The sequence below is a fragment of the Macrotis lagotis genome, chromosome 1, assembly GCF_037893015.1.
Source record: "Macrotis lagotis isolate mMagLag1 chromosome 1, bilby.v1.9.chrom.fasta, whole genome shotgun sequence".
Classification (NCBI taxonomy): domain Eukaryota; kingdom Metazoa; phylum Chordata; class Mammalia; order Peramelemorphia; family Peramelidae; genus Macrotis; species Macrotis lagotis.
In genome coordinates this window covers 53,331,041-53,567,569 of record NC_133658.1, presented here as the reverse complement: position 1 = coordinate 53,567,569, position 236,529 = coordinate 53,331,041, and the positions used below count along the sequence as shown (strand labels likewise).

General features: G+C 42.0%; 2 protein-coding genes across 2 annotated transcripts; one reads left to right on the top strand and one right to left on the bottom strand.

Annotated features, from left to right (window-relative positions):
* Nucleotides 1-91,675: 91,675 nt before the first annotated feature.
* ZNF469 (zinc finger protein 469) lies at nt 91,676-234,186 on the top strand. The gene is made up of 3 exons (XM_074201388.1): nt 91,676-91,787; nt 203,299-203,365; nt 218,492-234,186. The coding sequence occupies exon 3, from the start codon at nt 218,707-218,709 to the stop codon at nt 231,607-231,609; it is 12,903 nt and encodes a 4,300-aa protein (XP_074057489.1). The 5' UTR covers nt 91,676-91,787; nt 203,299-203,365; nt 218,492-218,706; the 3' UTR covers nt 231,610-234,186.
* On the bottom strand, nt 110,512-111,819 carry LOC141498308 (methylosome subunit pICln-like). The gene is made up of 2 exons (XM_074201379.1): nt 111,333-111,819; nt 110,512-111,168 (listed from the first exon to the last, which is right to left on the bottom strand). Exons 1-2 carry the CDS (start codon nt 111,817-111,819, stop codon nt 111,101-111,103), a joined length of 555 nt encoding a protein of 184 aa, XP_074057480.1. The 3' UTR covers nt 110,512-111,100.
* Nucleotides 234,187-236,529: the final 2,343 nt, after the last annotated feature.

Below are 236,529 nucleotides of genomic sequence, written 5' to 3'. Positions count from 1 at the left end.
TTCAGAACTTGGGGAATCTTTAAACAAAGGTAATTCCACACCCAGCTGGTCCCCTGTGCAATTTTTTGGCAGCTTCTTCATCCTCCAAGTTTAAAAAGCTCACAGAGCAAATGGGAAAATGACTTCACCAAAGCCAAAGCTTTCCCACAGAATCCCAGGTCTCCCTCCACCATGGATCTGCTCTTCCTCTCTATCCAAAGAAGCCACATGTACATGGCCCAAGCCATTCCCAAGTCTGTTCCCACTTTGTCTCAGCCTTCATCACTCTGACAGACTCGAAGAAGCCCTCTCTGCTCCTGCCGGATCACACCGACCTATTGTTGGCGGAGCCCTTGGCGGCTCACCAAACTCATCAAGGGCCTCAGCCGGTCTCTCTGTTTCAGTTTCAGCTGCCCAAGGGCCAAGCTTGAGGACTGCCAAAGAACATTTCATCGTGTCATGGCCCAGCCCAATGGCGGTCACATGTTGGCTCTCACGCATCAGGCATCCCATGGCTAGCATGTGGCTGGAACCTGGTGGACACTGCACCCTAGAGCGGCAAAAAGAAAGCCTTGGCTCGCCTGTTCTCCTCTGGGAATTGGTGGATGGGGCTGGCATGAGAGCCAGGGGGCCTCTTGCCAGGAGGCCTGACACACTGCAGAACTGTAGTGAATTCTGCTGACCACGTTGAATTTCTGGGTGAGCATTCAACACAAGAAGAGTATAATAACACTGGATATGTCCTCCTGGGTCAGGGCCCTGCTCACTCTAGGCCAGGATTCTGTCTCCTGACAGTGGGAGGCCAAGACTGACCTCCTTTATGTCAGCCTCGAAAGACTGGCAATCATCCTGTAGTAAAAAGAGCACTAGATTAATGTCAGAAGACTTGATTCATTTATTCAAAAGCTAGTAGTGTGTATGGAGACCTGTAAGAAACTCTCTGGAAGATCAATATTATAGCTGACCTATGGTGACTGACATACAATTTTTCTGATCCCCACCACACCCTCTATGAACTAAGTTCTACAGAGATGTTTATCCCTGTTTTATAGATGAGGAAACTGAGGTTCATCAAGGACAAGTGACTTACCCAGGGCCAACAGCTAAGAATAATCTGAAGTAGTTAACTGAGTCAAACATGTTCTTTCCAAGTTCAGAGCTCTTTCTACTATATCACACTAAACAAGACTTTAATAAGAAAAAGAGAAAGCCTAAAGTAATCTAATTAGGAGATAAAACCCTATATGTATGGCATACAATTTTTTTTGTTTTCAATCAATAATCACTAATAAACTCTTATTAAGCACCTACTATGTGCTAAGAACTAGACCTATTAATTTAGAATTATTTGAATCTGGATCTGTTATTTTATTGCTATTGGAAATTCCCTGTGAAAAAATTCCCTCCACCAATGCAAATATTCAATTTCCTTAAAACATACCATTAGAGAGTTCACTGAATTATTGAGGCGTGAAGGGACTTAGCCAGGATCATACTTTCTAGAGGTGTCAGAAGTAAGATATAAATCAAGACCATACTGACTTCAAGGCTCATTTTCTTGGTCTCAAACTTTCAGTATGCACACTAGAGAGTTTAAACAAGAGCTATGTGAGGTAAGAGGGGGAAGGTTGTTACTTTCCTGAGGGATTGAGGAAAGCTTCATGGAGCCAAGTCCAAAAGGAAGAGTTGGATGTCAACAGGATAAGAAGTTGGAGAGAGTATTTCCAGGCCCTGGGAATATTATGGTGCAGAGGTAGAGAAAGATTGGGACTGAAAATAGTCATTTCCCACCTATCTAATAGGGCTGTTATGATGACTAAATGATATAATGCATAGAAATGCTTTGTAAATGGAAGGATATTTCCGTGAGTAATTATTATGGTTTTTATTGTAATAACATTCAAGACCCTTCTTATCTTCATTTTAGATCTACACTCCCCTTCATTTTAAGCTCTTTGGTTGGAAAATAGTTCTTCCCTTTGTCCTACAGCTACCTCTTTCACCATTAAAGGTTGTGAATGTTCCCCAGTTTGATAAGTAGCAGATTCCAAAAAAGCATAATAAGGGGGAAAAAAAACCTTGGAGAAGAATCAAATAATGAAATGAACCTAGGACACCCAGAACAGAAAGGCCCCCAGGGAGTGGAATTTGGCTTTTAATCATCTCATTCCAATGCTGCTTATCTCCACATGCTCTATGGTCTTCAGTTACACTGAGATTATAGGCAAGGACCACGAGCAAAAATGCTTATGTGATTTGTGATAGATGGGAGTTGATTCAATGAATTTGTCCCCAAAGTTGTAGGATCAGAGGACTGTCAGGGACCTTGAAAAATCATCCATCCCTGCCTTTGTACAGAGCTCATTTAGGCCACACCAAGCCAGTGAGTCTGTTCTGTTTTTATAGGCCTCTCTGAATCCAGATGACCTGGATTAAAATCCTGCCTTTCTGGGTCTAAATTTCTACCTATTCAAAAAGAGGGAAATCACTTAGGTGGCATCTAATGTCCCCAATCACCCTTTGAATCCAATGGTTTTATAGGGAGATTCTATAGAATTCTTTGTTAATCCATTTTCAAAGGAAGGAGGAAACTGAAGTAGACTGAGGTGGAGTGATTTGCCCAAGTTCATACAGCGAGTAGCTGAAATTGAATTTGAACTCAGGTCTTCCTAATTCTAGACTCCAAATTCTACTATGCCAACTAGAATTTGCTAAGGCAAAAGTAGTATGGGGATGTGACCCCAGTCAGGTCAAAGGATCTGACAAAGTGGAGTCACCTGATTGGATAATTAGGGCTGGCCAGACCTACAGTTCTGAAGAAAAGTTCCCTCAAATGCTAAGTGGAGACTGAGTTTGAACTCAGATAGTGAGTTCAATTCAAAGGTTGATGAGACCATGCAGGCGTGAGATGAGAAGAGGCTATGCCAGAATGATACTGTATACTCAGAGAAGGAGACACATAGGAAAGATGTTTCATGGCTAGAAATGATATAGGGGATGAGTTCAAATGAAGTGCTGAGGATGGCACTTAGATTTGGAGCCTGGGGAACCAGGAGGATGGTAGTACCCTCAGTATAATAGGAAAGTTGAGAAGAGAGGAAAATTTGAGGGGAGGAGGGAATAATGAGTTGTTCTATGAACAAACCAAAATTGAAATTGGTTTCGGATGTCCAAAACACAGTTTGTGATGGAGGTCAGGAGACAGATTCGGGCTCCATCTGTTATTTGAGAATCACCTGCATGGAGATGATCACTGAGGCTCTAGGAGCTAATGAGATCCCCAAACTAAATAGTCTTATAGTGTGAGAACAGAAAGGGGCTCAGGACAGGGCAATGGAGGACACACATAGTTAATGTGAATGATCTGGAAGAAAATCCCACAAAGGAGACTGGAGGAAATATCAGACATAAGAGCAGAAACAGGGGAAGGCAGTATCACAAAAACCAGAAAGGAAGAGTATGTGAGAATGTCAAAGGCTTCAGGGAAGTCAAGAAGGTTGAAAATTGAAGAAAAAGTCACAATCTAAGACAATGAATGGGATAGGACTTCAAAGGTACCCAGAACCAGAGCCGGGGATCACAACGACTCCAGAAAAGAAAAGAATAATGCTGCAGACTGAGAGATAACCAGAAGTCTTAGCCAAAATAATAAACATCACTATATCCCCCTACTGAATAAGGACCTTCCCCCTCACACTACACTCATATCTAATTTCACTTTGTCATTCTTGAAAGAAGTCACCTTAAGATATCATAAAATAGAGTCACTATGTATTTTCTCTTCCTCTGTCCAAAATATGTCATTTGAAGACAAGGATTGTGCTTTAATCAAACTTCTCTTACTCAGTACATAGTGCTCTGCAAACAGCAGGGGCTTAATATATATTTTTTATTAGCCTAGTATTTGAGGTCCTAAATAAATAGCTATTTTTGTTGAATCTACTATTAGGGCTTCTAGGTATTATGACAGATGGTGTGTTGGACTCGAAGTCAGGAAGGTTCAAATTCTGGCTCAGAAAATTATTATCTGGTTGCTGTTGTTGCTGCTGCTGCTACTGCTGTTGAGGCATTTCAGTGTGACCTCCATTTCTTGACAAAGATACTTGTATGGTTTAGCTATTTTCTTCTCCAGTTCATTTTGCAGATGAGGAAACTGAGGCAGGCAGGGTAACATGACTTGCCTAGGGTCACATGGCTACTAATTGTCTGAGATTGGATTTTAACTCAGATGTTCCTGACTCCAGGCCTAGTGCTCTATCACTCACCACCTAGCTACCCCTATTGTGACCCTGGACAAGTCATTTATTTCTCTAAGTCTCATTTATAAATGCGGGTAATGATCAAATGGAGATAACCTATGTAAAGCACTTAACAAACTTTTTAAGTACTTTATAAATGTGAGTTATTATTATTATTATTACTTGGAGTCAGCCGAGTCTTGTTTTTGACCTTGCCAAACTACACTAGCTTATCCATTGATTCTCTGAATAATCCCCATCTTAGAGCCTCAGGTGTCTTATCTGTGAGATGATATTTCAGAATCGTTCTGGCCCCACTGACCCCTGACCCCTTCCCAGTCCTGATTCCTCTGTATATCTCCTAGGGTGAATATCAAGGTCAAAAGCAACCTGGAACAGAAATAGCATCAGTATCTTGGAAATCACAGCTACAGTCAGGGTTCTTAGATCAGAATCAACCTTGAGATATTTAAGGAACAAAACTGATAAGTTAATACTTGTTAAGAGGGTAACCATGATTAGTGAAGAGACTGAAGACCAGGCTGGGTGACAATCAACCTAGATCCAGAAGGAGCCTCAAAGGCCATGTAGTCTAAATTATTTTGTAGATGAGGGAACTGAGTCCCAGAGTGAGTAAAATGAATTGCTAAAATTCACACATGTAGGTCATCAGCATCAGAGTTGAGATTTGGACCCAGATCTCTGGTTTCCATTGTGCCATTATCAGCGTGAAAAAGCCAAGAATTTTGAGCCTGGAGGACCAAAGACTTAAGGGGACGTGGTATCAGTCTAGTATTCAAAGGGTTGTTGCATAAAAAGTGGATCAGACTTACTTTAGGAACAACAGGTAGAGGATACAAAGGGGGTGCTCCATCTCAGCCAGTTAATAAACATTTATTAGGTATCTATTAGATACTAAGCAATAGGCTAAGAGCTAGGGATACAGAGAAAGACTCTCAAGGAGCTCACAGTCTAATTGTAGGGGGGAAGACAACATGAAAATGACAGGATTCATTGGAAAGAATCCTGATGTTGGGAAAGATTGAATACAAAAGGAAAAGGGATGGCAGAGGATGAGATGGATGGATAGTATCATGGAAACAAGGAACATGAGTTTGGACAGACTCCAAGAAACAGAAGGATAGAAGGTTCTGGCGTGCTATGGTACATGGGGTCACAACAAGTCAAACACGTCTGAACAACTGAACAAAAAAAAAAAACAACAATGGGAAAATGACTATACAAACATTGTGTCTTATAGGACAGTTGGGGATAAACAAGCATGGAGGGGGATTAGGAAAGGCTTCTTGTAGAAGATGAGGCTTTATCTGAGACTTGAAGAAAATCCAAGAAGTCAGGAGAATTCCAAACATGGGGAACAGCCAATGAGAATACACAGAATGAGGCCAGTGTCACTGGATCATGGGCTGTCTAAATGAATAGCCATGACTTGGAAATCTCATGGATAGCTTATGTTCCAAGGCCTGGCCCAAATCTGAGATATTAAAGCCAAAGAATGGTGCCTGGATCAACACACTAATAACAGGCCCCAAAAGTATCTTCAGGGTGGGCACTCTTTTCTCTGGGTTCTAAGAGGATTATCAGTTACCATTGTATATCTATAGCCAAGGGATATATTTTAAGGTTCAGAAAAGGGAAAAAAAAAGTTGTTTCCTTGGTGGCTCTTTTTACTTAATATTTTGCTTTTTCCTCTAGTACTTGTAAAACCATTTTTAGCATTTCTTTAAAAACTTTGAGTTCCAAATTTCCCCCTCCTCCCCTCCCCTGGACACTCTATAGGGGAATCCTTAAGTAAGGGCTTAGTTTATACTCATCAATTTAACTCCTTTCCACCAAAAATAGATCATACAAAAGACTAACACAGATAGTGGATAAAGAATAAACTCATTTATCCAAAGAAAACAGAAAACAGAAATTGGACACGTTCCACAGATTAGAATATACCAGAAGATAGACACTAGGGAATGAGCTCATCAGCTAAGAGTGAGATAGTAGTGTCTCAGCTCAAACCAAAAGAGAGGGCTGCATCTCTCTCTGAAGGAGATCCATTCTAACAGTCTCTAGGGGGGCAAGTTAGAAATCAGGGATGTATTAAGGCGTCGGATTCCACTGCAAGTCTGCTGCTTCCCTCCCACAAATCTCTCCCAAAGAATCTCTGAAACATATGTGTCTGTCTCCCCAGAAACCCTGGCACCAACCAGCAAGACCCTCGAGGCAGATATGCAGCATTGTACTTAGCATGTTCTCTACTAATTAAAAGTCACGTCTACTTTCTGATTCTCCACAGCACCAAAAAAAAAATGCCCTGGTTTTGATTGGAAGCCTGGTATATATGGGGGAAACAATCTTCTGAAAATTAGAACTGTCCAACATTAGAACGAGTTGCCTGGAAACAGAGTCCCCCTTGCTGGAGGTCTCCTAATGACAGGAGGAAAAGGGAATTGGATAGGAGATTCCTGTTCAGGCATAGGGCCAATAGACTGTCCTTTGAGATCTTTTCCATCACTGAGATTCTGCAATTCTCTAAATTCCCCTACACAGACTGTAATACTAGTGATGACAAACTTAAATTGAAACTACATAAGGATAACTATGGCCTCATATTAACTTAGAACAACTGATTTTTTAAGGCAATCAAAGTTAAGTGACTTGGCCAGGGCCTCACACAGCTAGTAAATGTTTGAACTCACATTTGAACTCAAGTCCTCCTAACTCAAAGGTCAGTGCATAAGTATTAGACATTGCTTCTTGTTCAGTCACGTTCAACTCTTTGTGACCCCATTTTGGGTTTTCCTGTCAAAGATCCTAGAGCGATTTGCCATTTCCTTCTCCAATTTATTTTACAGATGAGAAAAACAAGCAAGCATGGTAAAGTGACTTTCCCAGGGTCAAACAGCTAGTGTCTGATGCTGGGTTTTAAACTCAAAAAAATCAGCCTTCCCCACTCTAAACCCAGTGTTCTGCACCCCCTAACTGTCTACCAACATGTTAGTAGTAGACCCCAAGAGTACCTTGGGGAAGTATCAGGCTAGAATTTTATCTATCTCCTTAAATATTTGTGGTCTATATCAGTTACAATATTATTCATTACTTTAGTAAAACAATTATTTATGTTTGGTATGTCTTTATTTATTTCATTAAATATTTCCTGATTACATTTTAATCTGATTGTGGGGCCCCAAATTTGACATCTCTATCCAATACCATGATATAACAGTCAAAGTTCACATCAAGGTTTGCACAGCAATTTTCATTTGATCCTCACAGCAAAATTCTGAGATGCCCTTTTGACAGTTGAGGAAACTAAATGACTTGCCCTGGGTCACATGGTTGGCAAATGTCTGAGATGAGATTTGAACTCAGGTCTTCCTGACTCCAAAGATGAGATGCTGCCCCAATACAAATAGGCTGAGCTTTAATCCATGTGTTTTGGTCCTGCTGACTCTCAGCATGATTCTAGGCGTGGCAGGCAAGTTGCCTCTGTTCTCAGAGGGGAGGGTGCTATCAAAGGGGGGGGGGGGAACAATTGTTATTTATCATATTTTTCAAATGTCAGCAAAATATGTTGCCAAATCCTCTCCCTCTCTGTTTTTCTATCTTTATCTCTAAGGTCAATCTGATCCATATGTTTGATTCATTCACACAAAGTCCATTGCTAGCCTATTATGCAAGAGTTTCTTGGACCACTCTAGAGACATTAAACTCCTTACTCTGGTAGAGAGATCTCCTTCCTCCCAAGTCCTACTCCTGGAGAATCGGGCTCCAACCAAAATTCAGACTCCACAAGCTTCTCTAAGGTTAAACCCAGAGTGAGACTTGGAAAGAGCCAGTTAGACTGGTTCAAAAAGCAGTTCTACTAACTAATATGGGAGAGTCATTTCCCTCTCTGACCTCAATTTATACTGCTAGATTTGGGTTCAAATTCTATGCCTGTCACTTCTTAGCTATTTAACCCTGTATAAATGATTTAATTTCTCTCAATCTTGTATATTTTTCTTATTTAATATGGGGTGAATGATGCCTGTAGCATCCAGCTTAAAGAGTTGTTGTAAAGATCAAATGAAATACCATATATAAAAAGGGCTTTGCAATTCTTTTAAAATCATATGTGTGTGTATGTAATTTTTTATTTTCTGAAGAATGAAAGAATCTGACAGAGGTAAATCTCTAAAGTTCCAGTTTTAGATACCAGAATGCTCCTGGAATTCAAGGATCTTTGTCATCACTAATCTCAAAGCATTTACTCCTTAAACCATAGCTCAATGATATTACTTATAGTTTTGAAAAGTAGGGAAACAATTTGTTTTGGAATTCCTTTTTTTTCTTTTTTTTTAGTGGGTAGGAGACCTAAGCATATTATCATGGAATACTATGGTTACTCAGTGATACTGTGACAAAGTTTATGACTGGGAGTTGGCAGCCAATGATATAGCATGACATGTGCCCCAGGGGCATACCGGAGGAAAAGGAGTCTTCCTGCATAGGGACTCCGCAGAGTGAAAAACTGTCAACTTTGTGGTTTTGTTCAGTTGTTTTTCTGTTGCATCTGATTGTGATACCATCTGGGGTTTTCATGACAAAGATACCAAAGTGGTTCCTTCTTCAGTTCATTTTACAGATGAGGAACCTGAGACAAATAGAGGTTAAGAGACTTGGCCAGGGTCACACAGCCAGTAAATATCTGAAGCCAGATCTGAACTTACAAAGATGAGTCTTCCTGACTGCAGGAGCTCTATCCATGAACTGCCTAACTTCCCCTGTCAACTTGGAAGACTTTAAAGAATACATCCCTTAGGGACAATCAGGTAGTACAGTGGATAGAGCACCAGCCCTAGAGTCAGGAGGATTTGAGTTCAAATGCAGCCTCACACACTTGATACTTACTGTGTGATGTTAGGCAAGTCACTTAACTCCATTGCCTTGCTGGGGGGGGGGGGGGGAGGAAGGAAGGAAAAAAAATACATCCTAATTTGAAAATACATCCTTATTTTGATAAAGGAGGCAAAGGAGAGCTCAGTGCCATTAGATTTCAAGTTCCTAAAAGGCAAGGATCCATTCCCCCTCCTACTGCCCACCCTTTCCCTCTTTCCACGATAACATCAGAAGTCAGTGACACATCCATCCTGAAATAATCATGGCATCATGGAAGTCTGTGTGGTGTGCAGGGAAGAGCATGGCACAGGAATCTTGGTTTGGCAGTTGAGTAACTGTGCGACTTTGAGGAAACAATCTCAATTCCCTGGAGCTCAGTTTCCTCCTTTGTAAAAAGAGAAAGACCAGATGCTCTCTGAGACCCTTTCCCACACTAAGATTCTGCAAAGTTAATGTTTTACTGGAACTATATTCATTTAATTCTTTGCTTTCCTGCCCATCTTTTATTCGTTTACCTCCTGGCTACCATATTTGGAGCCCAAAGGACACATGAACTAAAAAATTTTGTATAACAGCCATGATAATAAATGTGTTATCCTAGGGCCTTAAAGAGGTCAGCCAATAGACCAGAAGGAAATTAGATATCCTTTACCCATCCAAATTAAAGTATTCCTTTTTAAATAAGTTTTCATGGGAGTCTGAAGTCAAAAAGATTTTTCAATGTGTTTGTAATAATAATAATAATAATAATATCTAAGCATTTATATGATGTCCTAAGGCTTGCCACACTCTTTATGTGTTATCTCATTTGAACCTCACTACATCCTTGTGAAGTAGCTGCTAAATTAGTCCCATTTAACAGATGAGGAAATTGAGGAGAACAGTTAAGTAATATGTCTAAAGTCACATAGCTAATTTTCTTAGGTGGCATTTGATGTGGGGTTCAATATTCCTCTCCTCCCATCAGGAAGAAGAAGCTTCTAAAAGACTTTTTCTTAATTTCGTCATCTTACAATAAAGGGATTGGACTAGAATAGGAGTTACTAACCTCAGATCTATGAACTTTTTTTTAAAAAAAAAACTATTTTGATAACTATATTTCCATATAATTGATTTCCTTTGTCACCCTATATGCTTTGTGCATTTAAAAAACATTATTCTGAGAAATGGGTCCATGGGATTCCCCACAAAGCTAAAAAGGTCTATGATAGAAATAAGGTTAAGAACCCCTGGACTCTATGATCTCCAGGGGTCCTAAGACTCACTTATGATTTTTCTGTTCTAAAACTAAATAAAATAAGTCTTCAGATGAGTTATAACTTCCAGAACCAGGAAAGCAATAGTCTCTCTGTACTCTACCCTCATCAGACCCCATCTGGAGTGATGGTTTCAGTTCTGGGCACAAGAATTTAAGATTAAAAAACTGGTCAGTGGCCAGAGAAGGGCAACCAATGCAGACAGATGTGGATTGAGATAATGTATATAAAAGTCAATTGCCAACCCTAAAGCAACATATAAATGCTAATTCTTATTAGTCCAAACAACTGGGCTTGTTTAGCCTGGAGAAAAAAATTCAGAAGCAATATGAGAGCTAGTGTTTAAGAATTTGAAGGACCATCCCATGACAAAGAAATGAGATTTTTTTCTTTGACTCCAGAGGTTAGAACCAAGATCGATGGCAGAGGGGAGAATAGAGGCAAATTGAGACTTGAGCCTACCAAACAGCCCAAAAAGAAGAAGGGGTTTCGTGGAAAGGGGGTGGGTCCTTGTATCTCTTCAAGCAGGAGACGAACAGTCCCTTGTCAAATGTGTCATAGGGGGATTGCTTGGGTATTGGGTTGGAATAGAGGGTTGTCAACTCTCAGATTCTAGGCTCATGTAATTCTACAACCTAGACCCAAAGGAATAAATGGCAGAACACAAGTGGCAAGACTTAGGGAGGATCACAGAGTAAGAAGGACCTTCTATTTCCATCTCACAGCTTGATAGGAAAGAAATTTGGGAGCAGGAATGGTTTTCTTACAGATCATCCCACATGGCCCTCCATTTGTTGAGGCCAGCAAGTCTTAGACAAGCAGAGAATCTCAGAGCTTGAGACCTCTCAGACATCCAGTAGGCTAACCCATTCTTGAAGCATTATTTTCTCTTCAATGTCTCTGGTAAATGGCGATTTAGTCTCAGCCTGAAGACGTTCAGTGATGGGGGAGCTCACTACCTTAGGAAGGTATGATTAGGAAACTTCATTAGATTAAACTCAAATCTGCCTTAACCCTAGTTTTATTGCCTGGGGCCAACCAATATTAATCTCATCCTTCTTTCATGTGATAATCCTTTATATATCTTTAAACAGGGATCACTTTCTCATTCCATCCTCAAGCCTTCTCTTCTCTAAACCAAACAACCCCAGGTTCTTAGATCAATGCTCATAAAACATAGCTCCAAGTGCCCACATTCTATGACCATTACTTCCTCCTCTTTATTTAGTACATATAGATCAAGAAAATTCCCAGATGGTCTCCTACCCATATCAGCCTGAAGAGGTGTCGGAGCTGAGGAAGGGTGGACAAAGGTGGTGAGCTGGAGGGAGGGAGAATCAGAAGGCGGGGAACCCCATTTGGCACAAGCCAGCTACCAGGAAACTTAAAAGCACACCGAGGCTCTTCTAGGCCTGCACAAAGTTATTTGATTTCCCCATCCATATTTATGGAATATCATGATCTAATTAATCCTTTGTTGCTTGTGTATTGGAGAAAATATGCAGCGTGTTTTAAATGCTGCTCAAACTGTGTTAGTTATTAAGTTGTTGATTCCAATTGGATGGTATAGTCTAACAGCAGGCTTTTGGCAAGAAGAATAGTAAAGACTTAGATAGCTGTCAAAACAGATGGACACGTTTTGTCAAAAAAAAAATCATAGTTCTGGTGAACACATCCGCATCTCCGTCCTCTTCTCTGCTTTTATTTTAAGGCTGTTTCACTTCTATGTTTAGTCTGTAAAAAAGGTACTGCCTCCTCCTCTTTATTTAGAGCTTTCCCCTCCTCTCCTCTCTATTTGGGGGCTACTTTCTTCTCATTTAAATTTGGCAGCTGTGCACCTTCCTTTCTTTTCATTTAAATTTGGCAGCTGCACCTTCCTTTCCTCTCTCTTTGGAAGCTATTTCCTTCTCTTCCATATTTGGGGGCTACCCCTTCCTATTTATTTAGATCCTGCTCCTCTCTATTTGGGAGCTACATTCCTTCTCTATTTGGGAGTTGCCCCTTCCTCTCTCTTTACTGTGGGGCTGCCTCCTTCTCATCTGTATTTGGAGCCTGCATTTTCCTTTCCTCTCTATTTGGAAACTATTTCCTTCTCTTTTCCATTCAGGGCTATCCCCTCTTATTTATTTAGAGGCTATGCCCTTCTCTCTCTCTACTACTTGGGGGCTTGCTTCTTTCTGCTATCTTTATTTAGGGGCTAGTCCCACTTTTAGTTATATTGGGACTACTTCCTTCCCATCTATATCTATAAATATGGGCTGTCCACTTCTCCCTTTTTTCCTCATTTAGGGATTCCTCCCTCCTTCCCCAGTACTGAGGGACTTCCTTCTTCCTTCCTCTATATTTGAGGATGGCTCATTCCCTCCTTTGTTTTTGAGAACTCTTACTTTTCTCTTAATTGTGGGATCTACTTTGTAACTCTTTTATAGCTATTCTGGGAGATCCCCTCTCTCCTCTGTATTCTGGGGCTGCCTCTTTTTCCCATGTTTTTTATTTAAGGGTCCCTTCTCCTTCCATAAGTTGTCATGTGTCCTCTGTCATGGCTGAACAGAATATCTACCCCTTTCTCTCATGGCCCAATCCCCAGAGGCCACTATCTCCACGTGTCATACAACTATAATGTATAGCAAATGGGGGAACAACATGGCACATTGTAAAAAGCCCAGCTAGGTAAATAAGGCTTCTGTTTTGAATTTTGAGACCACAAGGAGTTCTAAGTTTTATACACCCAAGGGAATTGAAATGCCAAACTTAAAGGCTCATCAATGAGAGGCAAAGTATTCCTCTGACCCTTATAGGGTTTTATCTTGTATCATTAACCTGCAAGACTCCAAAAGCTCATCAGGGATTGGGACAATGAACTCCCTTTCCTTTCCAAGTCTCATCTCCGAGGTTAAAGGGTTAGTTCTTCTCTTTCTAAGTCTTAAGGGACATTCTCCACAATCAGAGACCAAAACCTCTTAGAGACTCATGGGTGCCCTAGAACGAATAAACCATTGATCCCTCATTGTAATCTATACAATGTCCATGTGGCTCCCTCTGGATATACTTAAAAGTCCCATTGCTACAGTTGGGAAGGCACCATGTTGGAAAGTTTGCAAACGCATCTTATCTAATATAGCCCTTTTGGAGTCATTCACAGGTCAAAGGTGGTTCTTGGTGCCATTCTGAAAGGTTGTTTAACTTCATTGTGAGGGAAGTTTTCATTGTGAAATGGAAGCTAAACTACTTCAATATCCCTGAAACCTGGCCTTCTCCATCCATGGACTTAGCTCATCTCCCAAACCTTCAGTTGACTCATCATTATTCACAACTGAAATCCCAGGGGCTACTGTCCTGGCCTCATCTACCCCCACATTTAGCTAATAGACACAAAGATATCTTCTAGCACTGCCCCTACAACAAAATTTCATCCAGTGTGTGTAGAGTGAAATGAGGATAAGAGTTTGGCCTGGCTTCTACAATTTTTGACATATTAGCCTCACTATTTTACCTTTAAGTTTGATACAAAACTGATCTAGTCCATAGCCAGTTGGTCTGGGGAAAATTGAGTGGTTGCTGCTTCTCACACTGTTTACATTAGAAAATGTTGACATTCAAATGGTTTAGGTTTGAGAGTTGGAATAAACTTCAAACATCTTCGAGTCCTATTCCTTTCAGATCCAGTCCATTTTCTGGAAGAGTTCCTCCCACCCTCAAATCCAGAGATAAAAGTAGCTGCCCAAGGTCCTATAGACAAGAAATAGGAAAGTCAAGTGATATCCCAACCCAATTCTTTGTAATGCCCAGGTAGTATGCCTTCTATAAGATGACAGACTGGTTAAAGGACAAGACTGACACTAGATTCCCCATCACTCTGGTCTGTTAGGGACACTATAAGGATTCCTGGGTTCTAATCATCCAAGAAGCAAAGGCTCAACTCTCCAGGCACCCTCCCTGGCAGGGAAGGCAATCAATCACTAAAGTCATGTTTATTAACCACTGTGATGTTCCAGATGTAGAACTAAGTGCTTTGGTGTTCAGTCATGTCCCCTTTTGTGAGCCCATTGGGGATTTTCTTGGCAAAAATCCTGGAGTGATTTCCCATCTCCTACTCCATCTCATTTTACAGATGAAGAAACTGAGGTAAACCGGGTGAAGTGACTTGCTGGGATCCCACAGCTAGTAGGTATCTGAGGCTGGATTTGACCTTAGACCTTCTTGATCCCAGACCCAGTCCTCTATTCACTATGGCTCCACCCAGCTGCACACATAGACACCTTTATAAGTTGATTCCTGGGGCAGCTAGGTGGCATAATAGATAAAGCACCGGCCTTGGAGTCAGGAGTACCTGGGTTCAAATCCGGTCTCAGACACTTAATAATTACCTAGCTGTGTGGCCTTGGGCAAGCCACTTAGCCCCATTTGCCTTGCAAAAACATTAAAAAAAAATAAGTTGACTCTCTCAGTAGATTGTGAGCTCCTTGAGGATAGACACTGTCTTTCCTATACATACATACATACATACATATATATATATATATATATTATATATATACATATATAGGCAAATAATGTGCATTTATCCATGCATACACAAATATGTGTATATGTGTGATCTGCATCATCATCATGTGTGTCCATATATCTCTATACACAAAGACAATTCTCACTTACTTAAATTTACATTATGCAAATTCAAATCTATGTAAAAGAATTCTAAAAGAAATCCCCCATTCAAAAAAAACAACCAAAAACCAAACTCATGTTAACTTTATTGAATAGGAGTGTGCTCTGTCTTTCTCCACTCTTCCCCTCCACTGGACCCTTCATAGCCTCCCACTTCTAGCACCCAAAATAATCCCAACAAAACAAAAACCTGCAAGTGAAAGCAGAACACATAGAAGAACTGCTACAACCCCCAGATTGGGGACTTATCTTGAACCCTCAGATGCCCACTCTACCCATTCCACCAGGATGCCTGACCCTGCCTATCTATCTTTCATCTGTCTGTCCCCAGCTCCACCTTCCCCATGTCTCCTCTCTCTATGTCCATGTAGCACCTCCCTCTACTTTTTTTTTCAGTCGGTCCAAAGTGTTCCTCTTTCTGCCCTTGCTTTTTTTGTCCTCAGTATCTATTAGTCCTTAAAACATGGAATGGCCCCATCTTTCCTGTCTTATTCTCCTTTACCAGTCCAGACAAATTTGCATCTTGTAGAAATCACTTTACGTAGAAGTCTGCAGAAGATTGTATGTGTATGTATGTTCATATGTATAAATGTACATATCTGTATAAATATGCACACACAAAGTGAACCATAGATAGTGCTGGATGACTAAAAAATAATTGAGATAGGGAAGATACTAGAATTAAGAGGAGCTGGGGGCGGCCAGGTGGCCCAGTAGATATATCACCAACTCTGGAGTCAGGAGTACCTGAGTTCAAATCCGGCCTCAGACACTTAATAATTACCTAGCTGTGTGGTCTTGGGCAAGCTACCTAACCCCATTGCCTTGCAAAAAACCTAAAAAAAAGGAGCTGGGAATGGCAGAGCAACTTTGGCCCTTGCTCTCTGTTGTCTGACTCCAAAAAAGCCCCAAGCTCCCTTCAAGTCCCAGAGAAACCACCTCTACAGGAAGACCCTCTTAATGCTACTGTCTCTAATCTATCTGGTCTATCTTTTGTTTGCACATAGTTCTTTACATGTTTCCCCCGCCCCCATTCGATTTCAAGCTTTTGGAAAGTAGGGACTACCCTTAGCAATGTCTAACACATAATGGGCATTTAATGTTTAGGGACCGATTATGTGGTTAAAGCTGGGCAGAAGCAAACCATTTAAAGCTGAGATTCTTTATACCACTACCCTATTTAGCAGTATATGCTCCATCAGACCTCTCTGAGAGGAAGTCAGTATATGGTATTTCATCATCAGTTCTTTTGTGACAAGACTTGGTAAAGACCAGTCTTTTAATGTAATTATAATTTACATAATTTTCATCACTTATATTGTTCTGATTCTGCTTACTTGACCCAGCATTCTTTTGTATTGTAAAAGTCTTCCTCTGGTTCTCTAAAGTCCTCCTAGTCATCATTTTTATATAGCAAAATAAGATTCCTCTACAGTCATCTGCCACAATTTATGCAGCAATTTGCAATTGCAGTTGTTTACATTTTGCTACCACAAAACAGGTTGCTATGAATATTTTGGCATTTAAAGAATGCTTCTTTTTTTATATAGAAGTCTTTTGTTTTATTCATTCCCAGATATATACTTCTCCTCCTCAAATAAGTGAGTCATTCCTTTGTGGGGGTGGGGTAGGCTTGAAAAGAAAGGCAAAAAAGTATCTCAGCAAAAGCACAATATAGGTAATATTCCATAGTCATTAGATTCTGCAATAAAGCAAATGAGTTGAGGAAATGCTCAACTTTCCTTTAGAACCATCTTTAGTCATTATAATTACACTGTGTTTAATTTGTTTTATTGTTCCTTCTATTAACATTGCTGTTCAATGTATTGTTTCTTTCACTGTATATACACTTGCTGGTTCTACTTACTTTAAACTGCATCAGCTTTTATGAATCTTCTCATATTTCTCTAAATTCTCATCATTTTTTCTTACAGCACAGTAAAATACCATTACACTCATGTCACAATTTATTCATTCTTCAGATAGTTGAACCTCCACTATCTACTTTATTGCCAGGACTTGGCTACTAGAATAAGCATCACTGTGAATATTTTGGTAGATAGGAGCTCTGTCTTTGACATCTTGAAGAAGGTGTATCTTCCTAGGTTTGAAGGTTTTAGCATACTTTGGAAAATAACCTAAGGAATCCTAGATTTGTAGAATGTTTGCTCTCAGAGGAACCTTAGGAATCATCTACTCCAATGTCTATATTTTATGAACAAGAAAAAACAAGAGACCCAGGGACATAAAGTAAGAGTAGAACCCATGTTGCCTGACTCCTAAGACCAGTGCTATCTCCCTTTTTCTCCAGTCCTCAGAGCACCCAATCATTATCCTGGACTCAGGTTCCATTGTCCAAATTGGGCCAGATCCAAGAAACCAGAGAATAGGATGATAAAGCCCCATCCCACCTCTAAATTAAATTGAGTATTTCTATGAAGGGCTGGGGTGAGAGTAAGTCAAGGCCTGTCTGCATCCTGCTTCCAGAAATGGTTGGGTTCTATAGCCCCAGACCTGCAATCCAATTCTCCTTGCAGCTGAGTGGGTGAATCAGCCATGAAAAATGCAGGTCACCTCTGGTAGAGCCCTGCTGCTGCTGCTGCTGCTGCTGCTGCTGCTGCTGCTGCTGCTGCTGCTGCTGCTGCTGCTGCTGCTGCTGCTGCTGCTGCTGCTGAGCTCTGAGCTGGAGGCTCAGTCACCATCTGTGGCCATGACAACGGGGAGCAAGGGAGGAAGGAGGGGTGAGGGGGTGGGGGGGGATCCTCTTCTCTGAGAAGCTTGAAGCCAGTCTCTTTGAGGCTGAGATACTGAGGGCCAAGGGACAAATCACTCTGAAAGAGAAAGATTAATGATTTCCCTGATTTTCCCACACCCAGCTCTCCCTGGCTACACATTGCCTCTCAAATGCTGCCTCCCACATCAACCAGTTGTCATATGTTAAATAGGCATCTCTTAAAATCCAGAAAAAGTCACCTGGCTGCTGTGGTACCTGGACTCTAGGGAAGGATCAAAGAATGTCAGCACTGGAAAGGACCTTGAAGGTGTCTAGACTTTCTCTCTCTCTCTCTCTCTCTCTCTCTCTCTCTCTCTCTCCCTCTCCCTCTCCCTCTCCCTCCCTCCCTCTCGTCACTTTTACAGAGGAAGAAACCCAAGCCTAGAGAGGTAACGTGAGTTGGCAAAATTCACATAGTTCATTAGAGAAGAAATATGAGGTAGTAGATGGAATTCTGGACTGGAAGTCAAATCCAGTCCTTGATCCTTGTTAGCTGTTATAGCTAAGCACACATCCCTTAACTTCTTTGTGCCTCAGTTTCCTCATCTGTAAAATGTGGATGGCAGAGACTATGGTACCTATATCATAGGGTTGTGAAAAATCAGATGAGAAAAGAGATTCCATGAAACATTATTATGTACATATCCCTTATCAGAGATAGATGTGTGTATGTATATATGTGGAATATCACTTTGCACATTGTAAAGGATTATATAAATGTCAGGTCTTATTATTGTTAGGGCTAGGAACTAGACCTGGGATTTTATTGATGATGAGAACTGGGGAAGCTTCCTCTATCAATGTAGGTGGTTCCTTTCTCTGGAATGGACAGTCTTAAATTTGTCTGGAAAAGCGAGAGACTAACCATAGTCAAAAAGAGAATCTGAACCCAGCTCTTCTTGTTAATATTTTATACACTCTACCACGCTGTCACTCTCCCAGGTATTATCATCATTCTGTTATCATCATCACCATCATCATCATTATTAAAAGCAAGTAGCTGCTATAAATAGCACCTAGTTCTGAAATCAGGAAGATGAGCTCCAATCGGGCCTTATTTACAAGTTCTTTGACCCTGAACAAGTCACTTAACCTCTGTCTGCCTCAGTTTTCTCAACCGTAAAATGGGATCAATTTTTGTAAAGCACCATAGCACAAGGGCCAGCACATGATGTTCTCTCCCTTTCCCTTTATTATTAATAATAAGAATATTGTTATTATTACAGTTAAGCTGGCCTTCCCTAAAGACTACCAATCCTGTGTTCTATGCAGGAGAGCACAATGCCTCTTTATTGAACACAGAGGCTGAGAGCCCCAAACTCATTCCACCAGAGAGGGCGATGAAGAAACCTCTCTCCCACAATATCCTTAATTAGGAACAGTGGGAACATCTGTCTCAGTCCCTGACTAGCTCCTTTCCCTGATCCTGTATTTGTATTTTGGTCAGAAAGAAAACAAACATTAATTCCATAGGAAGCAGAGAACTAAACAAAAAACCATTTTCATTGGCCAGGCCATCCAAAATAGTGTGAGGGCTCTTCTCTTCTGCAGGATCGGCCTTCCAAGAACCAATGGCAGCCAGAAGCTCCTGTTTCTCTGTCATCCTGGCCAGCCCTTTCTCCCACATTAATAAAATCTGCTCCCACACACCCAGGTGCCACCTCAGGACAGATTTGTTGAGAGCACGAGATAGCTCAAACCTGACTCAGACCAGTATTTGGATTGCATCTTGCTGCCTCTGGCCTGTCTGCTTCTTTTCACCCTTAGCCACCCTATTCCTGGTGGTGGAGATGATTAGAATTCAGAGTTTTATGACATTTAAAAGATTACAAAGTACTTTCCCCAGAATAGCTCTGTGTAGATATTATCCCCATTTTACAGAAGAGGAACCAGATGGGTTGAGTGACTTGTCTTGCCGAGGGTCACATGTAAATACTATGTTTGAGCCAAAATCAACTATGATTTCCCCAACTCTCTGGAATCTCTCCTCTCTCTGGTCTCTGTCTTCACTCAGTCCACCCCCCCCCCCTTTCCCTGCTATAATCTTTCTTCATCTCTGCCTATTAAAATCAGCTTCTTTCAATTCCTTCAAGGCTCAGTTTCCTGCATGAACCTCCCTGGCTATCTGTTCTCCCTCTGCCTCTACCTCCTCTAACCTCTCTCTCAAAGGGTTTCCTCCTTCTTAGATCTGGACCTCTCTTTTGTCTCATTGTCTTGTTTTAGAGACTCATAGAAGCCATCTGGGGCTCCCTTTCATTTCACAGATAAGGAAACTGAGGCCAAGAGAGATTTAGTGAATTATGTAATAAGCATGAGAGATGAAATTTGAACCCATGTCTTCTGGAACTAATGTTTTATTTTGTTTTTCTGTATCAAGCTGCCTCCTACTTAACTATCTCATTTGATGATCTCATCAGCTCCTGTGGATTCAGTTATGTTTTTTATTCTGATGAGTCATGTGTATGTGTGTGTATGTACATAATTTATTTATATATATGTGTTCCTATTTATACCTAGTTATATAAGAATATTTAGAGGCACATAACCTCCCAGTCACCCAGGCAGCAAACAACAGTGTCATTCTCCATTTTTTTCTCTCTAATTCTCTCTCCATCTGACCAAATCTTGTTATCCTCAACCTTGCAACATCTCTTGAATGTTGCTCCCACAGCCTCCACCCTTGCATAGGTCCTTATCCTCTCTCACATCTTCTGCTTGGTCTGTCTATTGATTCTCTCCCTTCTAATCCATAAACTCCTCCATTTAACTACCATTCTCCATTTAACTACCATCTAACCATCTCCTATTTAACTATCAAAGTGATTTACCTCAAGCACATTTCTAACCACATCCCCCCACACACATACATACTTTCCATAAATTCTATCTGCTCTCTTAATACCATCAGGATCAAACACAAAATATACTGTTGGGTTGATCCCTTTCTATATTTCCAGTCTTTTAAATTTTTGCTCTCCTATCCTCACTTCAAGATACACTGGCCACTTTGCTTGAACAACTTCCATCTTCTCCCTGCATATATTTGCACTGTCTTTCCCCCTGTATCTGGAAAGGTGTCCCTCCTTATCTCTGCCTCCTGGCTTCCTTGACTGACTTCAAGACTCAGCTCATATCCTCCCTTTTGCAGCAGGCCTTTCTCCAGTCTTCTCAGCTGCTAATATTAGGACTTTCCTCATTACCTCCCCTGTATGTATTATGCCTAGTTGTTAACAGGTCCTGTCTTCTAATAGACTGTAATCTCCTTGAGATCAAGGACTACATTTTTATTTGTTTGTTTTGTTTTTCAGCATTCATCTATTTGCAAATTCATAAATTATAGATTATTCTACCACCCTCCCTTCCCTGCCCTCTCCCCTTGGCAGCCAACAATCTGTACATTTGTGTGTAACATATTTATATGTTAGTCATTTTATGTAAGAGGAATTAGGATTAAGGGGAAAGAAAAAAAACCATGAGCTAGGAAGGGAAAACATAAAAGTTTTTTATAATTGAACATAGTATAAATTCAGATTCCATAGGGTTTTTTCCCCTTTAGATGTGAATGGCAAGGTTGTCTTAGAACTCTAACTGCTGAGAGGAACTGCAGCCATCACAGCTGATATTCTGCTCCCTTTGCTCCGCATCAGTTCATGTAATTCTTCCATGCTTTTCCAAAGTCCAACTGCTCACGCTTTCTTATAGAATAATAATACTCCATAACATTCATATACCATAACTTGTTCAGTCACTCTCCAATTGATGGCATGCCCTCAATTTCCATTTCTTTGTCACTACAAAAAGAGCTGCAATGAATATCCTTTAACATGTAAGACTTTTCCCATTTTGTATGATTTCTTCTGGATACAGGTCTAGTAGTGGTAATGCTGGATCAAAGGGTATGAATAGTTTTATTGCTCTTTGGGCTTCCAGAAGGGACTATATTTTTGTCTTACTTGATATCCTCAGCAGTTCATATTATCATACTTATCACATAATGGTGTTGCTTGCCAGAATGAATGAATGACAGTGTATGAAGAAGTCTGTAACCCTGCTAATAGACTGTAAGCTCCTTAAGGGCAGGGACTATATTTTTTACTTACTTTGCATCCACAGCAGTTAGTATTATCAGAGGGGTGACTAGGTGAAGCAGTAAATAGAGTACTGACCTTGGAATCATGAGGATGGAGTTTGAATCCAGTCTCAGATACTTGACTCTTACTAGGTGTATGACCTTGGGCAAGTCACTTAGACAGATTGCCTTGCATCCAGGGTCATCTCCAATCATCTTGATTCACATCTGGCCACTGATTCCAGATGGCTTTAGAGGAGGAAGTGAAACTGATGACTTAGCACAGTAGTCCCTTACTCAAATCCATTTCATGCACTTGTCATGGCATCACCTCCCTGATCTTGGTCTTCTTTGAGAACAAAGGACAAACATCAGCAGCAGCAATACTTATCCATAATGGTGTTTAGTAACTTTAGCATATTACACATAAATATATTAATATAACACATTAATGTTGATAAAATAACTATTTTATTTATGTATATAAACATAATAAATTAACATTGTAGATAACATCTATATGGACATATATTAACAATATTGATAATATCTTTATATTACATATAGTATCAATGCATTAACATTGTTGATAACATAACTTAATTATATTACATATATTAACATGACATTAACATTATATAACTATTGTATTTATATATTAATAACATCAACATTGTTGATAATAATTTTATTACATTATAAACACCGATATTGTTGATAACACAGCTTTATTATATAATATATTAAAAGAACATATTAACCTTGTAGATAATGTATTTTATATATTAATGTATGACATTAACATTATTGAAAACATTACTTATTACATTATATATTATATAATGCATTGACATTGTTCATAATATAACTATTATATTATATATTCACATATCACTTTAACATTGCTGATAACATAACTATGACAATATATCATAACATTAATATTGTTATAACTCTTCTCTTATATATTAACATAACATTAGCATTGTTATAACTATTCTATTATGTATAAACAACATAGTAACATTGTTAACAACTTTATTATATTATATATATTAACAACACATTGACATTGTGGATATATAACTTCATTATATTCTATTAATATATAACATTAGCATTGTGGATAGTAAACCTTATTATATATGTTAACATAACTCATTAACATTGTAGATAAAATAAATTTATGATGTTTATATTGTTAACATAACTATTACATTAACATTGTTGCTAACATAAGTTTATTATATTACATATTAGCATAACTCATTAACACTGTTGCTAACAGAACTTCATTATAGAATATATATCCATATATTTCATTGACATTGTTGCTAACAGAACTTTAGTATAGTATATTTGCATCCATATATATGTATTCATATATTTCATTAACATTGTTGCTAACAGAGCTTTATTACAGCAGCTCTAACGAGAACACGTTAGCATTGTTGCCAACATACTTTACTATATGTTAGCCTTTCACATTCACATTGTTGCTAACATAACTTTATTATGATATATGTATCCATATATTTCATTAACATTGTTGCTAACAGAGCTTTATTACAGCAACTCTAACGAGAACACCTTAGCATTGTTGCCAACATACTTTACTATATGTTAACATTCACATTGTTGCTAACATAACTGTTATGATATATGTGTCCATATATTTCATTAACATTGTTGCTAACAGAGCTTTATTACAGCATCTCTAACGAGAACACCTTAGCATTGTTGCCAGCATACTTTACTATATGTTAACATTCACATTGTTGCTAACATAACTGTTATGATATATGTGTCCATATATTTCATTAACATTGTTGCTAACAGAGCTTTATTACAGCATCTCTAATGAGAACACGTTAACGTTGTTGCCAACGTACTTTATTATATGTTAACCTTTCACATTCACATTGTTGCTAACAGAGCTTTATTATTTACGTTTGTATGTAAATGAAGCTAACACATGGCCATAGCTCCTGTCTACTGAGCTGACCTGAGACGCTCTGAGAGCCATTGAACCCTAAGGCCGGCAGGTCTCTTACTGTAGGGGGCCGGGGCGGGGGTGACCCCAGAGTTCCTCCCTGGTTCGGCTCTGGAGAACTTTGCTCAGGAAGCCCCTTGAAGCGGGCCCGAGGCCGGCCGAGGGAGCTCTCCGGAACATGCAAATGAAGTGATGTCATCCTCTCCAGCCGCGGGAGGCTCCTCCAGCGGCGTGCTCAGGCCGGCCGGAGCGGAGCGGCCGCTCGGGGAGTGCAGGTGTGCGCGGAGCGGAGCCGGGGCCGGGGCCGGCCGGAGCGGAGCCGGGGCCGGGCGGAGCGGGGCCGGGGTCGGGCGGAGCGGAGCCGGGGCCGGCGGGGGCTGCGCTGCCCCGCGCCGCTGTGCGCCCGCCCGTCGGCTGGCTGGCCGGCTCGGGGGCCGCGCCGCGCTCGGGGGCTGCGCTGGCCGGCCGGGCGGCCGGGCTCGGCGGGGCCGGGCTGGCCTGGGCTGAGCGCCGCCGGGCTGCTCCGGGCGGCGTCGGGCTGCGCGCAGCGGCCGGGACCCCCTCGCCCCCCACCCCCACCCCGGGCAGGCGGCCCGCGGGGATGCGCCCCCGGGCTCCGCTCCGAGAGCCCCCCACCGCCAGCCGGGCCGGCCGGGCAGCCGCTCGGGGCTCGCGGGGCTGGGGCCGCGCCCCCGCCAGCTGATCGGAGCCCCTGGATGTGTCTGTGCGGGGAGGAGGCCGCTGCTCCTGGCGCTGCGCTGGAGGTCCGAGAGGCAGCCGGCGGGCTTGGAAGGCGGCGGGCCGCTGCGCGCTTGGGAATCCGCCCGGGGCCCAGGTGAGGAGCCGGGGCCGGGTGGGTGCCCTCCGCTCCGGGCTTCGGCAGGAAAGGGGCAAGTTGGCGGGGCTCCGCGGCGCGGCTGCCCCTCTCCTTGGTCCTCCGGAGAGCGGGCGGCCGCCGGGAGGCAGGTAGCCTCCTGGCGGGGAGGGGCTGCGGGGGGCCGACGGGACGAGGCAGGGCATCCCCGCCCCGGCCCTGGTCTTGTGCTCCCGTGCGGACGGTGGACAGCACCCCGCGGCGCTCTCTCTAGCGGCGGCCGGGGTGGCCTTACCTTTTTCCTTTCCGTCAGCCTTTTCAGCCTCAGCTTAGTCAGCCTCCGAGGCCGAGTGCTCTGCTCCTAGAAGCCACTTCTACGGGCAGCTAGGTGGCGCAGTGGATAGAGCCCGGGCCTGAAGTCAGGAGGCGCCGAGTTCAAATCAGCCGCAGACGCCTCCCGGCTTCCTTGGGCGAGTCACTTCACCCCGATTGCAGCGCCCCCAGGGCCATCTCCGGTCGTCAGGACTCATAGCTGGCCACTGGAGCCAGATGGCTCTGGAGGAGAAAGTGAGGCTGGGGCCTCAGCCCAGCACCCCCCCCCCCCCAAGCTCAATTCACCTGCATCATCTCCCTGATGTCCCGATCTGCTTCTAACCGCCAAGGACAAACAGCAGAAGGCGCTTAGTTAATGTTTATTGGAATGCTCTGTGGCAGAATTTCCAAAATGACAGCTTGATTGTCTTTGAAGAAAGTCCTTCTGCTTAAAAGTGTGTTGGCCCACCAAGAAGCTCACAGCGGGCTTGGGGGGCACCGAGAAAATTCACCACTCCTGTAAGACAAGCACATTCTAGAAGTGGAAAGGTGTTAGGAGCTCATCAGGGCCCAGAGCCCTGAGTTGGGGTACAAGCTTAGCTCAGCTTTCTGGGCCTCAGTTTCCTCCTATTTAAAATAAGGGAGCTGATGCTCTGAAGGGTCATGTTCTCTGCTTCCAACCAGATTCTTGAACCTCATCCAGCCTCTTTTTACAGATAGGAAACCCGGAGCCCAAATTGGGGAAATGATTTTTCCTCCCAGGGGTCACAGAGGGAATTGATATCAAGACTCCCAGGTCCAATGCTCTCTCCACTAGACAACAGATTGCTCTCTAGATACCCTGGGCCTAGCAGTGGTCTCTTAAGAGAAAACATTGTAGTCTAGTGGAAAGACCATTGGACTGGCAGAATGTGACTCTAGTCTCAATTTTGTCAACTGTTGTGTGACCTTAGGAAAGTCATTTCCTAAGTCATTTCATTTTTCTGAGCTTCTGTTTCCTTTTCTGTAAAGTGGATGGCTGGGAATTATTCTAAATGCCTCAAAAGTACTCTCCTTCTCTAACTGAACTGCCTGTCCTGTTGATAACCAGGCCAGAAAATGCTTGCCCCAGATTGCTAAATCTAGAGCCAATCAAATGTGTAATTTTTTTTATTAGTCATGCTTTCTAACAATCTTCAGAGGACATGGCATGGCTGATATGGTCAGCTAATATGGCAAGGGTAATGGTCAACTAAGACCTAGCTCCCTGTCCCTCTGATTCCTTACTCATTTCAAACTTCATCCTCTTCAAAGAACGCATCATTGGATGTCTTGCAACTAGTCAGACAACGAACCCAAGTCAAATTCGCTTGTTTGGGGAGGGAATTCAGTGAATTATTCATATCCACCAAAGAATTATCTTTTAAGCAAGGGAAGAAAAGATGGCCAGGATAGTGTGGTGTCATCAGAAGAACACTGGCCTCTGGTCTAGCCCTGACTCTTGACACATCCACTGTATGACCTTGGACCAATCACTTTCCATCTCCAAGGCTTAGGTTCCTTGTCTATAAAATAAGATTAGACTGGCTGACCTCTCAATACACTTCCAGGTCTAAATGTTGTGACTCCTCTCTCATTATGCTCCAGCAGTGGCCAGAAGTAGCTCTTCACAAAACCAAAGAGGACAAAATGTATCTGGTGCTTTCAAGCCCTGAAGTGTCTCCTCTGTGGGACCCATTGTAGTGGACAGAATCCTGGACTGAGAGTGAAAAAGTTCAAATCCTGTCTGTCAGAAATCCCCAGGATCAAAGGTTTTAGAGCCAGAGGATGCTTTCAATGTCTGCCTCAGACACTAACTTCAGGTCTCTGAGCCTTAGTTTCCCTCATCTGTAAAATATGAATACTAGCCTCATCCTCACAGGATTGTTTTGAGGATCAGATGAAATAATGCATATAAAATGCTAGCTATGCTAGTTCTCTTCACCACCTATAGAGTGAGCTCTAAGGAAGACTGATAAATTCATCCCAACTAGGGTATCCTCGACTGATAACAGTTTCAAATGTTACTTATACTAGGTAGGACTGCATTTCAGTAGGTAACAAAACCTCCATTTGACTTATGCTCTAATGGTGGAATATCTGGCATTGATGAGTTCAGTGAGAGAAAAATACCAGTGGGGAGGCATCCTTCTCGGTGACTCTGAAAGTCCACGGAGCTCTGAATAGAGTGTACTGTCCAATAAATGGACCTTAAGGCAAAAGATATCCTTTGAGGCTCAGAGTACTGCCCTTCTTGGTGAAAGGTCATCTTCAAAGCCCACTCCCCATAGTTCTAATGACCAGTCATTCTGACCTGGTATCTCCCTGGAAGCCTGTGTTTATTCTTCCTGCATAGAGCAGAAGCTGACACAGCTGTGATTGTCAACTGAGGATGGGGAAAAGGTGGGAGGGGAAGAGGGTCCAAGAGAGAGCAGCTGGTCTGTCAGAAGTCCCCAGGATCAAAACTTTTAGAGCTGGAGGATGCTTTCGATGTCTGCTAGCCCAACGAATTCATTTTTCAGAGGGGGAAATCTAAAAGCCTCAAATCCAGGACTCCCTGGATCTGGAAAATGTCATTGGCTATGTAGAAAACTATTTCTAAGATACTTACAATAAGTAGCTATGATGTACTGGGAAGAAATCTCACCCCAGAGCCAGCAAAATCTAAGCTCACATTCCTTTTTTTCTCACATTCTGAGTGTGACCCTCAGCAAGTCATTTAATTTTTCTGTTTTCTAGTCGATTTGTTGGAAAGATGCTAACCTGAACTGATTTTCTGCATCAATAAAATTACAGGTGACCAATCCGTGTCTTTGCTAGATTGTTTCAGATGTGTTTGTATCCTAGCCATTTCCGAATTCTTTCCACTCCCCCAAACTAAACTCCAACAAGAGTGCATCTCTAGTTGGTCTCAGTAAAATTCACAGAGCTCATTGATTCTATTTAACCAGACAGAGATTAGCTCCCAGGAGTCCCTGGAGTATCTGAACCTTCTTTGTATCAGGAAGCCATTAGGAGGCAGCTAGGTGGCTCAGTGGATAGAGCACCAGCCCTGGAGTCAGGAGGACCTGAGTTCAAATTCAGCCTCAGACACTTCATAATTACCCAGCTATGTGGCCTTGGGAGAGCCACTGAACCCCATTGCCTTGCAAAAACCACCCCCAAAAAAGAGCCTGTTGGGCTATCTAGTAAAGCTATGGGGTGGTTCATCTCAGAAAATACCTTGAAGGACAGAAAGTAAAATATATGGAATTATAGAAAAAAACCAATTATATTGAAATGCAGTCATGAAAATATTCTTTTAAAAAAACCCAAGTTCAGGTTCAGAGCCCCAGTGCTAGAGGGTTGGGTGGGGTATAATTCCATCTGGCCAAAGAGAGACTTTTGGTCCACCTAGGATTCGCCTCTTTATGAGGAGGAATGATAGACTTCTCCAAGTAGGAATGGATTTTGTCCACTAAGGGATTGATTTTTATTAGTCATGAGAGCCTCATTTCAGCTGGAATCACATCATAATTGGCTGGTTGGATTATTCTCGCCCGCAGCCAGATTTGCCAATAATAGGTTTCATTGTAGCAAACTGCAGCCTTTGGGATGTGCCATCTTGATTATAGTGCTGGCTGAGGACAACAGATCATTCAGCAGGTCAGATTTGGGAAAGGGAGAAAGAGTCCTGGGTCCTTCCCTGCAGCCTTAAATATCCTCAGCCTTGCTTTCTGAGAAGGGGGGAGACTCAATGGGGGAAGTCTGGGAGAAAGCATGCACAAGTTCAAGGGCCTTGCCCCTCTGCTAAGCAACAGTTACCAACAACCTTAAGCAAATAGAATAGTGGAATTGTGAAAACAGGGGCCTTTCAGCTGATTCCCAGCATCACTCACTGGTGAGTCAGCAGGGAGACTTCAGTCACTGGCCTCCAGTCTGTGTGCCTTGCTGTTGCTATTGTTTTCTGCCTGAGAGAAGATTACCCCTGCAAGCATATCCCCCAGAGTCCCAATGGAAGAGACTCTTGCTTTGGAGGTGTTACTTGATTCTCTGGTCCAGGGCAAAGCCAGAATCTAGAATGAGGTTTGCCATAAAGCTGGAGGAAATTTAAAGGTGGGCTCCCAATATTGGCTCCCTCTGTCTCCGTCAGGGACGCTGATAGCTGCCATCAGAATCCAAGAGGTGTTGAAATGTTTTCATGATAGGTAGGGCCCTTAAGAATGTGCTAGATGGCACAGTGGAGAGAGCAGTGGCCCTGGAAACAGGAGGACCTGAGTTCAAATTTGACCTCAGACATTTAATAATTACCTAGCTGTATGACCCTGGGCAAGTCACTTAACCCCACTGCTTTGCAAAAGCCAAAAATAAAATGAAGGAAAGTGTTATCTGGGTGGGCAAGGGATACAAAGGGCTGCAGATTCCTCAGGCTGGGGTTACTGGCCATGTGCTCTTTATGATTCCCTGAAATACATATCAGAATATTGGAGGAGGCAAGGGTGGGGGAGGGTGTCATGGAGTAACATAAAAGCAAACACTTCCCAGCTGTCTTTGAAGCCTTTTCCCCAGCACATGGTTCACCCCGCTATGCAACGTCACTCAGAGGACTGGGGCCGAGGCAGAGCCAGTTGCCTGCCTGGAGCAGGAGCCGCCACTCAGATGCATCCCTTGGCAGCAGCTGGGCTGCCCATAATTCATCAAGTCTTGGCCCCCCTCATCTCCTCCTCCAACAATTGCAGCCTTGAGTGGTTGAGAAAGGAAGCATTAAAGGCTTGAGAAGTGCGTGCAGAGAGTGGCCTGGCAGCTTGTAGGGGCCCTCTCTCCAAAGCTGTTCTAAATCTCTGCATCTCTTGTTTGGTTTGCATTCAGAGACTTTAATTGTCTTCATAGGACACGAGAGGACTCGAGGCAGGCCGGCTTTATTTAGAACAGCTGAAATACTTGCACATTTCCACTCCTGGGTCAGCGAAGAGAGGAATGTATTTCCTGAAGGCTAGGAAGAGGTCGTACTTTCAGGAAGGTCTTGAAACCCCACGGACCTGACTCACTGGTCTTCCTTGTCCATTGTCATCCTGTTTGAGACCGAGGGGATATTAGAGGTTGCATCTGTCCCCCACCTGGAAAGGAAAAAGTAAACAGGCATAGGACATACCAGAGGATGGACTGCTAAAAACTTGCACATAGAAGAACAATAACTCTACGGTTAGAGGAACAGGGTTCGGATTCTGCCATTTAGGTTAACCAGCTATATAGCTCTGAGCAATTTATTTAATCTCCCTGGTCTCAGTTTCCTAACCTATAAAATAAGGAAGTCGAAATGGATGTTTCCTGAGCTTTCAAATTCCTAAGATCCTAATAGAGATGAAGAGAAACTATTAGCAGAAAAACAAGACCTGGGGCAGCTAGGTGGCTGGAGTCAGGAGGACCTGAGTTCAAACTCGGTCTTAGACACATAATCCTTATCCAGCTGTGTGACCCTGGGCAAATTCCCATTGCCTTAAAGAAATAATTCTTTTTTAAAAAAGAAATGGGAGTAAAGTGACTTAGTACAGCCTCTAAGTGTGAAGTTCTATCAATATGGTCTGAGGCCACCAAGAAACTACATTAACAATTAGTCTAGAACCTTGATTTTCCAGGCCAATCCAGTCTTAGGATCAGCACTTTTGCCTTTGAAGAAAACAGCTAACCAATCTATATGTGGGTATGGGAGGAAGTGGAGAGATACCTTTTGGCCTCCAAAACCACCATATTCCAGACCCAAATGTTTTCTGACGTAGAAAGATATCTAAACACAGTCACCCTCTCTCAAGAGCCTTAAGTGTCTATAGCTTTTAGCAAACATCTTCAAAACCTTCCCACTCAGTGTCCAAGAGGGTCAAAATTTGGTGATTGAGAGGAATTTTGGAACTGAAAGTAACTTCCAAGGCTGCTGGTTTTCAGATCTGTCACTAGCATCGCCCTCAGTCCTGACCTCAATTTTCCATGGCTATTAAGTCATTTTCAGGTGTGTCCATCTCTTTGTAGCCCCATTTGAGGTTTTCTTGGCAAAGATACTAGAATGGTTTGCCATTTCCTGCTCCAGCTCATTTTACAAATGAAGACACTGAGACAAATAGAATTAAATGACTTGCCCAAAGTCATGCAACTACTAAATGTCTGGGGCCACATTTGAAAGGAGAAAAATGAGTCTTCCCAAGTTCAAGTCTGGTTCTCTCTCCACTGCGCCACCTAGCTGCCGTTGGCTAGGTTGTGAAAAACTCTAGTTGGACCTGGAGGTGTATTCATCATTAAAGATAACTACCATGTGGCCCTTAAGGCTTACAAATGCTTTATGTATATTATTTCAATAGCAGGTCAACACCAGAAAGAAAATATCATTCCTCCCTCTGAACCTCATGCTTTTGAGATGGGCCTCTGCTTATCCCAGGAAAAACCCATCCCAGATTCTGACTTGTAATCAAAATACTTCCACTTTTCCCTTGTGGAAACCTGAAACAAAAAGATAGCCTAGTGGCATATGGGTTTGTACCAAAATCTTCTGAGAGTGGGGTCACCTAGGTGGCATAGTGGACTGGCCCTGGAGTCAGGAGGACCTGAGTTCAAATGTGACCTCAGACATTTAGTAATTACCTAGCTATGTGACCTTGGGCAATTCACTTAACCCCACTGCCTTGCAAAAGGAAAAAAATCTCTTGAGAGCATTAAGGTTTTCCCTCACATGATTGCCTCTCCTTGTCCTTTGAAATATGACCTTTCATTTTCATGGAATGTTTAAAGTTATTTGTAAAAGGATGGACAAACAACAATTTGTTCTGGGAATAGTTGGGAATCACACTTACTAGCTGTGTGAGCTGGGCAACTCATTTGATCCCCAATGACTTCCTCTAAATCTAAGAATTTATGAATACTAGTCAGAACAGAATACTATTAAATGAAGCATGTTGTGATTTCTCTAATAATCCCTGTACAGAAGCCAAAGGAAAGTGGACCACAGCCCATTCCAACAACAATTTATATATGGAAAGTGATATAAAATATGTCATCCAGAAATGTGTGATCAGAACAGGAATTAGGCATGTGTACCAGTCATCCATCTAAAGCAGGGATAGGGAACCTTTTTTTTTTCCTGCCAAGGGCCATTTGGATATTTATAACATCACTTGCAGGCCATACAAGATTATAAAGTTAAAAATTAGCCTTCTCTATTTGGTCAAATCTTTAATTCACTCTTTAAAAACTCCTAGACTTATTGAATTTCAAGTCCTGTCTGAGGTTGACACGGCAGGGTCAGACCAAATGATAAGGCCTGTGGGCCAGATGTTCCCCGGACCTTGCTCTAGAGTGAGGGATAACAGATGGGCAAGCTTGAGTATGATATGGGAGTTACCTCAAGAGAAGGTTAACAACTGAAAGTCCTCCAATTCATTGGGTGGACCTATCAAAGAAGGTTTACAGGAGGACACAGACAAAAATCACAGGATGAGAGAGGTATAGCTGTCCTGCGATCTGCTTTGTGAGAGTGAGAGTGCTCCCAACCCTGAGATCACAAATCTCCAAAATACGATTTTTAAAATAAAATTTTAAAAATGCAGAGACTCCAGTTCCAGTGGCTGAGAAAAGGAGAGAACCAAAACAGTTTCACTCATACTGGCTTCAGGATCCAGACTGCAGAGGATCAAGCCATCAACAAATATGTATTAAGTGCCAACTGTATGCTGGGGGTACAAAGGCAAAGAATCCAACAATTCCTATACACAAAGAGTTTACTTTCTAACAGAAGAAACCTTAAGTAAAAGTACAATAAGCAAGTCTTAGTGTCGTTTTTAAACTAATAGGTAAAATAAAGTTGACAGTTTTAAGCTAAGGGCTTAAAAACAGCAAAGAGCTTTAAGCCAACAGCTTAACTCCAACTAAGAGCTTTAGTTTAAATCCAGTTAACAGCTTAAATAAAGCCAATAGTTTAAATAAAGCTAATAGCTTTAAGCTAACAGCTTAAATAAAATGAATAGCTTTAAGATAATAGTCTTACAATAATAGCTTAAATAAAACTGAACTTTAAACAAATACCTTAAAACTGAACTAAGATTTTGGGAGTACCTATATACAGAATAAGTAAAAAGGGAATGCATGCAAAATGATGGAATACAGGGGAGGAGGGAGATGTGTCATATTCACTGTCACCCTATGAAAGTCATTTAACTTCTCTATAGTTCAGGGCAGGGTTCAACAAACTACAGCACATGGCTCAGTAAGGCCAGGCACATGCTTTGATGTGTCCTATAAGCTAAATCCAATAAAATTGTATTTTAAAATGTAAAAACATTCCTATGGGGTATATCCAAAAACAGATAATGGCCACATTGGACTTACATGCCAGATGCTGCTGCTGATTTCTGCTCTAGATAATAATAATAACAAAAACAACTTTAATATTTCCAAATTTAAACTCTCGGCAGCCCTGTGAGGTAAATGCTGTTATTCCCTATTTTGTGGATAAGGGAGAATTAAATTGTCTCTCCCAGAAGGATACAGTTAGTAAGTTTCCTTGGACCAGGCAGCTAGGTGGTACTCTGTGGCAAGAGCACAGGCCTGGGAATCAGGAGAACCTGAGTTCAAATTTGACCTCAGATGCTTAATAGCTTTGTGATCCTGGGTAAGTCATGTAACCTCCATTGCCTTGCCAAAAAAAAAAAAAAGTCTTTGAGGAAGAATTTGAACTGCTGTCTTCCTGACTTCAATTGCATTGTACCACCCAACTATCTATAGCAGAGCCCCTGTGATGATTGTCCTTCATTCCCAGAGAAGATATAACATCAGGGAGATGATGCCATCTCAAGTACATGAATTGGGTTTGAGTGCGGGTATGCTGTGCAGATTCCCTGTGCTATGGACAAAGGAAAGATCCAAGCAAATCACTTTAGGGACATTAGAAATGTGGAAGGAAGAGAAAACTTTCAGCTCAAAGAAAAGATCTAGGTATAAGAGGCAATTCTTGAGTTGTACACTGAAAGAAGAAATGAAAACAGATAGACATGAGGAGGGGCTAGTAATAGGTGGGGAGAGTCTTTGTGAATGTACAGAGGAGGCAACAGATTTAAGTTCATCAGATTTATCTAAACAAATTAGTAAAATCGAACCTGGTAAATATTTATGTGTGTGTGGCATTGTGCTAGAGTTACAACAAAAACAGCCCTTGCCTCCATATTCAATTTGGGAGTCATGGACAAGCAGAGGGAAAGAGTGTGCAATATAGACAATATATAATCAGGGAAATATAGACGTGATAACTTGAGGAAGGAAATGGCACTACCACTAGGGACAATCAGGGAAGGTTTCCCCTAGAAAGTGGGATTTGAACTGATTCTTGAAGGATGCAAGAAATCCTAAGAGGCAGAGTTGAGGAAGAAAGTCATTCCAGCCTTGGAGGATCACATAAGCAAATGCAGATGCATAGGGGATAGAATGCTGATTTGGTGAATAGCAGGCAAGTTGATTTCTCTGGAATATATATAGAAGGAATGATGTGAAGTCAGCCCAGAAATGGAGCCCAGGCTGGGGTGAAACTGTCAAGAATTTAAAATGTTTTAAATTTATTTAATTTAAAATAGGAATTTGTAGTCTATTCTGAAGTAAATAGGGAGGCAGGGAAGTTCTCAAGCAGGGGAGTAGTCAGAAGATTCTTGGCAACTATTGGAAGATGGATTGGAGGAAGGAGAGACTTGAATGAGGAAGTCATTGCAATAATTTAAGTCAGAGGGGATGCTAGCCTGATCTGGGGTGCTGATCTTGTGCATGGGGAGAAAGGGAATGATGTCACGGAGGGAGCATCAATGAGCCTTGGCAAGAAATGGAATAAGGAAGAAAGAGAAGAAAGTTCAAAAGGGCTCTGAGATTGTAAGCCTGGGTTAGTGGGAGGATAACAGAGCCTTCAAGAGAGAGCAAAGTCTGGAGGAGGTGTGAGTTTCAGTGGGAAGATACTAAATCCTTGCTTTGGATAGGTTCATTATGAAAGTCCTAGGAGACACTTGGGTGTAGACGTCCAACAGGCAGTAATATGAAACCAGAACCCAGAAGAGAGACTAGGACTATATATAGACATCTTTGAGTCATCTGTGCAAGGCTGGTATTTGTACTCATGGTAGCTGATCTCAATGAGCATCAGGAGTCAATAAATTCTTGAAGGATGCTAAGAATTCTGAGAGGCAGAGGTGAGGAAGAAATGCATTCCAGACATGGAGACAACATAAGCAAAAACAGATAGATGGGGAATAGAATGTTAGATTGGTGAATAGCAGGCCAGTGGAAATCAGAGCCAGCATCTATTAAGTGCCTATCATGGAAAGGCATTGTACTAAGCTCTGGGGGAGGGGAAGATACAAAAAGAGGCAAAAGACAGTCACTGCCCTCAAGGAGCTCACAATCTATTGGGGGAAGACAATAAGCAAGCAAATATGTACAAAGAAATTATACTCAAGATAAATAAGAAAGGGAAGGTACTAGAATTAAGAGAGACATTGGGAAAAACTTCCTGTTGAAGATGAAATGTTAGTTGGGACTTAAAGGAAGCCAAGGAAATCTGTATGCAGAGCTAAGGAAGAAGACAGTTTTGAGTGACCTAGGAATGGATGATAAGGGAACTCAGGAGCTGGTCTCAGTGACCATCAGTCACTGAGAGGGCTCCAGTTCTAGTGCAAAGGAAATATATTATTCCTAGGCTCATTTTCAGTTCATGGCCTGTAAGCTGGTATATATTCATTTGTCTGGCTAATACCAACGTAACCATCGATTGCTGGCAATTAAATCCCTTTTGTGTCTCAAATTCTATCCATGAAGTTTATCATAACTCTGGTAGGAAGTACCTTCCAACTCTGATACCATTTCTTAAGATCCAACATGTTATGAACCAAGATCTCTTCCAGTTCAGACTTCCAGTGTTCCAAAGTCATTCTTGGCTTCAATATTATATGATTTAAGATTCCATCCAGTGCTGGCATTCTGTGCTCTAAGAACTCCTCCTACTCCAACATTGAATGGATAACTGGAATGAATGAAGCATTTTTAAAGCACTAACTATATGACGTTCTAGATTATGCTCTGTTGAGAGAAACAGAAAAATGAGGCAGTCTCAGTCACAAAGGAACTCTCAGTCTAAGGTAGGAGATGGGAGAGTTTAATGTTGATCTTTCATTTTCGAAGAAGATCACAACAGCAAGGAGGTGATGTCACGATAAGCACATGAATTGGATTGGAGTGAGGCAGGGCTGTGCTAAGTCACCAGTCTCACTTTCTCCTCCAGAACCATCTGGGTCCATTGGCCAGATGTCAATGGATTCAAGGTAATCAGGGTTAAATGACTTGCCTAAAATCACACAACTAGTAAGAGTCAAGTGTCTGAGCCTAGATTTGAACTCCTGGCCTCCTGACTCCAAGGCCAGTGCTCTATCCAGCACACCACCTGTGGAAGAGTTTAGCAACAAATCAAGTGGAAAAGTCCTGTGGTCCTCAGTCTAGAGTGGCAAAGCAAATTTTAATGCTTCTTCCTTAAAGTTGTTTTAGCTGATTAAAAAAGATTCTTATTAGTTTATGATGTTAAACTATTTTGTCTGTAAATACCTACAGATGCAGCTGCCAGGTTATATCTCTCCAGATGTTTCCAGGATAATGTCTGAGGGAGCAGGACTAGAAGACTTTATTTCCAAGTCTTGGGGTTTGGGGTCCTGGCTTCTCTGCTCCCAGTTCTGAGGAGATATAGTGGCCAAGATGACAAGAGTAGTTTGCCTTGCTGGCTCATATTACTTCCTGTCTCTCCCCAAAGGGTCTTGCCACCTCAGCTAGGCTTGATCTGCTTGGCCTGTGGCAGTTAGTGAGCAGTTGATAAGAAGGTAGGCCCCTTCTCCACAGGAACTTGTTCCCTAGATGATGGCAATGAGGGTTAGAATCTTTCCATTCTGTTTTCTAAGGTCCCTTCCCAGTTTGATAGTCTATGAAAGATTTCTTTCAGCTAAATGATTTGACGGTTCTATAAACTCTGAGTCTCCTTAGCTGGGGCCTCATTGCGCCAAATGCGTGACAGTGACCGTGGACTCCTGAAGGCTATAATAATAAAGCAAAATCAATCAACAAATACTTATAAGCATCTACTATGTGCCAGAAAGTAAGTGAGGTGCTAGGTCTGCAAGCACAAAGAATGAAGCAATCCTTGTGATGCACTTACATTCGACTTGGAGGGCCAATAAGTATATGCTTGTCTGCATATGCATATATGCCTAGATATGCATATATATGTAAATATGTGGGTATTTATATGGCTATGCAAGCATAAACACATGTTTTGTGTGTTTACGTGTATGCATATGTGTGCATATATCTATGCATGCTCCCTTTCAACCACTGCAAAAATGCATTTGTGCAGAGATATGCAAATAAAGCATGTTTATTCAGTTAATAAGTGAAAATATATACAAGGTAGTTAACTGAGCTACAAGGCTTTGAGGATAGGTCTAGCAATGATCTTTATATCTGTCATCTAACAAAAATAATGATAACAACAAAAGCTAGTATTGATATAGTACCAGGACTTGCACTGTTTTGCAAATGTTATCTTAAGATGGCACCAGAAAGTAGCAGGTTGGATTTTTTTTTTAATTTAGTAGATTCTATTGATCTTTTGTTTTCCACTACCTAGATTTCTTCCTCTATTCCTTCACCTCTACCCTTCTTAGAGAACTATCCCCTTCTTTCTTTTTTTTTTTTTGCTGGGCTAATAATTTATTCAGCACCTACAAATATTAGGCAATGTGCTGGGGATATATAGAAAGGAAAAAAATATAATCTGTGACCTCAAAGATCTTACATTCTGAAAAGTGAGACAAACTGCAAAGCAACTAAGTAGAACAAATAAGATATAGTGTAAATGGGAGGTAATCTCAGAGAGAAAGCACTAGCAGGTAGGGTTTCTTGTAGCAGGTAAGGTTTGAATTGAGTGTTGAAGAAGGACAAGATGAGGTGGGAAAACATTAGAAGAAAAGAGAGGAAGATGAGGAAAAAGTGACATTATATACAGTGTTCCACACTTTAGACCTTGATCTTTCCAAAGAAGCAAAGAGGGATGTCTTTTTCTGTCTCTTCCCTGGGGTTAAGCTTGTTCCCCTTAATTCTGAAACTGTCAGTTTTCATTGTTTTGTGGCTATTTTTTCCGTTTACATTGTTCTTTGTATATATTGCCTTCCAGGATGCAATGACTTCATTTTGCCTCAGTTCACGTAAATCTTTCCAGATTTCTCTGGATTCTTACATTCACCATTTATGGCAATAAAGTAACATCCCATGACATTTGTGAACCACAGTGTGTTTAACCAGGCCCCAATGATGTCAGCTATTTTGTTTCTGGTTCTTCACAGCCACAAAGGTGTTACTGCAAATATTTTAATATATGTGAGCCTTCCCTTTTATCAGTAACCTCCTTGAGGGAATATATGCCTAACTGTCGAATCTTTGGACATTTTAATCACCTTGTTTGCATAATTCCAAATTGCTTTCCAGAATGACTGTAACCAATTCACCCACAATACATTAGTAGGCCCATCTTTACACTCTTCCTCCAAAAGTGACTGCTCCCATGTTTTGCCATCTGTGCCAATCTGCAGAGAAATTGCAAGGTCTTTTTGGCTTGCATCTGTTATAATTAGCAGTGGAACTCTCTTTCATATGGTTGTTAATAGTTCACAATTCTTCTTTTGAGAACTATCTGTTGAGGAAATGAAGGATTTTTAATTATTGACAAGAAGGGATATTGTGTCACTAGAGATTGCAAGTATTGGACATGCTTATCCAAGGAAACACAAAGGGTGATGAAGGTACCAACCAATGGGAAGTCTAAGAATTTCCCATCCCAGGCTGGGTACAAATATGTCTCCCACAGTTGTGTGTTTTTGCCAAAAAATTAATTAGCATTTTTGAATGATGTGTGGAATTGAAGAGGTGATACCTCCTCACACCCCAAACCCACATCTCCCTCCACCACCCTCATCTAGAAATACAAATGAGGAACTCTACTTGAGATGTGTCCAAAACAGATGAGTGTAGGCTGTTCTCTTTGGATGTCTTATAGGACAGGAAAAGGGAGGTTTCCCCTAATGAGAATCTGACCTCTTTGGCTTCAACTAGCCAATTATTAGAAGACAGCTTCCAATCAATGGGCCTCCCCATCAGGAGTATGTCCCCCAGCAAGGAGCCAAGTAAACACATTCAGCTCTGTGGGAGGTGTTCCAGTCCAAACAAGGTCTATGCCTTATAGTCCCATCAGGTGGGCAGGGCCCCACCAGATCACCCAGGGCTTCCCCTGATCCTTTCTAGAACAGATACAAACATTCCCCACTGATCTTCCCTCAGAGCCCTTTCTGCTGGCTCTGTCCTTCTCTTATCAGATTTCTATTCCTTCTTCTTCATTCCTTTCCCATTGCAAATAAAATATGAGGTTTCTTTTTCCTTTCCTTCCCCAGAACACTCAGGGGGAAGTACAGGCCCCAGACTCCTGCTGGGAAACTGGACCTGGAGCTGATGTCCTGGCTCCCTTTGGCTACTGTTTATAGTCTATACAGCAGGAGTCCCTTCTTGAAGCCTGGCCAATGGATCTTCAAGGCTGACCAGGTCAGCTAAGGACCAGCAGCTGCTTAAATCCTTCCTTCCCTGACAAAGATTTTCAGATTGCAGAGCTGTCCCATCAGTGACAGATCTGGCTTTGACTCTCACTCTCCAAGGAATTAAGATTCTCTCTTCTGTCTCCGCCCAGACACTGCTCCCTTCCCTGGCTACTTTTGACTTCTGTGCCTCTTCAACTGCCCAACCTAGGGCTGGGTGTAGATGCTTTCCTCTTACTTTGGGAACAGAAGATCTCCCCAGGAGTCTAGCTTCTTTTTAATGATTTCCTCTCTCTTTCTCTAATTACCTTCTGCCTTCCCAGATGCCTGGGTTTCCCTTTTGCACTATTGTTTATTCCCTGAGATCCCAAACCATTTTCCCATGAGGAACCAGCAATGCCACCCAAATATACCCATTAGCAATTAACAACACTGTAATTGTTGACAATAGTAGAAGCCAGAGAAATAGGATGGGATAACCAGTCAGAATTAGGAAGATGTAGATTCAGATGCCACTCTCAGCAAGTCACTTTAACCTCATTCTACCTCAGTTTCCTTATCTGTAAAATGGGAGTAGTAATAGCACTTGGGGTCAACCAGGCGCCACAGTGGAGTTAAGAGCCTGAAGTCAGGAAGACCTAAGTTCAAGATAGACCTCAGATACTTGCTAACCAAGTAATCCTGAGTTAAGTGGCTTAACCCTAATTGCCTCAGTTTCCTCATATATAAAATGAGACAGAGAAGGAAATGGGAAACCACTCTAGCATCTTTGCCAAGAAAACCCCAAATGGGGTCACACAGAGTCAGACATGACTGAAATAACAAAACAACAATGATACTTACTTCCCAAGACGGTTGTGAACATAAAATTAGCTGTGTGTAGTTGTTCTGCTAACCTTAGCACTTTATAAATGCCAGATATTATTATTAACAAAGAAAGTTCTCAAAACTTTAAAATGGGAATCTCAGTATCTCACAATACTGCTGTAAGAAAACCTTTTGGGGGCAGGTAGGTGTTATAGAGCACTGATCTTGGAGTCAGGAGGATGGGAATTTGAATCCAGCCTCTGACCTTTGTCACTTAGCTGTGTGACCTTGGACAAGTCATTTAACCCTCATTGCCCTACATCCAGGGCCATCTCCAGTCTTCTTGATTCTTACCTGGTCACTGGACCCAGATGGCTCTGGAGGAGAAAGTGAGGTTGGTGATTTAGCACAGCACCTTCCTCACTCAAATCCAATTATTGTGCTTATCATGACATCACCTCCCTGATATCATGGTCCTCTTTGAGAATAAAGGACAAATATTAATACTGGCCCTAGAGTCAGGAGGACCTGAGTTCAAATCTGACTTCAGACTTAATACTTACCTAGCTGTATGACCTTGGGCAAGCCACTTAACCCCTTTGCCTTTCAAAATTTTTTTAAAAAGCCCTTTTGTAAAGCTTAAAACATTATGATATAATTTATATATATACATATTATACTTATGTAACCTATAAAGTTTCATGTTATAATCACATAATTTATATGATTTTATTAATTTATTATTATTTTGATTGTTCTATCTTGATAAAAGGAAGGGAAGATAGTTGTTATATTTTCCTTTAACATAATCTCTTCATAGATTTTAGAACTAAAGGGACTGAAGAGGTCATTACATCTTCTCCTGGTTCGGTAATGCATTCTCTTTTAGCCATTTTTCAGAAAGAACCATCTCTCCCAGACTGCCCCCAGGCCAGATGGAACTCGAGTCTGGTTCCATGAATGCCCTTTGCCAAGTTCAAACACAAATTGGTTGTAAAGATTTTTTTCCCTATTAATGACTCTGGTCATGAGCGCTGAGGTGACCTTCCTTCTCTGTATGCCTAGCTATTTACATGCTACATCCCCCATCAGTAAGTAAGGGTTTTGAGAATATATGCTGTTTTTGTGGTTTTGCCTTTCTCCATGTCACATGGCACACATCCAGCAGCCACATTATAAATGCTAATTGATATATTGACTGATATCCTTAGGAGAACTGAGTCTCAGTGGCTTATAGATGCTAAGGAAGGGAGTGGTACAAGTTGACTTACTCTCAAGAGAATGCACGAAGGGTTCAATGAGGAAGGGATCAAAGAGTCAGAAATTGAAAGATGTCAATCTAGTCCCCTTTGCCCCCATTTTACAGTTGAGGAAACTGAGGCATGGGGAGGAGAGGTTGTCTAGAATAATAAAAATAGAAAATAGCAGAACTGGAAATTTAATGCACTCCAGATTCCAAATCTAATATTCTTTACAGGACATCATGATACAGACCACATTTTCTGCCTTCAGATCTCAAGCAAGATGTTTTAGGATAGTCTCTTTTGTGTGATTTATAATAATCCGTATGAATAAATATAAGTTCTTTGGGACCGACTCCATGCAGAACTCCATAATAGGCATAGTATATAATTTAGATAATAACTTGCATTTGCATAAGATTCTAAGGTTTGCAAAGCCCCTTCCTTATAAAAAATCTTCTGAAGGGATAGTGCAAATATTGTCTATCAGTTTGTAAACGAGGAAATTGAAGGGTTAAATGGTTAAAGAGTCTGAAATCACAAATTAAGATGCTCTAATTCCAAGTCTCCTGATTCCAAGTTCAGCTTGATGCACTATGTTCTCCTTTCCTTCAAGTCATGGCCTCTATTAGGCCCCAATAGCCTAATAGTACTTTTTCGAATGAAATGATTATGAGTACTTAAAGATCCTGTGCCTCAGTTTCCTCATGTGTACCAGAGAACATGGCAAGTTCTAGGAATACAAAGAGGAATTAAAAATAAGGGGAAGGGGCAGCTAGGTGGCGTAATGGATAAAGCATCAGCCTTAGAGTCAGTAGTACCTGGGTTCAAATCTGGTCTCAGACACTTAATAATTACCTAGCTGTGTGGCCTTGAGCAAGCCACTTAACCCCGTTTGCCTTGAAAAAACCTAAAAAAAAAAATAAGGGGAAACATACATATAAAATGAATAGCAAATCTCCGCTATTTTGGGAAGAGATCAACCATGTCAAAGATTTGAGAATGGAATCAAAGTTCAAGGAATCAAATATATAGATTTAAAAATAATTTGGTTTGAAGTCTGATTTAAAATGTCTTGCCTGCAAACAAAATCAAAGTGATAAAAATTGCATAGTGGATAAACATGAAGAAAACTGGAGCAAATGACACAATAGGCATCCCATCCTATCCACAATGCAGAATGATAGTAGGGCATTAGAGGGCTCCCCATTCTGCCTCAGGAGTTGACCAATAAATCACATAATCTCTTACAGTCTCAGTGTCATCATCTGTAAATTGGAGATAAAAATAATGAGGATCAAATGAGATAATGAAGAGAAAGTGCTTTACAATCCTTCTTCTGGGAAGAGTGATGGTATTAGAGATTTGGAGAATGAGTCCACAAGGGTTAGCAAAGAGCAGCAGATCAATGATGCCCAACCCTCTGAGAAACTCTTTTCTACCTCTAAGTTACACTTGATTTATTTTGTTACCTCCTTAATGAGCCCCTCCACCTCAAGCTGCCCTACCTGGGTGACTCTTAAGAATCATTGGTGTCTATTGGGTAGGATATAGAAAGGATATAGAAAAGAAAGCCCTGAAGAGCTCCTCACCCAGAGAAGAAGAAGGCAGGAGTTCTGACCATGCAGCACTTTCTGATCAGAGAGGATGCTTCATATGAATTGAATTGGAATAAATTGAGAGAAGTCAATCAGTCAGGAGGGGAGAAAGGATGCTGGTGAGAGATATATCTCCTCATAAAATTCAGTTGTGGAAAATCAGTACCCTGCTAAAGCTTTTCAGACAAGGAGATTATGGGTACCTCAATTTCCTGTGCCTCAATTTCCTCATGTGTAAAGTAATGACAATCTCCCAAGGTTATTATGAAGATCAAATAAGATATGATAATCAAAGTGCTATTAAAATGTCAATTATTATTATCCTGAGTTATGAAGGCCAAGATTGATTTTAGGTCTATATCATTTACTGAATTTCCTACATAGTTACTGAATTTGCTTTTTAATCAATGACAGTTTTCTTCCTTCTTTCCCTACCCCATCCTCAACCACAGCAGTTACTTACATCTTATTCCTTCATCTCTAAAATGTCTGTCTGTCTCTCTTTATCCCTCTTCCCCCTCTCTGTCCTTCCCTACTCTCCCTCACTTGCTTTCCTCCTCTCTCTGTCTCTGGTCTTTATCTCTCTTTTTCTATCTGTTTGTCTATCTCTGTGTCTCTCTGTCTCTGACTCTGTCTTTCTCTTACACACACACACACACACACACACACACACACACACACACACACACCATCACCACCACCAAAGTCACAAACACCTACATTTTCTTCTCACAATCACAGGTACCAGCAAGATTTTCCTCAAAGAAAGTCATTTCCAGGGGTAGCTAGATGGTGCAGGGGATAGAGCACTGGCCCTGGAGTCAGGAGGACCTGAGTTCAAATCCCTCAGACACATAATAATTACCTAGCTGTGTGACCTTGGGCAAGTCACTTAAACCCATTGCCTTTCAAAAGAAACTTAAAAAAGTCATTTCCAGTTTATAAAGTTCTGCCCCTGGCCAAGAACAAGTTAGAAATGGGAATTCTGTGGCCATATCTGGTGAACTCCTTACCCTCTCAGCAGGCATAGGGCATGCATCAGAAGTGCAGTTTCTTTATGAAATAATAGAGGAATTTCAAGAACTTCCTCTCCTACTCTATTGGACCAGGGTTGGGAATAGCTGTGTGGAGATGTTGGTTCCATTGTCAAGTGGATCGTGGGTATTTTCTGTTGTTCCATTTCTCATGAGGCAAATCACTAACTGGTCCCTTTCTTCCAACATCCCAGAAATGTGCTTGAGTTGATTTTTCATTTTTCTGACCTTGGTCTTGCTCAGAGAGACACTTTCAAAAGGGGTCAGGTATAATCTCAGCTCAGGAGGATACCAGCTGAGCTTGGCGGGTAACGTGAGGTAGCCATCTCCCTCTTTTGTCATCTGCCTCAGAATCATCTGCTGCCCTCCATATAGAACACAAGCTGGAAATGCAGAGTGACTTAATTGCTATAATTGAGTGATTGTAAGTGGCATTACTCAAGATAATAAGAAAGGACAGCTTGCCTTCCCCTGTTGCTGGAGACACGCCATGTCTTCCCCTCTGTCTTCCATTCCAGATGGTGACATTCGCTGTCACTGGTACCTCAGGTTACTGGACTGAAGGAGGGCTGTTTCCAATTTTCCTTACAACCAGATGTTGTACTTGGTTCACCTTAGGCAATGTGTCAGCTACACTTATAATCTGCTCCCCAATCCTCATTTGTCATCTTCAATATGGCTAGGCTTGGATTCTGAGGCTGATGGTGACAGGTATACATCCCTTATTTTCTTTTTAGTCTGAGGTCATTTGCTTTGCACTCAGGAGGAAATTATTGAATACTTCTGTTCATAATACTTTTCCCTTATAAAAGGTATGAGGTAGTACTTTTTCCCCCTTCCTATTTTGCAAGGATATTAGGATAATGGGTATAAAAAGTATTAAGAATAGACTGGAAGAATTTAATTCACCAAAGGTGCTAAGTTTCTTCTCAAAGAAGATCATGACATCAGAGAGGTGATGCCATGACAAGCACATGAATTGAATTTGAGTTAGGGGGATGCTGTGCTAAATCACCAACCTTACTTTCCTCTCCAGAGCCATCAGGGTCCAATGGTCAGATAGAAATTGGCATGACTGCAGATGGTCCTGGATGCAAGGCAATCAGGTTTTAGTGACTTGCCCAAGGTCAAACAGCTAAGCGACAAAGGTCAGAGGCTGGAATTCAAACTTCCATCCTCTGGACTCCAAGGTCAGTGCTCTATCTACTGTACCACCTAACTACCCCTAAGTGCTTTGGACACTGACATAATCAAGTACAGTTATAGTTTCCTCAATGCAGATATTCTTCCCAAGAATGAGGTTGGAAAACTCATCTATGTCTTATCCTCAGTGACTCTTGCCCATGTCCACCCATAAATGCACCCAACATTCTGGGGACTTTACTCATTTTTTTCCTAGAGCACACAAACTGTATATTTGTTATCCTTCATAGCATGCCAGTCTGGAAACATGAAGAAGATAGCTCTTGGACAATTTGCTCAGGCTCTGTCTTGGTTTCTTCGATTATAAAATGGGGATAATAACTTCCAGAGATATGAGGATTAAATGAGATAATCTTTGTAGAGTGCGTATCTTATTTCCTTTTCTCCTTTCTTCCTTTCTTCCTGCCTTCTATTCATCATCTTTTTCAATCATACTTTCTTTTGAAAGCAATCTTTGCTCCACTTTTACATCCTGGGTTCTCATTTGCCAAGTGTTACATCAACCTCAAAGCCATGATACACCTCTCCAAAGCCCTTTGAGTAATAATGGTTTTCTTCATTCATTCCCATCCTGCCAACTTCATGAACCTGTTTGGGGTTTTCTTGGCAAAGATACTGGAGTGGTTTTCCATTTCCTTCTCTTGCTCATTTTACAGATGAGGAAACTGAGGCAAACAGACTTGTCCATGATCATACAACTCGTGGTAGAGGAAGAATTTGAACTCAGGAAAATGAATCTTCCTCACTCCAGGCTCAGCACTCTTATCCACTGTGCCACCTAGCTGCCCACTCTTGAGTGATACCTATTTCTAATTCTTCAGCTACTGCAGTGTTCCATAACTCATAGCTAGATGATAGCTAGGTGATCGACCACAGTCAATGGAGCAGCAGACCTTGAGTCAAGAAGACTTGAGTTTGAAAGCAGACTCAGTAGCTTACTTTGTGAATCTGGGCAAGTCCCTTGACCTCTGTGTACTTCAAGTTTCCTCATCTGTAAAGTGGGAATACTAGTAACCCTTACCTACCAGGGTTTGCTACACAAAAACTAGCTATTAGTATTAACAACGGTAAACAGATATTAAAAAGATAAAGCTTTATTTCAGAAAAAAATTGGATCTTTTGATTATAAGAAAATAAATTAAAAAGTCCCTACACTTAAGGAATTCATATTCTATTGGGTCAATGTGGAAGGGAAAGACAAGTACATAGATAAGAATAATATATGCTAAGAATTATGAGAACATAGGAATGATCCTAAACCCTCTAGGAATACTGGAGAATGGAGAGGATTCCTTGGAGGAGTGGGGTGGGATGGTGGTGATCAGAGAAACTACTCAGTAGAATTAGGGAAGTTTGGAGGAGGGATGGTTTATGTGGTAAGGGAATGAATTTAATCTTGGCCTTGCTAAGTTTGAGATACCTAAAAGACATCTAGATAGATGGATGTGTCCAACAGACAATTGGGGATGTGGGACTGTAGTTCAATAGAGAGATTGATCTGTAAATAGAGATTTGAGAGACATCTGAATAAAGAAGACAATTGATTTTAACCAGATTTTAACTCAGATCTTCCTCACTTCATACCCAGTGATCTATTCATTGAGCCAACCAACTGCCCCAACTTAAAATATACAGTGTTAGAAACCCAAGAAATCAAAGAAAGAGGAACAGAACACGTAGATACTAAAATAGTTATAACGGTTCCTTTTGTAGTATGGCAAAGAACGGGAAAATGGGTACTAGAACACCCATCAATTGAAGAATGGTTGGGCAAATTGCAGTACATGGATATTGTACAATATTATTGTGCTATAAGAAATTAAGGAAAGATGATTTCAGAGAATCCTCAGAAATCCTTTTTAAACTGATATTGAGTTCAGAGCAGAATGGGACAATTTCTATAGTAACAGTTCTGAGTATTGCAATGACCAGTCAAGATCCCAAAGTACTCTTTTTTTGAAGTATGCTAGCCTCCTCCTGGCAAAGGAGTGATGAATTTAGGATACAGGATGAGATACACATTCCTAAGTGGAATCTGCTTTCTTTGACTACCCATATTTGTTATAAGGGTTTTGTTTTTCTTTTTTTTTTAAACAATAGAGAGGTTGTGTGGTTGTCTGTGTGTGTGTGTGTGTGTGTGTGTGTGTGTGTGTGTGTGTGTGTGAGGGGGGGGGGGAGAGGGGGGGGGGAGAAAGAGAGAGAGAATATATTAAAGGTTATTATACTTTTCCAAGAGAAAGGTGATGAGAGGTTGACTGAGAATTGTGACAGTATAAATTGAGAAAAGGAGTCACATAAAAGATATGATGTAAATTTAACAAGGTAATAACAATAAAAAAGAATGTTAGAGCTAAGAGGGCCCTTCAAAGACAAATCGCTAGTGAAAAGGAACCAAGAAATAGAATGTCTGAGCCAGAAAGGGCCTGTGAGACTCCTTTTCAACATATTCACTAGACCAAGTTCCTTCATCTATCAAAGCCTCAGTTTCCCTTTCTTTACAATTCAGGTAACAATCACAGGTAAATTTCTGCAGCCTTTTCAAGAGTAACAAAACACTTTTCCCATAACAACTTAATAAGATATGGTTAAGGTGACGAATACCTTTCCACAGGTGAGAAAATTGACTGAGAGGTCAGGCATCCATCTCAGGGAAATGAAGACTGGATGCAAAGGCAGGTACTCTCACTCCAAGCCATGGACTCTTTCCTCTTCCTTCATCCTAGGGCTGGTATTTTAGCTACCTACTTCTCAAAATTGTGAGGATCAGAAGAGCCCATAGAAGAATATTTCCATATGAGATGAGCTTCTGATGCTTTTGTTTTTAAACAATATTCATGGTGTCCTGAAACCCTTCACCCAGTCAAACAGAAATCTGCCCATAAGCCATTTGATAGGTGTCACTGCTGTGGGCCCTCGTCTCAGCCTCACTCCACATTTGAAGGCCTCCTGTCAAGGGCACCATTTTTCAAAGGGTTTATTTAAAACAATAACACTTTGCAGAGCTGACCTTTCATGCTGGTTAGCTACCAAAGACAGGGCCACCAGCAGTGCAGACTGAACCACAAACACAGAGACCCACATTCTTATCCTCTACTCCAGGAGGTCGGCCTGGGCCTCCCCAATGCCCAGAGATGAAAGCCTCCAACCCATCCCCCCATCCCTGCTTAATTCTGGATAAGTGTTTTCCCTTCAAATTATGAGAGGAAATTCAATATTATTTTAGGATTTGCCTCTGCATAATCACCGATAGTGCTGAGAGAACAATTCTGCATTCATATCAAACACAAACAAGTCCATTCCAATAGCATCTTGCTTCTCTTTGCAACCCAACAAAGAGCATGAATTTAACATCAAAGGGGATGCGCCATTCCTGATAGATCGCCATAAGTGTACTGTACTCATTGTCAGTCGCAAACTGTATGACTGCAAAAAACCTGGCAAAGGAAACTAAGAAACCACGTCAATCCTTTGTGTTTCTTGAATCTGAGAAGGTCAGTCCATCCTCTTCCTCTGCTTAGGCTGCAGTGGCAGGGGTTGGAGACTTTGATTGAAGTCTTTAATTGAAGAATTAGCTCTGAGCTTCCACTCAAAAGTCTAGTGACCCCTATACAATTCACTTGTTGGGTCTAAGAGGTCTTCTCTGTGGGACTCAACCTCTGCAAAATGAAAGATATGAACCAGATGGTGACTAGGGTCCCTTCTAGTTCTAACTCTCTTTGAGACTTCCAGGCAAGGGGTAGACTGAGGACCTGTTATTGTTTTCTCCTCAAGAGTCAAAGGATAAAATAGGTTGTCTTAATTTATTAACTGTGAATTTGAGCCTCAATTTCCTCATCTATCATGCAATGAGGTTGGATTAGATGATTTCTTGAAGCTTCTTCTAGCTCTAGGATCTGGATCCATGAATCTAGGATCTTGGTATCTCAGGGGGTTGGTTGAGGCCTTTCCCAGTCTTCCTCCACTCCCAACAGCTCCTTGAGATCATCCTTTTTCATGTTGTTGTTCATCCTCTATTTTCAGAGATGATCAATGGCATTATGTGCTCAGTTTCTTTGTGAATTAAAATCGAAATCCAGAGGCAAGAGAAAGTCAATACCACTGTGGATGGCCTGGGATCCAATGGACTATCATCGCTCTTCTTGTTGTAGTTTGTTCTCCATTTTCAAAGAGGACCAATGACATTATGGGCACATGAATTCCTTGTGAATTGGCTTTAAATGAGGTAGAACTCCATAAAGTCATCAGACTCACTCCCTTCCAGAGTCATAGAAGCCTAGTGGCAGGGCAAAAGTCAAGACCACTGTGGATGGCCTGGGATCCAATAGATATTGTTAGTATCTGCTATGTTCTAAGCACTCCACATAGAAACAAAACAGCATCTTTGAACCAAGACCCTATTGTTTTGATCTGAATTCTGGGGTCTGCTTCAGCCACCTTCCTGACTATTGGAACAAATGGTTCTCATCCAATCATCCTTCCAGGGTAAGGTTTTCTTAGCATTTTGTCCAGTGACTGGCACATATTAAGGACTTAATAAATATTAATTTGGGTTGACTGATTGATGGAGGAGCAGTCCTGCCTTGAGGCAGAGGGATAGATGGAATGATCCCCTCCCTTTCTCTATGATCTGGAATTCTGAGAATCTGACCTAACTTCAGCAAAGTTTTTTTTTTAGGGTTTTTTTTTTGTAAGGCAAATGGGGTTAAGTGGCTTGCCCAAGGCCGCACAGCTAGGTCATTATTAAGTGTCTGAGACTGGATTTGAACCCAGGTACTCCTGACTCCAAGGCCGGTGCTTTATCCACTATGCCACCTAGCCACCCCTCAGCAAAGTTTTTGATAAAATAATAATGATAACAGTAACAATAATGACTAGCATTTATAGCTAGTTATATGGCTATAGCTATAGACAGTGCCAAACACTGTAATAAAGATGATGAAGGTGATGCTTGTCCTTCATTCTCAAAGACAATGACATTCAAGAGGAGATGCCATAATAAGCAAGTAAATTGGATTTGAGTGAGGAAATTCTGTGCTAAGTCACCAGTCTCATTTTCTCCCCAGATCCATCTGGGTCTAGTGACTAGATACAAATCTTGGACACCTGGAGATGGCCTTGGATGTGAGGTAATCAGGATTAAGTGATTTGCTCAAGGTCACAAAGCTAGTAATGTCAAATGTCTGAGGTCGGATTTGAACTCTCCTCCTTACTACTTTATCTACTTAGCTGCCCCAAACTCTGTGCTAAAAGCTTTATAAATAAAATTTCATCCTGATACTAATAACAACCCTGGAAAGTAGATGCTTTTATTATCCCCATTTATAGAGAAACAAAATGAGAGCCTCTGGGGTTAAGTGACTTGCCCAGAGTCAAAGAGTTGGTAAATGTCTGATTCTAGGTTGGAACTCTGATATTCCTGGCTCCAGGTCCAGCTTTCTATCCACTGCACCACTTAGCTGCCCCCTGCTTCCCATTCTCTCCTCAGGAAAAACAAACTTAACAAACAAACAAAAAAGTCATTTTAAATTTCAGCTTGAGAACCTAATAGATTCATGAATTTGTAGAATCTGGGAATGGAAGGGACACCAGAACCTATCTAATCCCTTCATTTTTGCAGATAATTGTGACAGTGCCTACCTTATTGGGTTATTTTTTCAAGTGTTTTGTAAACTTGAAAGTCCTGCATAGATGGGAGCTTTTATTGTTTTTATTACTGCAGATAAGGAAGAAGTTCAAGGACTTCAATTCAAAGTCACAGCTCAAGTTCATGGCAGGGGTCAGCATGGATGGCCTAGTGGAAAGGTTGGTTGGTTCTCATCCTTCATTATTGAAGAAGACCAACAACGACATCATTATGTTTGAGACAAATGACAGTGTGTCCAACTGTGGCTGATCATCCCAATACGAGCTCGGAATACTCTACACAAATAATCCATGTGAACACCTGGGGTGGTTGTTCTAGACCTATATATGCCAGGTTTCCTTTCTGCTGCTTCAATTCTGCCTTCCTCAGAGTTTAGCACTACCACAGATGAGGGCACTCTACGCTGGGCAATCCTGTGCTAATGTCTCCCATGTTGTACAATACATTCTAAATTCTTCAGAGGGGCAGCTAAGTGGCACAGTGGAGCACCAGTCCTGGAGTCAGGAGGACTTGAGTTCAAATTTGACCTCAGACACTTCATAATTAGCTGGCTGTGTGATGGTGGGCAAGTTACTGAATCCCATTGCCTTGCAAAAAATAAAAAATAAAATAAAATAAAATTCTTCAGAGAGACCTTCAGGATCAGTGGAAAGGTACATCCCAACTGGATTCAAATCCTGACTCAGATACTCAAAACACTCAGTAGTTGTGTGAACCAGGGCAGGTCACCTAACCTCTGTACCTCAGTTTCCCCATTTGTAAATAGAAAAGGAGTAAACTAGGCTTTCAATTGACAATCTTGCATCCCATGAGTCAGCATTTCCTGAAGCCCTGGTGAGCTTTTTGTTATTGAGATTTGATGCTTCTGGTTTCCTTTAGCCAATTGTAAATGTATTTAAATATATGCACATGAATGCAAATCAACAGCTTTGAACCAAGACCCCATTGTTTTGATCTGGACTCCAGTGCTGATGAACTCCCTAGGCAAAAGACTGTGCCTTTTTCTGTGTTCTGAGTAGTACCTAGCACATTGTTGGCACCCCATGAATGATAACCCTGGGCCTCCTGCCAGGGTCCAGGGGAAGCCTATGGGGAGAGGGAGGCTGTGTGTGTGTCCTGTTTTCTCTGGGCCTGAAGCATTTGGAAAGTATGGTTTTAAATGCCCCCTTTTTGCCTCACACTGCACATTCCAGACCTGGCTAGGTCTCCTCTCTGGAGTTATTTCTAGAGCCTCACTCAGCCCTTTACACTTCTTAATTACAGAGCTGAAATTCAGGGAGAGGAGAGGAAGTCAATGAAGCTTCATAACTACGAAGATTGGTTGGGTCAGAACTATAACTAAAGAAAAAGATCATAGGAAATTTAATCCCCTTTCTCAAACCAGATTAGCAGAGGAAGTCAAGGTCTAAAGAGGACCTGAGTTAAATGTCAACCCTATTACAATGATAATGGAGTCAGTTTTGCCACTGTCCAACAAGCCTGGAAAACAGAAGTAAGGCAGGTGCTTAAGCTGCCCAGGGAATGGCCAACAATCTGCAGATCCTAAAGGGTTTTATAAGTGCCCCAGACCAGTATTTCCAACCAAGAGGTCAAGGAGATTGCAAATACAGGTACTATTTTCTCCAACCCTTGCTTTGACTCCCTGCTCTCTGGAAGAGGGTCTTCATTTTTTTTCTGTGACCTAGATACCTCTGGAAGCCTGAGGAAGCCTGTGGAATTCCTTCTCAGAATAATGTGTCTAAATGCAGAAAAAATAAAATACATAGGATTGCAAAGAAAATCGATTATATTAAAATACAGCTGTTAAAATATTTTTTAAAATTAGATCACAGCCCCCAAGTTAAAAAACTCCAGTTCTAAGAGGAGGATGGATGGACCAAATAGTCTGGTTATGTAAAATAAGCTAGAGAATTCCAGTGCCAGAGCCAGGCCTGCCCCTGACTTAATAGTGGAAATGATACATTCTTCTTCCCTTTGTTGGTAGCAAACACTGCCAACCTTGTGGGTACTTGATCACTGTGAAGCAGAATTCACTAAGAGTTGGATTGTTTGGTGCTTCATGCACCAGGTGCTACTATTTGGGGCCAGATATACTGGTGTTTAATAGAGGACTTATGGGAAAAGTAATGCTACACAGAGGCCAAGGACTCCTACAGCATCCAGACTATCCCCCAGAAGTCCTATTTCCTATCAAATCATTCCATGAGGCGAAATGGTTCTAGAAAGGACAAATGAGGATATCTTTGCACAACCTATCCATTGAGATCATCACCAGAAATCCTATTACCTATCCACTTGATGATGATATTTGTCCTTTGCAATCAAAGAAGACCATGATATCAGGGAGATGATGCCATGATAAGCACAAGTGGATTTGAATGAGCAGGTACTGTGCTGCCTAATTTGATAGGAAAGGCACCTAAGTGACACAGGGATAGGGCACTGGCCTTGGAGTCAGGAGGACCTGAAGTCAAATGCGGCCTCAGACACTTGCCACTTACTAGCTGTATGACCTTGAGCAAGTCACTTAACCTTGATTGCCTCGCACCCAGGACCATCTCTAATCCTCCTGATCCATACCTGGTCACTGGACCCAGATGGCTCTGGAAGAGAAAGTGAGGCTGGAGACTTAGCACCGCACCCCTTGACTCAGATCCACTTTGTTTGCTTGTCATGGCATCACTTCTCATGGTCTTCTTCAAGAATGAAGGACAAATATCATCATCCATTCACCAGGTCACTGAGCTGCCTCTGTGTTTGAGGAAGTTCTGAGTAGGCCTGCAATTTCCAGGGGAAATGTCTAAAATAATGATCACCAAAAGATCCACTAGAAGCTCAGAGAGCCCTTGGACAATGCTTTTTCAGCATGAACAACCTCCTTCCCACCTCCACCCCCTACATATTGAGACCCTTGGACCAGGAGATGGAGATGGGGAGATGAGCCTGGACGTAAAGAGCGCTTGGGCAAAGTGTTCTGGGGAACTTTGAGTAAGAAGAGAAGACCAATGTGGAATGATTCACAGAAATAGACTTTCCTGATCTCCCGGCTTATTGACGTTTTCTTCAACCCTGCCCCAAATTCCTGTATATCTATTTCGTATTAACTTCTCTTTAGTCATTAGCTTCCCTCCCAAAGAATTTAAGTTCCTTGAGGAATATTGATGTGTGGAGAGACTGGAGGCAGTAAAACTGATTAACTGAGGGAATAGCAGCTCAGTTTCCCCATTTGTAAAATGTAAGATTGTTATCCTTTCCATTCCCCCCACCCCATCAGAGAGAGAAGTCTAACCATGATGTGGTTTAGAAATTTTCTTGGCACCAAGGGAAACAATATGGAAGCCAGGTGCCTCCTGTGCACTCTCCTTTCTTTTAACTGGGTTTTTTAAAGTACTTTCCATTGGACGTGATGACATTGGTATGAGAGGGTCTTGTTTCAGGAGGTTAGATTGGTTTTCCCTAATTCAGCTGTTCTCCAAACCTGGACCTCTAAATGAATATATGCCCCCAACAAATGTTTATTCAATCTCTGCTTAAAGACCTCCAGGGATGGGAAACTCACTCCCTCCAAAAAACATTTCCATTCCATGTTAGGAAGCTAATTGGCCCTCACAACACATGACCCCACCAGCAATACCATGTGCCAAGAAGCTGAGCTATAGCCAGAGATGTGGAAATTCCAGAATACCAAATACTGGTACAAGTGATTCATTCATAGCTTTCTGAGACCAAGAACTCATGACAAGTATAGTCTTGGGATGTTAGAGCTGCAAGAGACCTTAGAAATTGAATATGAGAGACCAAGGGGGCCTAAAACTTAGACCATTAGCGCTAAAACATAGAATATCAGAGCTGATGAGGTCCTTAGAGCAAAGAATGTTGAAGCCAGTAGGGACACTAGAATAGAAAATGTCAGCACTGAGAAGGCCCTTAGAGCCTAAAATGGCAGCACCAAAAGGGCCTTTAAAACATAGTATGGCATAGCTGGCCAGGGCTTTATGATCAAAATACTATAACATGGTATATCTAACAGATGTGGAAGTTGAGGCTCAAGGAAAGTAAATGTTTGCACAGCATTTACATTTACATAGCATGAGCAAATTAGGGATTGGACTATTTTGTTAGGAAGGATTTGTTTAAACAATTACATACCCCCCCTTCCATATCTCAGGGGGTTAGGGCCCTGCAATCTGGAAAATCTATGCAAAAAGTTTTGGCTTTCCCTTTGTGCCAGAGGAGAAGTCTGAATATTTTTCTTTTTTTTAATGGGGTGTTTACATTACTCTATTGTTAAAATTTAAGCTGAGTTTTTGGCCATAGACTCAGTGTCATCTGTTGGTCTTTGTATGTTTCTGTAACTTCTGTAAAACTCTCCCAACATTCCCATTTAATTTCTTTTTTTTCTTTTTTTCTTTTTTTAGTTTTTGCAGGTCAATGGGGGTTAAGGGACTTGCCCAAGGTCTGAGGCCACATTTGAACTCAGGTCTTCCTGACTCCAGGGCCAGTGCTCTATCTTCTGTGCCACCTTGCTGCCCCCATTTAATTTCTTATGCCAGCCTATGATACAGGAACACTGTGATGGGGAAAGTCACTACAAGGAAGGGATGACTGATAATCATCCCATCACCTAAAGGTTATCTGGCTACTGTTCAATCATTTCAGTTTCAGATAAGGAAACTGAGGTAAACAAAGTTAAGTGACTTGGCCAGAGTCACATAGTAAGTGTCTTGCACTTAGAAAGTTGACAATTCCTGCCTCTAGGCCTGGTGCTCTATCCACTGGACCACTTACTTGCCCCAAGGTTGTCTACTAGGCATAAATGCTTTTGACCAGAGCAGTTCCTGATATTGAAATTGCCTGGAAAGGGATAGTGAAGCTGTTATCTGGGTAAGTAGAACGAATGTTCAACCCACTAAAATCACAGAGCATTGCAGCATAGAATAGTCTCCCTTTCTCTGACCCCCAGTCCCAATCACTCTGCCCCATTTCCCTCCCAGGCCTGTTTTCATTTCAACAAGAATCCATTCTTTCCCAGGAAAAGGGTGCTCAGAGAAATCACCACTGAATACAGGCACCCAGCACCCTTCAAATCCTGGCCCACAGGACACTGCCTCCAACTCAAATGTCTAATTATATTATCTTGAGGTTTAAAGGGATCTCTAAAGGCATCCAATCCAATCTCAACTCAGTTATTCCCATCGTCTCCCATTTTCCCCAACAATTCTCTCCTTTGAAGATTCCAGGACCGAGAAACTCCCAACTTCTAAAATACAGCTCATTCCACTTTAGAATTACTCAAATTGTTAGGAAGTTTTGGACTTTTTCCCCTTGCTTTAGGCCAAAGTCTGCCTCTTTTTGTAACTTCTGAGAAGACTGTAGGATCATAAATCTGAGGCCACTGAGTTCAAACATTTAATTTTCCAGAAGGAAAGTGTGTCTAAGGAAGGCTAAGGGACTTGTCTCTACTGTCAAATGACAGGAATCATCAGAACAGGCAGATTTGAACCCAAACTATCTGACACCATGCAGCTTTGGTCCTAGGTCTCCCCCTGCATCTTGTTCCATCTCTGGTTCTCCTGATCTTTATCTGACCACTGCACCCCAGATGGCTCTGCAGGAGAAAGTGAGGCTAGGGACTCTGCATAGCCCTGACTCACTTAAATCCAATTCACTTGCATAGAGTGGCATCACCTCCCTAATGTCATGATCCTCTTTGAGAACAAAGGACAAACAACAACAGCAACAACAGAAAATAGCCTTGTTCCCATTCACCTCTGAGGCCCAACCATCTTCTGGCTAGATAAAGCTATATCTGCTTCACTGAATAAGCCCCACCTTGGTTTTGGGGATGCGTAGCCACTCTGCTGACATGACCAGCTCCTCTCTGCCCCCTGCAACTCTGCACTCTCCAACTCAACTCTGTTTCCAGATTTTTTTTAGTGACTGCAGCCTGCTTATTGTCCAAGCCTCAAAATCAGAGAAGACTCCTCACCACCACCCAACACATGCAACACTCCCCACCCACTATCTCCCTAAAAGTAGAGCAATGTAAACAGGAAAGGACAGGTATTTGCTCAACAGAACCACAAGTATCCCCTTTATCTGGCTGAAATAGCTCCGGGGGCTGCCCACTGCATCCTCCCTCCAGCCCCAGCTGGTACTTTGTAGGTAATCTGATCCCCACCCGCTTGCCAACCTGCCTCTCCCTACCCAGCACATGCTGCCTCCCAAAGGGAGGCTACCAAACTGCTGAACCAGCTTTGGGCTGTCCTAGAAGTCTTTACAGTAATCAGAAAAATGACAACAATTTTTTCCATAATGAGTCAGTGTTTACAAAATCATTTTCCTCATGGTGATTCTGCAGAAGTCTTGTTTGTTGTACAGTCATTTCCAACTCTTTGTAATCTCATTTTTCTTGGTAGAGATACTGGAGTGATTTGTTATTTCTGTCTTCAGCTCATTTTTCAGTTAAGGAAACTGAGGCAAACAGGATTAAGTGATTTGCCGAGAGTCACAGGACTAGTAGTTTGCCATTTCCTTCTCCAACTCATTTTACAGATGAGGAAACTGAGGCACATGAGGGTTAAGTGACTTGTCCAGAATCACACAACTAATAAGTGTGTGAGGCCAGATTTGAACTCACAAAGATGAGTCTTCCTGACTCCACAGCATTCTATCCACTGTGCCATCTAACCACCCCATATACCATACTGTGGGCTAGTTGACAAACTGAGATTCAGAGTTGGAAAGTGACTTGTCCAAATTCACACAGCTAGTAATTGAGATTAAATGAGTTAGTGTCGAGAAATTACTTAGCACGGTTTCTGGGACAGAGTAATCACTCAGTAAATACTCATTATCACCTAATCCCTATAAAAACCAGAAGCCAGACTTGAACCCTTGGCTTCTGGCTCATAGTCCCTTGTTTTTTCTATGGGATGCTCCAGTTGAGTTTTTTGGAGGGGGAGGGGATCTGAAGACTAGAACTCTTTCTAGCACCCCACACAAATGAATAATGTAGTGCCTCTTGACCTGGGCAGTAAAGTGAGGGATCTAGGGAAGTCAGGACAGTTCAGATACTATCTCTGCTGTCCTTCTAGTCCCCATCTGTCTCCCCAGTTGGTGTGTTCCCTGCCTTAAATCACTTAACCAATTCAAGACCATTCACATGAGCACTGCCTTAGTGGACCACTATATCTGCATCTTCCTCCCTACATACTCACCCTTCCAGATGGCAGATGTTTTGTCCTTCATGCTCAAAGAAGACCATGACATCAGAGGAGGTGCACCTTGAGGTTTGCTTGAGGTTTGATGGTCTTCTTTGACCATATGAATAAGGATGATTGGAGATGTCCTGAATGCAAGGCAGTGGGGGTTAAGTGACTTGCCCAAGGTCATACAGCTAGTAAGAGTTAAATGCCTGAAGCTGGATTCAAACTCTGGTCCTCCTGACTGCAAGACCAGTGCTCTATCCCCTGCAACCTAGTTGCCTCCTTTCCAATTAAAAAAATCAATAAAACATTTTAAGGCTGGGAAATCCTTTCATCACAAATCTAGGCTCTTCAGGATTATTTCTGATGGCCTTCTGGAGACCAGTGGAATTCTTAGTTTCCATCTGACCCATTTGGCAGGGTATACAGAATGTGTTTTTCCCCTCCAGGAGAACTACCTGGTTTTGCCCTGGGATCCTTTCTCAAGGACTACTTTTTCCTTCAAAAGATGAAAGAAGGAAAATGTGGGAAGGGACTCTTGGGAAAGGCAGACTTAGAGCCTGCAGGTTCAGAAAAACACTGCCAAGACAAGGACAGCCAAGAGACCACCTCCTTGGCTGCTAGTTTTCACTTTGATATCCAGGAAGAGAAGTGGAAAAGCAGTAAAGAAAAATCTCAAGGAAAGAGTTTGGATTACTGAGTGACAGAGAGCATCTAGTCTCACCCTTTCATCTTACAAGATGAGAAAATTATGTCCTAGAGAACTTGTGATTCAGCTAAGATCATAAAGGTCAAAAGTCTCAGAAACAGGATTTGAACCCAAGATCTCTGACTTCAGAATCAGTAATTTTTTCCATTGGGGACACTATGGACTGACCCATGCTATAGGAGAAAGCTTTGATATGAATCCAAGGCTCTCCCTTTGAATTTTGACTCTACCATGAAATATCTTGGGCAAACCACTGCTGTTTAGATCTAGTTTTCTGAACTAGAAAATGAGAAAGTAGGACTCGATGTGCTAAAAATCCCTTCCAGTCTCGTTATTTTATAATTCTCTCAGACAGTTGCCCTAAGAGATGCTCTCTCAGGTCCCAGTGCATGAGTTGATTGCTTTCATTAAACTGATCAGAACTCCAGAAAATTTGTACCCATTGAAGGAATTGTGTTGAGTATTAGTTAAGAGAAAAGTAATCATGGCCAGATCACAAATCCTTACATAGCATCCCAGAACATCAAAGTAAGAAGGGCCCTCAGAACATAAAATGTTGGGCCTCAGAGAGAAATTAGAGCATAGAATGTTGGGACTGTCCTAGCTCTGCTCCATTCAAATTCTACTCTTTTTCCTCCAGACTTTGCTATCCTGCCTCAACTACCTTCCCATCCTGGAAGACCCTTCTGACCCTACAGCCCAGTCCTCCTAACAGTGAGCTAACTCTTCCCCAAAGCTCCTCCCGAAAGTTTCATTCTGAGAATCTGAGAATTAGTATCAGTCCCCAAATCAACCATCATTCATCACCCCTCTTCCAACTCCGCTCCATATTCTCTATACAGACTTCATTCCCACTTCCCTGACAATCTTATCACCCTGGAAGATGTCTCCTTCAAACCCCTCTTTCCCACTGGGGAAAGTTACATTTATTGCTATGGCTCCAAAAGCTTCATTTTGAGGAAGTACCCAAGCCATTCATGCTCTTTTCTTCTCCATACCTGATTCTTGAAACCTTACCACCATAGGTCCATGTGGATACCTTCTCCTCTTTTTCAGTATTGTCTTCATTAGAACCTAAGCTCCTTTGTGGACTAGCTTTCTGCTTATAATTGTATTCCCAGTAATTAACCCAGTACATAGTAAGTGTTGAATAAATATTTGTTTACTTGTCATTGGGAGGAACCTTAGAACATAGCACATCAAAGATAGGAAAGACCTTAGTGATCACAGTCGGGTTCCACATTTGATAAATGGGGAAGCACAAGAAGCCTTTCTTGAAGGATTAAAGCAAACAACTAAAGAAACAGCTAAATACAAACGAGGACCCTGGGTTTGTGAGGGGCTGGTAGTAACCAAGTAATCCGAGGGAATAGTTACCTCACCCCCCACTCCCCTACTTCCCTTCAGACACACTCACAGACATTTCAATGTTCCTTCCTTTTGGTTTTCAGATGAATCTTTCAAGAGTTCAGAGAATGACTGCTTATATGTTCTTAAACCTGATAATATCAGATGCTAGAAGACGTGAATATGGGAAACAGAACAAGTGAAGTACAATTGAGTAGGGAGGGTGGGAGTGGGGGGAGGGAGGGAAAAACAATAGCATTTTCAAAATTTACTTCCATAGGTAGTCATAGATTCCAAGCCTAGAAGGACTTTGGAGGCCATTAAGTCTATCCCTTATTTTAAGAAAACTGAGGCCAAATGAGGTTAAATGACTAGCCTAGAGTCACAGAGCTGCTAAGTACTGATAGGATTTGAATCCAGAGCCCTATCCACTACCCCCAGGCTGCTTCTCCCCCTCATTCTTCTACAAAAGGAGTCAGAGCCAAGCCCTGGCATAACAGCCATAGTGGTTGATGTGCTGACCAGGAGGACAGATTGTCTATTGTTAGATGGTCCCTGGTAGGTCCATCCCTGTCCTCCTCCCACTCCCTCAGAGCAGGCAGCTTGGCTTCTTGCCTCTGCCCGCCTGGCATTCTCTCTGTCCCAGCTTCCTGGGATTGTCAACATAGTCATAACAACCTGTTTACTCTTCCCCTGTAACCACAGCCACTGTCTAGTCTTTGCAACAGGGGAGACTCTTTCCCCTTTGGGGGTAAGGGATGAGGGACTAATAGCCCCATCTCTATCCCTTTCTTTCAGACTTGGGTGTAAAGAGCCCCTTTGTGCAGTATGAGGTCATTTCTTCCCTTTGAGGGTTGTGATAGTGGTGGCAGAGCCATCTCACTGTTTGGCACACTTTCTCCTTTCAGACTTCAGTCTGGGGGTCAGAAAAAGTACTTGTCTTATCTAGAGCAACTCTCAAGGAAATGGCAGCCAGTGATTCATTCTCTCTCTCTCTCTCTCTCTCTCTCTCTCTCTCTCTCTCTCTCTCTCTCTCTCTCTCCAATTTTCCTGCCATGTGTCTGGTTCTTTGCCTTCTTCCTCAATGACGTTTCTCCCCCACCCATCCCTGGATCCCTGGATCATGATGCAGTGGAAACAGGCTAACTCTGAACCTGCTTCTGACACCTATTTGACCTCTCTTGGTCTCAGTTCCCTCTTCTGTAAAAGGAAAGGGTTTATTTAAAACATGATGGGGAATCTTTTTTCTGCCAAGGATCATTTAGATATTTATGCCATTATCTGTGGACTGTATTTGGTCAAACATTTAATTAATTTATCCCTAAAAAGCTGCTAGATTTATTGAATTCAAATCCCTCCTGCAGTTGCCTTGAAAATGCCACATCTGGGGCAGCTAGTTGGCTTAGAGGATATAGCACTGGCCTTGGAGTCAGGAGTACCTGGGTTCAAATCCTGTCTCAGACATTTAATTATTACCTAGCTGTGAGGCCTTGGGCAAGCCACTTAACCCCATTTGCCTTGCAAAAACCTAAAAAACACAAACAAAAAAAAAATGCCACATCCATAAGATCCTGCAGGCTGAAGTTTCCCTATCTCTGTTCTAGAAGATAGACCTTGATGTCCTTTCCAGATGTCAATCCAGGATCCCATGCTAGAAGGGATCTCAGAGGTCATCTGGGGCTTCCCCTAATTGTCACAACCTCTTTTCAGAAAATCTCTTCCTGGGGTGGCTAGGTGGCACAGTGGATAAAGCACTGGCCTTGGAGTCAGGAGTACCTGGGTTCAAATCTGACCTCAGACACTTAATAATGACCTAGCTGTGTGGCCTTGTGCAAGCCACTTAACCCCATTGCCTTGCAGAAATCTAAAAAAAAAAACAAAAAACAGAAAATCTCTTCCTCCTCTAACTTGTTCATGGTGGAGCGATATCCCCTTCCAAAGGAAATCAATATTTCAATTGGACCCACAATGCAGAGCCATAGGAATGGTGCTGGAAGAGTAAGAGCAATAAGAATAACTCTCATTTCTAAAGTACCTTGAGATTTTTGTTATGTAACCCTTTATCAGCAAGGGCAACCTTGGGCGGTGTGATTCTCTTTTCCCCAGCTAGATGAAAGGAGTAAAGGATCATAGGAAGTAGAAGCCTTTCTGGACAGGGAAAGCCTAAGGAACAGAAGAGGGCAGGACAGAGCAAATGAGACCAGCAGTGACTGATAGCCAAAAAGGGCAGTCCTACCCTGAACACTATATAACCATGAGCTGTTAGAGTCTGTTCTGACTCACTGACCCACTTAAGGTGGGATCTGACTGCACAGATTGGCTATTTGCCTTTCTGTGCCTATTTGTAGCACTGTGGGGCATGGAGAAGTTATCCCCTTTCCCCTTCCTCTCCTCCAGTTCACTGATGCCTGGCCAGCTGGCAGCCCTCCCCACAGGAGTTTCTTCACTCTAGTAAAACCATGTTTATTTGCTAGTTGTACTGATAGAAGAGGTTTTTGTCTCCAGATAAACTTTAAGAGCTGATTTTTGTTGCATTTGTTCAAAAAGGAATGTATTACTCAAGGAAGTGGAGATCAATAGGAATCTGAGACTAACTAGTTTATTCTTGATCCCAACCTGAATTAAGTTCACTCGCTGACTGCCAAAGAAAAGTGTTATTAACAAAGAGCTTTAGCTTGAGAGATAGGCAGTATAAGGGTTAAATTTCTATTTTACAGATGGGGACTTGAAATTCAGGGAGATTTACTCTTTCCCCTTACTCATACTTGCCTTCACTCTACTTCTAACTATTGCAGTCACACAAGCCTAGGTTCATCAAAGTGACTGACTCTTCATGACCCCATTTGGGGTTTTCTTGACAAAAATATTGAAGGGGTTTGCCAATTCCTTCCCCAGTTCATCTTATAGGAAACTGAGGCAAACATGGTTAAGTGTCTTGTCCAAGGTTACACACACACACACACACACACACACACACATATCTGAAGCCAGATTTGAAGTTATGAAAATGAATCCCCCTAATTCCAAGTCTGGAGATCTATCCATCAAACAATCTAGTTGCCCATGGCCTTTATCTCCATCCCAGAACTCACCAGATGTTTTTGATTATGAGTTCTTACCCGTGAAAGGTACCATCTCCAATATCTGTGCGTTCATTTATAAATTATAGATACACTTAAGTTAATAAAAGAATAAGTGAATGAATGAGTTCTGGATTCTCGTGATGGTTAAGAGGGTCAAATGCATAAAGATCAATAATGATGGAGGTTGAAAAGGAAACATGGGGGGCGGCTAGGTAGCACAGTGGATAGAGCACCAGCCCTAAAGTCAGGAGGGCCTGGGTTCAAATCTGGTCTCAGACACTTAATAATTACCTCGCTGTGTGACCTTGGGCAAGCCACTTAACCCCATTTGCCTTGCAAAAAGCTTAAAAAAAGAAGAAACATAAAACATATTTTAAAAAAGAAACATATTTGCTGATTAGAGGAGGATACTTTGTGGTTGAGTAAAGAATAAGGAATAAGAAGGCTCTACACTTGGGAGACTAGAATAATGGGGTGTCCTCTATAGAAAAAAGGAGCACCCCACCCAGCCATCACTGTTTATCCGATACCCTTTCCCACCAAAATATAAAATGGTGGGGAGCACTGTTCCATACCTTACCTCCCACTCCTAGCCCACCCCCAACCAGGGTAGCAATTAAGCCATCAGTTCAAGACTGAGGGAGGATTTAGGGTCCAGAGGATAGAGGAGACATTAGGGGGTTAGGATGGGTCTTCCTAATACTGTTGCAATCACACCTAGAGTTAGTTACCTAATATACATACATAGCTATGTATCTGCGTCTCACCACCAACAACAACCTGTCTGTTTCTCCGCAGAGGTAGGTTGTGAGTAAAGGGTAAGAAGGAAAAAGGGAGAGGAACCAAATTCCAAAAAGTCTTAGAAGAATCACCCCAGAAAAACAAACTGAAATAGAAGCAAGTTCTACCCTAGGGTCAAAGTATTACCCAGTTATGATTCAGGGAAATAATGAGGCCACTTGACGTCTGTTTTCAGCAGCAAAATCATAGTATTCAACCATCACTTAATAGATACCGACTGTATGTAAAGAAGAATGGAATAGTAGAATAGGGCTTGCTTCGGAGTTAGGAAACCCCAGGTTCACACTTGCCTCTGATGTATCCTAGCTATATGGCCAGGGATAAATCATTTAGCTGGGCATCTAGGTGGCTCAGTGAATAGGGCCTGGAATCAGGAACCTCAGACACTTATAAGCTGGCCGGCCCATTTAATCTCTATGAATAGAGCATTGGACCTGGAATCAGGAAGACCTAAGTTCAGATTTGATCTCGAACATTTAGTAACTGTGTGATTCTGGACAAGTCACTGAAGTTCTAACTGCCTTAAATCACTGGAGAAGGAAATAGCAAAGCATTCCAGTCTTTGCCAAGAAAATCCTATGGGCAACACTGGTGTGCAATGGTCCACAGGGTCAACAACAAAACCACAAGTGGCAATCTCTGCCTCTGAAATTCTAACAATGGAGATGACACATACATAGGGCAGAACCCTTCATAACGTGCCCCCTTCTAGGCTTTGTGGCCTTATATCTCACTCCCACATGCTCCAGTGATCTGGCCTCCTGGCTGTTCCACAAACAATGCACTCCATCTCTTGGCTCTAGACGTTTTCTTTGGCTAGTCCCCAAGCCTGGAAAGTCTCCCTGCCTCACCTCTGCCTCCTGAGTCTTCCTTTAAATCTTACCTTCTGCAGAAATGTTTTCTCAATAATTCTTAATTCTAGGGCCTTCCTTCCGTGACTTTCTCCAATTTATCTTTTTTAAGTATATCACTTATTGTATGTTGTCTACTCTATTAGATTGTAAACTCCTTGAGGTCAGGGATTTCTCTGTATCCCCATCACTTAGCCTTGTGTCTAACACAGTAGGCACCTAATAAATTCTCTCTCTCCCTTCCCTCTCTCCCTTCTTTCCTTTCTCTTCCCTTGCCTCCTTCCATCCCTTTCCTCCTTTCTTTCTTCTTTCCTCTTTCCCTCCCTCCCATCCTTTCCTTGACCAGTAATAACCTAACTCCCTCCTTCACAAAGGCAGATTCTAGACAGGTGTACAGAACCAATTCTCTGTGTGCCCCTGAGTCTGCCCATACTGACTTCTCAACTCCTTCCTGACACCCTAAGACACCCCACCTGGCCTGGAAATTGGCCTCCTTTCTAATCTTGACTGTACCATTGATCACCAGTGCAGAGACAGGCTTTGGGGGAGCAGAATGCTAATATTGTTTGGAAATGAACACCCTTCAGCATCACTACTCCCAAATTCTGGAGCTGCTTTGGTCATGCATGTTTGCAAATGTTAAAAATATTTAGTCCGCTGCTAAAAAAAATATTATGGCCCAGAGTTGGGGCCAGCTAAGTATAATGCCACCTATGTGTCTGTTGGAGGAGAAGGCCCCAAGCACACTGTAGCTTTCTCCGGCTGCACATTCTAGCCTAGCCCAGTGTTGGCCCTCTTCCACAGCTGGTCTTCAGGAAAAAGCCTTCCCTCCGGGAGAAACGTGGGCTTATTCAGGAAGCCTTGAGGCTGAAGGCAATGGCCCTGCCCTGTTCTCAGCTGCAAGTTTCAGGATAGCTTACTGTCATTTAAGTAGATTTTTGTCTTTATTTCCTGAGGCTTAGTTTCCTGCTCTGGGAAAATTCATTAGAGTTTGACATTGATAGGCACCTTTGGGTTTTCAACAGCCTAGGGAGACAGGTAGAAGTATGGCCGTCCCCATTTTACAGATGAGAAATTTCCACTCATATTTATATAGTAGATTTAGTAGTACATTTGAAAAACACTTTCTTTGCATTTTGTATGGCTTTTTATATAGATTATCTTATTCTTCACAAGTGAAATGCCTAGGATTTTGCAGATGAGGAATTTGAGGGCTTAATTGAGCAATATCCTCAAAGTCATATAACAATTCTTTTTTTTTAGATTTTTTTTTTCAAGGCAATGGGGTTAAGTGGCTTGCCCAAGGCCACACGGCTAGGTAGTTATTAAGTGTCTGAGGTCGGATTTGAACCCAGGTACTCCTGACTCCAAGGCCAGTGCTCTATCTACTGTGCCACCTAGCCACCCCTATATAACAATTCTTGAAGGCAAAATTTGAACCCAGGTCTTGTAGACTCTGAGTCTAGGACTTTTTTCACTTCACCACACTCTCCCTAAGACTTAGGTAGACAAAGAATAATTATTTGCCCAGGATCATACAATTAAGATTTCTTCCTGATTTCTAGTCCAGTACTCTACCCCTTGATTCACCTAGCTGCCTAGGATATGAACTGATTACTTCCCCTAATGCACCTGGAAAGGCCTAATGGAAAAGTTCATCCTTAAGTGCGTTGCACATTCAGCCCACACTAAGCCCACCCATGGTCTCCACTACATCTGGAGTTAATTAGCACTACATCAGTCAACATTTATTAAGTGCTGACTAGTCCCAGGCAGGTTCTAATTATTTGGGATACCAAAAAAAAAAAAAAATACAACAAAATCCCTGCCCTCAAGGAGCTTACAGTCTCATGGGGGGACACAGTATATAAACAAAATTATACTTAGCAAGCTAGAAACAGGATAAGTCGAAAATAGGGAGAGGACACAGGAATTAAGAGAGGTTAGGGAAAGCTTTCCATACAAAGTAGGGTATTAGTTGGGACTTAAAGGAAGCCATGGATGTCAGCAGTCAGAATTGAGGGGGAAGAATGTTCCAGGGGTACAGTCACTGAAAATGTTCAGACCTGAGAGACAGAAGGTCTTATTTATGCAACAGCCAGGAGGCCAATGTCACTGGAGTATGGGTTGGGGAATAAGACTGAAAAGGTTAAGAGAGGACTGGGTTATAAAGGGCTTTGAATTCCAAACAGAGTATTTTTTATTTCAACCTGGAAGCAATAGGGATCCACTGGCATTTATTGAGTGGGGAGTTAAAGGGAGGGGGTGTGGCATGATGGAATCTGCAGTTTAGGAAAATCACCTTTGTGACTGAATAGAGACTTGGAGTGGGGAGAGACTTAAGTCAGACTGACTCACCAGCAGGTTATTAGAACAATCAAAGAGTGAACCGATAAGCTCCTGTATCAATGGGATGACAGTGTCAGAGGAGGGAAGAGGGAATATTTGAAAGATATTTAAAAGGTCATATTGACAGGCCTTGGCAACAGATTGGATGTGGGGGGTAGAGTTAGTGAGGAATCCAGGTTGACTGCTACTAGATTGGGGGTCTGGAGAATTGGAAAAATGTATTGTCCTCTACCTTAATAAGGAAAGCAGGAGCGGGGAAGGGTTTGGAGGAAAGATAATATGTTAAGTCTTTTGTATATTGATTTTAAGATGTCTGCTAGATATCTAATTAGAGAGCTCTGTAGAGTAGTTAGAGATAGGAGATTGGTGGTCAGCAAAGAGATAGATTTGAGAATCATCAGTGTAGAGATGGTAACTAAATCCAGAAGAGCTGATAAGATCCCCAGGTGAAATAGTATAGAGGAAAAAGAGAAGAGGATTCAGGATAGAACCCTGAGGGTCAAGGGTGTGATTTGGAGAATTCAGCAAAAGAGAGGGGACAGCTAGGTGGCACAGTGCACTGGCCCTGGAGTCAGCAGTACCCGAGTTCAAATCTGGCCTCAGACACTTTAATAATGACCTAGCTTTGTGGCCTTGGGCAAGCCACTTAACCCCATTACCTGGCAAAAACCTAAAAGAAAAAAAGTTTGTTAGAATTCAGCAAAAGAGAGAAGTTACTACTTCCTCTATCTCCCTTCCTAACCCACCAGGTTCTGATCCTAATGTCACCTGGGTTGGGAGTGGGAAGGCTGGACAAACAAAGTGAAACAACTCAGGTTATGTCTTAGGAGATGGAATCTGTTAGTCAAACTTTTTCATGAGTTTTGGCAGCCACAGATTTGTTCCCTTGAACCTCAAAGAGTTGTGAGGCAGTGTCTTTGGAAAGGAACAGAAAAGGGTGGAGAGAAAAAGAGGACACATGACTAATAGAACAAAAAAGAACAGGAGGATGTTGAATTTGTCAGCCAGGTGAGACTTAAAACTTAAATTCCTTTGCCAGCCCTGGCAGGTGGGCTTTGTCACTAGGGTGGGAGACCTTTCACAAGTCTCTCTTCTACTTGTAATGGGTTTTGTTGGTGATCCAGAAAGTTCCACAACAGCTTTCTAGTCCCACCAAGAATATCTCCCTCTCCTGTTCTCAAAAATCCTTTTTCTCATCCCTTATTTGATTTCATAAGCAGATCATTAGGTACAAGAGTAAAACAGAAAGGGACCCAGGTCTCCTCATTTAACAAATGGGCCCAGAGAAATGAAGGGTCTTTTGCAAGGTCATACACCTGATAAACAGAAAGGGCAGGATTGAACCACACCCCTGACTTAAGAAGAAATGTTCTGGATATTGCCCAAAAGCTTTTATCAAATGGTAGACTTCCTCCAATTTGATCTTTCCAACAACACTGTGAGGTAAATGAAAATCATTATCTCCATTTTACAGATGAGGAAATTGAGGCCCAATGAGACTAAAGTGCTTTACTTGGGACCACACAGTGTAGTCACTGCCAGACTGGGCATAGGAACACAGGTCTCTTGACTCCCAGATTCATGTTCTTGACATGATCCCATCCCATGACCAGTTTGATTTCACTTTCCCAGGGCTGACACTGAATTGGGTCAAACAATGTGGCCTAACAGAACCATAAATAAGTCTGTTAATAAACATCTCTATATTATCTACTGTGTGTGAAGCATAAACACTACACACAAAACATAAAACTTAGAGTAAATCTAAAACTGGTTTCCTGACCAGAGGTCTGGGAGTTTGGGGTTTTATAAATATTTGGATAACCTTGTTCTCCTTTGTAATCCTATGTATTTTATTTTATGATTTAAAAGCCTAATTCTAAGAAGGGCTTCACCAGATTGGTTTCCAGAGGGGTTGGAGACACAAGAAGCTTTAAAGATTCCCAAAGCAATCAAAGAATTCTGCATGTCTTCTGCTGCAGACTACCTACCCCTAGGAGTTGTAAGGAAGGGCAACACTAATCCTGGCAGGCATGATAATACCTAACTGGTACATAAGATTTCAGGTTCTTCACATCCATCAAACACTTTACATCCATCACATTATGTAAAACTCACAAAACTTGAGTTGGCATCAAAACCATTATTTTCTTCCTTTTACAGACTAAGGGAAAGAGGTTCAGAAAAGTTAAGTGACCAGACCAGGTTCATATGGGTAATGTATTAAAGATTAAATTAGAATCCAAGTTTTCCTGACTTCCAAATCCAGGACTCTCTCCTTTCTGCCATGCAACTAAAAGGAAATTAAATCTGCCCATTCCAATCAAAAAGGATTTATTAAGCATGTGTTAAACACTGGAAATGCGAAAATGAAACAATTCCTTTTCTCAGTGGCTTTCATGATGATGATATTTGTCCCTCGTTCTTGAAGAAGATCATGATGATACCATGATGAGCACATGAATAGGATTTGGATGAGGGGGAATTGTGCTAAGTCGCCAGCCTCATTTTCTCTTCCAGGGCCAAATGGGTCCAATGGCCAGATATGAATCAGGACAACTGGAGATGGTCCTGGATGTGGGACAATCAGGGTTAAGTAACTTGCCCAAGGTCACACAGCTAGTGAGTGACCTGAGGCTAGATTGGGACTCCTGACCTCTTGACTCTAAGGCCCACTGTCCACTGGGCTACCTAGCTGCCTTTCGATGATCTTACAGTTTATTGGAAGATACAGTGAATCTGAGTGCTTTGTGTGAATATGAATATATATATATTATATATATACATGTATATATATTGTGTGTACGTATGTTTATATTTATATATAGATAGATAGATGTGTATACATCTATACTTACAGACAATATAACTAGTAATGTGTAAGTATCCACCAAAGGTGGGCGACCCCTAGGCAAGGATTAGTTTATTGTAGACACAAGGATGGAAACCTACTGTGTGATTGTAAAAGGAATGGAAAAGGATGCATATGTGACCTTGGGAAGACTCTTAGCCCTTTCCAGCAGCCATCTGTGGCCTGCTTTGACCTCCGAGCTGGAGCTGCAGAGAGTTCAGAGCTTCCCCTCAGAAGCAGGGTGGCCCCTCTGACCATCTCCTGCCACTTTGCACATACATGCCAAATCAATGTATTTGGCAACAGAGGGGAGACTTGGCTGCAGCTCAGCCGTTCTCTACTCCAGCCGGGCAGGAAGCTGGGATTTAAGCAAAGAATCAAGGAGAGGGACAAAGGAGGGATTATTTTTTTTCCCTTTGGCTAAGTGGGAAACATCATCATCATCACTTGTGCTTTCATAACATTTCAGACTTAGAAAGACTTCCTTCACAAAGGTCTTGTGAGGTAGAGAGTACCCATGTTATTATCCCAATTTGCAGATGAGGAAAAGGGAGCTGAGAGGTTAAAGGACTTGCCCACAGCATCAAATCCTGGGCTCAACCTCATGATCTCCTCCTAATCTTCCTTGGAATGTTATAGCAAAAAAGGAAACAAAACTCAAGAAACTGTGTCTCTTTCCACAACACAGACACAGCCTTGAGGAACAATACCATCTACCTCCCCCATTACCAAAGCATTTCCATCACTCTCTTTGGTTAAGAATGGGATGAAATAGGGAAAAAAAAAACTTTCTTGTGTTAAGCACAACAAATAGAAAAATGGAGCCAGCCCCAGTTTTCAAGGAGCTCACATGCTAATTGGGGAGACAAAGGGAAGATACATGTTTACGTTTAGTTGGAGGCCAATGGAAACATTAGGTAAGGAAAGTCAAAGTTCAGCTGAAAAGACCCAGAGGATCTTAGGATTCTTAGGATAAGAGAGCAACAACAGCAAAAAAAAAAAAAGAATATCAAGAGAATAATAGAATGAAAAGTTATTAGAATGGAGGCGGTTTCTAAGCTTTTTCCAGCCAGGGTAGGGATCTGGCTGTCAGGCTCCATCTGGCAATGATTGATCTTTTAAGTCATTTGGACTTAAATTTTCCTCCTTGATTATGCTTTTGGGGTTCAGGTAGAAGGTCAGCGATAACCTCTCTTTTTTCTTCCCTTATTTAATTCTAGGCATCTTTTCTCAAACCCCACCACTTCCTTGATGTTGTATCACGTAGAGTGATCAGTAATCCCTGGGGGTTCTACCTGGAAGGACAGGGCCAAGGGCAGCTAGATAGAATGGAAGTCAGGAGACCTCAGTTCTAGCTTCATAGAAGCTACTGCTAGAAAGGACTTTAGAGATCCTTGGCAAACTTTGGCTGAATGCCAAATCCAAGTGCAGCCTGTTTTTGTTGGCTTGCCATTTTTTAATACACTAAAACTTTATTTAAAAGTGCAAAAACCATTCTTAGCTTGCGGGCCATACAAAAACAGGAAATAGGCTGTAGTCTGCCAACCCCTGGTTTAATCCAACAGTGAAGGAAACTGAGGCCTATAAAAGGGAAGTTGTTTTCCCAAGAATACACAGTTTGTACCCAGAAGAGCTAGGATTACTCTGACTCCAAATCCAATGATCTCTTCATTCTGCCATACTTCCTCCTTCTAGCAGTGCAGTCAATCAATCAGCTGACCAATTAGCAAGCAATTTATTAAGCATTTATTATGTACCAAAATAGCAGCAATAGGGTTAGTAGATAAAGAGCGGGACTTCAAGTCAGGAAGATCTGGGTTTCAAGTTCCTCCTCGGATATATATATATATTGGCTAAGTGACTCTGGGAAAGTCATTTAAATTCCCAGGACCATTCTTTAACACCCTAATTTGCACAGACAGTACCATTCTACATTGGTGGAGAGAGTTTCCTCACTGAAATTAATATATCTACACCAATGTGCTAGATGACAAGAATACAAAGACAAAAATCAAATATCCCCTGCCCTCAGGAAGCTTGCATTCTATTATACACATAGAGAGAGAGACTTTATAGACTAAATTTATTATGCAGTTTGAATATCTCAATACATACACATCAAGAGGGGTATGTGTGAGTGTATGAAGAGAGAGAGGGACAGAGACTAGAATATTCAAACCAAGTGAAAATTATTTAATGTGAATTGAATCCTCCACTTTGCTTTGCTCAGGAATCCTAGATATGGGATCAGATATAATTCAGGATGTTAAATGTGTAAGAATGAGATGGTTCAGGACTAAGAAATATCAGAGAACTTCTTTCTCTTTGAGCCTGTTTCCTCCAAGCCCCAGGATCTCATCTCACTCTCTCCAATCAGGAGCAGAATAGACTTCTTCACTCCAGGATCTCTATCCCCAGGCTGACCTCTGGGAAATGGGAGAATATCAAGCAGCCAAAGTAGAGAATGAGCCCACTTTGCACAAGATAATAAAGGTAAAAAAGTAGTGAGAAGATGAGACTATGGCTTGGAAGCAATTCTAGACTAGCAGGGAAAGACCTGGTCTCTAGCCTTTACTTTGTCACTAATTAGCACTATGGCTCAAATTTGAACCTTTGTTCCATCTTCACTCTAATACTTGTGTTGTCTTGGACAAGTCCCTTACCCTCTCTGAGCCTATGTCCTCATCTTTGCAATTCCTCCTTCTATAACTGACTGCATATAATTTTAAGAGTGAGTACTTGCAGAGTACCTAGGTTCAAGGTACTCTGCAAGTGTTCACTCTTAAAATTATAGCTCATGAGCCCCTAAAGGTACATTTACCTTTAGCAGTCAGCCATTTGACATTTTTATCTCAAAGCAAGGCATTTACTGAAATGAAATAAGACAATAGTAACAAAATCTGGAGTACACTCTCCCCCAAATATTTAGAGGGTTAATCAAAAGAGTGGGCACACCACATTCACTCATAGAGAGGCACATAAATGTGGAGGGAATATTTATGCACAAAGGAACTCTTGCACTACAGAGTCTCTGTGTCTTTTCTCTATCTTGATGTCCTCATGCTGTTTCGTGTCTCTGCTATGAGGCCACTCTGCTGAGTTCTTTGGGTTCTTTTCCTCTCTGCAGCTCAACTCTGCTCCACAGTTCTTCTCTCTGAGTTTATTCTCTGCAAATTGTTCCACTAAAAGATGCCATTGCTGGAGGTGAGGAGACAAGAAAAATCCTCCCCTCTACACTATTGTACTCTGGAAGGACCAAAGTAAAAGACAAAGAATGGGTCCTTCTGAAAAGTCAGATTATTTCTCTATCACGGAGTTCCTCCTTGTCTGCCAAGGATAACTATCTCCTCTGAGGTTTGTAAAATCACAAGGACTATGACCAGTCCTTCAGCCAGTCATTGGCAAGCTGCCCTATAATGCCATCAAATTAATTGACAAATTTCTCAATATCTCCTCAAGGAGAAAAAAAGTACAAATGCTTCTTTCCACTTCCTTTACCATGCCCCTTCAACATCCCCAAACCTTCACACCTCATTGTTTTTCTTTCCTGACTTATATCCTGTGATTTCATCAAGTGGATTGAAGGACTCATGTGATCAGTTCCTACTACATCTCTAAGACAGAGAAGATGGACTAGATGGCTTCTCCCTTATTCCTGTTTACCCTAAATCTGTGATTCTATGATTGGCTAGTTAATGCCTAGTTTTTCCTTCTGGAAATAGCACCCCCTGGTGTTGAAAGACTGAGTAGGAAATGAGTTCAGGGGATATCTACAAGTGCTTTTCAGCTTTTATCATTAAAAAGACAGCAACATAGGATTCACAAGTAGAAAGTACTTGAGAGAGCATTTACTCTAATATCCACATTTTACAGATGAGGAGAAAGAGGCCCAAAGATGGGAAGCAATTTGCCCAAGAACATGCAAGTATTGAGTAGAAGGAGCATTTTTTTAAAGATTTTATTTATTTTGAGTTGTAGAATTTTTCCCCTGATCTTACTTCCCTTCCCCCACCCCCCACAGAAGGCAATTTACCAGTCTTTACATTGTTTCCATGTTGTACATTGATCCAAATTGAATGTGATGAGAGAGAAATCACATCCTTAAAGAAGAAACATAAAGTAAAAGAAATAGCAAGATCAGACAATAAGATATCAGGTTTTTTTTTTTCTAAATTAAAGGTAATAGTCCTTGGTCTTTGTTCGAACTCCACAGTTCTTTCTTTGGATTACAGATGGTATTGTCCATTGCAGAGAGCCCCAAATTGTCACTGATTGTTACAATGAGATGAGCAAGTCCATCAAGGTTGATCATCACCCCCATGTTGCCGTTAGGGTGTACAGTGTTCTTCTGGTTCTGCTCATCTCACTCAGCACCAGTTCATGCAAATCCCTCCAGGCTTCCCTGAATTCCCATCCCTCCTGGTTTCTAATAGAACAATAATGTTCCATGACACACATATACCACAGTTTGCTAAGCCATTCCCCAATTGAAGGACATTTACTTGATTTCCAATTCTTTGCCACCACAAACAGGGATGCTATGAATATTTTTGTACAAATAATGTTTTTACCATTTTTCATCATCTCTAGAAGGAGCATTTTAATCTGAGCTCTTTGCCTCCAAATATCCTACACCAGAAATTTTCCAGTGCCATCAATGTCTTCTTCCCTTTGAAAGAAATTTCCCAATTCAACTTCTTTAATTGCTCAAATGAAAATTTATTATAGGTCAAAGTGCTTTGCAAATGGCAAAGGATATTGGAAACTTTCTCTTTCTTACTTGTCTTTAGTTTTTAAGTTAATATCAAGAAGTCTACCCTGGGAAGCAGACAGTGAGACATCTGTCCAGCAAGGACCAGAGCCAGAGATCAAGGCTGAAGTTCACTAAGGCAGACTCCAAGTCATCCATTCATTCACCTGGACTTGCTTCTAGTACTTCATGGCTTAGATTAGAGTCAGAGGTAAATACTGACTCAATCATTTTCAGCAGATCTTGAGATAACAAACTAAGTAGCTTATTTTAAGCCATCTAATCAGAATGTAGTTCCACTAAGCCTTAAATAACCAAACTGTCAGTTGGCTAAATAGTGTCCCTCAAGTCCAAAGTCAGGAAGGAATTGATGGTGTGAGTCATAGTGGTAGATGGAAGAAAGAAGAGATTCACTTTTTTTTTATTCTTTACTGAAGCAAAACTGGAGATGGTGCCCCTGTTTGGGGAGGGCCAGAATAAACAATTTGGGAGAAGAAATCATCTCAAGGAATCTTGTCACTTTTTTTAAAGGGAATGTGTGAAGGTTTTGCTAGCCAGGTATGAAAAGCAAATCTGTACACTAAAGTCATTCATTGCAAAGCTGGGGGGTGGGGGCAACCGAAAAGTTTACACATTCACAGATGGTGGAGAAAAGGATAACTCTTGTTCACATTGTAGATCAGGGGAAAGCAAACCTGTGTTTTTGCATCTCCCCTCAAGAATATAAGTATATAAAAACATGTATCAATACTCGCATTTATGATTAGGAATTTTCCTCCAAGTGGCACTTGAACAGACTCCCCCTCACTGACTTAGCAAAATGTAAATTTGTAGTTATCTTTCAGAGACATGATTACAAGAAAAAAAATCGAACAGAATATAAATTTCCCCATATAAGTGGGGGCAGTAGAATTCAGTTGTGCTTTCTTTTAACCACTTGATTGTGTGTGTGTGTGTGTGTGTGTGTGTGTGTATGTGTGTGTGTGTGTGTGTGTGTGTTAGCATGTTAGCTAAAGCTTTCCCGTCAGACCTTGGACCTGCTGTCTGTCTCACCACCATTCCTGCAGTAGACAGAAGGGGGTAGGAAGGAGAGGATGGTAGGGAGGAGGAGAGGGCAGGGAATGGAAGGGTAGCAATAGTTGAACCTCTGAAGCATAGGAAAGCTGTGCCTTTCCAGCTCTGCTAATGTATTCCACTGGATGTTTTGGTGCAAGCAGCCCTTGAATTCCTCAGCCCTGTGTACCACTGCATTTGGCTGGACCACAATGAAAGGTTTCATTCATGTCTCCAGCCCGGCCTTCTTGGATTACCACACCCTGGGCCTCTGCCTTTCAGCCTCTCTCTGTTTTCTTTTCATTAGTAAGATTCCCATATTGAATGTCTACAAGAGGTTGGGTAAGGGATGCCATGGCTGATAGTGTCCAGAGAAGGGAGCCAATAAACACCCAGAACCCTTGGTATCCTGGTAACTGTGGGTCTCTTCTCAAGAAGAGCCAATGCTTTCCTGCTTAAATCTGGTTCCTAAAGAAGACCCCTATCTGCATAGCCACATAGTCAAGTATGGCCCAGGCCTTGCCCTAACAATGACAGGGAGCAGTCATGGAAGCAGGTGTATGACCTAGAACTTGGTTCCCATGTAGTCATACTTCCTCTTTCATTGTGGGGAGTTACCAAAGAAGGAAGGAACTGATTATTCATTAAATGCTTACTATTTGCCAGGCACTCTACAGAGACTAATTTGATCCAAGGAGATAGGTGCTATTAATTGCATAACTGGGGAAACTGAGGCAGACAGAGATTAAGTGGTTTGTCCAGAGGTCACAAACAACTAGTCGGTATCTGACACTGGATATGAACTCAAGTCTACCTGATGCCATCTCAGAACTTTATTATTGACCTGCACCAAAATTCTTCAGATCCCTCTTGGTCTTAGCAACTTGGGAGTCAATTAATATAAGAATCCTGATGAAAGCAATTCAATATTTTCACAGAACTTTAAAGTTATCATATTATCTTCCTCACAATGATCATGGCAATAAAGTATTTTTATACTCCATTTTACAGTTGAGGAAACTGAGGCAGTATGATGTAATGGAAGGAATACTATCCTCTGAGTCAGAAGACCTGGATTTAAGTCCCTTCACTTTAGACAAGGTACTTAAACATTTTGAGGCTCAGTTTCTACATTTGTAAAATGGATATAATAATACACTAAGAAGATGGCTGTGAGGATCCACTGAGGTATGGATGTAAATATACTTTATAAAACATAAAACTATAGACTTATGCTATTAGTCTTAGAATTTATCTATGGTAACTGAGATGTACTGTATAGAACTGCATATCTGAGATATGATTGGATCCTGTATACATCTCCATTCTTGCTGCAGAGAGATGGTTTTGAGTTCACTTTTGAGTTATTTGTGAAAAGACAATGACAGGGCTCAGTCTAACTCAGCCCTGAAATAAGTGCAAACAAATACTTTCTCAGAAACCATGTAGAGATCTGGGAAAAAATGAAAACTGAATGCCATCCTGGAGAGGTCAGTGTGTGTATGGAAGTCAACGAGCCTCTGGTTACTCAAGGCCTCGGCCTGGCTGTGGGTCTGTGTCTCTTTTGGATCTGTGCCCGGTCTCTCTGGTCTTACCTTTCAGGCCAGGGCTACAAGCCTGGGAGGGGTGGAGAGGGAAAGAGAAGTGAGAAAAAAAAGTCTGGGGAAATGAAGGAGCAGCTGGGGGCAAGAGGATGGAAAGGGGACACCAATTATGATCCTCCCCCTGGATGTTCTTCCCTCCCCTCTCCTTAGCATACAAACCATGTCATTTTGGATAGGAAGGACAGAAGCAAATATGCTTTAGATTTCTGACTCATGCACCACTGTTTGTCTGGCATGTCTCTATGGAAAGCTTCTTACACTAACATTGGCTGCTCCTGAGTTGAAAGCAGAGCATCCTTGAAGGCCCAGTTCCACCCTCCCCTCCCCTTCTACCCCACATCCCCCCAATTTGAGAGTCCTCAGAGGCTATATCCATAATGCTGGCTCCTTCAGGCTGGGGCTAATCCAAGTCCTGGTGGGGAGAGAAGGAAGGAAGAAGAGGGTCATGGCCAAAGAGATCTCATTCACTTGAGAAAAGTCTCCCAAGGACCAGTTGCAATTTCGGTCAACTAATGTTCATTCTCTCCAGATGACAAACTCCATTAGTAGCAGGGGCACAGCCGATGTTGAGGCATCCCCACTCCTCTATGATCAGCAGCACTGGGAATTGATTTCACCCAGCTAGTGGTTTGAAAACTTAAATGCCTGTTTCATCACTTCTACTCTGGGTCATTTTTTCCCCTGAAAAGATTTTTAGTGGCCAAAAAGGACTGAGTAGATGCAGACTGATAGCACGAAGACTACTGAACTAAAAACTGGGAAGTCCCTAACCATTAATGTAGGCTTTAGATAAATCTACCTCTCTGATCTCAATTTACTTCTGTGTAAAATTGTGATTGTTTTTCCTTTTGTTCTCAAAGATGACATCAGGAAGGTAATGCCACAACTTGCAAGCAAATTGAATTGAAGTGCAGGAGGGCTGGGCAAAGTCACCAGCCTTACTTTCCCCTTTGAAGCCATCTGGGTCCAGTGACCAGATACGGAACAGGATAACTGGAGATTGCCCTGAATCTATAAATACTGGGATTGAGCCAGAGTAGCTTCCCAAGGACAGATTTTGGAAGATAAGGGGTGTCCAAGAACCTGGATGAAAAAAGAATTACATCCTTTTGTCAAGGAGCAGTTCGTTCCCTTTATGATCCAATGGGTATTACTTTATGCATTTAAAAACCTTCTTCTGAGAAGGGGTCCCACAGGCTTCATCAAACTTTTCTACAGGGTTCCATACCCTAAAAGGTTAAGAGCCCCTGAAATAGGTTTTTGTTTTAAATCTATGAAACTCTGAACCAGCAGGGGGCAGCTTCCATGGCCTAGATTTTGTTAGAAATCTTTGTCCAAGTCAATACATTAATTTTTTACATACCTCCTGGACACTGCAAGTAACCCTGGGGAAAAATAGAGATGAATAAATCACAATTTCTACCCGCTCAAGGATTTTCCAGGGGTGATAAGTAAAATCACAGGATCCTGGGTAATGAGGGGAAGAACAAGGGCAAAGGCTATCAGCACAGACTTGAAGTTGAGGTATGGGATAAGCTGCTATAGTACCCTCTACTGTCCTCCAAGGGGTATAGGCAGAAGTAAGAATTGAGGTAGGGTATAATAATATTGGACATTTATTCAATAAATATACTATGCTTTATACTTTATAATTATTTAGAGTTATCTCATTGGATCTTTACAGCCATTCTGCAAGGCAGGTGCAATTATTAACCCCATTTTACAATTGAGGAAACTGAGGTTAAGTGATTTGCCAGAAACATATAAGTAGTAAGTGTCTGAATCAGGATTTGAACTCAGATCTTCCTGACTTTAAGTACAATGCTCTGTGTCCCAAGGTGCTACCTACCTGCCTCAGAAAGCACAGTTAGGACAGAGACCATAATATTTTCATTTTTTGATCTCCAGTGCCTAACCCAGGGTCTTGCCAATATTTTTTAAGCTATCTTCTGTTTACAGAGTCCTTGGCTTCTGGACCAATAGGACATGCCAACAGAGATCTCTAGAATTCATAATGTTGCATAATAAGTGCATTGGACAGGTACCAAAGTGTTTTGTGAGGTCTGAGCAAGAAACATCTCTAACTAGGAAAAAGTGCTGCTGGAGTTTTGTTTCTCCATATAAATGTTCATCTTGTTGAGGGCAGGGACCATCTCTTCTTACTTCCCCTATAGTATCCAGCTGAGGGCTGGGCATAGGGAATGCTCAGAAATAAAGGCTGAATGGATGTAAGAATGAAGGAATGTTTATCTTCAGAAATGCTTGTGAAGGTCAGTTGAACCAAACATGTGACAGCATCCTACTGGAATTTTCAAGTATTCTTTTCATTCTTTCCTATCCATCTCTGGATATTTTAATATCATGCAAAATTCAGAATAATGACTTAAGAAAACTGATGGAAGCTCACCTTCCCATGATAGCTCCAGAACAAGTTTCCTTTGCCAATTGTTATCGTTGTTTGTCCTTTGCTCTCGAAGAGGACCATGATATCAGGGAGATGATGCCATAACACATACGTGAATTGGACTGAAGTGAGGGGGATGCTTGCAAAGTCATCAACCTCACTTTCTCCTTCTGAGTCATCTGGGTCCAGAGGCCAAATAAGGATCAGGATGACTGAAGATGGTCCTGGATATAGTGAGAGATCTTGGTCTTTCTAAGCTAAGATCTTTATAGGTCTCAGTTTGGTCAGTCCCTTGAGTATCCAGTCAAAACCATCCATTGGACTGAGGAATTAGAACTGACTTAGGTCCTCATATCATGGAAAGAGGCCTTCATTAAGATTCAGAGGGTTAAGCCAATGTGTAACTTTGGTTAAGCTCCCCCTCCCCCCCTTCTCTGAGTTCCTCTTTCCTCAGGAGCAAAATTGAAGATGTGAAACTCCATCATCCCAAGTTTTCTTCCAACCCTCGAATTCCTCCCATAGCAAATGTCAGAAACTAGAACTCAGTGGGCCTATACCAATAATTTGGCATTGTCAGAGCCTTCCCTGGAATGGGGTCTAACTCTGACATCCTTTTCACATCTTCCCTTCCACATCTGGTGTACTGGCAAATTCAGGGCCAGAAAAGTGTGAGTGTGATATTAGCTGACTGGTATGTGGGATCGTTGCCCTTCCCTTTGTGTGACTGCCTGATTCCCCAAATGTTCAAAGCTCTTCTGGGATTAGAGGACCATCTTCAGGTTTCCCAAAACTTCAGGAAACTGGGACCAAGGTAGGTAATAGTACCAAAGATTCAGGTTTAGATGGGACCTTTGTGTATCATTCTTTACCTGTATCCATACACACACACACACACACACACACACACACACACACACAAACAGAGGCATGCACACCAACCATGAAAATGCCTGTTGACTAACCTTAGAGATCATGAAATCCATCCAACCTCTTCATGTTACTTATGAAGAAAAGTGAAGCTTTGAGATGTTATGGCTTGCCTAGGGTCGTAGAGCTAAGAATTGTTCAAGAAGAGACTCAAACCCAAGTGTAGTGTCAAACAAAAGACCAATACTCTAACCATTACACCACACTGCCTCTGCAGCCATCTTATTGAAGTCCCAAAAGTTGAGCTTTAAATACTGCAGACATCAAAAGAACTTGTTTAAGGACTTGAGGAGCTGAGGCAAAGAAACTGAAAAGGATTGGGGGCAAGGACAGGCAACTGGACCAGAAGCTCAAGCTCTAAGTCTCAGGTTCGGGGTTGGTGACTATTGGGCAACTGGCCTAGGCATCCAGCTTCCAGATGGACAGGTGAATGCTAACTAGGTTTTCCATATACTTATGAAATATCTCTAAAGGCCTCTGTTGAGTTGAATAATAATGATGGTTATAATGATAAAATAATATTGATATAGTGCCTACTATGTGCCAATCACTATGCAAAGTATAGTGGAAAGGGGATTAATGTTTAGTGAAGCTGAAGAAATAAGATGAGAGCAAATTGTGAAAGACTTTGGAGAGTGACAAGGTCAGAGCTGTGATTTATGCAAATCACTTTGGCAGGTATGAAGAATGAATTGGAGAAGGGAGAGATTTCAGTTGGGAAGGCCAATCAGGAAGTTGTTGTAATAGACCAGGCAAAAAAATTATTAGGGTCTGAATTAACGCAGTGGTCATGTGAGCAGAGAGATGGAATTAAAGGAGACAGCTATTGTGGAGGGTGAAACAAATATTTGGCAATTTTTTTAGGTTTGTAAAAAGCCGAAAAATGGGGAGTCGAGGATGATGTTGACATTAGAAACCTGGGAGATTGCCAGAATAGTGAGGGCTCCTTGACAGAAATAGAAAGCTTGGGAAAATGGAAAGGGAAGAAAAGGAAGCTAATGAGTTCTATTCAGGAAGTGAATCTGAGATAGCTCTAGGATATCCAATTTGAAATGTCCAGTAGGCAATTGGTGATTCTGAACTGGAGATCAAGAGAGAGATTGGGATGTGATATGTAAATCTATGAGTCAGCTGCAAAGAGATACTAACTAAAAACCCCATGAACTCAGGAGGTTACTGGGAGTATTGAAAGAGAAAAGAGCCCAAAATAGTCTTGGTGTGCACCTACAGTTAGGAGAAAAGACATGAGTGATAAGCAGACAAAGGAGTCTGAGAAGAAGCAAGTAAAATGAATAGGAAGAGACCCGGAGAGCTAATTAGTATCACAAAACTCCAGAGAGGAGAGAAGCTCTAAGAGGAGAGGATGGGCTATAGTGTTAAAAGCAGAAGATAGATCAAGAAAACTAATGACTGTGAAATGTCCATCAGATTTTATGATTAAGATTTGATATTAACTGTTGAGTAAACTTTTCATCCAGTGATAAAATTAGAAACCCAAACACAAAGTGTTAAAGAATTAGGAAGAAGCAAGTAAGCAAAGTCAGGGATTATAGACAAATTTTGAGGTTTGTTTTGGGTTGGGTTTTAGAAGTTTAGTTAAGAAAGGGAGGAGAGATAAAGGAAGATAGCTTAAGGGGATGGAAAGAGGTATGTAGAGTGGAAGACTAGGTAATCTTGAGCAGATAATTCAGTTCCTTCTTTTGTAAATGAGGAGACTGAACAAGTTCTCACAGAGTTAAAACTATAAAGGTCTTAAAGATCTTGTCAATATGCTGCAGAAACAACTTTATAAATATGAATTATAGGAAGAAAAGGAAAATGGAATTCTAGGAGTTTTGAATATGAGGTTTACTCATGGTTGGAGAAATCAGGCAATCCCAAAGGATTTGCTAAGAAAAACTTCCTGCAGTTAATACCTTAATGCATCCAGGAACTCTTCAAAGTGTATAAAGTCCCTCCATCTATGCAGATTGCTGCTTCTTCATGCTTTCCCTTTCTTGGAGATTTTTTCCCCCTGATATCTTTCAGTAAATCCTTCATAGAGGTAAATTGGGGCAATATGCTGATTTCAATAAAGATTTATTGTCTACTATGCACCAGATCCTATATTAAGAGAAGGGGACACAAAATCTAAAATCAAAATTCTCCCTGCCCTCAAGGAGCTTACTTCTACAGGGAGAGGACAACATATGCAGATACATATATTAATAGACCCAAACTAAATGCGAAATAATTTTCAGGGGAAGAGTCAGGGGGTAGAAACAATTGGGAGGAACAGGAAAGACTTACTATAGGAAGTAGCATTTGAGCTGAGCCTTGAATTTGGCACCCCTGGGGTGCCAAAGCAGAGCTAGGGAGCAAGAGAATTCTAGGCACAAGGAAGAAGCCTATGCAAAAATCCAAAGGGAGGAGGCAGCATACAGGGTTTGGAGACCTTGAAATAGGTCAGTATAATCCTTGAGGGGGAATAGTGAGAAATCAGTCTGAAGGCCTTTCTGGTTCTTTAACTGTTTTGTGACTATCATTGCAAAGCACAGTCACGCCATCTCTTTATTACTCATTAGTTGTACATCAGACTCACTGCCTTTTTCAGTTCCACTAACAAACATTTATTAAGCACCTACTATATGCACAATGCTATCCTAGGTACTGAGAATACAAAGACAATAGCAAGACAGTCCATTCATCCTTAAGGTGCTCTCTCTAGAGCAAGAGTTTGGCCCCATTTTTGTGCACTGGACTCCTTTGGCAGTTTGGCGATGCCTAGGGGTCCCCTCTTAGAATAAATTTATAAATTCATCAAATAAAATATATAGGAAACTAGTTTTGATGAAAATTAAGGTGCCATTTTTTCCATCCAAGTTCACAATCCTAAAATCTATTCAAGTTAAATTCTAGGATGTTAGAAAATGGTTACAAAGCAGATTGCAAAATGAGTTGATGGCTGAGAAAGACCAAGTACCTGATGTCAAAAAAGTGTCATTGAGCTCACCCTAGAAGAAAAGAACCAAGTATTTGTTAGGCATTTATTGTGTGCTGAGTACTCTACAGATAGTATCTCATTTGATCCTCACCAAAACCCCTTGGATGGAGATGCTATAATTATCCCCATTTTACAGCTGAAAAAACTGAGGCAATCAGCAGTTAATTGACTTGCTCAGGGTCAACACAGTTGCTAAGTGACTAAAGCCACATTTGAATTTAAATCTGACTCCAGATCCAGCACACTTACCACCTGGCTGTCTTTAAGAATATTGACAAATCCTAAGCACATTCTTCAGAGGCCTCTGAAAGGCAGAAATGAGAATCTAAGACCCAGAAACAGATTGTCAAGTAGAGAGAAGCTAAACTCGGAATGTCAGGTTTCATGGACATGAGAAATAGTTTTCCTATCAGATGTGGAAGTAGACTCTTAGAGCTGATCCCACCCCCATCCTTTATTTTACAAAGAAACTGATGTCTAGAGTTTAAATGATTTATTTGTCTGAGCTCATTCATGGAGTAAGTGGTAGAGACCATATTTGAAGTCAGACTTCTGCCTCCAAACCCAAGTCTAACTTCCCTAGCATCATACTACCTGACTGGGCTCAATTACAGAGTGTACTAAAGCCGTTCAATTATTTTGATGCTAGTTTTTAACTCTGATCCTCATATATAACCTCTGGCTTTCACAACAGCAGATGGAGAGCCCAGAAGAGGGAAAGCTTAACCGAAATCAGCTCTGTTGTAGACAGATGGGGTTTTTGCCTTTCTTTGGATTCCCAGCACTTAGCAAAATGCTTATCATTTGATGGGCACTGATGAAATGATTACTTGGACTACTGTTATGCTATAAGTGATAAAAGGAATAGTTTCCAAAAAAACCTTGAAAGATTTGTATGAACTGATACAAAGTGAAATGAGCAGAACCAGGGGGACAGTTTATATGTCAGTATGGTAAAGTAACTCTGATCCACAAAGTAACCCACCACAATTTCAAAGGACTCATAATGAAGCATTCTGTCCACCTCCAAAATAGAGAGCTAATGAACTCAGAGGGTAGATTGAAGTATATCTTTTTCCTTTCCTTCTTTTTCTTTTTTATTCTTTTACTTGGGGGGGGGTGAAGAGGGAACATGGCTAACTTAGAAATTTGCTTAATTTGACTATACATATATGTAACTTATTTTGTTTTTCTTGTTTTCTCATTGGATGGATGGGGAAGGAGAGAATTTGAAACTTTAAAGAAAAAGAACAAAGACATCTTCATGCTTTAAAATTTTTAATTAATTTTTTAAAAAAGAAATACTTGTCCTCTTCCCTGTCCATCCCAGATATACATATCAATGAAAAAGCTTTATATAGGGGATCCATCCAAATGCCTGCCAAAATCTGGGAACTAGTCTTCTTGCTAGATGATAATATTTTAAAACTATTGTTCTATATTTATGTAGCACTTTATTTTTTTCAAATACATCATCTTATTAGAAATTCCTTGCAATTTCAGATAAATGAGTGTATTCTTAGAAATACATGACTACATTAAGTCTCTCAAAGTAGATTTTGCATACTGGATATCTAACACTGGTGATGTCTCCTTGACAAAGTGGGGGACTTGTCTTCTACTCGACTTGTGATTGATTGATTGGTGCTTCATTATTAGTTTAGACTTGTGAGCTGTCCCCTTGGGCGACTTACAGAGGTTTGAGAGCTGGGAATAGAGAAGCAAAGAGGAGACAGATTGGACACAGAGACTTGGGGTTCCTTGGAGGGAAGCCTAGGCATCTATACAATCCCTCCAGGGAACAATGTGCATCAAGAACCTAGCACCAGATTAAAAGCACCAAGTGGAGAAGTTTCTGGTTTATGTAAAGCAGAGAAAGTACTGGCATGTGAGGCTGCTCTAGAGCATGTTCTGAGGGAACAAGGCCAGGCCTTACCCTCCATCAGTATGGTGAGGAATATGGGTTATGAAAGCCTTGGAGTAGAATGTTGACTTCTACTTCAACTGGGATAGAAAATTAGAATGTCCTAAATCCAAGCCAGGGCTTTTCCCACTACTCCATATTTATAGGACAGCTAAGAACTATGAGTCTGGAATCAAGATGACCTGAGTTTAAATTCAGCCTTTGACATTTACTAGTTGGGTGACCCTGGACAAGTCATTGAATGCTGTTTGCCTCAGTTTCCTCATCTGTAATATGAACCAAATAATGGCAAACCACTCCAATGTCTTTGCCAAGAAAACCCCAAATGAGGTCACAAAGGATTGGACACACTTCAAATGACTGAAAACAACACATTTGTCAAAGTTATCTGTAAAGTTTATTGTTCCTTTTGCCAGAAGTCTCCATCCTGGGTAATTCTATAAGTTTAAAGAACTATAGAGGTCCTTTAAAAAGTAGATCTCACCATAAAAGATGGTTGTTTGAATCATCTAAGTTCATAGTATTAAACAAGAGGAGAGCTAGAGTGAGAAGGAGCTTTCAATGCCTCTTAGTCCCTTTTTATTAATGGGGATACTGAGGCCCAGAGCTGTAATAACTGACTTGCCCAAGGTCAGACAGCTAAACAAGATTCTGCTGGCTCCAATTGCACAACTCTATTCCCCTAGGTAGAACTATAAAAATGTAGGACTGGATTGTTTAAGTCCCTGGAACATTCTATCTGAGAGGAAAAGAGTGGTTTCTGCCTAATAATGATAATAATATCAATAGCTAATACTTCTCTAATGCTTTCAGATTGGCAAAGCACTTAACATATTAACTCATTATGTTCTCTCAACAATTCTGGGAGGTAGGTGCTCTTATTATCACCCCCATTTTGCAGACGAGAAACCTGAGGAAAGCATTAGAGAAGTATTAGCTATTGAGGGTGTTATTCTTAGTTGATGTTGGTCTGAGTACATACATGTTGACTGAGATTTCTTTTTTCTTTCCTGTGGAATTATGGAAAACCATGGTGGGGGGAGGAGAAAAAATTCTGATATTCTCAGGGGGAAACTCAGGGGAAGGAGGAAGGGACTGGTGTTGTGAGCCAAAGAATATTAATTACTGAGTTGCTCCCAAGATTGAACCTAGACTGTATAAACTCTGAATTTTGATCCTGAGCCATTGGTTCCTTTTAAATATACTAGTGGGGTTTTAAGGAGTTCCTAGTCTCAGACATCTTGGAGTTGGAGGAGACCTGAGAGATTATCCAACCAAAGTCTCTCATTTTATGCTTAAATAAACTAAGACCCATTGAGTCAGAATGACTCATCAGATATCACTAGGGGCCCAAGGAGTAGGGTCAGGCTTTATCTACCCTAATCCACAATCCTGTATCCCTTTCTTAATTTCTAAAGAATCATCTTCCTAATACTCCCCCCCCATTTTTAAAACCAAAGAATGTTATGGCTAGAAGGGACCCTTAAGACCCACTCCAATCCCTTCCTTTATGTATAGTAATAATTGTTCAGGTACCATGTAATAAGGCTTAAGTCTGCAAATATTTGTTGAACACCTACAGTTTGCCAATCAAGGTAAATTGAAGACTAGAAGAAAGTAGCTCAAAGTCGAATGGGGGAGACAATATACAAACAGCTATGTGCAAGCAAAAATCCTAGGAGCTAATTAATGTAATTATTCTTGGAGCAATTAGGTGGAACAGTAGATAGGCTGTTCCAGGCCCTGGAGTCAGGAGGACCTGAAATTTGGCCTCAGACACCTAATACTTACTTAGTTGTATGATCTTGGGCAAGTAACTTAACCCTATTGCTCTGGAAAAACCAAAAAATAAAAATAAATAAATAAATGTAATTATTCCCATTTTTAAAAGTAAAAGAAAAGAAAAGAAAACCTGAGGCTCAGAAAAGAAATGACTTGCCCAAGATAGCAAATTTTAAATACCAAATCAAGAACTAAAAAGCCAAGTATCTTGGCTGATACTCTTTCCACCCTACATATTTTGTCCTTTGGTTGATATACTTTTTTTTTCCAGTTTTGACCTCTTTGAAAGTAGATGTACCTCTGTAGGCAAAGAAGAGACCTGACTGATGTAAGAATAATAAAACATTGTGAAAGTGGAAAAGAACCTTAGAGTTCATCCAGTCAATCTCAGGAAACTGAGGTTGAGATGGGAAATGAGCTGCCAAAGGACGTAACTAGCTATTGGCAGGATTGGAACTACAAATCAGGGTTTTCTGATTTCAAATCTAGGCTTTTTCCCCCACTAATACATCTTGCATCAAGGTTATCTTCAATCTTTGTTCTGGTGGTGGTTCTGTTATTGGTGAAACTGTGAACTGATCCAACCATTTGGGAGACTAATCTGGAATTATGACTCCAAAATTATTAAACGGCCTATACCCCTGACCCAACAGTTCCACTCTAGTCTATTTCCAAGGATGACTAGGAAAAGGGGGGAAACCTTATCTAATCTAGAATATTTATAGCAACTCTGTGGTGGCAAAGGACTGGAAACTGCAACAATGTCCATCAGTTGAGGACAGACTGAACACACATGGCATTTGATCTAGGGCATTCTGGGAAGATGGCTGAGAAGGTCAGAAATTTCCAGGCTCTCTAGATTTCCTACACATCCAGAAAATCACCATGAAATGAATATAGAGTAGCAAAATAAAGGGGACAAAGTATGTTCTAAGGCAACTTGAGAGGACCTCAGGAAAAACAAAACCTCCAGGGCTGTTTGACCTGAGTGAAGTGGTCCGAGAGAGATCTCTTTTAAAACTCTATAGCCCTAAGGGCAGCTAGGTGGCTCCATGGATTCCTAGCCCTGAAGTCAGGAGGACTGAGTTCAAATCTGGTCTCAGACACTTAATAATTACCTACCTGTGTGACCTTGGGCAAAAAATAAAATAAAAATTCTATAGCCCATCAGTAGTCTACCTCTAGGCATTATAAGAGCAATAACTTTTCTAAACTCATTTCTCCCAATTTCTGAGACAAGTTTTACTTAATAAAGGTCTTGAATGTTGAATGAATGACTAACTGCCTAAATTCCTTAACAATTCTCTCTGACCTCTGCCTCAGTGTGGAATGAATCATGAGCAGTCATTTTAGGCTTCTTTGATTAACCTTCTTCTCCTCTCCTCATCCCACACAGATCCTTCTTTCATCCTTCATCTCCTTAGCCTGTTGAGATTTCATTAAACTCCATTACTTTGCCCATCTGGATTTGCCACCGTGTCCTACATCATGTCACAGTGTCCCAGAGGGATAATAAAGTCTGGAGGTCTAAGATGCAGAGCTGGTTGCAGAAATTCTATATTCTTAGGGTCTCAAATGGTTTGGGGTACACACTTTTCTCTTTCTTTACAACAACGACTGGCTGACTGAGATGTCAATCAGCAGCAGAACAATCAGGGATGACTGAAATTGGTTATTTTATTCTTTGTGGTTTGCTGACATCCCAACCAAATAATGAGAGGAGATCTAGGCCCACAAGATCTTAAAAGAGAATTCTTCCCCTCTTCCTTGTAGATTCAAAATAATGTTGTTGATTCTGATCATCAGTCTGAGGATGCCAAGTTTATTGGTTCATGTGATTTAGGGGTGGAAGAAACATTGGGAATCATCTTGTCCAATCCCTTCATCTTTCAGATGAGGAAATGAAGGCTCTGAGAGTCTGTGGGCAAAGACTTGCCCAGAGTCACATAAGTAGTATGTACAGGAGTCCAAGTCTCTTTTGGCTTCACTAGACAACTTCCAGAGTGTTCCACAAATAGGAGAATATCCTAGCATGAGAAGGCCATGGCCTTATAAGAGCCTTCATCAGTCATTACATGTAAGAAAAGGCCCTGGATTTTGGAATTAGAAGAGCTTGTGAAATCCCAGTTCTGCTCCTTGCTAGTTGTGTGACCTTAGACAAGTCATTTCCTCCTCTCCTCTGGGAATCACTTTGTTCCAACTTTGAAATGAGGAGGCTGGACTAGATAACTTGAAATTCATTTAGGGCAGAGTGGCCTGCATGACTTCTGGGGACTCTTCCAGCCTTAAATCTATGTTCCAGCCTGTCTTTAAAGGTTAGGATTTTCTTTTCTTGGGATCTAGTAAGTGTTCATTGTTCAAAGCAACCAGAGAGAGCTGGTGGTGCAGCAGGTAGAGCACCAGCCTTGGAGTAAGGACTGGGGTTCAAATACTGCCTCATACATTTGACACCCACTAGTTGTGTGACCTTGGGCAAGTCACTTAACCCCATTGTCTTACCTTCCCCCCCAAAATATATATTCATATCCATATATATGTGTGTATAGATACATAAAGCTATATAGCTATTTATCTATAAATCTAGATAGATGATATAGATATAGTTATAGATACAGATACATAGAAGGTATCAGACAGACTGACTTCTCCCTCAAGGAGCTTCTATTCCAACTTCCTGGTGCCTTTCTCTGAGATCACCCCCGGAGTAGGTGCTCAGGAAGGAGTTGCTTGTTGTCTGTCTTCCTCTGGTCTCATTATATCCATCTGTAAAACAGGTGTGCCATTGATCCTCTCCCTCCCAGGGGTGCTCTGTATGTGCATTATTCCAGCTCTCCCCTAGCCTTTGAGAGGCTCAAAGAAAAGCTTGTCTTAGTGCCAAATGGGCATCTTTGGGGCCCTTGGGCCCGTTTCCCCTGTGTCACAGTCACAAATGGAAAGCACTTGGTACTTGAGAGACAGAGGAAGAGAAACAAAGCAAACAGATAAACAACGAACTGGAAACCCCATCGATGGGCAGAAACAACCACATTTAAGAGTTGTGCTAAAGCCAATGCTTCCCTAGGCAAAACTGGGGCCCTCTGCCGGAAGTTAATATTTTTTTTGTAAGGGGTGGGGGAGGACAGGGAAAGGAGAGAGGTGGCCCTGGGGAAGAAGCAGGGTAGATGGTACTAATGGCATCTGAGGTCAGGAGTGCTGCCTGCTTGCTCTGGCTCAGGGGGAAGGGGAACCTTTCCATCAGGAGGACTCTTTCCCACCCTTTCCGACCCACGAAGGGGGTGGAGGGGTAAGAGAGGAGAGAATCCCTGGGGAGGGGGGGCGGACCACGGCTTTTTAAATCTATGCAAGAAAGCTAGTTTTGAGGAGAATGCAGGGAGAGGAAATGTCTTATTTTGTAACTTAACCCGGGCAATGCCCCCTTTTCTAGAAGGTGTTTGGAAACCCAGGACATCTGATAGTTGCCTCCCCAAGGGCAATCAAAGGCTCCCAAATGCGCTCACTCCATTAGAGGCGATAGTTGGTCGCAGCTCTTCCAATGAGCGCCCTGCCCCCTGAAGGGGGCTGCTCTGAGGGGCCTTGGCAGAGTCTTTGGTCCCCCCCGCCCCCCGACTCCAGCCAGCCCCGGCTCCCTTCTCCCCCCCCCCCCCCCGGGCCAACCCTAGGCAAGCAGCTCGGCAGCCCCCCTGCCCCCGACTTGCCAGCCCCGCTCCCTCTCCTCCTTGCTCCGAGGGGCAGATAAATCACTCTGGGCTCAGCTCGGCTCGTCTCCTTTCCTCCTCAGCTCCCTCCTGTGCGCGCTACTGGCTGCTGGGGCGAGGAGGGGGCGTGAGCTCCAGGCTCCGTGACTGTGGTCAGTAATGAAGCCTTCTCTTTTTATCCGCAGATTACTGAGGAGCTGCACGGGGCCCGGCGGCGGTGGCGGCGGCAGTGGCGGCCGCGGCCGCTCCGAGTCCGGACTGGGATCGGGGATCACCTCCAGGGAGACCCTCTGCAGCCCTAGCATGAGGTGAGGGAGCGCCGACCCGCCGCCTCCGGCCCACCCCACCCCCTTTCTTTAGCCGGCGTGCCCCGGGGACTCACTTGGGAGTTGGGGGTTTAAAAAGAAAATCTCAGCCCGGCTCTGCGCACATGCCCGGCGGAGCCCGGTGGCAACGGCTGCTCGCCTACGCCGGACTGAGAAGTCGTCCGCGGGCGCAGCAGTTTGCACAGTCCTCCCTCCCTGCCTTTGCCCCGGCAGATGCCCGTTTCCCGGAGCTTGCCAAGCTTGGTTTCATTCAGCGCTGCCGGCTGAGTCGGGGAGCTTGTCCATCCTTCCGGGGGGGGGGGGGGGGGAAGGAGCAGCCCCGAAGCCGGGATTAGGAGGAGGAGGAAACCCTCCGGACCGTCCCGGCCTCGGAGAAGCCTGGCCAACAGCAGCGGGCACTGCCTGGCATGGGCTGTCAGAGATTCCAAGGAGAGGCATTGGGGACTTGGACTCCCGGCAAAGTAGGGCAGGGAAGGCTAGGGCAGGCTAGGACCATCTCGTTGGCCCCAGAGCCAAGGAGTGGATGCCACCGGTGGGCAACCTGGACTGTGTGTGCTTTGATGCTGGGACCCCGGGGTGGGAGGAAGGGGAGGATGGGGGGGGGGCTTTCTCAACCTTCTCCTGCCTCCCATCCAGCTGCCCTGGTAAAGTCGCTCCCCCCTCTCCCGGGGTCTGTGCCATTGGATGTCTTCCCCGGGTTAGTTTTGTACAGAGCAATCTTAGACACAGGACGGGCGTGCCCGCGGTGCCCGGGTGTGCCCACGGTGCCCGGGCATTGTGGCAGAGCCGCTGTTTGAGCAGGACCGAGGCCAGCCTCCGTCCCTCGAGGGGACTGGCCCCCCAGGGAGCCCGGATCTGCAGGGAACCCCGGCCTGTCTGGCCTCTTGGACTGGAGTCAGGCACCCCCCCCCGGAAGTTTTGCGGGCCACGACGCCCCGTGCCCCCTTCTCACCAGCGGCCAATACAATCGGGCCACAATCCAAGAGAGCCCCTCGTATTCCGGGGCTCCCCCTCCATCCCCACCCCCTCACTGCAAAGGAGAAACCGATCCTGCTGCTCGGAAGGCCGGGGTAATTTAAGTGACTTTCCATTTGCCTGCTGAGGAGGACCAGGAATCTCTGTTTCCCATCTTGCCCTTGAATTGGGCGAGTCTTTAAAAACCAGCCATTGTGGAGAAGCTTTTCTGTTCCTGAAAAGGTGCGGGTTTGGGGGGGGGGGAGGCAGGAACTCGGAGGTGGCCAGGGAAGCGGGTTGGGGTTTGCTTTTGAACGCGTTTTCTTAACGGCTCGCGGGTTCTGATCTCTGGGGGGGAGAGCTGGTTGCCCCCGAGGGTGGGGGTAATGCGCTTCGGGGGTGCCTACAGGGGTGCCCCAGCCCAGCCGACCCGTCCGGGCAGCTTTGAAGCCCGAGTCGGAGCCGAAGTCCAGGCTGCCCTCCTCTCTGCGCTTCTGAGCCGGCTTCGGGATGCTTGAGCCTGGCTGGGGGCGGGGGGGGGGGGTTGGAATTTGGGGGACTGAAGGAACAATCCGGGAGGGACTGCTGCTACAACTCTCTCTCTCTCTCTCTCTCTCTCTCTCTCTCTCTGTCTCTTTCTTTCTCTCTGTCTCTGTCCCCTCAACCTCTATGTGTCTCTCTCCGTCTGTCACTCTCTGTCTCTGTGTTCCCCTCTTGGGGGGGGGGGGTATAGCAGAGATGCACAGAGCCGTCTATCTCCTCGCCTTACGTAAGACAGCTGTGCCCGGTCCCGCTAGCGCTGCCCCCCTTCCCCCCGCCCCCCGCCGGCTGTTGGGGACCTCTTCCTAGCAGCGGGTCCCCCAGCACATTCGTTTTCACTTTCTTTCCTGGGCTTTGCTGCTAGGGGCCGGGCCGGGCCGGGCCGTTCGCAGACTGGCCAGGCGACCTCGTGGGCCAGGCTAGGGCGGCTGCGAGTGGGAGGGTGTCTGTTTCCGTAATTAGCTGGGACTTGCCCCCTGACAGACGGAAGGCTGTGCATTTGAGAGCGTCTGAATTTGTGGAGCTTCCCCGCCTGCCAAGTTTGCTTATAGGAGGGCTTTCAGAGGCTGCTGGAGCCCAAGAGCCGGCTTGGCCTCTTAACTCTTTCCCTCCCGAACGTTTTTCGGCAGCGGCCGGCACACTGGCCTGAGCCCGGAGGAGATCCCTTCGAGGTTTGCTCGAAATGCTTTGAATGTGACTCACACTTCAGGTTAACTCCTTCTACTGCCCGGAGCTGGGGATTCTATCTATAGCTTCTGCTCTGCTGGCCCTGAAAATGGGCTACAGGTGTCTCTTTCTGGACATCAGATGATGTCTTAGAAGAAAGGCTGGATGATGGCCCTCTAAATTCATGAATCTGGGGGGAACCTTCCTTTTTAGCAGTGCCTTCAATTCATTTAAAACCATGATACAAACAAGGTGAAGAATCCCTGGTCTGAATCGCCTTTACCCAGTAGGGAAATCTTTCTTGATTGGCCTTTTTTAGTGTTCTTTTCTTTGGGATAGTAATTCCCATTATTTTCTAGACAGGATATTTCAAAAGTCTTAAGCTTAAAACTACACTAAAATTTTTGGGACAATCTATATATTTCCTCCTTTTTCTAACTATCCCCCTCCCCCAGTAGAATAGAAAGTTCTTGAAGGCAGAGACTTTATTTCTTTCTGGAGATCCTCAAAGTTGTTGTTCAAATATGTCCTGACTCTTTGGGACCCCATTCGGGGTATTATTAATACTGCTGTTTTCTATTCCAGCTCATTTTACAGATGAGGAAATTGAGGCAAACAGAGTTAAATGATTTGTCCAAAAGTCACCTAGCTAGTAAGTGTTTGAAGCTGGCTTTAAACTCAGAAAGATGAGTTTTCCTGATTTTCATAAATCCATATTACATTGAATTAGAGGGAGGTTCTGGCTGTTGTTCAGATCATTAGGCAGATGGAAGGTGTGGAAGGAGGGCCGGATTTGGAGTTAAAGGACCTAAATTCATAATCTGATTGCGTTACTAATTATGTAGATGATCTGAGACAGCCACTTTCTTTCAGCTCTTGGACTCTAAAGCTCCAGAGATTATAGCCTGTAAATATACTTCAGTGATTTATTTCAGGAATTCCAAGGAATGGGCTGGGGGGAATGAACTATGTTCTTTGGAAAACCAGTGGTATAGTCACCCCAACTTTGTGAATAACTAACCATATGGCCCTAGGCAAGTCATTCACTTCTCAAAAACTGTTTCCCCATGTGATTTTATAATACTTACCCTATCTACTACCCCCCCCCCAGTTTTGGTGAGGATCAAATGATGAATTATTGCACTAAGTATGAATGCATTCCAAAATCACAAGTAAGCAGCTAGGCAGAGGAGTGCCAGGCCTGGAGTCAGAAAGACCTGAGTTCAAATCCAGCTTTAGATACTCATCAGCTATGCTCTGGGAAAGTCATTTAGCATATGTTTGACTTAATCACTGGAGAGGAAATGGCAAATCACTCCAGGATTAGGGCAGCTAGGTGGAGCAGTGGAGAGAATTCCAAACCTAGAGTTAGTAAAACCTGAGTTCAAATCTAACTTTAGACACTCAACTATGTGACCCTAGGCAAGTCACTTAGCCTCTTTTTGCCTTAATCCACTGGAGAAGGAAATGGCAAACAATTCCAGATTGGAGCAATTGGTGGAGCAGTGGATAGAATGCCAGTCCTGGAGTCAGGAATACCTGAGTTCAAATCCAAGCCTCAGATAGTCATCAACTGTGTGACTTTGAGCAAGTCATTTAGCTAAGCTCTGTTTGCCTCTTTGTCTTCCTCTTCCCTGAAATGAAGCTAATAATAGAACCTAGTTCCCAGAGATTTTTTGAGATAATAAGTGTTAAGTTTATAGCACAGTATCTGGCTCCTAAATGAGCACTATCTAAATGTTGGTTATTATTTTTTAAAAGGAAAAAGATATTACTTAGCTTCATGACCATGGGCAAGTCACTTAACCCCATTGCCTTGCCCCCCCCCCCAAAAGGGAAAAAACTGACAGAGAGGGTAGGAGTCACCTCATGCTGCTTTAAGGCTATCTGTACTATTTGGGGTTTGTCCCAAATGGACACTGTATAAATGTTCCAGGTCTTTCAACCCCTAGGCAAGAGTACAGCCTCAGCAACAATTCAGTATCACAAGAGATTTAGAACAGAAAAGGACTCCCCCAGTTTCCTTTTTATTTTAGCTAATCATGCTGGCTCAATTCTGTAGCTTCTATACTGCTGTTAAGAATATCCTCATTTTATAGATGAGGAAACTGAGGCTGTGATTTGCCTGGCATATAAGGCAAAATTTGAACTCAGGACTTCCTGACTCCTACATCCATGCCTTATCCACTATACCTTCCTGCCTCTCATTGATGCAAGTTGTAATGGTCTTCAGGTTTCCCCAGCCAAATCACCTGCCTTAACCTACATCCCTAGGCAGTCTCAAGCTCCCTGAACTTATCCTCTGAGACTTGGCCCTGTAAATCTGACCAGTCAGACTAACCACTGTTATGATAAGTCCCTTCCCAGATAGAGCTGTTCAATCCCCAAGTCAAGCCAAGCCACCCCCAACTCCCCCCACCAGGAATCAAGCAGAGTTCTATAACAGAACTGTCTGATTTGCCCCTCCCCACCCCCATCTGACCACCTTGCTGATTGTTATGGCTGTAAGTGAAGACACACATGGCCACAGATCAGGCAGACAGACTCCTGGGGTCCAGCCAGACTATATTCTGCTACAAGGGGCTGGTCGAGTTTCTTTGCTTAGTTCCCTCCGGTTCCTTCTAGTTATTCCCTGGGATGTCTGTAGTTAGAAGGAAGCTGCTTTTGTTTTTAGAGCATAGTCCAATCCTACAATCGACTTGTCTTAGAATCCAATTTTTCTTTACCTCTTGTCTGGGCCAGTGAATAAAGGATGAGAGAACAGACTAGCAAACATGCCGGACACCACGCATGAGGAGTCCATGGTTTATTCAGCCACTGTTCCTGTTCCAAGTTCGATTTCCGTTCTCCTGAACTTCCTACATCTGTAACTGGCATCAATCGTGGGCACAAAAATAAGAGAGTGGGAGGTTTGCTCCCTCCTCCCAAGGTGTCTGAAATGTCTAGTTTTGTATTTCATTCCTTCCTCACTGTGTCATAAGAAAGCTCTTAAGATCATAGATGTCGAGCTGGTGGGGACCTTTGAGATCATTTAGCCAGCCCCCTCCTATTAGGGAGTGTGGAGAAGAGGGTTGTCGTATTCAGGCTCACACAAGTACTACTAACAATAACAGGAATCCTGATACTTGTATGGTACCTGGCATTGTGCTAAATATCTCTTTTGGCCCTCACAAGTGCAATTGCTTTATTATCACCATTTTACAGCTGAAGAACCCGAGGCAGACAGAAGCTAAGTGACTTGCCCAAGGTACGTGAGGGCAGATTTGAACAAAGTGGCTGTCACACTTGAGGTCAGACTTGAATGTAGGTCTTCTTGCTTCAGAAAGAAGCAGTAAAAAGCAGTAAGTTAGTTGTTGCTTAGTTGTTTTTTGGTTGTGACCTCATTTGGAGTTTTCTTAGAAAGCAGTTTGTCATTTCCTTCTCCAGCTCATCTTACAGATAAGGAAGTGAGGCAAATTGGGCTAAAGTGACTCGACACAGTCAATGCATCTGAAGCTGAATTTTAACTCTGATAAGATGAGCCTTCCTGTGGTGCTGTGGGAGCACTGTCCTTGAAAGCAGGAGGACGAGAGTTTCAATCTGACCTCAGACACTTGACACTAACTGTGTGATCTTGGGCAAGTCACTTAACCCTGATTGCCTCACAGTCTTGGCGTCTCCAGTTGTCCTGATTTATACCTGGCCATACTAGTTGGATCTGGAGGAGAAAGTGAGGCTGGTGACTTGCTACAACCCCCCTTCACTCAAATACAATTCATGTGCCTGTCATGGTAACACCATGGTCTTCCTCAAGAATGAAGGACAAACACACCTAGCTACCCCAGTTAAGGAAGAAGTAAAGAGCAAAGTCCAGATTGGAACTCAGCTTCTTCAACTCAGAAAGCAATGGCAGTCTTTTCACTGCCCTGTGCAATGCTGTAGATCATGTTCCATTCTCCTAATTAGCTGGATAGGAACAGGGTTATGGAGGGAGGATTGAGGGGGGGCTGGGAAGCAATTTGCAGAAAAAGTATGCCCTGAGATCATTGAAACCCTGAGGCAGAGCTGAGGTCAGCAATATATTCCAACTTCTCAAAATTGTTCTTGGTCACCAGCCTCCAGCCCTGGCCCCCCATGGGTTTTTTCACTTGTGGTTATCTCCAACCACTCTTCCAAATGTAGATTGTGAGATCATTGAGTGAGCTAGTGGCTGTGGATGGGCTGGGGCAGCAGCAATTCTCCCTAGAGGCTTGGCAAAATCCTCTGCAAGATTGAAGGGCACCATTCTATTGCCTATATTATTTCTATATGGGCAAAACATAAATATTATCTTCAAGTCATTATTTTAATTGTCTGTATGATCTTCATTAAGTTATTTGATGTTATTCCTAGATTTTTGAGAAGCAGTAGGGTATAGTGGCTAGAGAATCTGCTTTAGAGCCAGGAAGCTCTTGGTTCAGGTGGTAGGGGGACCCTTGGCAAGTCACTAGTGCTCCAGGCAAGTCCCTGAAACAAACCTGCCTAAGAAAGTTGCTGACTTGCCTGGTAGAGGGAGTTTGCTCACCTGGGAGGTCCCCAGGCCAATGAAATCACAAATCCAGGCCCTATTGCCTAGTTATTTGCACATAGTAAATACTTAATAAATGTTTTTTGTACACTATTCGTCTTCTATTTTGTTCAATCATTTCAGTCATGTCTGACTCTTCATGGTCCCATTTGGAGTTTTCTTGGCAAAAATACTGGAGTGCTTTGCCATTTCCGTCTCCAAATGTTTCGATTACCTTTCTATTACAATATTGACATTATATTACCTTGCACTTTAGGAACACAAATTCCCAATGAAAGCTTTGTATATACCCAAATCTATAGTATAGATCTGAGTTTCATTCTATGAAGATGAATGAATTTGGGTTCTTGTACATTATGCTGTCACATTAAGAATGTCCCTCTGTTTTGACACATTCCGTGCACCTTGAATCTTTCTCATCCTTCTTCATCTCAGGACTCTCTCTCCCTCTCTCCCTTCCCTCCCTCCTTCCCCCTCCCTCTCTCCTCTCTCTCTTTCTTTCTCTCTTCTTCTCTCCTGTTCTCCTTTCTCTTTCTCTTCTCTCCTCTTCTCTCTTCTTCTATTCTCCTCTCCTCCCATATTTTCCTATTTTTCTTTCTCTTTTCTCTGTCTCTCTCAGTCTTTCTTTCCTGTAACTTTCCAAATAAATTCAATTCATTAAACATCATTAAGCACCTACTATATTCTAACCCCAAATTCATAGGAGAATGAGGTTGCATGATTACATACTGTTGAGACAAGGTGAACAAATGTCAGGAATTTCTCCTTTGCATAGAATGATGATGATGATGATCACCAGAGACAGGGAAAATAAAAGGCAAATATGTTAACAAATCCACAATATTGATGCATGAGCATTCCTTTCTTCAATGTCAGTGGCATCCCTTCATACCTTATCATAGGATCAGAGATCTGGAACTGAAAAGGACTCCAAGGCTATTGTCTAGGACTATCATTTTATAATTGTGGGAAACTGATATACAATGAGGTTAAATGACTTGGTGACTGTCAAATAAGTAGTATCAGAGGTGAGATTTGAACCCAGATCTTCTGACTGTCTAGAGCTACAGTTCTTTCCACTTTACTGCACTGCCTCCTTCAGGTCTTATCTTCCTTCATATCCATTCTTCCTATGACTCCATCATTGAGGATTTGCCCTTTGCAGTGAAAAATTATTCTTTAGATTCTTTTAACATTTCAGACAGCTAGAGGGCACCATGGAAAGAGTGCTGGAGGCTGGAATCAATGAAATATGAGATCAAATCCTCCTCCCTCAGATGATGACCATTGTATGATCCTGGATTCTCATAGACTCAATTTCCCCCAATCCAAAATAGAGAAAATAATTATGGCATCATTCTAGTGAGTATCAAATAAGATAAAATGTTAAGGTGCTTTGCAAACCCAAAAAGGATTTTAATGCATATATATAAGCTCTTATTTCACATGTACCAACCAGGGCAGTTAGGTAGCACAATGGATAGAGTCAGGAAGACCTGCCTCAGACACTTACCAGCTATGTGACCCTGGACATTCACTTAAGCTGGGAAATGGCAAAGCACTCCAGTATCTTTGCCAAGAAAATGGCATGTATAGTATGATCTATGGGGTCATGCATATTTGGACATAACTAAACAGCAACAACAACTAATGCAGCCCACAATGAGCATAGGTTATCCCGCCTTTTGGATATACATTCTTTGCTGGGGTCAATAGGTATGATTCCTGTGTCTGCTCTATGTTTTCATTTCCTGAATGAAGAGTCAGCTTGTCAGCTAGCTTTTATTAACTAAGTTGTACTAAGCACTAGGAGATACAAAGAAACCTCTTCTCCATGTCCCAAAAAGTCCTCGAATGGTGAAGACAGTAAGCCAACAACTAAGTAACAATAAACTATATTGGGACAGCTAGGTAGTCCAGTGGATAGAACCCTCACCCTGGAGTCTGAGCAACTGAGTTCAAATCCAGCCTCAGACATATTTACTAGCCCTGTGAACCAGGGCAAGACACCTTAACCTTGATTACAGCACAAAAACCCGTTATATCCAAGATAAATTGTAGAGAAACTCAGAGGGAAGAAATTAACATTAAGGGGAATCAGAAGAGGCTTCTTGCAGAAGGTGAAATTTTAGCTGGGACATGAAGGAAGCCAGGAATCAGGAATGAAGAAGGAAAAAGGTCCAGGCATAAGATGATGGGAAAAGTTTAATCAGAAAAGAGAGTGCCACATCTAAGGGACAGCCAAGAAGTCAATGACAGTGGATGGATAGTAAAATATGTGGACAGAGTAAGGTGTCAGAGGGTTGGATAGGGAGGTTAAGAAGGACTTTGAAAAACTAAAGGATCTTTGAGGTAATATGGATTCACAGAAGTTTATGGAATGGATTGGGTTTAGGGGTATGTGATGTGGTCAGAACTCTCACAGACGATAAGATCACTTTGACAGATAGACGGAGGATGGATTGTAGTAAAAGACAGGATTGGGAAAGACTAGGGACAGAGAGCTCAACCAGCTGACCAGTGTAGTGTAGTGGAAAGAGATATGGGATTGTGACTAACTCAGTGACCCTGATTACAATGATGTCACTCTGCTGACTTTTGAGAAGGGACCTTTGAGGTCATCTAGTCCAGGATCATCATTTAGAGGTTAACAGACTTGGCCATTAACAGACTTGGCCACAGTCATCATTTGACTCATCTCAACAGATCATTCATAGACTCATAGATAATATTATCATTTTTTTCATATATATTGCCCAACTAAATTCCATGAAGTCAGGGACACTGCTTCCCATGCCTCAATCCCAGAATGCTTTCCACATAAGAAGTTACTCAATATTAAGCTAAAATCATTCCATCTTCCCCTCTCTGTATTTTTGTTCAGGCCTACAACCTGTGTTGTGTTCCTTCCATCTTCCAAGACCCAGCTTTAAATATTGACTCTACCATGAAGTCTTCATTGAGTCAGTCAACAATCTGGCAGTGCCTGCTTATTCATAATACTTTGTGCTCCTTTTGTGTGTCTAACACAATCTATATTTTAGGTACCAGAACCATAACTTCACTTGTTGATTAGGTGTTACTCATCTTGATACTCCCACCACATCTAGCATAGAGTTCTAGATATAGAAAACACTAAATAAAATAGAATAGAATTAATCTCTTGAAAGACACTTCTAAAACATAGTCTATATAGAAGATGCACATTGGAATAGAACGTAAGCTCTTAGAGGGTAGGAAATGTCTCACTTTTGTCTCTGTATACACAGTGTCTTCCTCTGGGCCCTGTCTATAGTTGACCTATAGACTAGACTAGAAGCTCCTAGAGGAGAGGGAATGTTTGGTTTTTGTGTTTCTCTGCACCAAGCTCACATACTCAGTAAATGTTTGCTGAATGATAAGAGTTTGTTAAATTGATGAATTAATGGGTAAATACCTATTTGGCCCTGCTCAGTTCCTGACTTCCTTTCTCCTTCAGATGTAAGGCATTGGGGGATGGGGGGGAGGTTGGGTTCACAGTCAATAAATAACATTCCCCTGAACAATTGCCTCAGATATTTGAGCAGCTCTGGCTTTGATGGCACCATCCAAGCATGCCCCTTGCTGGTGGTACTTTGCCAATGGGAGTGGAATGGAACCCAGGGACGTTCCGTTCATCCTCCTCCATGGCTCTCAGACCTCAAGCCTGTCCTTGGACTGACTCTGCCTGAGGCCGGCTTCCAGAGCCAGAAACCAGACAGTGTTCATATTCATGAGTTACCATTGAGGTTTTCGTGACCGGTCTGCAGACTCCACCGCCCCACCCAGCAAACTCTGCAGAATGTGACAGTTGGGGAAACTCCATCAAATGGCATTTTCTGCATGCTTCCCGGACTAGCCCCTGCCAAGGTATCCCTGTGTAAACAGAGGCCTGCTCCCTCCTGAAGCAGCTACCTCTCTGAGCTCCATGTGGTCAGCCAGCAGAGGCTACTGGGGCCCTGCAGATCTTTTCTGGGGTTCATCAAAGGATGCTAAGTCATAATTTTGAATGATTCACTGAATTCAAGGTATTCATCATCTAGAGAGAGAGCGAGAGAAAGAGCGAGAGAGAGAGAGGTGAATGGCAAGTCTGCCAAGTCTTGGAGACACATCATACATATTGTCAACACTGATAAAATCTCAAAGAAGCAACATGATAAAGACCCGAGTTCAAATCCTGATTCTGACACTTCTGAGCTGTGTGACCCTGACAAGTCACTTAACCTCTCTGTGCCTCAGTTTTCTCTATCAAGTGTACAGAAAAATAGTACCTACCTCCCAGGACTGTAATGAGGATGCAATGAGATATTTGTAAATGTACTTAGCACTGTGCCTGCTCAGAGTAGGGGATTACTAATGCTTGTTTCCTGTCTGCTCTCCTTTCTCTGATCTTTTCTGAGAGATACTGACAGCTAGGCTTGGCCTCATTATGCAACTGCTCAGAGCTTTTTCTTTTTACCTTTACCACATTTAGCTTGAAATCATCTCTGTTAGATGACTGTTGTAGGTCAGAGAAGGGAATGTTTTCCTTCACTGAGGAATCAAAGTCCTCCAAGATGACAGAGATGAACCCTTACCTGGATAAAAACATTCCATATCCAACCTACCCAAATGATCATTGGCCTTTTCTTAAAGACTCTTAATAAAGAACTATCACTTTGTGAGATGGCCTCTTCTATTTCTGGACAGTTCTATGTATTAGAAAGATTTTCCTAGCATCAAAAGTAATCTGCCTTGGGACAGACAGCTGGTGCTTTGGAGGACCTGGGCTCAAATTCAGCCTTAGATACTTACTACCTATATGTAGTCACTTAACCTAGATTGTCCCCCCAAAAAAGAGAGTATTCTGGCTCTTTGCTTCTTCTACCCTAGTTCTGCTAATTCTTGTTCTTTCATCTCCCTCTCACCCTTTCCTGCCATCTCAGCCTCTTCCTCAGACTCTTATTAGTCACGTGATCCTAGATAAGTCACTACCTTTTTTTCTCCTTCAAATATTTCTTTAAAATGGGAATCATTACCATTTTGTTGTGAGGATCAAATGAGATAAAGTTGGCAAAGTGTGTTTGCAAATTTTAAAATGCTATAAAATGCATGCATTGTTGTTGCTTTTGCTGCTGTCCTTATACTTTGAAAAGTAAACCTCTTTCACCCAAAACCCTCCATCATCCAGGGAGGCCATAAGGTTTAAGTCATCAAGGCAGCCAGTCATTTCCTTCTCTTTGCTCCTGGCTGCCTCATCACTGTGACAGGTGTGTAGTTGAGGTCAGAACATATTGGAGATCTCAGCTGCAAGGAGAAGTTCCGTGGATGGGGAACTCAGCAGGAGCCAGCATGAGAGCTAGGGTGAAAGGAAAGCCGACAAATTGTCACCAGATGATGGAATGAGTTTCATTGGGCACAGTAGGTCACAAGGTACAGGAATAGAGCGACCAAAGACTCCCAGGTAACTCTCATCAGCCTGACAATTTGCCCAGGCTTCCCTGCAATCTAAAACATGCCCATAAACAATGGAAAAAATAAAAAAAAACAGAGTCATTTTCCAGAAGAATAAACTGAAGCTTGGATAGTTTGATGATAGCAATAATAATAATAATATGCTTTTAGATTGTGCTTCAAGGTTTATACATTTCTTTTTATTCTATATTATCTCTTGCACTCTTCTGAATAACCTTGTCAAATAAAAACTTTATGTAATATTATTTCCATTTTAGAGGAAAGAAATCTACGTTTTAGAGGGCCTCTGACTTTCTTTCCAAAGGTATTATAGCTGAAGGTACATCAGAGGTCACCTAGTCTATCCTTTATTTAAAAATAATAACCTATTTTTTTTACAAGTATTAAAGATCTCTTCCTCCCACTGCCTTCACTAGGCATCTAAGTGGTTCAATGGATAGGGTACTGACTTTAGGAAGATTTGAGTTCAAATCCGATCTCTGACACTTACTAACCATATAACCCTGGGTAAGTCACTTACTTTTTACCTTAGAATACCAACCTTTATCTCATTTGATCTTAACCAGTTTCCTCAACTATAAAATATAACACCTAAGATCCCAAGCTTGTTGAGGATTGAATGAAATAATATTTGTAAATTGCTTAGCACATACTAGGTTCTTAAAACTACATGTTTCCTTCCTTCCTTCCTCCCTCCCAATTAAACAATAAATTTATTTTTGTGTTTTTGGGGGGATGGGGGTTGGCTATTGGAGGCAATTGAGGTTAAGTGACTCGTCCAGAGTCATACAGATAATAAGTATCTGAGGTCAGATTCGCACTCATTCTCCTGATTTCAGGACCAGTGTCTATCTCTAAGAATAAATTTAAAAGCTTAAAAATAATACTTCAATAACAAATATGCACAGTACAACAAGCATTTCCACATTAACCATGTTCAAAATTGCATCTCGTTCTCAATTTTAAGTCTATCACTTCTCTGGCAAAAGGCGAGCTACATGTTTCATCTTCAGTCGTCCGGCTGAGTGGTTTATCATTGCATTGATCAGAGTTCTCTAGGGTCTTTCAAAGTTGTTTTTCTCCTTCATGTGGTCTTGTATATATTTTTCTCCTGGTTCTGTTCATCTTATTTTACATCATTCCATGGAAGTCTTCCCAGTTTTCTCTGAAGCTGTTCATTTCTCCATTTCTTTTTGGGGGGGGCTAGAGGTGGGGAATCAGGGTTTTTACATGACTTGCCCAGGGTTACACATCTAGTAAATGTCTGAAGTTGATTTTGAACTCAGGTCCTCCTGACTCCAGGGCTGGTGTTCTAATCCACTGCCTCATCTAGCTGCCCATTTAGTTCACCATTTCTTATGTCATACAAGTATTCTATTACATTCATATACCTTAATTTCCCAATAGGTGGGTCCCCCCCTTATTTTCTACCTTTTGGCTACTAAGAAAAGGGCTGTTATGAATCTTTTTGTACCTATTGAATTTCTTCCTCTTTCTTTGATTTTTCTTAGACATGGACCTTGGAATGGTATAACTAGTTCAAAGGGAATATAGAATTTAATCTAGACTTTTTGTAGATACGCTCATTTTATAGATGAAGAAACTGAGACCCAGAGAAGTTATAATTTTTAAGATTGTGACTCTTAGAGTGCATTCTGTTGGCATTTAGTTCACTGGCATAGGACCCCAAATACATCCATCCTTTACCAAGTTTCACTCATTGTACATCCTAAAAAAGACAGCCCAGAGCTTTTGAGAGATGAATGAAGGGAAGTAGAAAGTAATGTGATGTAATGCAAGGAGAATTGGATTGGGATCTCAACCACTAATTCACTGGATGGCATTGGACAAGACTTTCTCTCTCCTTTGAATATGATTTCCTTATTTATGATGAATGGATTAGATGAAATCACTTCCAACCCCCCCAAGAAGTTCTGTGATGCTTTGGTCCCACCTTCTTAGTCTGTGGACTGTAAGTTTTCTTGATTTCCTTTGCCCCATTCCTCACTATGATGACATCTCCCTGGACTTCATTCAGTTAAATTCAAAAAATATTTACTAAGTTCCTACAATGTGCAAAAAATTAGAAAATAAGTCTTCCCGAGGAACCAGTATTTCCCCCACTGTCACCCCCACCTAGGTTGGGCTTTGGTCACTTCAAAAACCTCTCTCCCTTCTAAACTGTGCCTCCTGCCATTCCCACCAGTGGCATCATTAAATGGTTACAATGGATTTTCCTCATCCCAAGGGTATGTCAGCAATGCAACCTAATTTTCCCCCTCCCAACATGTCTTTCTTGCCTCTTCCTCTTTCTCCTCCTCTTCTAGTCAAAGGGGACTTCCATCTCCTTTGTCAGGTATTAGACATGTACCTCTTCCTCCTTCTCCTCCTCCTCCCCTCCTCCTTGTCCTCCTCCCCTCCTCCTTCTTTTCCTGCTCCCTTTCCTGCTTCTCCTCTTCTTTTTCCTCTGAAAAGGGTCTGCCATCTCCTCCATCAGAGATCAGACATGGTCCTCCTCCTTTCTTCCTTTTCCTTCCCCTCCATCTCCTCCATCCAACATGGCCCTCTTCCTCTTGTGTCTGCCCTCCCCTTCTCCATAGCATCCATGATAAGACAAAGTAGCAGATGGACATGGAACCTCTGCCCTGACCCTACAGCTCTGCTCTGGCCACTCGGCCAAGGGAACTTGTACCAGGGAAGCAGTTCTTCCTGGGGTCGGGAAGGCTGGTTCTGGATTCCTTGCCCTCTCTCTACACATGTAGAATACAAAACACATGTTTTTTCATGACCTCCACCAGGACACAAAGAAAATTCTGAAGCAAGGATTAGAGCAAAGACTCTGGGACTGGATCCTTGATTGTGGCTCTGGCTTATTTGCCAAATATTTGTGAGGAAACATGGTGTGATGGGAGGGGATTGAATTTGGACACAGATTCGAACCCTCGTTCTTCTGTATATTAACTGAGTGACCGTATGCAAGTTACTCAGACTCTAGTGACCTCGATTTACTCATGTGAAATTAAATAATTTCTGAAAGTTTCTATTTTTCCTACTTAGCCTGGGGGGAAGGGGAGCTGTAGTGAGACCAATTTGGGCTGGGTTCAAAGCAAAGCTTAACAAGTAGGGCCATGCAAAAGTAAAGTAGGCCCCCTTGGAAGGAAATAGAAACCTGGTTGTTGGCTAGAGAGTTGGGTCTGGGGTCAGGAAGACCTGAGTTCAAATCCAACCTCAGAAACCTACTAGCTGTGTGACCCCTAGGCAAGTCACTTAGGCCCTGTTTGCCTCTGTTTCTTCATCTGTAAAATGGGGGTAATTACAGCACCTACCTCCCAGAGTTGTCATGAGGATCAAACGAAATAATATTTGTAAAATGCTTTGTACTTGGATGGAACTATATAAATCCTTATTAGATTCCAGGTGACCAGTTGTCAAGAAGAAGGGATGTTTCTACAGAGTTTTTAAGGCTTTTTATTTAACATTATGGTTGATGAGTTAGTAAAATTTATAGATTAGAAGGGATTACTCTTTAGGTCCAAGTGGGACCAAGGAGGTATTAGGGTATGAAAGAAAGGATGTTGGATTCAGAGTTAAAAGATCTGAAAATTCACCTTTCTGGACTCCATTTCTTCACTTCCAGAATGGTGGGGTGAGCTGCCGTAGATAATCTCAAAGGTTCTTTCTAAGTCTATGAGCCTAGATAGGAAAAGTTCTTTTTGGCTCTGGAGATTCTGGCCTCCCATCTCTAAGATCTCCCAACTGTTTCTCAGTTCTGGTAGGAGTGCCATCTGGGGAAGTGAGTGGCCAACAGTGACTGGCTCTGGGCATGTTGGACCTCCTTGTCCCTCCCCCTTAGGGCTTGTGGAACACTCACACCCATCTCTGGGTGTTCGAAGGGGGTGCTTCCCTAACACTTTCTGGCCCAGCTGTTCTGGAAAGAGGTATCTATTTAAAGAGCTGGTGTTGCAACTGCTTGTTGAAAAAAAAAACCTCATTGGCAGGGATTGGCTTCTTTTATTTGCCTCCGGGATACAGAGAGATTGGAACTAAAACCTCCTGTTGTCCTGGCATCAAGAGTTCATGCAATAAATGAGTGGGGTTTTTTCCTTTATTCTTACTATAACCAAACCAGACGGTGAGCATTGCATTTTGCCCTGACCAGAGGGCAGCCCCGTCCATCACCTATATCGAAGGCCCTGCGAAACCACAACAGATGGAGCATAAATGCATCCAAGCTCCCTCACCAGCTGATCCAACATATAGTCCCTGGCTGACTAGCTCCATCCTTGTCAGGACAAATATGGAAAGGGGGGGAAGTTTCTTTCACAACAACAAAGCCTTGAACCATACTTCAAAGTTCAGTTTCCAGGACCGGGCATTCCTCTTAAAATAGCCTCCTCCTCGGAGGCGCCCAGCATCAGATGGATCTCACGGGAGGGAGTGCTCTGGAGGCAGCCAGCCATGTGCAGCCTGACCGGGAGCTGAGGTTTTTGCCATGGGCCCACCCAGCATTCCTCAGGAGGCCAGTGACGCAGGCAGAGTATGTAAGGCATCCAGGGATGCTGCCGGTCCCCGGAACCTCAGGATAGTCTCCCTATTGTCTCTTCTCCCTGTAGTTTGTCTCCTGGTTAGAGTTTATCAGTCAGAATGAAAAGTCTGACTCCAGGTTGGCAAACTGGACCAGAAATCATTAAAGCCGTTGTAGTTGGGATAATAAGGCGGTAAGATTTGCCTGTATTTATTTAACACATAACAGCTGGTAGGACTATTTTCCTTGCAACCATGACCCTATGAGGTAAGTGGTGTGTATGCCTCAGCCAGGCCAAGTGATTTGCTCAATCAAGATTCTTAGAATCTTTGAATCAGAAGGGATTTCAGTAATCACTGAGTCCAGAATATGCTTGAAAATATGACGCTTATCTACCAGACATGTACTAGCTTTGTGACCCTGGATAAGTCACTTATCACAGTTGCCTCCTCTGAACAAAAAAATGGGTGAAAATAGACTACTTTCATTCAATTAGCATTTTTTTAAACTGACAGCAATGTGACTGGCACTGTGTGAGGTGGTAGAGATACAAAGACAAATACAATCCCTGCCCTCAAAGATGTTATATTCTTTTTGTTTGTTTTTACAAGGCACTAGGATTAGGTGACTTGCCCAAGGTCACACAACTAGGTGATTTTCAAGTGTCTGAGGCCACATTTGAACTCAGGTCTTCCTGACTCCAGGGCCATTTCTCTATTTACTGCACTGTCTAGTTTCCTTAAAGATGTTATATTCTATTGACCATTTGATTTCTAACATCCCTTCTGTAAATGTGGAAAAATTTTGTTAACTAGGCAATCAGTAAGTAAATTGAGGCAGTTTCCCCAGGGGTTAACACTTCCAGTTCTATATCTCATGATTCTGTAACCCTGGAGCTATTATGAAAGTGGCCTGGGAGTCAGAAGACTTAATCCTACTACTCAGTAGCTGCCTGTTCCCCCTTGTGTTTAACCTCCTTGGGTCTGAGTTTCCTCATCCATAAAATAAATTGAGTAGACTTAATGGCCTCTGAAGTCCCAATTAACTTTAAAGCAGGGGATCTTAACTTTATTTGTGTCCTGGCCCTCTCTGGTGTCTGTCTGGGGACACCAATGGACCCCTTCTCAAAGTGCTTAAAATAAAATACAGAGGATTAGAAACCAATTATGTTGCGATGCTGTTAACCAAAAGCAAGCCTATGCATCCCAGGATAAGAACCCCTGTGATCTTGTGATCTATGATTATGTGGCCTCAGTGACAAGGGAACTCACCACCTCTTGAGACAATACTTATAGAATCATGGGATTAGGAACTTAGAGGAACTTTTGAGGTCATTTAGATCCTAATTAAAGGATTAGGAAATTTAGACTGTTAGGATTGCCCTTTACCATTAGGCAGCAAGTGCTCTACAGATCTAGAAACTGAATCCTAGTCCTCTGATTCTCAACTTCTCTCTGTCAGACAAAGAAGTGAAGCTATGGTCATCAGAATGAAAACTTAAAAGGGACCTTCCACCCTATCTAGTCACTGAAAGTCCTTGTGGGGCAAGGATTGGTCTTGTCTTTATATCCTTACCACCTGACCTGCTTCTGGAATACATCAGGTGTCTAATAATTGCTTACTGATTAAAAGCAATTTAAACTTTAAATTAAAACTTAGATTAGATTAAAAATTTTTAGAGGGCAAAGATAAGTTGCTTGACTTGTCCAAAATCAACCAGGGAGTGGGTAGATGCTTCTATGGATCATATTTTTTTTTAACATATAAAACCTAATTTTGTTTATTTAGTTATAACAAAGACAAAAGGATTCTCATTCACAGTATTTTAAGGAACTTATCCCAACCTCTCTAAAACTTCAGAGGAACCTAAGAGGGAATAGCTTTTGAGGCCAATTTGTCACAACAGACTGGAATTATAAAATTCATTTTTCAGACTAAAATGAACTGTGAAAATAGTAAAAGCTTGTCAGAAGCTCCCAGCTATGTTAATGAAGGTCGGTGAGACATGGTAAGATAGTTATTAATTAGGCTACTCATAGAAGCAGGAATAAGCTAATCAGGCTTTGATATTCCCTATGGGTAGTTACCTGATTGATCCAGAGTATAAAAAGAGCAGAGACAAGGCTCTGAGACCTCTCAATCTCCTCTTCTCATGTATGTATGTGTACATGTACATACATGTGCACAATGTACATATGTCTGTGCATATATGGTATTCTGGTTGCATATCCACCTATCTCCTATTCTTTTCCACGCCCCTGCATCATGTGGGCCTCTTGCCTTATGGAAGATGAATGCTGTGAGAGAAGGATTTTTAGGCCTAGATGACTGCAACTGGGCATGGGGATTCTTGAGTCAATAAGCTACAAATATCCTCTTGGGTGAACTCAGCCGCTTCTGTTAATAGACTGTAAGCTTCTGCTGGTGGTGATTCATATTGCCTCAATATAAGTCTGTCTGAAGAAAGAACTGGTTTAGGTCATTTTTTGCAGAGGGTAAAAAGGTATTTCTCTTCCTTTCTCTCCACCGTGGAAAGATAGAAAGTTCCCTCCTTCAGGATTATGTGGAATCTAATCTCTGCATAAGTAATCTTCAATGATCAACATCTGCATCCTCAAACTGTCCAGCAACAGTTGGTGTGGTATCTATCTCCATTCCATCTTCATAATCCCTGAGTCTTCTGTCCTTACTCCAACCATATTATATTGACTGCTCACAGACTGAGCAAGCATTCCTTCCAGTAGCTCCAGTGTAGCTTGTCCTTCTGCAGTTAAATGAAACAATCCTTCTTCATAGGTGTAAAACGTAGGAATATCCCCCTGACCTTGTTCATGTGCTTCCACATCATATTCTTCTCCATCATAATCATCTGAATCTTCATCCTCTGGATCTGGATGTAAAGTTTGGCATTCACACATTGCAGCCAACAATGCTTCCAACACTGACTTGTCACTTGGTACAAATTTGAACTCAGCAATTGGTTCAATGTCTTCATCACTGTCCTCATCTTCTTCCCCTTCTGCCATTGGAGTTTCTTTTAGTTCTTTTTCTCCAAATCGAGCATTGACCATAACATACAAGTGCTCTTTTGGATAAACATTTAAGTCCCTGGAGACAGCATGTAAACTAATGGTGGGATAGTCCAAAGAAAATCCGATTCCAGAGCCATCTAAGCAGCACAGGCCGCTGTGGGCGATGTACAGGGTGCCGGTGCCCAGGCCCCGGCCGTCCAGCACCGCCTTGGTGTCGGGCTGCTGCTGCCGCAGTCTGTCTTCGGGGCTCGGCGGAGGGAAGCTCTTCAGAAAGCTCATCCAGGCGGACCGGGGCGGGGGGCCCAGCACCGGGTGAAGGCAACACGCTTGCCCTGAACCCAGAAGGGAAGGGCGATCATATTTTTTTATGGTGTAATTTGCTCCCTGGCTGGGTATGTTAGAAGCTGAAAATAAGCAGTTATTAAACCCCTATTGTATACTAGATGCTGTATACTATTATCTCATTTGATCTTCATAATGACCCTGGAGGCGACCTCCCAGCGTTGTTACTGTTATTCCCATTTTACAGATGAAGAAACTGAGACAAACAAAGTGACTTGGTCATGGAGCTAGTGAATCTCTAAAGTCAATGAACTCCAGTCTTGCCCAAGGACCACTCTTATCCAATGTACAATACCTCTGCTTTCTGAGGTTAATTGACTGGATTAGGAAACTGGGCCATTTCGAAGTCATTGCAGACATGGAGATTTTAGGCAGCACGGTCTATGAGATAGCAGGGTCAGATGTCTGTGATTGCCCAAGAGCTGTTAACCTCCCTTGCTCAGACTTCAGCTACAAGATTGAATTGTTCTGTGAACTACATTCTAGAAAAGTTTTAGAAAGGCCATTGATGAGAGGACTAACAAGCTAACCTGGGAAGAACTTGAGTTGCTTAACATAACAAAGAGAAGTCTTAGGGGAAAGGCATGAGATCTGTCTTCATGCATTTAAAAGATGATCATACATCCCCAATCCTCCCCACTTTATCTGAAAGGTTTCAGACTTTCAGTGAATCAATCAGCTGTGCGACCTTTTTTTTTTCCCTTTCTGAAAATTCCTTGCCTGGGGCGGCTAGGTGGCACAATGGATAGAGCACCGGCCCTGGAGTCAGGAGTACCTGAGTTCAAATCCTCAGACACGTAATAATTACCTAGCTGTGTGGCCTCAGGCAAGCCACTTGACCCCCATTGCCTTGCAAAAACTAAAAAAAAAAAAAATTCCTTACCATAAGGACTGACCATCTGGGAAGGGGAATGGAGGGATTCTATAGATAACCATGGAGATTTAAAAAATAGAAAATATTTTTTTACTGACTTAAAAAAATGATTGTCATAAAAATGGGAGATCAGACTTATTCCACTTAGTCTGAAAGCTGAATGAGAACCATTGAGAAGAGGTTGGAAGAGTAGATTTTGTGTTGATATAAGGAACTGCCTTCTAATAAAGATGCCCCAAATGTGAATGGGCTGCCCTTGTTAAGTAAAGAACTCTCTAATCACTGAAGATGTTCCAGCAAAAACTGGACAGTGGTTACTAGTCAGAAGTTTTGAGGATATAATCCTGTTCATATCTGGGTTGGCCTCTGAGGTGAGTGTTTAAAGATATAGTTAGAAAATTAATAATAATAATAATAATAATAATAATAATAGTAATTGTCCTTCATTCTCAGAGAAGACCATGACATCAGGGAGTAGATGCTTCCAGTGGTCAGATATGAATCAGGATGACTGGAGATGGTCCTGGATGGAAGGCAGTCAGGGTTAAGTGATTTGGCCAGGGTCACACAGCTTGTAAGTGTCCAGTGTCTGAAGCTAGAATCAAATTCTGGTCCTCCTGACTCCAAGGCCAGTGTGCTATCCACTGTACCACCTAACCGCCCTAAAGAGATAGCTTAGAATGTTTTATCATCACATATGCCAATATTAATGATGTGATATAACTGTTGTACATTAATTTCTGATTTTATTGGAGAGAATAGTAATAGTAAGGATTTGGCTTTTTGTTAACCTTGGAGCACAGGAATCAAAGGAAATGTTGGATATGCATTGAGCCATGAGCCTTAACAAGCATTTAAATAGAACTTTGTACAAAGTTCTGCAAGTACAAAAAAGGAAAAAGGGCCCAAACCATCCCTGCCTGCCCTCAAGGAGTTTACATTCTACTGGCGTAAATTTTTAGCTCTGTTTGCTATATACATACATATATATATGTGTGTGTGTATATACATATATATATATATATATATATATATATATATATATATATATATATGGAGAGAGAGAGAGAGAGGATAGAAGGAGATTCCAGAAAGAAAGAAAGAAAGAAAGAAAGAAAGAAAGAAAGAAAGAAAGAAAGAAAGAAAGAAAGAAAGAAAAAGAAAGTAGCCATTGAGAAGCTGGGTGAGATTTGAGTACTCTTGAAGGAGGCCAGAGAAGCAAGAAGGAAGAGGTGAGAAAGGAGTGTATGCTAGACTTGGAGGAGAGCAAGTAGGTCTGGCAATAATTCTTGATTAGAGCATAGAAAAGAGCTGGAAATTACCTTCGATAGCATCTAATCCAACCGTGGCTGTCCACTCCACAGATAGAAAAACAGCCCCAGAAAAGTGAAATGTTTTGCTCCACATCAACAGCATTGCCAAGCTGAGATTTAAATCTGAGGTTCTCTGACTTCAAATCAGAATCACCTATACCACCCAAGACTGGCAGGGTCAGATGTGGGACCTGTGGATCACAGAGGCAAGAGCTTAGGCTTCAAAGCCAGGATGTTAGGAAGTCAACATGGGAAACATGAGCAGCAGAGGCCCCCATAAATGCACTCAGATCTGGGGACAGAATAGAGGCACTATTAACCCTATCTGGGCTGATTGCAGAATCCTGTAAGGAAGAGCTGCCTATTACTGAGAGTGATCTGAAAACAATGACTTTCCTCAAAGGGTAGTGACTTATTGGAAGAATGCAAGCCAAGGTTAAATGACCACTTGCTCTTGTGGAAGGGATATGAATGAATAAATGAGAATAAATGAATGGAATGAATGAAGGAATGAAACATTTAATATGTGCAAAGCACTCTGTTAAGAGCTGGGAATACAAATAGAAAATTAATCATGTCCCTCTCAAAGAGCTCACATTCTAATGTGAGAGACCACACATATAGGCAGATTCAGTTTTAAGTCCAACATAAAAGTCCTATGCTCTCCAGGGGGCAGCAGCAAAGCAGATAATAATGATTCTTCTTTCTTGTCATTGCTAATAAAATGATATCATTTCCCTGTGTTGAACCATTTGACAGAACCAATGGCTCTGGGGGCAAGAACTGTCTTTTCTGGTATTTCAGTAGGTATAGCCCTAGCAGGAGCAGCTTCTGGGATACCCCTTCCCAGATTGCTTCCCAGGATAATGGCCTAAGGCTCTGGGCAGGAAACCCTGCTGTTCCTCAGGTTCTTGGGCTCAGAGACCTGGGCAGTCTACAGCAGTCTGAGGGAAGTTGTTGGTAGTGATCTGATTTGATTGGCATGAGCTGTCCCTAAGGATGCCTTGCTATTTGAAATGGGCAGGACTGCCTGCTCTGCAAGCAGCAATTGATGGGGGATGGCTGACCGCTTCATACAACCACTTCTTTGGATGATGGCTGTGAGGTCTGAGCTAGAAGCAGAACCAATAGAATCCCTTGGAATCTTGGGTCTATCTGCTTGCTGTTAAACATTGGTTAGCGGTTGTTGCTTATGATGATGAGGAAGGTGGACTCCCCCGCAATGATTTGTCCTCTCATCAACAAATACTTCAGAAATCAGAATAAGTCACTTTTGAATTCTCTCCCAGTTTTCAGTCAGTAGATCTAGGGTTCTTGTCCTGCAAGGTGTAAACTTGATAGATTGATAACTCTTATGGCAATTAATTGATTTTCTCTGTGCATTTGTATGCCTTTAAAAGTATGGTTCTGAGATGGAGATTCCTAGTCCTCTCCAGGCTCTGACCAAAGGGGTCTAAGAACAGAGAAAAATATTATGATTTCCATTCTAGATGCTGGGTTAGACAGCTTGCTGAATGGGGGTGGCCCAGAGGCCCAGATCATAATCTCTGAATGAGACTTCATTTCCAATAAGTTTCCTGTAGAATCACAGGTATTTAGTGTTCAGAAGTAGATAATTCATAGATTCATAAACAATCAGTTTTAAAGGAACTTTGGAGATCACCAGCTCTTCCCTTCTGACCCTGAGTGATCCTAGAGTAGAGGTACTGGAAGGTCATCAGAATATTATCATTTATATAGTGCTTTAAGGTTTGCAATATCTAGGTTATCCTTTTCAAGATTTACAGCAACTCGTGGAAGTAGGGGCTGTTATTATTATTATCCCCACTTTAAAGATGTGGAAACTGAGACTGAGAAGTCACGTGACTTGGCTAGGGTCATCCGGTTAGTGGGTGTCTAAGAGAAGATTCAAACTCAGGTCTTCCTGACTCCAAGTTTGTCAACTTTCTCCACTGAGACACCCAGGTCCTCCTAGGACTCTTCTGTGTGGTTCTCAAAGGCCTTATAGCCATGACAACAGCTTGTAAATGCATCCTCTAAACTGACCAGCCTTCCCTGTTTGGATTTCCCCCCAGAATACTGCCAATCTGTGCAGTGACAGCAACAGCAATAATGATTCCTGTTTCCACAAAATTTTTCAGTTTTGACCTAGGATGTAGGTGTTGCTGTTAACTATTCCCATTTTATAGTTTAGTAAACTGAGGCTCAAATTCCATAACTTTTCTGTTTAGTTAGGAGACTAAGTACTCTGCTTCTGACTTCTAATTCTAGATCCAGTACCCTTTCTACTCTCTTCCAAGGATGTCTGTCATTGGGAGTGCATTTGGTGGTATCTTTGTAATGGTGAGAATCCATTTGTTCTGGGTCATCTACCATCTCTGCCTGGGTCTCACAGTGAGCTTGGGTACCAAGAAGATCTACATTTAGGAAGACAGACTTGAGGTAGGGACCCAGATCACAAATACAGAACATAGGAGAACTGACTGCTGTCCCTGGGGCTTGAGTCTCAGTGACCTTGATCTCTGCTCTAGACCCTTAACTCCCTGAGCTAAGAGAGCTGGACACTGGGGTGACTAGGTGGCATAGTGGATAGAGCACCAGCCCTGGAGTCAGGAGGACCTGGGTTCAAATCTGGCCTCAGACACTTAATAATGACCTAGTTATGTGGCTTTAGGCAAGCCCCTTAACCCCATTGCCTTGCAAAAACCTAAAAAATTAAAATTAAAGAAAATTTTTAAAAAGAGAGCCGGTCATCCATTAGGTGAGAGATTCCATTTTTGTTGATTCTATGCAAAAATATTTTAAAATCAGTTATGAGCAAGGCAAAGTCTTGACTGTGGGGATGCCGCTTGCTTGCCTGGAATCTGGAAAGGGGTGACTATACCCAAGATTGCTTCTTCTCCTGTCAGGCCTTTTGAGAATTGGTCCACCCCAGATTTTCTTTCACTTCTGGCTGGCATGACTTCCTCCCAGCCCAGAATTTCTCATGTTTTTACTCATCCTTCAGGCCTGGCTCAAATGCTTCTACTTCCAGGAGGCCTTCTTCCTCCTCTAGACCTGTGTGACCTGTTCCCTCATTGCACTTGGTTTATACTCATTATATCATTCATCACCTGGCTTTTGTTAAACAGTTCATTCTAATATTCATTTTCTTTAGTATATTTTATTTGTTTTTAACTAAATTTATTTTCTCAGTTAACAAGTCTCTGTCTCTCTCTCTCTCTCTCTCTCTCTCTCTCTCTCCCCCCTCCCTCCCTCCCTCCCTCTCCTGAGATATTGACATTGAGACCCTCCCAGGGTCACGTCATTCTTCAGCATGGATCCCCTGGAATTATAAGTTGATCACTGAGTTGGTCACCTTCCTCAAGTCTTTCTAAGTTATTTGTATTAATAATACTGTCATTGCAGATACTTTCTCCTAAATATGTTCGCTTCACTCCCTTATATTCATGGACAATAATTTGCTTCAGCCATCCCCCAGTTGATGGCACCCCTTTAGTTTCCAGTTCTTTGCCAACATGAAAAGAGCTACTATAAATAGTTTTGCACATATGGTTCCCTTTCCTTCTACTTTGATCTCTTTGGAGTGTAGGCTAGTGGTAGTATTGCTGGGTCAGAGGGTATGCACAGTTTAGTAATATTTTGGGCCTAGTTCCAAACTCTTGCCAGAATGACTGGACTAATTCATGGCTCCATTAACAGGGCATTCATGGTGGAATGAAACTCTATATTTAATAAGGTTCTCTTCTCACAACAGCCCTATGAGGTAGGTAATACAAGTTTTATTATTCCCTTTTCACAGAGTAGGAAAACTGAGAGCCACAGTGGGCAATGCATTGCCCACAATCACATCTGTGTATCTATCAGAGGCAGGTTTTGAACTTAGGTCTCTCCTGAGTCTGCCCTGCATTCATTGGATGTCTCCTTCATATGAAAGGGCAGGAGAGATCTCCCCAAACAAGTGGGACACAGAAATAGTGGTTTTATTTTCATGTCTACTTAGCATATTTCACATTTTCAATGAATATTTGACTTTAAAATGAATTGATGTTTCTCCTTGAAGAGATTTTATTAAAACAACTTGATTTCCCATCCATGCCATAGTTTCCCCTTAGTATGTATGTTGGGGCTGGGGGAGGGAAGAATCATCCTCTGGCTTAGTTTACCAGGAGGAAAACTGATTTTATCATAGATTTTACTATGACTTGGTATTTTCTCCATCTCCAGATGCAAGGGACCTTGTTCTAGGTGCTGGCTTTGACTTTTGAGATATAATTCTGATATCTGGTGATTTTTTGACAAATAGCTCCATGTCTAAACTTCCCAGTTATGTGGAGCTGAGAGGACGGGAGCTTTTACTAAACCTCCTATATAATAGAGGAAATGCCAGAGAGGGAGTCAGCAGCAATCAGAGGAAGCACCAACCCAGTTGCCTACATACTACTTACATACTAAATGACCTATTAAGAAAAATGTCTCCTTTCAAAGCTTTACCTTTGGCATCAGGAAAGCCCAGATTGACTGTGATAAGGAATTTGGGCTGGATTTTTTTTTTTTTTTGGTTTTTGTCAAAGTCAAAGGCATAGATATTGGAGAGAATGAACACCACATTTCTACCACCTCTGCTCATACCCCTGCTTACCAAGGGCTTTGCTCAGTGCATAGAACCAGATGTTGGGGGCTAGCATAGGTTCCTTCCTGCCATATTTAAAACATTACATTAGAGGGGGAAAATATTACAGAGTATTAAAGAGATTTTCTCCCACACACATGCATCTAGTTTTCTCAAGGTCCTTCCAACTGCCTATCCCCCAATTGCCCCAATTCCCCCATTTTGCCACCATGCAATCATTTGAACTATCAGAAAAAGTTATTATCCTATTAAAAGTTTCTTCAAGAGATGCAGCACCCTCCTCTATAAAAAAAATTGTAAGGTCACATTACATGCCGACTAAGCCATTCTTTCTTTCTAAACTGAACCCTTCTCTCTATTGGTCTCTTTCTTAATAGGATCATGTGTTCAGAGTTGAAGGTTGGATTCATCTCACCCAATCCTTCCCTTGTACAAATGAAGATATTGAGGCAAAGAGAGATAAAGAATGAAAGTGTGAAATAATTACTTGAAAACTGTCCTTTTCATCTTCTTTTCATTGGCCAAATGGAAATAGCTTTCATTTTCCCTATCCCTTTATCAGTCTGATAGGATGACTAAGTGGTACAGTGGATAGAACACTGACCTTGGATTCAGGAGGATGGGAGTTTGAATCCAGTCTCAGACACTTGCCACTTAGCTGTGTGACTTTGGACAAGTCACTTAACCCTGATTGCCCCACATTCTGGACCATCTGCAGTCGTCCTGATTCATGTCTGGCCACTGGACCCAGATGACTCTGGAGGAGAAAGTGAGGCTGGTGACTTAGCACCTCATCCCCTCAATCAAATCCAGTTCATGTGCTTGTCATGTTATCACCTCCCTGATGTCATGGTCTTCTTCAGAAATGAAGGACAAACAGCCTATCAATCTGAAATATTTGATAAAGGATCTGATGTACATTAGATAGAGTTCCTTTATCAGTTTCAAAAGTCTTCTTGACCTACAGTCAAAATCTGGATTTGCATGAATCTTCAGTCACTTAAAAGCTGGTCCCCAGCTAGGGGTATCTACATGGTTCAGTGGATAGAATGTTGGACCTAGAGTCAGGAAGGCTCATCTTTCTGAGTTCAAATCTGACCTCAGACACTTACTAGCTATACGATCCTGGACATGTCATTTAACCATGTTTGCCTCAGTTTCCTTTTTTGTAAAATGAACTGGAGTAGGAAATGATAGAGACCCAAGTTTTTCTTTACCAGGAAAAAAACCCAAAAAAACAAAAAACCTAAATGGGATCACAAAGAGTCAGACATGACTGAAAAACAACTAAATAACAAGACCTTGACCAAATCATTGATTGACTCAGCCTCCATTTTCTCATCTTTAAAATGGGGATAATAATAATGCCTATCTCACAGGATTGTCATGAGGATCAGATGAGATAATATATGTAAAATATTTTAAACTCTGCAAAGGGCTGCATATTAGCTTACTGTATCTTATTTTGCTTACTGCATCCTCAAAATGTGCTTGTTTTGTGTTCCACTAGGACCCTCAACTTGTTTTCAGCCATATTGATTGTAGCTAAGTCCTCTAACTTACTTTAGCCATGTGTTTTTCCCCATTTGAACTTTTTTTTCTCTTAGAACTCTTTTATGTTGCTGCTTGTCTGTTGAATTCCTTATTCTATGTTACTGATTTTCATCTAAGAAAATTGGGGTCTAGAGAAGAAAAAAAAACAATTTGTTCAAGATGATCACTGTGAATTTTGAGGAGAATCAGGATTAGAATTCAGTTCTCCTCATCCTTCTTCTTCCCCTTCAGTAATTTTTTCATTATACTTTGTTCCCCTGTAAAGTACCTCAACCTCTTTCTCTTTCTGGGTGTCTTCACGGAGCTGGCCTCCCTCTTGAAGGAGTAGATCAGAATTCAGGTAATCAGTGGTCTTAAGAGTACCATGTAACCCAGCCAGATGTTCATTCCAGAAAATATCTGTCCTTGGGAAAATCATTGGCATGCTTAGGATGACCCTGTTTTCCATTCTTCCCATTTCTGTGTTTCGGATTTGATAGGGTCATTTCCACCCATTGAATCAGGAAAAACTATCAGATGAACATCCTCTGCTTTCTTCAACCTCCCAGCTTCCCCCAGGGGAGAAGAGGAGGAGGAAGGGGAATATTGGGAGCTCCTTTATATCTGTACTTACAAAGCAATTTAAGGTCTCCAAAGCACTTTTCATATGTTACCTCACTTGCTCCTAATGGCAGCAGTCAAATAAACACAATCACTCCTACCCCTCAATCATGGCTTCCCAGGAACTAAACATCCCTTTGAACTCTTGCTTTCCTGGCTACACTATATGGAGGGGAATGGAGGAGAGGGTGGCACAATGAAGAGTGAGTCCCGGACCATCCAAGCCCTTTCACTTACAAAGATGTAGCTACAGCTGCATGAGACACAATAGTTGGATCAGAACTTCTACAGATGCATCTCCATCCCTTGAAAATCCAGACTTCTCTACCAGCCAGGGAAAACCCTCTGCCATTTAGCCCTCATCTCACCACTCCAGACTTAGAGCCATCTCTTTCCCCCATATTATCACCCCCATTCTATGGTTCAGATGTGCCCACATCATTCATGGCTTTGGATTTTTGTTCACACTCAGCCTTATATCTATCCCATTCCCTCCCTCTCTTCTCTCTACCAGTACAAATCCTTGTACTTTCTGTAGAGGAGGGAGAAGGAAGGAAGGAAGGAAGGAAGGAAGGAAGGAAGGAAGGAAGGAAGGAAGGAAGGAAGGAAGGAAGGAAGGAAAGGAGGACAAAGGGAAAGACAGAAGGAAGAGAGAGAGAAAGAGAGGGAGGGAGAAAGAAAAGGAAGGAAAAGCAGAAGGAAGGAAGATAGAGAAGGAAAAAATGAAGGAAAGAAGGAAGAAAGAAGGCGCAGCTAGGTGGTGCAGTGGATAAAGCACCAGTCCTGGAAACAGGAGAATCTGAGTTCAAATCTGGCCTCATACACTTGATATTTATTGTGTGACCTTAGGCAAGTCACTTAACTCCATTGCCTCACAAAAACAAAAAGACAAAAAATAAAGAAAGAAGGAAAGAAAGAAGGAAAGACAAGAGGAACAAAAGAGGGAGGGAGGGAAAAGGGAAGGAAGGAAAGAAGAAAAGATGGAAGGAATGACATAGGGAGGGAGAAAAGGGAAAAAGGGAAAGAAAGAAGCAAAACAGGAAAGACAGGAGGAAGGAAGGAGGGAAGGAAGAAATAGAGGAATAAAGGAGAAAGAGAAGGAGAGAAAGGAGGAGGAAAGGAGTGAGAAAGGAAGGAAGGAAAGACAGGAGGACAGAAGGAGAGAGGGAAAAGGGAAGGAAGGAAGGAAGGAGGAAGAAAAAGAGAAAGGGAAGGAGAGAAAGAAGGAAGGAGGGGTGGCTAGGTGGTGCACAGGATAGAGCATGGGCCCTGGAGTCAGGAGGACCTGAATTCAAATGTGACCTCAGACACTTAATAATTACCTAGCTGTATGGCCTTGGGCAAGCCACTTAGCCCCATTGCCTTGCAAAAACATTTTTAAAAATGGCCAATTAAAGAAGGAGAGAGAGAGAGAGAGAGAGAGAGAGAGAGAGAGAGAGAGAGAGAGAGAGAGAGAGAGAGAGAGAAGAGGAAAGAGGGAAGGAAGAAGAAAAGAATGGAAAAGAATGACTAAGAATTGGTATATAGTAAAGCATAGAAAGGAAGGGCACATTCTGCAGTCTCTCCTGAGTCCAGGAGAGCAGCACACCTCCTCAGATGCCATAGCCAGCAGGCATTTGTGCCCCAGGACTATAAACAAATTCCCAAATATACATCAGCCCACGCTCACAAGCCAGGCCTGCCCAGATGATAAAAAGACACAAAATCAGGGATCTTCTATTTTTTTTTTTTGATCTGACATCTGAGATCACTCTTCCATGGGATGGGTGTGAGTGTGTCTGTGTGTGTATGTGTGTGTGTGTGTGTGTGTCTGTGTGTGTGTGTCTGTGTGTGTGTGTGTAAGAGAAAGTGAGGAACTTCAGGGTTACTTTAGTCTCTTGGTGTTTTTTTTTATCAAAAGCAGGGCCCCTGTGGGGCTCAGATTGCTGTCTGAGATGGCTACATCCTGGCTTCCAGGCCAGGGAAGCTACATTTAACTGTGGGAAGAGCTCTCTGTATTTTATGTGCTTTTCTTGGATACTCATGCTGTGTTTATGCGGGACTGGTACCCAGGGAGTAATTAAAGCCTCCGGTGGACTCCGGGAGAAGCACATCTTCCATTGGCTTGTATGACCTGGAACTGTCTCCCTGTGACCCAGCTCATAGCTGAGGCCCTGGCATTGTCCCTGAAAACAAAGGAAGCTTAGAGAGGAGCCAGTACCAACCAGCCAGGATGAATAGGTGGCATTCTGGTACAATGGATCAGAGAATTTGACTGCCTCTGACATCTATTACCATGTGACCCTGGGCAGGTCATTAAAATTCTCTATGGGCCTCAGTTTATACATCTGTGAAAAGAAGACATTGAACTAGATTAACCTCAGAAATTGTTTCTAAAACCTTAATCTCTGATCTGGTGGCTTTCAACTGAGGCATTGAATGCTGGTTCTTACTATCCATCCATCGTAGCAAAATGTATCTAGGAGCTTCTGATAGAGCACCAAAGGGAGATAAGATAGTGGAATGTACTAGAAAGATTTAGCATCATTGAACCTATATTCAAATCCTAGTCCTACCAATGACTATGTGACCTTGAGTAAGAGTCTTTATCTCTCTGAGCTTCAGTCTCTTCATTCTAAAATGAGACTGGGCTAAATGAAGTCTTCTAGTTCTGTATTGATGACCCCATCGTATTCTGAGCCTCATTTTCTACATCTGAAAATGGGGATAATATTCTTGCCCATCTCATGAAAGCTTTTGTTGTGGGGATTAAATGAGACATTATCTTCAGAAGAAAAAATATGCACAAAAGATTGATAGTATTTTTAGAAATATTATTCATAATCCCATCAAATTAAGGTTTCTGCATGAAGTCTGGGTGGTTGGGAGAAAAGGACTTTGAGAGACTTTATCCCAAAATTTGGCAAATCCTCTCCAAAGAGACCTATTGGAAGAGAGTCTGTCACACTGCTCTATCACATCCCAATGCTCCATGGGAATGACCATCCCAAACTCCTCAGCATGCTTTAATGATGCAGCAAGCAGTCAGCCTCCAGAGCCCCAGTGGGAGCCAGTGGCTTCCAGATGTCCTTATACCGACCTTCCTGCCACTGTTGGAGCTGCTAACAAATGTTAATGAATTCAGGCAAATTCTAGGTGTCAGAGAGGCAAATGAGGATGAAGCATTGGCCTCTCCTTCACCTGAAATTGCTTTTCTGTCCTGAACTGAAGCATGGCTCTGCTAAGAAATGGTTCTCCTAGTGCTTCCCCCTCCCTGCATCACCCAGGGGATGCTCCTGTACCACTCTTCTATCTTTACAGCCTCCTATCCCTGGTCTAGGGGTTTGCTGGGAAGACAGCTGTGGCAGAGACATCTGGCTGCAGAAGAGATGTGTAATGCCAGTACTGGGGAAAGGAGGAAAGCACTCCAGAGTTAGTCTCTTCAGGAAGACCTTAGTTCAGGTCTACTAAATCTGTGACCTTGGGGAGGGAGAGAGGGAGGGAGGGAGGGAGGGAGGAAGGAAGGAAGGAAGGAAGGAAGGAAGGAAGGAAGGAAGAAGGAAAGGAGGGAGGGAGAGTTCCAGCTAGGTGGTCATTGGATAGAGCATTTGTCCTCAAGTCAGGAGGATCTGAGTTCAAATTTGACCTCAGACACTTAACACCTACTAGCTGTGTGACCCTGGGCAAGTCACCTAACCCTAATTATCCCACATCCAGGCAATCTCCAATCATCCTGATTCATATCTGGCCACTGGACGCATAGTCATTCAAATCCAATTTATATGATGTCCTGGTATCATCTCCCTGAAGTCATGATCTTCTTTAAGCATGAAGGACAACATCATCTTCATCACTGTTGTTCCAGGCTGTCTAAACATTTTACAAATAATATTTCATTAGATTCTCATAACATCCTTGGGTGCTATTGTTATTTCCATTTTACAGATGAGATAATTAAGGCAGAGGTTAAATGACTTGCCCAGGGTCCCTCAAAGGGTTGAGTGTCTTAAGCCAGCTTTGAGCTCAGGTCTTCCTGACTCCAAAGCTGGTTCTCCATCTACTCTGCCATACTGCCTTTCATATCATTATTGTCACTATTAATCATAAGTCCATTGTCAGACTTTAGTGGGGACAGAGAAGACATGTTTGAAACAGGAAAGCACTCTCAACTCCCTGGGTTAGGATCCCAGCTCTGTTCTAGATTAACTGTCACTTCTCTGAGACTCACTTCAATCTCTAAAATTCCTCCTTTAATCAAGCCCCACCTGCTCTGATAAAGCCCGGAGACTGGAGTTAAGAAGACCAGAGTTCAAATTTGACCTCAGATATTTCCCAGTTGTGTGACCCTAGACAAGTCACTCAAGCCCTATCTGACTCGTTTCCTCAATTGTAAAACAAGGATAATGATATAACTGATCTTGCAAGACTCAAATGAGATTGTGTAGAGCTTGGCTGTAGGTACTAAACAAATAATGCTTATTCCCCTTCTCTATTTCTTTCCCTTCTGCCCTTCAGAAAGTTAAAAACCTAACTGAAATGATGGGAAAGAGAGAACACCAAGCACTCTAAGCACAACAGGAAATCAAAGTGAGAAGAAATGTGGAGCAATAGGAATACCCCCCACTCCCAATTCAAATCCCATCCCTCCATCAAGACACAGTTCATGATAATTGATAACAATGTTAATGATAATAATATCTCAGTTTATCCCAACAACAACCCTGGGAGGCAGTTGCTATAATTATCACAATTTTACAGATGAGGAGGAAACTGAGGCCAAGAAGATATGACTTTCCCAGGGTCACACACTTGATACACATTTAAACTCAGGCCTTCATGACTCCAAGACCCAAGTTTTATACTCTGTACACTCAGCTGCCTTTAATTTATAGAGGGAAGTGGTAATCAGGGAAAGGTAAAGTTTTAGAGATGATGCTGCTGACTGGATCAGGTAGTAAATAGTTGATGATCCATTTCCAAGAAGAAGTGGAAAAGGGGTCAGGGATAAAGGGGGAAGCAAATGACACTGCAGGAAGGTTTTGTGTGGGTGGCTAGGTTTGATGAGCTCTCATAATCAATAGGGTGGGTGGCTAGGTTTGATGAGCTCTCACAATCAATAGGGTGGGTGGCTAGGTGTGATGAGCTCTCACAACAAATAGGGTGGGTGGCTAGCTTTAATGAGCCCTCACAATCAATAGGGCAAGGGGCAACAAATGCCAGTGTTGTTGGGAGGGTGCAGAGCAGAAGAGGTCAGGATTATGTTCTAATCATTACTGTGTAAACAGTAGGTGCTCAGTCAATTCTTACTGAAACAATCAATAGCCAAATGTGAGTATGAAAGGCAGACCAAGAAACTGTTCTTACTCATCCACTGAATTAGTGAATACAATAGGATTAGTGGATGTCAGCAGACATACCTCCCCGCTGGGGACAAGGGAAAAATTACTGAGCCTCCCAGCCATAGAATCTTCTAATCTTATAGCTTTGAGGTACATTGATGACTTGTCCAAAGTCCCATGATGTGAGGAGATGCAAACAAGCAACAAAACTTTAGACAAGCCACTTCCCACTTCTGAGACCCTCCTTCTTTATTCATAAAAGGAGGGAATTGGATTTAGATCATCTCTAATGCTCTGCCATTCCTATGCTTCATGGTCCCTTCCCACTCTAAAATTCTGTATTCTGTGGTCCCTCCCAGATCTACCATCCTATGTTCTTTGGGCCCTCCCATCCTAACCATTCTATATGCTATGGTCCCTCCCAGCTCTGAATTTCTGTACTCTATGGTCTCTTCTAACTCTAACTTCTAAATCTACCATCCTATGCTCTATGGTCCCTCCCAGCTCTGACAATTTATGGCCCATGGTCCCTCCCAGTCCTGATGTTCTAATCTTCTATGGGCCTTTCCAGCTCTTTCATCCAATTCTAAGTACCTTCCAACTCCAGGATTCTAATCAATTAACAAACTCACTACATTCCAGTCATTGGTAAACAAATACAGGGAATGAAACAACCCCTAATCTCAAGGAGCTCTTATTTTAGCTCTGACACTCCACCTTCTATGTAAGGTCCCTTCCAGCTCAGTGACTCTATTTCCTGGCCTGTTTTTCACCATTGCCCACATCCCAGCTTTGACTTCGCTGTCTTCAAAGACATTCCTTGTGCCACCCCATTTTCCCCAAAGGGCTCTGGTGTTGCCTGGGCAGGTAATTTATAAAGCCTGACATTTGATTTCACTGTTAATGTGCTGGCCAAGTCAGGGATTAAAGCCCCTTGTCAGCTGTCCATGGAGCCTATATATTTCTCTGATTGATTAGCAAATTACAGCTGTCACTAAACATTAGGGCGGCCGCTCAATTGCCGGCTTGCTCGACTTGACAGTTCATTAGAACACTTCCCCCACCAATCCAAGACTCTCCGAAAAACCTTGGCCTTGGAGCTGGTGAGTGTTGTGGATGCTGGGTCCAGGAGGGGGATCTGCTCTCTGAACCCTCTGTCCCAGGGTACCTAGGGATACATGAAAATGAACCCAATGAATGAGTCTTCAGGTAACAGCCTTCGAGTCCATCGTGATCTTGGCAAACCCTCATGGAAACCAGCAAGGGCAGGGGACCCGCCTGCAGATATTTCCACCTCTCCAGTCGTGTGTCAGTTCTGGCTGAATGAGGCCCTGGCCCAATTATAAACTTCTGTACCAGGGGATTCCCAACAGTAGCCCCATTTGAAGGAGTCCATGCCTTCCCTTAATCCGAAAGTAAACCTCCTGTCCCCCCTGTCAGCTCGGATTTGCAGCAATATTTGGGGCATCTGTTTTTCATATGATATGTGTAATACAGAAGATCTGTCTGGTCCTGTTACTGCCCAGAGCAATTCAGCTGGGGCTCGACTAGTGAAATGAAAGTTCATTATGTCGGAAAGGAAGTGATCATTGAAATGGATGAAAATGGAAAGTAACAGCTGCCGCCTGTATTTCCACGTGTTCCTGGGGAGGAGGCTGAGGCCAGAGAGAAGGAGCTGGAGGCATTCTTCTAATATTCCTGAGACTTTAGAGATGCTGCAAGTGGCTCTTCTTGGGCTGAAGGGAGAGAAGGGTAGACTGCCACTGCCACCAGGGCCAATGCCATTGTGGCTGCTGAGAGCTCTAGGCAGGATGCAGTTGGATTGGCAACTCCATGAACAACCCCTCGTGGGACCTGTGCATTCAACCTCTTCATTTCATTCAGTATAGGAATAGGAAATGGGACAAATACTGGTGTCAGAATAAGTGGAAATAACAGTTCCGTACAACTTTGTGACTTCTTCAATCCAGAACAATCACTTTCCCCAATTAGAGGCAGTAAATTGATGCAGTGGCTTAGAGTGAGGAAGACCTGACTTCAAATCCAATCTCAGATATCTACTTGCTGGGTGACCCTAAGAAAGCCACTTAATTTCTCTTTGCCTCAGTTTCCTCATCCAGCAAAAGAGAGGGTGGAACATAATGGTCTCCAAAGATCCTGCCAGCTCTGAATCTATGATTTCTCTCTGTTGCCTCAGTTTCTTCATCCATAAAAGAATGGGGTTGGACATAATGACGTCCAAAGATCCTACTAGCTCTAAATCTAGGTTTCCTCTCTATGCCTCAGTTTCCTCATCTATAAAATATGAATTATGGCATCTAAAATCCCCTCCAGTTCTCATGAATCATAATTGACAGCTATTATATGACACTTTAAAGCCTGCAAAGCATTTTACATAGATCATGTGAACCTTACAAAAAAACCTCTATAGTAGATTTTTTGATCAAAGAGTCATAACCAAAATTCCATTAAGTGGGGGGCACTGCCAGTTTGGAAACTCCTTCTACACCTTTTAACTTGTAGTCTGAGAGAATTGCCTTGCAACACTGAGGAGTTAAATGATTTTCTAAGGTTGATCAAATAACAAATCAAAAATGACTCATGAATTTACTATTTGTGAGAGGCAGGACTTGAACTAATTTATTTTAACAGCAACCCTCCCCCTTTATTCCTGATCTCATATTGCCTCTTATTGTAGTATTACAGCTTTTACTCTCTCCATTTTACAGATTTGAAAACTGATTGTCTTGCTCAAAGTTATATAACAAAGAAAGATCAGAGGTGGGATTTGAACCATCTTCCTTCCTGATTTCAACTATGTTCACATTGCTATGCTCTTCACAGAACTGCTGAAGGATGGGATACAGGAAACTGTGTGTGTGTGTGTGTGTGTGTGTGTGTGTGTGTGTGTGTGTGTGTGAGAGAGAGAGAGAGAGAGAGAGAGAGAGAGAGAGAGAGAGAGAGAGAGGCTATTCTTATAAGCATTATGACATAGGTGTCTGCAAAGTAGATTATACTACACTAAGGAGTTTTATTTTGCCCAAAAACGTTGGAGGACTGTGCCCTCCCTCCAAAAATTCTCCAAGTATTTCATAAAAATCAACAGATGCTGGGATAAGTGGCAATTTTCCCAAAGTTACCCAGAGTCCCTTGACCACACTTAACCAGCCCAGAAATAAAACAGCCACAGTAACCACAGTGCCTGGACGCTGTGGGTACCCCTGTTACCTCTCTCGGCTCTGGATACCCATTGGGAACTCCCCTTCCTGGAGAAGTCACAACTAAGGGGAAAGATTTGGAATCAAAAGACCTGGGATTTCAGCCCACAGCTCTGTCTGAAGCCCTAAGATTTTAGGTAAGCCATTGCCCCCTCCAGGCTTCCTCTAGAAGATAACCAAGATTTGGCTCAGATGACCCCTAAGGCTCTTGCCAACTCTAAATCCTATCATATATGACCACATATAATGAGATTACCTGTCACATACTCATATTCTGGCATTGAATATTCACCAATTTGGCATTCTGACTTGGGAGAAAGGGCAGAAAGAAAAGCAGTGGAACGGTCTCCGGATTGGATTCAGAAGTCAATTCTGCTGCTAAATTGCTCTGTGACCTCTAACACATTGTTTCTCCTCTCTAAGCCTCAGTTTCCTCACCTGTAAAAGCAAGAAGGTTAAACTAAATGATTTAAAGGTCTAACATTGTGTAATTGTACAACTTGGAAAAACAATATGACAAGTTCCTTTCTTCTCTCTTCTTTGTAATATGTGAAAGTACATAGTTAGTGGAATGGTACTTGATTTGAATCAAGGGACCTGAATTCAAATCCTACTTCTGATATTTATTAACATGGGCAAGTTATTTAATTTCCCTCAGTTTCCTCATCTGAAAATGAGGGGTGGAGAATAGACTAGATGGCCTTTCATCTACCTTCCAAGAGACAGGATGGTGTAGACTGTAAAGACTGGATTTAGAGCCTGCAAGACCTGAGTTCAGAATTTACCTCAGATGCTTATTATTTAAGTGACCATGTACAAATCGGGTAATTTCTCTCAACCTCAGTTTCTTTATCTGTTAAATAAAGGAGGAGATAAAATGGCACCTTCCTCCCTGAGTAGTTGTGAATACAAAGTGTGTTATTTGTAAAAACACTTTGTACTTTTTAAAGCGCTATTTAAATGCTTAATATTATTATTGTTATTAGCTTTATTATCCTATGATCTGAAAATACTAAGCCTGCTGCTATCTTGTGTCTTGCAAAAGTACTATCTATGTCTATGATGTCTATGATGGTAGAGGTTCTTTCAAAAAAGCTTAGTGCTGTTTTATGCTTTGCTAGTTTAAACAACGTTTTTGCTCTGTTATTTTTGTTGTGTCTGACGCTGTGTTGTGTCTCGTTTTCTGATGCCGGCTCAATCAGAAAAGAAGTTAATTAGGGAGAAAGTAGAATCAGACAATCTAGAGCTGGAAGGGACCTTAGAGATTATCTTAATAATGTGTGTCTCGCTCTCCGTGACCTTTTTGGGGCTTTTTCTAGGCAAAGATACTAAAATAGTTTGCCTTTTCCTTCTTCAATCCATTTTACAGATGACCAAACTGAACCAAAGGGTTAAGTGCCCAGGGTCACATGACTAGAAAGTGTCAGTGGTCAGATTTGAATTCAGAAAAGTCAGTGCTTTATCCATCTAGCTGCCTGTAAACAGCTTTAATAGTTTAAAATGTAAAACGCCATGAAGACTTTTGGGCCCTCTATATGTAAATAAATAGTCAATGGACAAGCATGAAAGGATTGGGTTTGGAGTCAACAAATTAGGGTCAGAGATTTGGGATCAGAGAACACAGGTTCAAATCCAGCATCTTTCATTTATTCTCCTTGCGACCTAGGGAAAACTCATAGATTACCGCTGGAGCAATGGGAAGTTATCCTCAACAAAGTGAGTGGTTTATGCAGAGAATGGCCAATATTTGCCTAGAATAATGTCGAAAAGAATTCACACTTTGGGTGACTCTAAAATCTGTACACTTTGGGAGGGTAACAGCAGGGTAGCATGTAAAGGGACCTGGGTTAAGGACTGTGTCATCCTAACTCATATTAATGAAATGAAATTCTTTGTTTGCAGCTTATTATGATCAATGATAGTCTGCATGGTAGGTTGCTCAGAAATGTTAAATGACACCATCTCCCCACCTAGTGATCTGAATGAATGAAATGGTCTTGCCCCATTGCCATCACTATGATGTGATTTGGCTCTACAGTGGATAGAGTGCCAGGTCTCCTTCCCAAAATTCAAATCCAGCTTCAGACACCCACTAGCTATGTGACCTTGGGCAAACCACTTAGCCTTATTGGCCTCAATTTCTTCATCTTTAAAATGGACTGGGGAGGTGGCTAGGTGGTACAGTGGATAGAGCACCAGCCTTGGAGTCAGGAGTACCTGGGTTCAAATCTGGTCTCAGACACTTAATAATTACCTAACTGTGTGGCCTTGGGCAAGCCACTTTTAACCCCATTTACCTTGCAAAAAAAAAAAAAACCCTAAAAAAAAGAAAATAATTTCCTGTGTGAACTTGGGCAAGTCAACCCCATTGCCTTGCAAAAATCAAGCCAAAAAAAAAAGAAAAAAGAAAAAAAAGAAATGTGATCATCTTGATAGGTAGTACAATGTAGTGGAATATGTGTGGGATTCAGATTTAGAGGATGTCCTCTGTTGCTTACATCCTATGTGATCTTGGCCAAATCTCTTTGTATCTCTAGACCTCAGTTTCCTCCTTTGGAAAATGAAGGGGTTGTATTAGATCAGAGCTGCTTAATATTTTGTGTTACCCATACGTCTGCCAACTATGGTAAACATCTATTAATAAAGTGTGCCTCCTAAATTTGGAAGAAAAAAATATTTTGTGTTACCTGGACCCCAGAAGCCTCTAGACCTCCAAATGTTTTTAAAAGTATAAAATAAAATACATAAGATCAAAAGGAAACCAATTATATTAAATTGCTGTTATTAAAATATGCTTCATGGGCTCCATGTTATAAACCCCTAGGTAAGATAATGTCTAAGGTTCCTTTTACCTCTAGACTGTCTGATTCTAGCTTTTCCCTAATTAGTTTGTTTTCTAATCAAGCTAGTATTGGTGGGCTGCTATTGCTGAATAGGCAGGGGATTGGACAAGATGACATTGAAAAGACTTCTCTGGTCTGTAATGCTTATTCTGTCTCAATAATGAGTTAGCTCAACTTTTACCCAGCTAAAAAGTGACTTTCCTGCTAGAGTGCAAGTGGAGAGAATTTTCTAACTTGGTATGTTTATTAGCTCTGTGGACAAAATGATGGCTTTACTGTTCCCTGAAGCACACCAATAATTCGTTTCCTATAAATAAATAAATATATATATATTTTTTTAAAAATGCAAGAGGAAATGATTTCTCCTTCCTTGCCTATTGAGGCTTCTCCAGGATGAAGCCTTTGATTTCCCCTCCTGATGTTATCACATAGGAAGCCCAGAGCCCTTTGATCCCCACCATTAAGGGCTTCATGTTGTGCCTTCAGCTTCTGAATTGTTTGGTGGGGTGGGAGTGGGGGGGTAGAAGGGTGCATTTTTGTTTTGTTTTTTCATCTTCAGTATTCATCACCTTTTAGTCAATGTATCCAAGTCCCTCCCTTGGAAGGGGGAGGGTTGGTAAAGACACAGCCCAGCTTGATGGAAAAACGAGCTGAGAATAGATTGGGAGAATTTTCAGAAGTTCCAGTGTCTGACAACTCTGACCTAACCATCTGTTCAATCAGAGCTGGCTTTCCTACAGACTGCTAGGAATTCCATGTAAAATCTCCAGGTTGTGGTCTGTGGTCCGAGCAGCTTAGGGGGTGCAGGAGATGATCCAGCCTTGCAGCAACCCTCAACCTGCTGCTGGAAAAGCAGATGGCCAGGTGATCCCACCTCAGCTGGCTTGAAGTACCTTCATCTTCCTAATCTCCTGAGATCTTCCCCTTGTTTTCTTGTCTTCTCCAACTGGGTGTGGGGGAAGAACCAACTGACTCAGCAATCAGTAACTGAATTTGGAATCCTACAATGTAAACTATAAAACCAGGTCAGAGAATCAAAAGATATCAGAGCCAAATAGGATCTCAGAGATTTCCTATTCTAACCCTCTCATTTGTTTAAAAATAGTCTCACCTGTTTTTATAATTGATTTTTTTTTTATTTTGCTATTATATGTTTCTATTTATTTTTGTGGGTTTGTATTATCTTTCCTTCCCATTGTCCTTCCACTCAGCTATGGAACATCTTTTAAAACCTCACAACTAACATGAATAGTTCAATAAAGCAAGTTCCCATATTGGCCATGTTCAAAAATCCAGATCTCATTCTTCATTTAAGTCCATCACCTCTCTGGCAGGGTGATTCATCTTTAGTCTTCAGGATTAGGGGTTATCAGTGCAGTGATCAGAATTCTTAAGTCTTTTTTTTTTGTTGTTGTTTTTGCAAAGCAGTGAGGTTAAGTGACATGTCCAAAGCCACACAGCTAGATTAAGTGTCTGAGGTCGCAGTTGAACTCAGGTCCTCCTGACTCCAGGGCTGGTGCTCTATCCACTGCATTGTCTTTTAAAGTTGTTTTCCTGTATAATGTTATAATATCATTGTAGTGATGCTCACTTTATATCAAATTACAGGGGTCTTCCCAGTTTCTCCTGCAATTGTCCATTTCATCATTTCTTGTGATACAAAAATATTCCACTAAATTCATGTATCTTAATTATTCTCCAACAGTTTTAGTTTCCAGTTTGGGACTACTATGAAAAGACTTGTTAAGAATATTTTTGTTTATATGGGTTTTTCCCCCCTTTTTTTCTTCTCTATGGTGTATAGGCCTAAAGAGCATGTACAGTTTAGTCACTTTTGTGGTATATTTCTAAATCACTTTACAGAATGGACCAATTCATAGCAAAGGAAGGAAAGAAGTGAAGGAGGGAGGGAGGGAAGGAAGGATGTATTAGGTTCTTAATATGAGCAAAGCACTGCTAAGGGCTAGAGATACAAAAAAGGGGAGAAAAGGCAATTCCTATTCTCAAGGAGCTCACATTCTAATGGGAATGACAATGTATTATATATAAGATTTCAACTGAAAGTCAGATCCAAAAGTCCCATAGTTCTAAGGGAAGAACGGTAAAGCAGATGTTATCACCTCACCCTTAATGTCATTTCCATGGATATAATCATATAAAGTTCAGAAAAATCAAAGAGATGATGATGATGATGATAACTAATTTCTGATGTTGATTCATTTAACAGTGCCAGGAACTTGGTATCAAGGACTTTCCTTTCTGGGTCTTCAGTAGATGTAGGTGCAGGAGCAACTTCACAGGCTGCATCTTCACAAAGATTGTTTTCTAGGACAATGACTAAGGGCAATGGACTGAAAATATCACCATTAGCAAGGCTATTGGGTTCAGAGTCCATAAATTAGTGGGTCTTTTTTCCTATAGCTCCTCCAACATTTGTCACCTTTCTCTTTGTCATCTTTGCCAATCTCATGGGTATGAGGTAGATTCTCAAAGTCATTTAATTTGGTGTTTTTTTAATTAAGATTTATCAAGATTGGGAGCATTTTACGCCTATTAATTTCCTTCTTTGAAAAATGCCTGTTTGTATCATTTGACTATTTATCTATTGGGCAATGGCTCTAAGTTTCATAAATTCGCATCAATTCCATGTATATCTTAGATATAAGGCCTTCATCAAAGAAATTGTAAAGATTTTCACCTATTATTTATTTCTCTTCTACTTTTAACTGTTTTTAGATTTGTTTGTGTAAAACTTTTCAATTTTTTATAATCAAAATGAATCATTTTGTTTTCTAGTTCTCCATTGCTTGCTTGATCATGAACTCTTCTCTTGTGCATTGATCTGAAAAGTAATTACTTCTTTACTCCCCTAATTTGTACATGATATTACCTTCCACATCTTATCTTTGTATACAGTCAGAAATTTGGGGTCTATTTCTACCAAATTGATTCCTGTTTTCCCAGAAGTCTTTGACAAATAGCAAATCTTTACCCAAACAACTGGGGACTTTACCAGTCTTCTCTTTGTATAGGGAAGGAAACTACAGTTCCGTTACATTCTAGACAAGTGGTTGTCTATCCTTTATATAGACACCTCCACAGAGAGCTCACTACCTCAGAAGGCTCCCTATTCCAATGCTAGAAGACTCTAATTGGTGGGAAGTTTTCCTCCTATTTTATTGTAATCTGTTTTTCTTAGAAGCATCAAGCAGAACAGAAGCTCAAGCTGACCAAACATGAAGTAATAGGTGGGATAGATCTCATTTTTAGTTTGGTTAGCTCCCAGAATGACTCTGAAATACTTACTTATTATAATAATAACAATAATTCTTCATAAGCAGACTGATGGCAAATCCCCATGCTACAACTACAAGCCTTAAAATATCCTTGGGAACTCGACAAATAAATGCCTCTGATACTAGAACATTAGCAGATTAAACCTTGACCCACAGTGAGTTTGAACCACAAAGATTTAAGAAGAACTTTTTTACTAGACTTTGATCATTGGTTACTTCTAAATTATAGAGAATGATGTACTCTGGAAATACAAAGACATAGTAAAAGAAATCTAAACCCCATGGGAACAAGAGAACAGACAGATGAACTGACAGACAGACAGACATAGATGACAGATTGATGATAGATAGACAGGCATTGAACTATATACATACATACATAGACGCAGTGATAGATGATAGATAAAATGGATGGATAGAGAGATATTAGAGATGATGTAGTTAGATATAGCTTTATGTAGACTTATTATCTGATATATGAATATAAGACTTCTTTCAACATGTATATAGAAGATGAGTCTTTATCCCAATAATTTAATTCAATTATAAAAATCATCCATTTTAACTGTCTTCACAATCCACTGCACGCTATAACCAACAGAGACTGCCATAGTGACTTGCCCTAGGGCAATTTCTATGTGAGCTCTATTGAATGTAAAGATCAGAAGAATCAAAGCAATGGTAATGATGATGATGATAATAACTAATATTTAATAGCATTTTAATTTTGCCAAACATTTTCTACAGTTAACTTGTTTAGCCTTTTGAGGTATTATTGTCCCTATTTTACAAAGGAGAGACTAAGTAAGGTTAAGTGATTTTTTTTTTCCCCTACAGTCAAATGTCAGAGGCAGGATTCAAAGCCAGGTCTCTCATGACTTCAAGTCCTATGCTTTGTTCTACAGCACACTGCCTCTGCCATTGGTAGTCCCCACTGACCAACTTTGTCATATCCCACAATTCTCTATGAAACTCCAAGGGGGTCAGATTTGAATTCAGGTCTTCCTGACTGAACCTGGAACTCAAGTTAGTCACTTTACTCAAGTGAGGTCAGTCAGTTGTTCAAAAAGTATTTATTAAATGCCTACTATGTATTAGACTGGGTTACAGAAGGAACCCATAAAGTTTATTATTCCCTTTGATGGACTCTTGCTGATCTCAAAGTCTGCTCTGGGCAAAGATTCCATGGTCCCCTGGATACCTCTCTCCTCATGCTCATCACTGCCTCTCTGCCTCCATCTATGTTCTTCTCTACCCCCTATACTGTCTCCCCTCAGCTCCTCTGCTCAGCTAAATCTAGCTCATCCTTCAACGTCTCGTTTGAGCATCATCATGAAGCCTTCTCCGATCACTCTCCCTCCTCCAAAGCCCCCCATTGCCTGTATTGCCCAAGGAACACTGATCAGATATTCCTTGCCTTAGCATTGCTAAGCCTATGCCCATCTTGTCTTCTCAACCAGACTCATAGAGTGAAATCTGTAAGGGACCTAAGACCCCATCAAGTCCAACTCTTCCCATTTCATAGATAAGAAAAGTGAGAATTAGAGAGCTGTAGTGATTTATTCAAAGTCATATGAAGCTGGGATTTCAGCCCAGAAACTCCAAATCCAGGATTCCTTTTATAGCATGACTTATAAACTTCTTGGGAGAAGGGATGGTGCTTTTTTATTTTCTCCATATCTCCTATGGAATGGTAAATGGTATTCTACATGTGGCATCTTGCCTAATGTGCTTCTGGATTGGGATATCTAACTTGGGCTTTGGGGTTCAGAATTGTGAGATGGAAAATGTACACACACAAACTCACTGATACATATGCGCATACACAAACACACACCCCTACTCCCAACCTGCTGGTGATGTCAAGTCTTCATCCTGACTGTGCTGGCCCCAGCCAGTTTCCCCAAGTTTAGAGGTCAAAGTTCTGTCCCTACGAGACTGTCTCTGAATAACTCATAAGCCTCATTCTCCAGGTCTCCTTGCTCTTCCAATACTATTTCACATCAGTCTTGGCCACCATAGTGAGTAGTACCAAGCCATGTCTGTGATCTCATGATGCCAATGCCATGAATTAGGTAGTTCACAACCAGCTTGCCAAGAGTGGTCCTCTTCTTTCAGAGTCCCCCTTTTCTCTGAGACTTTTCATAACTTGGCTGGCTAGGAGTAGAGAGTGTGTGTGGCCAGAGTTGGGTTCTAATTCTCCCTGTAGTTCAACTTCATGGGCTCTACTCAAATTTGCTTAGCCATGGTCAATTCCCCATGACTCCATTTGGGGTTTTCTTGACAGAGATACAGGAGTGGGAATGCCATTTCTTTCTCTATCTCATTTTATAGATGAGAACCCTGAGGCAAACAGAGTGAAGTGACATGCCCAGGGTCACACAACTATTAAGCAACTAGATGTGAACCCAGGTACTCCTGACTCCAAGGCTGAAGCTTCCCTAACACCTTTTCTCAAGCTTCAGCTGATATCCTGCCTTCTGCAGGAAGCCCTTCCCAACCCTATAATATTACCTTTATCTTGTTTGCTTATGGATATTTGAGTGTTGTCTCTCCCATTAGAGTGTGAAGTCCTTGAGAGCAGGGACCTTTTACCTTTCTTTGTAGCACCAGAATTTAGCACAGTGCCTGAGTTAGAGAAGATATTTAATAAATGCTTTTCAGACAACTTATTTATCTAATGGAAGTCACTCCACTACTCTGGACCTCAGTTTTCTCTGTATTGTTCCAATTTTAGTATATGTACTACCAAAGTAAGCACCCTCAGTTTTCTCATCTGTAAAAGAGGAACAAGAACACCTACTCCCTATATCATATGTTTGCTGTGAAGTTCAGATGGGCTCACAGGCTTGTAGACTGAGGGCCAAAGGGGATGTTAGAGACCATTGAGTTTAACTCTTTCATTTTATAGATCAGGAAATTCATCTGTGTCTATTTTTCTATCTATATCTCTATCTCCTTTTCTAAATGGCTAGGTAGAAAAGTGAATAGAGTGCCAGGCTCAGAGTCAGAAAGACCTGAGTTCAAATGTGACCTCAGACACATACTAGCTGTGTGACCTTAGGCAAGTCACTTAACCTCTATTTGCCCCATCTCCTCATCTGTAAAATGGGGATAGTCATAACACCTCCCCCAGGGTTGTTGGGAGGATCAAATGAGTTAGCCTAGTATCCAAAAAATAATAATAGTCACTATATAAATGTTAATTGTTAACTATTATTCTCATTTTTATTCTGTGTGTTGTCTGTCTCTGTCTCTGCCTTTTTTCTCTCTCTCACAGTCTCTGTCTGCCTCCCTCCATTTCTCTCTCTCTCTCTCTCTCACACACACACACACACACACACACACACACACACACACACACCCCTCCATCTCTCTAAAAGACTAAAACTTCTATTGCATTTTCTGCATGTACCAAAAGCCAATTCATTTGAACCCAAAGGAAAACAGGCTCCAGATCCATTTTGCCAAGGAAGTAGAATGAAGGCAGCATATGTACTCATAGCATCTCCTCCAAGGGTACCTCCTGACCTGAATTATACACCAGATGGTGCTCTCTGGAGGCACATTAATAGAAGGAGGAAGGCTCATCCAAGTAATGTGCCTTACCTGGAATATCCCCACCTAGGCCAACTCCAAGATTCAGTAACATAGAGAGAAGATCCCTGTTTCCTCATTGGATTTTAGAAGTTAGGAGGAAGTAGTATCTAAAGACTTAGAATTATAATTAATGAAACTTAATTATCACTTATTTTACAGCCACTCATCTTATAAGAGTAACTTGTATATCTATTCCATCTGAGGTTTTGTGGCTTCACTTTACAATTGAGAAAATTGAGGCTCAGAACAGGGAAGTGACTTACCAAAGTCACAATCTAGCAAGGAGTGAAGCCACAAAGCAAATCCAGATCCCCCAGTTTTTGATTTAGGGCTCTTTCCTCTGGATAAAGCAACACCTCTCTGAGTTTCCTTTAGAAACAAATGGGAGGCTTGACCACCTCCTGCCAGCACATGTGTGCCTGTGCACACAACACACACACACACACACACACACACACACACACACACACTCCCCTCTGACTCCATTTCTTGGACTTAACCCCAGTGCAGAAATCCTAATCGTGCCATGTCTGCTTTTCCCATTCCTTCTTTGTTGAGAGCTCATGAAAACGGACTCTGAGAAGACATTTGGGGTTTCTTAGTGGCTGGTAGATACATTGATTCTGCTCTTCTTTACTGAGGTTGATGATATTAGAAGAGGGAGGATGCTGGTGGGAGATCAGTCAAATGTCTGAGCCAGGGGCAAGGGGAATTTAGAACAGAATTTGCAGTCTATGAAGGAGCTTAGAACACAGAAGGTCAGAGCTAGGAGGGAGCTTAGAATACAGCAGATCAGACCTGGGAAGGAGCTTAGAACACAAAATGTCAAAGCTTGGAGGAGACTTAGAACACAGAATGTAAGAGCTGAAAGGGCATTTAAAATGTAGAGCATCGAGTCTGGTGGGAGTTTGGAACAAAAATTTGAAATCTAGGAGGCAACTTAGAATCTAGACGGTAAGACCTGGGAGGGAGCTTAGAACATAGAATGCCAGAGCCAAGAGGGAGCTTAGGGCATAGAATATTAGAGATAGGAGGAGGAGCTTAGAACAGAATTTGAAATCTAGGAGTGAACTTAGGATATAGAACTTAAAATACAGAATGTCAAAGCTGAGAAGCAACTAGAACATCAGAGCTGGGTGGAACTTAGAACACAAAATGCCAGAGCTAGGAGGTAACTTGGATCAAAGAACTTTAGAACCAGAGGGAATTTAGAACAAAGAATAACAAAGCTGGAACAAATCCTTAAGCTGAAAAATACTATTTCATTTCTATTCTATAAAACTATTAATTACTGTGGCACTCGAATACTTGGAAATGGTCAGATGAGGCATTCTCAACTCACCATCACCACCCTGGGAGAACATTTTCTAGATACCATGATCATGGGACATAGCACTTAGGGAGCCAATTGCAATTGGTTAGAGTCCACTTGGGCAAATAGGGAGGAGATGGGGAGAACAGAGCATCCTCCCTGAGGCTGTCTCTGCTGCTTTCCCCTCACAGAGAAGAATACTAGAACATAGAATGACAGTGCTACAAAGAACCTTGGAGTAAAGAATGTCAGAAATGGAAATCAAACATAAATTTCAAAATTGAAGGGATCCTTAGAACACAATTTCAGAGTTGGGAGAGACCTTCAAGTAAAGTATGTTTGAGGTGGGAAGGAATATGGAAGATGAAATATGGATATGGAATGTCAGAGCTGAGAGGAATCTCAGGACATGAGATGACCCATTAGAATTAAATAATTATGATAATCATAGCTAGAGCACTTTAAGATTTATGAAGCAAACTTTACTTCGAAATAAAACACTCATTGGATTTGATCCACACAACAACTCTGGAAAACAGTGCTATTATTATCTTCAACTTACAGATGAGGAAACTGAGGCAGACAGCAGTTAAGTGACTTGCCCAGGGTCACACAGATAATAACTGATTGCAGCAGGTCAAATTCAGGTCTTCCTCAAATCGATGCCATATAATCCAAATCTCTCATTTAACAAAGGAAGATACCTAGACCCAAAAAGAAATGACTTATGCAAAATCACAGAGCTGGTAGGTGGCAAAACCCAGACCCGGTCACCTCCATGTTCTTTCTGGCTCATCATCAGACACCCCTAATCCTAGCCAGAGTGAGAGGAATGAGTTACACTCATATTTCACATATGACTCAACAAGGGGCAGAGAAGAACCAGCTGCTTGCTGCCTTATAACTGCCACCATCTGCATTCTGCATGTCCCATCCAATTCTCCTCTGAGTCCCTGACTAGAAACCCCAAGAATGTCAATAAAGCTTTGGTGCCTGCCCACCTTTTCTTTCAGACTTTTTCTCTGACCATTCCCTCCTCCCCTAACACCAGGTCCCATGGCAGGTAGAGATAAGGGACAAAGATGCCTTTAATTTTTCTCAAATCTCATCTCCCTAAGAAAGCTCAATATAGGGGTGCAACCTTTCTGGGTAGCACCAGCCAAGTTTGACTTGGCAGTGGGGTAAGCTATGACTTTGCCATTTGTAATCAAGCAGAAGTCCCGTAGATTTAAAATTCTCTCTTCCCATGCCATACCCCCAATCAATTGTATAGATGGAGGTCTTCCATAAATTAGAGGTAACTAAGGGAATTCAAGGGGAAGAGACTGGGAAAGGAATTTTTGGCTATGGTGGGGGAAAGGTGAGGAATAAGGGAGTCAGTCATATTTAATTCTGCCCAAGTTATTGTGTGTATGATGTGTATGTGTATAATTATGATATGGTATGTATGTATAGTGTTGGCACCAAGGATCCAGTATGAAGGGGCTTCCCTGATGCTATTTCATTCAATCTAAACTGGAAAGGTTTAGCCACTTGGTCAGTTCTGAGAAGAAAAATTAAATATAAGGGTCAGGAAGCACCAAGATGGAGAGGTTGTTCATGGATCTAAAATCATCAGTGCAGGGTGTGAAGGAGACCCAACTGGTGTTACCCATCATAGCCCCAAAGAGGGAAGAGGGTGGAAGTCATGCTCCATGTCCTCACCTTGATTGTGCTTTTGTCCTTTGTTTTTGAAGAAGATCATGACATCAGGTGTGTGATGTCATGACAAGCACATGAATTGAATTTGGGGGGGAAGGGACTGTGCTAAGTCACCAACCTCACTTTCTCCTCCAGAACCAGCTGGGCCCAATGGCCAGATATAAATCAGGATATTCCTGGAGATGGCCCTGGATGTGAGGTAATCAGAGTCGTCACTTTCCCAAGGTCATACAACTAGTAAGTTTCTGAGGTTGGATCTGAACTCAAGTCCTCTTGACTTCAGAGTTAGCAATTCTACCTACTGTGCTATCTAACTGCCATCTTAACTTGAAGGAGAAGAAACATAAACCTGCTTTGTTGGTCTTTAAAGAATCCTAGGTCTGAATCCCATCTCTGATACTCACTAGCCATATGATCCTGGACATGATGTGTAATGTCAGCAAGCTTGAGTTATATCATTTGTTGCATGAAGAGATCAACTAAGATCCATTCCAACTCCAATCGTTGATCCTGTGGCCTTCCCTGAACTACAGTCTTCATTTTCAAAGGAATATCAACTTATATACCACCCATCCCATAGGTTGTTGAAACTATTGAATGGCCACTTTAATGTACATTAACATATTCTGTAAAACTCAGTTACTGTTAGGTAATCAGTGAGGCTAAGAGAATTTGTCTGATCACCTGCTTAATCTCCATTTCTGGTTCCCCTCAAATTTGATTCCAAGCTTTGCCTGCCATCCTGTATGAGGGAACTACTTCCTTGAAAGACTTCTGAGAGCAGCAACCTCTCTACCAGTGGTCCCTAGGAGCTTCCCCAAGGTGAGAGTTCTGTAACCTGATGTTCCCCAAGCAGATCTAAGGCAGGAATCACTGTTGCGCAGGGAAGGGAAGTTTCTCATCCACATGTGTAGTGCTCTTACCAGGATGAAAAGTCATCCATTCCCTGGACCCTGGAAGAGAGATGTGTCTTGGGAGCTGTAGATTCCCAGACTCATTGAGTCAGTAAGAGGAAGAGGATTTGCTCATTCCAACTCTACCATGATTACTGAGCACGTGTGAGGCCTGTATTGGCTCCCAAACTCAACAGTTGTGGGGATGAGGAGATGGACACTTCTCTCGATTCAATTTCTCCCAGCTGCGAAAACAAATGAAAACAAATGGTCTGTAGTGGGATTTGGTTGGATGGCCCAGAAGGGACAAACTTGATGGTTGTTGACATGCGTCAGGATAGACTCAGACCTCCAAGGCCCAGCATGATCTCTCGGTGACCATTACCATGCATGGACGTGTGATAAAAAACCATCATTAAGGTTTAGTCCGCACTTTGTTCATGGTGGCTTGGAAGATAAGGAATACAAATATGGCTCTCCCCATTTAACAGCTATGAGCGCTCAGGCCCAGAAATACAAAGTGACTTCATGGGATCTTGGAGTTGGAAGGGATCCAAGAGGCCCTCTGACCCAATTTGGGTCTCAACAGGAATACCCTCTTTAACACTCCCACAAGTAGCCATTCCATTTTCAAATAAAGTCCTCCAGTGAGGAGAAACCCTCTAATTAGGTTTAGCAAACCATTTCACTTTTGAATAACTTTTTGGAAGTTTTTTCTTCTGAATCTACCTCTCTCTAATTTCTATTTCTCATTCATAATTTTGCCAGCTAGAAGGAACCTAAGTCCTCTTCTTATGATAATCATTCAAATACTAGAAGGTAACTATGATGTCCCCATCCCCTACCCTTGTCTTCTCCAGGAAGATGTATCCTTGGTCGAATCAACCGACCTTTGGTACTACATAGCAGGTACTCATGGATCCCATATCTAGAGCTTCAAGGGACGTCAGAGACCACTCTTCTGGCCCCTCATTTTATAGATAGGGAAACAGAGGAAGTGACTCATTCAAGGTGACACAGGAAATAAGTAATAGAGGTGGGATTTGAACTCAGTTTCTCTGACTTTAGAACCAAATCAGTACTCTTTTCATCATATTAATCTGCTTCTATCATCTCTCCAGGGATGTCTGTAGATAGTCAAGTCCTTCCCTATGGTCTAGGAGGGAGAAACGGGAGAGAGACAGAGAGACAGAGAGACAGAGATCCAGAGCCAAAAGAGAATGGTAAGCCAAGAAATGTTTAATGACAGTGATGATGGCCTACGGAGAAAAGGCCCCAGATGGGGTAATATAGGAGCCGCCCAGTGCCTGGAATAGGTCTGCATGACAGCAGGTTCCGGAGGAAAAGCAGCTGCTGCAGAAGGGAAAGAGAAGGGCCAAGTGTCACCTGGGTCAGCCTTGTCTCCCACAGGCCTGGCCATTCTTTCTCCCCAAGCTCATCTCTGGCTCTGCTACCAGTATTCCAGCTGCTGCTCCTCCTGTTGGGAATATGAAGGCAGACTACCTGTGTGAAGAGCTCCCTGGGGCAACTTCTCTCCTCCTCCCTGCAGCAAGGGTAAGGAGATCGGGGGAGATTCTTTAGCCCACAATGTACCTCTAACTCACTGGAGTTATCTTGTGGGATAATCCTTAGAGAGTGGTTAGACTTGAACCCTGATGACTGAAGCAGACCCCCTGGACCTGGGCTTTGGGTAGGGATGTGAGGTCCATTGCACTTAGGGCACATTCCAACAGCAGCCAGTGAGCTAGTCAGGCAAGAGAGATTGCTAAAGTAGACATCCTTCATGGGTTGAATTCTGAAAACTAGCAAGAGACAGTATGGGGCAGTAGAAAGATCATTGAATTTGGAATCAAGAAGGCCTGGGTTCAAATCCTATCTTCGATATTTACAAGCTACTTGAACCTGAGCAAGTGAATGAATCTCTCTGGCTCCACTTTACTATTTATAAAATGAGTGGGGCAGCCTCTGGGACCCCTGAAATCTATGAGCCTATTCTGAGGAAACCACCCAATTACTAGCTCCTCAAGGCTGTGAACTACCAAATTTCTTTGGATACACCCCTGGACTTGCCTGGTTTCATAAAAGTGTTCAAACAAAGGCTAGATAGGTAGCTATCAGGAATGCTATAAAATTGACTGTTCTTAAAGATCCCTTCATCTCTAATGTTCTATGAGTTCAGGAATGGGTAAATGTTGCAAAAGGGTTAATATAGGTTTGATATGAAGAAGAAAATAATTTCTAATAAAAATATCCCAAAGTGTAATGGGCTGTTACGGGGAGATTAAGGCTGGGTTGCCTCTCTTTGAGCAAAGGTTAGATGACCATTGGTCCGATGTGTTAAAGAGAGGATTCTGGTTCCAATATGAGTGGGATTTGATGACTTCTGAAGTTTATTCCAGCTCCAATTTTTGACTCTGTGATTCTTTCTAAGAGTCACTTGATAAATATTTATTGGATGGAAGGAAAGATGGATTAATGGACAATTGAATGAATGTTGAGTAATGAATGACTGAAAGTGTGGGAGAAGAATGAGTGAATGAGTTTGTGAATGAGGTCATTGTGCAGGAACAGTTTGGGAACTGAGGACATGCTTCCTTACAGATGGTTTAGACTCAAGGGCATTTGATTGGGTGTATCAGGAAGTAGGGAATATGGAGCAAAGCCTCTGGTTCTGCTTCTCTAGAAGCCTTAGTGAGCTCAAGCTCCAGATGGACCAGTCATACATCCCTGCTGTTTTCAACTGGTCAGTGAAAGGAAAAGAGCCCTCAGCTCACCTTTTGCCAGGACGCACCCTTTCTAGGCACAAGGGATGTCTGCCCCCACCCATGACCACTGCCATCCTCCCTTAGGAATGAGTCATTATTCTAAGGGTCTAGGTCTCCCTGGCAGGCTGATAAAGTCCAGTATGTAAGTGCCACCATGAGTCACTCCTTCTCCTTGCAAAGTGGCTGATTAATGTTAGCTGCCAAAGACAGAAAGATAGGAATCAATGGTACTCTGAGCTCATTGGAGGCAATGGTCCCAATTCTCACAAATACAGTTCCAGCCATCTCTGGGTTGATGGTGGAAAAAACCTCATTCTACAGGGTGGATGACTTACTCCTCTAGAGGAAAGACAGAGAAACTGGGGAGAACTCCTCGAACGTGGAGAATGACCCTCTCTCTGCCCCTGGAGTGAGGCTGAGAGTGCATTGTATGTGGAAGAGGGAGCCAAGGAATCTGCTTATGCCAAATGCTCACCAGACCACCAGCAGAGCACTTAAGAGTTCAGTGATGAGAGACAGCCCTGAACCTGATTCAGGAAGATCTGGATTTCAATCTGACCTCAGATTTTTAATAACAAGTCATTTAACTTCTGTCTTCCTCAGTTTCCTCATATTTAAAATGGGAACCATAATAGCATTGACCTCACACAGTTGTTAGTGAACAAATTATGTAATTAGATGAAAGAAGATGAAAAATATTAACTATAATAATAATAATAATACTTACGATTTCGTTAATCCCTTACCACGATGCATTAAATGACAATGGACACGGTGTGATGGGTGGAGAACTCATCTCAAGCCGTGAACACCCTACATTCTGTACTATAAAATTGTTCCTGACTTGGACATTCTTTGTTCTGTGATCATTCCAGAAGGGGATTCACTCTCTTACCCATAGAGCACTAGCTATGAAACAAATAAAAATATAATAAAGGATAGAAATATTGTATTTGAAGATGAAGGTATCATACAGACCCAAGGGTCTTTATAGACAGGGCATTAGTCTCCATTTCTGTTTGAGTCTGACACCATTGCTTTAGAATATAGAAATGTTTAAGCTGGACCAAGGAACTTAGATCACTGAATATCAGAACTCAAGGTAACTTTAAAGGTCATCTCTTCAGTTCCATTATCATTTATGAAATTTCTATTATGTGGGTAAATGCTATGCTAGAAAAACAATATATTCTAAGCCCTCAAGAAACCTTCAGGTTCAGAAAAGTGATAAACTATAGTTTTGTTTGGTTCAGGCTTTTGTTGTGGTGGTATTGAAACCCAGATTGAGTTCATTGATTTCCCAGAGAAAACTTCCTCCACCTCATACAGAATGGCCCCAACTCCCCATACACTCTATGATCTGCCATCTTGGCTTATTTGGCATTCCTCCTTCACAACAACCCTCTATCTCCCCTCTTTCTGCCCTTGCACTAGCTGACCCTCATTCTAGAATCCTGTTCTTCCCAATCTGATGATTTTCAAACAAAGTGCTCTAAAAATATTTTTGGCTGAAGAGATCCTTTTCAGTTGGGGGAGGTGGGTAGGGCCTATTCACATAGGTCTTCAGAAAGGAGATGGTACCTGTATTGGATCTTAAAGGAAAAGAAGGATTTCTGCAAACAAATATGAGGAGGGAGAAGTTCTAGGAATGGAAGAAGGACTATTAGATTGTAAAGAGAGTTTGGGACCAGTTAGAGTCAGTCCCATATGCCTGTGGAATAGAATGATGTAAGACTGGAAAGGGAGGTTGGAGTCAAAATGCCAGTCTGAGAAGTTTATTTGTAAAATTCTATAGGCATTAGGAAGCCATTCAGTCCACTCTCCCTTTTACAAGGAAGGGAGGCATCTTCATTAGCTCATAAATGTAAAGCTTTATCTGCCTGCCTTAGACCCTTAGAATAATAATGCATTCCTAATGGAGGGTGGCAGTGGTCATGGATGTGGGCATTCTGCCCATTCTACCTTGTGCCTAGCAAGGATGTGCTCTGGCAAAAGGATGACCTGAGAGACCATCTCATCTAATCTCCATTTTACAGATGAAGAAACTGAAGACAGAGAATTTAAATAACTTGGCCAAGGTTAGTCACACAGAGAGCAAATGGGAGAAGCAGAAGTTGAACCTGGGTCTAACTAGACTCTTCCCCTTTCCTACTGCTCTGCAGCCAGAGAGTGTAAGTGATTTGAGTTAAATGCAGAAGAATACACTGGGCCAAAGGGGGCTCATTAAGGCAGGAGTTGCCTGGCAGGTGGAAGGAACCACTGGCCTGGCATTTACCCTGAGACATTCCGAAAGCCAGCCCAGAAAGCAGCAGCGCAGTCGTTCCTTCAGTAGACTCAAGGCCTCCTCACCATCTTTGGGTCCACCCAGCCCTGGGGTCAGGTGTGTTTGTCTGCCAAGTACAGTGAAGCCCTCCCAAACCAACTCAGAGACACCATCCCAGAATCCCCTGCCCCCAGACCCCAGTTCTTGGCTTCAAGGATGGAAAAGCCGTTTAGTAGCTGAAGATGGTTTCTGCATACCCCCTTCTTCTCCCATAACCTCCCCCCCCCCCATCCAACACACACAATCAAAGTCTCTTGGCAGCTGATTAGCTATAACGTGGCTGAATTGCTTTGGGGGACTTTGAAGAAAACTAATTAAAACCGGCTGAGATGTTAAACTCTGGAAAGTGGCTGCTTGCCCAGGGACAACTTTCCATAGGGGTTTTCAGTATGTGAACCTAATACATATTCACTTGGTATCTCTAAGACACATTTGTCCAACTTTGCCTAAGTATACAACTCTGTTCTGGAAGAGATTGGAGCAGCCCAGTACAGCCAACCCTGGGAAATTGTGTGTGTGTGTGTGTGTGTGTGTGTGTGTGTGTGTCTGTCTTTGTCTTTAAAGTAAACCACCCCCAGCATGCCCCATACTTAGCCCAGGCACCTTGATGCTTCATCTTCAAAGCTTCCTTGGAACAGTTGCAGATTGTAGAAGAAAGAATATTAACTTGGAGTCAGGAGATAGATTCTCTAAGTCCTGATTCAAATCAAAAAGCATTTATTAAGTACTTACTGTATACTTAGTGCTTACCCTGATATAGCTGTCTGACCTTGGGTCCACCTCTTCCCTTCTCTGAGCCTCAGTTTCCTCATCTGTAAAAAATGAAGATGATATTATCAAAGGAATATGGAAAGAATCAGATGGCTAGGAGGCAAAATGGATAGAGCAATGGACTTGGAATCAGGAAGACCTGAGTTGATTTCTACCTCAGATAAGGTATGAGTTCCTGGGCAAGTCACTTAACTTGTCTGCCTCAGTTTCCTTACCTGTGACTTGCTCAAGGTCATACAGACAATGAGGATCAGAGACAGGATTTGACCCTGGGTCTTCCTGACTTTGCAGCCGGCTCTCTAACCAATATTTCAAGTTTCCTAGTGAGACTGGTAACAGTTACAATTTCCCTCAAAACTGAATTTCTTGTGGGCAAAACTCCAAAGCAGAAAATGCACAATTAAAAGCATAAACTTACAAGAGGGTAGAATGTTTTAAGTCCTTTTTAGGGTCAGCTGAATGTGTCCTTGAGGGGCAGGAAATAGTAAGAGAAGAAAGGCAATATGTCAAGGTCTGGAAATGAGCAGGACCCTGTTGTCACTTAAGTCATTTCTACCCCCACCTCTTTAACCTCAGTTTCTTCAGCTGCAATAAGAGAAAGGGTAGTAGATGGACCCAAGGATCTCTAAAGTTCCTTCCAACCCAAGTATCTCCCCTCATTCCATTGAGAAACAGTGTGTCATCACCCAGAAGAGATGGGTTTAAGTCCTACCTTGAAAACTTATTGGCCATGTCACCTTGGGCAGATCTCTCAGGGAGGAGTATCTGGAAGCAGTGTAATATGGAAACATGGTCTCTGCCATCTTCCTCCAGGTACCCTCCCCAAATACTACCACAAGGAAATACCAGTCCTTCAAAAGAGATGGAAATGAGTTATAGCACATTCAGTTCAAGACCTGCAATTCTCCATGGCTGAGTGGCAGAGAAGATGCTGAGCTACATCGGTGGAGGGCATTCCCTCACCTGGGAGTTTCCCAGCAGTGAAACTCTAGAGTCCATCCTATCCCTAATTTCCATCCTGCTCACCCTATCATGTCAACCCATTTTAGACAACAAGTGCTAAGGTTTGGGGCACTGAGTACCCACCAGGTTGCTTCTGGATCTGTCATTTTTGACTTTGAAAATCTCTCCCCCAAAACCCCAAGAAACTAAAAAATAAACAAAAAAAAATAATAAAGTAAAATAAATTTAAAAAAAAAGAAAATCCTTGGAGTTGGCTGTGAGGGTGGGGCCATCCTGGCCAGGGAGCAAATGGAGAAAACATATGCAAGGAGATCCCCAAGTCTTCACCGGCCAGAGCCAACCTAAAGGAGTGAAAGCCTGCGCAGTGCGCCATCTGCTGGAATTCTGGGGAATAGGCCAGAAGGAGGGCTGGCAGAGGAAGTGAATGTCACCCAAGGCTAAATCCAACAAATATTTATTAAGCCGGTGTCCTGTGCAGTTCCCTCTTGGAATAAAAGAAGAGAGGCCCAGACCTCTCCCTCAGGGCACTTAGGATGCTGTAATAATTGCTAACTTTCTTATGGCACTTTACATTTGTTATCGCTTACCAAGTGTTTATTGAATGCCATTTCATTTGTAGCCTCCCAATGAGAAAATAAGCATGAGTTTGGTATCAGTTCTGTGCCAGTCCTAAAAGTAAGTGCATTTAGTAACATGTTCTTGTTGTATCTTCTGCCTCCCTTTTCAGATGAGGTGATTGAGGTTGCTAGAGGTTCAGTGATTTGAATCCAAATCTCCCTGATTCCAAATCCATCATTGCATCCATTATGTCACCTCATACAGCAAGAAGGGAAAGTAGCCAGGGGGATCTATGGTCTAGAGACAAGAGCTCTGAATTTGGAGTAAAAAGGCAGATGAGTACATGTCCTGGCCTGATCATTTGTGGGACTTGTATGATCTTGGATAAGTCACTAATGACCCTTCTGGGGACTTTAGTTTCCCCACAATAATGGGTTTCTTGCAGATGATCTCTAGAGTTCCTTCAGATTTGGGCTCTGTTCCTTATTTGTGTGACCCAACCCACCTGTGGGATGTTGAACAATTCATTCTAGGCCACTCTGTGTCTCAGTTTCCCCAGAAGGAAGCAGGGGAATGGTACTGGATAATGTCTAAGCTCCCTTTCAGTTCTAAATCCTTTGGAATGTGCTGACCAAACTATGAGACAAAGAAGGGTGAGATCAGTAAAAAGCCAAGAGAAAAATTATCTGATTGCTCAGCTGAGGAGGGAGGGAGCTGCTTCCAAGAATTTAGCTTTTTGTGGTCCAGGCAAGAAGGGCAGAGACCTACAAGAATGAAATCTGGTAAGGTGTGTGGGAGCTCCAGCTGAAGCAACACCTAGTGTTTATGGAGAACCTTCCCAGCTGCCCTTAAGGCATCTGGGAAACTAGGGAGGGCAGGTAGGTGTGATGATCCTGGGTGAGGCAGCCCAAGGGATCTGAAGCAGATTGAAATCACTATTAAGCCTTGATCTCAGATCCTGGCTCCAGCCACTTGTCTGCTGTGTGTCCCTGAGCCTCAGTTTCTTCTCCTGTAAAATAAAGAGATTATGCTAGAGAGACTGGAAGATCCCTTCCAGCTCCAAAATCTGACATCCCTGTGTTTTGCAATTTGAGTAATTTGCAATGAGAGATCATTGAGTCGTCAAATGTCAGCAAGGGGGCTGGAAACTGTCTCTTATCCTTTCCATCAGGGGATATAGTTTGAAAGGATTCCACTCAAACTGCACTTCCTTTCCAAAACATTTCCCTATTAGCAGCAGCCTTCTCCCCCCATCAGGGACATACAGTGTTGCCCCAGATTGAGAAGTGGTGCCAACTCAATATTTGGAAGTCAATGGCTTGTCTTTGGGCAAATCTTACCTTCTCTTCTTTAGCCTTTGAAGCAAACCCTCCCCCCCACCCCTCCAAACTATATACCCTCTACCCTCAAGCTACCAAGTCCCTGGACACCACCCCCCAACCTAGGCTACTCATCTCCTCCAACATTCCAGACATTTCCCCAACCCTCTGCATTGCAAAATAACTATTATCTGCTAGACTAACTCACCCCTGCTGAGGTGTTAATGACTGATAACAGGATAGAATGTTATCCCTACAAATGGGCTATTTTCATTTTTTCCAGATGACTTCTAGAGAGTCCATGCCTGAATCCAAGGGGACATCTAGATATGGGGGGGTTAAGGAGAACGGTCCAGACTGGGCTTGTTACCTTTGGCAGAGGGACTCATCTCTTTCCTGGTAACCTTTGGGAATTGTTTTCGTTGTGTCCTTGAATCCCCAGAATGTGGTGCATGCTTGTAGAGTGGACTTGAGTTTCCTAGGAAAGCCTCAATTCAAGTAAGGAATTTAATTGGCTCACATTTAAAGATGCCCAAACTGAATGCACTACCTTAGGAGAGAGTGAGTCCCCTGCCACTGGAAGGTTTCATGAGGTCAGCCTCCTCATGACCTGACAGGCATGGGTGTCCAACCTTTTAACTCTTCTGGCCTGTATCATCCAACAAAAACTTCTCAAGGGCAAGTTAAAGAATTTCATATTTGCTCATGATGACAGGATAACCCAGATTACTAATGAGAATAATAATGATAATAAATGCAACAATGTAATAAAGTACAGGTTGGAGGTGGGAGACTGATGAGCACACCCTTGAGTGTTTATGTCCATTGTCATAGCCAAGGATGCATCCTTTAGAGGAGAGGCTGGATGAGGTGAACCCCAAGGTCTTTCCAATTATTTTGCGATTCATCACTTCTATGAGAGATAGTAGAGTCTGATTTCTACTCTATTTACAATTTAACCTTCCCGTTGGTCGACTGTTCAGTCAATAAAAATTTAGAAAGCCTCTGCTTTGTTCTTAGCATTGTGTTAGCCATTGAAGATACAAATATGATTTTAAAAAAAGAAGAGAATCCAAACTCTCAAGGAGTTTCCATTCAAATTGAGAAAGACAATATATAAAAGAAAGTTGAAAGGAGGAGGAAAGAGATACCTGGCACAGGAACATGGTGAAGTTCGATCCAAGGAGAGGAAGCTGATGGGGACTAGGCAAGTCACTTAACCGGGGCTGCCTCAGTTTCCTCAACAGTAAAATGAGGGCGATAGTAAAGCCTACCTCCACATAAAAAGGCTGCAGCACAGGAGCTTCCCTAACCTCCCCAAACTGGAGAGGAGCAGTTCAGTTGTTGCTCCTGTGTAGACAAGCCCTGAACCACTTGTGAGGTTCCAAAGATGTAAAAGATCATCAGCTAGATATTTGTCCCTCCTGCACTGAGAGAACTATCCCTGTAATGGACTGGCTCAAAGAGCTCCTCTTTCCTAGCATCCACTCACCTAGGGGAGGAAAAGGTGAGACACCTGGAAATAGAAGGAATTCTGATAGACACACACTCAAAAAGAAGATGAGTAGGCAAAACTGGTGACTCCCAGTGTCCAGATCCTTTTTCAAAAAGACACGATGAAGAGCCTAAAAGATTTGGGAGGATGGATTACAGCTTGTGTCTGGCTAGGAAAACTTGGTCTTTTCCCAGGACCCAGGCTGAGCTTATCTGAATTCATCTGGCCAGGAAGCCCCAGAGTAAAGCAATGCCCTTGCCAAGTTCCCAGCCCCCTTTCAGATCCTCCTTCATCTCTAAGCCCAATATCAGCAGACAATCGATGGTCTGTGGCTTAAACATCCCAGGCCCCCGCTCCTCCAGCCAAACAGCATGTATGGAAACCATCCACCCAACCCCCTTTGGGGGAAATGGAAGAATGAGGTCATCCATGTCCTTCTAAATGTACAAGGGCAACAGGTCTGGGTCCAAAATGGTCAGAGCTTGGGGAAAGGATTAGTGTTGGCATTGTAGTTCTGTTCCCATCACATACTTCTCTTCCCTTCCCTTCCTTCCCACTGCTGGGAGGAGGTCTAGGAAAGGAGTGGTGCCTGCTGTTTGCCAACTGCAGAGTACAGGAATCTATATCTACTGTTTAGTGACTTCAAATCCTGGAGGAGGGGGCAGTCTGACATGTGGAAAGGATATGGCCCCAAGAGGGCAAAGCCAGGACCATCATATGGAAAATACTCACAGACAGTCCAGTTCAATCAATTGAAGAGGTTTTTCATAAGCAGAATTGTCCAAGAAGAAGAGAATGACTTGCCTGGTAGCTTCATAGAATCATTGTGTGACTGTAGAATCATAGATTCTAATCCTTCCAGGCCAACCCTTTCATTTTACAAATGAGGAAATAAGAATGCAAAGAAATGAAGTATCTTGACCAGGGTCATTGATTGACTCAAGTTGAAGGCTGACAAGGTCTGCATCTATTGTGTTAATGACATGGAAATCACAGGTGATCATTTGAATGCTGTCAATGGATCACAAATACAGAATTAAGGTACTGAGCCTACCCCACCATCATTAGAAGTCTTGTAAAAAGGATTGGTGAACCCTGAATGAAGATTTTGGTGGAAAGGGAGAGAGATTTCCACTGAAACAAAGTTTGAAGCACAAGCTCTATGAGATCCCTTCCAACTTAGAGATTCTCAGATGCTACAGAAAAGCTAAAAAATATGATCTTGTCCCATGGCCTGGACTTCTAAGAAATCAGATTGGATTGAATTCAGGGATCCTTGACCTGTTTTGTGTTATGGACCACTTTAGCATACTGGGGAATCTTATGGATCCATTCTTAGAATCATGTTACTAAAAGCATAAAATACATAGAATTAAAAGATAATTATATTAAGATACAGTTAATAAAATGCATGTTTTAAAATTGATGAACACTTGATTAAGAATCCTTGAGTCACAGACAGGTGACTCAGTGGTTAGAGACAGAATGATGAGTTAAATCCAACCTCAGACATTTCCTAGCTATATGACCCTCAGCAAGTCTGCCTTAGTTTCCTCAATTGTAAAATGGATATAATAAGAGCAGCTACCTTCCAGGTTTCTTGTGGAGATCAATATTTATAAAGTTCTTAGGACAGTGACTGACACATAGTAGATCTTAATAAATTCTTCTTTCTTTCCTTTCTAAAAAGAAATAGCATACCATTGGCCTCTCCTTTCAGTTCCCCTTTACTTGGAATCTGAAATTCCAATGTGTTTACCGAGGCAAAGGTCTTCTAGCTGTTTTTAACCCTAAATAGTCTAATAAAATAGGAACTGGTTTTTAAGGATGAGGGGATGGGGAAAGGCTCAAGATGGCAGGGATGGCAAAAGAGGTTTGAGAGAAGAAAAAAAACTCAAAGTGGGTCAAGTGGCCTTAGAAATTGGGGTAGCTGTTGATTTTCTACTTTCTGGAATGATGGTGCAGATTGAGAACATAGGTCAGGTGAGAGCTACTGGTTTGATGTGATCAAAGAGCTGAGAGCGACTCTTGAACAATCTGTGCTGCCTCCCCTGACCCAGTTCAAGACTCAAACCATTGCAGAGGTAGTTATCCATGATCAGGGCACAAGAACTGGAGACCCAGGCTTAACATTGGTGTTCCAACCTTACCAATGCTTGCCACCCTGGATAGCAACATGATGTGGTGGAAAGAGTGCTACATTCTTCTCCTGGTTCCACTGCTCCCTAGCCATATGATCTTCTGGAAGCCACAGTTTGCCCATCTGTAAAATGAGCTGGAGAAAGAAATGGCAAACCACTTTAATATCTTTGTCAAGAAAACCCCAAATGGGGTCACAAAAAGTCAGACACGACTGAAACAACTGAACAACAAAGAGTTTAGATTTATTCCCCACTTGTTCCACCTGTTCACACTTAGTATCCCATCATCTTCCTCACATCAAGCCCAACTAAACTGCCAGTCCCCTTGGAGCAGGAAGGGTAAGAAAATTCTATTATTTGCTTCCAGCACCTGAAGGGCCTGGTGGTGGAAGAACAAACACTCAGCATAATGCTAGTCGGATGAGACAGAATTCGAATGAAAATGTCCCTAGTCTCTTACCCAGAAAATTTGCTATAATTCCTAAAGACACTGACATTCTATAAGGTCCAAAAAAAGATATGTTTCTATCAAACACTTTCCTTACAACAGTTCTGTGGAGTAAGGAAAACAAGTATTCCTATCTTCATTTTACATATCAATCTTTCAATTAAAGCCATTTATTCAGTCTCTACTGGCTTATTATACATCTCAAACCAGGTGTCCTAATTACATCTTAAAATTAACAGGTCCAAAATTGAAACCATGATCCTTCCCTAAACTTCCTTGTTAATTGTAAAGGGCACTGTCATCCAATCAATCCCCCAATCTGGTGATTTAGATATCATTCTCCAACACCTCATTATCTCTCACCCCACCTACCAAAAACTGCTGATTTCACCTCTGCATTATCTATCACATCTGACTTCTCTCCTCTGACATTGCTACCTCCTGAGTTCAGACATTCATCTTTTCATGCCTGTATCATTCCAATGGTCTGCTGGTGGGTTTGTCAGTCAGCTACAAATATCTCTCTCTCTCTCTCGCTCTCGCTCTCGCTCGCTCACACACACAGACACACACACACCCTCTTACTCAATAAATTCTCAGATGCTCCAAGTTATCTATGGGACATACACATACACACACACACACACACACACACACACACACACACACACACAATAAATTCCCAGGTGCTCCGTTTTATCTATGGGTTAAATATAAATGCTATGTTTGGCATTCAAAGCCTTTCATAACTTAGCTTTGCTCCTTCTTTCCAGTCTTCTTATACCTTACACTATTCTCCCAGGATTCTTTGAAAGTCATAAGGATCTACTCTAGCCAAAAATAGGTTGAGGTGTTGAGGGAGGGGGATAGGGGAGTAGGGGAAGTGCAGAGAACATCTAGGCTAAGTCCAAATCTGAAGCCTTTCCTTCCCCTTCTCTCCATTGCCAGTAGTTTCTTCTCAGGAGCTTTATTGGAATGCTTCTGTCATTCCAATCTATAAAATAATTCTAGTTCTAAGTGAGCCTGATACTTTATATATGACCCCAGTACATGATCAAGTTTTCTCAGCCAATCCGAACATGACTCCTGTGTAAACTTATTCTAGGTTCAAGGTCTTTTTGCCTGAAGTCTAAGATGGATGGATTGAAACCAAAGTTTATGATTGAGATTAATTTATTGTTTCCATTTGACTAAAGTATCAGGGCATCTTATCACCTTCTTTAAATGGGAAAAACGTGACTTGATTGATTTACTCAACATATACACCAACCTTACATACAAATAAATGCAAAATGGTTGGAAGTAGATACTATGAACTTAGAAAGCCAGGAAATACTGTATTGAGGGAAATGGGACTTGACAAAAGAGGAAACTGATCCAGAGAAGGTCACTGGCTTCCCTGAACTCACAGAATCTATTGATTTGGCAGCCAGATTCAAACCCACATTCAAGTCCAGTTCCCTTTCAGCTCTTCAGAAACACTCTTGTCTTCTAAGATAGTAGCTTCCCCAAAGGGAGGACCAAACATTTCAACTTGATTACTGAACAGCTAACAGCTCAGATCCAGTTTGAAAGCAATATAATATATATTTTTTAAAGTGCTGACCTTAAAATCAGGAGACCCAACTTCTAATTCTAGCTCTGGCACATTCTTGCTGGGTGGCCATGGACAAATTACTTAATTTCCCCTAGCATTAGTTTTCTTATCTGCAAAATGGGGATAATAACACTTCTATTACCAACCTACTTCCCAGGCTTGTTATGAATTATATCAACTTGTAAATCTTGAATTCTATGCATTCAGAGATCATGCAAGGACAGGTTTAAATTTTTTCTTCCATCCATTTTTGTGCTTCCTTTTTCCAAGCTGTTGAATTTCTTGCATTTCTTTTCCTAGTTTTTAGATTTTATTTTGAAAATCCTTTTCTGAGCTCTTCCAAGAAGGTTTTTTGGGCCTTGACACCAATTCATATTCCCCTCTGGGGCTTCACATGTAGCACTTTTTTCAGCAGTCCTCTTCTGAGATTGTGTGGTGATATTCCTTATCACTAAAATAGCTTTCTATGGCTAAAGCTTTTCTCTACTTTTCATACTCATTTTGAACTCTGCTCCTAGGCCACAGGGGGACACTGTCCCATGCTTCTTGTTTTTGGAGAAGGGTCTTCCAATGCTAACAATTTCCTCACTGCACTGAGGTTGCCAACATATTTGTGCCATCTAGTTGCAGGGATTCTGGGGGCTCTCAATTTGTCATCTTCACCAGTATTGAAGTCCTCACAGCTAGTCTGCTATGCCCTTGACCTGCTGAGCCAGGGGCCTTGATTGCTGATCTTTGCTGTGTCTGAAAGCCTTCAGCTGGCTTCCTCCACACCTGTCTGAACTGATCTCTGCTCCCTGAGTTGGACAGTGTTTCTCCTCCACCCAAATGAGATAGATCTTCCCTGAAGTCTCTCCAAGATAACTTAAGCTGGAAAATGCTCCACTTTATCTTTTTTTGTGGGTTCTGTCACTCCAGAATCTGTTCAGAGACTTCATTAATGTTGTTTCTGAGGGAAGCAAGAGAGAACTTAGGGAAGCTACAGACTACTTTCTGCCATTTTGGCTCCACCCTTAAGATCTAAATTATTTCTAATGACATCCATTAATGAGTATTTCTTAAGCACTGACTAGAAACATGATGTTGGGGAAAGAGCATTGAATTTGGAGCCAAATCACCTTGTGAGACCTTGGGCTAGATATTTCCTCTAACTCAATAAGGGATATGCCTTCTAATATCAAGGAGGCACCAGAGTTTTTGTTGTCATTTGATTATACTTGAAAATACTAAATAACTGCATTAAGATATTTGTCCTATATTCCTGAGTAGTTAAAATAAAGATAATGTTTGTTTAAAAACTTTTTAAAATCTTAAAATCACTTAGATGCCCTGAGTCTCTCACTTCCTTCCTCTATGAAATAAGGAAGTTGGGTTGGATTGATCTCCTTCTTGATCAAAATAGGAAGCACCTAGGTGGTGGCTCACTGGATGGATTTCTGGACCTAGAGTTAGGAAGACTTAAGTTAAAATCCAGCCTTGGATACTCACTAACTGTGGGAACTTGGGTAAGTCATTTCACCTTTGTTTGCCTAATCCACTAGAGAAGGAAGTGGTAAACCACTCATGTCTTTACTAAGACCCTGATATGGGTGTCACAAAAGTTGGACAAGGCTAAACAATAAATCAACAAAGTTCTCTGATCCTATTTATCAAGATCTATATTATGAAAATGGAGAATGCAGGAGCATTCAAATCCTGGTAGAAAGATAAGGCTGATACACCATAAGATTATATTCCGTTAAGCATCATATTGCATTAGGGATGCAGACAGTGCTGGGAAGTAAGGGGTATCATGGGTTAGTCACTAAGACACTGAGTTTAGAGTCAGGAAGACCTAGGTTCAAATCCTGCCTCAGATATTTACTATCTTTGTGATGCCCCAAATAAATTATTTAACCTTTCTGTGCCTCAATTTTCTCATCTTCCAAATGAAGGTGTTAAACTTTGGTGCTATCTGAGGTATTATCCAGCTCTAGAGCCAACATCCTTGTTCCAATTAGGCCAAGTCCTTGTTCCAATCTCACAGCTGTTTGCTACAGTTATCATAGACTTTACACATGATCTTTCTTCTGGAAATGCCTTATTCCCCATGAGCACCACTCTCAGGGAAGAGCAGAAGCTTGATTTTCCCCTCCACTTTATAGCCCTGTTCCTCACCATCCTTTGGCCCCAGTTTTGGCAACATTTGGGACTCAGAGTACATCTGGGATTCCTCCATTTAGTTCAGAAATTTCATGGGGTTTGGAAGCTTAAGTGGTCTAACTCCTAGCCCAAAATTCTTCCACCACACCTGGCAATGCTTCAACAAAGGAAGCCTTCACAGAGGGGAGAAATGAACTAAGCCTTATTAATAATAGTTAAAGTTAATGTGTAGAGAGAGAGCAGTTTAGGGTTAGAAAGCAGTTTACACGTATTGTCTCATTTAATCTTTAAGACAACCCCCCATTTATTGTTGTTCAGTTGTGTTTGACTCGACATGACCCCATGGATATTTCGTCCATGAGAATTTCATGGCAAAGATACTGGACTGGTTTGCCATTTCCTTCTTCAATGTGTCCCCATCAGACAGAAGAGGAAATGAAGCAAATAGGGGATAAGTGACTTGCCCAAGTTCCCACAACTAGTAAGTATCTGAGACTGGATTTGAATTTAGATCTTTCTGACTCCACTGTCCACTGCACCACCTAACTGTCCCAGTTATACAGATGGATGGGCGGGGGGAACTAAGAAACTAAAGTACCTAAGAAGTGTCTGAAAAGGGATTTGAGCTCAGGTGTTACCAGCTTCAAATGCACAGGTCTCTCCTCAGTGCTAGGCTGTCTCATAATATTAAAGAGATAAAGAGGAGAAATGCAGACCTAGAGTATGAGAAGAGCTTGATTTAAGATGCTGATAAAATAATTCATGGGATGTTCAGGAGCTCAGGGAGGAGATGGTTGACCAAGGGTAGAAGACACACATTCAAGTGTAGTGAGAGGTAAAAAGATGGAGATGTATCTGGAATCCCAGGAGTTTGGATTTGTTGTGGGGGCAATCTAGATTCCTAGGCAAGGAAATAAATGATCAAAGCAACGTTGGAGGAGTTGATAGAACAATTACATTTCCAAACCAAACAGCTTCTCTCTTCTGGCTTCCTCAAATTCATGATAGATGCCAAATTGTGGGTATAGATAAGTTGACTTGTGGCCACTTAGGGAAACCTCTAGATACCAAAATGCACTAGATACCACCTGCACTTTTCTATAGGATCCCAGACAGCTAGAGAGAAGCTGGGAGCTCTTTAACCACTTCAAAGAGCAGGTCTGGCCATTACAAGCTAAATTAAGATGCCACCAATAGCCCCAGTGTTGATAGGAAAACATCATATAAGCCTCTTGGTGAATGTGGTCAGGGGCTTCCAAATTGGCCTCCTGGCTGATCTCCATCTCCTTCTGCACCTGAGAGCCAACTGCCTGGTCTTTGGGGAGGCTTTCTGTCTATGTAGGTCCCTCTAGCCCAAGAGGCCCGCTGACTTTCTGCCCATCTTGCTTATAGCAGGCCTAGAGAGGATAAGCCCCATGAGACCTTCTCCCCAGAACAGAAAACTTGAGATAACAATGCAAGGAACATTCCAAAGAGACACCAACATCAAAAACATTGAACAAACTCAAGATTAAATGAAGCTACTACCAAATTAATTGAATTAGTTCAGTCAATTCTTACCTCAACAAGATGTTGTTCATTTATGTCCAACCCTTCAGGACCCCACTGGGGTTTTCTTGGCAGAAATACTAGAGTGCTTCATAATTTCCTTCTCCAACTCATTTTACAGATGAGGAACTGAAGCAAACAGGGTGAAGTGATTTGCCCAAGATCACATAGGTAGTATGTGTCTGAGGCTAGATTTGAACTCTGGATGATGATTTCAACTGGCTGAAAGAGTAGTTTCTTCATTCTCCCAGCCAGGAAACTTCCTTCTCAGAAGATGAGAGTATCTGTACCATCTCTGCCACTTAAAGCCTTCAAGATTTGCCTGGGACATAGGCAAGTTCAGGAATTTATTCAGCATCATACAGCAGGCATGTATCAGAGTGGTACTTCAACCCCAATCTTCTTGGCTGTTAGCCTGACTATCTACTACTTTACATGCTGCCCTCTTTTATTATATATTATTGTTTATATATCTGTATATAGGTCTTAGCTCCCTAATAGATTGTAAACTCCATGAGGGCAAGAAGCAACTATTTCCAAAGCTTAGTATAGCTCCATAAGGACTAGAAAGGTATTCAAGTAAGTGTTTTGTATGGAGCAACAGGTATGACTGTGTTATTTAAATAATGAACTAGGCAATTAATTCATTAATGGTGTCCCTTTGGACCCTTTCCAGGGACAAGGCACCACCTTGGGCTTGAGACAGGATATTCCAAATGATTCAGCTTCACAAACCCAAGTCAAGTCTCCAAGACAAGAGGCCCCATTTTGAGAGAAGCAGAAATAGCCAGCCATTGAGTTTCCAGATACACTGGAACTGGTATCTTCCATCTGAAGCACAAGTCTTTAGAATAAGAGAATCCACAGGAGTAGAGGGGCAGGAGAAGACAAGGAGACATTTCAGATCCCAGAATAATTAACAGGACACTAATCAAACTTAGCACCTGAGACAATTGGTCACTCTCACATTTCCTGAAGGTGGGTCTGTGTTTCACTTAAATTCAATAGCATCTAGTGAGTATTTTCTCTGAACCTGACACTAGGCTAAGTCCTGGGGAGACTCATACTCTCTCTCTCTCTCTCTCTCTCTCTCTCTCACACACACACACACACACACACACACACACACACACAATCTCTACCCTCTGTCATACTGGGAGAAGGGTATAAAGATAACTTACATGTATGTATGTATATGTACATATTATGAGGGCTCCTACAACTGAAAGGGATCAGGGAAGTCCTCTTGCTGAGTTAAGCCAGGAGGGGAATCTAGGGATTCTAAGAGGTGGAAGTAAGGAGTGAGGGCATGCCAGGGAGGGGAACAGCCTGGACAAAGTCATGGGCCCAGGAAATGAACTGTTGTGTGTAGGGAATAACAAGTAAACTAGTTTGGCTGGAATTTCAAGTTGTCAGTAAGTCTGGAAAGATAGGGAAGAGCCAGATTTGTTTCATGCCCATCTTTCTGCTCCCTCTAAATGAGTTTCAGCTGGTCTGTCCCCTGCCCCCCATTGCATCGCCCTAAGCAGGCCAAAAGTAAATGTTGTCATTCATTCCATAAATATTTGTAAGCATCTACTTTGTACAAGTCACTCTGCTAGCCGGTCCTCGTGCCCTTCCCTGCCCTGATTCTCAAGCCTGCCCCCCTAAACTGCTAAGTGCTTTGGGACAGAGCTCTGGACATAGAATGTATAGAACATCTGAGTTCCAGTCCAGTGTCAGACCCTTTGAAGCTATGTAACCATGAGCTTATCACTTGGTCCTCCACCTGCCTCAGTTTTTCATCTATAAAATGGAGATCATAATAACATCTACCTAGTTACACCTAGGAGTCACAGTGGTTTTGAAAATATATGATTATGGAATGAGAGGATACTTGTAAAGTGTTTTGCAAATTTAAAATGATATATTAATGCTAGTGATGCTACTGCTATTCTTTCTGCACACTAATTCAAGACCATGCTCTTTCCAGAAGGATGGTGCTGTAGAAAGGTGGTTGCTTGGTCATGAAGTCAAGAGTTTGGGGCTTTCAAAAATCTCATTTTCTTTATTTTTTTTTGCTTTTTTTATTTTCTTTATTTTTAAAGGGGAGATTTATTCAACAAAAGTCATGTCAACAAAGACCTGAGGTCAATATGAAGCACCATTGATATTCAGTCTGCGCCCCAAGCCTTAGAGTTTAATTCCCTTTCAGGGAAAGAATGTCTCAACCAACATAGTGGGCAGGTGTCAGGGATCATGGTGCTGTTGCTAGGTAATGATATTGATGAGTAAAAATATTGATGGTGATATTAGTATTGATAATATTGAAGGTTATAGTAGTAATGAGGTTGAGAACAGTATCAGTGGGGTCATTTATGATTCTATAGGTGTACATTTGTTGCAGGCCATTCATTTTTCAGTTGTATCTGTCTCTGTTATGCCATTTGAGGTGTTCTTGGCAGAGATCCTGAAGTGATTTGCCATTTCCTTCTCTAGCTCCTTCTCCAGGTGAGGAAACCAAGGCAAAGGGGTTTAAGTGCCTTGCCCAGGGTCACACAACTAATTAGTCTGAGACCAGATTTGAACTGAAAGAAATGAATCTTCCTTGGCTCTCTAGTCACCATGCCACCTGTGCACAAGGATATATATTGATGCTATTAATGATGCTAATTGATAATAATCTGTGCTTGGGCCATGGTGCTGAGCATAGCTTTAGAAGCATGTTTTTAGTTTGGCAATCATCTTTAGTACAGCATTATTTCCCATATTTCTTATCCACATTTGCTTCCAGTGACGCAGAAGATATGAAAAGATGGGGGGGGGGGGGGATGAGGACAGCAGTAGCTGCGTTAATTATAGGGAGCATTTATCTATGGTGCTTCAAGATTGCAAAACCTTTTCATGTGTTCACCACAACAACCCTGTGATCTTGTCCGTCCCCATTTAACAGATGAAGAATAGTGAGACCTTCTCTGCAACTCAAAATCTTTGAAAGATGCCCAGGTTAAGTGACTTGCCCAGGGTCACACTCTGGCAGCAGTGAACTCAGTTTCTTCCTTGTTTCAAGCATACCCCTTGGCTGCCTTTAACTGTGCTATTAAACCATGTCACAGTTTTATGAGTAAAGGGGTTCTTAATATTTAAGATGCTAAAGAAAGGGGGTCTGTGGGGTTTGGGGTACCAATTGGCTTTTTTCTAAAATAGTGCAAAATGATTTTTGCAAGACAAATATGCTCCTAGAAAAAGGGACTGCAGAAGAAGGGAAAAGAAAGTTGGGCAAGTTGGTCTTTTCTAGATGAAAAAGGCTAGATTGAGCCATGAAGGGCAAGGCCATTTCTAATCCCTAGGGACTCATGCACAGTAAAAAGGGAATAGTGGAGAATATTTTCTCATAGATCTCTTTCAATCCCAAATCCTATAATCCTATAGCCCATCCTTGGTTTAGGTCTAAAGTCTCATATGTATGAATTAGAAGAAAGGGTTAGGGAGCAGAGCAGACAGTGCTGGTCCTAGACCCAGGAAGACCTGGATTCAAATGTAGATTCAGACACTAATGAGCTGTGTGACCCTGGGCAAGTCACTTAACCTCTGCCTCAGTTTCCTCATCTGTAAAATGAGAATAACAATAATAGTAGTTCCCACATGCCAGAGTTTTTGTGAGAAGTGAGACAATATTTATAAAGCCTTTGCAAACTTAAACTCATATAATTGCTAGGTATTAGTATTTTTATCTTTATTATTATAAGAGGCAAAATGCAAGGGTTGGACCTGATCATCTTCTTCTCTTCTTCCTTCAATTCAATAGGGGTTTATTAAGCATCTTTTGTGGGCCATTTTCTGGGGATAGAAAAACAAAATGAAAACCAATCCCTACCCTCAAGGAATTTGTAGTCTTCTGGTAGGAAAAAAGCACCTAAACAGAGGAATAAAGACAATCTAAACTGAGGAAGAAGCACCTAAGCTGAGTTGAAAGAATCTAAGAGTCAGAGGCCAGCAAGGCAGTGAATCCAAGCATGCAGAGGCAGCCTCCAAGGAAGGCCGGAGGCATAAAGATTTCCTGGCTTAGAGGCATCTAGGTGTTGGTCATTCCTCTCCAGAGAGACCCTGGCCTTGGCCCTGGGGCTCCTGAGGCAAGCTGACATGAGACACCCGCTGTGTTTCCCCCAGGCTCAGGAGGATGCTAACGCCTTCCAGCTGCTCCCAGATGCCAATGTCAGCTTTGGCTGGCTCCAGTCTCCCTAAGCATGACCTCTCTCCCCTGTTCCACCCACTCCTCCCTCCCCACAAGGCTATCTGGGCAGGATGAGGAGACTAGGGCAACATGCCCTGGGAAATCTGGCTCATTGGCCCCCAAACATTGTTGGTCAACGGACGTTCCTAGAGTGACCCGTGTCTACAGAACAGAAGTGCCTCTGGTCTCTTGCGTAGCATCAATGGGAATTTCCTTGTGGGAGATGGAGGCCTCCCTGGGGGAGCTGCCTCCATTCAAGGACACATCTCACACCCTCCCCACAGGGTGCCCAACACCCACCCCCACTGATCATTTTCAAAGCTTCCTTTGCTTCTGGAAAACTCCCCCATCCAGTCAGCCCCCTTCTCTCTGACACTCAAAAATGTGTTTGGGGACTCCTTAAGAATGACTTATTCTGGGATCTGACCTTGTAAACACTACTCTTAAACTCTGGATTGCCTTCTAGGTCCCTTTGACTGCCCCATGTGGGCTCTGATCATTGGAGGAGAGGTAACCCTAATCGTGGTTGAAATACATCTTCTCTCCCTCGCTAGCCCCAAACGCTGGTGGCAGCAACACAGAAAAATATTTTCACAATGTCTTTTTCAGGGCCCAGCAAAAATATTCCATTTTCTTTTTCCCTTTCTTTTTTTTTAAGCTGATGAAAGAAAAATACACATGGAAAGGGGGAGGGAAGGATGTATTTCTGGCATTTAAGCAGAGCAGCTCCTTCCTGGCCCAACAGAGCCAAGGTCTGTCTGGCGGATGAATATTGGCATTATTCAATCATACACCCTTATGGAAGGAACCTGCAAAAGGCAGGCTTTCTCTGAACCTCCTTTACCCAGAGGTCTTCGGCAGGGCCGGCTTGTGGCCCATCATTGTTCAGAGATAGTACTCTTATGAAAGGGGCAGTTTGTGTTCTTTGGGTCTTGGCAAGGGATGCGGTTTATAAAATGGTCTCCATCACAGCAGCCCTGTTTTCTTAAACCTGTGTCTGGTCTACACTTTCTTCCATTGATTCAAGAAAAGAAGGTCGAATGAAACTTTCTCCATCCCCCACCATCACCATATTGGGCCTGCTGTTCTTTCCATCTTTGCCATCCCTCCTTCTTTAGCCCTATTTCCCCTTTCTTTTCTTCCCTGGACAATGGACACAAGCTTATGGCCCCTCTGGAGATGTCCCAATTGTTCAAAAAACTGGCAATTCTTAGAATCATGTCTGACAAAAAGGTAGAAATTTGGAGCCTCTTTATTGAATGTCTGTTGCCCCAATCATCCTAGGATCAACCTAGGGTGATCCCCCTATACCCCAAAGGTTCAAAAATATTTAAACCTCTGCTATGGTGAAGAAGGTCACTGTTAAATTTCAAAAACTATATTCTACCCCAAGATCTAAGTTCAAACCTTTATTAGCCACTAACTCGTTTTGTGATTCTAAACAAGTTATTTAAATCTTTAAAAATCGAGATAAGAATAGTACCCATATCCCAGGCTGTTTGTGAAGATCAAACTGTAGCAGGGGAGTTCTGGAGACAGAAAAATATTGTGATCTTTTGTGTTGGGAACAAATCTTGTGACTTTTTCTGCACTATTACAGTACTTGCTGTACTGTTCTGTATTGGTCATATGTCTCACGCTGACAGGAGCATTCATGGGGCCAGCAGATACCAAGCATACTCATTAGGCCACAAAAGTCACTCATGAAGAGTATTTAAGAACCCTACTCATACTCAGGTGTTAACTAAGCTCCACCCTAGGAGTATGCAGTAGACTCTACCACTCAGATGATCTTGGGCAAGTCATTTAACCCTCTCATTCAGGACCATCTCCAGTCAAGCTAATTCTTTTCTGGCCACTGGACCCAGATGACTCTGGAGGAGAAAGTGAGACTGATGACTTAGCCCAGCCCCCTTCACTCCAATCCAATTCTTGTGCTTGCTATGGCAACACCTCCCTGATGTCATGGTCTTCTTTGAGAATGAAGAACAAACATCAGAAAATACAGAAGGGGGGAAGCTAGGTGACACTGTGGATAGAGTACCAGCCCTAGAGTCAGGAGTACCTGAGTTCAAATGTGACCTCAGACACTTAATAATTAACCTAGCTGTGTGGCCTTAGGCAAGCCACTTAACCCCATTGCAAGAAAGAAAGAAAGACAGAAAGAAAGAAGGAAGGAAGGAAGGAAAGAAAGAGAGAAAGAAAGAAGGAAGGAAGGAAGGAAGGAAGGAAGGAAGGAAGGAAGGAAGGAAGGAAGGAAGGAAGGAAGGAAGGAAGGAAGGAAGGAAAGGTATTAGCTGAACCTTTCCAGCTACCACAGAGATGTATTTAAGCAAGGTTTCACCCTCAACTCAACTTTTCTCTAAGCTGGATCCATGTGCTCCAGCTCCAAAGACCAATGTGGTCCCAGCTCCATGAAGCTGGATCTAGGTTGATCTAAGTTTCTTTTCCTTTTTCCTTTTTTAACTTGACTGTCGTCTTTGCTTTTGTTTTTGCAGGGCAGTGGGGTTAAGTGACTTGCCCAACATCACAGCTGGGTAATTAAGGGTCTGAGGTCGGATTTGAGCTCAGGTCTTTCTGACTCCAGGGCTGGTGCTGTATGCACTGTGCCACCTAGCTGCCCCTCCTCTTTGCTATATTCTCTTTCTTTGCTTAACTTAATTTCTCACCTCCTTTCTCAGTTTGTAACTCTTTAACTTGACTACCTTCTTCGAACTTACCTTCTTTTCCGGCCTGCAATTATCTCTTTTTGCTTAATGTTATTACCTTCTTAGTAACTCACCCTTTTAACTTGACTAGCTTCCTTGCTCTAGATACTCTCTCAACCCTCTCTTTTTCTTAACTTCATTACTCACCTCCTCTTTAACTTGACTATCTTCTTAGAAACTTACCTTCTTTCCCAGCTTGCAACTGTCTCTTTTTCCTTAACTTTATTGTCTCCTTAGAAACTTGCCCTTTTAATTTGACTATTCTCTTGGCTATTCTCCCCAGCTGTCTCTTACCTCATTAAACTTGATTCCCCCTCACTTTAGCTTTTTGTTCCCTCAATTCCTGCCAGTCTGATCTTTAAGAATCTCACCAACTGCTTCTCCAAAGGACCTAACTTGTAAACTTTTTGTAATGGTTTGTGAACTTTTTGTGGTAACGTATAAACCAGTTGGGAACCTGTGAATTAAAGTCTACAGCTTTCTTATGCCCTGAGTCAGAGAGTTCCATGATTCTCTCATTAAACAAATCACAGTTGTCCCTCTCTCTGGCAGTAAAATGAGCTAATATTTGTAAAGTACCTTTCAAACCTTAAAGCACTATATAATTGCTATCTATCATTATTCATTATTTTTTTTTTAGTTTTTGCAAGGCAATGGGCTTAAGTGACTTGCCCAAGGCCACACAGCTAGGTATTTATTAAGTGTCTGAGGTCGGATTTGAACTCAGGTCCTCCTGGCTCCAGGGCCGGTGCTCTATCCACTGTCACCTAGCCACCCCATTATTGATTATTAATAACAATATTATCAATACTACATCATCATCATAAGTGACACCACTGATACCATCAACCTCATCACCAAATAAAATTGATGATATCATAACACTGATGTCACCATCAATATCTTAATCCTCAATGTCATTGACTTGCAGCAGTATCATTAACATTTGTTGTTCGGTTCTTTTTCAATCATGTCTGATTGAATCGTGTCCATTTGAATCATATCTGTGGGATTTTCTTGGAATGGCTTGCCTTTTTTTTCTCCAGCTCATTTTCAGACTAAGATAAACAGGGTTAAGTGACTTGCTCAAGGTCACACATCTATTAAGTGCCTACAGTCAGATTTGAATACAGGAAGATGAATCTTTCTGACTCCAGGTTTGTCATTTTATCCACTGCACCACCATTTGTGATAGGATCAAGAGACACATGAACTTTGCCCCCATACCTTCCCTATCACTGTGATTAACCTAGTTCTTTCCCTCAAAGTCAAAGAATGAGTCCCCAAGTTAAGACTGACTTGCAGCTAAGGCTCAGTATTTATGTAGTCTCTTAGCAGCCTCAGATCTGTTTTGACAGAGCTTCCAAGTCACCAAAGGTCATAAAAAGTCACACCCACATAGAGGTAAAGCCCTTCAGAACTGGCAAACTCCCCCAGGCTACTCAAGTCACCACACCCTGTCCTGTTGACCTAACCTGTTTCAGTAGGGAAATGAAAGGGGATCCCAATTCAAGCAGAATATCCTTTTTTGAGCCTCCTTTTGATGATAAATGTTGAATGGTCTATGAACATTTCATTACATCTTAATATTGGATCTAAACTACCTGGGGAACTGTCCTGAGTCAGCCCAACCCACAACACCATTAATATTATCACTGACAATTAGTATGGCCATCACCATTGTCATCACTATAATCACCTTTTTCATGATCACCTTGAGTCAACTAACATTCAGCACCTATTATGTCCCAGTTTTCAGATGTTTACTTAAAAATCCACAGTGGGGCAACTCTTTCAGAAATTTTAAGATTCTGATGCATTATGGTTGCTTTGTGGTATAAACTGTCTTGGTGCAATGGATGAGTGTGAGAAGAAGGAGCTCATGGCCGACAGTTGTTTTCAGTCTTTTCATCCAGTGACTTAGTGTATGGGAGACAGCTGGGGAGATGAGAAGAGAATGACCTCAGAAGGTTGTGGTTTGGGTCAGTGTAGACCCAAAAAGCCAAATGGAATGCTCATAATTGGATTAATATCCTGACAAAAGATCTTTGAGTCAGGAGTCATTTTGACCTGCTTACTCACCCTATCTCCAGACCCTAAAATAAGGTGAAGCAATTCTTCATCTTTTGAGTCTGTCCTAGACTGCTCTGGCAGTGTGGTAAAGTCTATGGACGAATTCTTTTTCTTTGTTTTGTTTTTGCAAGTAATGGAGTTAAGTGACTTGCCCAAGATCACACAGCTAAGTAAATATTAAGTGTCTGAATTCATATTTGAACTCAGGTCCTCCTGACTCCAGGCCCAGTGCTCTAGTCACTAGGGCCACCTAGCCACCCCTATGGACCCATTCTTGAAAGCAAGTCAAACAAGCATTTACTGAGAACTTAATATGTATTCAAGGCTGCCTCACTTAAATCCAGTTCACAGGGCATCACCCTTCTGATGTCATTAGTACTCTGAGAATGAAAAATGAACAGCGCCAAGCACTGGGGAACAGGAGTTCATAATTAATTAATTAACATACTAAGGTATTTAAATGCATACTGTACTTAGATTTACAAAGGAACTCAATTATATTGAAATATAACTATCAATATATTTTTAATCAATGGGGTCAGGGCAGCTAGGTAATATAGTGAATAGAACACAGGAGTTTGAAGGTCATGAATTCAAATCCAGTCTCAGATTTTTACTAGTTGTGAGAACCTGAGCAAGTCGCTTAATCCTGATTGCCTCCAAAAAAATCAATACAAGGATTTCCTGAAATCTATCATGGACCCCAAGTGAAGTCACTCCTCCCTCCTTGGAAGGAAATTTTCAAATTCTGTTGATTTGGCAACTGTTATTTAAATCAGAGTAAGGGCTGTTACCTAGGAGTTGATTTGAGTAAAAGAATCTGGATTCAAATTCCAATTTTGCCATTTGATAATTTTGTGACCTTGCTCATATTGCTTAACCCCATTCCCACAATACCCTACAACTGCTTCCATGGTCCCAGTGTGGGCACCATGGGGGCTGGAAGATGGGACTTTTTTTCTGGAAGCCTTGGGGAATAGGGGAACAGCACCAAACTTGTGACCAAAGGGCCTGAGTTCAAGTCTTGACTCTCTGGCCTCTTAGCCATGGGAGCAGAAGTAACAATCTCACTCTTCTTATCTACAAAATGGGAATGATAATAATGATGAAACAATGTATGGGAAATGCCTCAGAACCATAAAGGACTATATAAACGTATCAGCTAAGTCTCTTGCCAAGTGTATTGATTTGGGCGTTTGGTCAAGATTATTTATTTTCCCTTTTCCCTCCCTGGGACCTAAGGCCCAAACAATAATAAGATCTGAGCAGCACTCATAGGCAGATAGCAGAGTGACTTATCTGTCCCCTTCTCTAAGCTGCCAACCTTGATTCCAGGAGAACCACCTCGGAGCCGATTGGCTGATAAGTCATTTACACCCATTATCTCCCTCCTCTGATATCTTGGCAAACTCCCAGCTTTGCCTGCTGCCGAGGAAAGGAGAGATAACACATCTAGACAGGGGGGTTTCCCAGAGTCAGATGAGAACCTTCGGTGGGGCTGTCAGGGTTGTGGGCAGGTCAGGAAATTCTGGCTGATGAAAGAAAATGGGGACTTTGAGGGCAGAGAGAGAGTAAGAAGATGGAACTGGAAATCTAGCGGTGAAATGCAGCCTCAACATCCTTGATGGATTTCTTTGGGGGGGGGGAGCTTTTCAAAGGAGGGGATCTCTCTCCACTACAGCACTCTTCCTTTCAAGAATAAAGAAAAGTGGTAGAGGTCCCCTAAAAGGGCTCAAATGGAAGTTTACCACATTATCTTGAGGAGATTTCTGGGGGCCATTAAAAAGTCACATCTGGATTGCAATGAATGAGTTTATCCATGGGCGGGTAAGAGATACACCCCTCTGCTCAGACCAGCCACATTGTAGAGAAAAATCTAGAAAACAGAAAGAACAGATATGAGATGATTGCAATAATTTAGGGAAGAAGTATTAGGGCTATGCCAGGGTGAAGGCAGCAGAAATGGAAGAAAGAGCAATGGTGGGGCTTGTCAACTGATTGCCCAGTCTGAATGAGAAGTTTTCTACCACTTCTTCCTTCATGGACTGAAGGTTCAGAGGATCAAATAAGACAGTGGACATGAGATGTTTGATCATAACTTTAGTAGAAAGCACTATTCATTATAGAAGAGTATTACTAACTTATAGTCATTTATATAGATTCGTATAGAATTCATAGTTTAGTATAATCAAATTTATTGTAATCTCATTGGCTACAGAGTTCCTTTCAAACCATCTCGATGTATTTGTTGTTCTGTCATTCAATTGTGTCTGACTCTGCGTGACCCCATGAAAAATCATGGGGTTTTCTTGGCAAAGATATTGAAGTGGTTTGCCATTTCCTTTTCTAAGGTGCCCCTAGATGAGGAACTGAAACAAACAGGGTAAGTGATGCCACAAACGTGGTAGGTGACTGAGGTTGGATTTGATCCCATCTTCCTGGCTCCGGGCCCAGTGCTCTAACCACTGTACCATCTAAAGGCCCTATCCTGAATATCTCCTCTTAGCTGTGCTCTCCTAGAAGTTCAGCACATTGCATCCACCCTACATTTTGTAGGCGTCCCTCATATTCTCCCAACATCATGGGAGCATTTTTGTTAGTCACCTGTCATCCTTTACTCTTGCTTTGTAACCAGGCCATCTCCTCTTCCTATCCTTCCTTCCCTCCTGCTTTTCTTCAGAACTCTTCATTGGTTCTATGGCGCAGCTTGCTCAGACCAACCATTTGCCTCGCTCTTGGCCTCTGAGGAATGCTCATCTTTAATTTAGCTTAGTTTTAGGACAGTACATATATATTATTTATATTATGGTAATAATATATTATCATAAGATCAAATGATAATAGACAAAGGCACTTTGCAAAATGTTAAGCATTTGTATACATGTTTATCATCATCATCATCATTATTATTATTATTATTATTATTATTGAGGGAAGAACAATGGAAGGGCTAATCTTCCCAGGGGAAACTTCCACAATTAGCTTCCATCCTAGGATGGAGTAGGGGATAGATTTAAAGGGGAAGGGAATTTAGGAACCCCTAGAACTGAGAAGAAACTTAAGAGATCCTCTAACACTTATTTTGCAGATGGGAAAGCTGAGTCTTAGAGGCTAGTCTTAGGATGAGACTCGGTTGCCCTGGGTCAACCTTACATCCAGGAGGAACCCTGTGCCTCAGAGATAGCTCTTCCTGCACTGCCCTCCCCCCAAGTATGGAGTGCTGTGGGAAGGAACTCCTCATTCCATAAAAATCTTAAAGGGACTCAAGGGAATTGGAGGATTGTGGAGGAGAGGACTGGCCTCTTAATACCCACTAAAGGGAAGGAAGGAAGGAGGAGGGAAGCCTCCAGTTACTCTTGATTTTTGTGATTAGAGTCACTGTACTTCCAGCCTCCCAGTGAGAAAGGAAAGAAAATATCTTGGCCCTAAACATCTGCTATCGCTACCCTTCTGCTACCCATGGCCCAGGGTCTCTGAGATTAAGATTCTTCCCATTTCTGAACATTACTAAGTCTCTTGCCTAACCACGATGTCAGCAGCATCAGAATGTTGACATCATCATTCTAGGACTAGACAGGACTTTCAAGATCACCTAATTGGAAAAAAAATCCAGCCACCTCATTTTCTAGACAAGGCCTCCATGTGATACCAAGTACTCAAGTCACACAGCAAAGACAAAATGAGAACCCAGATGTCTTGATCTCCTGGGTCTCTTTCCACCATACCCCACAGCCTCTACAACCTCTTGTCCCCCAAACAATATGATATATGCTTAGTCTATTTCCAGTCCTCTCCCCTCCTCATAATACAGAGGAGCTAGATGGCACAGTGGATAGAGCACTGGTCTTGGAGTCAGGAGGTTGGGTGTTTGAATCCAGCCTCAGACACTTTACTAGGTGTGTGACCTTGGGTAAGTCATTTAACTCTGATTGCCTCATATCCTGGGCCATCTCCAGTCATCTTGATCCTTTTTGACCACTGAACCCAGACGGCTCTGGAGGAAAAAGTGAGGCTGGTGACTGTGCACAGTACCCCCCTCACTCAAATCTAATTCATGCTTGTCATGGTATCACCTCCCTGACATCATGGTCTTCAAGAATGATGGACAAGCATTATTACAGAGGACTTGTCCAAGGTCATCAGCTAGTAATAGCAGAATTGGAATTGTCTCCTTGCTTTTTGTTTGTTTGTTTTTAAATAAGAACTAAGTGGCACAACCAGTCCTCTGGCTATCCTCCCTTCATGGGCATGTGGCTCTTGGCAGTTTGGGAGTCTGCACCTAGACAGGAAGGTCAATCAAGAATTCGGTGGCTTGACAGACATACTGGGTAAGCTGGAGGAAGTCGATCTAATAAATAACATCTTTAAGAAAGGAATGTATTGAGTAAATAGACAGTAAATTAAAGGGCCAGACAGGAGCAGTGTTTAAAAAAAAAAGAAAGAAAGAAAAAGAAACCCTCTCTCACCGCATGCTGTGAAATTCGGCAGCCCTCCTTGTTTTCCAACAATGACATCATTTCTGGGTGGGTTTTTTTTCCCAAAAAGAATCTTCAAATGTCTGAATCCCAGCTGTAGCTCACTGAGAGTAGAAGATGTCTGGAAGTAACCTAAGGCTGTCCTCTCTGTCTGCCCAAGGACAACTAAGAGCAGCATGTTGATGGAGGGCTAAGGTTCTGGGTGACAGTAATCCTGATGTTGCTACTCATTGATTGTGTGAGTTAAGGGGAGGGCTTTGGGTCTCTTGGTTCCCTTCCCTTGAAAATGATGGGGTTCACTCAAATCATCCCAGCTTGAATGTCCCATCCATTCATCTGGCAAATGGTATCTGAATCCCCGAAAGGTTGAAGTGATTTGCTAAGGGTCACACTGCTTATAAGTGTTTAAAGAGGCAATTAGATCTAAGATTTTCTTATTCCAACCCAGCTTTCCATGCAGCACACTTATGTACCAGAGGCAGCTTTAACCAGAGCCAATTGTTAAATTTCCAGTATGAGCATACACGCCTTGTAAAATAGCAAATACTACAAATCAGGGACTTGACTTATTGCTTAGTTGATTGTCTAGCCTTAAGAAAATGATAGAGGAAATGTTAATAATGACAATTACTTTAAAAGTGTGTTGTGTGTTCTTTTTTCCCCCAAAAAAACTCAGTTGTTAAACATTTATTGGTATTCTCCTGCCAAGGGATGCTATATTTTCCTCTTTCTATATCAGCACCTAATATAGTGATTAACACTTTATTTTATGTAATAAAGGCTTGTTGATTGATTCATTGGACATTAGATGGCACTATTAGGAGGGAAGACCCATTGGGACTCCTTGGAGTCTCTTGCAACCTTGGGACTCTGTGAGTATCTGGGTTCCAATTCCAGCTCTGCTATTTACTCCTGGTGGTCTTGGACAAGTCATTTCAATCCTCTATAATGCAAAGAGGGAAGAGGATTGGAAATATATCACAGAGCTAGCCAGCTCATGGTCAGGAAGAACCAGGTTCAAGTCCTGCCATTGACTCAGACCAGTCTTGTGATCCTGGGCCAAGGGTACTCTTAAGTGTCCCAGGACATTCTGTAATGGAAGCTCCTCTTCTCAGGGAATTCTCAAGACCAATTAAATCACAAGTTTGATCCCTAACCTATTGATTAAACCATCTATGAGATCTCTCTTTGCTTCATATTCGCTGACAATGATGCTGATTCTCTTGGCATAGCTCCAAAATATTATAAAGTCTGCATTCTTCTGGCCTCTTTCTCCAGTCCATTGTTGACTTCCCTCCCAGTGGACAGTACATCAGGTGATGGATTCATTGTGGGAGGTGAACTCTGGGCTATAACCAGTGGAATCAGAATGCTCTTTGGAGAAAGAAGGAGTGGGGAGTGGAAGCTCTTCCAACCTCCCTTAGGGTGGGGTGACCTTATGGCCCTGATGCAGGGGCAGGGAAGAATGAGATTCTGAACATTCTCCATAAAAGCCCAAGCCACATTCTAGGCAGCCAAGAGACAGGCCAGAATGGGTCCTTGTGGACTCCTAAATCTGGCATTTTACAGTCAGAGACATCTTCAGGAATGCTTTTAAAACAGGAATGTGGATGACAAGGAATCTATGCACAACCTCACACCAACAACTGCCTCAAATCCTGGGCCTCTAAACCCAGCTCTATCAGAGGTTATCTCCAAAGACTACTTCTCCAGGAACTGCTGGGGCCCCACACTGACTCATTCTCATCCAGAAAGTAGTTGATGGAAGGGTACTGGTTGTCAAGAACCAGGGGGCATCTGCAGCCTCCAGGATCAGTTCAAGTCTTGAGGATCTATCTTCTCAACTTTTGTTAGCCCTCAAAAGGTGAAATCTGGCTTTCCATAATGCTGAATAAGTTGACAAAATTTGCCTTCCATGCCTCAACCTCCCCTTTTCAATTTCTTCCCTCTCCTCTCAAAGTGTAAAAGTCAGGATAATAATTCCTATGCTTCCTACTTCACAGGATATTGTGACTGAGGCTCAAATGAAATACTGTCTCTAAAGCCCTTTACAAACCACAATACTATAAAAGGTCAGGAAATTTATTTCAGTTCAGCAGGCATTTTTGGCCATCCTCAAAGCTAAAGCTACAAAAGCAAAAAAAGAAACAATCCTAGCTTCAAAGGCCTTGTATTCAGTTCACATACAAATATATATATGCACATATATGTATCTACATGAATACATACATATTACACACATGGTGATTGAGGTGGGAAAAATGTTGGTAATCAGAAAAGATGTTTTGATGGAGATGACACTTGAGTTAAATTTTGGAGAAAACCAGAGTCTCTAGGAGACAGAAGCGATTGGAACATGCACTCCAGCCAATGAAGGGCCATAGTGCTAGGCTTGGAGGCTGGAAATGGAGATAGAATATTCTGCAGATTATACAGTAGAGGGGTTGGTAAATTATAGCCCCTCGATCTGTTATAGGACATTCAGCAGACCAGTTTGAATGGAACAATATATGCAAAGGGAAGTAATACAAAATAAAACTGGAAAAGTAGATGCAGACCAAATTGTAAGGACTTTTAATAACAGGCTGAAGATTTTATGTTTTTTCTAGGAACAATATGGATCTGTGGAAGAGTTTTTTTTAGAAGGAGGGGGTGACATGATCAGGTCCATGTTTAAAGAATATTACTTTGGTAACCTATACAAGATACATTATTATCGTAATACCTTCCTTTACTCATTTAGGCATCCAGATTCTCTATCCATGGTCCTAAGATCAGAGGATTTAAGACTGGAACACACCTTTGAGGTCATCCAGTCTCTAAGGAAAATGAAGAAATGAGGAGATTGATCCCCAGAGAAGTAATTTGTTCAAGGTCACACTGGTAAATAAAATAGAGTTCCTGACTCTATTTCCAGAGTTCCTTCTGCAAAATCTCTTCTCAGGAAACAATCCAATTTCAGTCCTTTCATTTCTACCTGAGCCTAAGAGACTTGGGCAGACATCCCATAGTCTAGCTGTGCCTGGGTGCTGTCCATTCCCGCAAACCTATGAGAAATAAACTGTGGTGCAAATAGGAACCCTGGACTTGGCATCAGGAGCCCTAGATTCTAGGTTTGACATTGCCACTTACTAGCTAGGTTGACCTCAGACAAGTGGCTTGGCTTTTCTGCCCTCAACTTCCTCGGTGTAAACTGATGGGATTAGATTAACCTGGAAACAGGAGACCTATGTTCAACACTCCAACTCTGTCTTGTAGCCTCTGTGTGACCTTGGGCAGTTATTTAAGGAACCTCCCTGTGCCTCATTTTCCTCTTCTGTCAAACAAGGGGGTTGGACTGGATGGCTTATGTACAACCTTTCCATTCTGGATCTCTTATCCATTGGCACACTATGACTCCGTGGTCTTAAAGTCTGGCAAGATCAGATGCTTAACCTGATTTTGTTACCTAAACAACCCCCATATTCCATCAAAAATCATTAGTGCAATGAAAAAGAGTGCAGACTGAAAATTCAGGAGACTTGGTAATGGTCCCAATAGCCACTAACTAATATGGCCCCTATAGATGACAGATTTGTTCCCTCTCTTCACTTCAGTTTTCTTTTCTTTATGTCGACATCATCTCTCCAGTCAATTTCAACATTCACATTCTAGAATACCTCAATGAAATTTGGTCCTCAAAAATATCCTCTACCTTCACACCACACTAGTCAGTCAAACTTGGAATGCCTTGTTGGGGGGGAGGGGGAAGAAGAGCATCAGACAGTGGTAATGACCAGTTGGTCCCCTATGGAAAATTCTTTCTCTTCTCTGGAAAGAGAGGGAGGGAAGAGGGAAGGAAGGAAGGAAGGAAGGAAGGAAGGAAGGAAGGAAGGAAGGAAGGGAGGAAGGAAGGAAGGAAGGTTAAGGAAGGAAGGAAGAAATGGAGGGAGGGAAAAGGGCAGGAAGATAGAAAGAAAGACTGGAACTGAGGAAGAAGAGAGGGATGGAGAAATAAGAGGAAAAAAAGAAAAGAAGAAAAGCAAACTGCTCTAAACCTTCATATAAGTAGGCAGTGCTACTCCAGAGACTCTATAGGGGATTCAGGCAGCTTTGGCTCCCTCTTCAGGAAGTCTATGTAATGGCATTCAAATTTCAGTGCTGGGGGTCAGATGTAAGGAGAAGGAAGGTGCCCAAGCCAAAGAACTGCAGACTGGAGCTTTAAAATCCTTTTCTTCAGCAATGATTTGGCATCCTCTTTGCATCTCACTCTGGGGGGCTTTAAGATTTGCAAAACCTTTTTTATCCTTCAACTCATGAACCTGTAAGGTAGGTGTGCAGGTGCTATCTACCCCATTTTACAGATGAGGAAACAGTATCTGAGATAGAAGTGAGTATTGGAAGTGAGATTTGAATTCAATCCAGGACACTCTCCACTGTGCCACCTGGACCACACTAAAAAGCCAGCAGGGTGTAGTAGAGATAATTCTTAGATTTGGACTCAATATGGTATGGTAGACCCATCACCAAGCTTAAGGTGAGGAAAACCTGGGTTTAAATTCTGTCTTGGACACATTTTGGCTATGAACCTCAGTATTCCTCATCTGTAAAATGAAGGGATTGATTGGGCTGAGTAGTCAATATCAGCTTCCCTTCTAGCTCCAAATTTATGCTACATTGCCTTGAATTTAAATTTTAACTCACCGTGTACCAGCTGTGTTGACCTTGGCTAACATCTAAGGCTTTCTCAGCCACAGGGTCTGTCCTACTCAAATTGCCTATAATCTTTAATTATTGTGAGAGAAGTTTTTTTTTTAAATAAATCTTGGGGCGGCTAGTGGCACAGTAGAGAGAGCACTGGCCCTGGAGTCAGGAGGACCTGAGTTCAAATTTGACACTTAATAATTACCTAGCTGTGTGACCTTGGACAAGCCACTTAACCCCATTTGCCTTGCAAAAACCATAAATAAATAAACAAACAAACAAATAAATAAATAAATCTCCACTCAAATTTGTGCTATCATTATTTTATTTCTTGCAAAATAGAGATAATAATATTTGCAGGATCTGCTAAATTGGGAGGTTGGGTTAAATGGTCCTTAAGGCCTTTCTTCTCCCTCAAAACTACAATCTTCAAAAGTTTGAGTAGTATAAGGAAGATGCTTTCAAGTCCTATTCTACTGTGACTCTCCACAGGTAAACTACATATTCAAAGTCATGCTTTAGGTTTGTTTATAACCATCAAAGTACACAAGGATACAACCCATGGGCCTATTCCCCCCTCCCCATACAATGACTTTAATCATTCAGATGTCAACAGAGCAATGAGGAAGGTGTGAGTATGGATGCGTCCTTCACTAGGATGGTAGAGTAGAAGCACCGGACTTAAGGACAAAGTCTGATTCTATTCCTTTCTATGTCGGTGACCTTGAACACATCATTTCCTCTTTTGGGACCTCAGTTTCTTTTTCTATAAAATTAAGGGGTTGGTCTAGGTCTAAGTTCCCTTCTAACTTTAAATCTATGACCCGATGATCTGACTGTTCTATTTGGCCTTTTCTTTTTAATCCTTCTTTTCCTTAAGAGATGAAATTATAATCACTTTTAATTGAAAAGGGAGCCCTGATAATATTCTGAAATGGATTTCGGCAAGAGAATAATTAACAGAGCAATAAATCCCCAGAGGAGAGGCTCATTAATCTTGTCTTTCAGGAGACAGCTCATTTTAAAACATACACACACACACACACTTATTAGGAAAGTTAGGAGCTTAAAAATAGCTAATCATGCCAGAGTGTCCACCTGTAGGCTTTTAAGAACCTTATCCATGAGTCCTGGCCCTTCCAGGACCTCATTTAGTGACCTTGGGCAAATCACTTTTCTTCTCTTAAGTTCCTCCTTCATAAAATGCAATATTTCCCATGTTTTAAGGCAGAAGCATCTTGGGTATTATCTAGTCCCACTCCCCTCAGTCTCCAGAGGAGGAGAATGAAGCCCAAAGCAGAGAATTATTTGCCCATCCAAGGAAGAAATAACACTTGAGCCAGTGCCATACAGTAGCTCGTGAATAGAAGAGCTGGCTTTTGAGCCCAAAGCCACTACTTCTTTCATTCCTATCAAGTCTAGCATACTAGGGTTGGTCATAAGGTGAGCTCCCTATGCCCCTCCAGCTCTGACATTCTATGCTCCAGTGGACACTGTGTCTGGGAGCCTCCGAGAGAAAGGCCTATGTCCCTGATAACCCAGACCCCATCCCCCCCAAACCTCACCCATCTGGGACGTTTGGAGGACTTTATTGCCAAGGTATTTGCAGCCTCCCAGGACAGAGGAATCTGTGCATGGAAAAAGGAACAGTGGAGCCATTGTCCCCTCCCACCAGAGTCCAAATGGAGCTGAGCCTGCTGTCTGCGCTCCCCAGTGCTGAGAGGAAGCTCTCACCATGGGGAAGGTGGGGAGGAGCCATCAAGAAGGACACGAGGAGCCGGGAGCCAGGTTGATCAGGACACAGTCCCAAAGAGGAGGCTTAAGGACATTCACGGCCCATCCTGCTTCCCTCTCAGGCACAGTTGCCAACTTGGAGCTCCTTTATCTTACTGGCAATTCACCACAAGGTTGATTTGGCACCTTGGAAGCAAACGCAGGTTTGGAAAATATTTGTTATTTTCCTAACTGCCTCTCAAACTCCAGTGACATTCTCATCACTCCCATCCAAGTCTCATCCAAAGCCAACCCTCCTTAACCTCCAAAATCGGATGGGATCTGGCGTCTTCAGACTGGAAGGATTGGAGACAACTCTCTCATCTTACAGATAAAGAAAGAGAGGCTTAAAATCTTGGCTAGTTGAACCCATGTCTCCCATCTCTCAAGAATCCAGGATATTGCTTCTCTGTATTGAGAAAGAAGTCTAAGGTACAGTCCCTTGCTCAGAGAAGTTAAAACAGAAATCTAGAAGTTGGAAAGAATTTTTGAAATTGTCTATCAAACTCTAACTCATAAAGGTAATGACCTGGGGCCAGTGACTGGGGCCTAAGTTGGGATCCTGGGGTTGAGAATCCAGACACCTGTGTGGAGTTGATGCTAAGCAGTCAGATAGAAACAGAAATCATGTCAATTAGTTCCAAAAATCGAAGCAACACGCCAACTGTTCCTGGTTTTCTCCGGATGTTTGCCATCTTGTCTCTCTGGCCAAAGTCAGTCACATTCCTAGACCTAGCTGTACTTAAAAGGGGGTACATGCATCTGTGTGTGTATATGGGTCCTGACCAAAACAGAGGAGACAGCATACACTATGCTCCACTATTTACATAGGTGGTACTTTGGGGATGGGCCACATGTTCTCTTTCTCTCTCTACATTGGTTGTGTGTAATTATACCTAATAGGGTCCCATCTGGAGCACCTCAGCAATGGCAGGCCCCATCAACTAGAATGGAATGAGCTCTATGGAAAAACAGCAGATTTGTGTTGATTGCTACAAGAAGGTTATAAAACCTTTGCGGAGAAATATCAAAACCTAAAACTTTTCATAGAAATCCAATCTCTTGAGATGGAACAGGGCAGGGATATCCCAAGAAGCCAAGGGAGTTCATAATGAAATCTCCAGGAAACGCTATTAGGGGAGAGGACACAGGGCCCACCCTCTGTCCATTGAATTCAGCCATAAGTTATGTAGCCTGCAACATGACAGTCTCCCAGTGGATGGAAACCCTCATAACCCTGGGCTTATTATGTCAGAAGCTACACTTGCCATGTTTCAGCATTCCCTCCATTCACCTAAAAGAAAGCAAATGTTTAATGGAGAGAAGGGAAGAGTCTAATGCTATCATAGAAATGCCAAGAAATGGGAAAGGTCAAAAATTAATTCAAGGTGTCTTCAACCATTAACCACACTTTCAGCTCCCCAACTGGCCGGAGTGTCATAGAATGCAAAGATTTCTAAGAGTTGGCAGAGAGAACTTAGAGACTCAGTATTCCAACAAATTCATTTTACAGAGCTTTTGGCTCTTTCTGGCTGAGACCCAAGGAAGGAAAATGATTTGCTTGGGATCACAAAGCTAATTAAGGGTGAGACTGAGAAAAGAATTTAGATCTCTCATCTCAACTCAATAGTGTTTCCGCTATACTGAAATGCCTAATGCAGGAAGAGAAACTGGGGATCTCTTAAGTGGATGCGGCTGAGAGGACACTAAATTGGGTGATGAAGAAGAAGACCTGGGTTCTAGTCCTGACTGCCACAAGACTGCAGTGAGACACCTTGGGAAGGTCACTTCCTTTCTCTGTACCTCAGTTTCCTCATCTTTAAAATGAAGAGATGTTAGATTCAATGATCCTTTTCAGTTGAGACCCCTCTGAGCCTAGGATCAATTGATATGGGAAGTATCTTTTAGCTTCCAGAAAACCCAGGGACTCAGAGAAAAGCAGAGAACTTCAAAGCAGCAGAGCAGAGGCTGGAAGAGGTGGGAGTGAGGATTCTACCTAGTTTTCATAGCCCAGTGTTTAAGAGACTGGCACCAAGAAAGGGGGGTAAAGGAGAGTGGAGGAAACTTTTTTACAATAGGAATCAAAGTATGAGCCAGAAATTAATTTTTTTAAGGAAGAAAAAGAAATTTAGTGACCGCCTCTTAGAAATGAAGATAACAAGAATGAAATCAGAAAACTTACCAGCATAGCAACAGAACAGAAACCTTGTGGTTTTTCCCAACTCATTAAAGACTTGAATCTGCAAAGTTCTGAAATAAATGACCTAGAAACTCACATTTATGAGAAATCACTATTTCCTCCAATATCAAACATATTGCCTTAGAGGATCAGTTGCAGTGTCTTTCCTAGAGCAAGTGACTGCTAAAGATCTAGAAGATTCCTTGAGGAGAGATAATAATTCATCATTCATAGAAAGCAGCAAGTTTTTCCCCTCCCTCCTCAACCCCACCCCACACCCATTCTTCTCCCTTGGGATTAGTTTGAACAAGCCTAAAACTGAGTATAAATATACATATATAGTTTTAAACTAGGTTGATAGAATTCTCCAGGTTCTAATTTTTAATGTTCTCTCTGTCTCTAGAGTGGCTTATTTCCATTGTGTCCTTTACAAAATGGTGACCCTAGCTCACCCTATGACTTGGATGTGAACTGACTTGAGTGTTCCAAAGTGCACTTGCGCTCTCTCTCTCTCTCTCTCTCTCTCTCTCTCTCTCTCTCTCTCTCTCTCTCTCTCTCTCTCAGTTTTTGAAAGGCAATGTGGTTTAGTGACTTACCCAAAGTCACACAGGCAATTATTGTCTGAGGCTGGATTTGAACTTGGGCTCTCCTGATGCCAGGGTCAGTGCTCTATCTACTGTGCCAACTAGCTGCCCAGGAACCCTGTCTTTAGAGTTTGCAACAGCTCTTTCTGATCTGCCCTCCTGTTTCCCTCAAGTGTGTGAGGAAATAATAAAATGAGTGTTTATCAGATAAAGAAAAAAGATATTTTCCCCATAAAAACAATGATGCTCTCAACTGCCCAGCATTATCAGAAAGTGGACCAATTCATTCAGTATAAGTGAGCTTCCAAGATAATTGCATCTAACCTCATTAAACACCAAATATCCAGTTCTAACCATTTTAGAAGGAAATCTCTCTTAAATGCAGGCCTGCCTTCTTAGAGGATATTGAAACCATTTTGGGTTTTTATGATATAGGATCATCATAAACATCCATTCTTGTAATGTCCAATAGACTGGGGCTGATGAGCTAATGTGGGTCGATTTGCCCCTATACTAAATAACCCCAGATTACTATTTGAGTTTCATTTCTGCCTTTTATGTTTTTATTCCTCTAGTCAGGCTGTTGCATCTCTGCTGTCATTGTGCCCTCCTATAACAGCCCTTTTCCTCATGTAAGTTTTGCTGTTTAATTTTTAATAATATTTTATTTTTTCCAATTTACATGTAAAGACAGTTGACATTTTTTATATTTTATTTATTTGTCCAACTATATACAAGAGTATTTTTCAACAATTTTTCTTTTGCAAGGTATTGAGTTTCATATTTTTCTCCCTCCTCCCCCTGACAGAAAGCAATCTAATATAGGCTATACATGTATAACCAAGCTAAACATAGATCAATATTCATTTTTTATAAAATTTTGATTTCCAAATTTTTTTCTCCCTCCTTCCCTACCACACTTCTCCCCAAGATGACAAGCAATCTGATATAACTTATACATGTGCAGCATTATAATCATATTTCCCTGTTAGTCATGTTGTGAAAGAAGAAACAGAACAAAAGGGAAAAGCCACAAAAAATAGCAAAAATAAGTGAAAATAGTACACTTTGATCTGCATTCTCTAGATGAGAATGGTATTTTCTGTCATGAGACTTTTGAAATTGTCTTGGATCATTGTATTGCTGAGAATAACTAAGTCAATCATAGTTGCTCATTGTACAATATTGCTGATACTATATACAATGTTCTCCTAGTTCTGCTCACTTTCTTGTAAGTTCTTCAAGGTTTTTCTGAAATCAGGTGCTCATCATTTCTTAAAGTTCAACAGTATTCCATTACTATCATATGCCTCAACTTGTTCAGTCATTCCCCCAATTGATGGGCATCTTCTCAATTTCCAATTTTTTGCCACTACATAAAGAGCTGCTAAAAATAATTTTGTATGTGTGGATCCTTTCCCCTTTTTATGATCTCTTTAGGATACAGACTTAATAGTGGTATTGCTGGTCAAGGGTGTCTATAGTTTTTTGCCTTTTGAACATAATTCCAAGTTATTCTCCAGAATGGTTAGATCAGTTCACACCTCCACCAACAACACATTAGTGTCCCAATTTTCTCACATTTTCTCCAACATTCATCATTTTCCCTTTCTGTCACATTAGTCAATCAGATAGATGTGAGGTGGTATCTCAGAGATGTGTTTTTTTGTTTTGTTTTGTTTTGTTTTAGTTTTAGTTTTTACAAGGCAATGGGGTTAAGTGGCTTGCCCAAGGCCACACAGCTAGGTAATTATTAAGTGTCTGAGGCCAGATTTGAACTCAGGTACTCCTGACTCCAGGGCCGGTGCTCTATCCACTGTGCCACCTAGCCACCCCTCAGAGATGTTTTAATTTGCATTTCTCTAATCAATAGTGATTTAGAGCATTTTTCATATGACTATAGATAGTTTTAATTTCTTTATCTGAAATTGACATTATCAGCTGGGGAAAAACTTGTTTTCTTATAAACTTGACTCAATTCTCTATATTTAAATGAGACCTTTATCAGAATCAGTAGCTATAAAAATTGTTTCCCAGCTTTCTGCTTTCCTTCTTGGTATCATTGGTTTAGTTTGGGCTAAAACTTTTTAACTTGATGTAATTTAAATTATCCATTGTGTATTTCAGAATGTTCTTTTTTATTTGTTTAGTCATAAATTCTCTTCACTGTGGTTGAAGTGTAAACTGTTCTTTGCTCTCCTAATTTGCTAATGTTATTACCCTTTATGTCTAAATCACATACCCATTTTGACTTTATTTTGGTAAATGGTATGAGATATTGGTACATACCTAGTTTCTACCATACTATTTTCTAGTTTTTCCCAATAGTTTTTGGCAAATAATAAGTACTTAATCCAGAAGGTGGAGAATTTGGGTTTATCAACAGTAGAATACTAGAGTCATTTAATACTGTATCTTGTGTATGTAATCACTCTATTTCTTAGAGCCAAAGTTTTAATAATTGCTGGTGTATAATCTTTTACCCAGGAAAATTATGCTCAGTTTTTCTGGATAGTTGATTTTTGGTTGTAATTCAAGCTCCTTCGCCTTCTAGAATATTATATTCCAAGACTTCCTGTCTTTTAATGTAAAAGCTGCTAAGTTCCATGTAATTCTGACTGTGACTCCTGGATATTTCCATTGTTTCTTTCTGGCTATTTCCATTTTTTCTTCTTGACCTGATAGTTCTAGAATTTGACTACAATATTCCTTGGATTTGGGGATTTGGGGATCTCTTTCAGGAAGTGATCAGTAGAGTCCATCAATGATTATTTTACTCTCTAGTTTTAGGATATCGGAGCAGTTTTCCTTGATAATTTCTTAAAAGTTACTGTCCAGGCTTTTTTTAATCATGGCTTTCAGATAGTCCAATAATTCTTAAATTATCTCTACTGGATCTATTTTCCAAGTCAGTTGTTTTTCCTGTGAGTATTTTACATTTTCTTCTATTTTTTCCACTCTTGATTTTGTTTGACTGATTCTTAATATTTCATAGAGTCATCAGCTTCCACTTACTCAATTCTAATTTTTTAGAATTCTTCAGTTAGCTATTGTACCTCTTTTTCCATTTCACCAATTCTACTTTTAAAGGAGTTATTTTCTTCAGACATTTTTTGTGCTTTTTTCCTAAGCTGTTCTCTTTCTTCATAATTCTCTTGCTTAACTATTCTCTTTTACCAATTTCTCTTCCTCTCTTACTTGATTTTTAAAACACTTTTTGAGCTCTTCTAAGACACTTTTTTTTTGATTTAAGACCAATTCATAGTCCCCTTTGTAGACTTTGTAGACATTTTGACACTGTTGTCCTGAATTTTTGTTTTAATCTTTCCCGTCTCCATAGTAACTTTCTCTAGTAAGGATTTTTTTTTTGCTGTTTGCTCATTTTTATAAGTAGAGTTTTGTTCTTGGAGTACAGGGAACGCCATCCCAAGCTTCTTGCACTGGGGGGAAGGTGGGGCAGGGAGGGTGGCACCAGGGTCCAGGTCATGGAATTTCTTCCCTCAGGCACTCTGGGACTGGCAGCTTGCCCACAATACTAGGGTAACACAGAATAGTCATATCCAATGGGCCTGAGTTCTGAAACTGGCAGGTTGACTTCTGTGGGCTAGAGGTCTCACAGCTGACACCTGCACCAGGCTCTGCTCCCCTTTTATCCAAGTGAGACAGACCTTTCCTGAAGTCCTTCTAAGTTATCTTGGACTAGAAAAATGTTTCACTATGTCATTTTTGTGAATTCTGTCACTCCAGAGTTCTTTTAGAGGATTGATTTAACATTGTTTTAGAGGGAAACTGGGAAGTGTTCAGACAACTTCTTGACTTCTCTCTACCATCCTGACTCCACCTCTTCCCAGTTTCACTGTTTTTAATCATCTTTGGGGGTGGGAGAAGTTAAATCTCTGAGCTTGATGCAACTATAGTAACAGATAACTGACATCAATATTGTGCTATAATAGTCATAATAATTAGTGTTTTACAAATATCATCTCATTTGATCATCTTAATAACCCTGAGATTATCCCCATTTTTCTTAAGAAAAAACTGAGGCAAACAGAGGTTAAATGACTTGTCCAGGATCATATAACTAGTAAGTGTCTGAGGCTGGATCTTAACTCAGGTCCTCCTAATTCCAGGTCCAGTTCAGGAGATACCTGGACTCCAAGCCCACCTTACTAGAAGTATGACGCATAAGGCATGTTACTTCACCCATCTAAGCCTAGATGTTGAAAATAATAGGTCCTTTGCAGAATTGTTGAATCAAATAAAATAATTCATTCTTTAATGCCTATTGGGTATCTCAGGTATCAAAAGAGCCCAGAAGCTCAAATGAAATGTCCTGCCCTCAAGAAGATTACATTCTGCTAAATACGATAAAACTGTCAACTATTATTTAATGACTTGTCCAGGATCACCTAGTTAGTCAGAGACAGATTCCAAACCTATCTTTCCACTCTGCCATTGGGTCTCTAAATAATAATACAAAAAATTGTTGAGCACTCCACTTAGTTTTAATTTTAAAATAACTAATTGTTTCAGAGGCAGGTTTTGTCCCTTTCTGATTCTCAGTTGTGTTCTGTCTCTAGTTGAGGCTGTCAGAGAACAGTTCCAGACAATCAATCTGTCAATCAATCAACAATTGTTTAAGCATTTACTGTAGACAAGCTAAGCAGGATAAAGCCCTGCCTTCATGGACCTTATATTTTAATGGGAGAGAATAACTAGTTTTATACAAGAAATAACTAGTTTTATACAAAAAGTTTGTTGTTGTTGAGTCATTTGTTGTTCAGTCATTTTCAGGAACCTCTTGAGGTTTTCTTGGCAAAAATACTAAAGTGACTTGCCATTTTCTCCTCCTGTCATTTAATAGATGAGAAAACTGAGGCAAACAGGGTTAAATGATTGTGACCCTGGGGTCACAGAATCTGAGACTCAATTTGAACTCAGGTCCATCTAACTTTTATCCACTACACCACCTACCTGCCCCTTACAAGATCTATCCCAAGTCAATGGAGATAGCAGAGTGAAGGGAAGGGACTTTATTATAGAACTGAGGAAGACTAGGGAAGCCAGGAGGCAGAGGTAAGGGAAGAAAGCCTCATAGAGATGAAGAACAGCCAGTGACAAATCTTGGTGGTGGGAAAAAATAGTATCACATGAGAGAAAGAGCAGCTAGTCAGACATTTGAGCTAGAATATGGTATAAGTGGAAAGGAGTAGAGAGTAAAAAAACTGGGAAGTTAGAAGAGGCAAGGATATGAGGGGGGTTTAAATAACAAAGAAGTTTATGATGGAACATAGGTAATAGGGAGTCCCTATTGAGTAAAACAGTGACTGGGTCAGATTTGTATTTTAGGAAAATCACTTTGGTCTCTGAGTGGATGGATTGGATGTAGGGAATAGGGAGATATTTGAGGCAAAGAAGCCAATTGGATCTCTTTATTGTAGTAGTTTAGGTTAGAGATGAGGAGGACCTGCACTTGTGTAACCATGATGTGAGTGAAGAGAAGGTGATATACAAGAGATACCCTGAAAATAGAATCAACAGGAAATAATGCAAGTGAGGGGGATCATTTGAATAGAGCAATTTTAGTTCAGGTCAAAAGCCAAACTACAGAGGGTTTAGCAGTGAGCAGAGATCTGATTGTAGATGGTTTCCTCAAAAAGTTTAGCCATGAGAGGGGAAAAGAGATGTCTGTAGGTGATAACTAGCAGGAAGGATGGGACCAACTGAGAGTTTTTTAAAGGATGAGAAAAACCGGTGTTTATAGGCAGCAAGGAAGGAGCCATCCAGAGAAAAGTTGGAGAGAGTGTGAGGATGATGATAGTAGGAGGGATCTCCTGGAGAAGATGGGGTGGAAAGGGAACACAAGCATGTAGAGGGATTGCTTTGGGCAAGTCAAGAAGAGCCACCTCTTCATAGGAGAAGGAGTGAATGGGATAAAAGAGAAAAGATATGATATAAGAATAGATAGAATAAAATAGAAGTTGGAGAAGTTATAGGATGAAGGAGAGGAGAAATAAATGAGTGCCTACTTACAGCATTATATTATTATTTTGCTATATAAATAAGTGACTTACATATATAAATGATATGCCTATAAATAATAGGATCTATAAATAAATTATTTTATTATGTTGCTTAATCATAATTCTATTATTAACACAATACCATTACTTTACATTACTATTATTATTTATTATTATACCTACCTGGACATAGAACAGGATACTAGGAGGAAAAGTTACTAATCTTTCTTTCTTTGCAAGCTGCCAGATGGGTTTTGGATCTGCCACCTGGCCCTGACTATGAATTTGAGGTCCTTACTGTTCCCTCCCTTCCACTCAGGCCCCTCCCTATCATTTTCCAGGACATTACTTTCAGAGAAGCTTGCTTGACCCAATCCCTGCCTCACCCCCCCCCCCCCCCATTGTCCTCCCACCCTCTTTTTCTACCTCCTTCTCTCCCTGCCTCTGCTAGGTCCTTTATCTGCCTTCTGTTAAATGATCTCAAATATTCGATTTGATAAAGACAAACACCTCACAGCTGAGGCCCTCCTAAGGCCAGACTCCACTTTTTCCCAAAGTAATTTAGATTAATGCAGTTGATAATTTGGGCTGTATTCTTAAATGTACCCTCCTGGCAGGATCTCAGATATAATTTTACCTCAGAAGATTTATCTGAGCACTTAGGTAACAGATAGTTTCTTAGCAAACGACAGCATTTGAAAGCAGAATGAAAGGTTAATATTTCTTAAATAATTGTCAAAATGAGCCTCTACTAGAGCCCTTTGGTACAACAGCTACAAAGCCATCAGCTCGTTTCTCCCATGATTCTTCACATTTTTATAGGGGATTCTGAATATGTAGGATTTCCTCCCACCCCTTTAAATACTGGTATGAGGGCATTTTGAGCAGCAGAAAGCATTGGAGGATCAGAAGAGTCACCCCTAAACCTTGCTGCCAGGGTAGACCATCCCAGTACCACAAATGGATATTGGCTCGGTGTTTTGTGAAGAAATTTGGGGGAGGGAATATATTTGGAATCTCCAAGGACAATACACAAGTATTATCCCCATTTTACAAAGGAGCAAACTGAGGTTCTGAGAGATTAGAGGATCCTCAATTTAGAGGTAGAAGAGACCTCAGAAACTACCTAGTCCAACTTTTTCATTTTAAAAATGAAGAAACTAAGACCTAGAAAGTTTACCTGATTTGAGAAATTAGATAGCGGATAAAGTTCTGTCCTTGGAGTCTTAGAAGCCCTGAGTTTGAATTCTACCTCAGAGACTTGCCAGCTGTGTGGCCCTAGCCAAGTCACTTACCTCTCACTTCTCATCTGCAAAATGGGGACAATCATGATACCTACTTTACTGGATTGTTGTGAAGATCAAATGAGATAATAATTATAAAGTACCTTACAAAACGTAAAACTCTAAATCTAATCCAGAGTTGTTATTGTTATTATTTTTAGGGAAGTTACAATGATCAGAGAACTTTGAAATCAGGGAGACATCATCTTGCATTCAAATCTACTTACTAGCTATGTGACCTCGGGCAAGTCACTTCACCCCATTTGCCTCAGTGTCCTCATTTGTAAAATAAGCTGAAAAAGGAGATGGCAAATCATTCCCATATTTTTTGTCAAGAAAACCCCAAATGGGGTCATGAAGGGTCAAAAATGACTGAGCAACAACTGAACTGATGATAATGATGATGATGTTGATGATGATGATGATGGCCTAAGATTACATGGTCTAATTTAATACATGTTAGAGATATAGTTTGACCCCCACATCCTCTGACTCCAGAGTCAGTACAATTAGAACACAGGATATAGCAGTGGGCAGTTTAAGTCACTATATTAAGCATTTATTATATGCCAGTCACTGGGCTTGGCAGTGGGGAAATAAAAAGCAAAATCAAAAGAGTGCCTGCCCTCAAGGAGTTTATATTCTAACTAGAGAGATAGCATGAACATATAAACATATATGTAAAATACCCCATGACTGGAATGCCCCCATGCTAACCAAGCAACTGCAGCTCAGACAGCTTTGTGTAGAACAGCTGTATCCATACCTTGCAGGGTTAGCTCTGGGCAGAGGTTGCCATCAGAGCCACAATCCTCAGGTGTTTAGTGCCAACTCAGTGGGAGAGAGGAACTCCTCTGGTTGGCATTCAGAACCCTCTACACTTTGGCTCCAACCTATCTGTCCAGGCCGATGACACGGCCCTCCCCCTTCAAGCTCTCTCAGCTCCAGCCAAACCAACCTGCTGTCCACTGCCCATATACGGTAGCCCATCCCCAGCCTCTCCACAGACTGCCCTCTTTCACTGGCAGGTTCTCCCCCTCTTCCATCTCTCAGAACCTCTCACTCCCTTTAAGCCTGGCTCCAGTCTCTTTTCCTGTTCTTCTCTTATTTTGGTACCCTCCACTAATTTTGATTTATGTTATTTGCTATTTTGTATTTGCTTCTCTGTTATATCTACCCAGTAGAATGTGAGCCCTTTGAGGCCAGGAGCTGCTTCATTTCTGTCCTTTATTCCCATCACCAAGTATATACTAATACATGCAGCCCTTATCATAGTGTCAAGCCCATGGTTGGCATAATAAATGTTTAATGATTGGCAGATAGATTGTAGAGATGGGAAATAGCCTAAAGGGTCACTGAGATTACTCTAGTAGGCTTCCATCATGGGAACAAAGGATCAACACTGAAGCAGTAGTTCCAAGACATTTTTTTTGGTTCTTAATGCTGGATTAGTCTTTGCTACAAAGAATTGTTCCATACTGTGGAAGAGTCAAGAAATTTCTATTGCAAGTGTAAATTCTGTACAATTCAGTTTGAGGAACACTTATGTTCTTCGAGACCCATGAACTGGAAGATACATTCATAGTTTTGCCCCAGCTGGATTGTGTGTGGTAAGAGTAGGGGAGGGGAAAAGATTAGAATTTGGAAATCTGGCAAGACAATTTGGTCATAATAGCTGGGGAAAATGGATGTTTTCCTCAAGAGTTCATTGGTGTACCATCCCCTAGAGGGATGCCAATCAGAGGAGCTGTATGCTAGTATGAGTGTGTGCCCCTATACCCAGAAACCCACAGTTACATCCCTAATGGGAGAGGTAGCTTTGATGAAACCAATATCTAGTGTCAATGGAAGCTACCTTCCAAAAAATACTCTCTGAGAAATTTCCCCTGGATATTCCTAGATTTGTAGCCCTGGAACCTGACAAAGAATATGAGATTCTAACAGTCAGAGGTAAAGGAATCATGAGTGGCTTAGAAGCCATTGAACCTTAGAAGTCAGAAATCAAGGGAGGCAGCAGAGATTATAGGACCCTGACATTCAGTTCCCTCCACCCAGTGTCACCTATTGAAGCACCCTAGCCAGTTCCATCCAGCCTAGCTATTGCTAGCACCTCCCCTCCCTCTTCCTCATCCAGACTTAATCAAGAGTCATATATCTCAGTCAATTATATACTAGATAGATAGATGGATGGATAGATAGATAGATGATAGATAGATAGATAGATAGATAGATAGATAGATAGATAGATAGATAGTGATTGATTATTATTATTTGTCTTCATTCTCAAAGAAGCCCATGACATCAGGGCCATGACAAGCACATGAATTGAATTGTTAAGTCATCAACCTCACTTTCTCCTCCAGAACCATCTGGGTCCAGTGGCCAGATATGAATCAGGATGACTGGAGATAGCCCTGGATGCAAGGCAATAAGGGTGAAGTGATTTACCCAAGGTCAAGGCCACATAGCTAGTAAATGTCTGAGACTAGATTCTAACTCCTGTCCTCCTGACTCCAAGGTCAGGGCTTTATCCATTGCTCCCCTTAGGTGATACTATACACAAAGCACTGTGGTAGGCACTGGAGGTGCAGAGACAAAAATAAAAGTCTCAAGCTCTCTGCTTTCAGGAAAAACAATATAGAAACAGATACAAAATGTGTAAAAGTAATTAGAGGGTGATGAAGAGGAAGGCACAAATCCCCCAAATCCTCTGGCTTTCTGACCTAAAGCCTGAATCATATTAACATGTTAAATAACTAAGGTATCATCAATCCCTTGGAAAAGATGACTTGACCTAAGTAAACCTCCAGAAAACCCATAAAAAATAGCCCTAATGATAAAAATGGCAGACCAGGATATAGGGAGATATTTCTGAGTTGGGGAGTCTTGGGAACACCTCTCCTCCAATATAGGTAGTATACTAAAAAGAGCATTGATTAGGAGTACAGAGGCTTGGATTCTAGTCTTAGTATTGGCATTATCTCACTCTGACTTTGGACAAGTCCTTGGTCCTCTCCAGCCCTCAATTTCCTCTCCTATAAAAAGAAGGAATTAGACTAGATGATTGCTTCCAGCTCTAAAATGATATAATTCTGTGGAATCCTATTGAATAAGCCATCATAGGCAGATGGTGAGTTTAACCCTATTATCCTTCCTTTTCTTAGAGAATAGCCTTCCCTTAGAAACCACATCACTTCCTAGCAGTTCTCTGAATTCTAGCCCATTATTTCCCATTTAGAACAGCCCTACTGTGATCTGCTTCATTGGCCTTATAAACTCACTTCAGATTTCCTATGTCAAGGTTCTAGGACTTTGTATCCTAACTGACTTAAGAAGTACAAGACACATGTGTTCCTTACAATGATGCTGGCCCCCCGTCTCCAGAGAATTTGAATATAGGATTGGTTCTTATCTGTCTGGAAGGTTTGCGTCAATGCATCCTGGATATGATGGGGAGGGGAGGGGAACTAAAAGATCTCTCCAGGGATCCATGTCTGACCCATGTCTCTAATAACCAACAAAGCTAGCTGGCATGAGCATGCACTATGAGGCAATTTTTTTCAAGCTAGTTGGTCCCTAGGGTGGGTAGGGACACACCAGTTCTCCAAGCCAGCATTTTTCAACTCAGCCATTTTAGATGTGTCTTTGCAGTGTGGGCTTTTTTTCCTTGAAATGTCCAACAATTCAACTCTAGCAAGCCACTGCTTTCCTGCCAGATTTCAATCTCTTCCTGAATGATACAGTCCTCTCAGCATGGAAATATCTATCGCATTATACTCGTCTCCCCTTAAGAACAGTCTGGCAGATTGTAGAATTGCAGGGCTGGAGGGGACCTGGAGAGGTCATCTCATCCATCCTTCTTGCAGGACCACTCAAACATCCCAGAGAGATAAGAAACTGTGTTAAGTTTTAAGGCATTCTCCTCCCCACCAGACAGCACTACAGAAAAGTCTCCAAGCCTCTTGTGTCAGTGAAGAACCCTGTTATGTGGTAGGCAGAGGATGCTCTAATACTATGGAAGCAGGAAACAGATCAGAGGAGGGAAGGATTGTGTCTCAGAGCTGAATCTTTCTATCTGGTTTCCCAACCAGGGAACCACTTCATGAGATCATAGCCATAGCGACCGTCTTGAATCCAACCTTATCATGTTACAAATAAAGAAACAGAGACCCAGAGAAAGAAAGAGACTTGGGGAGCCTAGGTGGCACAGTGGATAGAGCACTGGTCCTGGAGTCAGGAGTACCTGAGTTCAAATCCGGCCTCAGACACTTAATAATTACCTAGTTGTGTGGCCTTGGGCAAGCCACTTAACCCTGTTTGCTTTGAAAAAAAAAAAAACCTAAAAAAGAAAAGAAAAAAAAAGAAAGGAAGAGACTTACTCAAGGTCACTCAGGCAGTAAATATCAGCTGGAATATGAACTCAGGTGCTGGAAATCCAAGCTTAGCATTCTTTCATCCTCTCCACTATTTAAATTTATTCATCCAATAGATATCTGCCTGTGGTATGCAGAGCATTGTACTAAGTGATGAAAGAGGTATGGTGTTTGAATAAGAAAACATCCCTACCTTCATGGAGCTTACCATCCAGGTGGGATCAGGGTGGATTGAGGAATAAGACATATGGATAGGTAATGCAATGCAACAGGTCATGATGGAAACCTGAGAAAAATTAAAAAATCAAATCACTGCATGAATGGGTTAAAGGAGACATTTAACACCTTCCTGGAGGAGGTGGACTTAAGTTGAGTTTTAAAGGTAAAAGTAAGAGTTCAACAAGCAAAATAACATACAACAGGCAAATCACAGGCATTGGGAATGTAAGAAGGTGGATATAAAATATACCCTTCAGATTCAAAATTTTACGAAAATAAATGTTGTCAATTGTTTATACTTGTAATTTGAAAAAATAAAATACTGTTAAGATTTTTTTAAGTTTTTTTTGCAAGTCAATGGGGTTGAGTGGCTTGCCCAAGGTCACACAGCTAGGTAATTATTAAGTATCTGAAGTCATATTTGAACTCAGGTATTCCTGACTCCAGGGCTGGTGCTCTATCCACTGCGCCACCTAACCTCCCAAGATTTAAAAAATGATAAAATATATCCTTCCTATATTTCTGTCCTCCCCTTTACCAGTTACCATGTAACTGTGATGATGATGATGATAATAATAATAATAATAGTAATAGTAATAATAATAATACCAATGTAGCACATAGAGGTTTGAAAAGCACTATACATATATATATATATATATACATATATACATATATATATATATACAGTTTTATTTAATGCTCATCACAGCCATGTGAAGAAGGTGTTCATTTTATTCCCCATTTTACAGAAGAATAAACTGGGATTAAAAGGCTTGCCTAGGGCCATACATCCAAGCAAGGATCTAGGGAAGGATTTGAGCTGAGTTCTTCCTCACCTCTAGTTCACTACTGCATATGCCACCTGACTGTGTCTACAATAGTCTTTACAATAACTTAAGACTAACCTAGGTATTTGGGGAAGTTCTGAGAAGAGAAAAGATTTCTGAGTGGAAGGATCAAGAGATGGGTGACATTTGGGATGAGTCAGAGGAGTACAGGATTTTGAGCATCACCTAATTCAACCCCCTCATTTGGCTAATGACAAATCTGAAGCCCAAGAGATTAAGTGACCCATATCATTGAGTCATTTCCATCATGTTCAACTCTTTGTGACCCCATTTGGGGTTTCCTTGGCAAAAATACTGGAGTGGTTTGCCATTTTCTTCTCCAGTTCAGTTTACAGATGAAGAAACTGAGGTAAACAGAATTAAGTGTTAAATTAGTTACCTTGGGTAACACAGCTAGCAAATGTCTGGGGCTGGATATGAACTCAAGACCTCCTGCTTCAAAGGTCAGTGCTCCATCCTCTGGGTTATCTAACTAACCTGAGGTGACACAATTATTGTAGCAAGGAGCAGGGCTAGAACTGATCCCAGTGCTTCTTGGGGCAAGTTTTCAAATAGAATCTTGCTCTTTGGGGTAGGATTTCTAAAGGCAGAGATGAATGGATGGAAGTGAAGGAAAAGTATCTTAATTTTAAGAAATTCTGAAAAAATATTTGGTAGAGGGAAGCTATTGAATGTGTCTAGACCACTATCATGTTATGCTTTGTCTGATCTATGTAGACTATGAAGGGATGCCCAAGGTATGTTGAAACCAGATATGTAGCCTCTTGAGAACCAACCTAAGAAGTGGGGAATTTTATTTTTTTGAGGTGAGGAAATAAAATCTTTGAAAGACTAATCCAGTAGAATGGGTTAGAGAAGAGGGTTGCTCAGAGCAGGGAAATGAGTAGGCTTCTATGATAGTACAGTTGTAAAGTTGTCAGCAATGGGAATGGACAGGAGGGTCCAGATATATTAACAATAACAATCCAACACTCAGAACCTACTATGAGCAAGGTCCTTATCTTAAGTGCTCCAGCACCTCCTGGTGGTTGAGGCTCTCAAAGGAATGTCAGCAGACCTCAAGCTCGGGCTCATACCACCATGATGGAAATGATCCAAGTTGGGGCCAAACCATGTGTGTGTCATCTGAGGACAGTGCAAAGAGACTTTTCACCAGAGAATTGGCCAACTCATCACTCATCTAGTAAGTCATCTGCATATATGGATAGAGTACCTAGACTGAGGAAATTGCAAACATTGAAATATTAGTCCTATGTTCAGTCATTAATTAAATTAAATTAATTGAAGGATAGAAAAAATAAAAATAGGAACTATTATTAATGAGATAGCAATAATTATTATGAACCAATCCATCCTTCACTCAATTGTCTTATAGATCTTCCTACTCAATTTCCCCTCCCTACTCAATAAGCTCAAATGGCTCCCTACTCCATTCAAAATCAAATAGAAAATTCTAAGTTTGGCATATCTTTCCAGTCTTCTTATGCTTTATGCCTTGACATATACTCTGTGGTTCAGAAAGACTGACCTTCTTGCCATTCTTCCCTGAGAACACTCCATCTCTTGAGTGCATCTTTTCAGTGACTACCCCCCATACCTGGCATGCTCTCTCTCCTCACCTCTCTCTCCCAGAATCTCTGGTTTTTGTCAAAACTCAACTCAAAATCCAACTTCTAGCAAAGGGCTTTCTCTCCCTTATCTTTCTGCATGTATGTATGTGGTGATGATGATGATGATGATGACGACGACAATGATGTTTGTCCTTAATTCTCGAAGAAAATCATGGCATCAGAGAAGTGATCAGGCAAGTGAGTTGGATTTGAGTGAGAGGGGGCTGTGCTAAATCACCAGGTTCACTTTTCTCCTCTGGAATCATCTGGTTCCAGTGACCAGATATAGATCAAATGAGTCAATCAAGGTTAAGTGATTTGCCCAAGGTCATAAGATAGTAAGTGTCAAGTATCTGAGATCAATGTGTGTATGTCTACATACATAATATACATATGTGTATTTATCTTTAATTATCATTATATGTATGTATATATTCTTTTTGTCTTATGTCTAATTGTTTGCATATTGTTTCCTTGAGGTTGAGGACTGGTTTTTGCCCTTTATTTTGGCCAACATATATGGTAAGGGCTTAATTATACTTATTGAATGGCTGAATAAAATCCAGAGGTCACATTGAACCCATGGTTGAAGAAGGTATCTACAAATGCTTGTAAATGAGACAAGAGGCTTCATAAATAAAGATATTGGGGGGGGGACTGCAGATGTGCACTTATCTTGAACTCAAAGGTCAATGGGAATATATACATATATATATATATATCATGCAATGAATTGAATATAAAACATGCTGAAATTAAAACTGAATGCAGAGTACATATGTAAAACAATTAACACATATAAAACAATACTAAGCTTAACATACAACCCTAGATCCATAATGTGGACCATAGCAGATTTGGAAAGTATCCTAACCAAAATCCAGATTATCCTAACAAATCACAAAGTACATAATATTTTGACTACTATTATAGAAAAGTGAATGCATCCTCACCAAAAGGATAAGAATTGAAAGACATCCTTAGCACATGTAATAAACAAGTCAAAAGCCTACATAAATTCTTTTGGAACAAATATAGACATCACTTCACCAAGCAACAGAAAAGGTTGATGACAGACATGTGCTATTTGATTTGTTGAATATAACCAAAAGTGGTTTCCCTTCAGAGAAAGTCTATGAAATAACAAAGATCCAAGACTGGAATCCAAAGGCCCTTGGTGGGTACCAGCTGCATGAATTTAACTAAATGTGTTGACAATCAAAGTGTCAAACAAATGACAGGTGAAACAGATTTGTTTTGGGGAATGAAGAGGGTATGATAACAATTCAGGAGTAGGTAATTACCACAAGAAATTATAGGAGAATTATTTGTTATGTACCTGGATATGGTGATCCATGTAAGTTAGGAAATCATAGGAATAATGTACTTCATTTACAGCTGCAGGCTGTAAAAATTGGGCACCTGCCAAATACCTAGCAAGATAAGACAAGACCTCTGGTGGCTAGAAGTATCATGCAGCTGTCACCCTCTAAGGACCTATCAGAAATCTGCTATTTTTCATGGACTGACAGATGACAAATCCCCATACTCCAGGTAAAGGTCACAGGATAGCCTAGGAAAGTTAATAAACTGTACTGGAACTGGATTATTAAAACTGTGGAGGGCGGCTAGGTGGCATAGTGGATAAAGCACAGGCCTTGGAGTCAGGAGTACCTGGGTTCAAATCCGGTCTCAGACACTCAATAATGACCTAGCTGTGTGGCCTTGGGCAAGCCACTTAACCCCATTTGCCTTGCAAAAAAAAACTTAAAAAAACCTGTGGAAAGAGAAACAGTGAGAAGTGGAAAAGTTTTTGGAATCCAAAGAATTCTGTTCAAATTCCATTTCTGGTGATTACTGCCAATACGACCTTGGGTAAGTCACTTGAACCTTGGTTCCTCATCTGTAAAATGAGGGATTTGACCTCAGTGGCATCTAAACATCTCTTCCAGATCTATATCTGAATCCTACTATTCTCTATATTGCCCTGTACATAACATTGACCAATTAAAAAACTGAAAACCACTTTTTAAGTAGATGTCACCAAAAACAAATATTCATAATCTTCAAGCACTATATAGCAAAAGAACTTTCAAAATATGGCATCCTAGTGGAAGAGATCAAAATTGTGTGGAAACCAGATGGAGTGTGTATCATCTCTGTTGTGCTGCTTCCTGCAGAAAGTATTTCAGAGATACTTTCTGTGAGCTTATAGTAGATACATTTGCTTTTTTTTACTCATCAACACTTGTATTCAGCTACAAAGAAACAAGCAAACAAAAACAGTTATTTTACCCACCAGTACACTAGTCCACAGAACACTAAGTAAAAAGAACAATACCAGAGTATCAACTTGACCCAGGTCCACCATTACCTGAATTCCATCAAAAAATGATAAAAAGAATGAAATAATCATAATAATAATTTAAGGGGTTGCAAGGTCATACAATAGATTGAATGCCAGACCTGAAGTCAGAAAGACTTACATTCCTGAGTTCAAATGTGATTTCAGATATTTCCTGTGTAAGCCCCCAGGTAAGTCACTTAACCCTGTTTGCCTCAGTTTCTTCATCTATAAAAGGAAGGAAATAGAAAACCATTTCAGTATCTCTTCCAAGAAAATCCCAGATGGGTCACAAAGAGTCAGATATGATTGCAAGTCAATGAACAACAATTTAAAAGGAATATTAAGTACCACATTCTCATAATCTCCAAGCTATATGGAATGGAAAGCTTTTAAATTATGAGATCTTGGGAAGGAATCAAAACCACATCAGAACAGATCCTCCCCATCTTTTTGTCTGCTATTAGAGCTATCCCAAAGATGCCGTTTACAGAACCTGAAGAAAATTAGTTTCTTCCTCAATACTTTTATTCTAATATAAAAAAGCTATTTGATCCACCTGGATACAATTTTATGGAACATATTTACTCTTCCTGGTGGGCAGGAATTCAACTGTTAGCTGAAGCAAACAGGCAACATGAGGAACAGACAGGAAATAGACTGTGCAAAACATTGCTGCCACCTTGACCACCACTTCTTTTGACCTTTAATAGAGACAGCTCAGGATCCAGATTCCAAGAACCCCAGGAATTGTAGTGCCCCTCAAGCCACCACCCCTGCTACTGGCCCACCCATCTTAGCCATTAAGAGGGGGAGCAACCCTTGTGGAGAAGGTAGCTGCCACCTGCCACCACAGATGCTACAGCCTCCCTCCTCAGAGACAATGCCAAATGGCTCAACATCGAAAACAGATATGAGTTTTATCAATGGAAAGGAAGAGATATTATCATCTGTTTTGCTGTTGCACTCTAAGGACCATGGGAGCTTTCCATTGGACTTGCAGCGGAAACCATCCATGCAGGTCATCTCCCCTACTAGAATGTGAGCTCCTTGAGAGTTTGTTTTCATTTGATTGTTTTTATTTCCTCAAAACTTGACAGTTTCCAGTCTTTAATAAATGTTATTGATTGATGACTTTAAAGTTGCCAAATGTTTTACCTAAGTTCTCTCATCAAACCTCCAGACTACCCCAAGAAGTAGGGTGTACAGATATTATCCTCATGGTGCAGATGAGGAACCTGAGGCTGAGAGGGCAGAATTGAAACCCAGTTCTTCCTGACTACACATCTTCTTCTGCCTTTCCCTGTCTCCCTTCTTATTGGAGGAGACAACAAGCATGTAAATAAACGTGACCCATGGGAGACAGGGATCAGTACACACCATTGCCCAGAGAAGGGGACTCTAAACCCCTCATCAGAGATCCCACTTTCCCCAGAACCCAAAGGCATTATAGCTCTTGATCACAGTTTTGTGCTAGCCTAGGAATAAGACTGGTTTTGTGAAAGGGGGCCAGTTACTGTTTCCTAAAATAAAAGGCAGGAGAGAGAAAATGAGAGGCCCTTTCTCCCTTGGGGGCTCCCCAAAGTTACCTGAAGATTAGGTGTAACTGATCCCTAAGAACTTCAAAGTAGAAAAGCAAGGCTTGCTGAAACCTATACAAGTGTGGGGTAATGAGGAGCTTTTCCAAGTTCTCTTTTAGCTAGAGAAGCAAGAATGTGAGAACGCTGTGGCCCATACCCTTCCCTCCTCTCTCAGAGCTGCTCCCACCTCAACACACACACACACACACACACACACACACACACACACACACACACACACACACACACACACACAGAGCCAAATTCTGGAGGCTGTGGTAGGGAACTTAAAAGGACCTAGGTGGGGAGAAGGATGGCCAAGGAAAGAAGAGAAGTGGGGAGACATTGGAGGAGCAACTGTTAGCTGGAAAGTAGGCAGAGATCAGATTGAAGAAGTCTGAAACCTCAAATGCCAAACTAAATAGGCCAGGGATATATCCTCTATTGGGAGGATGCTGGGGGGGGGGGGGGAGAGAAGACTTTCCAAACTTTGGCAAGAAAGAATAGATTTAGGGGAAGGACTCTGTGAATTCTGCTTTGTACCTATTCAAGTCAATCTACTGCAGAACCACCTTGGCCTTCACAACATGGTACCCAAAAGATCCCTGAAAGTGGAAATTAGGTGATTTCAAGAAGGATAGAGACTGGGGCCAGGGGACTGGAGCACATGGTTGGCATTCCTTCTGTCCAGTCATAAGTTGTAGGACAAGTGAGGTTGCTTGCTAAATGAGTAATGAACATGTGGTGGTGTTGGTAGCAGCATGATATGATGGAAGGAACATTGTTTGGATTGGGAGGCAGAGAACTGGATTCAAATTCTGCCTCTAACTTTCCTGCATAGGGATAAATCTCTGTCCCCTCCCTGAAGCACAGTTTCCTTGTCTAGGAGGCCTTTCAACTCCAAAGATCCTATCATTTCTCTCCAGTTGGACCAGAATGCCTTAGGTCATCCCTATTTTCGCCAGGTAAGTTAGAATGAGAGTGGCAGCTTCCCTAGACCCTACAGAATGAAAGCTGTAAAGCAGGGGCGTTAGAATCACTGAGGCTTCCTTTGCTGTGTGAGTAATAGATTGACCCCTTTTTCTCTGCCCCCTGAGAGCAGTTCTCCCATTGCCTCCCACCCTATCCAGCCCTCTACTCCGTGTTCACTGTCTGTGATATGCACCGATCTGAAGCAAGCCCCACATAGATTCTTGACATATTTTCCATTTTCTTTGCAGCCAAGAAATTCACATTTTGCAGGAAGTGAAACTGAGACCCAGCTGAGGAACAACCCAATTTCTAAAGGTAGGTTGAGCCAGCCAACTGGAATTTGAGGGTTGTCTGTGGAAGTTGGCAAGGCTCGCCAACCTTCTGCCCAGAGATGCCCCTTAAAGTTGTGAGCTGGGAACTCAGGAAGAGAGGAAAGAGGAAGGTTAGGGAGGGTGGAGCTTCACCCCCCCCCCCCCCAACACACTACAGCCTCCCTTCCTCAACCACCCTCCTTAACTTCCTGGGCTGTCTTTCTAGCCTAGGCTAATTGGAACTGCCAGCTGCTTCCCCAAGAGAATCCTTTACACTTAGCCTCTGCTCATCAACACAAGGCCCAACCATTCAAACAGTCCAGGCTTTGAGAAGGGGCCAGCTCGTGGAGGGAAGTGATTTTTTTCACAGCCCAGCCAAAGGCTTCGATTCTGAGACTTCTGTTTAGCCTGTCCAAATGTTATCCTGAATCGCAGTCCTGAAGCAGCTGGCTAAATTAACTTTCTGTACACACACCCCAGTCATAATGGACCAGTTTGTTTCACTGAAAAACCCCTCTGGGCAGAACTTGTTTAAAACCAACAAACAAGATTTCTTTTTCCAAGATCCTTCCTCCCCCCCCCCCCTTTTAAAGTGTGCTCACTGTAGTCTGATTCTTTTTTTTGAGGACCCTATCTGCTATTGCCCTTCTCGAATGAGGGGAGAATACTGGCCCCCTTCACTGCCTTTTAGCAGCCTCAGAGAGACATCTGAGAGTCCAGAGGAGCCCAACCCTCCTGCTTATCTCTCTTTTCTGCCTTGCTTTCCCCCTTTCCACCACTTCATTAGGAGGGTCATTTACATGAAAACAGGTTATTCTGTTCCTTATGAGCCTGCCTTCTCTGCTCATGGGTCTCTCCTGAGGTCACCATCCTTTGCTTTCGAAGGGAGAGCTGCAGAAACCTATCTCGGGCATCACTAATGTTATTAGTGACCATGCCAGTCAAGATAAGGGTCCTCCAGCCTGGAGCAACAGGCTGAAAAAAAACCCAACTTCTCCAGGGTTCAGGAAGGAATGTTCCCCTAGTGGGAAGCCTCACACAATTAGCCACTTGTGTACTTTGGTTGTTTTTTTGACTGTCCTTTGAAATCTGAGTCGTGGGCCAGTGCTGGAAGCAGGATGTCTGGTCCAGGATGTTGGATGGAAGACACTAGATCGGATGGGCCAGTTCCTCAAGCTGGTGGAGCCAAGTGGGCACTGGAAAGCCAGGTGTGAGTCAGGGCAGCTAGCACAACCAGATCTCAGTGAGTTTGCAATGGGAATTTTCCATGGGGACAGGAGTAAAAGCCCCCACTGGCACCGCAGCTATAATCTGATTAGGGTATGGAATAACTTATCTAGATAAGGCAAATTTCAGCAGGGATTTTATTTGATGGTTTTCCCCCAGCATGTTTTGGTGGCTTTGGGGTGGGTGTTCATTTGTTTTTTGGCTTGAAGTCACCTTTGATTGGAGTACTAGAGAGTGGAGGAGGGGTGATGGAAACAACATGGAAAATGGAGGGGGTGGAATTTTCACCCTCCCTCCAGGTGCCCCATTTGGTAGTTTCATTCACCCTATGTCATGACTCAGCCCCTGAGTAGTTTATAGGCTAGCGCTACTCTGAAGAATGTCCACAGGAAAAAGATTGTATCCCAATACATGGACAAGGACATGAGAAGGAGCACAGAATCCTCTCTCCTGGGAATCCAACCACAGACCAAATCATCATCATCATCCCTTCAGGTGGGCCAAAACCCACTTTCTGGGGACATCAGCATCAGAAGGAAAGGGCTACACTGAGTGGCAAAAGATGAGAGGTTTGGTATAAGCACTTCTATAGTCCTAGCTACGAATCTTATGCAGGACCATAAAACTCTCCTTATTTCAACTCTATGACTTGGAAATCACTCATGTCTTTGGTCTTTGAACTCTGCAAGTTTCCTCAAGACAAGGACTTCAATGTTCTGTTGTGTTTTTTTTTCCCCCATCCACCAAGGAGAGACCTAGGATAGTGTAAAAGGCATTAGTCCTGAACTTATACTAATAACAAAAAAAAAAATAACAAAAAACAAAAAAAATTGTATCATGCAAAAGACTTTCCCTGTTTCAATCCTATAAGATAGTATCCAGATTAATAACCACATTTTATAGATGAGAAAATTGAAGTGAAAAGATTTGAAGCTGTTTGCTCTGGATCACACTGGTAGGAAGTATTTACACTAGAATATAAACTCAAGTCTGCTGCTACACTCTCTCTACTATGCTATATATTAATTGTAGAATCACAGACTTTTTAGAACTAAGAAGGGACTTCAGAGCAGTGGTGTCAAACTCAAATAGAAACAGATCTCTGCAGCTTCACTTCGATTTAGAAAACCACACATCAGCATCACCTATATTTTATTGTATTTTAAAAATGTTTTTCCTTTAACATTTTTCAATTCCACTATTTTTTATTTTTATTTTTATTTAAGGCAATGGGGTTAAGTGACTTGCCCAAGGCCACACAACTGGATAATTGTCTGAGGCCAGACTAAACTACTCAGGTCCTCCTGATTCCAGAGCCAGTGCTTTATCCACTGTGCCACCTAGCCTCCCCTCAATTCCATTTTAATCTGTCTTTCTGGCAACCTTCAGTCAGAGCTTGAATCCTCTGCCTGTTTTCCATCCTCAGATTTATCCTTCTCAGTTTTATCTAGAGACACTAAGGCTCAGGATGGGAAATGACTTGCTTTATGCACAGCTAACTTATTCAGGGTAGGCATTCAAACCTAGATCTTAGGAATCTAATTAATTTCCCTTGCAATATGCTACCATCATAGCTAGCTCTTATAAAACATTATAAAGTTTGTAAAGCATTTCACAAAAATTATCTCATTTAACCTCCACAACAGCCCAGGGAGGTAGACATATATTAGAAGTTTTACAAAGAAAGAAACTAAGACTAAGGGATTAAGAGATTTACCCAAGGTCACATAGCTAGTAAATATCTGGAATCAAACTCAGGTCTTCCTGCCTCCAGCATCACTCAACTGATGAGCTCTCACCTTCTTTCTAGCTAGGGAATTCATAGAGACCTGAAGCAAACAGATAAACTCCAAGCATTTTAGCTAAATATTTCCATTGGCTCTACAGCATCAGATGATTAGCTTTTTGACTCTGAATAAGTAACTTCCCTCAAAATTCACCAGATGACTCACATTTCTTAAAGTTTGATTTTCCAGCTGTGAGAAATGAGTGGGTTAAACTAGCTATTCCCTTTTACTCCACAGCCTCTGAATAACTGTCTTAATAACTCTTAATAATGGCTAGTTTGATGGGGAAAAAATCTAGAAGAATGTTCATTAGACTGTAAGCTCCCTCAGGAAAGGAGCTATGCTTTTGCCTTTCTTTGTAGCCCCACCCCCCACCCCCGTACCAAGCACAGTGTCTGGCAAATAGTACGTGCTTAATAAATGACTGACTCTAAGACCCAGGGTCAAACTTCATAAGATCTGGAGAGGGAGAAGAGACTTTTTTGTCTTCTATTTCCATCAACACTCCCAACCCTGAGATAATCTTGCCACTGTTGGTACACCAAGGCCTGGAATCAAAAGATCTGAGTTCAAATACAACCTGAGACTTGTGACCACTTTACTCTTCTCAGTTAATAAGAATTCTGAGGTAGTATTTGACTTCAGATCTTAATTCCAAGTCTTACATGGTACACTTTGCCACCTCTCAGGGGCTTTCTTTCTCCCAAAAGGTTTGCTGTCCCACCTTCTATAGGAAATCCTCCCCAATCTCTGCCTTCCCTCTGTTAATTATTTCCTATATATCCTGAATATAATTATATAACTATGTAATATATATATATATATATATATATATATATATATATTTGTTTGCATGTTGTCCTCCCCAATTTCCCATCAAATTGTAAGCTCCTTGAGGGCAGGGCTATTTTTTGCCTCTTTTTTAAATCCCTGTCCTTAGGTTGGTACATAATAGGAGTTTAATAACAACAAAATTGAAAATAAGGATGAAAAGATGGTAACATTAGCTTCCTCCATTACCAGAGTGGTCAATTATCTCTTCAGAGAATCCTAGGATGTTAAAGCTAGAAATGAGCTTAAATATGATTCTCCTTCAGCCTTCTCATTTTGTTGGTAAAGAAATTGAGGTCCTGAGGGGAAGTGACTTGCCCAAGGTCACTCTCCAAGTCAGAAATATAATGGAAATTTGAACCCAGACTTCCCAACCAACTATCAGCTCTGTGCTCTTTCTCCTACACTATTCTGCACCTGTTTTCCAGACCATGCACAAATGAGACAATAAAGAAGACAGGGTGCCATTTTCCTGAGTTTCCTCACACTTGCCCTTTGAATTCTTCCCAACTGCTAAACCTCTGAGTCAGGGTCCTCAGTCAGGAGGCTGGATAGCTATTTCCTCTGATCAGAGCAATAATGCAATAGTCAATATGGCCTTTGCGATGGGAGAGTGTTTCCTACCCAAGTGGTGAAAGAGGCTGACCCAAAAAAGGGCTTCTTTATGTGGCCTAATGAGTATGGCTGTGATAATGTGGCTGCCTTTGGCCTGGCTCATTTTATTTTGGCAAAGAACCTTTTCCCATTTAAGCAGCGTAAACAGGCCTTACAGTTGAGGCTTGAGTCAGCATAAATGACTCATTGTTGTCCAAGGGCAACCTATGAATGCCAAAGAACTGTGTGTGTGTTCATTTTGGCTGGAGAGACAGAGGCTGGTATCAGTCGGAGGCTCATTTCATTGAGCAGAGTTGTGAAACCACTGAGGAATTCTAGAATGTCAGCCCAAAGTGGCCAGTGGATTGGAGAGGCAGCCAGATAAATGGTCAGATCAAACCACTGCTGCCCCCCATTTTTTCAAATGCAGCCTGAGAGAAACAAGACACTGCCCAGGATGCCAGGAGAGACCCTGCCCTGTGATTTCCCCAGGGTGTAGATAGAGTTAGAGCTAGAAGGGGCCAGCTTAAACTCCCTCATTTTGCAGAGAAGGAAGCTGAGGTCCAAAGATACAAGGCAGCTAAGTGATAAAGTGGAAAGAGTTCTGGGCTTGGAATAAGAAAGACCTGAATTCAAACTTGGCCTCAGTCACTAATTGTGTGACCCTGGGCAAGTCATTTGATTTCTGTCTGCCTCAGTTTCCTCATCTGTAAAATTGAGATAATAATGCCTCCTACATCCAATAATGCCATCTTAACTATCCAAGGGTAGTTGTGAAAATCAAATGAGGTAATGTATGGAAAGTGCTTAGTAATCCTTAATGTGCCATTTAAATGTTCTGGTATTATGACTACCAAAAATCCTTTAAGATAATAATTAAGTGCAGATCCCAAATACAGGAGCAACCTGCTAAGGTCAAAAGGGTACTCAGTGTACTAGATCATGTGGCATGAGTTTGACTCTTGGCTCAAAGACCCTGAGTAAGCATAGTTAGCTAAGTAATAAGCTGTAAGCAAGCAATCGAATTTGGGGCCAATGTGAATAAAACTCAGAGGTGGTGCAGAGGATAGAGTGACATCTCTGGAGTTAGGAGGACCTGAGTTCAAATTTGACCTCAGATACTCACTAGCTGTGTGACCTTGGGCTAGTCACTTTACCCTGATTGCATTTTTTAAAAAAGACTCAGAGATGCTTATAAATATTCTTAATTGCTATTTATCCCCCTGGACTGTGGAAGAACATCAAGACATTCTACTGACACTGGAAATAAGTGGAACAAGAATGATGTGAAGGGACGGCTAGGTGACGTAGTGGATAAAGCACTGGCCCTGGAGTCAGGAGGACCTGAGTTCAAATCCCTCAGACACTTAATAATTACCTAGCTGTGTGGCCTTTGGCAAGCCACTTAACCCCATTTGCCTTGCAAAAACCTAAAAAAAAAATTATGTGAAGCCATTTCCTAAAAGCCTCTGTGACAGAATATAGAGCAATTGTGGAATATGTGTAAAGAATAGACTGAAATGAAAGGGGCAGTTTTAGTGACTGAGCTGATCTGGGATGGTTGGTGGTATGAGTCAGTCAACATTTCTTAATTATTCACTATGCTCCAAAGACCAGACTGTACCTTGGGGTAATGAAGTGGTCCCTGCCTTCCAGGAGCTCACATTCTAATGGGTACACAAGAAAAAAAACTATGTTTATACAAGAGAGATGCCAAAAAGGAGGAAGGAAAACTCAGAAGGAGACTCTAGTTAGGAAGGAGGGGGCCTGGGAAAGGGCTCCTAGAAAAGATTGGAGCTAAGTCTTGACTATAGACAGGAGATTTAGGAGGCAGAGATCAGGGAGGAGGGAGAACAGTCTAGGCTTGGTAGACAGTCAGCAAATACATAGTCAAAATCAAGGGACGGGCTATTTTGGGGAAGGAAGAGCATTAACTGGATCATAGAGCACTAGGAGGAGAGTAAAATATAAATAGACTAGAGAGTTAGAAAGGGGAGGAGTTTTAAAGGTCTTTAAATATCAAACAGTGCAGTTTATATTTGATCCTGATTTATGTTTGTCCTTTCTTGAAAAAGAACAAAAAAAGATAAAGAAAAAGAACAAAACATCAGGGAGATGATGCACGATAAGGTGATATGACAAGCAGATGAATTGGATTTGAGTGAAGGGGGGGGCTATGCTAAGTCACCAGCCTCACTTTCTCCTCTGGAGTCATCCAGGTCCAGTGGCCAGATATGGATCAAGTCTATTGGAGATGTTCCCAGAAGCAAGGCAGTCAGGGTGAAGTGACTTGCCCAAGGTCACACAGTTAGTAAGTGACAAGTGTCTAAGGCTGGATTTGAACTCAAGTCCTTCTGACTACTGGAGCAGTGCTTTATCCACAGCACCACCCACAGGTAATAGAGAGCCATTAGAGTTCATTGAGACAGTGAGGTGGTCGAAACTGAACTTTAAGAAAATCACATTGGCAGATGAGCAGAGGGTGGATTGGACTATAAAGAGACTTGAGGCCAGGACATCAATCAGAAGACTGATATGACCGTGGGAGCTGAGGAAAGTGTGTGACAGTGCACCTTGTGACAGAGAGGGGTTCATTTTGTCTATATTTTCCCATGTACATCTCACTTCCTTGGACACAACATAAAGTCCTTGAAGACTTGAAACTTGAGTTGCTATGGGCAACAGCAGGCTGCTCTGAAAGGCATTATCTCTTTAGTCATTATTGAACCACTGCCAGAGTTGTTGGTTATAGGATCCTATGTTGAAGGCTAGAGGGAAAACAGGGTTTAGTTAGAACAAAGGCCTTGTCTTTATGGAGCATCCAGTCTACCTAAGGAGAGAAGATAGAAATTTTTATAACCATAATATGGAATAGCTCATGATGAGTGCAGTTAAGGCTTCAAAAGCTGTGCAGGGATTGGGAGCTATTAAACAAAGAGTTAGAGATCAACTCCATAGAGTTTGTACAGTTAGAACAAATATAATCTATCAGTTAATGGCTCCAGATCTCCAGTTAATGGCTTCAACGTCTTGACTCTAGAGTTGAGAACTTCTGGACACAGTGGTAGTTCTCATGTGCTATATGAACACCACACAGATGTTAAGAAAATGAAGTTTTCTTTCTCATAATGGCTAGGAAGGGAAAAAAAAATTGGACTCTGATTCCCCTCGGAGCCAGAGGACTTCTATCCGATGCACTGCTTTTCCAACATAGCCTAGCACTCACATAGTCAGGAACCTCTTCTCCACACACACAGACTTTGCAGATGTCAACATTTGATCAGATTTGATGTTATTATCCTTCTCTCACTTGAGCTGATTTTTAAAGGGAGGGAGAATGAACCAGTGGCTGAGTTTTCAAGAAAAATGCGTTCACCGAGCGTGGGTGAACAACCTTTTAGCAATTCTGGGCCACAGCACCCAACAAAAACTTGTCAAGGACCGCATATGGAATTTAATATTTATTTATGATTACAATGTATCTTATCCCATATTACCAATGAATATAATAATAGAATGTAAGAATGTAAGAAATTATGGACTTTGAGGACTTCATGCAGTCAGCCCCCAGGCTGTAGGTTGGCCATACCTGATGGTCACCCACCTGTAGTGAAAGGGGGCAGTGGTCAGGGCTCTTTCTTCCTCTGGGCTGCCACAAGGAATCCTGGGTGAGGCTTAAAGACCAACATGGCTTATTTATACAGTAATTTAAAGTTTCCCTCATAATGCAAGAAACAGCCTTAGCATAATGGCTATAGCACCAGCCTCAATTCAAGTCTGACCTCTGGCACATACTAGCTGCTATAACCCAAGACAAGTCGCCAGGTTTCTCCATGTACCTGCTGACCTGAATTTGGAGAGAGACTTCTCTCACTGACAAGCTCTCTATGCCAATGAAATCTTAGATCCAGTCTCCATGTTTTCCTTGTAGCATCTACTGACAGTAGATGATGTAACTGTTATCATACCCATTTTTCAGATGAGGAAACTTATGCTTTGAGAGATTGCATGTCTTGGGATCATACGATTTAGACCTGATAAGGACCACAGAGATCAAAATCCAACCCCTTCATTTTATAGATGAGAGATCTGAGCCTCAGAGAGGAAAAATGATAGCCTAAGGTCACGCAAGTCGTAAGTGGTAAAATTGGGGTTTGAGCTCAGGTCATCTGACCATAGATCTGATGTTCTTTCCACTCTACTAGAGGTCACACAGCTAGCAGGAGGATTGAATGCTTGAGATAAGAAGTTTCCGATTGTCCCCAGAGCTGTTTCAAGTCCAGACTGTCCCTGAAAAGCTTGAGAGTATTCAGTCTCAGGAGATCAACCAAGGAATCACAAGACTAAGGTTATATAACCAACTTATTAGGTCAAGGATCTGATAATTCACTAAGGAATCGTTACTGAAGGGGAGAGGGAATTGTCAAGTCATCAGTTCATTTCTTCACCGGTAAAATGGCAAGGCTCAGAGAAAGACGAAGTTATTATGAATCAATCCATTGAGCTGCACCTTTATAGAATGCTCCCTGGAATTAAATGTTATTGCTTCAAATCTCCCACTTGTGTGGATAGGCTGTACCAATTATATTCTCCCCATTTTACAGATGAGAAAACTGAGTCACAAAGAAGCTCTGACTTGACCCCCCTTCGTCCCACTAGGAGGCTGAATCTGAAACCTAAGTCTTCTGTCTACAGATATAGTGTTCTTTCCAAAGCCTCAGCCTGTCTCTCTCCAGTGATCTCAAGCTCTAATGTTCTGAACTTCTTAACACTACAATTATAATAAGGAAAGTGGGAGCATAGATTCCCAAGGCAGAATTGGTATCAGCTCCCATAACCTGAATGAGACCTGTCTTTTCAAAGAGTGCTGCTCACACTTTCACAGGTGGTGAGTTTGAAAGTGATGAGGTTAACATTCAGGGGGCTAGTCTTTGAAGTGATGTTTTTAAACTCACACACAGCAAGTTGATTAGCTACTCTGCCTTCAATGGCCTGACCCTGTGTCTTAGAGTGTTGCCATGAGCCTTGAGTCTTGGCTTGACCAAAACTAGATGCACATGTAGCCAGCATGACCCTTCTCTAAGCTTTGGTTTCTTCACACATAAAATGGAAATAGCCATTCTTATGCCATGCATCTCACTTAGTTTTTTGGAGAAGAAATAATTGATAATTAAAGAGAAAAATATTATTTCAGTTCTTGTACTCCAGTGAGCCAGTCTATATTAAAAGTGTTTTGTCAATGCTAAAGCTTCATCTGATCAATGTAAGGAGAATAAGATTTCAACAGTGTAAGGGACCTTGCAGATTATCTAGTTCAAGCTCCTCATTTTACAGATGGGGAAACTGAAGCCCAGAGAGGGAAAGTACATGCTCTTGATTGCTTATCAAGTACAGGATGGAAATAAGGGGCAGGCAGGATTAAGCTCAGGTCCTCTGCTGCCAAACCCATTGCCCTTTCCAGCAAAAAGGACAATGACGATTAGTTGTTAGGGAACATCGAAAGCATGGAGGAGAGGCACTATTGGGTGGAATCTGTCCATGGGAGAAGAAGGTACACAGGAAGCTGGGTCTAGAGAGCTGAAGTATGAGACTTTCCCAGCTGCTGCTACTGAAGGCTTGCCTTTTGGTGAAAGAGGAATATGAGTTCTCTTCCTGCCTGTACCTCACACACACTTCATCACCACCATCACAAGGATGAAGAAGCTGCTAACATCAGGGCATTAGACACAAGCAGCTTCTGAAACCCACAATAGCCCCACTCCTCCAGAGTCACATTCTAGGTAGAGGAAGAAGCCCCTCTACTGGTCATCAAGTGAAATAGAATGGGAAATGGGAGCTACATAGTGCCTTTGGAAGGGAGTTGGGAGAAATCTGCAATGAGCAAACCATTTCCTTTCCTATACTTGATGGTAGAGACCACCCCAGGACAAGTGGATGGAGCCCTGGTCCATTGCAGGACCATAGGAGGGGGTTGTTAATGGCAGAAGAGAAAAGAATGTCTGCCCTTATTTGGTGTGTGAGCAATGTGAATCTAGGTGAAGGGAAGAAACTTGCTCCAGGTCAGACAGCTGGAGTTCAGAATAATTGTGGCCCCTTCAACTAGGCAGGTCACCACCAGCTTTCACTCATTCAGTAAGCATTGATTGAGCATCTGAGTGACAGGTAACAAGGACAGGTGTAGAGGTTACAAAAACAAAAATGAAATGTTTGCTGCCCTTGGGGAATTTGCATTCAATTAATGTATATTAAGTGAATGCAAATTTCCCACATACTATGATCCCTGGTGCATGCATGCATGTGGGTGTGTATATATGTATGTGTGTATGGATGTATGTATCTAGGCATATATTTGGTAGACTTTGACTTTAGCATCATCAGACCTGTAGATCTCTCTCTAACAAAGGCTCTTAACCTACTTTGTGTCTTGAATCCCTTGGACAGTCTATGTACCCCATAATAATTTAAATGCATAAAATAAAATGCATAGCATTAAAAAGGAAATCTACTATATTAAAATTACAATTATCAAAATATCTAAAAACAAGTTCAGAGGTCCCCTGAAATCTGTCTTCCAATTCCTTGGACTTCAGATTAAGAATCCCTGCTCTAGCATTTTGAAGCAGAAGGTTTTGTCTACTCATTTTTCATTGGACATTTTAGAAATCCAGCAGATAGAGCCATAACTAGGAATTGTGGCACCTAGAAAAATTAATTTGGGGAGTCAGCATGGCAGTGGTCTAAATTAGGAATCACCAAACGTATTGGTCATCTAATCCTCTAGGTGGAATACTTTTGAACACATACCCTCAGTTTATTAAAAGTCTGAAATGCATCTGTGAACTCAATGATTTGGAAATTTGCTCCAGTGATACAATTTATGACCCTTCCATGCCTGCCTAACCTCTAAGATTCTTGCCCATGTCCTCCCCCATATGTATACCACAAGGGACCCAGCCAATAAGCTGAGGCCTTCCTTATTTTCTTCTAATATCAAGTTAGTATCAGAGTCTACTCTGACTATACAACCAGCCTTTCTTTTTTCAAAAACTCTTGCCTTAATTTCTTCTTATTCTTTTTTTTCTTCAAGGTTTCTCATGGGTTATATAGGTCTAACCTCATATGGGAGATATGAGCAAACTGTAACCTCAATAGGAAGGGGAGAAGGAAGGAAGGAAAGAAAGAAAAAGGAAGGGAAGGAAGGGAGGGAGGAAGGAAGGAAGGAAGGAAGGAAGGAAGGAAGGAAGGAAGGAAGGAAGGAAGGAAAGAAGGAAGGAAGGAAGATCATACCATCCCTGGGAGGTATATGCTAGTATTATTATCCCTATTTTACAGACAGAGGTTAATTGACTTGTCTAAGGTCACATAGCTAGGACCTATATGAGACTACATTTGAACTTATTCATGCCTTTACTTTTTGATACCTTTCTTGTTCCTCCTTAAGTGAGTCAGACTTAGACTCAGCGAGATAAGAAGCCACCTTGTGTTTGGTGTATAGCTGGGTGCTTTATGATATTAATTTTTATAAATGTAAATATACCAGTAAGCAGTAATGTTCCCATGAAAAAGAATCCTATTAGAAACTTAAAAGTGCAATCGATGAGTCAATTCCATACTCCCTTCCTCCACAAAATAACAAACCATCTCAACCCACACCACCCATCCCTCCCCTAAAAACTCACAGAATAGGCAGAAATTTCAAGCAATTTCCTGAAGTGGGAAAAAAAAATCTTAATAAGAAGCACTTCATCGACTGAACTCCACAAAATGGAGGAGGACTCAGCAGTAAGCAAAACACAGGTGAGGAATGGGCTAAGGTAAAGTGGGATTCCACCGGCAACACTGGAAGCCAGAGCGGGCACGATCATCTTCCCAGAGGTGTCACTGCCAACCTGCCAAGTCCCCATCTCTGTCTAGGATAATTCTTCAAAGTCCAGCCCCAATACTACTGGTGCACTCGGCAGAAGCACTTGATCCCAAAACCCTAGCTAGGTTTCCTCATCTGAAATATGAGGGAGTGGTGGCTATTATTTTTTTAGGTTCCTTCTATTATCGATCTGTTCTGTGATGCAGCAAGAAAATCTATGAACTTGGGGGCGGTCAAAATTTGTATAATTGCAATGCAGTGTCAATACCTGTCAATATATGTATGTTTATATAAAAACATATACATATATGTCTGCCTACATGGTACATGTTATGTGTGTGGATGTGTATACATGCATGTGCATGTTTATATGATCTATATGTCTACATATTGACATATATGTGATGACAGTTTGCATTTGTAATCCTAGGTATCTTATTTGATGCACTTAGAAAGATGATTCTGAGAAAGGGTCTCTAGATCTCACCAGTCTGTGGCCAAACAGGACAAAAACATAAAAAAGGTTAAGAATCTCTGAGCTAGAATTTTCCTTCATGAAGCTTCCACCCCAGTTAGAAGAGATTCTTCCTTCTAACTCAATTCAGTTCAGCAAACAAATATCAACTCTAAAATTGAGGTTCCTCCCCCTTTCCTCAGAGAGCTTCCATTCCATATTAAAAAATAAGTAATCTACATCATAGAATTTCTCTACAAATGATTCCCTCCCTCAAGCTTGCATCTGTTCAACTTTTCTTCCTCTTGGTATTTCCCAGGATTTAGTATAGTAAGTAGGTACCTGATTCATATTTGCTAACTCAAATTAAAAATATAAAAGAAAATGACAATACATTTTTGAAAAGTAGCTGAGAAAATAAAAACATAAAATATATTTTTAAATACCTGTATTATTAAGTTGCACAGTTTTCAAGAAACAAGTTTGAAAAGTGTATAGATGAGATAGCTGAAGCAAGCAACCAAGAAGTGACTTGGTCATTTAGTGGACACTTGTTGGACTTTGATGGAGGGGAGCAGTGAGGATGGGGTGCTGGCTCCACTGCCAAGCCATGGGAAAGTGATGTACAGATTGGCCCAAGTTACCTCCCCTACTTTTCATCCCACACTGCTGTTCTCTCACTAGCCTCGCCTGCTATTGTGGATTGAATCCTACTCTCCTTGCTCCAGGGCTAAGGTTTGGCTTTGACCTGGGTTTGGTGGTAGAAGCAGTGATCCCAAAAGCAGTCATGGATTCTCTTGTTTTAAATTTGTGTGTGTGTGTGTGTGTGTGTGTGTGTGTGTGTGTGTGTGTGTGAGAGAGAGAGAGAGAGAGACAGACAGACAGACAGACAGACAGACAGAGACAGAGAGACCAAGAGAGGGACAGAGATGAGTCTGGGGTGGGGTGGGGGGGGAGGGTGGAATACAAGGAGTTATTATTAAATGTTTCTAATAAGAAGTGGATGGGGGTAGAGAAAAAAGTGTTGAGTTGTGGTGAGTGTTGGATATGCTCCATCTTTCCACCATCTGATTGAGGGTTTATACACTTCTATACCTCAAGAGGTATGGGCATCTGACTTTGGAAACCATTGGTCTACAGTGGGAGTGACCTTGAAAAAAAGGAAAGGTAGTTGTTGTATGATAGGTCCAGAGCAGGGGTAGGGAATGTCCAGCCTGTAGGCTATACAAGGTGCCCAGGAGGCAGCATCTTGTGGTGAGAAGTGCACTGGGTGGGAGTCAGGAGGCCCGAGTTTTTCCTAGACCCAGCCTCAACTCTTCCATCAACCAACTGTAGGACTGATCAAATCACTCAACTAATCTATAGAATGAAAATGTTGACCAATATCCAATCTTCCTTACAGGTCTTCCATAAGAATTAAAAGAAATAGTGAGTTGAATGGGCTTTGAAAAGTTAAAAGTGTCGTAGAAACGTGAGAGGTTACAGCTAATAATCCTTTAAATTGAATGGAGAATTGCTACAATCAGAGTAACAATAACCAGCATTATTCTAGAATGCTTTAAGGTTTACATATGTAAGTTCATTGGGGTCTCATAAACATCTTGTGAGATGAGTACTCATTGTTCCCAATTTACGTTGAGGAAACTGAGCTTCATGGGGCTTTGACTTGCCTATAATTACACAGCTAGTCATTGAGGCAAGATTTCACTTGAATCTTCTTGACTTGAAGTCCAGAATTCTATCTGCTGTACCACCTAGCTGCCTCTAAAAACACCAGGAATCTGGATTTGAGTTGCATGGGTTCAAATCCTGTCTTTAATTCTATCTGTATGACATTGAACAAGTAACTCATTTAACCTTTATGAACGTCAGTTTCTTCATCTATAAAATGACATGATTGAACAAGATGCGATCCAAGGTCCTTTCTAAGTATCTCTGATCTCATTGCATTGATTGCAAGGGTTGAGAAAGACCTTAGACAACAATTAGGATCCAATTAGGAAAAGTGATTCACAGAGGGTCACGGAGTCAGCAAGAGTCCATCCAGTCCACTGGCTTGATTTGGCTTCATTGAATAGATACAGAATTGGATAAAAACAATTGTATGATGCCCAAATAGAGCAATGAACCTGGAGTCAGGAAGACATGAACTCAAACCCAACCACAGACATTTACAGCTTCATCTTTAGAATGATAATAGTAATAATATTAATAATTCTATACTTACCTCCCAGGATTGAAGCGAGGATCAAATAAATACCAAGCATTTTGCAATCCTTTAAAAAGTTCTAGAAATGCTCACTAATCTATATCCCCACCTAACCAACCTGCTTATTTCTATATTTTCCATGCTAACTGGTGCTCTTGTTTCAGGCTCTGTCTGGAAGAATGAGAACAGCCCTTGCCACAATTGCCAGCCCATGTTTTTGGAGTGATAAAGATGTAAGCAGCAACAGCTCCCAGTTCCTCTTGGTCAGGAGCATCCTCTGAGATACTTGAACTTGAGGGACCATGCCTGGAGAGAGAGAATCCATTCCTGAGGACCTCGGGGCTGCCATTCCCTTCTAGCCCTGCCCTTCCCGAGGACCATGAAGGGAGAGCATGTCTTTTCCATCAAGGATCCTGAGCAGAGCTCCAAAGAGCAAGACAAGGACTTGGAATGTCATGGTAATTTGGAAGGAGGGGAGCTCAACAGTCCCCAGGCTGATGGACTGACCAAGGCAACCTCCCCCTTTAGCATCAAAGACAAAGAGCCTCACAGCCAAAGGGAGGCTGTGATCAGGCCACAGCAAGCTGGGAAGATCGACTTCAAGTCACTTCATAATAGGCCGAGATTGATAAATAATGGCCCATGGAGTGCCGAGAAGGGGACTCTCCAGTCTCCCACAGGGAAGAGCAGGGTCCGGGATAAAACTCGGCGGAGTGGGAAAGGGGAACGAGGTCATCAGCAGCTCTACAGGCTCACCATCGCCAACTCCCGAGCCAACCCCACTATTGGCATTGCTTACCCACAACAGAAAATTACCCCGCCAAAAAAGTTAGAGACCAACAAGAGACCTGCATCAGGAAGCTACCGGTTCAATGTTCCCAGCATCCCGGAACGTGAGGCCGAGCTCCAGCAAGAAGAAGTTGGCTTCCACAGGTACTTCCAGGAGGCTCCCTCCAGCCTTACCTCCACCAACTATACCTCACAGGCCCCAACCACCACACACCCACATCACAGCAGGAAGGATCAACAGCAAGCAGGCCCTCCACCGGACAGCCCCAGCCTGGGCAGGCCATCACACTATTTGGAATTCCAGGTAAACAGAGCTGACTCCTGGTCTTCCCCTGAGAAGAGCTTCCCAGGTGCTAATTATGACATCTCCCCTGCCAAGTCATGCCCCTTCCCAGAAGGCAGCAAATCCAGTGCCCATTGTTTTGTGCCATTTCAATATCCATTCCAGGTGTCTGAGACTTTCCCCATTGAAGCTACCAGCCAAGAATATGTGAGTGCTTCCCTGGCAGCTCACCATGGGGCCTTCGTCTTCCATTCCTCTTCAAGGGATTGGCAGGAAGACCCCCTGAACAAGGGTTCCTTTGACAGTTTGTCCCAAGAAGGACGGGCCTATTCTCTCCCTTCGCAGTCAGCTCCATTTCTGCATCCACAGACTCAAGGAGCTCAGCTTCCATCACCTCTGCCCTGCTACAAGGGACATGGAGACCCTCCCCCTGACCTGAATGGTGCTATCTCTTCCTCTGGTGCTAACGACCAAAACCCAACTCCATTCTTAGAAGCCCAAGGTATTTTCTCAACAAGTTTACATGGTAGCATGCCCAAAGCTGTCGCCAAGAGGCAATCCTCAACAAAACATAGTGTCCCAAGCCTAAGGATGCCAACTCCAAGTAATGCTCTTAGAAGGAACATACCACAGAACTCACTCCCCCAAGTGCACTTTCCGAACAAAGTCTTTGGAGGTTCCCCAGCCAATGGCATGAGCCCAGTATCCATGACTTTGGATAAGGATGGTTCCACAGTAACCGAAGGCCACTCCAAGGTGGCCCAGCCATGGGATGGAGGCAATAAGACTTTTACTACCATAGACCCAATTTCAGCACCTTATTCCACCACTGCTGCTGCTGCTACTGCTTCTCCCGGAGTTGGGAATCAGTTCTCTTTTGAATGCCAGACTAGTTCTGAGCAGAGGTCCCACATTCATAAGGGTGCCCGGGTGACATGGCAGCAGATTCATCTCGCCTCTGCCATGCCTAATCCAAACAGAATTGAACCCTCAAGACAGTTGAACAGCCAAAAGCTTCCCTTCCCTCCAGGCACGTCTGAATGGCAAGGAGTGGGCAAAATGCCAAAGGCAGCCCACTTGTCCAACCCTCCAGGCTATCCTGGGAAGATCCAAGGGGCAGGGGAAAAGATTACACCCCAGAGAAGTGAACCCATCCAGCTGAATGGGGGCTCTACAGGTGTTTATCCCTATGAAGGGGTGAAGGAAGCCAGCTCTCCTTCCTGTGATGGCAGGACCAAATCCTTGTTCTTTGGGATAAGCCCACCTCAGGCCTCACCCAGAAGAGCTTCCAAGCTGTCTCTAGCCCTGTCCCCACCAGGATTAGCAGCAACTTCTCCAGTCAAATCCCCTCTGCCCTCACCTGTCCCCAATCCTACAAGCAATAGCACTTGTTCTTCTCTATCCCCCTTGTCCAACAGTCCTGTCAATCATAGTTCAGAAGAGAGCCAACTCTCAGTCTCTCTTGCCCCTTCCTCCTATTTCCAGCCCTCCATCCACCCAAAAGAGAACAAGACATTCCACTCTCCAGACCCATCAAGTGATCTATCCCTTCCTTATCAACCAGAGACCATTAAGGCATTTCATTACCCTGAAGATGGACCAAAGGAGGAGAATCTCTTTAAATGCCTCCAGGAGAGTCAGTTTCCCCGAGCAGTTGCTGATGTCAGTAAAGGAAGTCTGGACAGCTTTGAAGGTGAGCTGCCCCCTTATTCTTCCCATCACTTCCTAGCCAACTCCATCAGCAGTGCTAGCCTAGACCAATTGGATGTGCTGCTGACCTGTAAGCAATGTGACCAGAACTACAGTAACCTCACCTCCTTCCTGGAACATCGGCAGTATTGCGGTTTGCCCTCGGCATTCCTGACTGAGATGCGAGATGGTTCGAGACTGACCGAGGGTCGAAAACGCCCTCCAGATCCTCTGCGGGCCCCCCAATCTGGGTCTGGGCTCACAGGACCCAAGGGACCTTCTGATCCCCAATTGCATGTGCTCAACCCCAACAAATCTGCAGACTTCATGTTAGATGGGGAGGGTAAGGGGGAAAACAAAGAAGACCCCTTAAAGGGAAACTTTTTTACAAATTCTTTGTCTCTTATGGCTTCTGACTTGGAGATAGAAGATGCCAAGCTGGATAGCCTTATCACAGAGGCATTGAATGGCCTCGAGTACCAATCGGACAATCCAGAAATTGATAGCAGCTTTATCGATGTTTTCACTGATGAGGAACTCTCAGCCACCAAAGGTCTGGGCAGCAGCCAGTCTTACAAGACCAAGGAAGGAGCAGGCCCTGAGAGCAAGCCCAAGCATGTGGCCCCAGAGGTGGGGCAGGGGCCTCCACCCCCCACAACCAGTCACTGTGAAGAAGGCTACCTGACCAGGCGCAGGAGCCAAAGCAGACTTGTGGAGCCACCACCCCCTGAGAAAGAACAGACAAGCAAAGCAAAGGAACGGTGCAGGGGGAAGAGAGTCAGTCTGTACAGGAAAGAACTGACTTCCAGTGATTCCCTGGGGAAAGAAGGAAATAACAAGGTGGGGAAAGCAAGTCGAGGGAGGCCAAGGAAGAAGTTCAACAAGACAACCTCTCCCCCAACCCCCACCATGAGGCCCAGTTCAAGGGAACTAAGAAAACAGCCCCGAAGAAGCAGCCCTGATTCTGACCCTGATGGCCAGGTCCAGGATGGACTAGCTAACACGCATCCTGGGCCTAGGAGTCCTAAGCAGCACAGATTCTCCAAGAAGGAGGGGAAGAGGAGGAAGGCCCAAAATGGTACCTGGAGCAAAGAACTTATTCATAAAATTGTACAGCAAAAAAATAAACCCCATAAATTACAAGTTAAGAACAACCGAATTATGCAGTTCTCCCTAGTGACCTCCAAACCTGGCCCCATAGCGAAGAGTGGGCAATTTAGGGAATATGATTATATCTCCGATTCTGATGAGGAAGGAAGAGAATGCTCCCTGAGAACACCTAGGAAAAGACAGCTAGAAAATACCAGCATCAATGGCAGGCCCAGATACAACTTTTTAAGACGAAACCGAAGAGAGAAGGAACAAGGCCAGAAGCAGGGAGGAAAGAGATATCAGGATTCCCAGGAGTCTCCAAGTGATGAAGCAGGGAATAAGAAAGAGAGTGTGTCCCTGAGCCCCAAGAAGGTTTGTCAGCCTTCCCCTGGTGATGATCAAAGCACTGATCCAGTCAGCAAGATAGAGAAGCAGTTCCAAAGCACTGAGAAGGAAAATTCTGACAATGAAAAGAAAAGTATCCATGAGATAAGAAGTCCAAGGGACTCTGACCCCACTTTCCCACTTCCAGCAGGACTTCCACAGTTTCCCAACCATGAGGAACCTCCACCAGAAAACTACCGATTGCTTGAAGACTTTTCCAAGAAGAGCAAGAGACCTGGTTTGGCCAAAGCATTGTTATCCAGAACCAAGCTCCCATCAAGTAACAAATCCAATTTTTCACTGACCAGTTACATAAATGAAAATGAAAACCCTATGACTGAAGAAAAAGCAGTGCAGGGCAAAGAAAGCATAACCTCCAATCCCAGCCAGATTGACAGTAAAGAAAAGGTAGCTTCAAAGTCCAAGATGGGTAGAACCCATGCTGACATGGTGCCACAGGAAGTTTCTGAAAGGCCAGTTCCATCCATTTTGCAAGACACCACCCATAATATTGAACCTCCATTTTCTCCTTTCAGTGAGGATACCCTGAAGTATGAAACTGGAGAATTAATTAATCCATCCCAGGTTTCAAACTCTATGAATATCAGCTACACAGAAGCCAACATGGAATACTTAAAAAACAATGACCCCAGTGCAGACCCCAAAGATTTTGCCATATCCACTGGTTGTTATAATGGGGATCCCATCAGGATTATGATGTCTAGCAAAGAACATAATTCTTATGACAGCACCACTAATGAAACATCACCTGGGCAAAAGGATTTATCGGGTCATTATGATCACAACCTGTATTCAAAACCTTTAGTCCTGGAGTCATCCCACGTAGAGAACATGTACCTGGGCCAAGATGACACCAACTCCAATACTTTTGAGACCAGATCCTCTAAGATTCCACCCTATGCAGCAGAATCTGAACAAGGCAAAGTCTCTCCCCCCCTGAGCTTTGATTCATCATCTATATTCAGCGGCCTCCCTGTGACTGGATTTGATACTCCTCTCTATGGCAGCATGTCGCCCAGTAAGGTCAGCTACATTCCTTTTGCCTGTGAGAACACTTCCCCAAGCAAGCCTACTCAACTTGAGCAACAGTACCCACCATTTCTCCATGAAAAGGACTGGACTCTGGAAGAAGTGTCTCCAGACCTGGCTGATGACATGGGCAGTTTTCATGACCTTTCAATGGAAAAATCATTAGATAAAAAATTTTCCGATGAAGAAACTGTGACTCCAAGTCAAATACCATTGCCAGGAAAGATAGGACATTATAATGGACCTTTTATGAATAACATGTCGGAAGATGAGCTGGAAATCAAACGATTGGTGACAGAATTGGAAAGTGAACTTCAAACCAGCAAACTTGATGATGCAGCCTCTGGGGTCCTACAATCTCCTGAGCACTTTATTGCTTTGGATACCCCTGAAGCAACAAAACAGTTCTCACCCTCACCTCTAGGACAAAAACATGAGCATGAGAAGCATTTGTTCTTGGCCCATGAGCTCACCAATCTTGAGGCCACCCATCTTATGGGACCCAAAAGTCACAGTGGACTAGATCCAGATGAGGAGAAAGAAGAAGTGACCGACATGGATGGAGACTATGAAAGTCATCAGGAAAACTGGTCATGTGCCATATCATTTGACCCACTGACCACAAGCATGCCCCCAAATGCACATGAGGATGCAGTCACTATAGATCCTTTTGGCTCCCCATTGACCTGTGACCAGTTTCAGCTTGAGCTCCAGGAAGCTGATATTTCAAAGCCAACAAGCTGCTCTGAGATAGAAAATGAATCCCTCATTAGTGCTGACCCCTCCTTTCCCAATGTGTCTGAAAAATTGGAGCCATTAGCCTCTGCAGAGAGCCTGACAAAGAGCAGCCCCATCAGAGAATCTCTCAGTTCTAAAAATAGAGAGGCTAGCCAAATGACTAATCAAGATCCTCTGCAGCTTCTCCCAAGAAAAACTAGAGAAGACATGTTTCCAGAATCACACAAGATGGCTCAAACACTCAGTGAGCCACCTGAGCTAGAAGCATTTGGCAATCCAGGAACCCTTTTGAAATCTGAAATGGGTTTTCAGGATGACAGAGTTCCAGTCCTGGATACCACCTCATCTTCTGATGCCAGAAATTTCAACATCTCAGAGGAAAATGCCTTAAAGAAAGCAAATAGGGCAGATACTCCTAAGAGTAAAGTCATCTCCCATCACAATGAAGAGGAGTCGATATTGGAGGGAAATGAGGAAAATGTGGCTTCAGTCTCTTATCCACTGATGCCAATCTGTGAAAAGACTGGCAACAAGAAAGCCTCATTATTTGAGGTTCTGAGTTTGACCAAAGACCCGCCTTGTGGTGGTGAGACAGCATCGGCATCCCAGGGTACGACTGCAAATCCCTTACAAGAGCTCCAGCTCTTCGTAGCCAGGACAGTCCAAAATAATGAGGATGAAAAAATGCCCTCTTGCCTCACAGAGCTGCTCTCTGCTAGTCTCCAACTCCCAAGCACCAGCTGTTCTGATCTGAAAGGGGAAAGTGGAGAAGATGAGCACATGGCTTGTGGTCACAACAATGATGATGGTGTTGTGGAAGGTGGGCCAACAACTCCTCTTACCACTTCAGTAGAAATTCAGCTGTTCCCTGAGACAGGGGGAAATCTTGCTTCACTCAGTGAAACAGAATCATTCCTTGCAAAGCAATCCAAAATGGGAAGCCCTAAGACACAAAATCATGTAACTCAGCTACATCAGAGCCCAGAACCGGGTGACTTTCATATCAGCCCAGATGATGTCTCACAAGACATCAATCCCTCCCCATTCAGTAACCCATCTGACTCCCCAGTGTCCAAATTGACAAAAAGGGAAGATCAACTCAACAGAGGGCTCAAGAAAGACCACAACATAGCAACCTGGACCCTTCAAAAGCACCAACAATCCCCATTAGACCCTGTCTCTCTTGAGAAGGAATTGGGTGATGCAATTACAGAAATACAAGGCAAAGGTAGTGCTTGGAGGAAGGAAGAGACACAGGTATCTTCTGCTGAGAAAAGCAAAAGGACCCCTGAGAACTTCCTTGATAGTCTAACAGTACTACCTGCTTATCCCTCAAACCCCAAGCACCTCTTGGAGAAGAACCACTGGAAAAACCAAACAATTTCAGTATCATTAGCAGAAGAAGCCAGTTTCTCTCCAAGGCAGCACCTTCAGACCCCTCCCACAGGGGAGGACTCAGTCCCTGGTCTTCCTTTGCAGGCAATAGCTTCTGGCCAGGAATGTTTTCAGGGCAATGGAGCTGACAACCTCCTAACTACTGTGGATACTCAAGCTGAAAAAGATGAATACAGTATCCTGCTACACAATCCAGAGGGGAAGTCAGCTTCTTTGTCTTTGGAGGAAAACATCTATGATCATGAGAAAAGTAAAAAATGTTGCCCTACCCAGAGCCCAGTTGAAAAGAACACTGGAGAAGACATTCATTCAACTCAGCCAGTATTTCAGGACCAGAGCTCCAGGATCTCCCTTCCACAAGCTGCAGATGGCAATGACAAATGCTGCCTAGAGAAGGACATTTTAAATAGCCAAGTGGAGTCTGGAGAAGAGGAACCAAGAACCTCTCCTACTCCTTTGGAACTCAATCATGTTACATCCTCTCCCTTGGCAGAAGATACCTACCAGAAAGCACCAACACATGACTCCACCATTTCCTACATTCCATACTTGGGCCAGAATGATGTTGTAAAACAGGTTCCCATGACCTGCAACTGCATGGAGTTGGCATGCCCCCACCACAAGGAAAACCATCCAAGATCTCTCCCAGATGGGCTTCTCACTATCCACTCCCAAGAGGAAAGCAAAGCATACCCAGAGAGTCCCAGGGACTCTCTGATTAGCAGGGAAGTTAAAATAGAGCAAGACCCAAGTTCTCAACAAGAAAGAGAAGTTAGAAACAATGAAGGGGATATCTATTCTATAGCTATGGACCCTAAACTCACAAAGATATCTGATACCAACATTGGGAACCTAGAGGATGTCCACCTTTTGACAACAGAAGTGAGCTCCTTCAATTTTGCCTCTACAAGTGTGAATTCAAGAAAGGACAGTTTAAGAATAAATCCTTCTAAAAGTCACAGAAATGATCTCCCAGAATCTTCTACTGGTGATGTGCAAAACCATCTAGACCCTGCCCAGGAAAAGAATAGATCTAAAAAGAAGCCACAAACTTTGAGGAATGGCCAGTGGAAAAGAAACTCCCCACAGTCAAATGAGCTACAAGTAACATGTGATATCTGCTTCTTGTCCTTCAAATCCAAACCTGGCTTGATGAGACACAAAGCTGTAAAGCATCGGATAAAGAATGATGGCCCCTCATTGCCAAATAAAACAACCAGATCTAGCTCTGCTCCTTTGGAAAAGGGACTAAAAATATCAAGACACCACTCTAAGAAAAGCCTAAGGGCCATATCAGTGAAAGAGAAGGCATGTGATTCCCTAATCAACAGCAGTTCTATTCTTGGACCACCCCTGGAGAACGAACCCAACATCCAAGAACAAGAAGAGGTCAGTCCAGGACTAAATGACCTCAGGGTTGCAGCTCCTCTACTGATCCATGAAGTCCTTCACTCAGACTTGGTGAATAGCAAAGCAACGATGCAACCTCAGACCTTGGAGCCTGGGAAATCAGACAAGCCACATAGGAGGAAGGCTAGTCCTAAAAAATTAGACAGAAGGAGAAAAGGCAGGAAGCGCCAAAGCAAAGAACCTGAAGATTTAAACAGTGATTCAGAAGGGAAATTAATTCGAGGAGTGAGAAAAAAGCAAGTGAAAAGATTCCCAAGGAAAAATGCATGTTTTGAGGCTTCTGAGTTGGAGAAGAATATCCCAGAAGCTTCTCCTGGTATGAATTTAGATAGACCTGACTCAAGTTCATTATCTACCATTGCCAATTATCATGGGCAGTCAAATAATTCCATCTTACTACCGGGAAAGGACTGGTCTTATTCAGTTCAGTCATCTCTCAGTGCCAAACCAGTCCATGAGATTTTCAAGAATTTGGATGAAACAGGTGGTCAGATACTATTCACAGAAGACACACTTGGTCAGAATACCATCAATAATTTGATGAACAGTCAAAGGAGAAAGATGAGTCCATCTACAAGAGATCAGGTCCAGGTTTCAGAGGAATCCTGGGAAAATAATTTCCTGGGACCTGGAGAGGAAGGACTGTGCAATGTGTATAATGAGATGCATGAAAATACTCATGGTACAAATGTAGAGGAATATGTAATGGAAAGAAGGAAATTAGTAGAAAGCACACTGGGACAACATGATTTGCCCTTAAGTCCTGCTAAGCCAGATTTATCCTTAGGAGCTTCAGATCCAAAAAGAAGAAAAACCATAACAAACAACAGTCTACCCCAGATCTTCTCAAAGGATCCTGTGACAAACACAGAAGCCCAAGATGATAACAAAGGAGAGCAGAACAAAGAGTCATTTGCCAAAGATCAGACCAAAGTGGACCTCCAGCACTTATTTGATGATGATGCCACATTTTCTCTTCTTTTCCCAAGAGATGATCACTTCTCTCGGAGAAAATGTACCCGTGTTTATGGGAAAGGGCCCAAGAAACCCAAACCAATTATAGAGACCAGCAGCCAGGTGGTGGGGTCCACAGAGATGTTCTCTATTCGCCTGCCATCTGATCTCAGTGACACTGACTCTTTCTGTGTCACCCAGGAGGACCCTTGTAATTATGAGTCCATGTCTTTCCATGATGCCTTCACACTGGACATGTGTCATGCAAATGACACCTGGACTCTGAGTCCTGGCTTAGGGGCTCATAAGCCAGACAATGAAACTGATGGTGACAAGAAGATGGGCCTCAATCTGGATGATGATGAAATGTTGACCTATCTCTGCCCAAACAATCGGTTGGAAGCCATCCCTAACTTGCCCATATCTCCAGCTGTTTGGAATGACCTGGAAGTCCTGAATCATTGTGATGAAATGTCTTTCAAGTCATCTTTGGAATCTAGGAAGGAGTATTCTTTGGGAGAAGCAAGTCCTGAGCCCCCAGAATTGGAAGTAGAGACCTATACTGGCCATATCCAGAGGAATCCAGCTTCCCCAGATCTTCATCCTATTGGCATTGACTTTGAAATGAGAGACATGCATTTCTTTAGAACTTCTTATGAAGACTGTTCAGACCAGTCTGACCCAAGCACTTTAAGTTTCCAGAAGACGGTGAATGAATATATCCAACCTAACAAACAAAAAGAAGAGGAAGGGAAAAGGGGAAGAAGTCGGAGCGACATGACCATCAAGACTAGGGAAAAGCATTACAAATGCAAAGTATGCTTCCAGTGGTTTCTTACCCTGGGAGAGTTGGACTTTCATAAGCTCACACACAACCCATCTCCACCCCCAACGTGCTACATGTGTGTACAGCGGAAATTCAGTTCCAGGGAACAATTGAAGGAGCATTTAAAGGGGAAACATGCCAAGAACAAGATAGGCCTTTGGGCCTGTGGTATGTGCCTGAAGGAGATCTCAGATGTCTGGATGTACAATGAACACCTACGAGAGCATGCTGCAAAGTTTGCTCGGAAAGGTCAAGTTCAGAAATGTATTGCAGGATTGCCTAACTGCTTTGAAGAGGATAATGCAGTTACTCAGTTCCTGAATACCATCATGAATCGGAAGCCCAGACCTTCCCGAGGCAAGCGTTCTGCTAGTAAAGGGAGCAAAGATCTCAAAATGCAAGAGTCCAAAGGAAGTCAAGACATCATAGAAGGCAGTAGCAAGAACAAACCTTTGGCTCAAACCAACACTCCGACCAATAGCAACCTTCCCACTATGCCTACTGCCTCATCCAGTTCCTCCAAAATAGGGTCTCCTGAACCTGGACCTAGTGTGGAACATTCTTCCAAAGTATTCCCCATGCACCCCCAATGCAAAGACCCTTCTAGGGACTGCCACCACTGTGGAAAGCAGTTCCCCAAGCCCTTCAAACTCCAGCGCCACTTGGTGGTACACAGCCTTGAGAAGATCTACATGTGCACCCGTTGTCCCAAGTTCTACAAGGAGACCCGTGAGCTCAGGGGCCACCTGAGTCAGGAGCATGGTGTGAAGGAAAAGCCAGAGATCAAGCACACAACACTGTATGCATGTGAGCTTTGTGCTGATGTAATGCACGTCATCAAAAAATCCTTTATCTGCAGCACATGCAATTACACTTTCTCCAAGAAAGAACAATATGAACGGCACATGGAAAAGCACCTTGCAGAAGGAAACCGTACTTTCAAATTCAGAGGGGTGATGAGACCAGGTGCTGGGGCCAGAGAGGGAAAGGAGAGGAAGAAAAAGGATGTCAATTCCCAGGAAAGCATGCCACCTAACAAAAAGAGAAAGGTGGCACTTCCCAACAGCCTTCCAGGGCCAGATGCAGAGGGAACACCAGACCCTCTAGATCACAATGTCAGCAACAATCTTGACTTGGGTGACAAGTCTCCCCCACTTCTATGCAAGTCCTTAGAAGAAGCACCCGGCTCCCCGGCAAAATTATCCAGTGAAGAAAAACCCAAGGACTTGATGGGCTGCTTCTCTAACCACTTAGACAAAATGGAAGGCTGTCCCCTTGAACTATTGCAGTTACCTCCACCATGCCTGTCCCCTCTCTCAGATACTCCTCTTTCAGATACCCCAGAAGGGTGCAAGGAGAGGAATAATATGGCATTACCGTGCACAGGGAAGACCAAAGATGATCTCCCTTCAAGGAGTCCTGCTCCTCTTTTAGAAACAAGCAAACTGGAACAAGATCTGCCTGCACTTCCAATTGGGAGGAGCCAAGAAATTGATGAAAATCTAACATTTCACCTGGCTCCAGTGCAAAGCAGACAAAACACAAATACTCAAGATCAAACAATAGTGAATACTGGCAAAGAGACTCCTGACCATCCCAGTTCCCCAGGACATACAGCCACCGAGACTCCTTTGGTTAGGTCGGGAAAGAAAAGTCCCACATCAAACAGCAACAAGATAGAGGATCCAGGGCCCAAAGAATCCCAGAAGGTCCCAGGAAATAGCCTCAGTGGAACCACAATGTCCCAAAAGGAAAGCTCCTCCAAACTTGGATCTACTAAGATTCCCCATCCTGCACAACCCCTGAAGGATCGAACAGCATCACCAATTCTAAACAGAGCCACCAAGGACTCAGCCCTCCAGCAGAAAACAACAGTGACCCATGTCCCCAAAGAGGCAGCCTCCAGTACAGCCTGTGCTGAGGAGGTACCAAGGCCTACCACCCTGAAAACCAAACCCAACCAGAGTCCTAGGTCTAAGGAAGGTGTTGGGAGCAATGTCAGAGAAGGAGGTGGAAATCAACCAAAACCCACAGGTGTCCATCTCAAAAGTGAGACAGCAATGATCTCAACTAAGCCAGACCACAAAGATCTTGGCATATCCCCTGACAAGTCAGCTTTCAGCATCTCCACCAAAGGATTCTCCAAGAGACAAAAAGAACACTGGGGCCTGGGGCACAAAGGAAGCTTGGGCTCCAGAGAAAACATCAAGGGTGATGGGAAGAAGAAGAAAGCTCCAGAGATGGGTAGGGGTGAAGGCCCTAGGGACTTTAAAAAAGCAGAGTGGACAAGTAATAGTAATGCCATACCATCCTCTAGGAAGCGTGGGACTCAGGACAATAGAGTCTCCAAACTCAGATCTTCAGGGACAAGCAGCCAGCTCAAAAAAACTGTGCCTGACCCTTACAATCAGAAGAAGGTAGAAACTCACCATCACAAAAGGAACACCAAGTGTAAGAAAGGGATCTTGGGGAAATCCTTCCGGGAAGTGGCACCCAAAGGAACTCCCTCATCCCTCCACAGCACGCTAAAGAGGAGAACTGTCCAAGGTGCTAAACCTGCTGAAACTCACAAGTATAGGACAGTTGAGTCTCAGAACAATCTTCTAAGCCAACTGTTTGGGCAAAAATTAACTAGCTTTAAAATTCCTTTAAGAAGAGATACTTCTGAGTAATTTATGAAAGTGACTTGTGCTGATCCTCAGCTGCGATCACAGGGTGGGAAAATGATCAAAGCATTACATTCATTTGTGTAGCATGGTTTCTCAGTCTAGCTTAAATGAACTTGCACTGCTATCTCTGTGAAATAGTTTGCTTTGTGTCTACTAATCTTTTTTTTTTCATTCACCTGATTTATCATGCAAATGTTGGGACTTTGATGTCTCTGATGTTTTTCATGAACTAAAATTGTAATCGCTTTGGGCAAACTGAATTGTCAAGAGCAATCCCTTTCTCGCAGAAGTGCTGAGGTTACAAGGGTCCAGGCCAATCTTGGCTCCCTTGGAGACTGTGTCTGTGTTATCTTTATACAAAGTACTTGAAGAGATGAACTTCAAATCCATGTGCGTCTTATTCATAAGGTGCAGTACACTGTAGAAAGCAAACGTTCAACGATTTTGCACAAATCCTGTACAATTCATCTAATTAGAAACTGACAAAGCAGTACATTTTTTTATTATTGTTATTATTATTGTTATTAAAACTACAACACCCAGCCCTGTAAATGAAATTGGAGGGAGGGGTGCAGAGCTTTCTGTTTAAAACAGTTATTCCCTGCATAGCAAAGTTATTCCAGTCTAGTCTTGACGTTGTGTGGGCCCTCTCATTTCCGACAGCGGTACCATTATTTGACCACTGTAAATGCTGCCAATGGATGGGAAATGCCAGTTGACTCAAACCGCACCTTGAAATTTGTGACGAACTTTTTCCATGTGGAAAATGGAGAGAACTGGGCTCATTTGCCTCCACTGACTGGTGCTGTCTCCACAGTCACTGAAAGCATCAGTTTGAACTTCTCTCACTGTATAGAGTTAGCAGCTCTAAGCATCAGCTCTCTGACTATGCAGTTCCTGGTACTATTTTCATTTTTTAAATGTGAATACAGACTTCCTTGATTTAAAAGAAAAAGAAAATGGTGGGGACGAGGTGGGGTCCAAGACTGACATGTGGGACACAATATTGCCCTTTATCGAAAATAGATGAGAGAGACCAATGAGATTCCAGATCATGTCCTGTTCTGGTCTCTCCACCATATCATGATCACTTAAGGTTCTGTCATATTTCACAGAGGGTACACCCAGACTTTTCAGTCTGAAAGAAAAACTCAGGTGCAAAGCAACCCATGAAAGAAATGACTAGACCTAGGACTGCTTTTCCTGAGCTCCCAGATCAAGGAGGTGTATTTATGCACTGACACAATACAGAGTAGTTGGCGCCTGGCCTTTTAAAAGATTTAAAAAGAGAAGGAAAAAAAGAAGCTTTATTCTGTTCATGTGTATCTTTAAGATTCATTGTAATGTATTAAAAAAATTTTACCTTGGGTGCAATGTCTATGTCAAAAGTTTTTATTTTGATATTTTGTCAAAGAGAGCAAACTGAGCAAAAGTTGCCTTTTATGATGTTGTATGTGTGCTATCAAAAGTGCCTGTTTAATATTGTTAAATAAAGTATGAGATGGAACTAGGAAGTTGTCCTGGAAAACACACCCACATTCCTCCCAAAACATAAGATCTATAGCTCTCAGCCTTTAAATATATTTTCATAGAAACTTCCCCATTTTCCTATTTTTTTGAACTACTCTTCTCATCATTCCCCATTGTCCTTTTATCCATTCTTCAGATTAGTCAGAGAAATTGTTCTCTAATAAGACATTTTAAGTTACTGGTGGAAACCAAATTAGCTCATCTTTTTAAGGAATCTAGTGAAGTCTCTGTTTTTAAACTACCTTTCCACCAAACTCTAGGAGTCACCTTATCCATGAGACATGTCCATATGACAGCCATAATAAGGAAAAGCTGATGTGTGTTTTCAGCAGATTAGGAATAGTCATCAGTGGCATTTACATATAATCAGCCCAAATTCACTGTGGTCAATCATTTAAACTTCCTCTTTTGTTAGATCATGGATAACACTTGGAAAAACTGAACAAAGTTTATGTTTGGCATTCGTTCCTCTCTTTCTGCCCCTTGCCAAACCCTCAGTACCCACAATCCTCAGACTTCACTCTCTCAGTTCAGATCCTCCCTGCAAAACTCCCCAATACTGAAATCAAACTCTTTTTTCCACTCTCGACATTGCACTTCAGCAAACACACACTCCCCTTCCCAGAGGAGCTATTCAATTAATCTTTTATTGGATCAAAACTTCCCCACCTAGAGTCCACATCTTTCAGGATCTGTATACCTACTTTGAAAGATAATACTGTGTCTATACTGGTGTTAATAGTGATAATGGACCAGTATGTTGTCCCTCTCATTCCAAACAAATTTGCACCTTAACAGGAGAGTCACAATACCACAATAGAAAGACATGAATCCTATACATAGGAATTTCAATATGGAAAATTGGAGGAATACTGATAGTTAAGAGAAGATATTTTTGATCAATGAATTCCTATCTCTAAAACCAAAGGAGCGGTTTCCTTATGGTTGTTCCCCATGTAGTAATAGCAAACTTAGCAAAACTGGCAAGTTACAGGCAAGATGAGCTGCAGATTCCTCTCTTCTAATCTCTCTCTCTCCTCTTCTCTTCTCTTCTTCTCTTCTCTTCTCTTCTCTTTTCTTTCTCTCTCTCTCTCTCTCTCTCTCTCTCTCTCTCTCTCTCTCTCTCTCTCTCTCTCTCTCTCTCCTGGATGAGGATGAGGATTATTATTGTAGGAAGGGGTGTGGTCATCACAGTAAATTGAACTGTCCTAGATACCAGAGAGTGATTGAAGGAAGAGACCAGCCAGATTCCACCAGATAGCTTAAGAAACAATTGTTTTGTCCTGGACCATAGTCTAAATCAAAACCCTTTACCCAGAGCAGAGGATCTGAAACTGGAATTCATGAAGTTTATTTTCAAAGACAATTTTTTAACTTTCAATATAACTGGTGTCCTTTGTAATATTATAGTTTTATTTTCCTCAATTACAAACATGATTCTGAGCACTTATGTGCTCAGTTCTGAGGATACAACTAGAAAAAAAGTGAAACAATTGCTGTTCCCAAAGAATTTATGCACTACTTGAAACAGAAAAGACTTAAAATTCATGACCAGGGCAGATAGACCCAGAAATCCTAAGCAGTGGGAAAGATCGCAAGGTACCATATAAAGATATTTATTAACAATATAAATTGGCACACCTCCAATCTCTCAATCCTATCTATAGACAAGTGAGCTGGGCCAACTCAGTTTCCCCAGAAATTCCCAGAATTTCCAGTATAACCTCCAGATCTAAGTCATTCTACTCTGGTCTAAATTTGGCACAAGGGTACTATATCTCTCATCTCAAGGCCCTGGCATGCACAGTCACTCCCAATTCTGACATTTAAATGGTACATGCACTTTAGTGCCTCACTTTATACCTCACCTGGCTCCATTCACAAAGTTCCAAAGGCAGGAAAAGGCAAAAAGAGCTTGAGATCCTTTGAAAAGGGAAAGGAATTGCTTGTATCACCTCATTATGGCTTCTATAGAGAACAGAAGCCAAAGATTGGGTCCCTCCCCACTTTAAGGGCAAAGCCTCTTACTTTGGTAGAGCTTCTTTCTGTCTAAGAGTTCCAGCCATTCCCATGAAAGGTTAGGCTGTCAGAATGAGAGCTTCTAGGAAGACAATCCAGAAATGAGAACTATGCAACTCCTGTGTAATAGATTTAGTATAACTAAAGGAATTCTGTAGAAAAAAGATTTAGTAGTAATAAAAAATTCTATTTCACACTAGGGAAAAGAAGAGAAATAAAATTCATTTTAACAAATATTTATGAAATTCACCATGGCACTACAGGAACTATAAAAATAAATAATATATCCTCTAAGTCCCTGCCATCATAGACTTTATGATCTAATTCAGTAGAGAAATACATGCAAATGATAACAATAATAGAATTTTATTTGCAATACACTTCAGTTTTTTATTTTTGGCAAGACTATGAGGTTAAGTGATTTACCCAAGGTCACACAGCTAGGTAATTATTAAGTGTCTGAGGGCAGATTTGAACTCAGGTCCTCCTGACTCCAGGGCCTGTGCTCTATCCACTGTGCCACCCAGCCACCTCTGCAAGGCACTTTATATATGGGATCTTATTTAATCCTCACAACAAACTTGTCAGGTAGGTGGTGATTGCACAACATTACACACTATTATGAGGGTGGAGTCAGAAGAATAATAGTTAGTGACCAGTGGCAACCAACTTGTACCTGAAGGGTTGTAACTAGGAACCAGACAAAGGAGGTAGGGAGTGAGCAAGCCAGTTGATGAGGCAGCTGGTGCTTGGCAGAAAAGGAAAAGGCAAGAAATAGCAGGCTATCTCATTAGTCATTTCATATTCATAAATGGTCCAAAGACTTATCCCTCCCTGGGGACTTTGTATTTTGAAAGAGCTTGTTCACTGCAATTAATCTCTGGTTGGCAGTGTGGAGGGAAGGTATTATAAACTGGCACCACTTACCTCCCATCTAGCAGGATAAGGATTCTTAGCACCCTACTTCTCAAATTATTATCTAAAAAGTCCTCAAAGGAAAGCAGCACAACACAAGTTTTATAGAAGAGAAAGGGCCAGAGAATGATCTGGAATAAGAGGTGCCCCTTGGGAAATGATGACCTTGCTCAGACTTCTAAGAATGATACCACTGGTTTTATAAGTGATCTAAGATTGAAGGGATGGGGTGCAAACTGGTCAAGAGAGGTTAGAAAAAAGAAAATAACATCAAATGAACAATTTCTCAGAAGTTAAACTCTATTAGGGAGAAGGTTGCTGTTCCAATTTTCTAAAAAGGAAAGTGGATAGAAATTTTAAGCCTGAGTTCAATTACTGACAAAATTCTGGAGCCTATTTTTAAAGAAATGATTAGTGAACATCTGGAAAAAGAAGCAACAACAGCAAGGAGCCAGAGCG

Coding starts and splice junctions, on each gene's coding strand:
- LOC141498308 (XM_074201379.1), bottom strand. CDS start 111,819: ATGAGCTTTCTGAAGAGCTTCCCTCCGCCGAGCCCCGAAGACAGACTG. Junction 111,169..111,332: donor TGTGGAAGCACATGAACAAG/GTCAGGGGGATA, acceptor GGGATTATGAAG/ATGGAATGGAGATAGATACC.
- ZNF469 (XM_074201388.1), top strand. CDS start 218,707: ATGAAGGGAGAGCATGTCTTTTCCATCAAGGATCCTGAGCAGAGCTCC.